Raw genomic sequence first — 251,971 nt, 5'->3', positions numbered from 1 at the left:
TGATGCTTCTTCCAGTGGAAAAAAACGTTTTATTGAATGAGAAGGTTGGGGGATGAAGTATAAATGATATTAGGACTGGGCGATACGGACAAAATCTAATATTACAATATCTTTGACCAAATACCTCAATGTCGATATTGTGATATTATACATTTCCTTTTTACGTTTTTTTTTTGTTTCTTTTTTACTTTCAATATTTTTGCCAATTTTTTTAAGTATAAAGTAAGGCTTAAAACCAGGAAAAGCAGACACTTTTGCCATTACACAACATTATGATCAAATCCCTGACGATGTCCCAGTCTCGTATCACCATTATGAAAATAATATTGATATATATTGTCCCGCCCTAATAAGTGAAAGCTAAGCCGTAGCAGAGAGCTGTCAGTCAAAGCAGGTCATATCATTCTAGGATGGTTGGGGGCGGAGTCCACAGAGAACAGCTTTTTGAGCTGGCAGTGCCAGTCTGCCATGTGTTTCTATGGTAGTTACAGTCTTCCATGTGTTTCTATGGTAAAGACAGTGCCAGTCTTCCATGTGTTTCTATGGTAAAGACAGTGCCAGTCTTCCATGTGTTTCTATGGTAAAGACACTCTGGTGCTGCTCTTCCCTGCAGCGTCCTGAGCGCTTCAAGCAGGAAATAGTTAGTTTTCTTGAGGAGCGCTGCTCTTTTGATCCTCCTGATTTTATGTGTCAGTGGTTTTCAACCCTTTTCATATCAAGGTTCATTATGTATTCGGCATTTGAGCCAGGGAACCACCGTTTGATCATTAGATTTAGACTCTCAGACAAAACTTAAAATATTTTGTTATGGTTGGTTAAGATTTTGTCCACAATTCCATGCTGTATTGATGTTGGTACCATAGGAGAGACAACAGGCAAACTTTGATCAAAATTACAATTCTTTAATTAAGTAATGCAGATGATTAACAATAATGTAACTCTTGAGAGAGTAAAATGAAACCAAATGGACCTGTTTCATTTTACACACTCAAGAGTTAAAGATCTATAAGGGTCCATTTGGTTACCAACTCTCCATCATTTAGCTGGGGACCACCTGGAACCGCCTCAAGGACCACTGGTTGAGAACCACTGGTATATATGACAACCCGGTAATGTACGACCCAACATGGAATCGTAACTACAACCATGAGGAAGTCCATGCTTACGTTAGCTGTTAGTGCTGATATCACAGGTGACGGGACGTTTGAGCAGTGAGCACCTCAATGGTTGCCAGGTTGGAACAGTGCAGGCATCACTGTGTGTGAGCACTATAATGGACATGATGTCCAGAGTGTTCCTCGGCTCAAAAGGCATTCTTTGTGGACACGGACCCTTAGCCTGTGAGTTTACAAAGACACCAGTGAAGCTAGACACTTAGTTATGTAGTTATGTACTGTAGAGTGACGTTTCATAAGGTGTACAATACTATGTACAGTGTTATTCCTTCAGTCTGAAGGTACTTTTCCGAAAAAGGTACATTAGAACATATTAGCTGCTGTTTCACAATCATCACCTTACTGTGTGCGTGCCTGTCTACACAGAATCTCTTTGCCACATATTAGCCGATCTACAAGCTCACACACCACGTCTGCGTTGTGAGCTTGTAGATTTTGGCTAACGTTCGACCCAGAATATGGATGTCTGTGTTTCAAGTGGTTAAATGTATTCCCATTGATCTTTAGTCTTTAGTGTGCGTTACTTTTCCTGCTCTGACATGCAGGGATTCCCTACTTTTTCTCTCCTCAAAAAACTTGTTTTTTCCCCCCCAGCCATGGATAAGTTATGTAAAAAGAAAATTACGTAACTTCAGTTGGAGAACCAGTGGATCCCCTGTCTCTCAGGAATGGGTGATTCACTGCAACACCGTTGGCTTCATTTTGGAAATCTTGTTGTTGTCGGGCAGAAACCTTTTATCTCCACATTCTAACTCTTTTTTTTTTTTTTTTGGTAAATTAACACCCTACTTGATCACACTACAGCGTTACACAAAAGCATCAAAAGTAGCAGATCAACAAGCTCGTTCGAGCTTGTAGATCTGCTACTTTAGCCGTTTTTGAATTTGAATCCTGAAAAGTAACAGTTTTGGACATATGAGGTTTCCACCCGACAGAGACAATCTATTTGTCGTGTAAAAGAGTGGGAACCCTGGACATGTGACAGTGGTTCCTTGATGGTGTTGGAACCAGGTGCTTTGTGTCAGGGGGTCTGGTGAATATCCACAGGAGCTAAAAGGCTTTGCTATCTCTAGTTTATGAAGAACAGGGTACATGGTATAATAGGTACAGTATTTTTGAGGCGGTTGGTCTTTTAATCCGAGCTGGCCCGATTAAAAATGCCAGGCGTGAACTCCCAATGAAAAACAATGAAAAACGTAGACAAAGACCCTTCAATCCATTAAGACCGGGAACGCATCAGTGTCATTCTAAGAATTTGTTTTGGCTATACAAAAATAGCTGATATACAATCTGCAAAAAAAAAAAATAATCGTGAAAATGTGTGCAATTTGTCCGATTCTACTAATGTCTAAATCCTTACAGTTTTTTGAAAAAAACTTGCTTGTATATCTGCTATTTTTGAATAGCCAAATAGCAAGTATAAGATAATGGTTAAAGTCGTGCAAATCTAAAATGCTAAACAATGCTTTCCCGGTCTTAAAGGGGAATACCACTCATTTTCAACATTGAACTATGACTTTAATACACCTTAGAGCTGTTGTGTGGAAATAAGAAAAAAGTCCCGCCCCCCCTTCTATGTTGCCTAGATCTGGATAATTGATAGGCATATAGAAGGGGTGGGGGACTTTTTATTTAATTCCACACAACAGCTCTAAGGTGTATTAAAGACGTAGTTCAATGTTGAAAATGAGTGGTATTCCCCTTTAATGGATACAATGTGTTTTATAGCGTAACAGGAAATACCCTGGATGCAAATTTCTGGCTCAGATTTACTGTATCAGGGGCTGTTGGGAGGTTGAAAAAACATGGTATGCATCTACCGTAGTTCATTTAGGATGTAAGGTTGTTTGCAGTTTATTTATTTTTGTCAAGACTTTTCTGTTACATCGCATCATCAAAATTACCAGGCAGTGTATTAAAGCCATATCAAACAAACTTAGAACTTAAAAGATTAAAACAAGCTATTTGTGGTACAGAAAACTGTGTATACAGTACATATATGTTGGGTCCTATTAGTCAACTAATTCCATGAAGAGGTACGTTCTTTGTGTTCTTGAGTTACTGTATTTACAGAACCACTTAATTTTTTTGCATATTGTATTTAATATTTTACATTGGCCAAACTCATCGGTCAAACTGTTTCCGTATGAATGGACGGAGACAATAACGGACGTATCTCACCGTGTGTAATAATAATAATAATAACATTGTATGACTTTTGAAAATAATAAGACCATTAACATTTATGAGTTTATATGAGAGACGTCTTTAAGCGCTTGAGATCATTTGTACCGGTACGATTATTTCACTGTTAGTTCCCCAGTACCTCACATTCCGATTGGCGGAGAGGCATTCTAATGAGTGCCAATTATTACTATAGAAATGTACCTTGCTTTGTACCTAGGACAGTGGTTCTCAAACTTTTTCATGTCAAGGACCCGCAAAATGACATGTATTTCGCCGCGGACCCCCATCTAAAAATATTTTGTTCCAGGGACCCCACAGAAGCAAAGATTTGAGTTAAAAATGTTTGCTTAAAAATATATATATATTCAAAGATTTGCACAAATTTTCAAGATTTTTAAAAAATTGCAGATCTACAAGCTCATAGCACTCGGTGCCGCGCTATGAGCTTGTATATCTGCTATTTTTCAATAGCCAAAGGTTAAAATTATTGTGATGCTATATTAACAAATTTTGCTGGGGACCCTCTGGACCACACTTTGAGAACCAGTGACCTAGGGAAACTGCAGTGTTCCATTTATCTGTGTACACGGGAGACCTCTGGTGGTCGTTCGTCGTCACAAAGGGTATTTTTACTTGTGTTGCCTTGGCGAGAAACAAAATGCCTGATTCTGAAAAATATCAAAGCAATAGAAAGATTTCCTTCTCTTTTATTTTCACCCAAAGCCCCGGACAGAGCATTGATTTGTAATGGGCTTTTTTCTCCTTTTTTAATATGATGGAATTACATAATCCAAGGGCGAATGACAAGAAAAATGCTCTACCAAACATAGTAGCTTTTTTTTTACGTTGTCTGCTTCCCTCTGCATGTGTACTAGAAACGTGTTAAAGGTCAAGGTCAGTGTAACAAACATCCAAAATGGGTTCTATTTGTTGTTTAGTGTGATGTCCATGTTTTGGCTTTTTGGTGTGGATGGGGGAGGTAAAGACAATAGACCATCACATTGTATATTGCCTAATTTCAGTGGTAGAAAAGGTACTCAAATTCTTTACTTATGTAAAAGTACCAATACTGCAATATAGAAATACTCTGTTACAAGTAAAAGTCCAGAATTCAAAATTTACTTGAGGAAAAGTACAAACGTATTGGCATCAAAATGCACTTAAAGCACCAAAAGTAAAAGTGCAAAAATGTTTGAAAATAGCAGATCTACAAGCTCACAACGCGTCACGCTGCGACGCGTTGTGAGCTTGTAGATCGGCTATTTTCAAATAGCCTAGGTATAAAATAGGGCTTAAGTGGCTAATGTATGTTTCATAATATCATAATTTATATCTGAAAAATAACTAGTAACTAATGTTTTCAAATAATTGTAGTGGAGTAAAAGTACAATATTTGCCTCTGGGATGTAGTGAAGTAGAAGTAAAAGTACAGAAAATGGGAAATACTCCAGTAAAGTAAAGAATTCCTCAAAAGCGTACTTAAGTACGGTACTTGAGTAAATGTACTTAGTTACTTTACACCACTGCCTAATTTATATGCTCCGTCGTACAATGAAAATAGCCGACCTATAAGTTGAGCTTACGTATCGGCTATTTTTGGTCTGCAACATCATCATGACCGAACGTAAGTCGGGCTTCACCCTTCTCAAGCTCCATCCATAGACACCCTCAAACTGGTGCTCCAATAAAAAATAAGCTCTCTGTACAGGTCATGTTAAGCTTAAACGAACAAACATTTAAGCACTATATACTCCGTTGTATGGCGCATAAGCTAAAACAGCCCATCTACGAGCTTGTAGGTCTGCTGTGTTCACCATTGTATTTGTATTATTTTTAAATATTTTCCTAATAATGGACAACACAGTCGTACTACGAAGTATAAAGAAATGAGGCTTTTACAGTTCCTTGGCACTCAAGAGCAGGCCACGGTTGCTATGACAACCATTACCCAGGGTGCCATGTAAATGTAGGGGAAAGTGGGGGGGGGGGGGGCTTCTCTCACTATTCATGTGAATGACATTGCAGAATTCTTGTGATTGCTGAGTGGATGCATGTATTGCAATATTGTTTTTTTTGTTTTGTTGCTTTATGCCCTCGTGGAGTTCTTTGCACTCGTGTGAGATAAGATAACATTCACTGGATAATTGCACTGTTTTAATGTGAATCACTTCAAGGGATTTATTTTTAAAATCCTTTTGTTCTTTATTCCGAGATCTTCCTCCTCGACGGTGCAAAACGCAGAAGCCCCTTCGTCTCTTCTCACAGTGTTGTTTTTCTGCGTTTTGTATTTGTATTTTTTTTTGCCATCACGTCATTCAATCTAATATTAAATGGGTTCCGTGAACCATATGGTAGTATTTTAAATGGTTGAAAGAAATAAACTTAAAAGTTGCTGAAAATTGTTGTGTGGTTTTACTGAATGATACATAATATTTCAGTTTATAGAAGACATTTGCTTTATCTGGTAGGAAAGATTATTTTAGGCAGTTTTTTTTGCTTTAATTTATTAGATAGGATGGTGTGAGACTGGAGTCAGAGGGTAAAGAGGAAATACATAACACGTGGCTTCAGGTGGATTCGAACCGGAGACGTTAGTCACCACACTAACCATTCACCCACCGTTACATCTCATCTTGTAGGCATCTTTAAATTGTAGATCAGCTATTTTGGAAAAATCCTGAAAATGTGTGCAAATCTTTGAATATGTATACATATCTTTTTAAAGCAAACATTTGTAACTCAACTTTGCTTCTGGGGGGTCCCTGGAACAACATTTTGAGATGGGGGTCCGCGACCAAATACATAATTATCTAAAAAAAAAAATCTAAATCCTAACAGTATATTGCTATATCAGTGGAGCTTGCAGCGTGGCACAAAGTGACGTGCTGTGAGCTTGCATAATATCCATACCATTTTTAAAATCTTGAGTAATTTAGATTTTTTCCCCCTTTTCTTTTAACATAAATCTTCTCTTGGGTGTCCCTCCCTGGCAAAAAACATTGAGATGGGGGGTCCACGGCAAAATATATATCAATTTGGGGGTCATTGACTTATTTTTTTTGAGAACCACTGATTTAGAAGGTGTTTTTAAAATGGACCTCAATTTACAATTTAGGCATTTAGCAGACGCTCTTAATCCAGAGTGATTTACAGTAAGCAAGGACAACACGAGGTAATACATCAAATGCATAGAAATAGTAATCTAGGATCATAGGTAAACCAAGAACCTATGATCAGTCTAAACGGTATAAAAAATCTATACTCTGTACATTGAAACTATACACACTATAGCATGGGTTCCCAAACTTTTCAGCCCGCGACCCCAAAATAAGGGGGCCATTGACTCGCGAGCCCACCCAATTTATGCACATAAACTTGCACGTTCGGTGCGCATTTAAAATTTATTAAAATGGTAAAATGTACTATTTGTAATCATTTTAGGTTGTATTTCATCCATTCTGTTGAATTAAATAAAATAAAATAATAATATATATTTTTTTTAATGACCCAAAATAATTTCGCGACCCCACCATCAGTCTCCCGCGACCCCAAGTGGGGTCGCGACCCAAACTTTGGGAACCCCTGCACTATAGGATGCCACGTCTACAATGACCTGGCATCTGTCTACATAACATGCTATCTAATATAAATTACATTTTAGCCTACGGTGCTACGGTTATTTAGACCATTGGTTCTCAACCTTTTCAGGCCGTGACCCCCTAAAATAATCATATTTGAACTGGGGACCCCCACCCTGACAAGCACTTGGAATTGTAGGAGTTGAGGCATTACATTTAGTTTGACTCTGTTCTACAGATAAATATTGTAAAAACAGTGAAAACAAATATTGTGAGCTCAAAGGTACAGTCATGTACAAAAATATGGTTCAAAAGAAGACCACATGGCTGACAACAACTGGAATGTATAGATGTGGTAACTGTGCCTGTTGCAACAACACAACAGACAAGAAATCATTCAATCATCCCCACACTGGAAGGAAGATTCCTATTCGTGAATTTATCAACTGCAAATCGACACAAGTGATTTACATGCTGTTATGTCCCTGTGGTCTAGCATACGTAGGACAAACTAAACGACCCCTCAAACAAAGAATATCAGAGGCAGCACAAAACTGCAATCCGTACAGGAAATATGGATTATGCAATTGCAAAACATTATGCTGAAGCAAATCATGGTTCACCCTCTTCATTAAAATTCTGTGGGATTGAGAAAATTGTGATGCCCATCAGAGGAGGTGATATTCTAAAGAAACTGGCCCAGAGAGAAATGCAGTGGATATACACACTCAACACTATGACACCCAATGGACTTAATGACGATTATAGCTTAAAATGATTTTTGGGTTAAGACTATCTTTGATACCCCTTCACTGTGTATTGGATGTGTTACTTTATGATATATGCCTCAAAATTACCTGTAATTGCCTGTGTTCTTGCATACTAGTGATTGGACCTTGGTGATTGACTTGAGATTTCAGCTGTTGGTGAACTCTGACCTTTTGTATAAAGTGAGTTGAATTGATGTGATATGAATGCTCTGAGGAAGGCTCATAGCCGAAACGCGTAAGCGTTCATTTTATTGGTGTGCCAATAAAAAAAGTGGAAATGTGAGTAATTTGTCCTCCATTAAATTGAAATTTTTGGATGTGCTACCTTTTTGGAATTTTTTTAATTCCTTTTTTTGATATGTGAGCTTGTATATCGGCTATTTTCAAAATGTTTGCCTCTTTCTTATATTATTTGACAATTTGGCCAATGTTTGACCAGTTTTTAAAGTTTGCTGATTACTTTTGATGCAGTAAGTGTCTTTTCTTTCTTCCTCTTAAAGGTCCTTAAATTTCACTTCACTGTCATCTGGGGACCCCCCAAAATCAACCACTGATTTAGACACCCTGCTGACTGGTATAGCTTGCTCACATCAAACCATTCAATAACCACCAATCTCCTGTGGATGATATCATTCTATACAGTGATTCTCAACCTTTTTAATATCAAGGACCCCCAGCTAGATATGAATTACACTACGGACTCCCATTTGAGACCCACATTCTACACTGTAATCTCATGGTTTTGGGTATTTCCTGACCCAAAACCATGATGGAAAAAAGCCTACAGTATTAGAACAAATTTATATTATTTTGGTTAATAGTGTAAACGTGACTTGACAGACATGTGGTTTCTTTAACCCATTAAGACAGGGAACACATGTCATTTTAAGATTTCTTTGGCTTTCAAAAATAGCAGATCTACAAGCTTGTACCGGTAGATATATTTTTTGAAAAATCATGGGAATTTGTGCAAATCTTTGAATATATAATTTTAAAGCAAACATTTTTAACTCAAATCTTTGCTTCTGGGGATTCTACAAATGTCTTCTAAATCCTAACAGTTTTCTGAAAAAGACTTATGTTGCAATAATGTCAGTGGTGCTCAAACTTTTTCATGTCAACGACCCCCAAAATGATGCATTTCAGAACCCCATGTTGTTCCAGGGACCCCCCAGAAGTAAAGATTTTAGTTACAAATGTTCGCTTTAAAAAAAAATATATATATACACATACTTAGATTTGCACACATTTCACGATAATAAAAAAAATAGCAGATCTACAAGCTCATAGCATGAGCTTGTAGAGCTCTTTTTGAATAAAATAATGGTTTAAGTGGTTACACAGATGCGTTCCCGGTCTTAATGGGTTAAAACAAAAAAGAATAAGATAGGCGGCTAGAAATATGACAAAGTACAACCTGCATGTTGTGGGACGTCTGTAAGTTAATTTGTAATACAAAGTTTACCGATTCTAATTCAAGTAGTATGCACTTTAAAGACACAACACACATATTTACAAAAACAACTTTTAATTAAAAACAGTAAGTTTAGCGTCTTTGCCGACACACAAAATCAAGATTCAGTTTAGGCACAATAATAGCATGTACTGGCATAAGATACATTTATGAACACATAGTATACACCAATATCTGCTTTAATCTGCTATTAAACCGTGACCTTAACAGTAACATTTCTATTTTGCAGTCACCTTTATGTGGATATTTACAGACAGGAGGAGAACATGATGCCAAAGTGGAGCGGCTAAACAGAGACACTGTGTTTCTGGACAAACCTGAAGATACTTCTCCTGCACCCAGTAAAACAAAGCCAGACATACTGCTGTGACCGGTGTACTAGCTGATACATGGTCTCATCTCAGAATACAGAGCATTCACACAGGACAGAAGCATAATAGTCTCATTTATGCTCTTGTGTTTCCACAGTATGAATTGAATGGGGCTTTACTGCTGTTTAGCAGCGGGGGGAAAAAAAGCTTCACCTCAAGGTCTGTACTCAAGATGGGGAATTCACACTGGAGAGAAGATCAGAGAATTCACAATGGAGAGAATATTAGAGAATTCACAATGGAGAGAATATTAGAGAATTCACAATGGAGAGAATATTAGAGAATTCACACTGGAGAAAACAGAATTCACACTGGAGAGATTAGAGAATTCACACTGGAGAGAAGATCAGAGAATTCACAATGGAGAGAATATTAGAGAATTCACAATGGAGAGAATATTAGAGAATTCACAATGGAGAGAATATTAGAGAATTCACACTGGAGAAAACAGAATTCACACTGGAGAGATTAGAGAATTCACATTTGAGAGAAGCTTTAAGCACTGCTGTGACCAGTGTAGAAGTTGAAATACATTAAGCTTTTCACCAAAAAATACCCTATTTCCTCACTGCTTTCCTTACTAATGTTCCTGATGACCAACTTTCATGGCCTTATCCTTGGGGACACAGCGGGCACCGTTGGTGCCCACGACCCTTCTTGGCACGACCGCTGTTTCTTCTCTTCTGTGTAGAAGAGGTTGAACTACATTAAAGCCGTACCACTGTGACCAGTATGGGAGAGGTTGAACTACATTAACGCCTTACCACTGTGACCAGTATAGGAGAGGTTGAACTACATTAACGCCTTACCACTGTGACCAGTATGGGAGAGGTTGAACTACATTAACGCCTTACCACTGTGACCAGTATAGGAGAGGTTGGTGTCTTTTTGAGTACAGAGCAATGAGGTGAAGCTTATTTCCCCCCCCAGAGAAACGCCCATCTACTTTAGCCAAGACCATTTGTACTTGACCAACAAAGTGTGACAGTGAGTTATGTGAGCCGAGTGGTTCTACCGATGGTCTCCACAGGTTGTCAACGTCTTGTATCACTGGCAAACTGTTCCCATCAATTTAAGGGTGATTTATACTGGGTTGCGCACCAAAAATAGCCAATTAACAACTTAACTTGTTAATTGGCTATTTTCGGTGCGTGGTGCAAGCAAAGCACCCTCGTATAAATCAGGCATTGGCATCCACGCCCCCTGGGTAAGTTCTTCTTCTCAGTGGAAGATAATGTTCTTGAACTTGGTGTTGGGGATCTGTTCCCGGCTCTTCAGTCTCCTCACCGCCTCCCTCATGTGTTTGGGCTGAAGAGGAGGGGTCTCTCCCCACTTCTCACACACATCCAGCGCTGCAGGACAGAGAGAGAGAGAAACACAAATAACCTACGTCAGAACTTAAATCTAACAGACACTACTGCTGCACAAAGACCCGTTTGTTACAGAACTCACCTTCCTCCACGATTTCCCCGGCAAAGACTTTGGAAATACCCGACATGGCAATCACCACGTTCTGGGACACTGACGATCCTGTTATGGACTGGATCAACTGGAAACCAAAGGGTAATTTTTGTAAGGCATCATGTCATACCCATGGATTACATTTCTCAATAAGACTGATTTCAGTCATTTGGAGAGACAGGGAGACTCCTGTTACTGAACAAACACTCTATAGCAATGATTACTATCACAACAATATAGTGCTTTGCTTTCAGTCATTTATCAAATGAAAGACTTAAACCTCTACTATTGCTAGTAGAGGTCACACTAGCAATATAATACATCTTCCATATAACCCCAATTGTCTCTGATATTTGATCAAAGCAAAAAGGTTTAACTTGTTGCTTGTACGTAGAACAGCAAGAACAGATTATACCTTAACATCATAATGTGTTAATTGTTTAGGAAACAGAGCACTAGTGTGGAGGACTCCTTTCACAAATCTCAGATTGGGTTTGGCCTGACTCAAGTGTTTGCTTTAATCCCTGCATAGCTATTGTAAACTAACCTATTAAAATCAATAAGCTACAGAGAACAGATTAAGTATAACAGTCTTACCCTCTTGATGGCGGCCTTGGGGAAGGCAGAGCGTCTGTACATCTCATAGCGGTTGAGTTGCTCTTCAGAGAAGGACGACACCAGAACTCTGGAGAAGAACAGAACAACACATGGTGTTTAAACAGGGAAGAGTTCAGTCGTGTGTGTGTGTGTGTGTGTGTGTGTGTGTGTGTGTACTCCCAGCTTCACTCAGGCCAGGTGTGACTGCGTCAATCAGCCTCACCCTCACCCTCCCCAATCCCCATTACATATTGGGTGCGTTCAGAAATATAGCACTGAGCGCCCTGGCCTATACAAACTAATAGGTGCGCATTCCCGAACACACCCAAGTTCTCTGTGGGGCAGAAACCTTGTATCTCCACATTTAACCCATTCAAACCGAGAACGCATCTGTGTAACCACTTTATCCACATTTTATACTTTGGCAGATCTACAAGCTCAATGAGCTTGTAGATCTGCCTTTTTTGAAAAATCTTGACCATTTGCACAAACAGTTGGGGGAAAAAAATGAATATATATATAAATATATATATGTATATATATATATATATACACATATACATATACATATACATATATATGGGGGGAGGGGGGGGGGCAAATACATTTTGGGGGTCCTTGACATGAAAAGGTTTGAGGACCACTGATATTATAGCAAAGGTTTTTCAGTTAGGATTTAGAAGATATTTGTAGAATCCCCCAGAAGCAAAGATTTGAGATACAAATGTTCGCTTTAAAAAAATATATATATATTTTCAAAGATTTGCACACATTTTCACGATTACTTTTCAAAAATAGAACTACAAGCTTGTAGATCTGCTATTTTGGAATAGCGAAAGAAATCTAAAAATGACACACAGATGCATTCCCGGTCTTAATGGATGAAGTGTGTGTGTGCGTGTTATAAATATTGAACCAATGCAAAGTATCAACAAGAGCGTGTGACTAAATAATAACTACATTGGATCCATTGGATCACAGGTTCTTTTTTTTCCTTATTTTTTTACGCTTCCTAAAAAGTAACAGTTTTGGACATTACAAGGTTTCCCCCTACAGTGATTATGTATGGATCTGTCCTGAAGCATGAGGATGATGTCAAAACTCACTGCATCTTCTGGATCTCGTCCTCGTCCACCTTGTGGCGTTTCTCCTTCTTCTTCTCCGGTTCTCCTACTTTGAGTTTCTTGGCGGAGTTCGGGCCTGAGGACGAGCCCTCCTCCTCGTCCTCCGCACCCTGGGACGCCTGCACACCATGACAAGCATAGAAACACTCACATTAAGGGAAATCACAATCTAAATGTGGCGTTCAAGTAGGCTCTATATCATTGGAAAGAAATTGGGCCTCTTGGTTACTTCCTTCATTCATAGGTGTTACCAATGATACTAATGAAGGCTCTGTTCAGTTTTGATTTTGACAGCAATTTTCAGTTTTTAGAATCAAATTCCAGTTTTAGTCATATTTTAGTCATCTGAAATGTTTTACTGTTAGTCTAGTTTTAGTCGACTAAATCTACAGTTGATTTAGTCGACTAAAATGTATTTTCGTGGTGCCTTGATGGCGTCGTAATGGCTGATTTTACATTTGGTTGCATGCTGAAAATAGCCGATCTACAAGCTCACACTGACGCGTTGTGAGCTTGTAGATCTGCTATTTTCAGAGCGCAACACCCGAGCGCAACCAAGCATAAAATGACTTGTCTTTTAGTTCTACTGGATCTCTTCTCCACTAGTCCATTAACATTTTAGTCTAGTATTTATTTGTTGACTGAAATTGTCAGTATATTTAGTCTTAGTTTTTGTCATCGTAGCTTAGTTTTTATTTCATTTTTGTCAGTGAAAAAAGGTAATGGACGAACATTTACCAAACTATGAACTAACCCTCTGATCTTAGCCAAACAGACTTTTTTTCTACATCAAATCTCTACACCCAAAAAATAGCCGATCTACAAGCTCACAAGGTCGTGAGCTTGTAGATCTGGTATTTTGTGCACAGAGACACCATCGTATAAATCAGGCTTAAAATGTTGAAAAGTAAACTGACATTCTTATCGTCCTGTTTGGGAGGAGTCGAACAAGAAGAAGATTCTTTAGTGTCATCGGCGGCGCTCGCTGCCCCCTCCTGGGCGTCTTCGGCGGCGGTCTCCTTTTTGACCGCCTCCTCCTCGCTGGTTGAGGCCATCGTCTCGAACGGCGGCGTGTCGTCCGGTTTGATGCGTGCGGGGTCGGCCATTATCGCTATCAATCACCACAACCCTTTGGTGCCCCCTGCCTGCGATTCTGCAAACAGAGATGTCATAGTGCTTATTTTCAGCTCAAATACATTTCGGTCCATTATTTCTCCTCTTCAATAATACCAATCAGCATTTTGGGTTTTATATCGTTGGAAATCCTGATTAGTTACCTTCACAACCAGGTACAACTTGTAAGTACAAATATTGTACTTTTACTCCACTACAATTATTTGAAAGCAGATCGAAAAGCTCACATGAGCCTTGTAAATCTGCTATTTCAAAAGATGTTTTATACATTTTGAAAACTTGAAATGTGACATTCTGCACAATGAGTACTTTAAGAAAAGAGTATAATGTGTGTAGTTGCAGCATTCTTAGCAACACATTTTCTTTGTCGTCATTGAATTATAAATACAAGATATAAACCAAACACAAATGTAAAACTAGGTCTCCGCCAGGTCAGGTAGGTTATTGTGGCCTCCTGGTGGCGCTATAATAGGCCAATGTGAAAAGGGCGCGATTTTTTCTTAGGCCTTTCACGGCAAGCGGACACTGCATTCATGATTTGAGGCATTTTGTTCCAAAAATGTGTTTTGCAAAATTAGACCTGCTGGTGGCGCTATAACAGGCCAATAGTAAAAGGGTGGCATTTCTTCCTCGGCCTAATAGAAATGTGCGTGTGAAATTTCACGGAAATCGCAAGCTGGGTTCATGATTTTTGAAAACGGACCAATCCTGCAAACTTTGGAAGCCAATCTTCGGCAATCAGGATGTAATATGGGAAATCGGATAGATCCGTGTAGATCACATGACTATAGAGATACTGTGTACCGATTTGTGTGATGTTTGGACAAAATCTGTAGGAGTAGTATCAATAAATGTGTTTTGCACAAATCGGCCTCCTGGTGGCGCTATAACAGGCCAATCTGCAACATTTGGGCCAGAGGTTCTGACTTGGCATCCAGGGAGTGTGTGTGCACAGTTTCGCAGCGGCCGGGCCAACGGTGCCGGAGATTAGGTGGTAACGGACGGACAGGACACACGGACGGACGGACAGGGGGTAAAACATACTCTCTCGCCATGCCTTTCGGCCTGGCGGAGACAATTATGGAATAGCTTAGATGAACAAAAACAAATTTGTAGCTCAATAAACACATTTAAAAAGACAACATAATAGATTATAGAACATTAGTATTTTATGTAAGTATATATATTATATGCCATATTTTACTATGACATAGAATATACTTGACTGATATTATATATTAGAAAACCAGAAGGTTAGTTTCTGTTGATTGATTTTATTTTGATTTTTCTCTTCTCTCGTACATATTTTTCACTCTTCATACCAGTAACCTGTAAGCTGATTGTATGACGTTCTGTATAGTAGTGTGTATATCTGTCTGCCTCTTATAATGTCATCATGATTTGTGTGCATGGGGATCTCATCTTAAACAAGCTCAGTGCTTAATGAGTCTTCCAGTTTAGTAGACCTTGTATTGTGAATTTGTACTTCCATGTACTGTTGTTCTCATGTCTTACTAAATAAAGTACATCAATCAATCAATCAATTTAGTAAGACATGAGAAACAGTACCTGGAAGTACAATTCACAATACAAGGTCTACTAAACTGGATAACTCATAAAGCACTAAGCTGTTACTCGTTTTCTTTTTTTGTCGTTTTAGGTCTTTGTTTTTCTCGTTTGTTTGGTTGTTATTTTTTGTTGATGTTTGTTTTGTTGTATTTTCTTACCTATGATAGTTATTCAAAGGTTAAAAGGGTGGCACAATAAGCTAAGGCTTCAGCATACACCTTTTGGTCTATTTTGTCTACGATAACAAATGAAGGCTTTGTATTAATATGCTTTTAATGTCCAAAATAAAACTACTACTACGACTACTAATGTAAACAAAACAACCCACAAGCTAGCGAGCTAACAGCTAGCCACACACACACACACACACACACACACACACACACACACCCAGAGGAATAGATCAACAACTACATGATTTATAAGAGTTATAAATATACATACCAGTGGATCTCTCCTCGGCTCCGCTTTAGGTGTTCATGCACGGACATGTAATTTTAAAGATATTTATTATTTTTTAGCTTAGCTTTAAAACTCTGATGCTACATGAAGCTAAAGGTTAGCTAACCGTTAGCTTCACTGAGCTAGCCTCGAGAGAAGAAGACGGAACTTCCTGTGTTTAAAAAGACATTTCCGTTTCCGGTGTTGAATCAACTTTATTGCTTTATTACTGAACACAGGAGAGACAGCAAAACACTATTATTTATATACAATCATTTATTATTATCCAAGTATTATTAAAACATATTAGTAATACACATATTAGTATTAATAATAATAATAATAATAATTATTATGGTAATAATAATAAAGATAATAATAATAATAATTGTTATTATAAAATAATAACAATAATAATAATAATAATAATTTATTATTATTATTATTATTATTATTATTATTATTATTATTATTATTATTATTATATAAACAATAGATTGACTTTTGGGGATATTCTACTGTTTAGACCAGTGGTTCTCAAGCCATGGGAAAAAAGAAAGAAAGAAAAGAAAAAGACCATTGTTGCATCAAAAGTAATGAACAAACTATACTATAAAAACTGGTGAAAAATTGGCCAAACTGTCAAATAATATAAGAAAAAAACTAAAATTGTGAAAATAGCAGATCCACAACATCCTCAAGCTCACAACAAATAGCAGAGAGCTTGTGGATCTGCTATTTTCACAATCTTTATCTGTGGAACCACGTCAAACAAAATGTAATGCCTCAACTCCTACATTCCAAGTGCTTGTCAGGGTGGGTGGTCCCCAGTTAAGAAAATATGATTATTTTGGGGGTCCCCAGTTCTAATATGATTATTTTGGGGGGTCCCCATGCAGTTCAAATATGATTATTTAGGGGGGTCGCGTCCTGAAAAGGTTGAGAACCACTGATTTAGACTGATTCTTGGTTCTTGGTTTACCTGATCCTAGATATTACCTTGTGTTTACCTTGTTTACTGTAAACAACTCTGGATTAAGAGTGTACTGCTAAATACCTAAATTGTAAATTGTAAATTATTATTATTGCTAAGAATTAATAGTGTTAATGTTATTCAAATAACAATACATTCATTAATAATCAGAAAGGAGACATTTATTTATTTATATATATATATTTTTTACCATTGCAATATTTCAGAGATCCACGCGCGAAACAAATATTACAACAAATACCAATATTTCACAGAAAAACAAGCCCAAAGTAGCTTATAATAAGGCAGACATGGCAACACTGGCTAGGGCGTGTTGGTTGGTTAGTGGGGCTCCACCTACTGGGCTGTGCTGAGGCTTTGGATAGGATCGCAGAGCATAGGGTCCTCCCCCTCAACCCTAAAAAAGCAGATATACAAGCTTGTGAGCTTGCATATCTGCTATTTTCAAGAGAGGGGCAAGGTTGCCATGTCCGCTTATTATAAGCTACTTTGGGTTGTTTCTCCTTAAAGTTGCTGGTAAATATATTTTGTTGCTGGATGCGTTTTTTTGTCTTGTTTCTAAAGTGTAGTTGTTTTTTTGTTCTTGTTTCTAAAGTGTAGTTGTTTATTTGGTCTTGTTTCTAAAGTGTAGTTGTTTTGGTCTTGTTTCTAAAGTGTAGTAGTTTATTTGGTCTTGTTTCTAAAGTGTAGTAGTTTATTTGGTCTTGTTTCTAAAGTGTAGTTGTTTATTTGGTCTTGTAGTTGTTTATTTGGTCTTAATGTTTCTAAAGTGTAGTTGTTTATTTGGGGTTGTTTCTAAAGTGCAGTTGTTTATTTGGGGTTGTTTCTAAAGTGTAGCTGTTTATTTGGTCTTGTCTCTAAAGTGAATCACAACACCACTAAGGCCTTAAAAATAAGGCTCCAGACATCTCAAAACAAACTGGTAAGGCTACTTCTTGGCCTTAAACATACAACTCATCTAACCCCTGCTCATTTTGCTAGGGTTGGATGGCTCAGGGTTGAGGACAGTAGAGTACAGCAACTTAAGATACACCACAACATTGGGATACCCATGTACTTGTCAACATACTTCAAAAACGTAAATTAAGTCCACAATCACTACACAGAGCTAGCTCCACTGATCATGCAACACAGATTTGTCACAAACAAGGGATAGGGAATGAACTCGTTTTCATGTTATACTTATGCATCAACAATGTGGAATGACCATCAGGCTGCAGGTTGAGAAAACTCTCAGCTCTGAACTCAACAAGATCTGCATCTGGCTCTCTGACAACAAACTTTCATTACACCTGGGTAAAACTGAATCCATCCTCTTTGGGTCCAGTCCTAACCTTAGCAAGGCAGAGAGTTTCACGATCAAAGTGGGTGATGATGTCATCAAAAGAAAGGATGAAATTACCTACCTGGGCTCCATCTTGGAGGCAAACCTCTCTGGTAACAAAAACGCCAAAAAAGTGATAAAAAATGTCAACCAAACAACACGCTATTTGTGGAGGATTGATCGTCTAGTCAGTAAGAATACTCTGAAGATTCTTGCAGGGGCCCTCATTCAAGGTCATTTTGATTATGCATGCACTTCATGGTATCACAACACCTCCAAGGCCTTAAAAACAAGGCTCCAAACATCCCAAAACAAACTTGTAAGGCTACTTCTTGGCCTCAATCATAAAACCCATCTAACCCCTGCTCATTTTGCTAGGATTGGATGGCTTAGGGTTGAGGACAGAGTACAGCAACTTGCTATGGGGCTGGTTTTCAAGATACACCACAACATTGGGATCCCCCTGTATTTGTCAAAATACTTCCAAAATGTTAATGAAGTCCATGATCATAACACCAGAGGCAGCTCCACAAATCATGTTCAACCCAGATTTGACTCAACTAAGGGAATGAACTCGTTCTCATGCTATTCATCAAAAATGTGGAATGCCCTACCAAAAGGAGTAAAGGAGTGTAAAACCCTACTCACTTTCAAAACTGCCCTAAAGATACACCTTCAGGAGGCTGCAATTCGAAAATGGCCCCTGTCTAAGTCTTAACCTACCCCCCCCCCCTCTTTCAGCTTCTTCTTTTGTATATTTTTTTGTTCTCTCTTCATACCAGTAACCTGAAAGCTGATTGTATGACATTCTGTATAGTAGTGTGTATATCTGTCTGTCTCTTATATATCATCATGATTTGTGTGCATGGGGTTCTCATCTTAAACAAGCTGCGTGCTTAACTGAGTCTTCCAGTTTAGTAGACCTTGTATTGTGAATTTGTACTTCCATGTACTGTGATTCTCATGTCTTACTAAATAAAAGTACATCAATCAATCAATCAAACCTATAGGGAGTAAAGGAGTGTAAAACTTTCACTTTCAAAAACTGCCTAAAAAAAACACCTTAAGGAAGCTGCAATTCCAAACTGGCCCCTCCCTGTCAAAGTCTTAACCGAACCCTTGTTTCTAGAATGTAGTTGCTTATTTGGGCTTGTTTCTAGAGTGTAGTAGTTGCTTGTTTGGGCTTAATTGTTTCCTAATGTTGCTTAAACCAAAGTGGTTCTCAAACATTTTCATGTTAAGGATCCCCAAATTAATATTTGTTGACCCAACCTTCTGAAAATATTTTGTGCCAGCAGAAACCCCTCCATACAAGATGTTGTGGATTTGAAAACATTCATAAAAAAAACTTTTTTCCAAGATTGTTCTATGCGAATAGCAGATCTACAAGCTTACAACGCGTAGTGTGGCGCGTTGTGAGCTTGTAGATCTGCTAGTAGATCTACCATAAAAAATAAGAATATTAGTTAAACCAACGGTTCTCAAATATTTTCATGAAAATATTTTGTGCCAGGGTCAGGGAACATTTTGTGTTGTTGGTCAAAAAAATTACTAGCCCTAGTTGTGGGCTTGTTTTTCATAGACCTGGTTGCAAAACCTGGCAACACTGGGAAAGGGTGGGGGTTGAAGGAAGTGACGGACGGTCCGGTTGGGGGAGGAGGCTCCAGCGTCTCTCCTCCTCTCCAAAGCCCAGAGGAAGTTAACTGCTTGGCGGATTACAAGCCAAACTTTTCCCCCGGAGCGGATCACTGGAGCTCCACCATCCATCCATTACATCCACATTAATAATAAAGCCAGCGGAGCCTGGAGGGGGAATCGTGCCCGCACACCGCACCTGGTGACCCGGGGTCCAAACCCCCAAGAAGGAGGACCGGTGGAGGAGGAGGAGGACCGGGTCTTTTGTTTTGCTTCCCCACCTTCCTCCGCCTCCAACAGGGGATCGTAAAGGAATCTTTCACCGCCTCCCTCCACCGTCAAACCCTCCTCTCCTCCTCCTCCTCCTCCTCCTCCACCTCCCCTTCTCCTTCCTCCTCCTGTGGATCGGGACTAGATCCCATTATTATTCCGTGATCATCATCATGGGGAAGGAGCAGGAGCTCCTGGAGGCGGCGCGCACGGGGAACCTGGCCGCCGTGGAGAAGCTCTTGTCCGGGAAGCGACAGTCGTCGTCCTCGGGCTCCGGCGGATTTAGTGGGAGCTCCGGTGGGAGCAGCTTCTCCTCCTCCGGAGGAGGAGGATCCGGCGGGGGAGCGAGCGGCCACGGCGGGCACGGAGCCCCGGCGTCTCACGCTCTGTCCAGCCTGCTCAGGTAAACTACTACCGGGGGTTTGGAGGGTGGTTCACTGGGATGAATGGGGTCCATATGGAGCTTCCTCGACCGGGATGCGAACTCGGGACCCTTGGGTCTGAAGGCTGCACACGTTACCAGTCGGCTAAAGAGCTACCTTAACTGGTTATCGCAGTGGTTGTTTTCAACGCCAAGTCTTCATGCCAAGGACCCCTCAATTGATATACATTTGGCCCGCGGACCCCCAAACTGAAAATGTTTTGTTGTGCCAGGGACCCCCCCCCCCCCCCCCCCCAGAAGCAAAGATTTTAGTTGAAAATGTTGGCTTTAAAAATATATATATATATATTCAAAGATATGCACACATTTTCAAGATTCTTCCAAAAATAGCAGATCTACACTACAAGCTTGTAGACCCCCCCCCCCAGGATAGGTCTGGGCACCTCACAGAATGTTAATTTTTTTATTTTTTATAAATGGTCTAAAGTACAGTGTACATGATTAGAACATGCCTAAGGTCTAATATTTCTACAAATAGCTACACAACCTGTATATCCAGTCATTTTGGGGCATAAACAAGAAGTTGAAGGATGAATATAAGTCTGATAAATGACATGCCGTGCATGTTCACATCATGTATACTTAGTGTTACCTAAGACCATAATATTCTTTACATTTTGGACAAAATAACCACTTTCTACTGTACATGGAGGTGCCCAGATGTCCCCAGTAGTGCCCACCTATCCTGTATCCAAGGGGAGCCACTGGACTACTGCACCTTAACACTGACCTAGTATTAATTCAATAGGTTTTTATTGATATTATGTGTGTTTTCAGTAGTGTCACTGGCCCAGTAGCTAAACATGTTCTCTCTTCTCCACTCCAGTAGCAAACAAACAATAACTAGTTTAACCAGTGAACCTAGTTTTAATTCAATAGGTTTTATTGATATTATTTGTGTTTTTAGTGGTGCTACTAGCCAATAAACACATGTTCTCTTCTCCACTCCAGTAGCAGACGAGCAATAACCAGTTTAATCAGCGACCTAGTATTAATTCAATAGGGTTTTATTGATATTATGTGTGTGTGTTTTTAGTGGTGCAACTGGCCAGTAAACATGTTCTCCTCTCCACTCCAGTAGCAAACAAACACTAACCAGTGTAACCAGTAGCAGCAGGCAGGCAGCCACACTGGGAGAAGCCTTCTCTTTGTTAGGAGCTGCTTAAAGCCTTGCTTTATATACTGCGTAGTAGTAGCAGTAGCAGGAGGACACAGTGTGTGGCTTATGGTGAGAGGACCTGTTCTTCAAGCTGTGTATTACTATTAGAGCAGGGGTCTTCAACTCTTTTTTTAGGCCAAGCTGAGAGAGAGATGAAGCCATATTGTATACAATTGTGTTTCAGATTTGTTTTTTACTTGGTCTGCTCTTTTTCCCCTCTGCATCTATATACCTCTTTGCCCAAAATAGCAGATCTACAAGCTCACAACGCCCCGCAGCGCGAGTCGTTGTGAGCTTGTAGATTTGCTATTTTTTGGCTAATGCTCTCCTCAGAATAGGGATGCTAGGGTTCAAGTGGTTAATGTAAAAAACAAAACAAACATCCTATCCGATTTGGGGGACCCCCTATAGCAGTGGTTCTCAAACTTTTTCATGTCAAGGACCCCCAACTTGACACTTATTAGCCCGCGGACCCCCATTTGAAAAGATAAGCAAGGGATCCCAATAAGAGAAGGTTTTTACGGCTCTCTAGCAGTGATTCTCAACCATTTTAATTTCAAGGACCCCCGGTTTGACATGCATTAGGCTACAGACCCCCATTTAATGGCATTTATACCTCTGGGACCCCAATTCATATTGTAAAATCAATGTTAATTTAACTCTGAGAGTGTACAAATGGAACCAAACGGACCCGTTAGGGTCCGGTTTGGTTCCATTTGTACACTCTCAGAATTACAGACCCATAAGGGTCCATTTGGTTCCTGTCCCATCATTTAGCTGGGGACCCCCTGGAACCCCCTCAAGTACCCCTGGGGGTCCCCGGACCCCACTTTGAGAACCAATGCCCTATAGTAGCTCTGAGGACCCCATGTTGAAGACCCCTGTATTAGAGTGTAAAAAAAAAATCTCTCTGTTTATGTTCAGAACAATAACATAAAGCTATGCCATAGAGCAGGGGTCTTCAACGTTTTTCAGGCCGAGGACCCCCTAGCTGAGAGAGAGATGAAGCAGGGACCCCCTCTATATTGTATAACATTTTGTTGCAGATTCAACTTTTTTCATAGATTTCATAGATAGCTGGATTCATGTTAATGTGTGTTTTCAGACAGTTAACCTTTAAGCCCTCAATATTTAGTCAACTTGACCGTTGGCTCTGTACTTGGCCTGCTCTTTTCCCCTCTACACAGACTCTCTGAAAATAGCCGATCTACAAGCTCACAACACCTCGCAACTCCATCCCGAGTCCACCGCAGCTAAAAACCAGAGCGGTCCATGCACTAGATTGTGTTTATTTTATGGTATTTCACCGGCTATGCATCATTATTATCAGCATAATGATAGATGGCATGTTATTTGAACAGATGCTAGGTTCATTGTTTACCTGGTATCCTATAGTTTCCTATAGTATTACGGTATTCTGATAGTATATATTGTGTTTTAGACTGATGCTAGGTTCATGGTCTGTGATCCTAGTTTACCTTTGCTTATCGTAAGTCGCTCTGGATAGGAGCGTCCGCTAAACGCCTAAATTGTGAATCATAATGAGGTAACTTATAAGAAAGATTATTAATAGTTAGTTTCACTCTACTGTTTTCTCCCCACCTACAGTATGCCAGTTGTAGAATTCTATGCTAAATAGGGGTTTGCGAAACTGTTGGGATTTAGAAGACATTTGTAGAATCCCCCAGAAGCAAAGATTTGAGTTAAAAATGTTAGCTTCAAAAATATATACATATTAAAAGATTTGCACGCATTTGTACGATGAAACAACAATAGCAGATGTACAAGCTCATAGCGCCGCACTCGATACCGACAAGCTCGGTATGAGCTTGTAGATCTGCTATTTTTGAATGGCCCAAAGAAATCTTAAAATGACACACGGATGCGTTCCCGGTCTACCCACAAATAAAATGCCAGGCAACGCTTCAAATGTATTATAGATGACTTGAAGGCATTTTAGCATCCACTGATGTCTCCATTCATGTGTGAGGGATGTTCCACTTCTTTTCTAGGACACCACCTGCCCGTTTCATTCTAAAAAGATTCGTGAATTTGGGTTAAAACTGCACACACACAGGGCGGGTTCTGTCTGGTGAAGCTCAAATCCGTCACCTAATCGGTATTGGCAGATATTGAACTTTAAACGCGATCGGTCCCGCTCTGTTTCTCCTATCTGATCTTATAAAGTGGAAAATGTGAGTTTGCTATATTTGAAATCCGCTCCCCTAACTATATTTGTGCACTATGATTTGATTTAGATGACTCGCATGGACTCAACGAAAGTGCCTTGTCATCTTCATTTACAAACAGAAACACATCTTTACCCAGAACATCAGTTAAAATCTGTCTCCTTGATACAAGAAATAGTATTTTGCCCCCAAAAACGTGATATTAGATGATAAAAGGCTTGGTGAATGCCCCTTGAACAATTTGTAGTGATCAGTGTTTCTGACTGCATGGGGCGGCAGTGGCTCAGTGGTAGAGTGGCCGGTAGAGCGGCCAGTTCGATCCCGGGCTCCCCCAGAGTTGGTGTTGAAGTGTCCTTGAGCAAGACGCTGAACCCCTAATTCCGATGAGCAGGTTGGTGCCTTGCATGGTTTCCTCCACCATCGGGGTGTGAATGTGTGTGCGAATGTGTGAATGTAATGCACAATCTATGCAAAGCGCTTTTAGCTATATAAATACACCATTTACCATTTACTGCACATAATTCTTCACCGTTTGTAGACAAGCACCTTCTTTTGAACCACTTTCCATGCATAGTGTCTGCATAGCATTTTAGATGTGAGAATTGCTACGTCTTACGGAAAGCAGTTCATAGTAAGATCTGCAGTGTTAGTGCAACCGTTTGTAACTCTGCAACTACCGAGTTAAATGTTATGACAGAATATCAAGTGACACATCGTAGAGGAAATGCTTGAATGACTTCTTTCAGCCTTTTCCAGAAAAAAAAGCCTACTTGTGTTTGTACTTGACCTTTAACTCACACTGACTACACTGGACCCAAAGTTATGGCTCTGAGCCCGCCTTGTGAAGCATCTCCAACGATCTAACCCCCTCCATAACAAATGTTTAGTTAACCACCACATGAACCCTAGTGTCCATATTCCGGGGCAAAAATCTGCAAACATTCAGTGAAAATAGCCCATCTACAAGCTCACAATGCGTTGCAAATCTCGCAAACTTGTATATAGGGCTGTCACGATTACAAGTTCAGGTTGACAATTAATTGTCTTTCAAATAATTACGATTAACGGTTTAATTATGTGTTTGGCGTTGATCAGTGGAACATTATGAATACAAATTAAAATTATGTTTGCCATTTAGGCTTCGTAATAAAAAATGTGCACAGGGCAGTGTGACAAATAACTTAAATATACAAAGAAATGATTGACATATTTAATAATTTTACCCATAGCAGAAATAGCTGATCTCCTTCAAGCTGTTGTAAGAAAATGTGTGAAAAATCTTCACTGTGGAAACGATTATGACGATTATGCAGGAATAATTGCAATTAGACGATTATGTAATAATTGTGACAGGCCTACCTGTCTGGGCTATTTTCAGCAAAGATATTTTGGTGTAGACTCCTGGGGAACCCCCGTCAACAAAGTATTTGGTGTTTAGTGGTGTGGTTAAGGCTGTCCACAGTCCACACCAAGAATGCTAACTATAATTACAACCATGACTATAACCATAATGATAATGATGCGAATCATGCGATGCATCCACAGCTGATGAACGGTCGATAATGTTGTGTAAACAAACCTGTTGAACATGACTTCCTGTTAGTGTTGATTTTGACAGGAAATTTGATTCAGTTTTAGTCATAGTCTTTTGAATCAAATTCAAAGTCATATTTTAGTCATCTGAAATGTTTTACTGCTAGTCTAGTTTTAGTCGACTAAATCTACAGTTGATATGTATTTTGGGCGGTGCCTTGATGGCGTCGTAATGCCTGATTTTACACTTGGTTGCATGCTGAAAATAGCCGATCTACAAGCTCACAAGTTAACGCGTCTCGCTAAGACACATTGTGAGTTTTAGATCTGCTATTTTCAGAGCGCAACACCCGAGCGCAACCAAGCATAAAATGACTTGTCTTTTAGTTCTACTGGATCTCTTCTCCACTAGTCCCTCACTAACATTTTAGTCTATTTTTTATTTGTTGACGATATTATCAATATATTTAGTCTCAGTTTTAGTCATCGTAGCTTAGTTTTTATTTAGTTTTCGTCTATGAAAACATTTCGTCATAGTTTTAGTCGACGAAATCACTATGTCGTTGTCATTATACTGTAGTTGTGGTGTGTGGACTCTGCCGTCCTCTTGAGTTAGAATGGTTTTTAAAACGATGTGTTTATAGTCATCGTTACAGTTACGGTTCTTGGTTGCCTGGTAAACCATCGTCTGTCAATCACAGGGCCCTGAGCGCAGACGCTGATTGGCCCTTCTACTTTATGGTTTCTGCAAAACGCCCACAGGGCCAGACCACTCTGCAGGAGACGCATGATAATGTGAATTGACATTTACCAGGCTAGGTTCTTGGTGGCGTGGACAGCCCTTTAACATTTAAACCCTCTCTAGACTTGGTAAACTGGACCAGTGTTGGCTCTGTGCTTGGACCGCCTCTTTCCTCTCTTCACCACATCTCTTTGCCAAAAAACAGCCGATGTAGAGCCAGAATATGGATGCTGAGGTTCAAGTGTGTCGATCGTTTTGACAGTAGAGCCTGTATACCAGGACCCTGTGTAACCTGGGGTTAGGGTGTAGGGCTGTAGGGGGTAACCTGGGGTTAGGGTGTAGGGCTGTAGGGGGTAACCTGGGGTTATGGTGTAGGGCTGTAGGGGGTAACCTGGGGTTAGGGTGTAGGGCTGTAGGGGGTAACCTGGGGTTAGGGTGTAGGGCTGTAGGGGGTAACCTGGGGTTACGGTGTAGGGCTGTAGGGGGTAACCTGGGGTTACGTGTAGGGCTGTAGGCTAATTGATCATAATGAAAGGAGAAGTCATGTTGCCTAACAGCCAAGGGCTCCAGGCTTCATACAAGTTATTATTTTTTTCCTGGCTGCTGTTGGAGCACTAACTGTGGACATGGCCATAAAACAAACAAACGGAACATATAAGGTGTGTGTGTGTGTGTGTGTGTGAGACAGACACTTACACACACATTTGATTGATCCTGTTGCATTGTTGATGTTACATCATCTGCACATTTGGGTGAACATTGCTGTTAGAAACTGACGGCACACGGAAACACTGCTCATTATGATAAGTTACTGTGCCTGTCTTAACTATTAGTGTATTAGCCCTATCACTGTATATTTGTATATACTATTTTCTTTATTATTACCCTTCTATTCTATTTTTTATGGTCTTGCTTTAATCTATTTTTTGTTAAATCATTGTATGTATGTAGCACAATCTGGGGGACTGAAGTCCCAACAGCATTTGGCTTCTTGTACCTGTACAAGTCAGTGACAAATATACACTTATTGATTCTTGCTCCATTTTGTCTTTTAGTGACAACATTTCAGTCCTACTTGGGTCTTTGTCAAACCTGACAAACGGAAACCACATCCATCCATATTTATCTATAGCCCACATCATGCACACCAATAGCCTGACCAGCTCTTTTGTTATGGCATCCAACTGAATCGTTAAGGTGAAGTGTAATTTAACCAAATCGCGAGGCCAATGGAGATGCACCCATCTACAAATTAATCCTAATACATTACAACGTTTTGCTCCAACACAGATCAAAAAGGTCGTAGTTTCTGATCAGTAAAGTCAGTCTATCTTAACCCATTTAGACCTGAGGCCGATTCTAAAAATGCCTTCTAAATCCTGACCTAAGTTTTCTGAAAAACTTCAAATATGTATTCAAAAAAGTAATACAAAAAAATGATGTTGCTATATACTGTACTGGGTTAAGTTTCAAATCATCTCACAGTCAAGAAACGCACTGTGCTTTATTATTTCGTTTTGACCATAACAAATCACCCCCAAAAAACAGCACATCTACAAGCGCACGTCACATAAATTCAGTTACAGTGAGATGCCCGGTATAGGCCTGTCAGGTTCAACGTGGTTAAATGGGATCTTTGCTTGGCTAGAGGACAACAAGCAGTCTGTTGTTTCCCAAACCTGTTCGCTCAAGACACAAAAGAGAAAGTAGACGTTTGCCAGGGACCCAAACTATTGAACATAGCAGATCTACAAGCTCACAACGCGGCGCGAGAACGGCTATTTTCACTACTTCTTAAACTGGCCTACTCTGTTCGTCGAGTACCCTTTTTCACTGACGAAAACGAAATAAGAACTAAGCTATGATGACTAAGACTAAATATATTGACAATTTCGTCAACAAATACAAACTAGTGAGGGACGAGTGGAGAAGAGATCCAGTAGAATTAAAAGACGTCATTTTATGTTTGGTTGCGCTCAGGTGTTGCGCTCTGAAAAGTGTGTGTGTGTGTGTGTGTGTGTGTGTGTGTGTGTGTGTGTGTGTGTGTGTGTGTGTGTGTGTGTGTGTGTGTGTGTGTGTGTGTGTGTGTGTGTGTGTGTGTGTGTGTGTGTGTGTGTGTGTGTGTGTGTGTGTGTGTGTGTGTGTGTGTGTGTGTGTGTGTGTGTGTGTGTGTGTGTGTGTGTGTGAGAATCTATTGAACATTGTAAAGCCCTTTGGATAGAGGCATTAATATAAAGGCTCCTCTTACCATTTTGTCAGGTGGAAACCTCATAATTATGTCCAACTGTTACTTTTCATGATTCAAAAGCAACAAAAGTTGATCTACAAGCTCAAAGCGCGCCACGTTTCGAGCTTGTGGATCTGCTACTTTTGATGCTTTTGTGTGACGCTGTAGTATGATCAAGTAGGGGCGTACATTTACGAAAAAATGCAAAACGTTAAAATATGGAGATTCTGCCTGACAGTGACGATTTTAACCCATTCAGACCGGGAACATTTTAGATTTATTTTGTCCATTAAAAAAATTTCAGATCTACAAGCTCATAGCGAGGCACCGAGTGCTGTGCTACGAGCTTGTAGATCTGCAATTGTTTATTATTTTTTTACCTATGTTGCTATACTGTATTGGTTCTCAAACTTTTTCATGTCAAAGACCACCCAAAATTATATGTATTTGACCGCGGACCCCCATCTCAAAACATTTTCTTTCAGGGACCCCCAGAAGCAACGATTTGAGTCAAAAGTGTATGTATATATATTCAAAGATTTGCATACATTTTCATGATTTATAAAAAAAAAAAAAGCTGATATGCAAGCTCATAGGCACCGAGTGCCGCGCTATGAGCTTGTATATCTGCAAAAAAATAAAATTGCCGCGCTATGAGCTTGTTTATCTGCTATTTTTTTAATAGCCCAACGGAATCTAAAAATGACACAGATTCTTTCCTGGTCTAAATGTGTTAAGTTGGGAAAAAAAACGCCTCGCAAATACTAATAAACAGTAAATGATGACGCAGTCATATTAATACCAGGTTGCTCTCTCCAGCGTCCCCGCACGGAACCAAATGGACCCGTGGTCCTGTACCCATTCGCTCGTGGAGTAACACATCGCTGTTGGAGGCGGCGCTGTGTGTGTATGAGGAGTCAAGTCAATAGTTTGTTCGGTGCCACATTTTTTTTTTTATATAGTTTGTTTGGCGGCGACAAGTAAACCACACTTTTTTTTTGTTCTGGGCTATGATCCCATAGCATGGGAGGACGCCCGTCGTTCAGAGTATGGGGAAGTCTCAGGGAAGTCTCCCCATTGGCTTAAAGGAAGGATTGAAGGACAGCCAATGATGAAAAGGTCGCTAGAAAGTGTCGAAAGTGTTGTGTAGTTGATCAGTCTCTTCCTAGACCAGTCTGCAAGCAACCTGGTAAAAAAGGGTTGGTTTTGGACATACAAGGTCTCTAAGCCGACAGAGACAAGTGTTGCTGCAGGTGATGCATCGTGTGTGCTCTACATTACTCACAGCCAGGCTGGACCGGTCAGTCAGTGTGCTCAGGGGTAATTGCATTAAAAGCCTCCTAATCGCAAATCCAATTGTGTGTGGATGCCATGCAGTCATGCCTGGCTCTCATCTACTCTCACTCACAGGCATCTGTGGGGATCTGTTTCGTCATCCTCTCACTGACTGGCCTGATCAATGTCTGGCTAACAGTGGCACTGGGACATTATCGGCTAGCTTTCTGCTAGCATAAATGAGTTAACTGTGTGTGTGTGTGTGTGTGTGTGTGTGTGTGTGAGTGAGAGATGTTTGAACGGCATGATTGTCATACGCTGTCTGACACTGCTATTGTCTTTAGAGCAGCTGAATAGGCCTCCAAATATCGATTATTTTAGTGACTATTGTATTGATCACTTTGTCTATTAAGATTTTGTTATGAAAAAAAAGTTATAATAATCTAAATCAATGAATCTACCTCTATCTTTACGCCAAAATTCAATAATAGCAGATCTACAAACTCTGGGTGTCGTGTAATGTGACATGCTTTGAGTTGGTAGATCTGCTATTTTCAGTATTTTTACTACTGTATAAAAAATGTATTATTTCATTAAAATCTGATTAGTTTTTTTTAAAATAAATCAATGGATTAAATTGGATTCAGTTTGATTGTCCCATCCCTACACCTAGGCTGTCAGAACATGCAGCTCCATGACACATGTTGCAGTCAGTGTTATTGAACCACAGAGGAGCCCACGGCTGTTTGTTGTTATACGATGTGACATTTACTTTAGCATGTATAATTAAATGCCAATATATGTAAAAGGCCTCCATCACTTTGAATTAGCACAGAGGCTAAAGCATGACGCTACTGCTTTGATTGGGGTGTGTGTTTTACACCATAGCTGTGTGGGAGTGCTGTGTTAGCTGCTTGTTCCTTAATCTTTTTATTTTATTTCGGTCATGATGTAATTAATGCTGTCACCATTACAAATTTAAGTTGACTATTAATTGTCACACAAATAATTGCGATTAACGATTTAATTGTGCTTTTGGCGTTGAACATTGGAACATATGATTACCAATTTGATATCTGTTGGCCTTCATGGCTTCGTACTCAAACATTGCATAGGGCAGATATCACAAATAACTTAAAGATACAAGATACAGGTATAATCTTATACTTAAAAAAAAAAAAAAAACGGACATAGCTGATCTACAAGCTTACGTGTTATAAGCTTGTAGATCAGCTATTTCTGTATTTGTTTTACGTATTTGAAAATGTGTGAACAACATGGAAACGATTATGCAAAAATTATTGCGTTTATCTCAAACTAGTCCATACCCCGGCCGACACATCCGTGGGGGGATATGCGCACAGGATCTGGCAACCCGGGAGGCAGTTGTCGCCTAGCTGGGCAGCCCCGTAACCATGGTGACATTCTTTTACACAAAAAACGCTAATAAACAGCTGAGATTTGGTGATATCGGAAAAACGGGCTTCGCAGTTCCGTGGGCATGGTAATGGTCAATGGCTGTGTGCAAATTCAGATCAATTGCTCCAGCTGAGGAGAACCGGGCAGAACAGTGTTTGGCCTCACCACGCACTACAGACAGAGGTTTCTCAAATTATAGGAGGATAATTGCCATTAGACGATTATGTAATAATTGTGACAGGCGTATACGCAACATAACAGCTGCACATACAACAAAGACAACACAATAACTATGGGTGGAAAAGGTGAGGGCTGAATCTTATTAATATATAACGTTATTTGTTCAGTCGTTCTCTAGACCAGCGGTTCCCAAACTGCGGGTCCCCAAATCATTTTGGGGCGTCCCCAGACGATTAGCTTAATGTGCAACTTTGTTTTCTCACTCAACAGTAAACAAACCAACATACAGTATAAGTGTATACAGGGTATCTGCACATTTATGAAGTGACAATTTTTTAATACCACATTGGCAATGTCAAACATTACGTAAGAAAGAGGAAAACATTGTGAAAATAGCCGATCTACAAGCTCACAACGCCTCACAGTGCGAAACGCTGTGAGCTTGTAGATCGGCTATTTCCATGATATTTATCTGTGGAACCGAGTCAAACTAAATGTAATGCCTACAATTCCAAGTGCTTGTCAGGGTGGGGGGTCCCCAGTTCAAATATGATTATTTTGGGGGGTCGCGGCAGTTTGGGAAACCCTGGTTTGGGAACCCCTGGCCTAGACAAACATATAAACACTGACTGACTGACTGACTGAGCCAAATGTCTTGAACACAAACACTGCAAGTAGTAACTTTTAAAATTATAAAGGAAGTCAGTGGGCTCTGACCGGGCTAAAACTTCCCAAATATGGTAATATATATAACATGTTATATATATGGCTGATGACATAGATGATAATTATAGATGAATGATGTCATAGGCTGTTGTCATAGATTACTGATGCTCTGATCCACATGGTTGGATTTGTTATAGTTTTTTACTCTCTCTGTCTCTCTGTCTCTCTCTGTCTTCTCTCTCTTCTTTTTTTCTATTCTCTTCTCTCTCTCCCATATCTTCAACACCCAATAACTATAAACTACAGGGCCTATAATCCTATCAGAGAGGATTTTATTATTTGGGAAGATGGTTTCCACAATAAGCTAAAATGTTACGTTTTCATTGCCCTTTGATGTCTGTGGAATATTATATGTCTGTGAGGACTCCTGCTGTAGGATATTGCCAATTATCTTAACGTTGTTTTAGTCAGTAATTAGCACTAGGCTAGGAGTGAGTAGAGGCTAGACAGTCTATAGCAAAGGCTTGTTTACATTGCAGGCCAAACAACAGACCATACAGCTGTGAGATTAATGATCTAGCCTTAATCACTACCATTATGGTGTATTCTAGGAAGGTGTGTTGTGTTGGATCGCTGCTGTTCCTCCATTATGGTTTATTATAGGAAGGTGTGCTGTTCCTCCAGTGGAATGGAGAGAGAGCGTGTCTGTACTCGCGCTGTTGTTCCAAGCAGGCTGGAGCACATGGGTCGGGTGCTGCTGGTATGTTAGTATGGAATGTCTGCTTTCCCAGGGGGAGAGGTTAGGTTGGTGTCACTGTGGTTACCATGGGACACTGACCCCCACGGGTTGGGGACACTCAGTGACCCCATAAACAAGGGAAATTGGAAGTGATGAAACAAAACAAAGAAATACTAGCCCCCCCCCCCCCATTTAAATAAAATTAAGTGTCCAGAACATTAGCTATGTCTAGTTAGTCAACCTGTGGATATTTATAGCAAAACGACATATTACATTATATTTATAATACTATCATAATAAGTGTCCTGTTCTTCCAGAAATAAGGTTAAAGAATAAATAATACTGCTCCAATGCAACGCTGCCCGGCGTTATCTACCCGGAAATATATTTTTGGTTGTGGTGATTGTTGTGATTTCGGTTGACCAACCATATGGTCCCTAAGGGGCGCATGCTACCATTTTCGGTGGTCACCTTATCACCTTATCACCGCGGTGGTGATAGAAAGCGCTCTCTCTATCACCTAAAAGGTGATAGGGTGACCACCTCATTTGGTAGCATGTGTGGGCCGTGATGAGTGATGGCTTCTGTTGAGTCGCACCCGCGGAGAACATGATGACACCAGGCAGTATCACGCGACAAGCTCTGAAGTTTAATACACATAGAGAATACATACAGTATTTTACAGTGGACACATGACGTGACCAGAAGATATGGAACACGGACAAGAACAGAATGGATAGGAATAGAAAATACATCTTGTATCATTGTGCACAGACGTCAGTCTCTCCGATAAAGTAGTTGATGGTCATCATATCGCAGATATCAATATGCTTACGTATAGTAGATGCACGTGTGTGCTGGGTCAAGCAGATGAAGGTCATAAATCATGACAGTGATGTCATGATGATTTGGTCTATATCAATGATTACTATCAAAATATAGAGCCATAACTTTTTAGCCAAAAACATTTTGATTTAATAAAAAAAGATCACTTAGGATTCGGAAGAATAATCAGTGTTGGTTACAGCCTTTTCTTCTTCATGGCTTTTTACTACATGGGCCCCATGACTTATTTTCTGGAGGTCCACACATAGGAAGTACTCCTCGCTCGCACTTCCTGTCCCAGGTTGTCCAAACACAGCCAACAGCTGTGTGTGTGTGTGTGTGTGTGTGTGTGTGTGCGTGTGCGTGTGTGTGTGTCTGTGTATCCGGGGCCGGGGGTAAGACGAGTCCACATGGCGAGCAACCATCACATCCACTGAGAGGGAATTAAGTCAGGAATGCGTGGCGTTCTGGAAAGACACTCCGGTCTCCGTACGGGCTTAACGCCCCCATTCATTCATACATACAATAAAATAGCAGATCTACAAGCGTGTCGCGCCCGAGCTTGTAGCTCTGCTATTTTACGCGAGAGATACCGGTCGTGCGTCGAAGGCATAAATCTGACTTTTTAGCCAGATGAGAGCAGTGGTGTAAAGTAACTAAGTACATTTACTCAAGTACTGTACTTAAGTACAATTTTGAGGTATTTGTACTTCACTTGACTATCCAATACTTTTACTTCTACTCCACTACATCTCGGATCCAAATATTGTACTTTTACTCCACTACAATTATTTGAAAACTTTAGTTACTTTGTAGATTTTTATTATTATTACAAAACATACATTAGCCCTCTATACATTTCTGCCATTTGAAAATACCCGATCTACAAGCTCACAATGCGTGAGCTTGTAGATCTGCTATTTTCATAAGACTTTTATACATTTCATCAACAGAGTATTTCGACATTGCAGTATTGATACTTTTACTTAAGTAAAGCACTTGAGTATTTTTTTCCGCCACTGGATGAGAGGTGGTCTCGTCTTGTCTCTCCACACAGTCTCCTTTTGTCCCTGTTGACAAAGTGTGGAATAGGATGATGGCTTTTCACATTCACATCAAGTTCCCCCAAGCTGCATTCAGGCTGCTTTTCTAATGCCTTTTTTTCCTGGCTTTTTATATAAAAAGGGAAATTGAGTTGTCAGTTGTTGTATGAAAGAGGAGGACCACCTATTTGGAAGAACCAACCGATTTTAACCCATTCAGACCGGGAGCGCATCTGTGTAATTTTTTAGATTTCTTTGGTTGTTCAAAAATAGCAGATCTACAAGCTCATAGCACGGCACCAAGTGTCGCGCTATGCGCTTGTAGATCTGCTATGTTTTGAAACATCGTGAAAATGTGTGCAAATCTTTGAATGTGTATATATTTTTTCAAACATGTTTAACTCAAATCTTTGTTTTTGGGGATTCTACAAATGTCTTCTAAAACAGTGTTTTGAAAAACGTATGTTTTTATATCAGTGGTTCTCAAACGTTTTCATGGCAAGGACACCCAAAATGATATGTATTTGGCCGCGGACCCCCGTCTGAAAATATTTTGTTCCAGGGACCCCCGAAGCATAGATTTGAGTTAAAAATGTATATATATATAGATATTCAAAGATTTTCACACATTTTCATGACTTTCCTTTTCAAAAATTGCCAAAGACATCTTAAAATGACACAGATGCGTTCCCGGTCTTAATGGGTTAAAGCAGAGCTAATCTGTGGTACTGTAGTGCAGGGAGAATCACAAGTACCACTGTGTTCCCTCGTCCCTCTGCCCAGTCTGGGAGACGGATGGCTTTTAGTTCATGCCCTTCATGGTCAATGTCTTTCAGGCCAAGGAGCTCTCAGCTGAGAGCAGTGTTGATTTTGACAGCAAACTTTGATTTAGTTTTAGTCATAGTCTTTTGAATCAAATTCCATTTAGTTTTACTCATATTTTAGTCATCTGAAATGTTTTAGTTTTTGTCTAGTTTTAGTCGACTAAATATCATAATATTATAGTCGACTAAATCTGCAGTCGATTTAGTCGACTAAAATGTATTTGGGCGGTGCCTTGATGGCGATGATTTTACACTTGGTTGCATGCTGAAAATAGCCGATCTACAAGCTCACAATGCGCCTCGACGCGTTGTAAGCTTGTAGATCTGCTATTTTCAGAGCGCAACACCCGAGCGCAACCAAGCATGAAATGACATTTAGTTCTACTGGATCTCTTCTCCACTAGACCATTAACATTTTAGTCTAGTTTTTTATTTGTTGACTAAATTTACAATATATTTTGTCTTAGTTTTAAAGTTTTTATTTAGTTTTCGTCCAAAAAAGGTAGTCGACAAAGAATTTATCATAGTTTTAGTCGACGAAATAAACACTGGCTGAGAGAGAAGCAGACATATTGTATAAAATTGTGTTTCAGATTGCGCTTTTTTCATAGATTTCATTTCGTAGATAGCTTCGCAGACTTGTGTGACAACACTATCATCATCGGTGTTGTCAATTATAGTTTTTTCTTCTATGTTTACATTATGTAAACATATTATCTTTTCTATTGGATTCATGTTAGTGTGTATTTTCTGTACCCCAATACTTAGTAAACTTGACCTTTGGCTCTGTACTTGGCCTGCTCTTTTCCTCTCGACACCAACCCTCTTAGTCGATAGTCGTAAAAGCAGATCTACGTCAGCTTGTAGATCTGCTTTTTTCTGTGTATGTTCTCCCCCATATAGGGATGCTAGGGTTCAAGTGAGAAATGAGACATACTCCATAGAGCACTGCAGAGGGGAGGTGTGTGTGTCTGTGTCCAGCTGATGCTCTTTGACTCGTCTCGTTAATGTTATATATACATCAAGGCAATTATGTTTTTGGACTCATTTCCGGTTTCCGACAATAATTTTCCCTTTGGTCCTAAAAAACACCACTTATCAATTAATTGATTAATCGATCGATTAGGTTATCAACTATCAATTAATGAATTAATCGATAATTTGCATCCCTAATTGACGGAAATACGTGCTCTATATTCATTTACACTTATTTATCTCAAGTAACACTTGTGATTGCTCAATGAGCTCCATTCCTCTGAAGTGCCCATTTTTAGACATTTAGAATTTTTAGATTTCTTTGAAATAGCAGATCTACAAGCTCATAGCGCGCTATGAGCTTGTAGATCTGCTATTTTTGAAAAACCGTGATAATTTGTGCAAATCTTTGAATATGTATATTTTTCTTTTTTTAAAGCGATTTTTAACTGATATTACAACTTCTGGGTGTCCCTGTAACAAAATATTTTGAGATGAGGGGTCCACGGCCAAATACATATCATTTTGTGTGGTCCTTAACATGAAAACGTTTGAGAACCACTGATATATATATATATATATATATATATATATATAGCAACACATTTTCAAAAAACTGTTAGGATTTAGAAGACATTTGTAGAATCCCCAGAAGCAAAGATTTGAGTTACAAATGTTTGATTTCAAAACACATATATATATATATTCAAAGATTTGCACAACATTTCCACGATTTTTCAAAAAAATAGCAGATCTACAAGCTATGAGCTTGTAGATCTGCTATTTTTGAATAGCCCAAATAATAAATAAAAAAATGACAAAAATGACACAGATGCGTTCCCTGTCTTAAAGGGTTGAGAGGCTACGCAAACATATGTTGTCCTTCCTTCAAGCGTGACCGGTTTGTCCAGCCTGTGAAATGTGGAGTGCCAAGGTGTGACGCGTTCTTTAATCGCCCTGAGTCACTGACAGTAAGTGAACAAGGATGACAGGCCGCCTCTCAGCAGGGACTTTGTCACTCTGCGTTCCTAACATGTGTCACTGTCATTACTGTCATACATTATGCTCTGTCCTTTCGCTTTGATGTTTACTTAACACACACACACAAAATCAAATCATATATATTTATATATATTTTTTTTAATTATTTTTTTAACTCAAATCTTTGCTTTTGGAGGTCCCTGGAACAAAATATTTTACAAATGTTCGCTTATTTTTTTTAAATATATTTTCAAAGATTTTCACACATGTCTAAGATTTTTCAGTTTTTGAATAGCCAAATAAATCTTAAAATGACATGTAGGTTAAGGGTCAAGTATGGTCCCCCACCTCCAGCTCTCAGAGATGTTGGCTGTTGTTCCAGGGAGGGAGGGGGGGGGGGGGTGGTCAGCGTTGGGAAATGTAACACCCCTGCGTTTTGCATTCCTGGAGTGGTTTTCATGGGAGATGAGACGTGCTGAACGTTTATAAAGCCAGGCTAACATTTACAACCATGTTTGTATAGACTGGGAGGAAGAGGACAACATGCCTCTCTTCATTCTCCTCCCCTTTGACCCGCGATGGATTCCACAGATGTGTGTGTGTGTGTGTGTGTGTGTGTGTGTGTGTGTGCGTGTGCGTGCGTGCAGTAGTGTAAAGTAACTAAGTACATCTACTCAAGTACTGTAGTACAATTTTGTGGTATTTTTTACTTCTGCATAATAAGTACTTTTACTTTTGTACTTCAAGTATATTTTGATGCCAATACTTTTGTACTTACTCGAGTACATTTTCATTACCGGACTTTTACTTTTAGCAGAGTATTTCTACATTGCAGTATTGATACTTTTACTTAAGTACAAAATGTGAGCACTTTTTCCACCACTGTGTGGGTGTGGGCGGGCGGGTGGGCCAAGTGTCCCCACACAGATGCGGTAGAATGTGAGAAATGGACGTTACTTGTGATGACTAATTTCCCTGGTGTTCCTCACGAAAGAAATTGTTGTTTTATGGTCAAAATGATTGGTAGAGTTATGGTTTACAATTGGGAACAGATTGAGCTTGGGGGGTGATTAAACACTTAGAGGTTAGGTTTGTGAGGTTGAGTTTTAAGAGTTTTGTTGACAACTCGATGTCACACATCGAAACATGGCACATCTACTATTTTTCAGCAATTTTCTGCTATTTTCAATGCCGTCCTAAATGGGGATTTTTTTGGGGGCTAGTGAAAGTTACAGGTATGATGTGTGTGATATCAAATGTGAGCTTACCATAATCACGGTAATCCTTAATCATATTCCATCACATTCAAGGGCTTTTGGAGGAAATAGAGCACTGCATAGGGGAGGTGTGTGTGTCTGTGTCCAGCTGATGCTCGTTAATTATATATACATCAAGGCAATTATGTTTCTGCACTCGTTTTATGACCTTTTTTAAATTTATTTTGGTCCTAAAAAACGCCGCTTATCAATTCAGCGATTATTCGATCGATAAGGTTATCAACTATCAATTAATTAATTAATGCATCGATAAATAAATGTGTGTGTGTGTGTGTGTGTGTGTGTGTGTGTGTGTGTGGGTGGAGGGGGGTGACAGAAGCTAGGACAAACGGTGTCGTCCTCCTAAACAAACACCCTGGCCGGAGTTGCCTCCATGTCCATCATTATGTAGTAGTGCTGCACGATTAATCGAAAAAAGATCGTGATCTCGATTCAGACACCTATGCGATCTCGATTTGAAATTATGACGATTTTTTTTTTCAATTAAAAAAAAAAAAAAAAGATTTCTTTTAATTTCTCTTTGCTTAATATTTTTATATTTACAAGAGAATTGTGTGAGAATCGTGTGAGAATCGTGATCTCAATGCTTATGGAGGAAAATCGTGATTCACATTTGAGCAAGAATCGTGCAGCACTATTATGTAGCAATACTTTGTGTTGTTGAAATGCTTTGCACATACAGTACTGTATTTCTTACGCTGTGGCTATTCAAGAGACTATTCGTCTATGACAGCGGTTCTCAACCTTTTCAGGCTGCGACACCCTAAAATGATCATATTTGAACTGGGGACCCCCCGAAATTATCCTATTTGAACTGGGGACCCCCCACCCTGACAAGCACTTGGAATTGTAGGCGTTGAGGCATTACATTTTGTTTGACTCGGTTCCACAGTTAAATATTGTGAACATAGCAGATCTACAAGCGTTGTGAGCTTGTAGATCTGCTATATATGTTTAGCCTCTTATGTTATCTGACTATTGTTTTTTTTAGGTAGTAAAGGTCCTTAGATTGTCACTTCACTGTCATCTGGGACCCCCCCCAAAATTGTGTGTGTGTGTGATATAATCAAAGTCAATGAGGCTGTGTGATAGGGGCTGAAGCCTTGCCCCGAATTTAAGCCATAGATGTGTCATAGTCATAGATCAGGGGTCTACAAACGGGGGGTCCTCAGAGTTACTACAGGGGGGGGGCCGCCAAATCTTTGTGTGATAGGAACTTAGTTTTTTACCTTAACCGCTTGAAACCTGGCATCCCTTTATCTGAGGGGAACATTAGATGAAGGATGTTCATTAGCCGAACATAGCAGACCTACAAGCTCACAACCGCTACACCAGGGTACCAGAACGTTCTAGCTCCCATTGGATCCATTTCTGTGTGGATTCTGATATCCATATGATGTCCTAGTTTGTTTAAATAATTAGTCTTATCTAGATGGGTCAGGAGATTGTTGGTAGTTGAACGAAGGGAAGAAAAGCCATGTTGTGCTCATTAGACATGTTGGTATGTAATTGAATGAAACAGTGAGTTAGTTTGTATCTCGTCCAGAAGAAGGATGGAACAGCAAACTGATGTTGACAGCCAGACTAGCACACATTAGTTCCACTTTAACACTGTGGCTGGTTATATTGCTGTGGTGGTTGAACTGGGTTTAAACCAACAGACAGACAGACACTTCCAATGGATCTTGCGGGGAGGTTTGTTTGTTTGACCTCTGGTTCACCCCCATGAGGTCGGAAGTAGGGGGTTCCACCAAGGGGCCAGCTTCTGAGTTGTAAATTGAGTCTATATAGGAAGTGACAGTTCATATGAATGGCCTGTAGTCGCTCTGTTTTACCCCTGCTGGTGTCAGAAAGAATTACTCTCCATTCAAGCGGATGCGTTTTTGACAAACTTTACACTTGATTTTATTACCCTATAAACATTGTCATAAATACTATATCTCTGCTGTCCAGCGCGAACCTGCTAACTCCAAAACACTCATTGTTCAGGAAATGAAAAAACAAAATATAAGTTTTTCAGGAAATGAAGAAAACCTTATATTTTTTAAAACAAAGCAATACTGCCTCATCAAAGTTGGTATAGTGACTTTATATATCGTCAGATACTTGCAAGTGTCATTATATTATCAACACTTTACCCAAATCCAGCGCAATTAAGACTTAAGCGGAGTTAGGAGTTTCCGACGAACAGAAATCCATCTCAAGTGGAGTTAGGAGTCCGAACAGCTGACAATAGCTCTGCTGCTGAGGGAAGGGTAAAAAATCCCAAAAGCTAACAATGGATCTCCAAGCTCACAATGCATCACAATGTGTGAATTAATGCCCTGATGCTTCATGACACATTATATAGGCCTACAATAATAAACAGGACTTTAAATATTACAATAACTTCTGCAAAGAGTCGGAGTTTCAGTAGAAGTAGCGCGACAGAAATGCTATGAACTCCTTTCTTCTTGTCACATTGCTCTCCTCATTAAACAGAAATATAGAAATATAATTACTTGTTTTCATAACATTAGCGTCAGTGCTAAGTTTGATAAACAGGTACACTGCATAGTTTTAACAGACTACGGGGAGCTTGTTTACGTGTTCCTCCTCCTCGCCCATGCTGTGAAAAGGCAGCACTGGAGAGGAGAGGGGGGGAGTTGTTTGTTTTTGACGGACAGTTTGAGAATCCAATTGGGAGTTTTCGTCAGAGGCGCTTTTTAATACTTTTCATAGGAATTTTTTTACACAGACGTAAAGGGTGTTCAAAAGCGTTGATTTGTGAAAAAAAAGCTTTTTCGTTATGGACACCAACGATATGCTTCCAGTCGCTAGTTTAAAGTCTTCTTTCAATCATCATGATATGCGTTTTGGTAAATTATGGTCCCATTTATTTTAAAATTGATGATAAAGTAGGGTATGCTCTAGGAGGGGCGTGGCTACCTTGTGATGATTTGATTGACACGCTACACAACCAATAGCATTCATTCCCCTCCCCCGCTCTGGTCCCAACCAATATACCAGTGGTTCCCAAACTGGGGGTCCTCAAATTATTTTGGGGGTCCCCAGATGATTAGCTTAATGTGCAACATTATTTTCTCACTCAACGGTAAACAAACCAGCATACAGTATACGTTTATACAGGGTATCTGCACATTTATAAAGTGACAATTTCAGGACTTTTAAGACCTTTTTAATGCCACATTGTCAAATATCATGTAAGGAAGAGGCAAACATTGTTAAGTAGCCGCTACTGCGAGGCGTTGTGAGCTTGTAGATCGGCTACTTTCACAACATTTATCTTTTGAACCGAGTCAATAAATGTAATGCATACAATTACAAGTGCTTGTCAGGGTTGGGGGTCCCCATTTCAAATATGATTCTTTTGGGGGGTTGTGGCCTGAAAAGTTTGGGAACCCTTGCAATATAGGATATAGAAAGATGGCGGATTTGAAATTGCTGAAAAATAGGCTCTGTAGACTATGGGCGTCCATACTTTTTTCTGTCTTATTAAATTGTCAACCGCAATTATTTGAGGGACAATCAATCGTTAAGCAAAATGTCATAATCGTGACAACCCTATGTACGTATGATGGAATACGAAACAGGACTTGAGTGGCCAATCAGATCACTCTATTTAGTTGATTATAAACCAAAAATTAAATCTATTCTGATATCATTTGTAGATTTATTGGATGTGTTATATACACACTTCTGAACTATTTGATTAACAGTAATGGATAGATCATCTGTAAGATAATAATCAATAGTTGGAGCATTAATTGGGGAAGGTGTGTGTGTGTGTGTGTGTGTGTGTGTGTGTGTGTGTGTGTGTGTGTGTGTGCGTGTGCGCACACTCTGCAGACGCCATGGTCTCTTTAACAAGCTGGACACAGGCGTTTGTCTGGGGCTGGCGTCTCCTTCTATGTCCCATGCTCTCTCTCTCACACACACAGTTAACAAACCAACATGCAGTATAACTGTATACAGGGTATCTGCACATTTATAAAGTGACACTATAAGGACTTTTAAGACCTTTTTAATACCTCTCGAAAAAACGTCAAAAGTAACATTGGCTAAATTGTCAAAATTACCTAAGAAAGAGGGAGAACATTGTGAAAATTAAATAGCAGATCTACAAGCTCACAATTTGCGAGGCGTTGTGAGCTTGTACAGTACTGTAGATCGGCTATTTTCACAATGTGTATTTGTTGAACTGAGTCAAACTAAATGTAATGCCTCAACTCCTACAATTCCAAGTGCTTGTCAGGGTGGGGGGGGGGGGTCCTCAGTTCAAATATGATTATTTTGGGGGGTCACGGCTTGAAAAGTTTGGGAACCCTTGAGTTATGTTAGTTAGTTGACTACTGGTTTGTAGATCTACTATTTTTGAAAAGAAAGTTGAGCAATACTGGGCAGCAGTGGCTCAGGGGTAGAGCGGCCGGATGGCAACCACAAGAGTCCCAGTTCAATCCCGGGCTCCCCCAGAGTTAGTGCCGAAGTGTCCTTGGGCAAGACACTGACTGAACCCTACATTGCCTCCAATGAGTCTCGGCGCTAGCTTGCCACCATTGGTGTGGGAAAAAGTGAGGACTCTGGGGCTGGTAACTTTCCTCAGAAATGATATTCGAATATGTGTCTTAAAAATTGGCAGATATTCGAATATATTTGAATATTATTATATAAAAAAAAGGACGATACAAAAAACTATGTATCAAGTGCTCGAATCCAATAAAACATTGTGTTTGCTTTTATAACTTGATACATTGTTTTTTGTATTATTTAAGAAATATATATATCTTTTTTATTTGAATATTAATTTTTATATTCGATTATACATATTTTCCCCATATTCGAGGAATACTCGAAATTCGAATATTAATTTACCAGCCCTAGAGGATGCGTTGACTGTTATGGCGATATATGGCGATATGTTCGCCATATCCCAATGTCCCCCCCTCCTGTATGAATGAATTAATGAATGAACCAAAGCGCTTTGAGCACTTGGAAAAGCGCTATAAAAATGCAATTCATTATTATTTTATTTATTTAAAAAAAAAAAGTGCTCAGAGTCAGAACAGGGAAGCCAGTGTTAACAAAGAGTGCTGAATGTAACTGTGGTTTAAGTTTAGTGCCGGTTTCCTTTTGCTGACATCTTGTTGTGGTGTGAATTGACATTTTCTTACATTTTTTTGCTGACAACACTTTGACGGAACATATCTTCGAGTGTCCAAGCTGACCAGAAGTGGACGGTCAGCATGACTGAAAATAAACCTAATGTCCTCCTCATGTTTCCTTGTTGTCACGTGAAGACATGAAACATGAAACATGATGGACACTTTAAATAGGTTGTAGGTATATTACAACATGCATCAAACTGATTATTTCATTCACATAATTAATAATTTAAGATTTTTTTCTCTCAGATTAAACTTTTTTTTTATGGCTTTTCATTGTTTTGACATATTAAGAAATTATTTCACAACACTGGAAGGATTTTGTATCACCATCACTGTTAATTGTGTTGACTAAGACTAAAAGACTAAGATTTGTATATTTAGTCGACTAAGGCTAGCTAGACTAAGACTAAACAATTTCAGATGACTAAAATAGGACTAAAACTAAATGGTGTTATTCATTAGACTAAGACGAAGAATTTGCTGTCAAAATTTACACTAATCTTAACTGAAAATGTGTGTGTACGTGTGTGTTGTATTTTGGGGCAGTAATAGATGTGTTTACATTGGATATTGGTACATTGGATATTGGTACATGCCATGGATATTTCCACCCGACAGACTGTATGTGCTCTGTGGTCAGTGGCACCAGCGTCACCACCTCCGCTAGGCCACGGGGGACATCATGTTGTAGGTGTCTCTCAGTCATGCTCTCTCACACAGTAGGCTGTAGGCACTAAGCATGCGTTTAGCAGTGGTGGAAGAAGTACTCAGATATTTTGCTTAAGTAAAAGTAGCAATACCACAATATAAATATACTCTGTTACAAGTAAAAGGCCTGTGTTCAAAATGTCACTTGAGTAAAAGTACAAAAGTATTGGCATCAAAATATACTTAAAGGGATTGTAGGTGATTCAGAGATAAACAAAGGAAAAAAATCCAGCAGTTCGTTTCCCCGACCACCAGGGGGTGATGCACGGAGGACTTCCATAGAGTAAGCAGACTTCTAAACGGGCCATGCCGAATATAGGTTACTTTATTCGGATACAATTCGCGGAACTGCCCTCCCCTGACGGTTCTCTGAATTTTTATTTTTAAATAGGCTCTTTCATGACAAATTGACCACATATATGAAGTTAAACAACTAAATTCTATCCAAACGCTTTTTGAAAAGTAAATTATGTGCCTAAAAAAACGAAGTTTGAGAGCATTTTAAAACCGAAAGTAAAAAGTTCACACGGACACGGACGCGCACGGATGCGCACATGCGTGCGTGAATTTACGCACCGGATACCCGGATGTGTAACCTAAATAGTAGGGAAAATACGGATTTCAGAAAGAGGAGTGTTTTTCAATGCAGGAAAACACCCCAGCATCATTATATAGTGGCTGATAGAGGGGAAAAAATGCAATATATATATATAGAGGTATTTTTCAAATATAGGCTTAATGTTGCCTACTATACCTTTAAAGTACCAAAAGTAAAAGTACTAAAATGTTTGAAAATAGCAGATCTACAAGCTCTCAACGCGTCGCATCGCAACACGTTGTGAGCTTGTAGATCGTCTAATTTCAAATATCCTATGTATAAAATAGGGCTGAAGTGGTTAATGCATGTTTTATAATATAATCATTTATATCTACAAAGTAGATATAAATGAAAAGTTTTCAAATAAATGTAGTGAAATGCTCCAGTAAAGTAAAAAATCCTCAAAATTGTACTTAAGTGCAGTACTCGAGTAAATGTACTTTACACCACTGGCATTTAGCTGATCCACAGTTAAGCTGTGTTCAGGAAGTCCTGGTGACCACAGGTAGTGGCCCGCAGCACTGCTGTCAGAGGCAGGAGGAGGAATGCTGCTCTCTATATCTGCAGGCCTCGGTGCAAACGGGTTTCTCTGTGCTATTTAGACCTGTGTCGTAACAGTATGTACAGTATGCTGTCACAGTGAAAAACAATGGTTCTCAAACTTTTTCATGTCAAGGACCACCCGAAACGATATGTATTTGGCCGCCGGACCCCCCCATCTCAAAATATTTTGTCCCCCCCCCCCCCCCCCCCAGAAGCAAAGATTTGAGTCGAACGAAAATGTACACAAAGATTTGCACAAATCTTTCATGATTTTTCAAAAATTGCAGATCTACAAGCTCGTAACTCGGCACCGAGTGCCACGCTACGAGCTTGTAGACCTGCAATTTTTGAAAATAAATAAATAACCGTATTAGGAAAAATAACTTAATAAAATAAAAAAGAACATGAACTGCTGGTCCTAGATATTGCAAAGCACTTTGAGTAAGTTTGAGTACTTAGAAAAGCGCCATAAAAATGCAATTCATTATTATTATTATTATTTATGTTACAGCAGTTGTGTAGCTGAGTGTCAGACTCGGAAGTTAATACGTGTTGTACAAGTTAAAATGTGTGCAAGCATGTATAAATGAGACATGTTGTCTTGGATTTACCTTTGTGTGTTTACATTATTATCAGTTGATAAAACCTTTGCAATCATAAAAGCTACGCAAAATGTACTCTGCTTTCATGCCAGCAGACTGGCATAGATCCTGAAATCCTATGTTTTGAATGGAGAATCGTTTTTTTTGAAAAAACTGAATCGTGAGCCCAAGAATCGGAATCAAATCGTGAGATGGCAGACAATTCACAGCCGTGCTATTGACATAAAAACAGACTTGTCTTGCCGCCTATCAGAACGTGTGAGCACACTTCTAGGGATTAGAGGCTATGTGCCCAGTAGTGAGTGGCGCCTGGCACATGGCAGGGCATCATCATCAGCCAAGGCCAATCAAGCTTAATGATGCGTATGGGCCTACAGGCTCACATGCCCCCCCCCCCCCCCCTTTTAATACATGTGAAAACTTGTGAAATGGGATTACATTATGCATAATGAGTACTTTCTACTTACACATACATTTGATGCCACTACTTTTGTACTTTTACTCAAATACATTTTGAATACTGGACTTTTTTTTTTACTTGTAACCGAGTATTTCTGCATTGCAGTATTGCTGCGTTTACTTAAGTAAGAAATGTGAGTACTTTTTGAGGGCTAGATTTGCAACCTTGTTCAATCCTGTGAATCCTGTGTTTGGTGGCGTGTCTGTTCGTTCCTCTGTTGATTTGGGTTGCTTTGTGTATTTTTGCTCTGAGCCCTTTACATAACTGTTTTCCTCCACTATTTAGGACAGGAAGTTGTGGCTTGATCTTTTTTATTTATTTATATATATTAGAGAGTTCCTGTTCTCTTCATTACTACTTTAGACTGCATGCTGGAGCATTTGGATTAGCAGCAGAAGCATTGGAGCTGTTCTAAGCCTCTTGGCCCCATGCGGCACAGATCTATTCAACACACAGCTCTGTTGTTGCTGTCAGGTGGAAACCGTGTTCGTCCAAAACCCTTCCTTTAACCCATTAAGACCGGGAACACTGTGTCATTTTATAGATTTCTTCTTTGGGCTATAAAAAAAAAATAGCAGATCTACAAGCTCATAGTGCGGCACCGAGTGCCGCGCTATGAGCTTGTAGATCTGCTTTTTTCCCCCTCTTTTTAATCTTGACATTTTCTTGCAAGTCTATGAATATATACTTTAAAAAAAAACATTTTTAACTCAAATCTTTGCTTCTGGGGGGTCCCTGGAACAACATATTTTGAGATGGGGGTCACGGCCAAATACATATAATTTTGGGGGTCCTTGACATGAAAAAAAAGTTGAGAACCACTGACTGATTATAACAACATACGGTTTTTTTTTCTCCAAAAACTGTTTAGAAGACATTTGTAGAATCCCCCAGAAGCAAAGATTTGAGTTAAACATGTTCGCTTTAAACCATATATTATATATTCAAATATTTTCACACATTTTCAAGATGGCACTGAGTGCCGAGCTTGTCGATCTGCTATTTTGAATAGCCCAAATAAATCTAAAAATGACACTGATGCGTTCCCGGCGTTAATGGGTTAAAGAGACACTCTTGTATGATCCATTAGGGCATTCATTTATGAAAGAACACGAATAAAGTTGAATTCCGGAGATCCAAGGTTTTTCCTCCTCATACTCCAGCGCTTCCCTCCTAGCATCATGTGATCTCCTGATGTGTTTAGTATGTCTTCATGGCTGTGTGATCCAGCAGATCTCCTGTAGGAACACACATGGCTTAAAGGTCCTATGACTTGCTGTTTTTTGAAAAGGAGACAAAATAAATCATTATTAGTTTTTAGGTTCTTCCAGCGTGTTATCACAGATTTTAAAGGTCAACTGTTCAACTTTTTAGCCCTAAAGTATATCTAAACATTTAGCCGCCATTTTCCTCTATCAGCCACTATATTATAGTGCTGGTGTGTTTCCCTGCAGAAATACAAGCCCCATCTGGCTGGTTAATGTTGTTGTTTTCATCCATCAGCATAAGGGAGGCAGTGTGTTTAACAACACACCGTCCCTGTTTGTACACACCAAGACCAGAAATCTTGCATAGTCGACCTTTAACTTAAACGCCCACTCATTTAATTAATGGTAGGTTTTTCTCTCTGTGCGTTGTGAGGCTTTTTTCAGCTGCTAGCTGAAGCTTTGGAGATCAGTTCTAAGCCTCTGGCTCCTAAAAACACACATGTATTCTACACAACGTTTTTCCTCCTCATGCGCTGCTATCACACTCCACCTCCTTCAGCGTGTGAACTGAACTCCTGATATCCAACCATTTAACTTTTTAAAGGAGTAGTTCACCCAAAAAATTACTTATTTTCTATCAATTGAAAGCCTTGAATTCATGGACATTTATTTCTTTATTTTTTTCGCATTCCTAAGCCAATAATTTGATGACTGGCAGAGTCACCTATTGACCAATCTGGGAACCCAGAGCCAATGAGAAGGAAAAACGCCCTCTGCTGTTTGTACTATCTCACTTGGCTCTGGGACAATGACGACGGAGCACCCGTGCGCAAGGAAACCGGGGTTTTGGTCTGCCTTCAGCGTTTCACTTCCGGTGGTGCGACTATGTTTTCATTCCCACTAACAATATTTCTACACAGAACACTTAAAGGAGAATTCCGGACAAATTAAGTGTTATCTTGATGTCTCGTTACTCACCTACCGATGTGAAAAGTAGCGTTCTTTTTTTTCATATATTCCCCTGTCGTCATTTTTTAAACACCCTCCGTTGTTATAATGGGAGCGTGAGGGTTAGTGAAGTTCGTCTATTATAACCGACGCAATGTTATTTTTTTCTCTACTACGATTCATTGTAGAGTCTCATGATAGTCAAACATGCGCTGAAAATTCCTGCGAGCCTGCCGTTAATGGCGAACGATTTAACACTGGTTGCTTGTTTCCAGAATCTGGCAACACGAGTTGCCAGGTTCTGGAAGAAACAAGCAACCAGTGTTAAATCGTTCGCCATTGACGGCAGCCTCGCAGATAGTTTCAACGCATGTTTGACTATCATGAGACTCTACTATGAATACTAGTAGTGAAAAAAACAACTTTGCGTCGGTTATAATAGACGAATTTCACTAACCCTCACGCTCCCATTATAACAACGGAGGGTGTTTAAAAAATGACGACAGGGGAATATATGAAAAAAAATAACGCTACTTTTCACATCGGTAGGTGAGTAACGAGACATCAAAGATAACACTTAATTTGTCCGGAATTCTCCTTTAACACCACTTCTCCCAGAGAACATGGATCGTTTTGGTTATAAGCCCACTTGTTTCTATGATGAAAGAGCAAGTTAAAATGTGAATATCTTTTCGTGGTTTTGTCTGCTCCGCGGACGCTATTGTTAAATTAGTTTTGGTTGGTTTCGAGTGGGGAAGGATCGGCGGACACGTAAATCCCGCCCACTACAGTTGATTGGGTAAAGCGCGGCCTGCTTCCTGATCTGAAGGCACGCCCACTTGTAGCCCAGTGTGTACACGTTATGACGAACCTTCACGACAGATTCCAACGCAGAGCAGAATCTGTTCTTGAGAGATTACCTATTGACTGATGACCCGGATATCAAATTATTGGTTTAGGAATGCAAAAAAAAAGAAAAATCTCCATGAATTCAAGGCTTCATGGCGTGTGTAATTGATAGAATATACGTTATTTTTTGGGGTGAACTACTCCTTTAAATCCCTCTATTCTTGGTAAAAGTGGACCTGAGTTGGAACTGTACTTGGACTTTTCCCTCCTACACCATTTTTTTTGCCCAAAAATAGCCGATCCACAAGCTCACAATGCACCACGTTGTGAAGCGCTGTGAGCTTGTAGATATGCTTCTAATTATATTTTTATATATTTTTTTATAAAACACATTATGGTCTGTATTGCAGTGATAAAGACATGTAGTAACCAGTGAATATGACTGTCTTGAAGAAATGGGCTAATATTCCAGCTGGCTCTCTGCTAGAAGACACATGGCTTAAAGCTGCTCCCCTTGAGATCGATGTCTTACTGCCAAGACGGACATCCTGTTTGTGCAGAGGGGAGATATTACGCTTTGAGCTTCAGCGCCTCTTATTGTCCTACTGATCACAGGATGGGACATTGTCTGTAGAAGAAGAGTAGTGGAACCACCTCCTACCACTGCAGATGTGTCATGTATTAACCCATTTAGTCCGGGAAAGAATCTGTGTCATTTTCAGATTTCTTTGGCTAATCAAAAATAGCAGTTATACAAGCTCATAGCGCGGCACCGAGTGCCGCGCTATGAGCTTGTAGATCTGCAATTCTTTTTAAATTGTGAACATTTGTGCAAATCTTTGAATATATATATATATATAGTTTTTTTAAAGCAAACATTGTTTACTCAAATCTGTGCTTCTGGGGGTCCCTGGAACAACATATTTTGAGATGGGGGTCCGCGGCCAAATACATATAATTTTGGGGGTCCTTGACACAAAAATGTTTGAGAACCACTGATATTATAGCAACATAAGTTTTTTGTTAGGATTTTTTTTAGGATTTAGAAGACATTTGTAGAAGCATATATTTGAGTTAAAAATGTTTGCTTTAAAAAAATATATATTCAAAGATTAGCAAAAAAATATCCTCATACCGCGGCACTCGGTGCCACGCTACCCTCAGGGTTCCTTGAGGGGGTTCTATGTGGACCCTTACGGGTCTGTAACTCTGAGAGTGTACAAATGGAACCAAATGGACCCTTACGGGTCTCTAACTCTGAGAGTGTACAAATGGAACCAAATGGACCCTTCTAGGCGTTACAGAAATATAGCACCAGCCTATCTTATAGCCTTATCTTTTTTTTTACAGGTGCACCGCCCCCTTTCCACAGCCACGCCCCCTTTCCTCGGTAGGGGTGTACATATAAACACAAGTGCACGCCCCCTTTTTCGAGGGCTGTCTATAGGACTGCGTGTGTACACACACACAGTCAAAAACGTTAAATCATGTAGATCTCAGGATACACACGGGTACGGCGCGGCTCCAATGAGAAAACACCCCTGTAGATCCGCTACTTTTGACAGATTTTGAATAGGGCTCAAGTGGATAAGTTCTGTATCCCTGTGTGTGTGCGTGTGTGTGTGTGCGTCTCTATTGTTCCACAGCCCAGAGCCGCGTTCACAGACACTTATCTAATGAGACGGCTGTGAGAGGCTGTAATTGCAGGTTATAGAGCTATAATGGGAGATCTATTTTCGAAGACAGAGAGAGAGAGAAAAAAAAAAAGAAAAGCCAGCCATTTACTGCAACACAAAGGAACGTTCCACACGGACGGATCCTCAATCAGAGAACATTCACACCCAGTGTGTCTGCTCTGCTGTGAGGAGGACGACATCCTTCTGTTGAAGCCCACCTGCCACATCCTACCATGGCTAACACTAGCCCTATTTTTTGATTTTCTTACCTTTTCAAGTAGTGACATAATAATATTTATCTCCAGTATGATCGATCCCCTGATGGTCGGGTTTCACTGTGCTTCCACAAAGAAAAAAAATGTCATTACGACCTCCCGTTCGCTTGTTATAGGCCGTTGAAAATAGCACGTCTTGCCAAAAATACATAGTAAAACACAGGAGGCGAGATGCAGGCGATCCATAAGGGTCCATTTGGTTCCATGTGTACACTCTCAAAGTTACAGACCTGGCTGTAAGGGTCAATTTGGAACCGTATGCGTTGTGAGCTTCTCAATCTACAATTATTTTACATAACCGAAGTATAACATAGAGATTAAGTGGTTAATTACTCTATTTCCTTTATCCTTCCCCTCTGGAAACACACACACACACACACACACACACACACACACACACACACACACACACACACACACACACACACGCTGTGTGTGTTCTAGCTCTTGGCTAATGAAAACAAACACACTATAAATAATCTTAAGCTGGCAGCACTAGTACATGTACGCATACATCCACCCATCCTTCACAGACTGTTATGGCCGACTTGGAAGGATTAACAATTAAAGGGATAGTTCACCCACAAAATGTATTTTTTCTATTGATTAGTCACCCCATGAAGACTTGAATTCATGGATTTCTTTTCTTTTTGTCGCATTACTAAGCCAATAATTTGATGACCAGCGGACCGGTAGGCAGCGGTTCTGGTAGGAGACACAAAGGAGACTCGTTGTCTCTCCGCTGTCTACCGGAACCGCTGCCGGTCATCAAATTAGTGGCTTAGAAATGCGAAGAAAAAAAAAAAAAACATGAATTAGGGCTTTCACCAACTAGTCGACTAGTATAACCACTAGTCGACCTTGTTGGTACTAGTCGAAAAGTTGATTTAAAAAATCAATATTGTTTTTTTCTTTTCATTGTTTTAATGCCATAGTCATGGCCCATTATTATTATCATCCTGCCTTTATTTTTATCAAAAGGAGGTCAAAAGTATGCCCAATATTAGCCTATTATTGAGCAATAACCCCCTTTGGAGGATCCTTGGAGACGCTGCTGTGCTGCAAGAAGCGCTTCCCTTAAAACGGCATAAGAATAAAGGCAGGGGGATAATAATAATAATAGTAATTGCATTAAAACATTATTATTATAATTTTTTTTATATATTTTTTATTATATATCAACTAGTCGACTACCACTGGGTCAAATTAGTTGACCAGTAAAAATCTCTAGTCGTGAAAGCCCTACCATGAATTCAAGTGTGATTAATCGATAGGAAATAAAAAGTAATTTTGGGGGTGAACTATCCCTTTAACATGTTAGCCCAGAACTGTTTGAACAAAGCTGGTTGATGTGAAATTATTATTAAAATCATTAAGTTGATTATTATGCTGGAAGGAGAACAGCATGTATGTCTATAAGCAGATTGAACACCTAAGCATATTGTAGCTGTCCGGCAGAAACCTCCTATCTCCATATTTCAACCCCTCCCCCCCCCCCCCCCCATGAATGCCTTACCATCATAAGAGTGTCACACAAAAGTAATTAAAATAGCCAATCTACAAATCACAACGTAAGCTTGTAGATCTGCTACTTTTGTCATTTCTTTATGTTGTGAAAGTTTGTCTGTGGATTTTATATTAAAACAATGAAAAGTATTAACAACGAGGCTAGGGGACTAAGGGGACACAGGTGGAAACACTGGGAATCACAGGCCTGGTTAGACAAGACGGGTACGGATAACTAAGCAGACAAGAAACAATTGGAACGATACTACAAAATAAGACACAGAACACCAAGGCAACAAACTACACAGAACAGGAATACAAAATAAAAGACCAAAACTAATAAACACAGACAAAGTCCAAGGCCTGAGGAGCGGACCGTGACAGCTTGTGACTAAATCATAACTGCATTGGATCCACTGGAACACAGATGATTTTCTTTCCCCATTCCCTGTAAAGTAACAGTTTTGGACTAGGGCTGGTAAATTAATATTTGAATTTAGATTATTCCTCGAATATGGGGAAATATGTATATTTGAATATGTAAATTAATATAAAAAAACAAACAAAAACAAAACGGACAATACAAAAAACAATGTATCAAGTTATTAAAAGCAAACAAAATATTTGTTTTATTGGATCCAAGCACTTGATACATTGTTTTTGGTATTGTCCTTGTCAAATAAACATTATTTATTTTATTATTATTTTTGTTTTTTAATATATAATAATAATATTCGAATATATTTGAATATCTGCCAAGTTTTAAGACCAATATTCGAATATCATTTCTGAGGAAAGTTACCAGCCCTATTTTGGACAGAGTAGGTTTCTACCTGATAGAGACGATATGTTGTTTAATAACCTCCATAATAATATCATGTGAGCTACAGCTAATGATTAGCTAGACGTGTTGTTGAATGTTGTTCCTCTAGTGTTGCTGCTGCCCCACACTTCCTCATTCTTGTGTGTGTGCATGTGCGTGTGTGTGTGTGTGTGTGTGTGTGTGTGTGTGTGTGTGTGTCTGCAGTGGTGGAAAAAGTACTCACATGTTTTACTTAAGTAAAAGTATCAATACTGCAATATATAAATACTCTGTTACAAGTAAAAGTTTGGAATTAAAAATGTACTTGAGTAAAAGTACAAAAGTATTGGCATCAAAATATAAGTACAAAGTAAAGTAAAAGTACCAAAATATTTGAAAATAGCAATGCGACGCGTTGTGAGCTTGTAGATCGGCTATTTTCAAATAGCCTACGTATAAAATAGGGCTAAAATGGTTAATGTATGTTTATAGTATAATAATTTATATCTGCAAAGTAACAAGTAGGCCTGTCCCCGACTAAGGATTTGTATAGTCGAATCTGATTGGCGACTAATTGCCAATAGTCGACTGGCAGTCGACTAATGCATTTTTTTTTTCATGATTCGACTGCCAGTCGAATCAGTCTGATTCGACTGCCAATCTCTCAGTCAAATCATGCAAAAAAATATGTTATGCAATAGAGGAACATTCCATTTGGGCTGTAGGGGTGCTTAGTGTCTGATTTAACATACACTATTGGTTTCTCCCAATAAATCATGATGTATATCCTATTTTTGGCAAACTATTAGTTAATTAATTTAACAAACAATTTTATTTATTTATTTTATATATATTTTTGTATTAATTCGACTAAGAGATTGGCAGTCGACTCAGACACCCCTCGACTAATTAGTCGACTATTCGACTACTAGAGGTCAGGCCTAGTAACAAGTAACAACATTTTTCAAATAATTATAGTGGAATAAAAGTACAATATTTGCCTCTGAGATGTAGTGGAGTAGAAGTAAAAGTACTGAACATTGGAAATACTCCAGTAAAGTAAAAAATACCTCACAACTGTGCTCAAGTACAGTACTTCAGTAAAAAAGTTACGTTACACCACTGTGTGTCTGTGTGTGTTTGTGTGCGCGCGCGTGCGCGTGCGTGTACTAGAAGCTTACAGCCCCACCCATGTGTTTGTTAGCCTAATTTTATACGTTGTAGTATGAAGGTGTTGCTTGTCAGAAAGAAAGGACTGATCTACAAGGTTAACAGTGCCGATCTGCAAGCCTTCACAGTGCATTACATCATCAGATTTTTTTGGCAACAGAAAATACATGTGACTTAACCCATTAAGACCGGGAACGCATCTGTGTGTCATTTTTAGATATCTTTGGGCAATTAAAAAATAGCAGATCTACAAGCTCATAGCGCGGCACGCTATGAGCTTGTAGATAAATCTTGCAAATGTGTGCAAATCTTTGAATACATATATATATTATAATATTATATATATATATATATATATATATATATATATATATATATATATATATATATATATATATATATAGTAAAAAAAAAAAAAAAAAAATATATATATATATATATATATATATATATATATATATATATATATATATATATATTTTTTTTTTTTTTACTCAAGTCTTTGCTTCTGGGGGATTCTACAAATGTCTTCTAAATCCTAACAGTTTTTCTTTTTTTTTATATACTTATGTTGTTATAATATCAGTGATTCTCAACCCCCCCATCTCAAAATATTTTGTTCCAGGGACCCCCAGAAGCAAATATTTTAGTTAAAATGCATAAAAATATTCAAAGATTTGCACAAAATGTTCACGAAAAAAAGAAAAAAAAGAAAGAAAAAAAAGATATTCAAGCTCATAGCTTGAATATTATTTTTGAATAGCCAAATAAATAAAAAAATGACACACGGATGCGTTCCTGGTCTGAATGGGTTAATGCAGCAGGGCTGGGTTGTGACTCAGGGTGCGTTCGGAAATACAGCACTGAGCGCACTGGCCAATACAAACTAATAGGCGAGTGCGCTCCGGTGTGCAATATCCGAACGCACCCTCAGTTACTACACTATTACAGTGTTATACAGTGTAGGTTTACAGGCTCAGAGCTAAATGCTTCCACTGATAGAGATCTGATCAGCCTTGGATCTCACCCCGCACAACGTACGTGTGTGTGTGTGTGTGTGTGTGTGTGTGTGTGTGTGTGTGTGTGTGTGTGTGTGTGTGTGTGTGTGTGTGTGTGTGTGTGTGTGTGTGTGTGTGTGTGTGTGTGTGTGTGTGTGTGTGTGTGTGTGTGTGTGTGTGTGTGTGTGTGTGTGTGTGTGTGTGTGTGTGGTTAAAGGTAGGGTAAAAATGCAGATCTACAAGCTCATGAGCTTGTAGATCTGCACTTTTTGAATAGCCAAAGTATAAAATGTTGGTTAAAGTGGCCATATATCGTATCGACATCGTGAGCCCAATATCGTATCGTGAAATTAGTGTCAGCACACCCTAATTCAAGAGTATTGAAACTTGAAGAGATAGTGAAGCTACAGACATTATTAATCATGTTTAGGGCAAAAAGCAAAACGCTGCCAGTTAATTTGCAAAAGCTGTTTGAATGTAGTTCAGAAAGTGGGGACAGTAGGAGGAAAATAGATTTTAAGCATCAGTTTGCACGGACCACTCGGAGGCAGAAGTGTCCTTCAGTCATAGGAGTCAGAATGTGGAATTCTCTCCACAATGCCTTTAAAGGTTTTACAAATATTTATCAATTTTAAAAAATCGTATAAAAATAAATTGATTAGACAATATGAAGAAGACGAATCGGAAAGCATTGGACTTTGGAGTTGTTTACTATATGTGTTTAATTGTTCATTGTGTTGCTCGTATTGTTTAAGATTTTGTATTTTTTAAACTGGATAGGGGGCAGGTATTAATAAGAATGTATTCTTCTTCCTGCTCCTTTTCACTCATGGGTGTATTCTATTTAATGAATTATTATCCTCTGATATGAACTATGTACTGTAATACACTACAATGTGCGAAACAAAATACAATGAATGAATGATTGAGGTGTAAAGAAACTAAGTACATTTACTTAAGTACCTTACTGTACTTAAGTACAATTTTGAGGTATTTTTTACTTTACTGCAGTATTTCCAATTTTCAGTACTTTTACTTCTACTCCACTACATCTCAGAGGCAAATATTGTACTTTTACTCCACTACAATTATTTGAAAACTTTAGTCACTACCGGTAGTTACTTTTTAGACTTTGATTATTATCGCTAAACACACTAGCCACTTGTGAAATTTGAACTTGTGAAATGGGACATTATGCACAATGAGTACTTTTACTTTAAGTATATTTTGACACCGATACTTTTGTACTTTTACTCAGTACATTTTTATTACGGACTTTCACTTGTAACAGAGTATTTCTACATTGCAGTATTGATTCTATTACTTAAGTAAAGAACATGAGTACTTTTTCCACCACTGTGAATGAATATCGGAATATAGGGGACATCGGCAAAAAAAAAAGAAGTCAATGTGGGACAACCCTAATAGTGATGATGGTGATGGTGACAGCTGTGTGTTGTTCTGCTCTTCCACAGTATCTGGAGAGGTCCCAATGTCAACTGTGTGGACAGCACTGGATACACACCTCTGCACCACGCTGCTCTGAATGGACACAGGTACACACACACACACACACACACACCCCCACACACACACACACAGACAGAGACACGACCTATGTTGAAGAGGGTTTGTCCTGTCTGATAGAGCTACCTAACCGTTAGTTCTGGAACTTTACGATAAAGACCAAAACCTCTTATCTCCATATTTTGACCTTTTTGTGTTTTTACCAGCTTTCAAAGCACGCTGGTCTAAGAAGAGACTGACCACTAGTGTCACGTGTTCGACATATTCTCTACATATTCTCGACATGTTTTCGATCATTGGCTGTCCTTTAAGCCAATGGGGATACTTTCCCATACTCTGAACGGGCGGTCTCGTCCTCCCAAGCTATGGGTACCATGGCTACTAGACAAGCCTCTCGCCTCTATGGCTACTATACACGCCTGCCGTTGGTTCAAATCACTGTGACTCAGAGTAATTTATAGGACTCAAGTGAAAAGATCCCTCAAAGTGTAAGTAAAGTACTTGAGTAAATGTACTTAGTTACTTTACACCCCTGCATATGAGCTGCGTAGCGTGCGTTCTGGCCTAGCAGTGTTGCCACATTCTACGAGAGAAATAAGAAACCAGGTCTAAGCCAATGGGGAGCCACTAGCAGTGTTGCCATATTCTGCGACAAATCAGGAACCAGGTCTATGAAAACGAGCCGCGCATACACGGCAGAACACACACGCACACACACACACGCACTCGCGCGCACGCACACACACACACACACACACACACACACACACTAGGGCATTCACAACTAATGATTTGTGTGAGTCGACTGTTTTGACCAATTAGTAGTCGACTAGTCGACTAGTCGAAATTAACATTAAAAAAAAAAAAGAAAAAAGGGGGTTTTTTTTTTTTGGGGGGGGAGGGGGGGGCATTGTTTTAATGCCATCCTACTACTATATTACTATTATTATTATCCTCCTGCCCTTATTTTTATGGCGTTTTAAGGGAAGCGCTTCTGGCACAGCAGCACAGCACCACAGCAGCGTCTCCAAGGATCCCCATTGCCCAATAATAGGCTTTTATTGGGCATACTTTTGACCCCCTTTTGATAAAAAATAAAGTCAGGAGGATAATAATAATAGTAAGACGGGCCATTACTATGGCATTAAAAAAAAAAAAAAAAACCATTCGACTAGTACCAACAGAGTCGACTAGTGGTTATACTAGTCGACTAGTCGACTAGTTGGTGAAAGCCCTAACACACACACACACACACACACACACACACACACACACACACACACACACACACACACACACACACACACACAGACAAAAGATAGCAAGCTGGTATACAAGACCGTGTGTCATGTCTTAGAACTAGCAAAAGTAGCATATCCACAAACTCGAAACATGGCGCGCAGCGACACGTTTCAAGCTTGTATATCTGCTACTTTTGAATCCTGAAAAGTAACAGTTTGGGATGTATGAGGTTTCCCACCCGACAGAGACGATATACAAGATGCCCATATAAGGAGCGGGATGGAAGAGGCTGAGGCTGCATTGGCCAAGCATTGCGTGACATTTTGTGACACTGAAGCAATATAAGCGATAAACACGCACATTATGACTCCAGTCTGTTGTTGTTCAGAGCGAGTCTTTACATATTTATAGTGTGAGAAATGTTCCGCTCGACGGTAATTGTGAATGGAGGACCTGAAGGATCTTACGAAGGATCCTATTTTTCTGCTACCGCAGTGAAGCACGAGGTGTACGCCTTTGAAATTGAGCATCATGTCCCCGATAACGGGACTACGATTTCTACCCACGTTTTCAACGCAGTGTCTTTACGCTGGAGGGAGTTGGCCCTGTTGAGAACTGGTGTCGTCCAAAGATCTTCCAATGCGTTTGGAATTTGGGATGGCAAGTGTATCAAGCATGGGGGCCACACAGCTGTGCCGATAGAATATATTGTCTACATCTGGGGAGGGGGGTATCCTTTTTACGGCAATGTGCTTTATGCATTTGATGTGGACACCCACAGATGGTTCAAACCCAGGGTGTCAGGGACTGTTCCAGGGGAGGGCTACAACTCAGCCTGTGTCTTGGGGAAGGTCATGTTTATCCATGGAGGACACCACTGGCAGACTGGATACACTAATGACACTTACAGGTTGGACACCACCACAATGGTCTGGTCCTTAATTAACACCAGAGGACCTCCACCACCTGCTTCATATTGTCACTCTGCCACCATCATCGGGACAAATATGTTTGTATTTGGGGGCCGGGCGGTCTACGGGGGTCAGTGCTACAACTACATCAGAGTGTTTGACACGGAGACCAACTGCTGGCTGAACACACCTTCTGCAAAGCTTTTTGCAGAAGGACTGTATTCAGCCCTTGCCTACAATGGAGAGCTGTACATAATTGGTCCTGAAAACGGGGAATTTACCTTAAGTTGGCCGCGGCCCTTAAGTTACCTGTGGAAGTTCAGCCCAGAGACCTTTTCCTGGACGAAGGTTACGTCCAAGGGGAGACCATTCTATCCAAAGTGCTGTTGTTGCATGGTGGGAGATCGCATCATCCTCTTTGGGAGAAACGATTACTTCACACACACTGATTCGCACCTGTATATCCTAGAGTTAAGTCCTAGCCTGAAAACGTTATGTAAGCTAGCAGTTATTCAGTACCGTGTGGATCACTCTGAACTCCCTCACGACATCAGGTGGGAACTGGCAGCCATGACTACCAACGGCAATAGAACAGAGTCTTTGATGAGAACCCGTAAGGTGCAACGTGCAACAATGTTGGATGATGAGTCTGATGATGAGTTTGCCGTTCTGAGCTTGTCGATCTGCTATTTTCAGAGCGCAACACCCGAGCGCAACCAAACACAATATGACTTGTCTTTTAGTTCTACTGGATCTCTTCTCCACTAGTCCCTCACTAACATTTTAGTCTAGTTTTTATTTGTTGGCAAAATTGTCAATACATTTAGTCTTAGTTTTAGTCATCTCATCATAGCTTAATTTTTATTTCAAAAACTTATTTCATTTCATTTATATTTAGGTTTCGTCAGTGAAAAAAGGTAGTCGACCAACATTTTTCGTTATAGTTTTATTCGACGAAATCACTGCACTCTGGTTAGTTGGGGAAATGAAAGGTTGACTCCCACCTCCTAGCCAGGAATGTCAACATTCTGGTCCAGGCTCTTAGTTTTGAGCGAAAGAAATTAAAAGCCTGGAGATCGAGGCTAATGCCTACATTGTAAATGATTTTTAAAATTATTTTTTTAAAGTTTTTCTCCTCTCCTGAACAATGGGCACCAGCGAGATGACTGTCCTCCAGTCAAAAATGGTCACATATGTCATTCTGTGTGCTTGTGTGTGTGTGTGTGTGTGCGTGTGTGTTCCCTCTGTAGTGAGGTGGTGGAGGCTCTGCTCCGGAACGAAGCCTTGACCAACATAGCGGACAACAAGGGGTGCTACCCTCTGCACCTGGCCGCCTGGAAGGGGGACCAGCACATCGTCAGGCTGCTGATCCACCAGGGACCCTCGCACCCCCGGCTCAACGAGCAGGTTGGAATTCAGAACACCCCCCTCCACCCCACCCCAAAAAAAAAAGAAATGGAAAAAAAAGAAGAAAAAATAAAAGTGATGTGTCGTGAGCTTGTAGCTTATCTATTTTCCTCTATATTTGAAATGGGGCTCAAGTGGTCAATTCACAATGTGTTTTGTTAGGTTTGGGTCCCAAGAGTCTCCTTCCTAGAAACAGCAGTGTGAAATTCATGAGCGAAATAAAACAATACTCCATGAATGTACTTAAAGGAGAATTTCGCCCCGCGTTATTCTTACCTTTATTGTGACGTTATGATATCCCAGGACGAGTGGTACAGTACAGAAATTCCATAACTCCATAACGGATCCGCCGCAGTTAAAAACCTGCGCCTATGGTACTTGCTTTAAATCACGTATTTTAATCGTTTTTTTTCCTTTTTTTCCCCTGGAGAGATCTGATGTTTACAGTGAGAGAACACTATGCAACCTGTTATTCTTGAATGCGCTCGAGCGTATATCATAACGTCATAATAAAGGTAAGAATAACGTTGGGCAAAATTCTCCTTTAATCCATTACGACCGGGAAAGCATTTGTGTCATTTTAAGATTTCTTTGGCTATTCAAAGATAGCAGATCTACAAGCTCATAGCGCGGCACTGAGTGCCGCACTATGAGCTTGTAGATCTGCAAAACTCAAATATTTGCTTCTGGGGGCCCTATTTCAAAATATTTTTAGATGGGCTGCCGCGGCCAAATACATATAATATTGGGAGTCCTTGACATGAAAAAGTTAGAGAATCACTGATATAGAAACATACGTTTAAAAAAACTAAACTGTTAGGATTTAGAAGACATTTGTAGAATCCCCCAGAAGCAAAGATTTGAGTTAAAAACTTTCAAGATTTTTCCCCCAAAATAGCAGATCTACAAGCTCGTAGCGCGGCCCAAAGAAACCTTAAAATGACTCAATATGCGTTCCCGGTCTTAACAGGTTAAATACGGTACTCGAGTAAACATACTTAGTTCCTGTCCACCACTGCCCTAGTTTGATAATGACCCAGATAAAGTATGATGGCACACCTGTGTTTTTCTGTTCTATATTTAAAGTGAATGAAATAATATCAACAACAAAAAAGTAACATTAATGAGACTCGGTGCATCTTGAGTTTGGCTTCACAGACGGCCGGTTCATCATGAAGTGACTTTATAACAGCTATGCGAATGTGACAGTTTGCTCATTTTGCTGTTTTAATATGTTTGATGTACTGTTCTGATTTGCTTATTGCACTGCCCAGTCACCAGACCGACCGGATGCATCTCTGACCTCTTGACCTCTCTTTGCTTGAGTTTTTGGAGAGAAATGACCCATGATGAGGCTCACATACGCACCTGCTGTTTCCAGATAGAACTGTAGAACTTTTAAGTGAAACCAAATTAAAGGACCACACCGGTGTTTTTCACTTTTAGCCCATGACTACAAGTCGTGTATCGGTGCTGACAGGCAGAAACTTCCTATCTCCATATTTTATAACTTTTTGTGTTTTTTCGTAAATTAACACATGTTTTTTGAAAAGAAAACGAGCCATATTCAACTGCCGATAACAACAGAACGGACGAACGGGTTGAAAAAAAAAAGAACGGTGGATCTTCAAAAAGACACAAAATAACGTAAAACCGCTGGCAGTGGCGGATTGATTAATGAATGAATTAATTAATAGCTAGCAATGACTTTGTTAACGCCTTACTTGATCATACTACAGCGTCACTCAAAAGTAGCAGATCTACAAGCTCGAAATGAGGCGCGAAGCGATGCGTGTTGAGCTTGTCGATCTGCTACTTCTCCCTAGAAGACCAGTGGTATCCATAAGCACGCCCCTCCACCGCACCGACGCCTTCGGCGGTAAGTGGAAAGCGTCTCGGGCCTTAAGTTGTAGGGAAGCGTCGAAAGCCGGCTTTCGACCATCGGGTAGCAGCGGGCTTGTTGTTGAAAAAAGACCATCAAGCCATAAGCTATTTATTGCACCATAGTAGCCGTCTGTCGGTTTTTAGCGCTCAGGTGCATTCAGCTACTTTTCTTCACACCTTCCAACCAGTGTTGATTTCGTCGACTAAAACTATGACGAAAAATTTCTGTTTTTGCCATGCAGCCAAAAATGCAGTGAAAATCATTTTGATGGCATCACGGCCCGCCAAAAATACATTTTAGTCGACTAAATCAACTGTAGATTTAGTCGACTATAATCTTATGATATTTAGTCAACTAAAACCAGACTAACAGTAAAACATTTCAGATGACTAAAATATGACAAAAACGTAACCGAATTTTATTCACAAGACGATGACTAAAACTAAATCTGCTGTTAAAATCAACACTGCTTCCAACCGATTGATCTCCCGACTTCATTCGACTGCCAGTCTGTAGTAGTCTGTAATAGCCTGTAGCAGTGGTTCTCAACCAGTGGTCCGGGGACCACCAGTGGTCCTTGAGGGGGTTCCAGGGGGTCCCCAGCCAAATTAAAGGACGACTTCACCGCTTTTCAACCTATTTTCATATAATTGGTCCTCACTAATACTCATGATAAAATGGTAAAAAAATAATCTACTCGGTCTGTGTCTCAGAGGAGGGCTGTGGACAGTTCAGAGTCCCGTCTACCAGTGACATCATCAATGGGGAATCCAAGCTAATAGAAACTGCAGGCTTTCTATTCCTGGAAAGTTGCAATGCAATAAAAGAAGCCATTGTTCTCGTGTTAATAAAAATCTAAATAAAAAATGTGAAATCTTGTTGGGGAAAAAAAATCATGCCTAACGATGATGTCACTGGTAGACAGGTTTCTGGACTGTCCACAGCCCTCCTATGAGACACAGACCAAGTAGATTTTTTTTTTACCATTTTATCATAAGTATTAGTGAGGACCAATTATATGAAGATGGGTTGAAAAGTGGTGAAGTCGTCCTTTAATAGTTAGGAACCAAATTGATCCTTATGCGTCTCTAACTCTGAGAGTGTACAAATGGAACCAAATGGACCCTAACGGGTCCATTTGGTTCCATTTGTACACTCTCCGAGTTAAATGAACACTAATGCTGATGATACAGTGTAGATTGGGACCCCCAAGAAATCAAAATGGTTGAGTCCCTGGCATATCTTTTCAAATGGGGGTCCGTGGGCTAATATGTGTCAATTTGGGGGTCCTTGACGCGAAAAAATTAAACCACTGGTCTATAGTGATCTGTTTGGTGGAGAGCTTCCTTTTAGACCTGGTGGTACGTGTTATGATGGCCTACTAGCCTGGTTCCTGACCATAGACCCCGCCCACTCTCTGAGTGAGCTCCTCTTGGTCTGGTGTTGAAATGTGAGCCAGTGGCTTTTCACGATCGAAGAAAAATCTGTCAAATCAGAGTCGGAGATGGGGGTGGTCTAACGACAAGCCAATCAGCGAATATCTGCTAAAACAAGCTGTGCGATGACGTCAGATGTGGGCGGATCCGTGGATCTCTTGTGATTGGTTTAGGGAAATTTGAATCCCCTCCCCCTGGTAATCGCGGACATTGCAGACAATTTCAGACTGAAGCTCCACGCAGCTTCAGGCTGATAATCAGGCTAATGGCCTACATCAGTCCTCAGTACATCATAGTAGCTCACGTCCACAGTTGCGTGTTGTGTCTCATCGTGTGTCATTTCTCCAAAGCCTGTTCATGACATCAGTTTGTTTTATTAACGCATCATAACTCATGTTTTTGTTGTTGTTTTCTCTCCTGTTCATTTAGCTAATTTGTGACTTATTATTTAAAGGTGCTGTAAGTGATATTTATTTTTGTAATTGCTGAGTGTTAAATATCTCCATAATGCGATAGTAATCATTGATATATAGAGTGTTTGCTCTCCCTGTTACCGAGCAAACATCCAAAGCATGATTACTATATCATAATGTCAAGGTTTAACTTTTTAACCCATTCAAACCGGGAAAGCATCTGTGTCATTTTAGATTTCTTTGGGATATTCAAAAATAGCAGATCTACAAGCTCATAGCGCGGCACCGAGTGCCACGCTATGAGCTTGTAGATCTGATATTTGTTTGAAAAATCGTGAAAATGTGTGCAAATCTTTGAATATATATATATATATATATATATATATATATATATTTTTTTTTTAAAGCAATTTTTTTTTACTAAAATCTATGCATCTGGGGGGTCCCTGGAACAACATATTTTGAGATGGCGGTCTGCGGCCAAATACATATCATTTTGGGGGCCCTCAATGAAAAAGTTTGAGAACCACTGATATTATAGCAACATGTTAGGATTTAGAAGACATTTGTAGAATCTCCCAGAAGCAAAGATTTGAGTTAAAAATGTTCACTTAAAAAATATATATGTATATTCAAAGATTTGCACACATTAAAAAAAAAGAAAAAAACTAAAAAAATAGCCAAATAAATCTTAAAATGACACAGATGCGTTTCCGGTCTAAAAGGGTTAACAAATACAATTTGTTTTGTTTTAACTCCAACAAATATCACTTACCTTACCTTTTATTCCATTGCTTGTGACTCCATCATGTCCTTCCTCCCTCCCTCCAGAGTTCTGTAGAGCAGTTCAAACGCTGTGGGCCTTTTGACCCCTATATTAATGCCAAGGTGTGTACACACAGAACCCTGTGCCTTCTCCTTTACCTCGCTTCTCCTCCTAAGGAGGCCACACAGTCTCCTCTTCCTCCTCCTCATCCTCTCTAGGGCTGTCACCGTTACAAAATTTAAGTTGCCGATTTAATTGTCACACAAATAACTGAGATTTATAACGATTTAATTGCGTTTCTATCATTAAAAACTGGAGCATATAATGCGTAAAAATTGCATTTGTTTGACTTTTAGACTTAATTAAACGTTGCACAGGGCAGCTATGATAAATAACTTGAATATACAAATAAATCACTGACATATTTAATAATTTTATACTTAAATAAAAAATTAAAAAATAGCGGAAAATAGCTGATCTACAAGCTTACAACTTGGAGATCTGCTATTAAATGTATTTTTCATAATGGAAACGATTTTGGCGATTTATTAAAAATAAATTGTGATTATCTCAAATAATTGTGATTGGACGATTGTGTAATAATTGTGACAGACCTAGTCCTCTCCTGCTCTTGGTGATGGCTTTTTTACCGCCATGTGCTAGTGCTAAATGCTAGTGCTCAATGCTAATGCTCAATGCTAGTGCTCCCGTTGGCTTGTGTTGCTGTTGCTGCTGCTGCTGCTTGCATTTTGAATCACTGCCTCTGTGACTGACTGCACAGATATATGGTGTTATTTATTTTGACTCCAGCCAAATATTTGTCTTGTGTTCCTCCATCCGCGATATGCTAATCTAATATGTATTTCCTGGTGAAAGGCTTTTGGTGTTTAACCACTTTTCAACCTGGGCGTTCCTAATGTATCTTGGGCGTGTCGTTATTTACAGGTGAAAATAATTGGGTGAAAAATAGCCCTAGCAACTTGAACCCTAGCGTCTGTGTTTCCGGTTCAATCTGCTGCCGCTGAGCGAGTCAAATGAAGCTATGAGGAAATGACGGCATGTCGAAAGGTTGTCGTTCAGCTGTTTTCGCCATTTGGCGTACAACAAAGTATATACTGTAGGGCATAAAGTGATAGTTCACCCCTAAAATGACTTTTTTTCCTATCTATTAGTCACCCCATGGAGACTTGAATTCATGGATATTTTTTTTTGTTTTTGTCGCATTCCTAAGCCAATAATGTGTTGACCGGCAGCGGTTCCGCTGGTCAGCAAATTATTATTGATTAGAGAAAACAGTATCCATGAATTCAAATCTCCATGGGGTGACTAATCGATAGAAAAAAAATATATATATATTTTTTAGTGAACTATCCCTTTAAATGGATAATATACTGTGTTCTTTTGTTTCTGGCCTGGTGTTGCTGCCATCGCCCCCTCCTCCCAGAAATGATTCTTCCCTGTTCTCCTTTATCACATGTTCCAATGCGTTCATAATGATCATCTCTATCTCTATGTACAGTAGACCCTCATTAGAACAGCTGACATATGATGGGAAGAACGATGAACCCCACATGGGAATACACACGCAAGACAATCGCTTTGGTTCTACACGCATTTTTGTTTGTGTACGTGTGTGTGTGTGTGCGCGTGTGTCTAATGTCAGCCGCACGTTTCCATCAGGCTACATTTCAAGCGCTGTTTAACCCATTACGACCGGGAACGCATCTTATGTGTCATTTTAAGATGTATTGGCTATTCAAAAAATAGCAGATCTACAAGCTCCGAGTTTTTTTTTTTTTTTACGTGTGTGTGTGTGTGTGTGTGTGTGTGTGTGTGTGTGTGTGTGTGTGTGTGTGTGTGTGTGTGTGTGTGTGTGTGTGTGTGTGTGTGTGTGTGTGTGTGTGTGTGTGTGTGTGTGTGTGTGTGTGTGTGTGTTTACAGTGAAATTTTTTTACTCAAATCTTTGCTTCTGGGGGGTCCATGGCATAACATATTTTGAGATGGGGGTCCACGGCCAAATACATACAATTGTGGGGGTCCTTGACATGAATTTTTTTTTGAGAACCACTGATTATAGCAACATAAGTTTTCTTTAAAAAAAAACGGATTTAAAAGACATTTGTAGAATCCCCCTGAAGCAAAGATTTTAGTAAAAAATGTTCGCTTAAATATATATATTCAAAGATTTGCACACATTTTCACGATAAAAAAAAAAAAAGCAGATCTACAAGCAAGATCTACAAGCAAGATCTACATAGCGCGGCACTCGCTATGTAGATCTTGCTTGTAGATCTGCTATTTTTGAATGGTCAAAGAAATAAAAAAAACATGACACGGATGCGTTCCCGGTCTTAACGGGTTAACACCCTTTAGGCTAATCCTGCCAAGCGGCCTCGCTCCCATCACTACCTGCCTGCCTCTCTCGCCCCAGGGAGGATGTCACACAGACAGCGCGGTGTCAGCAGGCTGTTATCACCTCCTTCCAGCCTCCTGCTAACAGGAGGAGGTGTCACCACCTCCTCCCCCCCCTCTCCGCTGTCACACAGCGTCCGAGCTAATACGTTCCTATGGGGCTGTCCGCGATTATGACATTTTACACGATTTATATGTCACCCAAATTATTGCGATTTACGATTTGATTGTGTTTTTTGTCGTTGAACACTGGAACATAATTATGATTAAAAGTAGCATTTCTCTTTGGCTTTTAGGCTTTGAAGTTGCAGAGGTGCAGATATGACAAATAATAGTAAATATACAAAGAAATGACTGACATATTTAATAATGTTGTACTTAAAAAAACATTAATAGTGGAAATTGCCGATCTACAAGCTCACAACGCGTCACATTGCGACGCGTTGTAAGCTTGTAGATCTGCTATTTTCACTATTTTTTTAAATGTTTGAAAATACATTACAAATACATTAATATTATGACAATTATGCAAAATAATTGTGATTATCTGAAATAAATGTGATTGGGTGATTTGACAGGCCTAGTCACGATTACAACATTTAAGTTGACAATTAATATGTTGCACAAATAATTGTGATTAACGATTTAATTGTGTTAAGAGCTTCAATTTATTAGTGCTCATTTTACCAGTTTTATTTCATTACAATTTCACTTATTTGTCCTGCTGTATCCTGTATGAGTTCTCTCTCCTGATTGGATAAAATTGGTATCCCGACCAGCCATTTTGTTTACGATGGCTGTCGGAATATAGAGCTATTTGACACAATCTATCACTTGTACCCCATTTAATTCTATTTGACAACGGTATTTGTGAGCTCCCTCCTATCTGTATGAATCCATTTAGACCGCGAACACATCTGTGTCATTTTAAGATTTCTTTGGCTATTCAAAAAAAAAAAAAATAGCAGACATACAAGCTCGAGCTTGTATGTCTGCTATTTTTTTTTTTATCTTCTCAATTTGTGCAAATATTTGAGTATATATATATATATATATATATATATATATATATATATATATATATATATATATATATATATATATATATATATTTATTAATTATTATTTTTTTTTTTTTATCAAATCTTTGCTTCTGGGGGATTCTAAGAATGTCGTCTGAATCATAACAGTTTTTTAAAAAGAAGTTATGTTGCTATAATTTCAGTAGTCCTCAAACGTTTTTCATGTCAAGGACCCCCAAAATGATATGTATTTGTCCCTCAAAATATGTTGTTCCAGGGATCCCCCAGAAGCAAAGATTTGAGTAAAAAATGTTGGCTTAAAATGAAAATAAATATATATATACATGGGGCGGCAGTGGCTCAGGGGTAGAGAGGCCGGGTAGAGTGAACTGGAAACCGCAAGGTTCCCAGTTCGATCCCGGGCTGGGGGGCTCCCCCAGAGTTAGTGTCGAAGTGGATAAAAGTGCTATATAAAAAAAATGCACCACCATATATATATTCAAAGACACACATTTTCACGATTTTTCAAAAATAGCAGACATACAAGCTATGAGCTTGAGGGTTAAATCTTAAAATGCCACACAGATGCGTTCCCGGTCATAATGGGTTAAAATCAACCTCTTCAACCCTATATACTTGACCGGGGTCCCCCAGGGCTCCGTAGTAGGCCTTCTATAGTGCATCCTTCTACATGAAATCTCTTTGGCCGAAAATAGCTGATCTGCAAGCTCACACCGCAGTACTTTGGAATGATCTAGGGGGCTCGTACCCAGGGCTCAATAATGGATGAGTTGTCATGAATAAATCACAAACCGTGTGTGTGTGTGTGTGTGACTATACTTGTGAGGACATTATAACAAAATAGACATTGTGAGGAACATTTTCCTGTTTCTCACAAGAAAAACATTTGTTTTATGGTTGAAAAAAAAAGGTGGGGGGGGCGGGGTGCATTGCCGTCCCTCTGCATCCCGTCGTTCGCCCGTCTCCGGAGGCGAGCGAGCGTGTGTGTGTGTGTGTGTAGCAGCGGTCCCCTTACATCAGCGTCAGGAAGAGCACTTCATGCCATGTTAGTGTGTGTGTGTGTGTGTGAGTAAGTGTGTCTGTGTGTGTGAGTAAGTGTGTCTGAGTCTCTATCGCTGAGGAAGAGGAGGGCAGGTTGTCATAGTAACAGTGTCTCAGCTGATTGGTCGAGGCGGCAGTGGTGAATGACCCAGAGGAGGGTGGGGGCGGGGGGGGGGGGATTGGCGGGCAGTGTCAGGGAGTTTGGCCTTGTCAAATATGAAAGGTGGGGTGGAGGGAGAGAGCTGGGAGCGGATGGGATTCCCTCCCCTATACAGTGGGACTGCATCTTAAGTGGAAGGGATTCCCCTGTATAAATATATATACTGTATATATATATATCAGGGGTCTGCAACATCTTTTATGTTTTCTTTTTTCCCTTTTTTTTTTTTGCTGAGAGATTTCTGCTGAATTCTGACTTAAAACGTGACAGTATACACTAGATTAGGGGTAGGCAACCTTAGGCAGGGGCGCCAACATTGGCACATCATGGGAGGGTGATCACTGGCACACCGGCTGGCACACGTGTCCGAGAGGATTTTTACTTTTAAAATCAAATTAAGTCCCCTTAAAACTGTACGCAAATGACATCCTGCACATAATTCTACGTTCATTCAAACTCTGAACTGACTGAGGAGGGAGTCTGAGAGATGGTTGTGATCATAACATTAACCCTGATGTGAAAGAAATGTTAGAAAGGTTATGTGTGTGTGTGTGTGTGTGTGTGTGTCAGAGCTGTGCTGCTGCACAGATGTAGGTCAGCTGTCTAATAGAATGTAGCTCTGGATCAGTAGTTTAGAGGCAGACGGACGCAGGTGTGTGAGTACTGTGGACGCACGCACACGCATGCACATGCACTGTGGACACACTTCCATCACTGTGTGAATAAGACACACACATTGTTACACTGCAATGGAACCAGGGCTGCAACTATCCAGTATTTTCTTAAAGGAGCACTTCACGCATTTGCAACCGGATCTTCATATAACTGGTCCTCACTAATGCTAATTATAAGATGACACCATTTCTGTTCTACTACTAGCTCTGTGTCTCAGAGGAGGGCTGTGGACAGTTCAGGCACCTGCCTACCAGTGACATCATCGGTAGGCAGGTTTGGTCATTTCAAACTAGATTTAAAAAATCGATTTTGTATTAATGCAAGAACAATGGCTTCTACTCTACTACTAGCATGCTAACTTTCCAGGAATAGAAAGCCTGTCGTTTCTATTGTCTTGCGTTCCCCAGCGATGGAACAAGGCCTGTCTGTCAGCCAGAGGCCTGATGACATCACACTCGTCAGCCTGCATGTGGTACCAGGCAGGCAGCATGGCTGGTTGCTTCATCCCTGCCTCCTCCTCCTCCTCCTCCTCATTATCTGTGGAGCTCCTACCGTACACCCCCTCAGGCACAACACCCTCAGGCTGCTAGCCGGGCAGCAAGCATCCTGTTCTTTTTTGGATGCTGACCCTCCTTACCACAGTGTCAGGGAGTCACTGTTTATTGTTTATTAAGGATCCCCATTAGTCTACACCGGTGGAGACTATTCTTCCTGGGGTTCAGGAAGTGAGTGCTGAACCCCCTTTCCACAGTGTCAGGGAGGCGCACCCGCTTTAACTACCGCGTTGTCGTGGCCTACGGGACCCTACTGGGCCGGGCTTCTTTCGCTCTACATTAGAAGAGTTGGGAACGGCTGGCGTTGTCACATTCTAAAACAGCTCGGATAGCCTGTTTCAGCACCGGCCTCAGTGGCTTGCCTCGTTAATCACTAGACTCCCAATCCACACCTCCAAGGTTCGACTCCCGCTGCCGACACTACTTTTTTCCAACAACCGCCGACTACTTTTTTTCGCCAATAAAGTATAGTTTTGGACCGCACACCACGGCAACTCGCACGAGCGTGCGAGTTGCCGTGGTGAACGTTGCGAAGTTCGCTTGAGCCTACTCAGCCCCGTCCAAGTTATGTACTGATGGGTACAGAATCGTAAATTATCCCCCCCCCCCCCAGGCAATGCCAGCACCGAACATTATTTTCCACCACAGAGTACTGTCACAGAAGGGGGCATGTTACTACCACGCGGTGCGTTAACATGGCTCGCGTCAGGGAGTCACCGTGGATGCTGACTCCTCCCCTTTCCACAGTGTCAGGGAGTCACAGGTTCAGATTCCAGACCCTGTTTTCTGGGTGGACTGGCTCCCCAGCTGTTGCTGTGAAGGTCAGTGGAGAGGAAAGAATTGGAAGATGGGGTCTTAAAATGCATTTTAAGTTCATGGAGCGTGTGTGTGTGTGTGTGTGTGTGTGTGTGTGTGTGTGTGTGCGCGTGTCTACTGTACACATAGGGCTGTCACGATTACACATTTAAGTTGACGATTAATTGTCACTCAAATAATTGCGATTAACAATTTAATTTTGTGTTTGGCCGTAATAAAAAATTGCACAGGGCAGAAATGACACATAACTGAAATATACAAAGAAACTATTGACATATTTAATAATTTAGATTCATGTAAAAATAGCAGAAATAGCTGATCTTGACGCGTTGTAAGCTATAAGTGACGCTATTTCTGCTTTTAAATAAAGCAGAAATAGCCGATCTTCAAGCTTACGCGTCATTATGACACGTAAGCTTGTAGATTATTATTACTATTTCTGCTTTATTTAATATTTTAATGTGTGTGAAACATGTTCAACATGGAAAACGATTATGCAAAAATAATTGTGATTAGACGATGGTGTAATAATTGTGACAGCCCTACGTACACAATGTACAGTCGGTGTCCAGCAGCCAACTGAATGTCTACTCCACTGATGGATGCCAGTTTCCTTTGGCATAGTTTCCTATACAAATACAGTGCAGCACAAATTAGTACAGTACTGTGTTACTGTCCACCACTGTGTGTGTGTGTGTGTGTGTGTGTGCGCACACTGGCATGCTGTGGGCAGCCCCCCCCCCCCCCCCCCCCCCCGGCACACACCCGCAGTAACAGCTGCCCGGACGGCCCTCCCCCCCTACTGCCAGGGGTACCGCTGACGTAACCGTGGCAACCCTCCTTTGTCACGTGACAGAGGTCAGGCGTTGGGCTGCGTTAGCATCATCTCTCCTGTTTCTCTCCTCTCCTCTCTTTCTGTCCTACTCACTCCTTTCTTCTCCTTCTCTTCTCCATGGTGTGTGTGTGTGTGTGTGTGTGTGTGTGTGTGTGTGTGCACGTGTCAGCCAAGAGGCTGCTCATGCGTGGTTAATGTCATCAGATGCTGGCTAGAACGGCCACACTCTTACCGCACTGAGCAACTAACTGTCCAGTGGTCCAGGCGGGCCAGGGGGTCCATGAGATAAGGGGTCCTGACCTGTGTCACTTAATGTGTTCACAATGTAGGACACCTCCTCTGGTCTCAGGGGTGAACCTCAACACCACATGCATAGGACTGGCACCATTACACATTTAAGTTGACAACCACTTGTCACTCAAATAATTGTGATTAACAATTAAATTGTGTGTTTGGCCATTGAATATTTGAACATATGAATACAAAAAAATCTGTTTTGCTTTCAGTCTTCGTAGTCAAAAATTGCACAGGGCAGATATTATGACAAATAACTTCAACATACAAAGAAATGATTGACATATTGAATAATGTATATAGAAATAGCAGATCTACAAGCTTGTAGATCTGCTATTTCTGCAATTTTTTTATATTTGTAAACGTGTGAACATTTTCAACATGGAAACGATTATGACGATTATGGAAAAATAATTGCGATTATCTTGAATAATTGCAATTAGACAATTATGTAAAGATTGTGACAGGCCTAGATATGCAAGGAATAATCAATGGGGAGCAGGTCATTATTGAGAAATAAACCCAGACAGGGTGATTATTAGACCCCAACATAAACGTAAATCCCACTTATTACCCGGCTACTCAATAAAGACTATGAATACATTGACCCAAAAGTTACAACAATTTTTTTTAATTGATTTTAAAAGGATATCATTGCTTATGGTAATAATCCATTAATTTATGCCAGCTGCAGGCAGACTGTTCCTTTAATGCTGCGTGTGTGTGTGTGTGTGTGTGTGTGTGTGTGTGTGTGTGTGTGTGTGTGTGTGTGTGTGTGTGTGTGTGTGTGTGTGTGTGTGTGTGTGTGTGTGTGTGTGTGTGTGTGTGTGTGTGTGTGTGTGTGTGTGTGTGTGTGTGTGTGTGTGTGTGTGTGTGTGTGTGTGTGTGCCTTTTTTTTACGGCACTGAATAAAGTGTTTGCTCCAGTAAAGAATGATTGTGTAACTCTTTGTGTGTGTGTGAGTTATATTTAGCTTTTCAAAGTAAGCAGGTATTTGTGAAGGGAAAAAAAAACAAGCCATCAACTTAATCCAAACTTGGCCAAAACCCACGCTGGAAATGAGAAGCCGTTTGGCTTACGGTTCATTTACTCCAAGAACACGGTGCTTACTTTGAAGTGGTGCAGTATTTCATCAGTCATTAACCAGTTCCACCCCGGCATGCCTAGTCTGGGGGGAATGTTCTGCAAAAAAAAAATAGCAGATCTACAAGTTCACAAGAGTATGCTGAGCACCATGTGTGGAAGTAATGTTAAGCATACATGATGTGAACATGGCACGGTACATCATTATCATGGCATCAAATGACTGGCTATACCTTATATAGCAGTTAGGAGCATTTGTAGAAACATTACGTATGTACATAAATGTAAATATCAAATATTAATTAAATATTTAAAAAAGTTGGGGCCCACTGTTCCAGTTACCCATGTATGGTGTACACAGGAGAAAGGTGGTTTGAGAATGGAGTTGTTATTTTGTCTCTTTCTTTCTCAAGCTGTGACCTGCTCCACTAGTCTAGTGACACTACATACCTACCTACTGCCCATTTCTCCCCCTAGGGTAGGTACCCTCACAAAAAAACATGCAGTAATCCTGGTCTCTATACTGCCTCCCCCTGGTCAGCCGGGGTGGCTGATGGAGGGGAAAGGAACTGGTTGGAATAACGTGTTCCTTCCACACGCTACGTCCTACCGGGGAAACTCCCCCCTGTCAGGTGATAAGAAGCGGCCTGCTCACTCCTCATGCATTGAAGGAAGCATGAGCTCAGTTCGGGGCTCTCCCCAGGCTGGCAGAGGGAGAGTAGCGCCCAGGATTACAAGCTTAGGCATTGGCACTGGGTCAAAAATTGTGGGATTAAACTTTAGAGAAAAAAATAATAGGCAAACATTCAGTGGAAAAAAAGCATATCTACAAGCTCTCATTGTGTCGCGTTGCAGACAGTGCCACATGCTAAATGCTAAAAGTGGTTAATTTGTTAGATTGGAGAGACGGGTCAGACATGGAGGAGACAAGGAAGACCCGGAGTCGGATTCAAACTCTGGTCCTTGCAGCTCATAAAGAATCATGCTGATCTGTGAGTCTGCTGCCAGGAACTTTGTAAACCCCGGGACCCCCAAGATGTGTCCCAGCTGGCATCTCGTGTATATTGGGGAGTCAGACAGTCACCCAACCTGGCATTCAGTGGGCATTCTCCTGCCAGCTGTCAGTCCTTTTGTACTGTAGGGGTGTGTGTGTGTGTGTGTGTGTGTGTTTGTTTGTGTGTATTACTATACTTGGGAGTAGCAACTGTCCCCACAAGTATAGTAGAATATGAGAAATGGACGCTGTGTTAGGATCAAGGGGCCAGCTTCTGAGTTGTAAACTGAGGCTGTATATAGGAAGTGACAGTTCATATGAATGGCCTGTAGTCTCTCTGTTTCACCCTGCTGGTGACAAAAAGATTTAGGCTCCATTCAAGCGGATGGTTTTTTTTTTTTTTTACACTTGATTTTATTACCTTAATAAACATTGTCATAAATACTATATGCTTCCAGTCGCTAGTTTAAAGTCTTCTTTCAATCACCATGATATGTGTTTTGGTCATTTATGTTCCCATTTATTTTCAAATTGATGATAAAGTAGGGTATGTTATAGGAGGGGTGTGGCTACCTTGTGCTGATTGGATTGACAAGCTCCACAACCAATAGCATTAATTCCCCACCCCCGCTCTGGTCCCAACCAATAGCATTCATTAATTTCCGCTTTCTTATTTGCATATTCGGACCGGATATAGAAAGATGGCGGATTTGAAATAGTTGAAAAATAGTCTTCATTTACGCTCTGTAGAGTAGGCGTAACTTTGTCCATTTCTTTTTTTACAGTCTATGTTTATAACATAGCTGTCCTAAAATGTTGATATCCTCAGATATCCTCATATAAATGTGTATTTGAGAAAGAGGCTCCCACACCCTCACATACTGTGTGTGTGTGTGTGTGTGTGTGTGTGTGTGTGTGTGTGTGTGTGTGTGTGTGTGTGTGTGTGTGTGTGTGTGTGTGTGTGTGTGTGTGTGTGTGTGTGGTAGCACTCAGTGCTGCCCAGCCTGTATTTGCAGATTAAATGTGCTCAGTGATTCCACAGTGTTTGCTCTGCTCTCATATCCAATAAAATAACAATCATTCCACAAGCTGCCTATGAGCTCTGATTGACTCCACAACTGGTGGTGTAAAAAGTAACTAAGTACATTTACTCAAAAGATATTAGAGGGAGATATTAGGGCTTATTGTTCATCAGGCAGAGGCTCTATAGAGCCAGTATACTGCTACACTCATACATTCTGGTAATCAGGTGCAAATATGAGAACATCTGCAACCAAAATAATAAGTCTGCAAACTAGTGTTAATTTTGACAGCACATTTGGATTCAGTTTTAATCAGTATTTTGAATAAAATCCATTTAATTTTAGTCATCTGAAATGTTTTACTCTTAGTCTAGTTTTAGACTAAATGTAAGATTATAGTTGACTAAATCTACAGTTGATTTAGCCGACTAAAATGTATTTTGGCGGTGCCTTGATGGTGTCGTAATGGCTGATTTTACTCTTGGCTGCATGCTGAAAATAGCCGATCTACAAGCTCACAACGCGTCGCAGTGCTTGTAGATCTGCTATTTTCAGAGTGCAACACCCAAGTGCAACCAAACATAAAATAACTTGTCTTTTAGTTCTACTGGATCTCTTCTCCACTCGTCCCTCTCTAACATTTTAGTCTAGTTTTTATTTGTTGACGAAATTGTCAATATATTTAGTCTTAGTTTTAGTCATCATAGCTTAGTTTTGATTTAGTTTTCTTCAGTGAAAAAAAGGTAGTCGACAAACATTTTTCGTCATAGTTTTAGTCGACAAAATCAACACTGCTACAAACACTGTAGGATTGATCCACAGCGTTGTCTGTGTTCAGCACCGTCCCACCATGAAGCTTCCCTCTCTCTCTAGTGGTGATTTGTAAATCAGTGATTCTCAACCTCATATCATTTCAATTACCCCCATTTTGATACGCATTAGAACATCGGTTCTCAAAGTGGGGTCCGGGGACCCCCAGGGGTCCTTGGGGTGGGTTCCAGGGGGTCCCCGGCAAAATGTGGTAATGTGGCGTCACAATCAGTTTAACCACTTTAAACTTTTATATTTTATACTTATGCTATTAAAAAATAGCAGGTCTACAAGCTCATAGCGCGGCACCGAGTTTTGCGCTATGAGCTTGTAGATCTGCTATTTTTGAAAAATCTTGACATTTTTGAAAAAAACTTTGAATATATATATTTTTTAAATTGAACATTTTTAACTCAAATCTTTGCTTCTGGGGGTCCTTGGAACTAAATATTTTGAGATGGGGGTCTGCGGCCAAATACATATAATTTTGGGGGTCCTTGACATGAAAACTGCATTAGAACACAAGCCCACATTTCATACAAATCTGTATTCTCTCGGACCCCCAATCTACACTGTAAAATTGTATGTGTTTATGTAACTCTCAGAGTAGTCACAGACCTGTAAGGTCCATTTGGTTCCATTTGTACACTCAGAGTTACAGACCTGTAAGTGTCCATTTGGTTCCATTCGTACACTCTCAGAGTTACAGACCTGTAAGTGTCCATTTGGTTCCATTCGTACACTCTCAGAGTTACAGACCTGTAAGGTTCCATTCGTACACTCTCAGAGTTACAGACCTGTAAGTGTCCATTTGGTTCCATTCGTACACTCTCAGAGTTACAGACCTGTAAGTGTCCATTTGGTTCCATTCGTACACTCAGAGTTACAGACCTGTAAGGGTCCATTTGGCTCCATTCGTACACACTCAGAGTTACAGACCCATACGTGTCATTTTTGACCCCATGGCGGTCCTGAGACCAGATGTTGAGAAACGGTGATATAACGCATCATTTATGCTTTGTCACATGACGGTTTTTCGTGCATAAATTGTCCTTTAATAATGACTGTGCATTTATTATGCTGTCATTGTAGTGAGTGAACTATCAGCTCAATGGAGGCTGTTCTCATGTTGCACAGTCTGCCCTCTGCTGGCTGTTTATGGTAGTGATCAAGTAACTGGAGATTGTCAGGTGTATCATTTTAAGTTATATCATTATAATGACTGTAATATTAAGTATAAAATCACATTAGTATTATTATTGTCATGTAGCTTTTACCTATAATGGTAGAATAATGGTCACTGTAATTACATGGCAGTCACAAACATGTGTCTATACTGTATTTGTAAACAAAGCACTGATCTGTCATCCTATGGCTCTGGAGACACGAACCGTGTTGGAAACACTTTGACTCATAACTTTAACCGTTGGGGTCCTGGAATGAAGCTTTATGGCCTTATTTTTACCTCACCGCAAATAGCTACATTACAAGCGTTTAGCTTTTCTCCAGAACCCAAGCGGTAAGTTAATTGTGAAACCGTTCCAAACTGTGCTTTGGGGTGATGCAGGGCTACTCTTCATCCCTGATCATCTTCCTCACTGGGGAGAGGGGGGTGTCAGCCCAGCAGTACAGTAGCATTGCAGGTGTTGATCTGTGCTGAGGTCAGCTGTATACTGGTAGCTCCTTTCACAGACCACCACACACTTCTTCACACTGCTGAATACCCTCACTGTACTATTTTCAGCGCGCGAAACCGCCATGATTGATTTGGCTGTCCTTCTCACCAAGCAGCACTATAAGGATAACACTAACTAAAATGTTCACCATTGTCTCTGTTATAGTTGTGGGTGTATAGTTGAACTAGGCTTTAGTGGAGATGACCTATAGGGCCAAGATGTCTCTCTGCCAGTGTCCCCATCTGGTCTGTCTGTCTGTCTGCCAGTGTCCCCATCTGTGTGTCTCACACCCAGTTCCTGTGGTGTCATCATGCCAGCAGTACCATGATGCCAGTCTGCCCCCCCCCCCCCTTTTCTCTGCCCACCCCTTTGTCCTCTCACCTCCCCTGGGACTCGTTACGCGCCTCACACTGAATCAGGGGCTTTATCACGACTCTCTCTCTCTGCTAGTGTGGCGGTGCTCTCCTCTTGACAAAGGCTTTACCTCGCCGAGGCCTGATTTACGCTCTGTGTGTGCAGGTGATTGCGTACCGAAAATAGCAGATCTGTGTCATTTTAGATTTTAGCTACGACGTTAGTTTATACTTTGGCTTTTCAAAAATAGCAGATGTACGAGCTCATAGCACGGCGCCGTATGAGCTTGTAGATCTGCTATTTTTGAAAAATCTTGAACATTTGTGCAAAGCTTTGAATATATATATATATATTTTTGAACTCAACTCTTTGCTTCAGGGGGTCCTTGGAACTAATAGTTTTGAGATGGGGGTCCGCGGCCAAATACATCATGTTGGGGGTCCTTGACATGAAAAGGTTTGAGAACCACTGATATTGTAGCAACATATGTTTTTTCAAAAAACTGTTTAGAAGACATTTGTAGAATCCCCAGAAGCAAAGATTTGAGCTACAAGTATTTGCTTTAAAAATATATATATATTCAAAGATTTGCGCAAATGTTCATGATTTAATTTTAAAAAATGCAGATCTACAAGCTCATTCCACGGCACTCTGGCTGTGCTATGAGCTTGTATATCTGCTATTTTTGAATAGCCAAAGTATAAGATGATGGTTAAAGTGGTTAAAATCTAAAATGACATCACTAGATTGCCTTTTTTTGGTGAGCGACAGTGTGCAACCAAGTGTAAATCAAGCCTCAGACTCCCATGATGCATCTGTTCTATAGGGCTGGGCAATACGGACACAATGGAATATCATGAATACCTTGGTATCGATATTGTGGGGATATTTTATATATTGTTGCTTTCATAGAATATGTAAACAAAGACATGTTTTATTAACCCATTAAGACCTGAAGCTGATTCTACAAATGTCTTCTAAATCCCAACAGTTTTCTGAAAAACGTATGTTTCTATATCAGTGGTTCTCAAACTTTTTCATGTCAAGGACCCCCAACATTATTTATTTGGCCGCCGACCCCCATCTCAAAATATGTTGTTCCAGGGACCCCCCCAGAAGCAAAGATGTGTTAAAAATGTTTGCTTTAAAAGAATATATGTATTAAAAATTGCACACATTTTCAAGATTAGCCAAAGTGTAAAATAATGCTTTTCAGCTCAAATCAAAAAATGACACAGATGCGTTCCAGGTCTCAATGGGTTAATAATCATCAGTAATGCCTGTATTACTAAATGGTTAAAAGCAAATCACTAATCTAACAGTCAGGTAAGTTCATAAGATTACATAACTTCACTGTAATGCAGCATTTAAAACACAGTAAAACACAACTTATTTCATATCAGGAAATATCATGATTTCTAAAATCCCAGAAGCTATCTAGCCTCATATCACAATATTGATATAATATCCAGTGTATTGCCCACAGCCCAGACCTGTTCCCCCCTACACCAAAACTCTTTGGCTGGAAGCAGGCGATCCACAAGCTCACGGTGCGTTGCTTTGGCGACGCATCGTGGCTATTTTTTTGTCGCCGAATGTGCACCCCTTAGAATCAGGGCGCAAGGGTTCAAGTGGTTGATGCCTAAAGGGATAGTTCACCTCAAAATTACTTTTTTTTTTCACTCCATGGAGACTTGAATTCATGGATTTTTTTTTGTTTTTGTCTCATTCCTAAGCCAATAATTTGATGACCGGCAGCGGTTCCGGTAGGAGACAAAAAGAGTCTCCTTTGTGTCTCCTACCGGAACCGCTGTCTACTGCTCGTCAACAAATTATTGGCTTAGGACAAAACAAGTCTCCATGGGGTGACTAATCGATAGAAAAAAAGTATTTTTTTGTGTGAACTATCCCTTTAATGCCTTATGTCTTATACCTTGTGTAATACCTTATGATTATGCTTTATGTCTGTTTTCCATCCATCCATTCATCCTCCAGAACAATGACAACGAGACCCCACTCCACTGCGCCGCTCAGTACGGCCACACGTCGGTCGTGAAGCTGCTCCTGGAGGAGCTGACCGACCCCACCATGAGGAACAACAAGTTCGAGACCCCCCTGGACCTAGCGGCGCTCTACGGACGCCTGGAGGTAAAGTTTATACAGCCGTTTGTGTGGACCTATGTGGTTCAACAAACAAGGGGGCAAACCCCCCCCCTTCACTGGAATTAAAGCTCACTTCCGGGTTCTCCGTTCAGCCTGCTGTTCCTATTAATTTCACAGACCCCCATTACGCTGAGAGTGTACAAATGGAACCAAATGGACCCTACGGTCCATTTGGTTCCATTTGTACACTCTCAGAGTTACAGACCTTGTAAGGGGCCGTAAGGGTCCATTTGGTTCCATTTGTAAACTCTCAGAGTTAATAGACAATAACAAAAATGGAGTTTGCACAAAAAACTAAATGTTGCCTGTGAACCTGGTAATGTGACAATACAATAGATTGTGGTTGTGTGATTTGTGAAGGTGGTCAAACTGCTGCTGACGGCCCACCCCAACCTGCTGAGCTGCAACACCAAGAAACACACCCCCCTACACCTGGCCTCTCGCAACGGACACCTCAACGTGGTGGAGGTGCTCCTGGACGCTGGAATGGACATCAACTATGAGGTGCGTGTGTGTGTGTGTGTTTGTGTCCGAGGACGCTATCGTTAAATGAGTTTAGGTTTGTTTTCAGTGGGAAGCGAGCTCACAGCTACAAATTCCGCCCACTACATTTGATTGGGTGAAGTGCGGCCTGCTTCCTGATCTGAAGGCACGCCCACTTGTAGGCCAACGCTCACACGTTCTGAACGGGGCTCCCGACAGATTTAGTAGCGCAGCTCTGAATCTGTTCTTGAGAGATTAGTGTGTGTGTGTGTGACTATACTTGTGAGGACCAAATGCCTCCAACAAGTATAGGAGAATTTGAGAAATAGACGTTGTGAGGAAAATCTTTCGTAGGAGTCACTTAACTCTTTGACTGCCAGAGTATTTTCATAATATACTCACCCAGTGCCAGCGATTTTCGTGTTTTATAACCTTTTTAACCGGTCACAGAAGTTTTATATCCATTATAATCCATCTTCTGGCTGTGTTTATAAACAAACACGACCCATCTACCAGCCCCCAAAGGGTTAAGTTTTCAGAGCCGATCTGTGTGAAACTGTTTTCACCAGCTCAACCAGGCTGCAGGCACCATATCCGGCGAAAATGCTCGTAATTCGCCAAAAAGCAAAATTTTCAAGATAAAACCGGAAACAAGAAACGGATGACGTTATTTCCACATCCGGGTGAGTGGAAAGGGAACCTGATGACAGATGTTACAGAGAACAGCGCGATCGTGTATTAAACAATTAAAAAGCGTTGACGGCGTGGATGGATTAAGTAGCAATTGACTCGAAAACGTGTCGATGGCATTCAAAGAGTTAAAATGGGAAACAAAATTCACGATTAGTCATTTAGTCATAGAGGTTAGGGTTGGACTTGATTTATACTTAGGGTTACAAATTGCAAAAAATTGTAAAAACGGCATTCATAAAATGTATGCCTTAACATGTTTATGTCCTCACAAGTATAGTAACACCAACGCATGTGTGTTTGTGTGCGTGTGTGCATGGTTCCATTTGTCGGTATGTGTAGCCTACAGTATGTGCAATTTTTTAACTGTAGATTGTAGACACATAGGAAATGAGATGCGATTATGTGGTCACGCTCCCGGCGCACAGCCATGTTGTTTGTCTACACTACAGCATGTAGTGTGTGCACGTATGCGTGTGTGCATGTGTGTGCGTGTGTGTGCAACAGTTTGACAGCACAACATTCGGTCGTCTGGCTGATCGTGAGGCCTGATTTATACTTGGCTCCGCGGCCGTGTCGCACCAACCGACACAAGACACAAGCTCACAACGTGTCACGTCGTGAGCTTGTAGATCTGCTATTGTCGGTTGCAGCGACCCCGGCACTCACAGCCCAAGTATAAATCACCCTTGGAGTGTCTCTTAGTGTCTGTGAGCTCGCCACTTCTGTGTGTCAAGCCAAATATATCCTCCGCTTTTTAATCATGTCACGGTGACTACTAGCTTATTAATCTCCTCTTGCAGCAACTTCCTTCCTCTTGGTAAAGCCAAAGTACGCAAGCCTAAATGTCACAAACCCCTAAGCCCTCACTTCTGTGGAGGAACTTATAAAGTATGGGTGGCTGCACTCCAAAAACGATTCAATGCTATTGCAATAATTTGATGCTTAATTGCACATGAGGAATGGCTAAGATTTCTTCATGAACGGCGCCAGAAAGCTGCGTGTCTGGCACTGCATCATGGTTGCTGGCAGGTCATAACAGCAGAAGGGTGGCTCTACTAAGTACTAAAGCTTGTCTGCCTGTCTGGAAGGGCCTGAATAATGTTCAGACTGTAGTAGTCACTACAGTACAAGTGGCATTGTGTTGTTGGATTTGATTTTTAAAAGTATCAATACTGCAATGTAGAAATGCTCTGTTAAAATAAAAGTCCTTAATTCAAAATGTACTTGAGTAAAAAGTACAAAAGTATTGGCCTCAAAATATACTTAAAGTACCAAAAGTAAAAGTACTCATTATACAGAATCAGGGTTGCCAGATCTGCTTATTATAATCTGCTATGATCTGCTATTTTCAAATAGCTGATGACGTATATGTTAAAGTGCTCATGTGGCCCATAGTCGCTTCTTTTGGGCTGGTTTTCCTAGACCTGGTTGCTTGTTTCTCTCACAGAATCTGGCAACACTGTACAGAATGTCCTATTTCAATGAATGAATCATTCTGTTGAGCGTGCCTTTACTCCCCCTAGTGGTGAACGGACAGCAGTGGCTGATGCTAGTTTGTACCAAGCTGTGCTGTCCATCTGTCAAAGCTAAACGTCCTCCTGTCCTCCTACCCTGCTGTCCTCCTGTCCCTGATGGGGCGTGTCCCGTGTCCTCCGGGCCGCTCCCTACGTCCTGCAGCGTTCCATTAGCACGGTCCTGTGAGCTGGAAACCCATCTGATCCACGGTGGTTTCTGAACCAAATGAATGTCCTGTTAGGAAAAGTGGAGCGAGGTTGTCAGGAGGGGGTTAAAATGAAACTGACCTGGAGTCTGTTTCACTACTGCTGACTGAGAGAGGATTCCTGCAGCTCGAACGTCATTTCAAAACTATGTATTTTATTTGCAATCATATCATTTACCATAATAAATAATAGTTTTAACCCATTAAGACCTGATGTTGAAGATTTGCACAAATTCTCAATTTTTTTTTAAAATAGCAGATCCACAAGCTCATATCTGCTATTTTTGAATAGGCAAAGAAATCAAAAGAATGACACAGTTGCGTTCCCGGTCTTAATGGACTAAGCAATTAATGATGCTGAGGAGGAGATGTCATCTACAACTGTAGAGTTATGTCCTCCTGCTGAGTCACTCCTTCCCATTGTGTGTGTGTGTGTGTGTGTGTGTGTGTGTGTGTGTGTGTGTGTGTGTGTGTGTGTGTGTGTGTGTGTGTGTGTGTGTGTGTGTGTGTGTGTGTGTGTGTGTGTGTGTGTGTGTGTGTGTGTGTGTGTGTGTGTGTGTGTGTGTGTGTGTGTGTAGACGGAGAAGGGCAGTGCCCTCCATGAAGCGGCTCTCTTTGGGAAGACGGATGTGGTGCAGAAACTTCTGAGTGCAGGTCAGACACCAATGATGTCATTTACACTTACATCAGTAATGCTCAACCTTTTTTTTTCATTTCAAGGACCCCTAGTTCCATAATGCATCAGGCCATGGACCCCCGTTTGATACTATTTGTTATCTCTGGAACCCAGTCTACACTGTAAAAAAATCTCAATCTATCCTCAATCTACACCTTTGTTTGTAAGGTGACCAGTGGCTGGTCACAGGAGGTCTGGAGCAGCCATACCCAAATGTGAAGTCATATGTCATAGATTATGTCATAGACGACTGACAGCATAGATGACATCGGTCGTCTATCTATGACAGCATAGATGACGTATGATGGGAATCGAAACCCAGCTCTATTAAGGACCTGGTTCTGAATTCATTGAGACCCAAACAGTGTCGATTGCGTCGACTAGAACTATGATGAGAAATGTTTGTCGACTACCTTTTTTCACTGACGAAAACTAAATTATACTTGACAAGACTAAATATATTGACAATTTTGTCAACAAATAAAGACTAGACTAAAAAGGACTAGTGGAGAAGAGATCCAATAGAACTAAAAGACAAGTCATTTTATGTTTGCTTGCGCTCGGGTGTTGCCCTCTGAAAATAGCAGATCTACAAGCTCACAACGCGTCGCAGCGTGACGCGTTGTGAGCTTGTAGATCTGCTATTTTCAGTATTTAACCAAGTGTAGAATCTGGCATTTCAACGCCATCAAGGCACCCCCAAAATACATTTTAGTCCACTAAATAAACTGTATATTTAGTCGACTAAAATCTTATGATATTTAGTCGACTAAAACTAGACAAAAACTAAAACTTTTCATATGACTGAAATATGACTAAAACTAAATGGAATTTTATTCAAAAGACTATGACTGAAACTAAACCAAAATTTGCCCTCAAAATCAACACTGGACCCAAAACTAAATAAGGTTTAAGCTTATTGATACAACTATAGAGCAAGGGTTGGTAACCTTTTTGACATGAAGTGCCATCTTTTTATTTCAACATTAAGTTTAAGTATGACACCACTTAAACATTATTCTTCTTTAGAAATATTCAGAGCAATAACCCCACCTAGCCAGAGTTCGGAGTTTGAATGTAGAATTATGTGCAGGATGTGATTTGTATATATATTATAACTGACTAAACTTTTTTGGAATATAACATTTTAAAAGAATAAACCTCTCTCTCACACTTATGCCAGTGTGCCAGTGATCACCCTCCCCTGTGCCAAGGTTGGCACCTGTGCCTAAGGTTGCCTACCCCTGCTATAGAGTCTAGCGGTTCTGTGAATGGTCGAGACACAATTTAATTAAATCACTGGTGCACAAACGCTCTATCGTCTGATAGCGTGTTTTAATTCAGCTGAACACATCGCCAACGCATCAACGTTTACTCCAAAAAGAACAGATCTACAAGCTAACACGACACGTCATGATGATGTGACACGTTGTTAATTTGGAGATCAGATTCGCCAATGACAATGTCATCATCAATGACATCATCAATGACGCCATCGAAGCTGTGGTGTCTTGTGTGATTCTTAAAGCCAGACATCAACCGACACCAGTGTGAGAACCAGATACTTATTGAAAAATCAATAATTTAGTCAGTAATACATCTGTCTGAAACGGTGGGCCTGTTAAGGAGTTGTGTTTAACGATAGGTGATCATATATTTAACATTCGCCCACTTCATTCACGTTACGAAATAAAAAGCAATAAAGTTCCCTTAAGAATCTAGTCCTTCCACCAAACATTGAAGAAAGTGCGATAGTGATATCGATAAGGAACCTCATCGATATGTCATATAAGTAATGGTATCAGTATCAATAAAGATTAGCGTTCCTCTTCCCTACCTATGACTCCAAATTTGGTTAAGTTTTCAGCCTGATCAAAGCTCCATTGACTTCTATTATAAAAAGATAACGTTTTAAACATTAATTGAACATTATATGAAGATTAGTGGAGGTTCCTCTGTGGTCCACTGAGCGTCCATACAAAGACGTTTGTGAGTTTACATCCCGTACAAAGCCTCTTGCAGAGCACAGCGTAAAACAAAGCAGTTGACCCAGTGACAGATAGCAGACCGCAGCAGAAGAATGGAACCAACAGCAGAGTTCCCCAAGCTGATCTTTGAGAAGGAGGGGGTTTACCTCCACACCAACCCCAAGAGGAACAACACCCAGGACGCCAACATCCCTGGATTCATCCGCATCGTGGAGCGAGCTGGGGAGCCGGCTCTAGAGTGGAGCCCCCTAGAGGAGGACGCAGGTCGAGGCGACCCCGCTGTGTTCTACGCAACGACAAAGTACAGAGAAGGAGGAGGGGAGGAGGATGCCAGCTTTGACCCTGGGTTTGAACCGGACTGGGCGGTCATCAGCAGCACGGCGAGGATAGGACGAGAGTGCTTGCCGGTCAAAGACACAGGGAAGTGGTCGTTCTCGCTGCCCGTCTCCCAGCTGTACTCCCTGCGGAGGTCGCGGTTCACCTTGGGGAGGAACTTCCTGGTGTTGACCAGCAGAGGGGGCGGTCAGCCGCTCCCCCCTCTGCACTTTCACAGAGGTGGCACCGGGGAGCTGCTCAGAGCCCTGCAGCGGTACGTCGTCCTGTCTCCCTCGCCGCTCGACGGGAGGGTCTTCCTCGCGTATCCACACGACGACTCGGACGCCCTCTCGCGGTCGTTCGACGAGCTGCGGCTCTTCGACGACGAAGGAGGAGGAAGCCCCGATCTCGTCTCGAGATTCATCCAAGACCCCTACGCCACCACCTTTGGCGGGTTTTCCAAAGTCACCAATTTCTTCCGGGGGGCCCTTCGTCCTCCGGAGTCCTCCAACCGTTCTCGCGAGCGGCACCCCGACGCGCACCCCTCGGCCGACGACAACGAGCCCGGATTTGAACTCGTCGCGTGCGGGGCGCCGGAGCTCGGTCCCAGGCCGGAGGTGTCGCGGGGGCGACCGCTGGGTCAGTGGGAGGAGCTTCTGGACGCGGACGGTCGTCCGCGGAACCCAGAGAGGATCAGGGAGCGGGTGTTCCAGGGGGGAGTCGCCCCGAACCTGAGGAAGGACGTGTGGCCGTTCCTCCTGGGCTTCTATCCGTGGGACAGCACGGCCGAGCGGAGGCAGGACATCCTGAGGGTCAAGACGGAGGAATACTTCCGGATGAAGGCACAGTGGACGACGGTCAGCGAAGAGCAGGAGGCGAGGAACTCGGTCCTCAGAGGCTACCGGAGCCTCGTGGAGAGAGACGTGAACAGGACGGACAGACACACAGCCTTCTTCTCCGGGAACGACAACCCGGGGCTGACTCTCCTCCACGACGTCCTCATGACTTACTGCATGTACGACTTTGACCTGGGCTACGTCCAAGGGATGAGCGACCTCCTGGCCCCCGTCCTGTTCGTCACTCAGAACGAGGTGGAGTCCTTCTGGTGCCTGGTGGGCTTCGTGGAGCTCTTCGTGCGCGACAACTTCTCGGAGTCCCAGGAGGCCATGAAGCGGCAGCTCCTGCAGCTCGGCGCCCTGCTGAGGGCCCTGGACCCGGAGCTGTGCGACTACCTGGACTCCCGGGACAGCGGGCACCTGTGCTTCTGCTTCCGCTGGCTGCTGATCTGGTTCAAGCGGGAGTTCCCCTTCGAGGACGTGCTCACCCTGTGGGAGGTCCTGTGGACGCGGCTGCCCTGCGAGAACTTCCACCTGCTGGTGGCCTGCTCCATCCTGGAGTCCCAGCGGGGGGAGCTGATGGGGTCGGAGGAGCACGACGTCGACACCATCCTGAAGCACGTCAACGAGCTGACCATGAGGCTGGACCTGCGGGCCGTGCTGTGCGGCGCCGAGGCCATCTACATGCAGCTGCTCACCTGCAAGGAGCTGCCTGCCGCCGTGCTGGAGGTCCTGGGACTCTCCTCCGGTCCCTCCGGCTCCGAAGAGGAGGAGAGCCCAGTGGAGGAGGAGACGACGCTCTGATGAGGAGCAGCCCCACAGGACCAGACATCATCAGCGTTGCCAAATCAGTTCATTATAAGTGACTTTTGGGCTTGTTTTTCTTTAACCCATTAAGACCTGAAGCCGATTCTACAAATGTCTTCTAAATCCCAACAGTTTTCTGAAAAACGTATGTTGCTATATCGGTGGTGCTCAAACTTTTTTCATGTCAAGGACCCCCCCAAAATGATATGTATTTGGCCGCCGACGCCCATCTCAAAATATGTTGTTCCAGAGACCCCGCCCCAGAAACAAAGATTTGAGTTAAAAATGTTCGCTTTAAAAGAATATATATATATTCAAAGATTTGCACACATTTTCACGATTTTTCAAAAATAACAGATCTACAAGCTCATAGCACGGCACTCTGTGCCGCGCTATGAGCTTGTAGATCTGCTATTTTTGAATAGCCCAAAGTGTAAAATAATGCTTTTTAGCTCAAATCTAAAAATGACACGGATGCGTTCCAGTTCTCAATGCGTTAAAGTAGCTTGTAAATATTGGGGTCCTTGGCATGAAAATGTTATAGAATCACTGCTCTAAAACAGCATTAGACAATACAGTTTGACTGAACTGCCCTCGTTGCTTATTTGGGGCTTCTTTGTATAGACATGGAACTTGCCTGTTTCTTTCGCAAAATCTGGCAACACCGCCAGACATGAGGAGCTGCAGTGGTTCTCAACCTTATCCGGATCAGGGGCCCACTTGCAAATGTCAAAAGCGTTCCATGGCCCAGATGGGTGGCTGGCTACCAATGTGTGGGCCTATTCAACATACATGTAGGTGCTTCATTGATAGACAATTTGTTTTCTTTTTTCCTTTCTTTGTTTTTTTTTTATTATTGCAAGAACAATGGTTTGTGAAATGAACATCAAAGATGCTTCGCTACAAGCAGAATCTGCAAGAGCTACATAACCCATCTATTTAAAGGAGGAGTTCACCCAAAAATGACTTATTTTCTATCAATTGCACACCCCATGAAGTATTGAATTCATGGATTTATTTTTGTTTTTGTGGCATTCTTGAGCCAATAATTTGATGACCGGGTGTGTATCCGGTAGGAGACACAAATAATCTACTTTGTGTCTCCTACCGGATACATTAGCCAGTAGGAGACGGGAATCAAATTATTGGCTTAGGAATGCCACAAAAACAATAATAAATCCATGGATTCAAGGCTTCATGGGGTGTGCAATTGATAGAAAATAAGTCATTTTTTGGGTGAACTACTCCTTTAAGTCTTCTAAATCCTAACAGTTTTCTGAAAAATGTGTGTTTCTTTACCAGTGGTTCTCAAACTTTTTCATGTCAAGGACCCCCAAAATTATATGTATTTGGCCACAGACCCCCATTTCAAAATATTTAGTTCCAGGGACCTCCTCCAGAAGCAAAGATTTGAGTTACAAATGTTCGCTTTAAACACTGCTTCGAATGCTATCAATGCATTGAATGGGACATTATCACATTTTATCAGACCATTGAATGGGCGAGTAGGTGACATACTGGCCTACCTGCGATTTATCAGACCATTCAATGGGCGTAATCAGGAGATAGAGATACTGACCTACTCGGAGGCGGGGCAGTCCCCACAACATGATTTACGATTCTCTGCCTATCGGTACATAACTCGAACGGCGCTGAGTAGGCTCAAGCGAACGTCACACCGTTCGGCACGGCAACTCACTCGCTTTAGCTCGCTCGGTGGTCCCTCACGTGGCTCCCGTTTGCTTGAGACTGCGCGGTTTCAATGGATTAAAGATATTCCTCCTCTTGCTGGTAGTCCTTGGTGGTCCAGGATGGTCCGAGCATTACGAGAACCAGCTTGCAGGGTCTTCAGCTGGGAGTCATCCTTCACTGATGTGTGGCCCAGAACATCTCAGGGTGGTGGGCTCAGCGTTCAGGGACGTCTCCCCCTACAGCTGCACTCGGGGGACTAAGAATGCCAACTGTCTAGGAGGAGAAAACGTTTTCTCCAAAATGTTGCACGCCCCAAAACGTAAATCCTGGCTTCGCCACTGGTCCGGGGACAGCCAAAAAAAGAGCGCCATCCAGTGGAAACACCAAAAAACACAAAAAGTCGTCCTTGGCAGTGAATGAGTTAAGGGTCTGTTACACTCAGAGTTAATCCGATTCGATAATACTTTATTGTCAGTTCACACAATGCAACACATAAACAGTACACACATTTGACATGACACAAAAACAAAAATACATACATAAAGACAAGAGCAATGTCCACCACTCAGCCTACCCCTGGCCTAAACTCCTGATTAAGCCTCAATGTCGTCTGATGGACAAAGGACCTCTTCAGTTTGACCTTATTGTGTGTTGGAACACCGTATCTCCTTCCTGAAGGCAGCAACCTATATTCTCCATACAAAACATGGCTAGTGTTTGAAGTGATAGTCCTTGCCAACCTTTGCATACTGTTATTATACGTAGATGTACAGTATAGAGCCTCTGAAGTGGTTTTCCAACAATCTTTGAACAAATGTTCAGTTGCTGCAGCAGTTGTGACTTTAAGGCTACAGACAGACATGTAATGAACACAGAGGAATTGGGGTTTCCCAGAGATTTAAAAGTATCGAATGGGGGTCCGTGGCCCTAATGCATATCAAACTGGGCGGTCCTTGAAATGAATAAACAAAAGGTTGAGATGAGGTTGAGTTGTTGTTGCCATCATCATCATCACCATCATCATCACATGCATGCTGTTCTCTCTTTCTCCACTAGGTGTGGACGTGAACATGTCGGATTACAAAGGGCTGACAGCGCTGGACACTGTCAAAGACATGCCCTCCCAAAAGAGCAGGCAGATAGCTGATCTGATCCAAGGTACACCCCCCCCCCCACCCCCCTTCTCCCCACACACACACACACACACACACACACACACACACACACACACACACACACACACACACACACACACACACACACACACACACACACACACACACACACACAATAGTGTTGATTTTGACAAAAAAAATTGATTCAGTTTTAGTCATAGTCTATTGAATCAAATTCCATTTAGTTTCAGTCATATTTTAGTCATCTGAAATGTTTTAGTTTTAGTCTAGTTTTAGTCGACTAAATATAAGATTATAGTCGACTAAATCTACAGTTCATTTAGTTGACTAAAATGTATTTTGGCGGTGCCTTGATGGCGTCGCAATGGCTGATTTTACACTTGGTTGCATGCTGAAAATAGCAGATCTATAAGCTCACAACACGTCACAGCCCGACGCGTTGTGAGCTTGTGAGAAAATTGCTTGTGAGAAAATGTTACTCTCAATGTCTATTTGTCAAATTGCACTATACTTGTGGAGGCATTTGGCCCGCACAAGTACGGCCACACACACACCCACACACACACACCCACACCCACACACACACACACACACACAACACTTGAGAGTAGCGATAACTGTTATCTGCATTTCAAGAGTTGAGATATGATCTGGTGTTTGGCTTATCTTGGGTGTGTGTGTGTGTGTGTGCGTGTGTGTGCCTGCGTGCGTGTCACATGACAGGAAAGCCTCCTGACATGGACCTCCCCCCTCCACCCCTCCCCCCACCCCAGGAGAGTCCCAGCCCACGGAAAAAAGGTAAAAACATTTACCACCCGACAACAGGCTGTAATACCATAAAATGTACAACAAATATATACCACATGACCGCAAGCGGTGAGAGTTAGACTGTAGCTAATAGCCCAGTAGTCTGTTGGTTCTCAAAGTGGGCTTCGGGGACCCCCAGGGGTCCTTGCGGGTGTTCCAGGGGGTCCCCAGCTAAATGTGTTAATATATTAATATAGCGTCACAGTAATTTTAACCACTTTAGCCTTTTATACTTTGGCTATTCAAAAATAGCAGATATACAAGCTCATAGCGCGGCACCGAGTGCCGCGCTATGAGCTTGTAGATCTGCTATTTTAAAAAAATCGTGATTTTTTTTTTGCAAGTGTTTGTAACTCAAATCTTTGCTTCTGGGGTGGTCCCTGGAACAAAATATTTCGACATGGGGGGGGGGTCCTTGACAAGAAAAAAGTTTGAGAGCCACTGCAGTAGTCATTCAGGACAGAGCATGTTGTACATACAATGCAGTGTGTACAGTACATTGATACTGTTGTTTGATTTCAGTTGCGTGTCGTTATATATCTGTGTAGTTGTGAAAATCCATGGTTCCCACATAAACAAGACAGTTACCAGTGTCTTATTATTAAATGTATCAATAGAAGAGCAAGGGAGACCACCTCCAAACGAGGGTCTAACGTTAAAGGGATAGTTCACCCGCAAAATTACTTTTTTTCTATAGATTACTTGAGACTTGAATTCATGGATATGTTTTTTGATTTTGTCTCATTCCTAAGCCAATGATTTAATGACCGGCAGCGGTTCCGGTAGGAGACACAAAGAGTCTCCTTTATCTATCCTACTGGAACCGCTGCCTACCAGTCCGCTGGTCATCAAATTATTGACTTAGGAATGCGACAAAAACAAAAAACAAATGACTAATCAACAGAAAGAAAAGTCATGTTTTGGGTGAACTATCCCTTTAAATAGAGCTTCTGTTCTCTGTGTGTGTGTGTGTGTAGGTGACATGGAGAGGGTCAGTGAGCTGATCTCCGGACTGGCCCCGGGCCCCGAGGAGGAGAGCCCCTACGAGGCCCTGTTTGAGGCCACGTCCTGCCAGTCTCTGGACAGTCTGGCCAGCGGGAAGTCCTCTGACCGGGACAGCGGCCGACCAGACAGCGAAGCCGGGAGGGTCAGTGCTTTATTTTAAAGACGTATAATGAATGAGACCTACTTGGCTCCCGCGGGGGAAATTCAGTTTTCATGGTTTTCATTCTGTCAGAACCCACTAGAGGGCGATGGTGGCCTTTGTTTCTCCTCTCCTCCACTGAGCAGGATTTAACCATGTTCACCCTGGTTTCCCTGTTTTGGGCATGTCATCAGTGGCGTAAAGTAACACAGTACATTTTCTCAAGTACTGTACTTAAGTAAAATGTTTAGGTATTTCTGTACTTTTACTTCTACTCCACTACATCTCAGAGGCAACTATTGTACTTTTTACTCCACTACAATTATTTGAAAACTTTAGTTACTAGTTACTTTTCGGATATACATTATTACATGATAAAACATACATTAACCACTTTAGCCCTATTTTATACCTAGGCTATTTGAAAATAGCCGATCTACAAGCTTGTAGATCGGCTATTTTCAAACATTTTAGTACTTTAACGTTTGGTACTTTAAATACATTTTGATACAAATACTTTTGTCCTTTTACTCAAGTACATTTTGAATTTCAGACTTTTACTTGTAACAGAGTGCTTCTACAGTATATTGCAGTATTGATACTTTTTCTTAAGTAAAACATTTGAGTACTTTTCCCACCACTGGTAGTCGTTGGCAAAATCTTTTCCAAAACGAATGCAAAAAAATGGTAAAATTTTTTCAAAAAAAGGTGTGGGTGCTTGGCTGGCACAGGGGTAAAGGACCTGCCCAGCAGTGCCAACAGCCGCAGAGTCGAGGGGTTCGAACTCACCGCTGCACATCTGTCCTTCAGGGATTTGGATTTTGAACAATTTTTAACCACTTAAGCACTGTATATTTCCTCATAACAGCCAATAGCGGAAAGGTTCCAGTGACCGTGAAAATTTCTTGTGGTAGACACAGAGTTAATTGTGTAACTTTTATGAATTAACCCATTATTAAGACCGGGAACGCATCTGTGTTATTTTAAGATTTATTTGGCTATTCAAAAATAGCAGATCTACAAGCTCATAGCGCGGCACCGAGTGCCGCGCTATGAGCTTGTAGATCTGCTATTTTAGAAAAATCTTGAAAATGTGTGCAAATCTTTGAATAAATATATATATTTTAGAGCTAATATTTGTAACAAATCCGTGCTTCTGGGGGGGTCCCTGGAACTAAATATTTTGAGTTGGGGGTCCGCGCCCAAATACATATCATTTTTGGGGGTCCTTGACATGAAAAATCACTGATGAAGAACCACTGATATTAGCAACATATATATATATATTTATTTTTTTTCAAAAAACTGCTAGGATTCAGAAGACTTTTTGTAGAATGGGCCTCAGGTCTTAATGGGTTAAATAAACATGATAATAATCCTCTATTTCCTGTATTCACAGAGAGAGCGCCTGGGGGGCCACGCCCCCTCCCATCCTGGTACCGGTCCCGATGAAGAGCTCAGCTCAGAGGTGAGAGGTCACGATGGTTCATGATGTCATTTATGGGTGCGGTGTGGAGTAGAGAGAGAGAGAGAGAGAGAGAGAGTTGCAAATGATACTATAATGAAGGCTCTGTTCCATTCATGGTCAAACAGTCAGGGTGCTCATATGTGATTGCATCATCATACCACAGTGTCTGATCAAAGTCGACTAAGTATACACCTGATGCACTACCAGATCCTACCATTAGAGGGTGCAGTGGTGTTGTGACATTCAGCCAAGATGACTCATTCAACCTCTTTCCTTTTTCTACTCCCTTCTTTCTCTCCTCTCCTCTCCTCTCCAGGCTGTGTATACTAACTGCAGCATTGACGAGCGAGGGGAGCCCGGTGAGGAAGAGGAGGAGGAAGATCACACGTATGAGTTGCTGCTCTCGGCCCACACCCAGACCAAAGTACCTTCATCATCGTCATCATCCGGCCACGAGTCCAAGAACCACAAAGGTATCATGTGACGTACAACACTTTACCTCAACTCACTGCTAGGGAATGGACTGCATCCTTAATATTAAAATTTGCTTAACCCGTTATAGGCCGTTGAAAACAGCATGTCTCACCAAAAATACATAGTAAAACACAGGAGACGAGATACAGGCGATTTCTCAAAGACGTTAACCAGGAAGTGAATGGAGCAGTACATCTTTGGATCACATGATCTCTTGGTTCTGATTTTTTTTGATCCATTTCCGTTTCCGGTTTCCGGTCGGAAACGGAATTATTCGGGTTCCGGTTCCTTTAAAACTCGATTTTCTCGGTTGTTGTTTTTCTCCTCGCTGATCACTGTTTAGCGTTGATCGGCTGTATCTTCAAGATGGCGGCTCGCATTTGAAAATTGTTTTCGCTGGCCGTTTCTCACAGATCCGCTGTGTGTTTAGAACCAAATGAATGCGCACTTTTAACTTATTTAGCGAGGTCTGTGGCGACATGAAAAAAACAAAAAAAAAACAATAAAACGCTGGCACTGGTGAGTACATTATGAGATTAAACTCTGGCATGGAATGTGTTAAAGGGATAGTTTACCCACAAAACGATCGTTTTTGTTGTTGTTTTTGTCGCATTCCTAAGCCAATAATTTGATGACCACCGGGCCGGTAGGCAGCGGTTCCGCTAGGAGACACAAAGGAGACTCTTTGTGTCTCCTACCGGAACCGCTGCCGGTCATATAATTATTGGCTTAAGAATGAGACAAACACATAAAAATATCCATGAATTCAAGTCTCCATGGGGTGACTAATAGATAGGAAAAAAGTCATTTTGGGGGTGAACTATCCCAACCCTCGTAGGGTCTTCGTGTTTTAGTCACACCCAGGGCCTTCGGGTCACTTTGACCCGAAGGCCCTGGGTGAAAAGTTTCATTTTCATGAAAATGAAAATTTTCATTTTCATATCACATGTTTAGTACAGTAAATAAGGCAAATAGAAGAAGTTTCATAGAGAAATATTTTTTTTACATACTTTTAATTCATGTTGAAAATGTTAAACCGGGTTAAAAGGACCCGAGGACCCTACGAGGGTTAACCAGATGACACTGTATGCTATTGGGTCCTTAACCATGGTGGGTGAATGACACCGCGTGCTATTGGATTAGAGCGGATTAAATTATCCGACCATTAGATCCCTGACTGTTGATGTTAAGCTGTAGAAATGATGCCTGGCTGAAGGGTTGGGGGTTAATCACTGATGTAAGCATTCCTCCCGCTTTTATAGACGCTATGGAGGATGAGCGTTAAAAATAGAGACGTCCAAGGCCTTAAAGCGGCTCAATCCAGAACGTTGACCCATTCAATCCACATCTGTGTCATTTTAAGATTTATTCGGCTATTCAAAAATACCAGTTCTACAAGCTCAGATTGAGCTTGTAGATTTGCAATGTTTTGGCAGCCAAATACATACTGTATCTGAAAATGGTTTCTAAATCCTAACACTATGGTGCTATATCAGTGGTGCTCCCATTTGTCCATGTCAAGGACCACCCAAAATGATATGTAAAACATTTAGGCAGTGAATGCCTTCACATTTCTATGGGAGAGGTGAGTTTATCTCCCCCTAGTGGCCTCCTGAAAGATGGATTTTCCCAGGCCTGTTTTAAAGGATTCCAGTGATCCACATGTGTTTAAGGGATGGGGTCTGGTGGCAGTGCAGTAGAAAGATAATTTACACATGTTTGTTCTATAGGAGTTACCAGATCATTGTTGTCGCTCCCTGTAGTATTGTGGCTGTGAGTGTGTTTTTTTTTTACCACCCGGTTCGAATCCCGGGTGGTATACATACAGTTGCAAGCTCTCTGTCGGGAGAGGACGTAAAAGATAACAGAGGGTAGCTTTAACTGGCTTTGTTCTTCGTTGGCAGGTCCGATCATTAATGTTTAATGAACATGAAAAAAGGACATGAGTATTAATCTAAAGTCTGACATATCATCATGTATAATGTATAACGTTCCCATTAGCTTAGCATAATGTCTGTCCTGACCATCATAACACTGTCTGATTAATTGACCGAGGATGTGGTCATTAACCACTTAAAGGGATAGTTCACCCTCATTTTTTTCCTATCAATTAGTCACCTCATGGAGACTTGAATTCATGGATATTTTTTTGTTTTTGTGGCATTCCTAAGCCAATAATTTGATGACCGGCAGCGGTTCCGGTAGAAGACACAAAGAGTCTCCTTTGTGTCTCCTTTGTGAGCTTGTCGATCGGCTGTTTGCGCGGAATGTTTTGCCCCCTGAATAGGGACGGTACGGTTCATGTGGGTAACACATTCATTGGCAGGTATTCATTAATTCATTATATCCGTCACTGCCAGCGGTTTTACCTTATTTTGAGTCTTTTTGACGATCCACAGATCTTTTTTCTCAACCCGGATGTCTCCGTTGGGAGACGAGTCTCTCTTCTTTCCACCGAAACAAAAACATTGTAAACGCGATCGTCCGTTCTGTTATCTAGTTGAATATAATCTCTCAAGAACAGATCCATTGCTGCGCTTGAATCTGTCGGTAGCCGTGTTGACAACCCGTGCGCATTGGTTACAAGTGGGCGTGCTATCAGATCAGGAAGCAGGCGATTGGGAGCTTTACCCAATCAAATGTAGTGGGCGGGATTTACGTGTGTGCTGTTCCTTCCCTACTAGAAACAAACCGAAACTCATTTAACAATAGCGTCCTCGAAGCCGACAAGACCACGGAAAGTTAGTAACATTTTAAATTGCTCTTTCATCATAGAAACAAGTGGGCCAAAACGATCCATGTTCTTTGGGAGAAGTGGTGTTAGTGTTCCGTGCAGAAATATTGTTAGTGGGAATGAAAACATAGTCGCACCACCGGAAGTGAAAGGCTGAAGGCAGACCAAAACCCCAGTTTCCCTGCGCACGGGTCCACCGTATAGCCTCTCCCAGAGCCAAATGAATGAGTGAAAAACAGCAGAGGGCGCTGTTTTTCCTTTTTATTTGACGATGGGTTCCCAGATTGAGTTGAATATGGCTTGTTTTCACCAAAAAACGCAGTCTGGGAGAAGAAATCCGAGCTAAATGTGTTTTTCTAAATGGATGACATCATTTCCGGGTTCTATCTTTCTCTGGATGTCAAGGTATCATTCATAGGCTGGTGAAGAGCGCCCTCTAGCGTAATCGCTAAAAAATATGTTTTATTTTGTTTTATGGACGCAATATTTGCGTCCTTGACAGTCAATGTGTTAAATCTGTCCCTGTGTGTTTTGTCTCTCCCTAGATGAGAACTCCACAGTCCAGTCTTCCAACAGCGTCCTACCTCAGGTATGCAAGTGAACTAAAACTAGCATAAACCCAGTAGCATAAACTACTTTATGCTACATAAAGTAGTTTATGTAGCATCACAATCATTATATCATGTATAATCATGTATAAGTTGGCTGTTCAAAAATTGCAGATCTACAAGCTCACAGCGCGTCACTTCGTGCCGCGGTGCGAGCTTGAACATCTGCTATTTTTGAACATTTGGCATTTTTTTAAACCCAAATGTTTTCTTCGAGGGATCCCTGAGAAAACATTTTCAGATGGGGGTTCGCGGACAAATGTGTATCAATTTGGAGGTCCTTGGCACAAAAACGTTTGGGAACCACTGCCATAGAAGTCAGCATGACTTTTATGTGTCACTCACAGAAAAAAGGTTATTAGTTATTTTAACTCATTGAGTGCCAGAATTATTTCTGGCTATTTCTGGCCAGTGCGATTTCCCCCCCCTTTTTTTTCAAAGTAAAAAAAATTTGCTTAGGAAGCGAGATACAGCCTTTTTCAGTTATAAGTTAAACAAGGCGTGGATGGAGCTGCAAATGTTCAAAAACATGTGAAACACGTGATTGGCACGTTGCACCATAGCGGTAAAACACGTGAATGGCACTCAATTAGTTAAGATGAAAGCATATTTTAGCCTATTTTAGGTTATTAGTTATTTTAAGATGAAAGAGTATTTGAAGTGGTCAAACTAGAGATAGAATATGTTTCTTCCAGAAAACCCCAATGATCTCGGATATTTCATGAATACATGTTAAAGGGATAGTATGGTTTTAAAGAAAAAATGCCATGGCATTTTTTGTCATTATTGTTATTATTATTATTATTATAAATGCCTTATTATCATTAACAAATCTGACAGTGTTTTGCCAATTATTTGGGGGGCCCACTTGCAATACCCCTGGCGGCCCACTAGTGGTCCCCGGCCCCACAGGTTCAGAACCCACCGTATATTAGATAATCACATTGACTAATAGGGCGGACTGGGCAGAGACTCTCTAATGTGATTGGCTGTCAGTCAGTCAGGAGGGTTGGCTCTGTGATTGACAGCTGTGAATGTTGCGCTCTAACGTTTGCATAGCAGCGTTGCAAACCCAACGACCTCAGACCAGCGGGCAAGACGAAGGACACCCTGCAGCCGCCCGGAGGACCCCCGGCTGCCGCACGCCTAGGAGGACCCCCCCGACCCCCTGGAGGTCAGTGCAGCTTTATTTATACTGCTTCATGTCAGCACTTTAAACCACTTAAAGGCAGGGTGGTGTTTGATTGATTGATTGAATACTTCATTAACAGTTTGCAAAAGGTACAGAGGTACATTTATACAATGATGCTAAAAGGATAACACAAAAAGCCCTGCAAAAAAATGTGGGTGGTAATTTAATTTGACAAGCTAGAAGACGTGTTGCAAATTGCAGACAGGTGCTCTTGTATGGCGGTTTTGAAGGAGGAGTCACACTTTTTGATGGCTGGCTGGTGGTAGGGCACTCCATATTTTGGTGGCATAATAGCAGAATTATGATATTTAGTGAACTAAAACTAGACCAGGGACGCAGAGGGGGGGTGGGGGCGGGGATAGACATACTCAGTTCCATTGGGGGGAGGGATATCCCCCCCACTTTTGGGATGAAGAAAAAAGAAAAAGAAGAAACCTCCGACATCTACACTTCATGGAGTAATTTTTTTGTACCGAATTAACCGAATTAATGTAATAAAAACACCCAAAAATGTAACAAACCCGGTAAAAAACGCAAATTCTTGCACACATGCACAGAACGTCCCCATCGGCTCTAAAATGCCCTCTGCGTCCTTGAAGTAGACTTAATCTAAAACATTTCAGATGACTAAAATGTGACTTTTATTCATGTCTCTATTGGTAAAACTACATAGACATTTTCAGACTGAGGTTGGCTGCAGGCTGAGGTCTGCGTTTGGGTTTTTCAGAGTGAGGTTGGCTGGCACGGATCAGCTCTCTGCCATGGGACCAGAGTGACTGGCATTCCTGGCACCGGGATTAGCATGCTTCAGTGAAGGCTGACTGACTGACGTTCCTTGGCAAGGAGACGTAGAGAAAGTCATTTGGTTAGAAACAATTTTGGACGGGGTTGTTTTCATGCTGCTGGAAGTGCCAGCAGTGTGTGATCCTTTTGACTTTTGCTTGTATTTTAACTTAAGCTTTAGTTTTTTTTACCCATTAACCCATTAACTGCCAGAGGTATTTTCATATTTTTTTTGCCAGTGCCAGAGTTTTTCATTGAAAAAAAAAAAGTACTCAGGAGCCGAAATACAGAATTTTTAAGTTTTAAGTTAACAAGGAAGTGGATAGGAGTCTAGATCTTTGACTAATCATATCTCCTTGGTCTTTGGGTCAAATTGGAAAAAAGCTTTTTTTCCACTTCACGTAGATCTACGCGATTGGCACGTGGCGGCTTTAAATAGGTTCGCGTAGATCTACGTGATTGGCAGTGAATCAGTTAAGACCTGAGGCCGATTCTACAAATGTCTTCTAAATCCCAACAGTTTTCTGAAACAACTTATGTTGCTATATCAGTAGGTGCTCAAACTTTTACATGTCAAGGACCCCCCAAATGTATATATTCAAAGATGTGAAATGAAATGTTCTTCAAAAATCGTGACACAAACTCTAAAATCTAAAATGACACGGTTGATTTCCCTGTTTTAATGGGTTAAAGATATTGTTTGGGCTACTTGAAAAAAATAAACAAATGTTTTTTAAATGTAAATTACAACACACATCTTGTATGGGGGTCACTGGCATAAAATATTTGCAGATGGGGAGTCTGTGGCCAAATACACAATACCATTTTAGGGTTCTTGACATGTGTTTGAGAACCACTGCTCTAAAAACCTTAAACAATAAAGTTTGACTGACCTGCACTAGTCACTTATTGTGGGCTTGTTTTCCAGTTTGCTTGTTTCTCTCGCACAGTCTGGCAACACTGGTACAGGTGCGTTGATATTTTGACTTGCCCGTTGTATTTAACACATTGACTGCCAATCACGTAGATCTACGCGAACCGCTTTAAAGCCGCCACGTGCCAATCGCGTAGATCTACGTGAAGTGAAAAAAAAAAAAAAATGTTTTTTTTTTTTCCAATTTCACCCAAAGACCAAGGAGATATGATTAGTTGAAGATCTAGACTCCTATCCACCTCCTTGTTAACTTAAAACTTAAAAATGCTGTATTTCGGCTCCTGAGTACTTTTTTTTTTCCAATGAAAAACTCTGGCACTGGCTAAAAAAATATGCAATAATTCTGGCAGTCAATGTGTTGTTGGCACCAAAAGTGTGAAAACCAGTGTTGCCAGATTTTGTGACCGAAATAAGCAACCAGGTCTATGAAAACACAAATCTGGTACAAGGATCCCTGGCACAAAATGTTTTCAGTCCACAGACAAATACATGCAATTTGCGGGGGTCCTTGACAGGAAAATGTTTGCAAACCGCAAACTACAAATATTTACAAGCAGCTTTACAGAAATAAAAGCCCAACATTGCTTATAATAAGCAGACATGGCAACACTGGTGCACCTGATGGAGGGGAAAGGAACTGGTTGGAATAACGTGTTCCTTCCACGTGCTACGTCCTACCGGGGAAACTCTCCCCTGTCAGGTGATAAGAAGCGGCCTGCTTGCTCCTCATGCATTGAAGGAAGCATGAGCTGAGTTCAGGGCTCTCCCCAGGCTGGCAGAGGGAGAGTAGCGCCCAGGATTACAGTTTAGGCAATTGGCACTGGGTGAAAAAATGGGTTACAAAAATCGTGGGATAAAAAAGAATGGGGAAAAAAGGAGGTGAACATAAACCTAGCTGCACTGAGATAAGCACCCTTGGGTGCTGAGTGCACATGCATGGTCAGCACCACGTTGGTCATCTGTCACAAATAATGCATTTGCTGTTCTCTGCAGAAATGCTTGCTTTATGTGAACAGATTTGTTGTTTCCTTGTCAAGATTTACGACATTTCCCAGCAGTTTTCCTTTTTTTTTTTCTTCATACACTGTTAGAAGTCGGGGAGGCAGGTTGGAGTTGATGTAGGGAAGCTGACAGTCGTTGGTTCGATTCCCCGCCCGGCACCGGCTGTAAAACCGCTCGGTTGCTGCTAGGTCTCGACATGGACAGAATCTAATATGTTTTTGATCAAACACAGCTACCTAATATTGTGACGCTAATATCGTATTGTGTGGCGCTTTGATGCTACAGTCACTTCTTGTTTAACTTATTATTATTATTTTGTTTTACTTCAAAAAAAATTGCTGGCACAGTATGAACATATTTTTTTATTTCATTGGCACTGAGAGAGTTAATGGGTTAAATTGTTGCGTTGAAGAGAAGCGTTTGCTGCAGACGGCATACAGTGCAGTGCAGAGTGCATGTGTTCTGCTGTGTTGTGTCATAGAACACACTGTGTGTGAAATGAACATGACATCAGTGGTAAAACCTTCAGCTCACGGGGCCAGATTAAACACACATGTCTCCCCAGCGCCTCGCTAGTGACGTCACCCCCAGCTAGCAAAGCTGCTGTCTAAAACATTAGCAGGTTCCTTCACTGTTGCTGCACAGTCAAATGTTTTGTACTGTAGGCTGTATGGAAGTACATTTACTCAAGTACTGTACAATTTTGAGGAACTTTTACTCAAGTAAACTTTGAATTCCGGACTTTTAATATTTAAGTTATTTCTCACATTGCCCATTGCAATTTTTTATTACGAACCCTAAAAGGCAAACATGTTCTATCCTAAAAAATATGTGTATGACAATTAATCGTCAACTTAAATGTAATACTCTCTTCGGTGTGAAGCAACACAAGACATTATCACGCACGCACGCACGCACGCACGCACTCACTGCAGGCTAAATTTAGGTACAGTAGGGTCCGCTCGCCATGATATCTACCACTACCACACAAAAATACTGTCCTGTCCGCAGCTTCTCCACGTCGACCCTGATTCCACACATTTTATTAGTTTATTTTATATTGTTTGTGTTTTCTTTAAACACAAACAATTAATTAATTATTATTATTATTATTGTTATTATTATTATTATTACCCTTATTATTATTATTACTATTACTATTTTTAATACTATTATTATTAGGGGGCCAAGCATGCAGTGGGTCCCGGGAGACATCACATTTCTCTCTTGGATCTCAAGCTAAAAAGTTTGGAAACCACTGATCTTGAGTAGCAGGGGCTTGGTTCATGAAAGACTAAATGCTCATCAACAGACATAAACAGGGTGGCTATAGCTTAATGCAGTGGTTTTCAACCTTTTTCATGCCAAGGACCCCTAAATTGATATACATTTGGCCGTGGACCTCCATCTGAAAATGTTTTGTATCAGGGACCCCCAGAAGCAAAGATTTGAGTTAAATATTTTCGCTTTAAAAAATATATATATATTCAAAGATGTGCACATTTTCAAGATTCAAAAAAATAAATAGCAGATCTACAAGCTCGAGCTTGTAGATCTGGTACGCCACCAAGGACCACTGGTGGTCCCCGGACCACTGGTTGAGAGCCACTGGCTTAATGGGTAGAGTGGCGGTCTATGGTCCGAAGGTTAATGAATGAATGAAGCCGACTAACCACAGTGTGTCGCTATGGTGAATGTGATACAATGCATGAACCTAATTAGAATTAGAATTGGCAAACTTTTCTCATGATAACATTTTTGGAGTTTGAAATCTGCATTATAAGCAACATAATAGAGAGATGCATTATGATATCCACAATCCTTCTGCACTCTGCTCAGCTGTTCACAATGGTCATTTGTTAATTGCTTGGGCTTCTTTCTCTCAAGTCCAGTCTATTCTTAGCCTGGTAAACCCTCCCTCCGGAAATCTCATTTCTATTTGATTCCTGGAGTGAGTCTGGCCTGATCCGCCTTTCTGCAATATTGGCTGTGCTGGAGTTGGGCGGGAGTAATACCGTTGACTGACAACCCCTTCAGCCAATGATAATTTTTCCCCTTCAGCCAATCAGCAGTTCACCAGTCTTAATGTGACGCAAGGGGACTTTTGAGACGATCCATGCCCAAAATGGGTTGCCTTATTCGGTTACATGGGTGTCACTGCCCGCCCCTACCGGTTCTCTACATTTTTATTTTTAAATAGGCTTTGTCATGATTAATTGACCACATATATGAAGTTAAACAACTAAATTCTATCCAAACGATATCTTATAAGTAAATTCCGTGCCTCAAAATAGAAGTTAGAGAGCTTTTTGAAGTAAAAAAATTGCGGAGAAAATAGCGCACAAGAAAAAGATGGCTGCCGTTCGTGTTTTGGGCTCACTCGAACTCGCCACCTGATTGGCCAACGTAAGCTGTCAATCACAGAACAATGAGCGACGACGCTGATAGGCGCGGCCGTTTGGCATACACAGCCAATATTGCAGAGAGGCGGTTCATGCCAGACTCACTCCAGGAATCAAATAGAAATGAGATTTCCGGAGGGAGGGTTTACCAGGCTAGTCTATTCTGTTTCTATGGCTTATTATGCATGTTGCATATTGTATATTGCAAGTAGCGAGGCTAGTAGCTAAGCATTGTTAGTTTGTCGTCACAGGCGTCCTGGTTTAACTCCAACCTGGTGTTTGCACTCTCCATTTACAACCCTGTGCATCTACATAAACGTTCAGATTTCAAATATAAAGTGCTTGCCTCATGGCTACGGATGTTACAATTCACTTCGGGTGGGTCTAAGCACCCGTATCTTCCGTATTGTTCAATTAAAGGCATTTTACCAGGTTGCAGTTACGAGCTAACGAGGCTATCAAGCCTAGCTAGTAGCTACACGTTGTTTTGTCCACATCTTCAGTCGAATACTTCCAAACGAACGCTGAGCGGCTCACAACAAATAAAAAGCAGCTACCAATATTTTCAAGCAACTTTACAGAAAACGAGGTCGCTTATAATAAGCATACATAGCAACACTAGTTGGTGACGTGTGGGTGGTGCTGTGGAAACACACGGTTGCAGCGGCGAAACAAGCCTTTCTTTGCATTTTTTCAGACAAACAAACACGTCTACACTAGTTTGTGTGTCATCTACATAGTCAATCTACAGTATATACCATTTTAAAGGTACGGGCCTTGTGATTAAAATGATGCAAACCATTCCGAGATAGCATCAAAACTGACGCTAAAATTAACGCCAAAGTCCGACATACACAAAACAGGTTTCATGAAAATAGCAGATCTACAAGCTCACAACGCGACGCCTTGTGAGCTTGTAGGTTGGCTATTTTGGATTTCTGCACAGTGTAACATTACTGTAAAAATGAATGAATAAACAAGGATACTGTAGCAACATTAATGAAACGCTGCTACTTATGGGCGGTACTCTGGTGCGTGAAACTGGAGAACAATGCCTAGTCAGGCCAATCGAAACCTCTATGCAAATGCTGGACATGAATGTTCAACCCCCAAAATACACACAGAAACTCTCTTACAAACAGAGGCATGTTCACAATCTAATTGTAACCATTTAATGACTATAAAACGACTTTCTGATAGAATACAAACCTTCAACATTCGAACTGTGTTAATATGAAAAAAACTAAAAACGCAAAAAAAAAACCGAATTTAATTTGCTATTTTCTAGTCTTTCTCAACTGGCGACATGAGGAAGGTTTCACCAGTAGCGGACACATATTTCATATTGCTTTGCTTGGCCCCCGTATTGCTACTTGTAGCTATATTTATTATTATTGTTATTATCATTATTATTATTATTGTTACTTTAAGTGTTTGGATGTGTTGGCTCTGAGAGGGTTAACGAGGAACGCAGTGTGAGATCGTCGGAAAACGATCTGATTGGCTCACTGGGGCGTTGACGCTTACCAGCTGCCAAGGACAGGGTGGAACACACACACAGGCGCACACACACACACACACACACACACACACACACACACACACACACACACACACACACACACACACACACACACACACACACACACACACACACACACACACACATTAAAGGCCAACACACAACAGAAACACATCCACACACACATTTTTCCTAATTGTAATGTTTAGCTGGTGGAGGGAACAGGAAACAGGGCGTTGGTTTGATTCACTACGTTGCTGCAAATTACCCCTTAAAACACACTATAAGGAACCGCATGGGGACTACAGTACCTCTGCTTATCACATGACTGGCAGGGTGTGGGGGCATAACAATCCCCCTGCCCTAACCACACACTCTCACACACACACACACACACACACACACGCACACAATTAATTTACAATTACAATTTACTATGTAGGCCAGTGGTAGGCAACGGGCGGCCCGTGGGCCAGAACTGGCCCGCCAGCGATAATATCTGGCCAGACAAATTATTTCGCAAATCATTTACAATAGCTGACTGACAGTCCAGGGAGGATATGGACAGCAATAGCTTTGACTTGATGAAATCAGGTGTGATGAACACATAGTTCTATTTCAATTCTTTGAATGTTATGTTTTCACTGTCAACTTTTAGATGAAAAACTCATCATTCACATGCCTTAAATGATACATTGTTTCTCTCCGTTCTAAGATACCTTCAACCATGAAAGAGCTCTTGTTTGAAAATGAGTATGACTTTGTCTCCACATAAAATGTTCTTTTGAAACTTGCTGATGAACAAATATCCTACTATGTGAAACATTATAGGATGACACCTACACAAAAAGGATTACGTAAGCATTTCTGTGCACCTGTAACATTTGAGTCCACATGCTTTTCTATCAATTGTTATACCACATCTTTATGTAGTAACTTGTATAACGATATAGTTATTATTATTGTATATCTCTGCTGTCCGGCAGGAACCAGCTAACTCCTTTAGGAGTTAGGAGGTTTTGTTCATCATTGATAAGAACAGCTGAATGGACCTCCAAGCTCACAATGCGGTTGGAGGTCAAAAGGGGGTGGAGCCTGGAGTCAGCAAAACCAGCTAACTCCGGTGGAGTTAGCTGGTTTAGCTGAAAGTTTGAGGATCCAAAGGAGTTAGCTGGTTTTGTCAGAAGCGCCTTTTAATGCTTTTCATTGGTTCAATATTTTTTTTACCAACACACAGACGTAAAGGGTGTTCAATGGCCCTGATTTATGGAAAAAAAACGCAAAAGTGTCAAAATGGAGTTAGCTGTTTTCTGCCGGACAGCAGCGAACTGTAAGGCCAAACTTACTTTCCGACCCCTGATGTAGGCATATAGCAGACGCTCTTATCCAGAGTGACTTACAATAAGCAAGGTACACAGTGTAGTGCCTTCAGTAAACTAGGATCACAGTTAGACCAAGAACCTATAGCATCAGTCTAAACTAAACAATATACTAAATAATAATCTTTACATTGAAACCATAGGATACCAGGTAAACAATGAACCTAGCATCTGTTTGAATAGCATGCTATCTGAATGGCATTTGTAACATTGTGGTCAAGAATAAACACAAGCCCAAGTAATAAAAACATGAGAATAAATGTGCCACGCTACTGTCTGTTTGCATGGTCGTCATATCTAGGTTAAGTGCTAAGGGCCCGCGCGCACACACACACACGCACACACACGCACACACACCGCAGGCTGCTATTTTCATACATCCTCTCGTTTTTGAATACTGGCTGGTCGAAGCTTCTGTTCCTTGAAGGACAAAAAGTACGTTCTTGGTGACAACAGGTCACCAGGTTGTCTGCTGTGATGTCACCGTGATGTCATCACTGTCCCAGATTCTCTGTCACCGAACACCCTGACCCGGTCACCCTGGCAGGGGGACAACAGCGAGCGCACACACACACACACACACACACACACACACACACACACACACACACACACACACACACACACACACACACACACACACACACACACACACACACACACCCCATGTGTCCGTTCTAGACTAATTATCAGGATTGTGGTGGAGTGTCCTGTTACAGAATGGATCAAGTGATGTGAATTTCCGTCTCTGGGAGCTACCATTAGCAGCTAGAATTAGCAGGCAGACAGACAGACAGACTGTTAGAACGTTGGTAGAATTAACAGACAGACAGACATACTGTTGGAACGTTGGAAGAAGTAGCGTGTCGCATACATCCCTCTCCTTCAGACGAGAACCCACGACAGAACCAAGCACACATCGGTGAGTCTGCGTTTTGGTGTTAAAGGGGCAATTCACCCCCAAAATTATCCTATCATTTACTCATTTAGTCACTTCCATGAAACCATGTAGATCTGCTGTTTTCAGTGACGAGATTTGGTTTAGAGGGAATTACTAGCGTTACCCTAGTATACCATATACCCCCTGGTCAGCGGAGTTTCTAGGGTTTAAGCGAGAGGAAAACAAAGGCCGGTGGTGCAAAGTAACTAAGTACATTTACTCAAGTACTGTACTTAAGTACAATTGCTGAGGTATTTTTACTCTACTCTACATCTCAGAGGCAAATATTGTACTTCTACTCCACTACATCTCAGAGGCTCAGAGGCAATTATTTGAAAGCTTTAGTTACTAGTTACTTTGTAGATTATTATTGCAAAACATACATTACCCACTTCAGCCCTATATACATATTAGCCATTTGAAAATAGCGGATCTACAAGCTCACAATGCGTCGCATCGTGACGCATTGTGAGCTTGTAGATCGGCTATTTTCAAAAGATTTGTATATTTGAAAACTTGTGAAATGGGACATTCTGCACAATGAGTACTTTCTACTTTTGGTACATTTGAACTACATTTTGAAGCCAATACTTTTGATACTTTTACACAAGTAAATTCAAAATTCCCGACTTTTACCTGTAACTGAGTATTTCAACATTGCGGTATCGATACTTTTACTTAAGTAAAAACAAATGGAGTACTTTTTCCACCACTGGGTTTTTAAGCGAGAGGAAAACAAAGGCTGGGACATGTTCTCCCCGCTCTGCTCTGAGCCCTGTGGGAGATGTGACACAGTGACAGGGGGACAGAGGGCTTGGGGACGGGGGTGGCACTGCACTCGCCACTCATTCCTTTAGGGGACGGGGGGGACGGGGGGGCGGACAGAGCAGGGCCTGCTGGGACCACCAGATTCAGATTGGTTTCAGCAGCAGCACCAGCAGCTCTCAGTAAAGGATTGTTTTCATTGCAGAAGAACTGAAGGAATGTGAGTTTAACTTCCTCCTGTCGAAATGATAATTTTCTTCCCTTTGTAGTCCCTTCTTGTATTGTTTGTCGGTTGTGTGTGTGTGTGTGTGTGTGTGTGTGTGTGTGTGTGTGTGTGTGGTGTGTCCAGTAAATATCTTAGTCTCCTCATATCCTGTTTCATTTCTCTCCCTCTCCTTTTCCTTGGGGAGACGTGGGGGGGGGTCCGGTGTCCTTGGCAGGAATCTGGCCCTCACACAAAATAACGTTCCGACGATTAACCGATATGAGATACAGAGAGCACAGAGCAACCCGTTAGCGGAGCGGCACATGTGCAGCGGCAGCTCTGTCTGCGTTACAGAGCTCATACGCAACAACTCAGTCAGATGGTTGCAAGCTGTTGGAATTCTGGAATTCTACCGGGGTCCGTTTTGGAAACGGCCAAGGGTCCGCCTTTCTCCTCTGTACGCACGCTCTCTCTCTCTCTCTCTCTCGCTCTCTCTCTGCCTGCTCTTTCCGCCTGTCTCTCTGCCCTCCAGTCTCTCTCTCTCTCTCTCTCTCTCTCTCTCTCTCTCTCTCTCTCTCTCTCTCTCTCTCTCTCTCTCTCTCTCTCTCTCTCTCTCTCTCTGTGAAACAATCACAGTCCTGTTCCCCGTGTCTTTTGCGTGGGTGTGTTCTTATTAGCCACTGCGCTGCACAGTCCTGCCCTTCAGTCCCAGTTCATCTCACAGCCCTCCTCGCAAAACACCCCTCTCTCTCGCTCTCTCTCTCTCTCACTCCCTCCCCCTCTCTCTCTGTGTCACTCTCCCTCCTCATTTCTCTCTCTCTCTCCTCTCTCCATTCAGACAACTCCTCGTCGAACCAGAACCAGGAGGACCAGGCAGGTGTCCCGGAGGCGTTTACGGGCCTGCTGCACGGATCCTCGCCGGTCTTTGACTGTCGAGGCGAGGAGCCCTTCAGAGTGCCAGGAGCGGGAGGAGGAGGAGGAGGAGGAGGAGGAGGAGGGAGCGTCAGCGCCACGACGGTGCCAGCGCCAGCGTCCAGCCAGGGCCCCCTGCCTCCCCTGCCAACGGTGCCATCGTCATCGGCACCTGAGCCAAAGGGAGCCACCAAAGTCAAACAGGCCAGTGGTGTAAAGTAACTAAGTGCATCTACTGAAGTGCGGTACTTAAGTACAATGTTGAGGTATTTGTACTTTACTGGAGTATTTCCAAATTCTATTGCTTTTACTTCTACTCCACTACGTCTCAGAGGCAAATGTTGTACTTTTACCACTTTAGCCCTATTCTATACCTAGGCTATTTGAAAATAGCCGATCTACAAGCTCACAACACATTGCATCGCGACACGTTGTGAGCCTGTAGATCTGCTATTTTTGTATTTTTACTTTTGTTACTTTAAGTACATTTTGTTACCAATACTTTTGTGCTTTTACTCAAGTAAATGTTGAATTCCGGACTTTTACTTTTACCTCTACATTGCAGTATTGATACTTTTACTTAAGTACAACTTTTCCACCACTTTTTTCCACCACTGAAACAGGCCGCAGTACCGCCAGCGGCCAGCAGCAGGCCCAGCATGGCCGCCATCCTCACGGACTGCGACCCCAAGGCCATCTATGCCACCGTCAACAAGGGCGGGGGCGGGGAGAGGACGACGAGGCCCCCCTACCCGGGGGACCTGAAGCTGGCCCGCAGCCTGTCCAAGTCGGACTCGGACCTGCTGGTGTCGCCCCCCGGTGGCGAGGAGGAGCTGCACCACTACGGCGGGCTGGGCAGCCGCAGCGAGTCGGTCTCGAACTGCAGCGCCGGCGGCAAGAAGAGGCTGGAGAAGAGCCCGTCGTTCACTTCCGAGTGGGACGAGGTAAGGAGGGGGCGCACAACCCGCACGCACGCACACACACACACACACAAACATACCGTAAAATCCTCAGGCCACGTTTACACGGCAACAATCAGAACAGAAAACGACAAAGTGCCGTTGTTTTGTCACTTCTTATTATGCATTTACACGAAGACGCTCCAGTGATTTAAAACGCTGCAGTGTGCATGCGTGACGTGTCTTCTTCCTATCACAACTGTTTGTTTGGTTGCCATGTCCGCTTATTATAAGCGACTCTGGGCTTGTTTCTAAAGTGTAGTTGCTTATTTGGACTTGTTTCCTAATGTTGTTTAAACCAGTGGTTCTTAAACATCTTCATGTCAATTTATGTATTTGTCCACAACCCCCCGAGAGGAAACCCAAGATTGCGGAATCGATAGACCGAAATGTGAGCTAGTAAAACGCCTCTGCCTGTGTTGTTTACAATAATACTCACAACGAGATACACAAGCACTTATGATATTTGATCTTTATATCCAGTGTTTTATAAGTCTGGTGGTTTGCATTAGAATGTTCAAAACGCTAAAATTAGAAATGGACGAGGCTAGCGAGCCATTGTAGCCAGTGGTGTAAAGTAACTAAGTACATGTACTCAAGTACTGTACTTAAGTACAATTTTCAGGATTTTTTACTTAACTGGAGTATTTCCAATTTTCAGTACTTCTACTTCTACTCCACTACATCTCCGAGGCAAATATTATACCTTTACTCCACTACAATTTTTTGAAAACCTTAGTTACTAGTTACTTTGTAGATATACATTATAAAACATACATTAACCCTGTTTTATGCATAGGCTATTTGAAAATAGCCGATCTACAAGCTCACAACGTGCGTAAATACTGGGCGCCCGCTGGCCTAGCGGTCCAGGCACATACCGCATAGGCTCTGATGTCTGACGGCGCGTCGCGGGGTTCGCGTCCCGTTCCCGACGACCTTCTGCTGCGTGTCACTCCCTGTCTCTCTCTCCCCGTTTCCTGTCATTCTCTACTATACTATCAAAGGCAGAAAAGCCCCAGAAAATTTTAATAAATTAGAACTGTAAAAACTTGACCTTTCACTCCGCACTTAGTCTGCTCTTTTTTTTCCCCTTCGCCACTAAACCTCTTGGCCGGAAATAGCCGATCTACAAGCTCACAACGCCTCGCGATCTGCTATTGTTTTGGCTAAAGTTCTGGTCGGAATAGGAATGCTAGGGTTCAAGTGGTTAATGTAAAAAAAATAATATATATATATATATTCTATCACACAAAGATTTGGTGGCCCCCCTGTCGTAACTCTTGAGGACCCCCTCGGGGTCCAGGACCCCATGTTGAAGACCTCTGAAATATGGTATTAATTTATGAAAATACATAACAAAGTGAAACATGGAGGAGATACAAGGTCTGTGCCTGACCGCAATGATATGCAATGAAAAAGCAGCCATGTTGTCCCCATTACAACATAATATTACCTAATACACAGTGGAGCAGGAAAATAAATCTATGAGTCACAAATGAATCAGAGGTTATGAGTTTATCTGTAACTTTGTAGGTCGTATGGACAGCCTTTTAAATTAAGTTAATAGGATGTTTGGAGTAGCTTATTGTTGGTATCAGCTGAACAACGACACCGGCCATCAGCTGCAAGTACTTGCACAACATCACGTGTTTTTCCGACATCGGAAAGAACATGTATATCGGCCTTAACATCTGGTGAATATAGCCGACCGACAAGCTCAAAAACGCGTCTGTAAATCGGCTATTTTTCAGCGAAGACATTTGGTGTAGAGGGGGATTGGTGTGGATAAGAATTTAGAATAACACTAAACAATTGGAATTAGGCTTTTGATCACACAGCACTGGCCTGGTGGCGAGACACATGCACTTGTGTTTGTACACTACATAACCTCCTATCTCCATATTCTAACTTTGTTTTGTTTCGTAAATTAACGCCCCTACTTGATCATACAACAGCGTCACACAAAAGCGTCAAAAGTAGCAGATCTACAAGCTCGAAACGCGTTTCGAGCTTGTAGATCTGCTACTTTTGGCGCTTTTGAATTTGAATCCTGAAAAGTAACAGTTTTGGACATATCAGGTTTCCACCCGACAGAGACGATAAATAATAGTGTTTTGGCTCAGTGCTGTTCACAGAATGTTCATGTTGCGTTTCTGCCGCTCCAAACTCTTACGCAACCCTGTCTTAACAAATCTGGAGCTCCACATTTCTATATTTTTATTGTCCCCATAAAGCATGTAGTCCATTGTTGCGTAGCGTTGCTATCAGGCAGAAACCTTGTATCTCCATGTTCTTATTTTTTTATTTTTTGTTTAAATGAATGCCCTACTTCATCATACAAGAGTGTCGCACAAAAAAAGAAGTGTCAATGTCAGATCTACAAGGTCACAACGCATGGAGACACATTGTGAGCTTTTAAATAATAATAATTTAAAAAAGGAACTGTTTTGGACATACAAGGTTTCAACCCGACAGAGACGATATATGTTTTTAATTAATATAAGCCTATCCCCAACAATTCAGCACTTTGAAAGCTTTGCAGAGGAAGAGAGACAGGCTGAGGTTGTAGAAGTGAGGATGAGGAAGGTAGGAGCAGAGAGGAAGGACAAATGGAGAGGAGGAGGAAGAAGAGGCAGCCTTATCCTCCCTTCAGGCCCACGGTCCATTTGGCAAGGCTTTGGTTTAGACCCCAACCTGAGCCCCCCCCAGAGATGATGCTAGATGGGAGCGCGCGCGCACACACACACACAGACGCAGACACAGACACGCACAGACACGCACAGACACGCACACACACGCACACACACGCACACACACACACAGTATTGGTATCAAAATGTACTCAAAGTACCAAAAGTAAAAGTACTCATTTTGCAGAATGTCCCATTTCACAAGTTTTCAAATATAAAAAACGTTTGAAAATAGCAGATCTACAAGCTCACAATGCGTCGCATCGCGACACATTGTGAGCTTGTAGATCTGCTATTTTCTAATGGCCGAAATGTACATAGGGCTGAAGCGGGTAAGGTATGTTTTGTAATAATAATCCAAATCTACAAAGTAACTAAAATGTCCAAATAATTGTAGTGGAGTAAAAGTACACTATTTGCCTCTGAGATGTAGTGGAGTAGAAGTAAAAGTACTGAAATTGAGTACATGTACTTAGTTTTACACCACTGGCCAGAACTGAAGGTCTGACCTTCACCGTCCCACCAGACACCAGGCCACCCCTGTAGATCTGCTATTTTCGGCAAAGAGGTTTGGTGTTAGAGGGGAAAAAGGAAGGTGTCAAGTTACAGACTCCTGGTAGAACCCATTCAATGAAGAAACCTCTTATGTCCATATTGTAACTTTGTGTGTTTTTTCATCAAATGAATGACTCTTAGTTCTACAGTCCCTCCCTAACATTGTCATCTAGTTTGTTGACGGAATTGTCAATACATTTAGTCCAGTGGTTCTCCAACATGTTCATGTCAAGGACCCCCGAATTGACACTTATTAACCCGCGGACCCCCATTCGAAAATATATGCCAGGGACCCCCATAAGAGAAGATTTTTACGGCTCTAGCCGTGATTTTCAACCATTTTAATTTCAAGGACCCCCAGTTTGACATGCATTAGGCTACGGACCCCCATTTAATGGCATTTCTATCTCTGGGACCCCAATATTTATTGTAAAATCAATTTTGATTTAACTCTGAGAGTGTACAAATGGAACCAAATGGACCCGTCAGGGTCCATTTGGTTCCATTTGTACACTCTCTGAGTTACAGACCCATAAGGGTCAATTTGGTTCCTAAATATCTATCATTTATCTGGGGACCCCTTGGAACTCCCTCAAGGACCGCTGGGGGATCCCAGGGGTCGTTTGTTAAGCTTTCGGCAGTGAAAAAAGGCAGTCGACAAAAGATTTTTCGTCATAGTTGTCAACAGGAGGCTGACTCTTACACCAAAGTTGCCTATTTTGAACAGAGAAGTTACATCTCTTTAGGCACTAAACACTTTTCAGTGGCATTTCCCTTCAGCGGTGCCAGTGGTTTGTGAATGAATGTCGACGACAGCATTTTAGTTCAGAGACGCTGTCATATATAGTCTGCCAAGGAGGCAGCGTCTAGTCTACACAATACATGGATTGTTTTGTTTTGACATTCAGCTATTGGGGGGGGCGGCCATTTGCCCACTGCCAGCGATTTTTCGATTTTCTTGTAATAAGTTAACCAAGAAGTGAATGGAGCAGCACATCTTCAGATCATGATATCTTGGGTTCTGAACTTTTTTTTTTCAAAACTCGTCCAAAGTCGTTCTTGGCAGTAAGAGAGTTAAGACCTGGAACGCATTTGTCTCATTTTTTTATTTGAGCTAAAAAGCATTATTTTACACTTTGGCTATTCAAAAATAGCAGAAATACAAGCTCATAGCGCGGTGCCGCGCTATGAGCTTGTAGATCTGCTATTTTTGAAAAATCTTGAAAATGTGTGCAAATCTTTGAATATATATATTTAAAAGCGAACATTTATAACTCACATTCTTGCTTCTGGGGGGTCCCTGGAACAAAATATTTTGAGATGGGGGTCCGCGGCCAATTACATATCATTTTGGGGGTCCTTGACATGAAAAAGTTTGAGAACCACTGACATAGTAACATACGTTTTTTCAAAAAAAGGATTTAGAAGACATTTTGTAGAATCGGCCTCAGGTCTTAATGAGTTAATAAGAAGGGACCCTCAAACCTTCCACATAAGCAGTCAACATGTTTTTTTGTGACAAAGTGACAAAAGAACTAGATATTGATTATATATATTATATAGTATTCTATACCAGGAGTTCTCTTAACTTTTTTTGGCTCAGGGCACTCCTGTAAAGTAACAGTGTCACCCCTGACTGACATTGTTACTTTATAACACATTTATTTACATTTATGTCATATTACGGTACGGAAATATGTAAATATTTCTCCCTGAGATACAGGATATCACGAGGAAAACTTAAGAGAATATCTGTTTCCATTATAGGACAGGTTGCAAATAACTTTATGCGTCCCTATTCTGGGTGGAGCGTTCGCCAAAAAAATAGCAGATCTAAAAGCTCACAACGCATCTCAACGTGATGCGTTGTGAGCTTGTAGATCTGCTATTTTTGCAACAGATTTTATGTTGATAGAAAAAGAACGCACCAAGAACAGTGCAACTGAGGTCCGTTTTATAACCTATATAATGGTTAAACTGAAGAGATATTGATCAATTCCAAATATTTTCAAAGTATTCTGCGGCACCCCTGGACTTGTTTCACGGCACCCTAGGGTGCCACATCACCCACTTTGAGAACCCCTGTCCTATACATTGCTCTGTGTGTGTGTGTGTGTGTGTGTGTGCGTGTGTGTGTGGGTGCGGGTGCGTGCATGTGTGCGTCCCTTGGCAGAGTAGTGTAATGGGGTCACCCCTCCACACAGGGAGCAGCACACTGCTCTCTCCAGGTTGCCTGGTGGTCTGCATCGGACTGTTACAGTTCTAATTATGCGCCCTGATGAACGCCTCCTCAATCTGTTTCACCTGAGAGATGCAACCTTTCCTCAGGCTGTCCGCTGTTCCTCGCTCCTCAGAGAGGCTTAGATAGTCAAGTGTTGAAAGAACCGAAGTATTTGTCGAGGCGACGTGACCCCAATCCCACTAAAACAGGGCTTAAGTGGTTAACGATAAATAAATATAGTCCAATACCACGACATGATTCTGAAATTGCCATTCTGCATAATGAGTACTTTTACTTTTGTTACTTTAAGTATATTTGATACTAACACTTTTATACTTTGACTAATCCATAGAAAAAAAAGTCATTTTGGGGGTGAACTATTTCTTTGAGTAAGCTTCTGCTTGTTGCAGCACAAAATCCTCTGTGTTAATTTAACTAACAGTGTAAGAATGAACCCTTTTAGGGATCTGAATGAAATGAACACTGAGGATGTGGATGCCGTGCAGTGTTGCCATGGTTACACAGCAGTAAACACAGAGTACATTCATTAGTATAAGACGTTGTGTCATAAACTCGACCACATCAACCCTGGTGTCGCTATTTTGGGCTTTTATGTCACTGCAGACAAACATGTTCAACAATGCTTTTATGTGGCATTGTTTTAAGCTGTGCTCTGAGTACATGGCAGTTTAAAAATGTGTTTGCGTGACGACACACTACATGACTATCTTATAAGACCATCTTAATCCATTTAGACTGGGAACACATCTGTGTAACCACTTAAACCATTAATTTATACTTTGGCTATTCAAAAATAGCAGATATACAAGCTCATAGACCGGCACCGAGTGCCGCGCTATGAGCTTATAGATCTGCCATTTTTGAAAAATCATGAACATTTGTCCAAATCTTTAAATATATATATATATATTTTTTTGATTGATTTAGTTTGTTGCTCAAATCTTTGCTTCTGGGGGGGGTCCCTGGAACAATTTTGATGGGGGTCGGCAGCCAAAACATAATTTTGGGGGGTCCTTGACAAGAAAAAGTTTGAGCACCACTGATATAGCAACATACGTTTTTGAGAAAAATGAAGAAATTTCTTGAGACAGTTTTCAAATGTTCGCATTTCCAAAAAAATCACAACTTTTCAAAAATAGCAGATCTACAAGCTCGTAGCCTAGCTTGTATATCTGAATAGCCAAAGAAATCTAAAATGACGCAGATGCGTTTCCGGATTGAACGAGTTAAACAGCACACACTAAAAAATAATAGTGCATCACACACCACAGGACTCGGCATTAAGACTGTTGGTCTTGCCGGAGCAATGCAAACACAGACGTGCTGTGAACATGTGTGGAAGCACGAAGCAGTGTAAACAAGGGAGCCTGTTAAACTTGCGGTGTGCACAGTTGTGATATTATGTCTGGGAAGACGAGACACGTTACATACTGTAGACAGTGGTGTTCTTGCCACATATCAACAAGCCTCAGCTGTCCCAACGCACCGCAGATTGTTTTAACAGGTCGTTCGTGTCAAACGTCCTCTATTTCATTGAAATGTCTGTACGTTTTTATTCCCATTGATCCTAGAAGCACCAATCTCCATTTTTAACCCTTTAAGACCGGGAATGCGTCTGTGTCACTTTAGATTTCTTTGGCTATATTCAAAAATAGCAGATATACAAGCTCATAGCTTGTAGATCTGCTATTTTAGGGGGAAAAAGTCGTGAAAATGTCTGCAAATCTTTGAATATATTTATATACATTTTTAACTTAAATCTTTGCTTCTGGGGGTCCCTAGAAAAAATACATTTTCAAATGGGGGTCCGCGGCCAAATACAAATACATACACTTTTGGGGCTCCTTGACATGAAAAAGCTTGAGCACCACTGATATATAGCAACATAAGTTTAAAAAAACAAAAAACTGTTAGGATTTAAAAGACATTTGTAGAATCCCCCAGAAGCAAAGATTTGAGTTAAAAACGTTGGCTTTAAAAAATATATATATATTCAAAGATTTGCACAAATGTTCACGATTTTTCAAAAATAGCAGATCTACAAGCTCATAGCGCGGCACCAAGTGCCGCGCTATGAGCTTGTAGATCTGCTATTTTTGAATAGCCAAATAAATCAAAAAATCACAAAAATACTATTTCCCGGTCTAATTGGGTTAACTCCACTTTTATCTCCATTGAACACCTGTTTGTTCTCTCTCTCGCCTTGCATGTCTGATAATTATTGGGACAGCCCCACGATCGGCTGTGAACAAATCGGGAGGTTTAAGATGGGATCTTTGAATCGACCCCACTAGAGCACTGGTTCCCAAACTGAGGGTCGGGACCCAGATGATTTGCTTAATGTGCAACGAACATTGTTTTCTCACTCAGTAAACAGACCAACATACAGTATAAGTGTATACAGGGTATCTGTACACGTTACAATTGAAGGACTTTTAAGACCTTTTTAATACCAAATTGGCCACATTGTAGATATGACGTAAGAAAGAGGAAAACACTGTGAAAATAGGCTATATATACAAGCTCAGTTGTGAGCTATGTTTGGCTATTTTCACAATATTTATCAGTGGAACTGAGTCAAGCTAAATGTAACGCCTACAATTCCAAGTATGTGTCAGGGTGGGGTTTCCCTAGTTCAAATATGATCGTTTTTAGGGGTCGCGGCCTGAAAAATTTGGGAACCCTTGCACTAGAATAATCGTTCCCGAACTAAGTCGATGCGACACGTTGTGAGCTTGTAGATCTGCTATTTTCAAACATTTTAGTACTTTTACTTTTGGTACTTTAAGTACATTTTGATACCAATACTTGAATTCCGGACTTTTACTTGTAACAGAGTACTTCAACATTGCAGTATTGATACTTTTACTCAGGTAAAACATGTGAGTACTTTTTCCACCACTGACTGCACCAGTGTGTTGTCGGTGAAGTGGCCACTGGCCAGCTTACAGTACGTTTCAACGACTAAGCTTTTTCTTTTTTAAATTGCAAGAAGACTTCGATCAAAGAGCTTCAATTATTCATTCTATATGATTTATCATCACTGTATGGAGCTCTGTGGAGTTTCTGCAGCAAATCAATCTTCCATAATAAAAGTTCAAATGGAAATGTCGGGGCCCGTGCTTTTCATAATGCTTTTTAATATTACACATGTATATCTCTGCCTCGGCTCTGGCTGTCAGGATTATCCCAGTGCAAATGCACATAGAGACACACACACACACACACACACACACACACACACACACACACACACACACACACACACACACACACACACACACACACACACACACACACACACACACACACACAATATTCTGCTCCCAGCCAAGCTCATGTATGCGAAGACTTGCTGTCATGATATTTTGTGTGTGTGTTTGGGTATGCACACACGCACACACACACATGCACGTGTGTGTGTGTGTGTGTGTGTGAGAGTGAGATAGATAGTGTGGGGGGGGACAGCCCAGGGATCTGGTGGTCTCATCATGTTGACAGATTGCTCGACAAGGCGGGACACTGCACTTTTTTTTTCATGAATACACTGTAAAAAAAATCATAAATAAACGTAACCTCAAGCTGTAGTGTAGAAGATAAAACCAAAACGGAGCATGGATTAGCTGGTACAGCAAGGAGAGGATTGTATCTTTTTTTCTGTAGAATGTTCATGAAATGCCTTTTAATTTGAATTAATTTGTTTAGTTTTTTCATCAATATGTGAATTAAATCAGATATAGATTATTTGTATGTCAAGGACCCCCAGTGTTATATGCGTTAGGCCAAGGGACCCCCCTTTTGATGGAATTTCCCCAATCTACATTATAAAACTAACTCTGAGAGTGTACACGGGTCCATTTGGTTCCATTTGTACACTCTCAGAGTTACATACCCGTTACAGACTCCTCGAGGACCCCACTTTTGAGAACAGCTGCAGTAGGGAGACACTTTGGGAGTCTTGGCTAAAATTAAGCTCACGTTCCATAAGCCTGCAGATTGGCTGTTTCAGACGAATGTCGGCCAATTTTTCACAGAACGTTCGCCTATTATTATGACATGCACCAGAACAGGCAACGCACGCTAGGATTCAATGTGGTTATGATTTAAAGGGAAAGTTCACCCAAAAAAAGTCACCCCATGGAGACTTAAATTCAACCGGTAGGCAGAGGTTCCGGTAGGAGACACAAAGAAGACTCTTTGTGTCTCCTACCGGCACCGCTGCCGATCATCAAATTATTGGATTAGTAATGCGACAAAAACAAAACAAAAATCCATGAATTCAAGTCTCTATGGGCTGACTAATCGATAAGGAAAAAAGACATTTTGGGGGTGAACTATCCCTTTAAACTTTGAAGTTACAAAATTAGATAATCATAAGAAAAAGATAAGATAATAAAATAAGAATATCAAATATAGCCTACACAAGTTGTGTACTCAAAATAACAATACAATTAAAATGAAGCAAATAGGGTTTGGAGTGTACTCGTGGTGGAGAGAGCCTGAAGGCTGATTGAGAGTGCATGACAACCCATTTGGACAACTCCACACAGCACTCTGCTTTATTAGTTTGCTGGAGTGGAGTAAGTGTCCTCTGCTTAGTGAAGACTCTCTTCAACAAGGAGCCAGATTATTATTATTTTTGTTCAAGGTTTCTTCATTGGTGTTTTCCAATTCACATACAGGTCAATAAGACAAAAGCATGCAAAAACAGTGCATGTTATGCCCCCCAACCCCCCAACGTTTCTTCTTCAAAAGAGCCACAACCCTGATATCTTGCTGTACCATTAACACACAAAAAAACATTACAAACAAATAAGACTCATTTGCAATGAGAGTTGAAAGAAAATGTAAAATAAGGATAAAAACAAGTCGAAGAAGTTAAGTATACACAGTAGAATATGTGTCATAAAATGAAATTAAGAAATGTACATGGGCTATTTAAAAAAAGATTTAGAATATTTTTGAAACGGCACAACACAAATCTGGTCCAGGGCTCCATGGCATAAAACATTGTCAGATGGGGGTTAGGGACACATACATTAAGTTGGGCGTTCATGACATAGATATTTGAGAACCACTGGTTAAAATTATGAAAGCAAGCCCAAATGAGCAACTACACTTTAGAAACAAGCCCCAAAAAGGGTCTATCCCAGTACCACCTTCCTTTTCTCCCCTCTACACCACACCTCTTCACTGAATGTTGCCCGAGAACAGGGACTCCATAGGGGTTTCAAGGGTTTTTTAAGTGTGTATAGTATGATCATGCACGTCGCTTTGCCAAAAAAAAAGAACAGATCCACAAGCTTGTCGATCTGGTCTTTTTGGCAGATCTGCAAGTTTGTAAGATCTGTTCCTCTTTTGGCAAAATGACACTCTGAGCAGAATATCAATGAAGCTTTTCTCTGTTCCCATTCTGTGTCTTCTTCTCTTCACACACCGTGGAGAGACACACACACACACACACACACACACACACACACACACACACACACACACACACACACACACACACACACACACACACACACACACACACACACACACACACACACACACACGTCACACACACAGCCTGCGTTTCAACACCCCGAGAGATTTGACTTGCATGAGGTCTTAGCCTACTCATCTCTCCATTTAAAGGAGCCCTCTCTCTCTCTCTCTCTCTCTCTCTCTCTCTCTCTCTCTCTGTGCGTGTTACTTTACTTGTGAGGAACACAATGTCCCCACAAGTATAGTAGAATATGAGAAATAGACATTGTGAGGACCATTCTCCTGGTTCCTCACGAGAAAAATGCTTGTTTTATGGTTGAAATTCGATTTGTAGAGATACGTTTACAAATTTTTTTAAAAGATTCCGGTTGGGGTTAACCCATTAAGACCGGGAACGCATCTGTGTACATTTTTTTTAAATTAATTTGGCTATTCAAAAATAGCAGACCTACAAGCTCATAGCTATGAGCTTGTAGATCTGCACATTTTTTGTTGTACCGGGAACGCATCTGTGTACATTTTTTTTAAATTAATTTGGCTATTCAAAAATAGCAGACCTACAAGCTCATAGCTATGAGCTTGTAGATCTGCACATTTTTAGTTTGAATATATATATTTGAGTTACAAATGTTCGCTTAAAATATGTACATATTCAAAGATGTGCACACATTTTCATGATTTATCACAAAAATAGCAGATCTACAAGCTCATAGCGCCACACCGATTGCCGCGCTCTGAGCTTGTATATCTGCTATTTTTGAATAGTTATGCCTGATGATTTATACTCAATTGCACGCTTATGTCGTGCACCAAAAAATTGGCCGATTTTCAAGCTATGATGCGTTGTGAGCTTGTAGATCTGCTATGTTTAGGCTTACGGTTAAAACTGACCCATTTTTCTTATTTGCAATGGCATTCATGAAAACACTGTCATAAAATGTTTATGTCCTCACAAGTATAGTGGTGCAAACGTGTGTGTGTGTGTGTGTGTGTGTGTGTGTTTTTAAAGCTCATGCTAATGCGGGGTGGTCTCGGTCCTGGGATCAGACTAACTATGACAATGACGGGCGGGGGGGCGGGCGGGGGGGGGTATGGCATGGTGTGGCCCCCCATAGCAAACAGCTCAGCACAGAGGGGTCCGCAGAAAGAAAGACCCACACACACACAGAGGTGTCATCTCATCTGCTGCTCCACTTAACTCTCAAAACATTTACGTATGTTCGTGTTCGGTTCGATTCCCACGCCGCCGCACCCGCCGCCGATCCAATGGCCTCCTCTTCGCTGAAACCAGCTTTTGTGAGTATTAACCGCCGATGTCGCGCGCCCCCCAAAAGCAGCAGATCTACAAGCTCGAGTATTTTGTTTTGTTTGTGAGTCACCGACGCTCAACTAAGTGAAAATCTGCCGTTGCTGTCCTGTCCACTACGCCCCCCAAGTGGAATCTTATTTTCTTTTGTGTCAGAAATAAGCGGAACAGGAAAGAGTTTGTAGTTTTTTTTAGCACTTAGTTATATATATGTTATATATGTTGCTGTTTTTTTTATGTGTGATTTAACCCATTCAATCCAGGCACGCATCTCTGTCATTTTTCTTTGGTTATTCAAGCAGATCTACAAGGTCATCATAGCATGGCACCGAGTGCTGCGCTATGAGCTTGTAGATCTGCTATTTTAAAAAAATCGTGAACATTTGTGCAAATCTTTGAATATATATATTTTTAAAGCGAACATTTGTAACTCAAATCTTTGTCTCTGGGGGGGGGGGCCTGTAACAACCTATTTTACAAATGTTCGCTTTAAAAAAACACATTTTCATGGTTAAAAAAATAGCAGATCTACAAGCTCATAGTGTGGCACTCTGTGCCGCGCTATGAGCTTGTAGATCTGCTATTTTATGAATAGCCAAAGAAATCTTAAAAATGACAAACCGATGCGTTCCCGGTCTTAATGGATTAAGAGACATTTCTTCTTTACTTTGACGGAACGTAAGCCTAATAGAACGGTAAAAGTGCAAATCTCTTCCTTTTGAGTGAGTTCCTTGAATGGTCTTAATCCTCTAAGGCATTTTTCTTTAAACTCCGCCAGCGGTTTTCCTTCTTCCTGCTGCATTTCTCTAGCTCTCTTTCTCTTTTTTTTTGTGGCTTCGTTGATAAGCTGGTCGTTGTTGAATCGGGTTAAACTCCTCTTTTTATCCTGACTATGGGGGGTCAGGCTTTTGATGAAGTGCTCATAGTGTGAGAAAACCTCACGGAGAGAGAGAGGTGTAGGTGTGTTTGTGTGTGTCACGGCCCGGGCTGGCCATCGGGGGAGCTGTGTCCTCTTATTCCTTCTGACAGGGAGAGTAGGCTACCAATAGAACCACGGGAGGCTAAAGACATGGCATCCTCCTGCATGGTGACATTCACATGCATCTAAGTTGTTTTAAGTCACAAGAGACGAAAGTTGTGTGTCTCAGTAGTAGGCATTTAACGATTTATCGTAAATTGATTTAAATCGATTCAAACTGGTGACGATTTAAATCCATTTAACACATTGACTGACAGAGTTTTTTCAAAAAGTCTGTAGCCTCTGCCAGGGTTTTGACCGATTTTGGTACCTTTTCGCATATCCACAGAATATTTTTCTCCAGTATGATTGATCCCAGATAATTTCTAATCACAGATGAGATTCAGGTGTGGTTTCACAAATGTCAACGAGGTCAATTTGACCTTGTTGTCATGTGTTGTTTGATGTTTGAAAATAGCTCAAAACCAGTAGTTTCAAACCAAAAAACATTGTGAATTGTTTGTCCGTTTCAATTTTAACATTGAAGTGGATGGAGCAGCAAATCTTTGGGAATTGTTATCTCCTTATTCGTTTGGAATATCGAAAAGGTGTCAATCTTAAATAATTAGAGAATCTTTTTAGATTTTTTTTTTTTTTTTTTTTAAGTTTTTTTTTTTTTTTTTTTTCAAATACGTTTTTAAACGTCTTTGGCAGGCAATAGCTGAAGGCCCAAAGACGTTTATAAACGTCTTTGGCAGTTAAGCAGTTAATAAAAAATGAATTGCGATGCAAAAAATTGCCAGATTTTTTTTTTGGACAGGTGGAAAACTTTAGTTAAACTTGCAGAGTGTCGCATTACTTTACCTGAGTTACATCTTCTGATAGTTGTACTTGAATGTTGACATGAAATAATAATCCCGTTTAGTGTTAGTGTTGTTACAGTGTGAAAAAAAATCTAAATACAGCATGTAGCGACGGCGCTGATCAACACACTTTGAAAGGTTAGGATAAAAGATGCCAAGAAATCGACAGTGATGTCACTGTTATGCAACACGGAAGTAGCACGGACGCAGTTAAGCTGGTTATAAAGATACCAAGGATTCGTCAGTGAAAATACAGGATCTTTGCAAGAGAATTGATAGAGTTTTCAGTCATTTGGTAGAATTGCTACTGTATTGAAAAGAGGATAAGAGAAATCACAATATTGTAAAAAATATATATAAAAGACAAGAAAATACTGGATTTGTGTAAGAGAAATAATACAAAAAAAGATTTTGAATTTATCTGGAAAATAATTGTTTTAAAACAATCTTGAAAAATCGTATTATGAACCTTATATTGTGAGTTAATTGTTACATGCCTTCTCAATAGCAGAGCGGGGAGACCAAATGCAACTGCCACAGTTGTGTTAGTTATATTGTATGAACATACTCTACCATACAGATTGGTCAAATAAGTTTTATTCGCACACTCCCAAAAAAGAAAAGGTTATGGATTGCAGTATTAAGTGGGAATTGGTGTCATAGGGGATTTCTATACAAGGCTACATTCTAAAAAAACATTCTCAATAATTCACAACTATTCCCTAATGCTGCTGATAAAAGTTGAGCAGAGGTATGGTGGAGGGGAAAAAAATGGGATTCTGGACATTGAGTGTCTGCAAGGTTTTCAGTACAGTTTATATCTTATATTACTATTAGCAGCATGCATTTGAAGATTTATGACCAATTCCTAAACACAGTTGGCTATTTTAATGTGTCGGTATGTTTAATATGTATTACAATCAATGGCATTGAAGACAGACTTGTCTGAATGTAGTATAGTGAGAGACATTGGCAGTGTGTGTGTGTGTGTGTGTGTGTGGACCCCACTTTGAAAACCACTGTGCGCAATGCCTAGATTGTATATTGTATGATAATGTGTTATCAGTTACAATACATGGTCTTGTTATTTGCCGCAGGCTGGAAGGCTTCAAAATAAAGCGTCCTTTTGTACCGAGCCTGTCTTGAGTGGCCAGCCTGAATGATTTAATGAAGAGACAACATGAAACTCTACAGCCTATTCTGTTCTTCCATGAGCCTCACAGATAGATGCCAGCAGCATGTTGTTGTCGGGGCAGAAACCTCTTATCTCCATATTCTGACCTTTTTTATGTTTTTTCGTGAATTAACGCCCTTCTACATCGTACAAGAGTGTCGCACAAAAGTATTGAAAATAGCAGATAGCATAGTAGATCGACTATTTTTACAAATTTAAATAGTTTTGAAAATAATTATAAAAATTGGTTTCCACCCAACAACGACGATATAGCAACTTGATTCAAAAATTATAATTTGAATATATATATGTTTGTTTTAGAAAACTTGAGTTAGGATTTAGAAGGTGTTTTTAAAATGGGCCTCGGGTCTACATGTGTTATGTATTATGTCAATGGCATTGAAGACAGACTTGTCTGAATGTAGTGTAGAGAGAGAGAGAGACATTGGCATAATGCATCGGTACTGGCACCTTCCACCAGGGCATAGTGTTCTCTGGTTGGCCTCCATGTTGGTGCCAGCTTGCTCCTGTGTGCCCACCTCCTTGTTGGTGCCAGCTTGCCTCCTGTGTGCCCACTCAGTCTGGGTGTTGTCTCTCTGTGTGCCAGCAGCACTTCATTTCACCCTGTGAGCACTGAGCAGTGTGTCTGCTCTGCCAAAGCTGCACCAGTTGGCCGTGTTGGTGGTGGGAGGGAAGCCGGGCGGGGAGCGTGATCTTTGTCGCTAGTGTGCTAGGCTAGCGGTTTGGGTGGAACCTGTCAGTGGGGGGTGTTGGAACGATGAGGAATACGGTGGAGGCGCTACATCCTCCCGGTGGGGGCTCCTCACTAGCTGCATCCTCCCGGTGGGGGCTCCTCACTGGCTACGTTCTTCCTGTGGGGGCTCCTCACTGGCTGCGTTCTTCCTGTGGGGGCTCCTCACTGGCTACGTTCTTCCTGTGGGGGCTCCTCACTGGCTACGTTCTTCCTGTGGGGGCTCCTCACTGGCTACGTTCTTCCTGTGGGGGCTCCTCACTGGCTTTGTCCTCCCGATTGGGGCTCCTCACTGGCAAGTGAGCCAGTAGCGTACAACAGTGACCAGACTACACACAGAAACATGTGGGGAATTGGCATAACGGCTAAATCGGGAGGAAGAATGGGAAAATAATTGGCAAAAAAATCTCCATGCTAATGTTGGATCAGCCCTCCTGCTGGACTTGATGAATGGACTCTGGTATCTTTTCATCTCTCCAGGAGCTTCTCCTCAGTCTCTCTAACTCCTCAGCTGTTGACCTACCACCTCCTCGTGAACTTTGACCTGGGTGCATTGTGTGTGGATGGGAACAGAGCGAGCGGCTCTCACAATGGAGTCTCTCTACTCCAGAGCTCTCTTTACTAGATGAACTCTCTCTTCAGCTCCTCCTGTATGAAGCCCAGCAGAAGTCTGAGTGCATCCATGTCCTCCCAGTAGCGTTGATGTTGACAGCAAAGCTTTCTTTTGAATAAAATTCCATTTCGTTTTAGTCATATTTTAGTCATCTGAAATGTTTTACTGTTAGTCTAGTTTTAGTTGACTAAATATCATAAGATTATAGTCGACAAAATATACAGTTGATTTAGTCGACTAAAGTGCGGTGCCTTGATGGCGTCGTAATGGCTTCTACAAACGAGTCGTGAGCTTGTAGATCTGCTATTTTCAGAGTGCAACACCCGAGCGCAAACAAACATAAAATGACTTGTCTTTTAGTTCTACTGGATCTCTTCTCCACTAGTCCCTCCCTCACATTTCAGTCTAGTTTTTATTTGTTGACGAAATTGTCAATATATTTAGTCTTAGTTTTAGTCATCGTAGCTCAGTTTTTATTTCATTTTTATTTAGTTTTCGTCAGTGAATAAAGGTAGTCGACGAACATTTTCGTCATAATTTTAGTTGACAAAATCAACTCTGCCTCCCAGAAGGACTTATTTAGCCAGTCCGACTACTAGATCATACCTGCCTGTCAACCTCGTGTGGCTGATTGTAAACCTAAAGGCCAAATTTGAATGATTAAAAGAAAATTGCCAAGTTTTCTTTTTTTCTAATTTTTTTTATCCCACTATTTTGTAACCCCATTTTTTACACCCAGTGCCAATTGTCTATGTAATCCTGGGCACTACCTTCCCTCTGGCAACCTAGGGAGGCCAGGGCCGAGCTCATGCCTCCTTCAATGCATGAATTACCAAGTTTAAAAAATTAAACTTCAAATATAGTTAGTACAGTATGATGCTATATTATCTAAATTACCTGGGGACCCCCTGGGACCCCCTCAATGACCACTTTGAGAACCACTGTGCTTAATGCCCAGATTGTAAATTGTGTAATAATGTGTTATCAGTTACAATACAAGGTCTTGTTATTTGCTGATTTGCTGAAAGATTTTTCAAAAATGTTTTTAAAAGATAGAAGATGCACAGTCTCTACAGTCTGCTGTGTTCTTCCATCAGCCTCACAGATAGATGCCAGCAGAATTTATAATCATTACTGAACAACACTATAATGTCACCACTTCTGTTCAGCTGGGTCACTGTGTCCAAATGACACTACTGGGCCTTGTGTCCTCGGTTCAATAGAGAACTGGGCCCCTTTTATGAAAGTAGAGCAAACTAGCACTGCCTTTTTCCATCATTATCACACTAGTCATAACCACAGATGTGTGTGTGTGTGTGTGTGTGTGTGTGTGTGTGTGTGTGCATTGAAATGGTCACAATCTGATGCACATGATGGAGTAGAAATACTGTAAACTTTTCTATTGTCCAGAACCCATCCCCCCTCCTCTCTCCCTCTTTCTCATCTCCTTCTGCATTGAAATGTAAATGTAATATGGTGTGAATCCCCATAGGTAATCTGGATCTAGCTTTTGAAGCTATTTCAGGAGACTGATATCAAATACAGAAGCTTTTTAACACAATAACTGCCAAAGACGTTTATAAACGTCTTTGGGAATTAAGCTATTGCCTGCCAAAGACGTTTAAAAACGTCCTGAAAAAAAAAAAAAAAAAAAAAGAATAAGGAGATAACAATTTCCAAAGATTTGCTGCTCCATCCACTTCAATGTTAAAATTCAAACGGACAAACAATTCACATTGTTTTTTGGTTTGAAACTACTGGTTTTGAGCTATTTTCAAACATCAAACAACACATGACAACACATGACAACAAGGTCATAATGACCTCGTTGACATTTGTGAAACCACACCTGAATCTCATCTGTGATTAGAAATTATCTGGGATCAATCATACTGGAGAAAAATATTCTGTGGCTATGCGAAAAGGTACCAAAATCGTTCAAAACCCTGGCAGGCTACAGACTGTTCTGAAAAAACTCTGGCAGTCAATGTGTTAAATCATTCACTAGGATGTACAATACGCCAGCCATTTGTGCCCCAACTGTCTGTCTGTCTGTCAATAAAATGTTTTTTTGTAGGATGTTGCGACTATGGTCGCATTTTTTGTTATATTTGTGTTAAATAAATACTTTATTTTATTGTGCAACTTTTTGTCCTTGTGACTATTTGGGACTTGGAGAAAGCAGGAACCATGTACTAGAATGTACTACATTCACCCCTAGAATAGTCTATACTGCATTCCATAATGCTCTCACTGCAGCAAACTGAATGCGCCTCTGTATGAGTTTCATCAATGAGTTTCATCAATGAGTTTTATCAATGAGTTTCATCAATGAGTTTTATCAATGCCACACACTGTGTTAGATGGTAAATAATGGGTCAGATGTTTCAGATGAAAGGACAGTACAGTAGGTACAGTGCAATGAATTCCAGATCAAAGTGCAGATGTAATGTAAATGGAACCTCTCTCTCAGCAGCAGAGCCTGACGTCTCCCTCCACCACACCACAGAGACAGAGAAGTAGTTCCTTTGACAGCGTAAGATCAACCTTCTTCATTTGGTCCTTCTCCTGGTTCTGGTGTCTTTCTCTGGGGCCGATCTTTATAGATGTAGATCTGGGATTCTTTCAGGCCTTCCGTCAACCTTTTTGGAATGATTATCTACATTATGACATTGGTCATCGTTTCTATTTTTCCTCCTTTAGTAAGACCTAGCTACCTTCGTATTCCTAAGGCCTGATTTATAGAGTCATGCGGCAGGGTCGCACACCGAAAATAGCCGATGTTCAAGCTAGCTTGAACATCGGCTATTTTCGTTGTTATAAATCAGCTACGACTTTTCTTTGCAAGCCCCCTTTACGTCGATGCATGAATCTCAAAGTGAAGTTTTCTCTCTGGTAAATGGTGCGTTTATATATAGTACCTTTATCCAAGGTGCTTTACAATGTTCATTACATTCACACATGCACACACCGATGGCAGAGGAAACCATGCAAGGCACCAACCTGCTCATCGGGCGCTAGCCTTAAGGGAGCAGCCCGGGATCGAACCGGCCGCTCTAACCACCTGAGCTCCTGCCGCCTATGGTGTTGGAATCCAACTACCGACCATTAACAACCATTGAACACTTAACAAAACGATGATGTTGCTACTGAAGACATCCATATCTGTTGGTTGGCTTTTGTAACGAGCAACATAACGTGTGTAAAAAAACAAACAATAAAGCTCTGGCAAGTGGGAAGAACATTATTGTAAATATTCCTATCAAACTGTGTATATGGTGCATTTTTATAGCGCCACACACACACACACACACACACGGCGGAAACCATGCAAGGCACCAACCTGCTCCTCAGGAGTGAGCAAGTTCAGTGTCTTGCTCAAGGACATTTCAACACTAACTCTGGGGGAGCAGCCCGGGATCGAACTGGGAACCTTCCGGATCCCAAGCGGCCGCTCTACCTCCTGAGCCACTGGTTTCACAGTCGCCCACAGCAGCCTTGTGTTGTTATAGATTGTGAGGCACGTTAGTTTGAAAACGTCCCCCAAGTCTAGCAGCAGCAGCTGCTGTCAGTTGTGCCTCTGTTAGAGCTCTGTAACTGCTAAGAATCGAACCCTTATGATTCACTCTATAGACATTACTTTATTATTGACTTAATATATTTATTATAAAATGTCCATGAATTCAAGTCTCCATGGGGTGACTAATCGATAGGAAAAAAAGTCATTTTGGGGGTGAACTATCCCTTTAATATTTTGTATCGATGTTTACTTACACATCTATTGTATGTACACCTCTCTCCCCCTCCAGTCTCTCTCTCTCACACACACACACACACACACACACACACACACACACACACACACACACACACACACACACACACACACACACACACACACGGCTTGATAGGATGGGAGGAAGGGTCTTTGTCTATAGCTGTGAGACAGGTGTAATATTGTACACTTTGACCCACTGCAGCTTCACTGCCCCGGTGAATGATTGGGAGGGGAATTGCATGTGTGTGTGCGTGCGCGCGTGTACGAGTGCATGTGTGCATCCCTGTGGTGATAGTGATTCTTCTTAGAGGTGGTAGAGTCAGTGTTCACATACATAATTCACACATGTATGCTGCATGGATGTGTGTTATATTATAGTGTGGATGGGGAATGTACAGGCATACAGTATGTTTTGTAGAGTTGTAGATCTCTTTTTTGTATCTCTGTGGTGTACTGCGTCGTGCTGCTCTTTGTTTGCTGGGTAATAGATGTCGGCTCGAAATCTCTTATTGTGTCCAAAACTGTTACTTTTCAGGATTCAAATTCAAAAAGTATTCAAATAGCAGATCTACAAGCTCGAAACACGTCGCTTCGCGCCGCGTTTCGAGCTGTAGCATGATCAAGTAGGGTGTTAAAGGACAACTTAGTTTCTTTACAACAAGGGTTGTAAAGGCACGGATTTTTTCACATTGGTCTGTTATAGCACCACCAGGAGGCAGAGTTTTGCAAAACACATTTTTTGATATTACTCCTACAAATTTTGTCCAAACATCACATAAATCGGTACACAGTATCTCTATAGTCATGTGATCAAGACGGATTTGGCCCCAAAACTCGGCCTCCAGGTGGCGCTATAACAGACCGATATGAGAAATTTGGGCCAGAGGTTCTTTCCTGACCTCGGTGCCCTTCGGCCTTGCGGATATAAAAATAGCCTGCTTATTGTGTAAAAAAAAAAGTTTTACCAATTATCTGAATGCCCCCGCCCCCCAGTTAAAAATCACTATAACGATAGAAAGCAATAAATTAAAAAAAAGTATATATATAACACTCATCTTTTAATTATTATCATTACAAACTAATAACAGAACCCTTGTTGTAAAATAAGTTGTTCTTTAATTTACAAAAAAAACAAAAGCCAGCTACATTTGGAATTTGGAAAACATTCTGCTCCTCCTGTGAACTCAGGTTGAAGATTACATTGTTTCTTCATCATTTTCTCTTCACCTCATACGGCTCGGTCGTTTTTCCTCCGTTGATATTATTATCCTGATTAATTTTACACTTTGTGACCACGCTAAATTAGAGATTGGGTTACTTGTGAAAATATGAGCAGCAGTGTTTTGGCTGCAGGCACCGGCGCTTTATTTATATATTTTTATAAAGCTTTAGGAAATATGTTGAAACATAATATATTAAGCTCTTCCAAAACATAACCCAGCTGAAAGATATGGAATACCTCGGGCACGAAGACTCCTGTATAGAGTTACTTGACATGCATTTGCACGTTTTAGTTAGTTTTCTGTCTTCTAGGGTAACTTTTCACAATACCAGAGCTTTAAGCTTTGACAATACTAGTATAAAAAAAGTGATACGCTGTTCCGCAACTTATGAGTCACCATTTCAGGCTCAGTAACGGAGAGATCTAGGAGATCACGTGATCACAAGATCTACTGCTCCATCCGCTTCCTGGTTAGCGTCTGTGGGGAAACGGCTGTATTCGTGTTTAGCAGCTTTTGGGGGATAGATCATACTGGATATAATTATTCTGTGACTACTTGAAAAGGTAAGAAAAAATAAGAATCGCTGGCACTATTGCCAATTATTTATTTATTTACTTGGCACTGAATGAGTTAAGGTTGAGTCCATCAATGGGGTCGGGTTGGTGGTTTAGGGGTAGAGCCCATGGATGGGGTCAGGTTGGTGCATGGTGTGGTGGTACAACAGGTTCTCATCCATGTGTTCCTCTGCTCTCCTCCTCAGATCGAGAAGATCATGACTCTGATTGGAGCCGGCATCGACTTCTCCAGAGACCAGCAGTACGCTACGCCAGGTACAGTTATAACTTTATTATTATTATATTATTGTATTATTATTATTATTATTATACCCCTACCGTACATTACTGCACTCACACATACAGGGCCCTATTTTACGTGACCAGCGCTATTCACAAGAACTAATTGGGTGTAGAGTTTGCATGTTCTCCCCGTGTCTCTTAGGGTAGTTAATACCCTCACAAAAAACATGTAGTAATCCTGGTCTCCATACTGCCTCCCCCTGGTCAGCATGGGCGCCTGATGGAGGGGAAAGGAACTGGTTGGAATAACGTGTTCCTTCCACACGCTACGTCCAACCGGGGAAACTCCCCCCTGTCAGGTGACAAGAAGCGGCCTGCTCACTCCTCATGCATTGAAGGAAGCATGAGCTCTCCCTAGGCTGGCAGAGGGAGAGTAGCGCCCAGGATTACATAGGCAATTGGCACTGGGTGAAAAAATGGGTTACAAAATTGTGGGCTAAAAATAATAATAATTTCAGCGTCTTGTGCTGGCAGTAACATTATCTTCCCCACATGCAACTGCTTTGCATTCTACACTGTTTAGATACCACAGCGTGGGTTGATATATATTGATATATATATATTGATATAGTGATATACTATTGCATAGCCCTGTACAGTATGTTTAATAATTCCATGTTGTGAAATTATCTAAAATGGCTGACCAGCTAAAGATCATCTCTCCATCTCTACTGAGATGATGCAACAGGAAGAATTTACTTTTTTCTTTTATATATTGTATTTTTAAATGAACCCAGGCACTCTTGCACAGCTTTCTTCCATTCTGGGGAAATTAACTTAATGAATGACTGTCAATGTTACCTTTCTTTTTTTCTCCAATGCCAGCCGGCCAGCTGCTGTTATCTTAGTAATTATTGGTGCATGGCAGTTGAAAGGGGAGAGGAATAAATCGCAGAGCGTTCTATTTTCTGTGGGGCTTTGATTTTTATCTCCTTATGCTTCAATTGTGTGTAATAAATCCCATCGCTGTTGGTTTGTAGCGTCAGCCCCTCAGGCTGGAGAACAAAAGGCCTTAGCGTAGCGCAGTGGTGTAAAGTAACTAAGTACATTTACTCAAGTACTGTACTTAAGTAAAATTTTGAGCAATTTTTTACTTTACTGGAGTATTTACAAATGTTTATGCTTTTACTTGTTTATGCTTTTACTTTTACCTCACTACATCTCAGAGGCAAATATTATACTTTTTACTCCACTACCATTATTAGAACACTTTAGTTACTAATTACTTTGTAGATTTTGATTATTATTACAAAACACGCTAACCATTTCAGCCATATGAAAATAGCAGATCTACAAGCTCACATTGTGAGCTTCTCAGATCTGCTATTTTCAGATTTTGAACTTGTAAAATGCGACATTCTGCACAATGAGTACTTTTGCTTTTGGTACTTTAAGTATATTTTGATGCCAATACTTTTGTACTTTTATTCAAGTACATTTTGAATACGGGACTTCTACTTGCAACAGAGTATATCTGCAATGCAAAGTTGATACTTTTACCTTTAAAACATTTGAGTACTTTTTCCACCATGGAGCGTAGCATAGCTTCCCTCTTGGCCTCTGGCAGAGACAGTAATGGTCTAGTGTGCGTTTTATTTTCCAACCTTTCCTCAGCGCTGCCATCACACTTTACAACTATGTTACAGATGACATGATTTACAGGATTTTGGCATTGTCGGGTGGAAACCTTGTATGTCCAAAACTGTAACTATTCAGAATATAGGAAAACATTAACCTGATCGATTGTTTGATTGATATCTTTATTGATCATGAAATAAAAACATATGTCACATGTAACATACATCTGACCCACCATAATCCAAAGGAGAGCGCACAAAAAGCTTACAGCTTGTTTCCATTGTGTTCCAATCGATCCGAGGTAGTTATTATTTCATCACAAGCTCTTGTTAAATACCGAAAAAAAGAAGGGGAAAAAAAGAAAGTTGAAATAGGGAGATATGAGATTTCTGCCTGACCATGACGGTTTTTCTTTGGCAATTGAGGCTGGTTTATTTGTCTCTGGACGTCTTATTAGCCGAGGGTTTGCAGTATGTACAGAGTCGGGTCGTTGCTAACCATCCCTGCTGATCAATAGAGCCATCTGAATGGCTTCAAGGGAAATCAAGCTAGCTCTCCAAAGACACAGTCAAACAGAGGAGCTGTGGTGTAAAGTAACTAAGTACATTTACTCAAGTGCTGTACTTGAGTACAATTTTGAGGTATTCTTACTTTACCGGAGTATTTCCAATTTTCTGTACTTTTACTTCTACTCCACTACATCTCAGAGGCAAATATTGTACTTTTATTCCTCTATAATTATTTGAAAACGTAAGTTACTAGTTACTTTGCAGATTTTGATTATAATTACAAAACATACATTAACCACTTCAGCCCGATATACATTCCAGCCATTTGAAAATAGCCGATCTACAAGCTCACAATGCGTTGTGAAATGGAACATACTTTCTACTTTTGGTACTTTATTAAAGGTAGGGTAAGTGATATTTTTTGGTTAAAACAAAAAGTATTTTGTTAAAAGGTTAAAGCACTATATTCTGATAGTAATCATTGCTATAGAGTGTTTGTTCAGTAACAGGAGTCTCCCCGTCTCTCCAGCTCTTTGATAAACAGAAAATACATTTTTCGGTAGGTGTCAAAATCTCAGCCAATCAGGAGAAAGTACCCATTTTTAAGCTTCATTTTTATAGTGTTCCAGTTCCAATTTTGCATGCTCATTTCTTAGTGTCATCACTTCCAATTTCACTTGTTTAATCTGTATCCTGATTGAGTTCTCTATCCTGATTGGATAGAATTGGAAATGAAACTGAAACTGAAACGAAAATGCATTTTCTGTTTAATAAAGAGCTGGAGAGACAAGGAGACTCCTTGTACTGAACAAACACTCTATAGCAATGAGTACTATCAGAATATAGAGCTATTTAACACTTATTTTAACCAAAGAAAATCACTTACCCTATTAAGTACATTTTGATACCAATAACGTTTGAATTCCGGACTTTTACTTGTAACAGAGCTACAGCATTGATACTTTTACTTAAAGTAAAACATTTGAGTACTCTTTCCACCACACTAGGCACTATGGCAGCCAGGAATAGATAAATAACACGCACTAGAGGTAACGACAGTGAGACAAAGGTGTGGGAGACAGCTGGTGGTTTTTAGATGAGCTGACATCAGCAGAGTCTCAGAAGGACAGGGCACGGTTTTTGGACAAAGTCCCGTGGCGTTAGCCTATATTTTAACGTCCTTAAACCATTAAGACCGGGAACGCATCTGTGTCATTTTAACTCATTGAGTGCCATTAACGTGTTTCACGTATTTTAGCGCTATGGTTTTTTTTAGAACCCAAGATATCATTATCTGAAGATTTGCAGCTCCATCCACTCCTTGTTTAACTTATAACTGAAAAAGGCTGTATCTCGCTTCCTAAGTACTTTTTTTTTACTTTGAAAAAAAAGAAAAATCAAAATCGTACTGGCCAGAAATAGCCAGAAATAATTTGGGCACTCAATGAGTTAAGATTTCTTTGGCTATTCAAAAATAGCAGATCTACAAGCTCATAGCGCGGCATAGAGTGCAGCGCGATGAGCTTGTACTGTAGATCTGCTATTTTTTGAAAAATCGTGGAAAATGTGTGGAAATCTTTGATTAGGTATGTTTTAAACCAAACATTCTTTAAAAAATATATATATATTCAAAGATAAGCAAAACATTTTTTACGATTTTCCAAAAAATAGCAGATCTACAAGCTCATAGCACGGCACTCGGTGTCGCGCCATGAGCTTGTAGATCTGCTATTTTTGAATAGCCAAAGAAATCTAAAAGTGACACAGATGCTTTCCCGGTCTTAATGGGTTAAACCCCGGGGGTTGGCTTGACATTCTTTCTTCTGAGAGAATTTACGAGCACCATATATTTAAAACCGTAACTTTTCAGGAAATGGACCCAAAAAAAAGCGGTTACAATGAATCGAATGTAGTTATTATTTAGTCACACGCTCTTTGTTGATACTGGTTATTGTTTCAATATTGATAAAAACCAACAACTCATGAAGAAGAAAAAAAAGGAAAATGATGAAATATGGAGCGACAGCAGCGAATGATGAATTACATCATTCCAGGGATGTCCCCATTTTTTCAGGACGGTGCTTCCAGGCTCCGTTCTCTCTAACCCAGATACAGCCGGGGTCTTTCTGCCAAAGTCACTCCGTAGGGGGTCCGCGTAGTGTGTGTGTGTGCGTGTGTGTGTGTGTGTGTGCGTTTGTGTGTGCGTGTGTATTCCGTAATCTGGAGCTGTACCCTATTTTCTTCCTGCCCAGAGCGATTGGTCCCAGACGGTCAGGCGGCTATTCTTGGCACCAACCAAGTGCATTTCGTCACATTTTTTCGGTCAGGTTGAAAGCTTGTATGTCCAAGACGGTTACTTCTAAGAACCTTGTTTAACCCATTAAGACCTGAGGCCGACCCTACAAAATAATGTCTTCTAAATCCTAACAGTTTTCTGAAAAAAAACTATCGTTGTTGGTTCACAAACTTTTTTCATGTCAAGGACCCTCAAAATTATATGTATTTGGTCGCGGACCCCCGTCTCAAAATATGTTGTTCCAGGGACCCCCGCAGAAGCAAAGATTTGAGTTAAAAATGTTTGTTTAAAAAAATATATATATTCAAAGATTTGCACACATGTTAAAAAATAGCAGATCTACAAGCTCGTAGCGCGGCATGAGCTTGTAGATCTGCTATGTTTGAATAGCCAAAGAAATAAAAAAATGACACGATGATGCGTTCCCAGTCTGAATGGATTAATACTTGTCATTGGTTCATTATTTTATTTTTATTAACTACTTGTGACTAAAATTCAATTATAGCAAAAAAAATGTTGATCTGCAAGCTCACAATGCGTCGCATCGCTTCTCGATCGGCTATCTTTGCTACGCTTGTGTGACACTGTAGTATAACCAAGTAGGACATTCATTTGGGGGGGGGGGGGGATCAAAAAAGGTTTAATTATGGAGATGAGGTTTCAGCCCGACAGCCACGGTTTTTACAACTGTCTATAAGGGATCCTAGTACATTAATCTCACCTATTTAAAAAAAAAATGTAATCCCTATGCTTTATGGATGGGTTGAGGACATGAGGCTTGTAAAACGCACGTGGCCAGTTTGTCCTTAAGGATATTATGATGGATGGGACGGTGCTTTGGGGACCCTGGGCCCGTAGTAGAAAAACCACGTGTCATTGACTCCTCTGTCCCTCTTGTCCCCCCGAGATCACACAGTACATCCACCACCCTGCGGTTTACACTGAAGCACAGCCCCAGAGTTGATTTTGTCCACTAAAACTATGACGGAAAATGTTCTAAATAAAAACTAAGCTATGATGACTAAAACTAAGACTAAATAATTTTGTCAACAAATAAAAACTAGACTAAAATGTTAGTGAGGGACGAGTAGAGAAGTAGCCTCGATCTCCAGGCTTTTATTTTCCTTCGTGTTTTGCTCAAAAATAAGAGCCTGGACCAGCCTGTTGACGTTCCTGAAATAGGAAGTGGGGGATTTCCCACAACCAACCAGAATGCAGTGGGCGTCGCTCCAAATGTTGTGACGTCAGGGCTCTCAATGCTGTACATTGGGGAGGAGGAGGGGCACAGATCGGTGAACAAATGGGATCCGGCGGATTCTCTCTCCGGAGATTTTGAACCCGCCTCTCTAGACAAGATATCAGACACGCTAGGGCAGCCTAGTAGAAAAGAGATCCATCTACAAGCTCACAACATGTCGCGCTGCGCCGCGTTGTGAGCTTGTAGATCGTCTATTTTCAGCATGCAGCCAAGTGTAAAATCAGCCATTACGACGCCATCAAGGCACCACCAAGATACATTTTAGTCGACTAAATCAACTGTAGTTTTAGTCGACTATAATCTTATGATATTTAGTCGACTAAAACTAGACAAAAACTAAAACATTTCAGATGACTAAAATATGACTAAATTGAAATATATTCTAAAGACTATGACTAAAATCTAAATTTGCTGTCAAAATCAACACGGCAAAGCCCTAATCAACACGCAATACAGAAGCACTATGCTATAGATTTATTGCAGCTGTTGCTCTTTTATCTCTATATTTATGTATTTATTGTGGACTGCACTGTATTGAGCTGTTTAAATATTAAAGCACAGTTGCATGTCAGGGGATTAGCTGCTGTTTTTTTTTTTAGTGTTTGTTTTGCTCTGCAGACATGATGCAAGACGGATCAATGCCTTGTACGATGGTGAAATTGGACGATTTTTACAAGCCCCACGGTGCGTTGCGTCTGCGACGCGCCGTGAGCTTGTAGATCTTACTATTTTCATAGCATACTGTACCGTTATACCGTTACAACGGAGCATACATTTAGGCAGAAGAAGGCCAAGAATGAACCAAGACTGCAGTGAAGCTGTTAGTGCCCCGTCCGTCCGTCTGTCGGACTGTCCATCTGTCTGTCCGTCTGTCCATCTGTCTGTCCGTCCCACTGTCCAGCGGGGGTTGCTTGAACCTTGAATCCTGTCCAATCGGCTGCCAGCGCCCGTGGCTCCGTCCCAACAAGCGTGCGGTCAGCGAGGGGGCCGTGTCTTTTTTCCCTTTTTCTGTTTGCTGATTGATTGGCCAATACGGATATGGAGGGGGTACGGGGTTAGGTCGGGGGGGGGGGGGGGGGGGTGAGAGAAGAAGAGTTGGAAGCGGTCGATTAGACGCAGACAGAACCAGTACAAGTGTTAATGGACATGATGGGGGGGGGGGGGGGGCTGTGAGCTGCAAATGGACAAACAAACATCCATGATGCAGAGAGAGGAGGGGATGGGGAGGGCGGGATGGATGGAGGAGGGGAGAGACGCATGCAAGCAAGTAAGGGGAGAGAGAGAGAGAGAGAGAGAGAGAGAGAGAGAGAATAGGAACTACAGTGAGGAGCAGCAGCAGCGTTTCAGCAGGACGATGGAAGGACGTTTACTGTTATAACTCCAGCATCTGCTGCACTGACTGGTCTGTTTCTTCAGCCTGCTGAGCACCGCTGGACTTCAGCTGGACGGGACGGGACAGCACGGGACGGGACAGCACGGGACGGGCTGGTCCGTGCTGAACAGACAGACTGGGGAGGACGGAAAGACAGACAGACAGACAGAGAGTTGAGCCGGAGGGAGCCAGTGTTCATATCTAATTAAGGAGGCTTTGTTTTGTGGAGCTGATGGGACCCTTCTGTCTGTAACTACTGAGGAGTTGGTCTGCTTTACCGAGTGGCCTGGAATATACCCTCTGTGGGACTTTGTGTGTGTGTGTGTTGGCAGTGACATGGAAGGAACGTACACACAGTTAAAGGAACACACAGAAAGTTAAACAAACAGTTGGTTCTTCCGTCGCTAATTTGAAAGTTATGGCATCTCGTTGTTCCTGGAGTTTCTGCTTTTGATGTATTATTCGTCTTGTTTGTTTGTTTGTTTCGTCTCCACGAAACCGATCCGATAAATATGTCTCTTAGAGATATAGTGTCGATTGGCAATATCTAGTTTATATGGCAACGTGCGTGTTGAACATTTTGCATGAATGCGGTTGTGAGTCTGAGTTTGGACAAGGTTACAACAAGGTGTGTGTGGTGTTAGTTTTCTTTAATGGAGTGAAAACGTGTGACGTGTGAAGCCTCGTCTTACCTCTGTGTCTCATGGCAGAAGGTATGTGATGCGTTATCTCTCCAAAAATAACTTTTATATTAAATGAACCACGTTTAGTCCACGTCTGCAGTTAAAAGAAGTCAGGCTGCAGTGATTAACTGTCAGCTCAGTGTCTTGGGTTGTGAGATCTGGATGAATGTGTCGTTACTCCTGACACATGGTTTTCTATTAGTCTCTGTGTAGTTCCTCTTTGTTCTGCTGCCTACCGTGTGTGTGTGTGTGTGTGTGTGTGTGTGTGTGTGCAGTGGTGGAAAGTAAATAAGTACATGTACTCAAGTACTGTACTTAAGGTCCAATTTTGAGGTTGTACTTTACTTGAGTAGCTCGAATTTCCAATACGTTTACTTCTGCTCCACTACATCTCGGAGGCAAATATTATACTTTTACTCCACTACAATTATTTGAAAACTTGAGTCACTAGTTACTTTGTAGATTTAGATTATTATTACAAAACAGACATTAACCACTTCAGCCCTATTTAAGTTTGTCTATTTGAAAATAGCAGACCATCTCCTCACACGTTTCCAGAGGATTACAAAGCGTCAGGGAGAAGTCAACCCCTCTACCCCTCTCTGATATGCAAGGTTGCAGATCTGCTACTTTTGATACTTTTGAACACCAGGTTCCTGATAAAACGATGGGATTGAATAGGATGTGGCACAGTTAGACCTGTGAGTTTTTTATCTTTAAACAGCAACGTCTATTTCCTGACACACTGACGTTTTTTGCTGTTGTTGTACTTAAAGACGATTGCCGTTGGCGTTTCGGAGCAAGTTTATTTCCAGGCTGACAGACCAAAGATTTATTATGGATTTTAACTTGTGAAGCAACCTCCTTACCCCCCCCCCCCCCTGCTTACAGAGATAGACATGTTTTTGTAGGTTTGGGACTTCCAATTTCAGACTTCAATATTATTTAAAAAATATATATATATTTCAAGATTTCCGGCAGACCTTACTGGGTATATGGTGGATTCTTTTTGCCGGTAAAGCAACCATCTTAAGCCACGGCGCCCCCTGGTGGAGACCAGGGGTATAGTTGTGTTGGTCAGGTTGGACCGCGGCCCTCGGCCTCCGCTGCCCGGCGGGAGCCGCTGCCACCCCGCCCGCGGGTGACACTGTCTCACCAGCCGCTCGCCGCCGCCGATGACGACACAGACGGCGGCGCCCCCTGTGGCTGCTGCTGGTGCTGCAGGGGCCCGGCGGCGGCACCGCGGCGGCTCTGCTGGCCCAGGATGATGTGGCAGTGCACCCTGTCGGCCTCCGGGTGCCGCTGTTACCGCCTCAAGGGCTTCTCCCTGCTCAAGCGCTTCCCTCTGTCGTCACCAGGTGGCGCCGCGGCCGCCGTGGCGGCGGGCTCCAGGCTGCTGGAGCAGCCGGTCGGCGATTGGCTGGAGCACGTGGGGCTGCCGCAGTACGAGAGCAAGCTGCTGCTCAACGGCTTCGACGACCTGCACTACATGGTGAGTATTAATTAACACTGCAATTTAAATAGTTAGGTATTTAGCAGATGCTCTTATCCAAGAGTGACTTACAATAAGCAAAAGGTAAAGTAAGTTTTAATCAAAACGCTGCAGTTCTCATTAACTCTTTGACTGTCATATTTTGCTAAGGTCCAGTCTGCCAATGATGAGATTTTGTGTTTGAAGTGGTTTTCCACTAGATGGCGCTGTTCGCTCGTCTATGGGTCACGTGATCGCAAAAAAAACAGCCGGTTCATTTCCTTGTTATTCGATTTTGGAGAATGGCCTTTTCTCTGTTTTTGTTGCTTTTTGGCGAAAAACATTCAACTACCCATAACTATGAAACAGATGATCGCGGCGGCTCGCGATCATCTGACATATCAAGACATATCACACATTGTTTTCTGCTGTGTTGCTTTTCGATGTGTACACTGTATAATTTTAAAGAGGTATCTAAAGAGCACAAAGTATGTTTCTGAACGGCCAAAGTATCGCGAGACTGTCCACCTTTTACTGTCTGGCAGCCAAATCTCGCGATACCTCCGAGCCAGAAACGATACCTGCCGCTGTTTAGATGCCTCAATAAAATGATGCACTGTGCACATCGAAAAGCGAGTGATTATAAAACAACCTGTGATAATTATGTCTTATTTTATATTCCTGAACCGATAATATGACAAAGGTCGCAATCGTTCAGAAATAGTGTTTATTCATAAGCTGGACCAGCCGGCTCCCATTCACTGCCATGTATTTCATCGAACTTCCGGTGCGAGGTTTTCCACCCATGAGCATCATGGCTCATCCCCGGCGTCCAGCACAACTTTTCCTTTCAAAAGGTTCCTTGGTTTGTTCAAATGGGTTGTTTGTTTTTTGTGAAGTCTTGAGTCAGGAGTTTTCCTCTCTCCGCTTCACTGTGCGTTCAGTGTCGTCTGATTCAATTGGTCGTTCTCTCTCTCTCTCCGTCTCTCTCCTCTTCTCTGGTCATTTCTCTGTCTCTGCCAGTCTTTTCCATTTCCTCCCAGCGTGTTGTTCTGTGAACTCATCATCACATATAGATGTGTTGTCACCTCTCCATTAGCTCTCAGCCCGGTCCCATTAGCTTCCCTTTAGAAGTCCAATTTCCTGAAACCCCCCTGAGTGCTCCGCTCGCCGTTTTCCAATCACAGCTTTTTGATTTGTGTGTTAAGCCCTAATGACGATGAGCTCTTGTTTAAATGGTAAATTGTGCTTCGTAAAGCCCTTTTTCTCCAAAGCGCTTTACAATGTGCTTTACATTCACCTCATTCATTCACACATTCATTCACACTGACGGCAGACGAAACCCATGCAAGACACCAACCTGCTCATCATCATCATCATCATCATCATCATCATCAGTGACAGTTAGGTCTTCAGTGTTTTCTTTATTTAGAAAGCAGTGGAGCAATATGGACGCTGCAAGAGCACCAAGAGACAGAGTGGTTTTCATACCTGTTGATGTACCGAGCACAGACAGACAGACAGACAGACTGACAGGCAGCCTTACAGATGCGTTCAGCTGCTTTCTCATGAACACCTAATAAGTGGAGAGAAGCGTGCGGTTGTCATGGCCGCCAGGGTTACAGAACCACCCCCCCCCCCCCGCCGTTATTTTGTCATTTGTCCACCAGCTGTAATAAGAAGGATTGATGGAGGATTGAGCAGGAGGTCCCAGCTGGTCAGCATGGCCTGTGGACACGTTGTTGGAAGTGAGCCGTGTTATTGTATCGCGAGGAAAACACTCTTCTCACCTCATTCCTCTTGCGTCGTTACCAGAACAAACCAATGTCTGTGATGTCTGCAGTAGGTTCTGAACATCACATTTGCCAATGTATTTACATGTAAGTTGTAAATCTTAGTGGTTTAGTGTGTGACTCCAGTAAGGATGCTGCTGTGAGGTCAGTCGGTCTTTCTCCCTCCATCCACCGCGTTTAGATGTGGATTTGATATTGTCTCTTCAAAATCGATATGTCATCCATGCCTCCTTAGTTTCAGTGTTATCATGGCTAACAATAGCATTCCAATTATAGAAACGTAATACAAAGTCTAATCAATAACACAATATACGTGTACACATTCTCTCTCTCTCTCTCAGCACTGTGAGCTTGAAGATCGGCTATTTTCGGCGAGCGAAACCGTCTTACAATAGTCTACAAATGAGGAATTTCTCACACCATGTCGTTAACGTTGTTATGACAGTAGTCAGTCTGAACATAGTCCTTTGACAACAAGGTTCATTCCAGCAGTCAAGAGCGCCCGCTGTGATCTCTTGTCCACCCTACAGAGTCCTTCCATGTCTTATTTTGGAGCCGGGTCGATATCACCAGATGATGGATCAATAGATCCAGTGATTGCACTCAGTGTTCAGGGCTTCAAGACGCAGATACACACAAAAAAAAATGTTTCTATCGACTCCTAGAGCAGAGAAAGCTTTGACGAGATGAGCTGTTGTTCAAACCCCGCTGTATCTCAAATGTGTACTTACTGTAAGTACAATACTCGAGTAAATGAACTTATAGTTACTTTCCACCACTGATCCTTTGACAGCACAGAGCTGCTGGTGATCAAACAACAGAGATTTAACCCATTCAATCCGGGAACGCATACTGTGTCATTTTAGATTTTTAGCTATAATAACCATTATTTTATACTTTGGCTATTAAAAAATAGCAGATCTACAAGCTCATAGCCGCGCTACGAGCTTGTAGATCTGCTATTTTTGAACAATCTCAAACATTTTGTGGGGGGGGGAGTTAATTCACAAAAACACCAAAAGTTAAAAAAATTAGATAATATGTTGATGGTATTGTTACTTTTACTTAACCCATTAACACATTGGGTGCCAAAACCGTATATATACGGTTTTGCGCATACTAACGTTGAGTGCCAAAACCGTATATATACGGTTTTTGAAAAAAAAAAAAAAAAAATTACTTTTTTTTTTTTTTTTTTAATTTTTTTTTTTTTTTCCTTCACAGCAACAGGAAATATCACTCCTACAAGATTTAGACTCCAATCCACCTCCTGGTTAACTTATGACTTCAAAAACCTGTATCTCGGCTCCTGTGCACTTTTTTTTTTTACAATGTTAATTTAACTTTTTTGAACTGGCTGCAACTATGGAATGGATTTCCGAATGTTTTAAATTTTTTCCCCCCGATTGTACGAGACCTGTATGTGTGTAATGAGGGGATCACCGTGAGGACGGTGATCACTGAAATTTTTTTGTGACTACTTGAAAAAGGTTCAAAATGTTTAAAAAGTCCTGGCACTCAAAGTATAATATTTTAATAAACCTCTGGCACCCAATGTGTTAAGACCTGCAACGCATCTGTGTCACTTTAGATTTCTTTGGCTATTCAAAAATAGCAGATCTACAAGCTCATAGCGCGGCACCGAGTGCCGCACTATGAGCTTGTAGATCTGCTATTTTTGAAAAATCTTGATCTTTTTAGATTTAGAAAACATTTTTAAGAATCGCCTCAGGTCTTAATGGGTTAAGTTACGAAAAGAAAAGTTCTTCTACCACTGCTGTGAAGGCGAGAACAATCACGTCGGGATATGCTTTGGAGGGGAATGAATGCGATTTAAGTCTAGTCTGTGTGCAGCGCTGCTCACTGAGCATAAAGGATTCTCTCAGAAAGCACCGGGCTTTAGAACCAAAACAGTGTGAAGGACAGAGCAAACATCACAACAATGTGTTTGTTCTGTTTGTCTGAAATACTTCTAAACCGTTATCATTATGGCTTTGTCTGTTTCAAACACAATAAACCAACACTCAAGCACGGCATGTGCTGCTTATTACATACTGGGGAATAAGATAATTGCTGCAAATGATAGTCGATACAGGCAAAAACATCATTGGGGAAGGATTAATAGATTTTTGTTGTGGTGACGGTGGTGTTTTCTTGTTGTGTGTCCAAATCCATTTCAGAAGCATTAGTGGAAGAAGAGCCTGGGATAAGTAAAGTCTGTGAACTTCCACTAAAGTGCCTTCATGCACATTCAGAGGTTTTGCTGTGTGGTTACGACACGATCAATATCGGTGCCGTGCTTATGAGCTTGAGTATATCTGCTATTTTTTGAATAGCCAAAGTATAAAATAATGGCTATAGCTAAAACCTAAAATGACACAGATGCGTTCCCCGATTGAATGGGTTAAATAGATTTCCCCACAGAGTTCCACCATGTTGCCAGTAGGCCTGTCCCCGACTAAGGATTTATATAGTCGACTCTGATCGACTAAATGTTGCCTAATAGTCGACAAATGCAAAAAAAAAATAACTTGCATGATTTGACTGAGATTGGCAGTCGAATCAGTCTGATTCGACTGCCAATCTCTCAGTCAAATCATGCAAAAAAGATGTTATGCAATAGAGGAACATTCCATTTGGGCTGTAGGGGTGATTAATGTCTGATTTAACATATACATATAATAACAAGACCAGGAGACCTGGTTCTGCCAGACCCAGAATGAAGTCCTAGTATGTAACACACCTACAAACCACTTTATACACTTAATTACATACTTGTGACATAATAATGATGTCATGAATAGTTCGTGACGAAAGGGGGACCAGACTTTTTTGGCTGGGGCCGGGGGACAAAGTGACCATGCCCTAGTGGTTGAAATCTGAATGGCCGGGCTTCGCACGACGTCTGTCCCTTCTATGCCCATGTATGGACAGACTTTTTTGGGGGACAGATTTTTTTTGGGCTGGGGCCGGAGGACAAAGTGACCATGCCCATGTATGGACGAAACAGTTACAAAGCCTCATGTAAGCCCGACCCCTTGGGTCTGGCAATAAATCATGATGCATATCCTATGTTTTCAAACTGTTAGTTAATTAATATAACAAATTAGGCCAATCTCTCGGTTCAATAACGCAAAAAAAGTATTCGACCAAGAGATTGGCAGTCGACTCAGAATACCTCGATCGATTAGTCGACTATTTGACTAATCGAGGTCAGGCCTAGTTGCCACCATGTGTTCTCACAGCTGGAGGGCCTGTACTTACCTCTGGAGGAACCGGTTGAGCGCGGGGTTGAAAATGTCGATTGTTGTACACAGTATGATGTTTTTATGGTGAATTTCATCCACTCGGCTGTACCTTTCACTTCACTGAATAATCCCATTCATCTGTGGAACAGACAGGGTTCCCATTCAATCATGCTTCCATAGACCAAGGTCACCGCTATAGGAGGTTATAGTGTTGATGTGGAGGTTTTTAAAGATGATTGTTTCATCTTTATAGCAGAGTATATAGAGACATTGTGTAATAGAGAATTGGTTCTCAAAGTGGGGTCCGGGGACCCCCAGAGGTCCTGGGGGTGGGAGGGGTTCCAGGGGGTCCGCAGCTAAAGTAGTTAACCCATTAAGACCTGGAATGCATCTGTCATTTTAGATTTCTTTGGCTATTCAAAAATAGCAGATATACAAGCTCATAGCGCGGTGCCGCGCTACGAGCTTGTAGATCTGCTTGAACATTTTTTTAACCACTTCTACCTTGGCTATTAAAAAATAGCAGATATACAGATAGCAGATATGTAGTCCAATCCTACTGGCTCTCACCTGCCAGTGAGGAGCCCCCATCGGGAGGACTTAGGGCAGCCAGGGCCCTCCATCCTAATCCTTCCCGTTCTACATCCTCCGCTAACAGGCTAGCTAGCATAGTGGCAGAGATTGCTTCCCTCTCCCGAACACGGGCCAATTGTGTTCGTATCAGACGCTCGACCAAGCCGGACGCACTGCGGTGGATTGGAACCCCTAGACCCCTATAACCTATATGTGGTATGCGCCTTAACCACTCGGCCATCGGCGCCCCCTAATGGGTTGTAAGGGAATCGTTTTGGAACGTGAGGGGAAACGACATGGATGGGGGCCGCGGCCCGCGATGTGTCAACAATGACAATGTGCTCCTGACACAAGAGCTTACATGTCGTCTCTGTCGGGTGGAAACCTCTTATGTCCAAAACGGTTATTAAAAATAAAAATTAAAACAAATTAGAAAAAGTAGCAGATCCACAAGCTCGAAACGCTTTAGCTCGAAGTTGCTTAGCGCCGCGTTTTGAGCTTGTAGATCTGATACTTGTGATGCTTTTGTGTGACGCTTGTAGTATGATCAAGTAGGACGTTAATTTACGAACAAAAAACAAAAAGTTAAAACATTGGAGATAAGAGGTTTCTGTACAACGTGTGCATGAACAACAGTGAGTGAGTGGTGTCTGATCAGTTAGTTTTCCTGCTGACCCTCAGCTCTACACTCAGCTATATGGATGCTTGTTTTTATTTTTATTTCCCCCTGGCCCCGCTATGCAGCCCTGACATTGATTTATCGATCGGTTCTCCATTGCTCCTGCCTGCCACACGGCCTCAGAGGGTGCGGCTGATGAAGGACTTTTGACCCTCGTTATCGTCACCTAAAACTGCCCGTTGGGTCCCGACCCAGTGTTTTGGGAAACGGTGCTTCAGCGTTGAAGGTTCACCGTCTTCTGGCTCAGGACTGAACAGGCGTTGGGTTTTTTTTTGTGCAGCGGCAGCGTTTCGAGGCTGATCGATAGGGAGCGAGAGGGGAGCAGGGCTGGGATTTAATCCATTTAGACCGGGAACACATCTGCGTCATAGTTAGATTTCTTTGGGCTATTCAAAAATAGGAGATCTACAAGCTCGTAGCGCGGCACCGAGTGCCGCGCTACGAGCTTGTAGATCTGCTATTTTTGTTTTAAATCGTGAAAATGTGTGCTCAACTCAAATCTTTGCTTCTGGGGGATTCTACAAATGTCTTCTAAATCCTAGCAGTTTTTCTTTTCTATTTTTTACATATGTTGCTATGTATATCAGTGGTTCTCAAACGTTTTCATGTCAAGCACCACCCAAAATGTATATGTATTGGGTCGCGGACCCCCATCTCAAAATATGTTTTTCAAGAAGCAGAGATTTGAGTTGAAAGTGTAATTATTATATTCAAATATTTGCACACATTTTCACGATTAAAATAAAATAAAAACATGAGCTTGTAGATCTGCTATTTTTGAATAGCCAAATAAATCAAAAAATGACACAGATTCTTTCCCGGTCTAAATGCGTTAATCCAAACTGGATTAGACTTCCAGTAGGAGAACGACCTGCTGCGTCTGAGCTTTCTACTGATGGACAAACAGACAAACTGCCTCGTGTGCCGATGATTCATCCTCATCTCATTTAAAATACTGCTGCCTGTGTATTATGTCGTACTCTGTACTTCACCTTGTGGTTGAAATGCATTGTGGGATTTCTGAACCCTATTCTGGGGGCAAAGGGCCATTGGTTCTTCTACAGACCGTAAATTAAGCCTATTTTTCAGCGATTTCAAATCCACCATCTTTCTTTATCCGGTTCAGAAATGCAGCCGAAAATTAATGCTATTGGCTGCAACCGCAGCTCGGTAGAACCAGTAGAAAGCCTAGAAACATGATATCCTACTTTATCATAAATCTTTAAATTAATGGTACCATAATTTTCGCAGCGCAGCGCGTTTTGAGCTTGTAGATCTGCTATTTTGTGCTAATCTTTTTTTTTTCAGATTGTGTTTTGTGCTATTTTTTTATTGGAATTTCAAATGCATTTAGTTATACTTATGTTAACTTTATGAATTTAAATACAAATACATTGGACATAAAAAATACAATAGAATTTTAATACTAGTCATTAAGCTACTATACTGAAGTAATTCAAGTGGGTCATGTTTGCATGTTTGGAATTGTAACAGCTGAAATCAATAATATATCGGTATTCCGATATGAACCTGTGGGCCGCATTAAGTGAAGGTGGGGGCCGTCAGTTGCCCATGTATGACGTAGGTAGAGAGATATTTTTTAGTTATAATTGTATTTATTTTATTATTATTCTCTCTTTAAAAGTATACTTCCTTTGTGTGATGTTGTGTTCCAGGGTTGTAATGTGATGGAGGACCAGGACCTGAGGGAGATCGGGATCACAGATCCGGGTCATCGTAGGAAGATCTTGCATGCAGCGCGTTCCCTCCCCAAGGTGAGGAAACCTCCACGTCTTTTTAACCCATTAAGACCAGGAACGCATGCGTCATTTTAAGATTTCTTTGGCTATTCAAAAATAGCAGATATACAAGCTCATAGCGCGGCACCGAGTGCCGCGCCCGTTTGAAACCGGATTAAAATTTTATTTCTAAATACATGGTAAATGGTGCATTTATATAGCGCTTTTATCCAAAGCGCTTGACATAGATTACATTCACACATTCACACACCAATGGAGAGGAAACCATGCAAGGCACCAACCTGCTCATCGGGAGCATTTAGGGGTTCAGCGTCTTGCTCAAGGACACTCTGGGGGAGCCCGGGATCCAACTGGGAACCTCACGGCAGTGTTGATTTTGACAGCACATTTTGATTTAGTTTTAGTCATAGTCTTTTGAATAAAATTCTATTTAGTTTTAGTCATATGTTAGTCATCTGACTAAAGTTTAAAGTCTAGTTTATTATAGTCGACTAAATCTACAGTTGATTTAGTCGACTGAAATGTATTTTGTCGGTGCCTTGATGACGTCGTAATGGCTGATTTTACACTTGGTTGCATGATGAAAATAGCAGATCTACAAGCTCACAGCGCGTCGCAGTATGACGCGTTGTGAGCTTGTAGATCTTCTATTTTTCTTCTATAACACCCGAGCTCAACCAAACATAAAATTACCTGTCTTTTAGTTCTACTGGATCTCTTCTCCACTAGTCCCTCACTAACATGTTAGTCTTTTAGTTTTTATTTGTTGACGAAATTGTCAATATATTTAGTCATAGTTTTAGTCATCATAGCTTAGTTTTTGTTTAGTTTTTATTTAGTTTTCGTCACTGAAAAAAGGTAATCAACAAACATTTTTCGCCATAGTTTAGTCGACTAAATCAACACTGCCTCACGGTTCCCATCCGGCCGCTCTACCGCCCACCAGGGGCGCAGCCATGGGTGGGCCTGGGTGGGCATAGAAAGCTGGCCCACCCAATCGATTTAGCATTGAAAAAGAAAATTGGGGAATTTTTTTATAATTATTTTTTTGATAAAAAATCTGTAAAATCAGGCAAAAATAAGAATTAAATAACTTAACCTAAACCTAACCCTAAAACGCCATTTTTTTGCGCGCGCGTGCATGCGTGCCCACCCGCTCCTGTCTAGGCCCAGCCTATACTGTACTAGCGTTCTGGCTGCGCCACTGCCGCACACTCTACCCCTGAGCCACTGCCGCCCCTAAACATGTGTCTCAGCGTGAACACTCGGGACAGGAAAACGGTGTCGCTCGGCACAACTAGCCGCGTTGGTAGTGTGTAGATCGTCTATTTTCCGGCGAGCCACGCCATCGCACCACAGTAGTAGTAAGCGTGCCAACGTTGAGAAACCGTGTGTTACATCACTGGTTCTCAAAGTGTTGTCCGGGGACCTCCAGGGGTCCTTGGGGGGGTTCCAGGGTGTCCCCAGCAAAATGTGTTAAAGGACGACTTCACCGCTTTTCAACCTATCTTCATATAATTGGTCCTCACTAATACTCATGATAAAATGGTAAATGTTTTGTCTACTTGGTCTGTGTCTCATAGGATGGCTGTGGACAGTCCAGAAACCTGTCTACCAGTGACATCATCGTTAGCATGATTTTTTTTTTCCAACAAGATTTCACATTTTTTATTTAATTTTTATTAACACGAGAACAATGGCTTCTTTTATTGCATTGCAACTTTCCAGGAATAGAAAGCCTGCAGTTTCTATTAGCTTGGATTCCCCATTGATGATGTCACTGGTAGACGGGACTCTGAACTGTCCACAGTCCTCCTCTGAGACACAGACCGAGTAGATTTTTTTTTTACCATTTTATCATGAGTATTAGAGAGGACCAATTATATGAAGATAGGTTGAAAAGCGGTGAAGTCGTCCTTTAATATAGCATCACGATCATTTTGGCTATTCAAAAATAGCAGATCTACAAGCTCATGGCGCGGCACCGAGTGCCGAGCCATGAGCTTGTAGATCTGCTATTTTTTAGTTTTTAAAGCAATTTTTTTTAACTCAAATCTTTGCATCTGGGGGGTCTCTGGAACAAAATATTTTGAGATGGGGGTCTGCAGCCAAATACCTATCATTTTGGGGGTCCTTGACATGGTTAAAGGTTTGAGAAACAGTGTGTTACAGTAACACTGTGTCCCCCCCCCCCCCCCATGCAGGTGAAAGGTGTGGGCTGCGACGGCAGCGGCTCCCTGTCCTCCTGGTTGGACACGCTGGGTCTGCAGGAGTATCTACACAACTTCCTGTCCAGCGGCTACCGCTCTCTGGACTGTGTGAAGAACCTGTGGGAGCTGGAGATCGTCAACGTGAGTCACCGGCAACTTTTATTGGATGGAATTCCGTGTGAGCGCTCAATATTTTAGTTACAGTCAGAGTTAGAGCAGGGCAGAGAGAACAGAGAGGAAAAGAACACGTAATACAGAACGGGTCAAATAACAGGAAGGCACAGTCAAATCAAATATACAAAGTCATGTATACATAAAACCAAACACGATACTTCCGCCCGCCATTGGTCCCGACCGGCGGGCGGAAGTATCGCGAGACAAGATTTCAAACGTGATTTTAGTAAAAATGTAATTTGTAAACCGTAATGGCGGCGCCCATGTAGCTATGGCACTGTACCGACATCAGACGAACCACACAGTCTTATGATGAGTTAACGTCCTCAAATAAAGGAAAACGCCTAGGGTGAAATTCTCCTTTAAGTAAGAGCAGGTATAAGATTGTCTAACATCTGAGGTGGAACTGCATGCAATCTCAAAACTAAATGTTCCATCCTTGTGTCTTGAGTGAGGAGGCATGTGGGCAGATATGTGAGTGTTGTTCCAGGGTGTTTGTTTATCTCTCTCTCTCTCTCTCCTCTCCACCAGGTCTTAAAGATCACCCTGCTGGGACACAGGAAACGCATCATCGCCTCGTTAGCGGAGCGCTCGTACGAGGAGCCTCCCGTCAAGCCTCCACGTCTGTCTCAGATCAGGGTGAGGAACCTTAACCACTTATAACCATCATCATCCAATAATTAAACAAAGCTCTGTGCCTGCATCTGTGCCCAAAATCTCTTCTGCCCGGTTCTCCTCAGTGGCTTGGAGCAATTGAATCTGAATTTTCACACAGCCATTGACCATTACCATGTGTGTACGGAACAGTAAAGCCTGTTTTTCACTTTCCCCAAATGTCAGCTGTTTATTAGCGTTTTTATCTCAAATAATGTCGCCATGCCCCCCCCCCCAGCTATGGGATGGCCCCCCGAGCTATGGGATGGTCGAGGGTGAGGAACCTTCACACTTCAAACACAGCTGGTTTCCATTCATCCAGGTTGCTGAAGCGAGTTACGGTGCAGTGTGGGTGCAACAGTGTAACAGATGTAATCAAACTAATGGATGAACTCTTGGACCTACATTGCAAGACAGACAGAAATTCACTAAAGAATGATTCATGTGATAAACATCACTAGGGCTGCAACTGTCGTTTATCTTCTTAGCGATTGTTCTATCATTTGCTTTTCTGATTAATCGAGAAGCATGTTTTCTTTTTTATATATCAACAAATAGACTATAGTCTATATTATTAGAACACCGATATATCGGACACATATCGGTATCGGCCGATATTTGCCGTTATCGGCATATTTTTGCTGGTTAAAGTGACATGAGATTTCACTCTATGGTGTTTGTGATATGAAATGTATGCTTACCATAATCACAGTAAACATTATCATGTCATATTCAAGGGCTTTTTTTTAAACTAACTTTCAGTTCAGCACAGCTGAGGTGTGTCTCTGTCCAGCTGACACGCGTTGACACTCGTTAATGTTACTTGCATCAAGACAATTATGTTGTGTTTCTGCAGATTCTGAACAGTTACTGTCTTATAATCTTCAATGATGTTGTGTTTCTGCAGATTCTGCACAGTTACAGTCTTATAATGAAGATTTATTTGTTTCCCTGGAACAAAAGGGGGAATTAATAACACCAAAAACGAAATAAACAAATATCGGTATCGGCTATCGACTAAATTGTTATTTTAAACATCGGTATCGGTCAAGAATGTACATATCGGTGCATCCTTAATTTTTGTATAATCGCGTGGCAAGGCATTGCAAGATACTGTAGCCAGAAATTCACTCAAGCATGACTCATGTAATAAACATGTGAGTATGATTGTGTAATGAACCTGCTCTCCTCCAGTGTCAGGACCTGCCGGGCTCTCAGAGCTCCTCCCCTCTCAGTCAGATGGACTCCTACACGGGACGCTCCATGGACCCTCTGCTGCCCCCTATAGAGCCCACCAGGAAGAACACTGACTACGACATCGCCCAAAGAGTCCGCAGCGACCGACACAGATCTCACGTACGTCTCATTCATTATGATCACATTGATCATGTGTGTGTCATTAATGATGCGCTATATCACCTGACAGAGGCCGTACATTTTCCAATAGGGCTGGGCTTGTTTTTTGTTGTTTTTTAATTAAGCCATTAAGACCGGGAACGCATCTGTCATTTTAGATTTCTTTGGCTATTAAAAAAATAGCAGATCTACAAGCTCATAGTGCAGCACCGAGTGCCACGCTATGAGCTTGTAGATCTGCAATATTTTTTTTTTAAATCGTGAACATTTTCGCTAATCTTTGAATATATATATTTTTTTAAAGCGAACATTTATAACTCAAATCTTTGCTTCTGGAGGGGTCCCTCCCTGAAACAAAATATTTGACAAATGTTCGCTTAAAAAAGTACAAGCTCATAGCTTGTAAATCTGCTATTTTTGAATAGCCAAAGACATCTGAAATGACACAAAATGCGTTCCCAGATTTGATGGTTTAAAAAGGAAACGAAAATACAGACTCGGTGTGCAAGAACCTGTTAGTGTGTGTCAAATGTTGTGACCCAGTGTGTCTGATGTTATGTCAAATGTTGTGACCCAGCACCGTTTAGTGTGTCTGATGTTATGTCAAATGTTGTGACCCAGCACCTGTTAGTGTGTCTGATGTTATGTCAAATGTTGTGACCCAGCACTGTTTAGTGTGTCTGATGTTATGTCAAATGTTGTGACCCTGCACCGTTTAGTGTGTCTGATGTTATGTCGAATGGTGTGACCCCCCCCAACAGGAGCGCTATGAGGAGAGGTATCGGGAACCCCGCCTGACACTACGGCCTCCGAGCCTGGCAGCACCGTGCGCTCCGGTCCAGAACTGGCACCATCAACCCGAGAAACTCATCTTTGAATCCTGCGGTTATGAAGCCAATGTAATTATCATTTATCTGATAATACTAAATTGTACGATGATTAGCGAAAATATCAGATCTACAAGCTCACAATGTGACGCGCTGTGAGCGTGTAGATCGTCTATTTTCAAAACATCTTGTATGGGGGGTCTCTAACATGTTTTCAGATGGAGGTCCGCAACCAAATATGTATTAATTTGGGGGTCCCTGACATGAAAAAGTTTGAGGACCACTGGCCTAAAAATGCAATCAAACCCCGGGGGTCATTGAAATGAAAAGGTTTTGAGAGTCACTGCATTAAACTACACAGCTTAACTTCCTTGACTCCAAATATTTTATGAGCTAAGAGCCGTCAGGGGTCCCCAAAACTTTGAACACTCATTATTTATGAACTAGAGCCGTCAGGGGTCCCCCAAAACTTTGAACACTAATTTACCCCCTGAGATGCACGCCGCACCGGCACCACGGGGGGGACGAACAGAAAATAATTGCATTTATGTTTTTAATAGTCTTAAATTTAGCATTAATTTGCATACATTGTTACCTCAGCTGATGCAAGGTTACACTGTGTGTGTGTGTGTGTGTGTGTGTGTGTGTGTGTGTGTGTGTGTGTGTGTGTGTGTGTGTGTGTGTGTGTGTGTGTGTGTGTGTGTGTGTGTGTGTGTGTGTGTGTGTGTGTGTGTGTGTGTGTGTGTGTGTGTGTGTGTGTGTCAAAATTACCAAAATAATTGCCGTTAAATGAAACCAGTCCACAGTGTGAGCCATTGTGGTCTGGCTTCCAGAACACAGAAGTATGAAATTGTTGCTTTCGGGCAGAGACCTCTTATCTCCATATTTTAACTTTTAGTGTTTTACTTTTTTCATAAATTGATGCCCCGCTTGGTCATACTTCAGCGTCACTCAAAAGTAGCAGATCTACAAGGACATTATGTGCTCATCTGTGCTGCACTTGCTGCCTCTGTCTCCTACAGCAGTGGTTCTCAACCAGTGGTCCGGGGACCACCAGTGGTCCTTTAGGGGGTTCCAGGTGGTCCCCAGCTAAATGATGGAGAGTTGGTCAACAAATGGACCCTTATAGATCTTTAACTCTTGAGAGTGTAAAATGAAACCAAATGGACCCTTATGGGTCCATTTGACGCTCTCAAGAGTTACATTATTGTTAAACATAATCATTACTTAATTTACAAGAAGTCAACACAATTAGAGAATGTAGAAGAAATATTCTAAGTTTTGGGTCTGAGAGGCTAAATCTCATCAAATTATGGTCTGTGGCTCAAATACCGAATAAATAATGGACCTTGATATGATAACGGTTGAAAACTACTGTCCTACAGTCTCCTACAGTATGTCTAAATGTCTCTGTGTCCTCTGTCCTTCCAGTATCTGGGTTCTATGCTGATCAAAGACCTCCGAGGTACTGAGTCCACCCAGGATGCCTGTTCCAAGATGAGGGTAAGGTCACACTTCTGTTCTGACTCTTTAGCCTTCTTAACCATTATCTTATCGATTACTTTTTTTTGATTCATCGAATAATTGAGAAGCGCGTTTGCAACGCATTTCTACACGTTGTGACGCATTGTCACCCGTAAAACAACATGCTACGGCAGAGGTTTTCAACAGGGGGTCCGAGACCCCTTGGGGTTTCTCAGAGTTACTACAGGGGGTCCGCCAAATTTGTGTGTGATTTTTACATTAACCACTTCAACCAAGCATCCCTATTCTGAGGAGAACTTTAGCCAAAAATAGCAGATCTACAAGCTCACGCGAGGCGTTGTGTGCTTGTAGATCTGCTATTTTTGGCAAAGGGGTTTGGTAGGCATGTAACGATTTATCGTATATCGATTTAAATCGATTCAAAGTGGTGATGATTTAAATCGATGCAATAAAATATGACATCGCGATGCAACCAGCAGAGGGCGCAATCGAGTCAGACTCCCTTCGTTGTTATCCGCCTACTATTTTGTCCCCTCAGGGCCACCATAGCTCCCTGCGTCGGTCTCTGCTTCACTCACTCAAAGGCAGGCTATGAACGGCAGAGAGGGGTTCACGTCCTCTCAGGCTATGAAATCTAAACAACTAGGATCGTGCGTTGCATGCAAACATGTTTATTTCATTGATGAATAGCCCAAACTAACGACGTTGCTAGCTGTCTGATTTAAACTCTGTAGGAAACATACAACTGATAGGCTTCTAATGAAAACGTCTAATTCTGGAGCGCCTAAACGTCTAATTCTGGAGTGCGGCTGTAGAGTGCAATGAATAATTATTTAATTTAATAATTTAACAATTGTATCAGACTGCTGACAACGTCAAACTCCTTTCAACACTGTCTTTCAGATATATACCGAATTTCATTGATACTACTAATCAATTAATTATTATCTAATCTCATTTGGAGCAGTTTAAAACAGTTTCCCTTATTACATAAATGTGTTGTTTTATACAGAATGCTGAGAATGTAGCATAGATAAAAAATAACTTGTAAATCCCAAGGCAAAGCCTTAGTTTGTTTATTTGAAGAGGTTTTCTTTATCATTTATTTCATCTGGGATATATGTTTCAAAATTCATTTATTTATTTAGGAGGTTTATTATTTATAGACTTATATATTTAAAGTTATTATTTAACAAATAACATGTCTTAACGTGTCAGTTAATACATGTACCTCATGAATAAAAAGGCTTTATTTAATTTCATATATTAAAAAGAGGATAAGAGAAAATATAGTTTTTAAAACATACATGATTTTTGTAAAATAAATAATCAAGGTTTTTCAGCAATTTTTCTGGAAAAATAAATGTGCTAAAAAAATCGTGAGAAAATCGTGAGAAATCGTATCGTGAACCTCGAATCGTGATTCGAATCGTATCGTGAGTTGAGTGAATCGTTACATGCCTAGGGTTTGGTGTAGAGGGAAATAAGAGCAGACCAAGTACAGAGTGAAAGGTCAAATCTACTAAGACGGTTTACTATTGACGGTTTAAGTGGTTAAATGTCTGAAAATAAACATGAATCCAACAACGATAATAGTGCTGTCAAACAAGTCTATGAAGCTGCCTATGAAATCTATGAAAAAATAATATATTGTATACAATACATAATGGGGGTCAGTGGCACCGGCGCCTGTTTAATTTAAAGACACTGTGTCCCCCCCATGATTCAGTCCAGTCCAGTCAAAAAAAAAAAAAACAGTCCAGTCCCCCGCACCTCGCGACCACAAGGTGGAGGGACCCAGGCTCTGTCTCCCTACCGTGGTGGGACCCAGGCTGGGTGGGTCCCCGGCCTCCATTTGGTTACAGCTGACTTTTGGGATGAAGAAAAAATAAATCTACGCTTCATGGAGTACATTTTTTGTACCGAATTAACCGAAATAAAGTAACAAATAAAAACGGAAATCTTTTTTTTTCATGGACCGCGATGTGTCCCCCCATGTCATTTTCCATTCCAGCGCCCCTGATGGGGGTCCCTGCTTCATCTCTCTCTCAGCCAAGGGGTCCTTGGCCTGAAAAACGTTGAAGACCCCTGTGCTGCAGTATCTAAATAAAGTTCTCAACATTTGTGGTGGAGAGTTAAAAAAAAACAGATCTAAAGTGAACCTGAACCAACATGTGACATGTTGTCTTTAGACACAGATGTCTCTGTTGTCCTCTGTCCTCCTCCAGAGATCCACGGAGCAGATGAGGAAGGTTCCCACCATTGTGCTGTCCATCACCTACAAGGGCGTGAAGTTCATCGATGCTGCCAACAAGGTCAGTCCAGTGACCAGTGGTGATAAGCTGCTATGTTCACTATAGTCAGATGGACTTCCCAGGGAGCGTTCTGTCTCAAGTCCACCTGGTCCAAAGAACATTGTACTGTATATATATTGTATGCTCTATGCACAGCAGCCATATTGGAAAGAAATTGGGCCTCTGCCTTACTTCCATCAAAGGTGATGCCAATGAAGGCTCTGTTCCATTCTGGTCAAACAGAGTCAGGGTGCTGATATTGTGCATGTTGGCTCACTGGAAACCTGCTACACCAGTGGGTCTCAAAGTGTGGTCCAGGGCTGAAGTGATGTCAATTGCTGCGTTTTCCGCTAACTTGGTGTGTACGAAACATTTTGATTAGATTTTGGTGAAAGAAATGCAAGTTCCAACTCAATATACCACATGAAGTGTCATGAAACACTTATTTCCAATGTGGTCCTGTCAAATAATGTGACAATAAAAAAAATGCTAACAATAACAAGCAAAACATACTCAAACTAGAAAAAGTGCTCCTCGGAGCACAGGTCTCCGCCAGGTCAGGTACGTTATTGTGGCCTCCTGGTGGCGCTATAATAGGCCAATGTGAAAAGGGTGCCATTTGTTCAAGGGCTTTTCACTGCAATCGTACACTGCATTCATGATTTGAGGCATTTTGTTCCAAAAATATGTTTGCAAAATTAGACCTGCTGGTGGCGCTATAACAGGCCAATGTGAAAAGGGTGGCATTTCTTCGTCGGCCGAATACAAATGTGCGTGTGAAATTTCACGGAAATCGCAAGCTGCGTTCATGATTTGAGGCATTTTGTTCAAAACGGAACAATCCTGCAAACTTTGGAAGCCAATCTTAGGCAATCAGGATGGAATATGGGAAATCGGATAAATCCTTGTTGATCACATGACTATAGAGATACTGTGTACCGATTTGTGTGATGTTTGGACAAAATCTGTAGGAGTAGTATCAATAAATGTGTTTTGCACATATCGGCCTCCTGGTGGCGCTATAACAGGCCAATCTGAAAAATTCTGAGGTTCTGAGTTGGCATCCAGGGAGTGTGCGTGCACAGTTTCGCAGCGGCCGTGCCAACGGTGCCAGAGATTAGCTGCTAACGGACGGACAGGACGGACACACGGACGGACGGACGGACGTACGGACGGACAGGGGATAAAACATACTCTCTCGCCATGCCTTTCGGCCTGGCGGAGACAATTAAAGTGCGTCACTAGCCTGCAGCTTTTTCCATAAAAATATTCCGAAATGCCTACAGGTGTTTATGAAAGAACTCTCACCGTAACCTTTGACTCTAGGTATGTCATACAGTATATCGTTTGGTTCGCCTTCGCCGTGAATGGCTTGTCGTTTCTGTGGCGGTGCGTTTGGTGTGCATTCTCTAGATTCCCCAAATTCTTGAAGATCAAATGTATCTATAACTCGGTATGGAATACTAAATTAGAGCAAAGAGAGAGAGGGAGATCAAAGGAAAAGATTTAAAGCCATTTAGGGACGTTTTGGGGAGAGAAATAATGTACATTTATTGAACAGAGAGAACATTTCTTGTACACAATGTGGAGTTCAAACAACTCAAACGCCTCTCTGCTCTCACATCTCCTATTTTCCCCGACTTCAGTCTCTTGTCTTTCACACATCATTATTTTTCATTGCAGTCTCTAGTTTTATGTGGGTGAGCTTTATATCCTGTTTAGTGTGCTGATGATGATGCCATCAAATAAACCAATAAAGCACCTCGGGGAGAGAGTCCCATCAACATCGTTATTCACAGCTTATATATCGTTGGAAACTTCATTATGTCCATAACTGTTACTTTTCAGGATTCAAATTCAAAATCATCAAAAGTAGCAGATCTACAAGCTCGAAACGTGTCGCGTTTTGAGCTTGTAGATCTGCTACTTTTGATGCTTCTGTGTGACGCTGTAGTATGATCAAGTAGGGCGTTAAAGGAATAGTTCACCCAAAACAAAAGTCACCCCATGGAGACTTGAATTCATGGATATTTCTTTAGTTGTTGTCTCATTCCTAAGCCAATAATTTTGATGACCATTTGATGGTAGGCAGTGGTTCCGGTAGGAGATACAAAGGAGACTCTTTGTGTCTCCTACCGGAACCGCTGCCGGTCATCAAGTTATTGGCTTAGGAATGAGACACAAACTAAAACAATATCCATGAATTCAAGTCTCCATGGGGTGACTGATAGATTTTTTTGGGGGGGGTGAACTATCCAGCCATTTTGGGGGTGAACTATCCCTTTAAGGGATGTTTTGCCTGGCCTATTTCTGCTTAGCATTTGACTCCAAGAAGTAGACCTACTGTATGGCAGTGGTTCTCAACCTTTTCGGGCCGCGACCCCCCAAAATAATCTGTGCATATTATACTCACAAACGCTGTGAGCTTGTAGGTCAGCCTGACGATGTGCTGGTCCCCCTTCCAGGCGGCCAAGTGCAGCACTACAGAGGGAACACACTAGCCTGGGACCAGACGAATCTGCCGGTGCAAAAATAAAATTTGCCCTCTGCGATTTGGGTCTGGTTTGAATCCATTTCCTGCTCCCGTAGTCTGGGGTGACCAATCAGGGCCCAGTATTCAAATATGGGAGACTGTAATTGGTAGTTGGTTGTAGGTCTAACCAATTACGTCCGGAGCCATTCTTTTGATCCCGCCCCTTGGGGAAAAAGAAACGTCCTCATAGAAGCACAAGACTCATATCCACGCAGTGATATAGTCTGGCCACACGAGGCTAGGAACACACACACACACACACACACACACACACACACACACACACACACACACACACACACACACACACACACACACACACACACACACACACACACACACACAGAATGACACATCATTTACAATGTGGGCATTTTTTTAAATTGATTAACCAATTAAGTGGCGATTTTTAGGACAAAAAAGGTTCTTGTCCGAAACAAAAAATTAGTGCAGAAACATAATTCCCTTTATGTATGTAACATTAACTCATTCGGTGCCATTGACGTGTAACACGTCCAAACCGTGTTTTCAGTCAGAAAAACAGCTGTATCTTGAGTTGACTTTTTTGCCATGCATTTCACGAGACATGCTATTTTCAACATGCTGTTTGTTACAAGGTAAGGGGCTGTCGCGGTTGGAATGTTTTTTTCTCTGGGCGACGCACACTGATACCGTGTGTGTTTACAAACGGTCGGACAAGCGATCATAATGGATATAAATGTTCTGTGGCCAGTTTTTTTTGTTGTGATCACGTGATTTCTGGATGTACTCTTCTTCGGTGGTGCTTGGATCATTCACAGGCTCCCCACAGTGTCTTCACATATCGAGTGCCAGTGTCTTAAGGGTCCAGTGCTCATCATCAAACTCATCATCAACCATCCTCGTTACACGTTGCAAGTTACAGGTCCTCATCAAGGACTCCGTTCTATTGCTGTTGGTATTCATGGCTCTCAGTTCACACCTGATGTCGTGAGGGAGTTCAGACTGCTCCACACCGTACTGAATAACTGCTAGCTTACATAACGTCTTCAGGCTAGGACTTAAGTCTAGGATATACAGGTCGTCATTGCGTGTGATGTAATCGTTGTATCCCCCAAAGAGGATGATACGATCTCCCACCATGCAACAACAGCGCTTTGAATAGACTGGTTTCCCTTTGGGCTCAACCCTCGTCCAGGATGCTTGGCCAATCCACAAAGCATGATGATAGCCTCAGACTCTTCCACCTTATATGGGCATCTCGGCATCTCGGATTCAAATTGAAAAGTAGCATATCTACAAGCTGGAAACGTGTCGCTTCGCCGCGTTATCGAGTTTGTGGATATAGTACTTTCGGCCGTTAATTTACAACAAAAAAAACACAAAAGTTCAAAATATGGAGATAAGAGGTTTCTGCCCGACAGCAATCATATAGTGGTCCTTATCGTAGAGTTCCAGAACTAACGGTTAGGTAGCTCTATCAGACAGAACAAACCCTCTTCAACATTGTGTGTGTGTGTGTGTGTGTGTGTGTGTGTGTGTGTGTGTGTGTGTGTGTGTGTGTGTGTGTGTGTGTGTGTGTGTGTGTGTGTGTGTGTGTGTGTGTGTGTGTGTGTGTGTGTGTGTGTGTGTGTGTTATATAAAAAAATATCTCTGGTATATTAAAAAAGTCTCCATGGGGTGACTAATCCATAGACATTTTTGGGGCTGAACTATCTCTTTAATGTACGAAAAAAAACAGTTAGAATGCGGAGATATGAAGTTTCAGCCCGACAGCCAACGATATTGGTTTACACAATTAGTCAGTGCTAGTGCTTCCATCCATGATTCCATTCCTCTGTTTTACAGAACATCATAGCGGAGCACGAGATCCGGAACATCTCGTGCGCGGCCCAGGACCCGGAGGACCTGTGCACGTTTGCGTACATCACCAAGGACCTGCAGACCAGCCACCACTACTGTCACGTGTTCAGCACCGTAGACGTGGTAAGAACCACATATGTGCCCATGCCATCGTTTTCCTTCCCCGATAACCGATTACGATACCCATAACTTGCGTATCGGTCGATACAGAGTGTCTAACAAAAAATGATAATAATCTAGTGGGGTCCAGGGACCCTCAGGGTTCCTTGAAGGGGTTCCAAATGGAGCTTTACAGGTCTGTAACTCTGAGAGGGTACAAATGGAACCAAATGGACCCTTACAGATCCATTTGGTTCCATTTGTACACTCTCAGAGTTATGGGGGTCCTTGAAAATAAAAAGCATTAACAATAGTTAAAGTGCAGCTACAGTACAAGTTATTAAAATAATAACGTAAAAAGTACAGTAAGAGTTTAAAACAGTTGTGCAACATCGACTGAAGCATTCAAAATATTAATGTAAATAACATCCATCCATCCATCTTCAACCGCTTATCCGGAGTCGGGTCGCGGGGGCAACAGTTCCAGCAGAGAGCTCCAGACTTTCCTTTCCTGGGCAACATTAGCCACTTCCTCCTGGGGGATCCCGAGGCGTTCCCAGGCCAGTGTGGAGATGTAAGCCCCCCCATCTGGTCCTTGGTCTGCCCCGGGGTCTCCTCCCAGTGAGACGTGCGTACATGTAAATAACATAAATAACATCATGTGATAAATGACTTGGTATCGGCATAGACTGGCATACTCCCCCGATACCGATACCAGCATTTTGGGTAGTATCGGCAGCTTTTCCGATACTGGTATTGGTATCGGAACGACTAGCCGGCCGGCCGGCGCTTTTCTCTGTCGTTTTAGAGTCAATTCAAGTCTGTACAGTTTGTGAACAGCATAGGCCCGGACGGCTGGCGTAGCACCTAATGCTAGTCGCGGGTTCGAATCCCGATCCGGACGGCCTTTGCTGCGTGTCACTCTCCGTCTCTCTCTCTCTCTCTCCCCATTTCCTGTCAGTCTACTGTTTGCTATCAAATAAAGGCAGAAAGTCTACTGTATGCTATCAAATAAAGACAGAAAAAAATAAAGGAGGAAAAAAAGGGAACAGCGGCCAGTGTCAGGATGGGTCAACAATGTCTGAATACGCAAATCTGATCTAATCACTTAATACGATCGTGTTTGAGAAATCAATGGATATTATATTTGCCTGCAGTCCACACGGACGCTCATAATCACTGCTATCTGTACAGCCTCTTATCTCTGGGATGTTTCATGCTTCACTTGGGACTTGCTTAGCCTCTCTACTCAAAGTGCCTCTTTGTGGTTTAACCTATTAAGACCGGGAACGCATCTGTGTCATTTTTTGATTTCTTTGGCTATTGAAAAATAGCAGATCTACAAGCTCATAGCGCGGCTGAGCTTGTATATCTGCTATTTTTTGATAAAAATGTGCAATTTGGCCGATTCTACAAATGTCTACACATTGCCTGCCAAAAAAAAAAAAAAAAAGAATTCACAAAAAAACAAATCTAAATTTATTTTTTATTTTTTTGGTTTTTCTGTTTTTCCGTTCGTCACAAAGAACCAGGAGAGAAAATTTTCCAAAAAGTTGCTGCTCCATTCACTTCAATGTTAAAAAATAAACATACAAAAAAATAACTTTTTCTAAGTACTAGCTTAGATTTAAGTTTAAAAAATTGCTTTAAAAAATGTGCACTATGTTCACGATTTTTCAAAAATAGCAGATCTACAAGCTCGTAGCGCAGCACTCGGTGCCGCGCTACGAGCTTGTAGATCTGCTATTTTTGAATAGCCAAAGTATAAAATAATGGTTATAGCTCAAATCAAAAAATGACACAGATGCGTTCCCGGATTGAATGGGTTAAGATAAAATCCCCCAAATACCTTTCACCATCCGGCCCTGAAGTTCTGATCATTAGCCTTCTAATCTTCCACATAACATTACAGCCAGCCAGCCAGGGTCAGCCCAGGACACCGGGCTAACAAAAAGGCTCGAGTTCCACTTGGCGACAGACAGCCATGCAGAGGTTAATGAAGGCTAACGGGCCCCGAGATGGAGTCGGTTATTTGAAACGGTATTGATCAGCCTGTCACCGTCGACGTCCTCCCCAGACGCAGCGGTGTCAACATTCCTCACCGCACCTCTCTGTGTATGTGGAGACATGCATCCCAGAGCCTCCACTAAACAGAGGACAGAGTTATGATGTCTTTACCTAAACAGAGGATGGGGTTATGAGGTATTAAGCCATTAAGGCCGGGAACGCATACTGTGTCATTTTAGATTTTAGCTTTACTGTATATAGCTTTATTACTTTATACTTTGGCTATTTTTTTTTTTAATCGTGAAACTTTGTGCAAATCTTTGAATATGTATATTTTTTAAAGCCAACATTTGTAACTCAAATCTTTGCTTCTGGGGGGTCCCTGGAACAACATATTTTGAGATGTGGGGTCCATGGCATATCATTTTACATATCATTTTGAGTGGTCCTTGACATGAAAGAAGTTTGAGAACCACTGACATTGTAGCAGCATACGTTTTTTTCAAAAAACTGTTAGGATTTAGAAGACATGTAGAATTCCCCAGAAGCAAAGATTTGAGTTAAAAATGTTTGCTTTCAAAATATGTATTCAAAGATTTGCACAAATGTTCACAATTTAGCTATTTTAGCTACATTTTAGCTATACTTTAGCTATTCAAAAATAGCAGATCTACAAGCTCATAGCGCGGCACTCTGTGCCGCGCTGTAAGCTTGTATATATCTGCTATTTTTGAATAGCTAAAGTATAAAATAATGGTTAAAGTGGTTACACAGATGTGTTCCCGGTCTAAATGGGTTAACAAATGAGTGCAAAATGCACAGGTCCCCCTCAACGGCAGGGTTTTATTTATAGCTCAGGTCTACTGGGATTGTTCACCTTTACCTGTTCTGTTCTGTCTGCGGTGGTGGTAATACTGCAATATAGAAATACTCTGTTCAATTAATTGATTCATGTAGGCAAGGTAGTTTTATTCGTAAAGCACATTTCAACAACGAGGCAATTCAATGTGCTTTGTACACGGAACATCGAGCAAAGGAAACACAATTATACAAAATAACAGATACAGTTACAGTGCAGAAGAGACAATCGACTAAATTCTTAATGATCGATGAATCAATAGTTGATTAATTGTTTACGTCCGTACTGGCTACCACTCAATACCCCCCTGGATACTGACACTACAGCCAGTAAAGGCTTTTTAAAAGTGGAGTGCAGCCAAAGAACACTTTGCACTGATGTCTTTTCTTGTCACACTGCTGACTGGCTTAACCCATTAACACATTCCATGCCAGAGTTTAATCTCATAATGTACTCACCAGTGCCAGCGTTTTATTGTTGTTTTTTTGTTTCTTTCATGTCGCCACAGACCTCGCTAAATAAGTTAAAAGTGCGCGTTCATTTGGTTCTAAACACACGGCGGATCCGTGAGAAACGGCCAGCGAAAATAGTTTCCAAATCCGTGCCGCCATCTTGAAGATACAGGCGATCAACGCTAAACAGTGATCAGCGAGGAGAAAAACAACAACCGAGAAAATCGAGTTTTAAACAGGATCCCAGACAGGAAGCGGATACGATCGAAAAAACCGGAACCCGAATAATTCTGTTTCCGACCGGAAACCGGAAACGGAAATGGATCAAAAAAATTCGGAAAGTGCACCTGGGGCAAAATCAATGGGAATCGGCGGTTCGCGTAGATCTACGCGACTGGCACGCTGCGGCTTTAAATAGGTTCGCGTAGATCTACGCGATTGGCATTCAATGTGTTAAGACCGGGAACGCATCTGTGTGTCATTTTTGGGCGGTGAAACCGCCCCTATATGTGAGGTTTGGACATCGACATTCGCTGCACCTATTGCACCCCCCCAACCTTGCGCTGTGATTGGCCACCATTGTACCCCCCTAACCCTGCACCGTGATTGGCCACCATTGTACACTATGGTGGCCAATTCAGGACTATTCAGGACTGTGATTGGCTAGTGAACACATGACACATGTGCATAGCCCTGTAAGTAGCCCTATAAATGACCACTGTGACCACACCGCCCACTTCACACTGGGTGGTTTGGATATTTGCACACCAAATCCTGCCCTGTGATTGGCCACCAGTGTACCCCCCTAACCCTGCACCGTGATTGGCCAATCACAGTCTATTCAGGACTGTGATTGGCTAGGGAAACATGACAATTGTGCATAGCCCTATAAATAGGACTATGCACTTAAAAAAAACACATTTATGGTTTTTTTTAAGTTAGGGGTGTTGGTCCACAATATTACTTTTCTTTAAGTGAACTTCCATCACTGTGATGACCACTGTGACCACACCGCCCACTTCACACTGGGTGTGATTTTTAGATTCCTTTGGCTATTCAAAAATAGTAGATATACAAGCTCATAGCGCGGCGCCACGTGAGTGATGGCTGACTGAAGCACTCACACGTGGCCTGAGTCAAATTAATTGGACTCGGAGATAGATGTGAAAACACACCTATTTGTACATCGAGGCCAATCGATGAACACAGGATGAATCAGCCAGTCCCAATTTAGGACTTCAATGGAAACAAGACCGCAAGGACTTTTTTGGTGTTATCCTTTTAGACCAAGTGTTTGACTGTACTCGTGCTGTTTTGCATTTTTGTCCAATAAAATATTCAATCAATCAATCAATCCCCACACACTCAGCAGAGACAGCATGTTTGATCTGCTCTGTTTTGACTCGTTATTTACATGTAGCCATGGCATGGTGGAGCCATTCGAGTTATGTACCGATAGGGACAGAATCGTGAATCATGTTTTGGCGTGAGCGTTTGCCCCAACTGCCACTCAAAGTGACTACTGGCCAATCACAGCGTGTCTTTTCTGGGTCTTGCCAGAAGTGGGTTGAGTTTCCTTATCACGCCGCCACACTACTGGATAAGAACCTATACTGTCTCCTCTTCCTCCTTGTTGCCAGAACCTGACCTATGAGATCATCCTGACCCTGGGACAGGCGTTTGAGGTAGCCTATCAGCTGGCCCTGCAGGCCCAGAGGACCAAACAGCAGCAGAGCCTCCCGGCGGTGCCAGGCTCCTCGGAACTCATGGAGAACAGGTCCGGTCGGCCCACACCCCGACCCAGAGGCAGCGGCGGCAGCGGGCGCAAGTCAGGGGTGAGTTGGGTGTTTTGTTTGTTTTTTTTGGGCGGTGAAACCGCCCCTATATGTGAGGTTTGGACATTGCACCCCCCCAACCCTGCGCTGTGATTGGCCACCAGTGTACCCCCCTAACCCTGCACCGTGATTGGCCAATCACAGTCTATTCAGGACATCGATTGGCTAGTGAAACATGACACATGTGCATAGCCCTATAAATAGGACTATGCACTTAAAAAAAACACGTTTATGTATTTTTTTAAGTTAGGGGTGTACAATGGTTGGTCCACAATATTACTTTTCTTTAAGTGAACTTCCATCACTGTGATGACCACTGTGACCACACCGCCCACTTCACACTGGGTGTGATTTTTCTCATTGAAACTGCCTTTAAATTAACAATAGCCTATGGGTAAGCTAAAATAATAAAGTAAGTTACATTTATAATTATATAAATGAAATAACTTCTCTGGCGTACAGCATTTGAACTTAATTTTGTTTAATTACATACATGCATGGAATTCCCAGCAGGCACTAAACTACTCTCCAAGGCAGTGGTTCTCAACCTGTGGGTCGGGACCCCCAAGGGGGTCCCCCTCATTTTTGGTGGGTCGTCCCCAAATGACAATGAAGTTACAATTTAAGGACTTTTAGACCGTTTTAATACCTAAAAAAAAAAGACCATTCCTGCATCAAAAGTAATGACCAAAATTTACTATAGAAACTGGTCAAACATTGGCCAAATTGTCAAATTTAGCCAGATCTGTGGAACAGAGTCAAACTAAATGTAACGCCTCAACTCCTACAATTCCAAGTGCTTGTCAGGGTGGAGGGGTCCCCAGTTCAAATTATGATTATTGTGGGTGATCCCCAGTTCAAATAAGATTATTTTGGCGGGTGCCCACTTCAAATATGATTATTTTGGGGAGTCGCGGCCTGAAAAGGTTGAGAACCACTGCTCTAAGGCTAAGCAAAGCTAAGGAAAGGCCATAAATAGCACACAAATAAGTTATAACCTGTTGTAGTGTGTGTGACATTGGAGGTGAGGTTATGTGTTGATGTGTAGAACTCCAGCGCCCTCTTGTGGCGTGAATCATGAACATTTTGAAGAAAGTTTTGTCTGTTTTATTATTTTCTTAGCGATTATTCCAATGATTACTACTAATCAAACAATCTTGATGACCATTAACTGATAATTATATTTAAACACATGCATATCAATGAATCACAATGACATTCGAATAATTGTGTTTTGAATCAACTAAATTGATCAGTCTGACACCACAAGCGTGTTGCATGAAAATAGCCTATCTGCAAGCTTGACGCATTGTGAGCTGGTAGATCAGCTATTTTTGCCAATTACATTTTGGGGGGAAAAGACCATTTAAATTATTTCCCCCAAAATGTATTTTTAAATTAAAAAATAAGTTTAAAAAAATCTCTAATCGATTAAATCGATTAGTTCAATTGACTGTTGCTCCTCTAGATGTGGGGCTTATACTATTATGCGCTATATCAGTGGTTCCCAAACTGGGGGTCCCCAAATCATTTTGGGGGGGTCCCCAAATGATTATCTTAATTTGCAACATTGTTTTCTCACTCAACAGTACACAAACTAACGTACAGTATAAGTGTATACAGGGTATCTGCACATTTATGAAGTTACAGTTTAATTACTTTTAAGTCCTTTTTAATACCAAATTGCCCAAATTGTCAAATAGTACATAAGAAAGAGGCAAACTTTGTGAAAATAGCCGATCTACAGCTGTGATAGGAAGTAGAACTGAAGTTGTTCTACGCATAGGTGACTGGTCTATCTGGCAGTGTGTCACCGCCACCTAGCCACCTGGCATGCACACTACAGCGTTTTCAATCACTGTTGCGCCTCCGTGTTAACTCAGAATAAAAAGTGAGAACGCCACGGCACTTTGTGGTTTTCTCTAGAGACCGTTGTCGTCTAAACGTGGCCTAAATGTAATGCCTACAATTCCAAGAGCTTGTCCCCAGTTCAAATATAATTATTTTCGGGGGTTGTGTGGCCTGAACCGTTTGGGAACCCTTGTACTACGTAAATGTGAATGTATCTCCTCTGTGTGTCCATGCAGGGAGACGGGGTGGAGCAGGACGCAGACGGCCAGTCTCAGGGCAGCGCCACGTGGCTGGTCGACCCCAAGGACTCCAAACGCACTATCAGCACTAAGTATGAAACCACCATATTCTGATGATGACTGGAACCTCTCTGCTTACCTTCTCACCTTCCTGACGGGCCTTCCTGAGCTGTCCTGTCCTCTCCTCTCCTCTCCTTCTCTTCCTGCTGTGTGCCTTTCACTGTGTGGACGCTCTGGGTCCGACGAAGCCACGTCCTCCTTCCCTCTCCCGTCCCCTCATTTCTGGGACCACCTTTTTCTTTTTGTAGCTTTTTCCGTGATGCCAATTAAGTTCCTCCCTCCGCACACGTTTCTGTGTGTTGTCACTGCTGTTTTTAATCCTACTGACTCACCTGCCAGTGAGGAGCCCCCACCGGGAGGACACAGTATAGCCTGGCATGGCCAGACTAATATCACTGCGGAGATATTAGTCTGGAATCTCTGTGTGGAACCTGCATTTCCATGGGGCGAATAAAAAAAAAAGCCTCTGCTGATAACCCCGCCCCCGTATTTGCATACTGGGCCCTGATTGGTCCCTCACTACTTAGGGAGGGAGTGAAATCCAATCACAACTGAGTGGTGCCAGACCAAATAAAAAAATAATTGCACTGGCAGATTCGTCTGGTTTCCAGGCTAAGGACGTAGAGCCTTCGTCCTACTCCCGCCCAACACTCCCTGCCGACAGGCTCCGCCCCCGCGCAAGCCCGTTAAGAGTACGTGCTTCCCTCCCCCGAACACGGACCAATTGTGTTCGTATAGACGCTCGATTAAAGCACCGCGGTGGATTTAACTACTACTTTACCACCTGAGCGCCTGATTTGGCGCCTTTTTGTGGCTTGAAAAATACAACATTGTGGACGTTCTGTCTTCATCGTTCACGTCGCGTTACGTAACCATAGTTTTGGGTTAAGGACAGAAACATCTATCGCTGTATACAACCCGTCTCACAAACTCAATGCTGATAGTTTGCACTTATAAGACCATTGCTGGGCCACGCCCCCAAATCTCCATATATGTGCGTCTCAAAGTATTAGGTGGTAGTCTGTACAATAACACACTATAAACCAGAGATGGTTTCACACTGACAATAATGATAATAACAACCGACATGAACATGAACTGTTTCCTGTATACCATATACATGAATAAAAAAAGAGGGTTTTGTCTCCTAGCAACATGAGAAAGTTTGGATGAAACCCTCTATAGCATTGGTTCTCAAAGTGGAGTCCGGGGGGGGGGTTGTTCCAGGGGGTCCCCAGCAAAATGTGTTATTATAGCATCACAATAATTTTAACCACTTTAACCTTTTATACTTTGGCTATTCAAAAATAGCTAGATCTACAAGCTATGAGCTTGTAGATCTGCTATTTTGGAAAAATCGTGAACATTAATGCAAACCTTTGAATATATATATTTTTAAAGCGAACACTTATAACTCAAATCTTTGCTTCTGGGGGGGGGTCCCTGGAACAAAATATTTTGAGATGGTGGTCCGCGGCCAAATACATATTATTTTGTATGAACCATGTCATCTGGCTGGAATGTCCCCAGACAGACAGACAGACAGACAGACAGACAGACAGACAGACAGACAGAACAGGAATCCATTGCATTGAGACTTTACTGGATTGGAGATATCGTCCCTCTCCTTCCACTGGTTTGATTGAACTACCAACACATCACTCTTCCTTCCAAAGTTAACCGTATTCCCTGCCGACCGCCTCGCCGCCTCAATCCCAGGATTGGTCCCGCCCCTTCCTGTCCCCTCCCCCCGCCCTCCACTGTGTTCATACGACTCACATTCTAGTGACACGTTCTTCTTCTTCTGGTGCTTTTTTTCTCCTGTTCCCCTGTTCTATTCCGTTAGGCGACGACTCTGAGAGTTTTTTTTTCTCTGTTCCGATCTCTCGACTTCCTAAAAAAAAGACTAAACCGTAGCAGAGAATCCACCGCACGACATGTAGCCCGGACGGACGGACGGACGCAAAAAACCCGATGCCCTCGCTCTATGCATCAGCGGGACGTCAATCAAAACGCCAAAACGTGAACCAGGCCAAACTGTAAAAAAAAAAAAACTCCCCCTGGTGGTTGGCTGCATGTATAACAGTTGACAGAGGATTCATAACGTGTGGAAAGGCTTGACGTTCGTCGTCCGACCGGCCTCTCCGTACCAAGTCGAGCTACCAAAGACGACGCTAAAGTAACGTCTGGGATTCAAACCCAGATTTCCCACAAAGGAACGGACACTAAGCCAAACATCTTAACCCATTTAGACCGGGAACACATCTGTGTGTCATTTTTAGATGTCTTTGGCTATTTTATTTTTTTGAATCATGAAAATGTGTGGAAATCTTTGAATATATATATTTACACTTTTAACTCAAATCTTTGCTTCTGGGAGTCCCTGGAACAAAATATTTTGCGATGGGGGTCTGCGGCCAAATACATATAATTGTGGGGGTCCTTGACATGAAAAAGTGTGAGAACCACTGATTATAGCAACTTTTTTTTTCCTTTTTGTTTTTTTACTGTTAGAAGACATTTTTAGAATCCCCAGAAGCAAAGATTTGAGTTAAAAATGTTCACTTTAAAAAACATCAAAGATTTGCAAAAAATGTCACGCTTTTTAAAAAAGATTGCAGATCTACAAGCTCGTAATAGCCAAAGTATAAAATAATGGTTAAAGTGGTTACACGGATGCGTTCCCGGTCTTGATGGGTTAAAGACTAGCCTAAGATACACAGGCCTAAGCTATCTCCCTCTTTAGCCGGAGGAGAGATTAGGCTTTTTGCTCATCAGGCAGAGACTCTGAGCCGCTACTGCTACAGTAAGATTCTAGCACTGTGATACCAGTGTTTGGAGCTAATGACGTTAGCATCACCTGTCTGTCTGGAGCTAACGACATCACCTGTCTGTTTGGAGCTAATGACGCTAGCATCATCCGTCTGTTTGGAGCTAATGACGTTAGCATCACCTGTCTGTCTGGAGCTAACGACGTTAGCATCACCTGTCTGTTTGGAGCTAACGACGTTAGCATCACCTCTCTGTTTGGAGCTAATAACGTTAGCATCACCTCTCTGTTTGGAGCTAATGACGTTAGCATCACTGAGGGCCTTGCTGCCAGAGAGGTAAAGAGTGGAGGGGATAGAATTGACCATATTCCCATGGTGACCATTTTGCTTTATTTGTTTTACCAGTTCCTGTCCCTGTTTTAGGCATGTTGTTAATGAAGGCAAACATTTTACGGTTTTCAAAACATTTAAAAAATAATAGCTCACGGTTGTGAGCTTGTAGAGCTTGAATTCTCTATTTCTGAAAAACTTGAATCAATCTACAATGTTTTTTGACCCAAAATGTGGGTCAAAACATCTGTGATCGGTAGTCTAGGACAGTTGTTCTCAAACTTTTGGACCCCCATCTGAAAATGTTTTATGCCAGAGACCCCCAGAAGATTTTTCCATGCCCAAAAATTGCAAAAATAGCATTATGTACAAGCTCACAGCACGGCACAAAGTTGCGCGAATGAGCTTTCAAGTATATCTGCTATTTTTGAATAGCTATATTAACTAATTTTGCTGGGGACCCCCTAGAACCAACCCACGGACCCCTGGGGGTCCCCCGGACCCCACTTTGAGAACCAATGTTATAGGACAAAGTAAGGGTCTGCATCAGACCCAAATATCTGGCATTGGTCGGGGCTCTATAGAAGAGCAAAATGGCCGCCATGTGAACATGGTCAACGGGGCGTGATTATGAATCCAACCAACGTTATAGGATACCTGTGTCTGATTGGCTCCCTGGCAGGCATAGTCTTACTGAGGTTAGGGTTAGGCATAGTTGCAAAAACCAGAACTGTCAATCACAGCGGGTTTTGCCTAGAACTGCGGTGGGATCCATAATAACGTGTCAATGGGGCGCAAATAAAAAATGGTGCTCCAGAAAGCAGATCAGGACGGAGCTGTCAGTCAGAGAACCCAACACCTTGTCCTGGAGTGTACTGTACTGTCAGCGAAGCACTTTTGTAAAACAAAGTGTGTTCTATAATCTTTGCATCTTCTCTTTCATTTCTCTTCTTGTTTTCTTCACAACAAATGCCTTTGTGTGTGTGTGTTCATTGTCCGTTCTTATCAATGCCATTTTTTTTTCATAGTACCACGGTAATATTTAACTTATGTCACTGGGACGTAAGTTAAATATTACCTGTCGAAAAAAAAAAGAGGGTCACTCTGATGTTAATGGCCGTTTTGTTCAGCCAGCTTGTACGAAGCATTTTCTTTCACTTTATATTTTAACTCTACGGGTGTGTGTGCATGTTGTGTCTGTTTGCCTCCTCTTCCCCCTGTAGCTGAACAACACTGTGGCCAAAAAAAAGCTCCCGGCGCTGTGAGACGACAGGGCAGCGGCCATGTTGTGATGGTCACCTCCTACTGTACGCATCATCAGATCACATGACCACGAGGAAGCATGCAGAGCTGGAGAGTGAAGACCTCTGCTGGTCTCTGTCCTGTACTGCATCATATCTAGTCCATCCATCTGAATTTAACACTCACACACACACTCACACTCACACACACACACACACACACACACACACACACACACACACACACACACACACACACACACACACACACACACACACACACACACACACTTCTATTGCTATACTTGTGAGGGCATCAAATTCTCATTTTATAAATGCCTTCTTTTTTATGTTGTCGTTTTTAACCTTGAGTTATATTCAGTTTCACGCCAGAGTCATGCAACGAAAATAACAGATGGTCTGTTGTATCGTTGCAAGACACCAGCGCACAACTACAGGTACGTATAAATCGGGCATAACTCTAAAAGGTCGTTTCAGACGGGGAGCGGTTGGCTCGGATCAGCGGGGATCGCGCCGCGATCGTCGTTTTTTTGTCCTACTGCGCGTAGAGGGGATAAAAAAAGATGACCACAATCCAGCTGGATCTTGCCGCCCGTGGGGCGTGTGCACAAACGAGCACGAGCGCGAGAATTTCGCCCCTCAACTTCTCGAATGAATTACTATGGCGCGTTTCAGACCGCTCCCCGTCTGAAACGATCTAAAAGGGACATTTCACTTTTCACTTTCAATGTAAGCATCTACTCATGCTTTTGTGAACACCCAGACAGTTTTTAAGTTGCTTGATTCAGTATTTAGATATTTGATATTCATTTTATCAGACACGCCCCCTTCCTATACAAACCCATTGTAACTTCAAACTCTATTTTAACCATGATAGATTCATCAAGAACACCCGTTCTTGGTTCTGGTGATCCATACTGCCCTCCTAATACTTGAGGGGGCCGTGTTTTTTCAATTACTTTTTTTTTTTCATTAAAAAAAAATAAAAAAAGATTTGGAAAATGAAAAAGTTTAATACAATAAAAAAAATAAAAAAAGGAATCGAAAAAACACGGCCCCCTCACATATTAGGGGGGCAGGATGAGTTACCAGAACCAAGGACGGGTGTTCTTGATGAATCTAACATGGTTAAAATGGAGTTTGAAGTTACAATGGGTTTGTATAGGAAGGGGGTGTCTGATAAAATGAATGTCAAATATCTAAATACTGAATCGAGCAACTTAAAAACTGTCTGGGGAGCTTCCAAAAGCCTGAGTAGATGATAAAATGACCCACTTTTTTTTTAAAGTGAAATATCCCTTTAACCCCTAACCCCTTAAACTCTAAATACAAGTGCACACACACACACACACACACACACACACACACACACACACACACACACACACACACACACACACACACTTTTTTCAGCTTCCATGCCACTGCAACAATGTGATGATCAATGTTCCATGCAGACATCTAGTGTCTTTTTAATGGATTTATTAAAGTGTCAAATATGTGTTTTTTTTGTTGTGTGTCTGTCATGCAACTATCTGTATCCATTCCATGAGAAAGTGATTATTGCCTCTTTAACAGTTTCCACAGTTTATGTGTCAGAAAGGAGGTTTTACTGTTCTTCTCGTATACCTGTCACTAAAACTCACCTTTATATTCCTGTACGATGGAAGACATCGTCTCCGTCGGGTGGAAACCTCATATATCCAAAACTAGTTACTTTTCAGGAGTGAGCTTGTGGATCTGCAACTTGTGTGTAAACGCTGTAGTATGTGATCAAGTATAGGGCGTTAATCTACGGTAAAAAAAAACACAAACAGTTAGAATATGAAGATAAGAGGTTTCTGCCCCCGACAGTGACGATAAAACAGCCTCGGCTGGCTTCATAATAATCTGGTACCACAAACATCGTAGCATCTCTTTAATCCGATATCTTACAACTGTGATGGTCAGTGTGGGTACTTAACGAGGGGTGAAAGGGAGGGGCGGGGGGCGGGGGGTGGGGGGGGACACAGAAATGGACACTACACACAGACCACTTTTGGTGGCTTTATTTTTATTTGATTTTTGAAAGTTGTTTTAATCTGTTTTTAAAGGACATGGGTTTGTCCTCATGCTGGAATTGAATCAGGTGTAGGATTAACTAATTCTCTTCCTTCCCCAAACTACTTTTTTCTGTTTTTCTGTGTGCAGTTTAATCTCTAGACCCATGATGTACTTGATGCCAAACCTGCTATGCAGGCAGATCAGATTATAGTAGATTATTGTTTTTAAGCTGCTGAGCTAATAGAACACAGCATGATTCTATATATCTACCAGTATGTTGACATTTATCGCCTGAGTTTTATACTTCGTCGTACTACGGACTTTGTGCGTGCCCGAAACTAGCCGATCTACAAGCTCACAACGCGTTGTGGATGCAACGCGTTGAGAACTTGCAGTTCGGGCATTATTGTCTTGGACTACTAGTTAGCTTGTTAGCTAGTTGTTGGAGGGGGAGGGAGTATTTCCTGGTCCCGGGGGGAGGGGGAGATTGTATTTTTTACGGCTCCACCAAGCAGAAGGCTGCTCAGATGGCTCTGGTAGGCGCACAGGGTGGGCGCTGAGGGGTCAAGTGTCCATTTTGACTCAATATTTTTTTCTCCAGAGACTCATCAACTTTATTAGGGACCTGTCTCTGTCCCAGCAACACACTTGTGGGATCTAGCACCAGTAAACAGGACGTTGGTATGCCATTGTATGCCATCTAGTGGCTATAATTGGGATGGACTATCTTCCTATATCTACCATCTTTGATATACTCTATGGTTATATCACCGCCCTTTAAAAAGAAAAAAACTCCGACCTTGGTAGGAGCCTGTATTGGCCTTTATGCATAGAGCCTACTAACGTCTAGTTCTGGGACTACTAGTTAGCTTGTAGATCTGCTATCTTCGGGGTGTACGACCTAGTATAAAGCAGGCTTTAGTGGTACTCTTTTAGTCAGCTGATGATGTGTATATGGGTACATAGTCCGGTCATTATGATGATAAACTCTTGTATAATTATGGTACATGTTGGGGTCAGTATGGTAAAACTCTAAGGGCAGTGGTTCTCAAGGCTTGGGTCCATTTTCAGAGCCACGTTCTGGGCTTGGATCAACAGAACTTAAGTTCATATTTATCGGTTTCCACGATCAAAAGAAAAAAAAAAATCACGTTTATTTTAAAAGAAAAGCAAACCATGACTTTTTTTTTTTTTTTACATTATTATTGTTTTTACATTAATCTTTTGGGGGGGGGGGGTTTTGGCCAATTATTTGGGGGCCGAACAGGACGGTTGAGAACCGCTGCTCTACGGTACACTGTCAGCTCATTGGTGTCGGTTTTGCACCTTCAGCCATCCTGGTCCCATCCGGCGTTTGCACATTGCTAAGCATGGGGGGGTAGAGGTACTTAACTGGGACGAATCTGATGATTATGATGATGATGAGAATATTGAAACTGTATATGAATCTAGCAGTCTGTATTTTGATACTTGAATGAGTTTTGCTTTTATAGATATCTATATATATGTATATGTATGTATGTACGTATGTATTTTTTTTGGGTCACATTTGTGGAGAGAGAAAAGGACGTATATGTCTTATAAAGTTTGACATATCATTCTTAAAATACCCTGTGATAAAATAAAAAAAAAGGACTGAGGATATATGACTCAGAATAGGGACCTCACAACAGATTAAAAAAAAGAAAAAGAAGAAAAAAAGATTGTAAATAATCTTGGGCTTCCAGTCTTTTTTTATGATTATTTTTCATAATTGTACAACTAATAAATGCCACAATTAGAAGGATTGCTTATTGTGACTCTTTATTTATCAGTGTTGTGTCAACTGTTGCCATGGAATTAATCACTTTCAACCTGTTGTCCCTATTTTGGACATGCCTTTATATAGGTGAGAATATTCACTATTTTCTGTTTAAGAAAGTAGGTAACTGATATATTGCACTTTTACCTTAGCGCTAGGTATATTCTTAGTTGCTTCTTTTAGAAGAGAATGCACTTATGACTTCTGGTGAGTAGTTTCCTTGCCTACCTATGTTGAATGCATTTATTGTAAGTCTATGCATTTATTGTAGGTGAGAATATTCACTATTTTGGACATGCCTTTATATAGGTGAGAATATTCACTATTTTGGACATGCCTTTTATATAGGTGAGAATATTCACTATTTTGGACATGCCTTTATATAGGTGAGAATATTCACTATTTTGGACATGTCTTTATATAGGTGAGAATATTCAGTATTTTTCAAAGAACTGACACAAAAAAAAGAAATCACAGATTTACAAGCTCACAATGTGTCGCAAAGTCACATACTTATGAGCTTGTAGCTCGTCTGTTAAAAGAGCTGACAATAACTGGTCTAAGCCAGTGGTTCTCAACCCCCAAAATAATCATATTTGAACTGGGAACCCCCACCATGATAAGCATTTGGAATTGTATGAGTTGAGGCATTACATTTAGTTTGACTCGGTCCCACAGAAAAGATAATGTGAAAGTAGCAGATCTACAAGCTCTCAACGCCTCGCAACGCAAGGCGTTGAGAGCTTGTAGATTAGGCTATTTTCACAATGTTTGCCTCTTTCTTACATTATTTCACAATTTGGCCAATGTTGTTTGAATGTTTTTTAAGTATAATTTGTTGATTACCTTTGATGCAATAATGGTCTTTTTTGGGGGGGTATTGAAATGGTCTTAAAAGTCCTTAAATTGTCACTTCACTGTAAAAAAAATCACACCCTGTGTGAAGTGGGCGGTGTCTTGCTAGCTAATCACAATACTGAATGGAGTCAACCAATCATGTACAAAAGATAAATACATTTATTGAAACACTCTTTATGATGGACGAAACCATAACTTAACAAATTTATGTTTTTTTTAAAGTTATGGTTTCTTATATGGTTTCTTATATAGGACTATGCACATGTGTCATGTGACACTGGCCAATCACAGTCCTGAATAGACTGTGATTGGCCAATCACGGTGCAGGGTTAGGCGGGGTACTTTTTGGCCAATCACAGTGCAGGATAATTGTACAAATTTCCAAACCTCACTTATAGGGGCGGTTTCACCGCCCAAAAATCACACCCTGTGTGAAGTGGGCGGTGTCTTGCTAGCTAATCACAATACTGAATGGAGTCAACCAATCTTGTACAAAAAATAAATACATTTATTGAAACACTCTTTATGATGGAAGAAACCATAACTTAAAAAAAACAAATGTATGTTTTTTTTTAAGTTATGGTTTCTTATATAGGGCTATGCACATGTGTCATGTGACACTGGCCAATCACAGTCCTGAATAGACTGTGATTGGCCAATCACGGTGCAGGATTTGTTGTACAAATATCGGTACATTTTTGGCCAATCACAGCGCAGGATTTGTTGTACAAATATCCAAACCTCACTTATAGGGGCGGTTTCACCGCCCAAAAAAATCATGTGGGGACCCCCAGGCTGAGAACCACTGGTCTAAGCAATGCCATGTAAAAACATTGTAACTGTGTTTAACCACCAGAGGGCGCTATAGCTCCAGACTTTCAGTTTAACAGCTTGTGATGTGATTCACCATTCATGTATTTACTGGGCTTCTTAATAGCTTCTATATTTATTATATTTATCTATATTTATGGCATCAAGCTTTCACCACAAATGAGAACATTGTATTAAAAATGAATGAATAATAATGATAATAATGATGTAATTGTCAATGCCTTTGCCATATTTAGTTTCAGAAGCCAAATAGAATTTCAATTCTACAATATGTTCTATGTTTTGACGTGGTTGTTAAAACATCATTCATTCCAGGAAAACTGATATATTGAAATAATATATTGGCCGGTCATACACTATAGTGTAACTGCATTATTGCAGATTTTAGATCGTAAACATAATTATGCACTGGGTGATTATTAGACTACTGTATAATAGCAATGGTGTAAATTAACTAAGTGCATGTACTCAAGTACTGTACTTAAGTACAATTTTGAGGTATTTTTTACTTTCTTCAGTATTTAAAATTTTCAATACTTCTACTTCTACTCCACTACATCTGATCTTGTACTTTTACTCCACTACAATGATATGAACGCTTTAGTTAAGTTACTAGTTACTTTGACAATCTGCTGCAGTTCATGGTTGTTGGTCTTCTAGAAACTGCCGCTCTATTTTCATGCACAACCATGTCTATGGTTTACTTTACAGAGAACGGTGCGAAAAAGTTTTATGTGGATAAAAATACCTTTTTGATGCCAGAGGAGAATGGCCAGACTGGTTGGTAAAACAATTAAAAAGTATATTTTCACAGTCTACATGTAACAGTTGTCTTATAATCATATCCTGTTATTAATGTTATAGATGGTCTGGTAAATGAATACATCAACAACAGCTTGAGCTTTAGCTTCCTGTCAACAAGAAACCACATGATGAAGAGATGAGCTGGTGTGTCACCAGTGGTGTAGCCACCATTTGAGTATCCCCCGCTCCAAGTAAGTCTGTCACTTTAGGAAAAAAAAATATTTTAACGTATACATCTTAACAATAAGGATAGACGCATTATCACAGACTCAGTATCACAAGTGATAATAACATTTAAATCATATTTAAAAAATGCCTTTTATAATTTATTTAATAATATTATGTTGGGCATGCCCCGCTTTATGCCCATATATGGATCTGACTGATTTGTTTGCGGCTGATGCCATGACGACACATTGATAGAGATTATATATACTAGATGTCCGGCCCTCACAGAGTCCGGCACCTCTGGCCTCTCCTCTCGGCTCCTCTCCTCTCCTCTCCTCTCCTCCCCTCCCTCCCCGCTTTGCTTTGCGGCCCTAACCTCTAGTCCCAACCTCCCAACCTCGGTCATTAGGCCGCCTGTACTGTGGGTAACCATGGCCATCATGAGGCAGTCGAGTGTTGTCACAGAAGTCTTTAGGGAAGCTGTTATTGACCATGCAGGGGCTGTTAGGGTTGGCTGTCCCACAGGGTCCATGTAGCATGGATTGACGCAGAGTGACGCAGCAACCCGATCTCCAGAGATTACCGTAACATTGCACGGAATGAGTGCACTTCATTCCGTGGATAGCCGCCTCGGAACTCCCGAATTGCGTGCATATGGTACGGCGCTCCCTTTGTGACAAAACCATTTCGGAGGCGCGCAGTCACAGGCGAACTGTCACCCCGTGAAGGACCACCGAGGGAGCTAAGGCGACCGAGTTGCCGTCGTGAACGGTGGGACATTTTTGAGTAATGGAATCATTTTGAACTTTTTTAGACAAGGTCAAGGTTCACTTTTTTTCTCTCCCACTACAGCCAAAAGGGCTAGTGAAGCTACACACACACACACACACACACACACACACACACACACACACACACACACACACACACACACACACACACACACACACACACACACACAGTGGGTTAGGTGTGCACTACAACATGCAGTGGATAGAAGCCCTCCAGATAGTCCCCCCCCCCCCCCCCACGACCACTGTCGCTTCCAACATGATCTGGGAAAGGACCAGTAACTGATTATGCTGATCATGCATGCTCCTCATGGTATCACAACACCACCAAGGCCTTAAAAACAAGGCTCCAAACATCCCAAAACAAACTAGTATAGTAAGGCTACTTCTTGGCCTCAATCACAAAACCCATCTAACCCCTGCTCATTTTGCTAGGATTGGATGGCTTAGGGTTGAGGACAGAGTACAGCAACTTGCTATGGGCCTGGTCTTCAAGATACACCACAACATTGGTATCCCCCTGTATTTGTCAAAATACTTCCAAAACGTTAATGAAGTCCATGATCATAACACCAGAGGCAGCTCCACAAATCATGTTCAACCCAGATTTGGCTCAACAAAGGGAATTAACTCGTTCTCATGCTATTCAACAAAAATGTGGAATGCCCTACCAAAAGGAGTAAAGGAGTGTAAAACCCTACTCACTTTCAAAACTGCCCTAAAGATACACCTTCAGGAGGCTGCAATTCGAAAATGGCCCCTGTCTAAGTCTTAACCTACCCCCCCCCCCCTCCCCATTTTTCTTCTTCTCTTGTACATATTTTTCACTCTTCATACCAGTAACCTGTAAGCTGATTGTATGACGTTCTGTATAGTAGTGTGTATATCTGTCTGTCTCTTATGTCATCATGATTTGTGTGCATGGGGATCTCATCTTAAACAAGCTCAGTGCTTAATGAGTCTTCCAGTTTAGTAGACCTTGTATTGTGATTTTGTACTTCCATGTACTGTTGTTCTCATGTCTTACTAAATAAAGTACATCAATCAATCAATCAATCAATCAATCAACTCACTCAATCTAAACAACATGCAGCCCATAATAAATATAAACCCTGTTGTGCTTTTCATCCATATTGTAAGTCTCACCTGTGTTTCTATGGGTTCAGTCTAAGTGTCTCAGCTCAGGTCTCGTACTGTAACTGACAAGCATGAACTGGTCTTCATAGATCTCACAGCAGTTGGTTCATACCTGTCTATACAAGATAACACATAAGGTGAGATTTTGATTGGCTTAAAACAGTCAGGTGAGTCAGGTGCATTCAGGTAAACATGACTCATGGAGAAGTGTGTGTGTGTGTGCGTGTGCGTGTGTTTGTGTTTGTGTGCATCAAGCAGACAGCCCTTTGTCTCTCCCCTCCTCTTCATCCTGGCATATTGCCAGGGCACCAAGGCAGAACTGCCAGTCAAAGTGAAGACTGGCCAATCACAGCGCGTCCTCGACGGACATGCTTGCAGAGATTCTTGGGTAATGAAGTCAAAGACGTTGGCTGCCATGTTATTTGTGTTCAAAGTGGCCACTGATGATACCCCAAACTGCATAGTGCTGCTTTAAGTTGTGTAATCATATAGATGTGTGTTTTCTCTTCTCACATACATTAACTTCATCATAAATGTACAATATATAAATGTACAATATAAAATACAGTTGAACCACCAGTGCCAGAGAAAGCATTCTCCCAAGATGTCCTCTAGGAACCTCTACTTTTACCCCACCATCCTCTGTGCGGAGCTTAGGACTAACTCCTATAGATGTAATGTCAGTACCATGGTCAAACACACTGTAGAGACTAACTCCTATAGATGTAATGTCAGTACTATGGTCAAACACTGTAGAGACTAACTCCTATAGATGTAATGTCAGTACTATGGTCAAACACTGTAGAGACTAACTCCTATAGATGTAATGTCAGTACTATGGTCAAACACTGTAGAGACTAACTCCTATAGATGTAATGTCAGTACTATGGTCAAACACACTGTAGAGACTGACTCCTATAGATGTAATGTCAGTACTATGGTCAAACACACTGTAGAGACTAACTCCTATAGATGTAATGTCAGTACTATGGGCAGTACAAGCTAAATCGTTTATTTTAATAGCTTATTTTTTTTGGTGAGATCTGGTGTACAACGTTATTGTCTTGAATGCGCCCCACTGGAAGTCTCGCTAGACGAGATTGCGGGAAATGGAGTTATGATGTTTTTCTATTATACCACTCGTCCTGGGATATCATAACATCATAGAAAAGGTAAGAACATCGTGGGGCAAAATTCCACTTTAAGTTGACAAGAAGGATATCGTTTTTTGTCGGGCAGAAACCTCTTATCTCCATATTTTAACTTTTTGTGTTTTTTTTCATAAATTAACGCCCTATATTTGATCATACTACAGTGTCACACAAAATCATCAAAAGTAGCAGATCTACAAGCTCGAAACACGGCCCGAAGGCCGAAGCAATGCTTTTTGAGCTTGTACTACTGCTACCTTTTCTATTTTTTTTTTATTTGAATCCTGAAAAGTAACAGTTTTGGACATATGAGGTTTCCATCCGACAGAGACGCATTTTTGTTATAAATGATATGAGTGTGAGGCTGCAGCCACATTTGAAGAAAACATGCACATACTGTACTGTACACAAAACTGACAAGATCATTATCACACCATACATAATTATCATAATACCTCCTCCTGTAAAGTCCAGCACCCAGCAGCTGTCACAATAACTTTCCACCATGGAGGAAAAGTCACAACAGTCAGTAGAGACCAGTGTTGGAAAGTAACTACCGTAAGTACATTTACTCAAGTACTGTACTTACGTACAATTGTGAGGTACTTTTACTTTACTGGAGTATTTCCAATTCCAACTTTTACTTCTACTCCACTACATCTCAGAGGCAAATATTATACTTTTACTCCACCACAATTATTTGAAAACTTTAGAATACTAGTTACTTTGCAGATATAAATTGTTATATTATAAAACATGCATTAACCACTTTAGCCATTTTATACCTAGGCTATTTGAAAATAGCCGATCTACAAGCTCACAACGCGTCACATTGCGACGCGTTGTGAGCTTGTAGATCGATTTTTCAAACATTTTAGTGCTTTTACTTTTGGTACTTTAAGTACATTTTGATACCAATACTTTGGTACTTTTACTCAAGTAAATGTTTTATTCCGGACTTTCACTTGTAACAGAGTACTTCTACATTTAGTCCGTGAGCCAGGGCCCCAAATATGGGGTCATTTGTATCAACTGGGGGGATTAATTCTCATCGTGATTTTTGGGTAGGTATACACCCCTAGTGCTAGGAAAAATGTGATAGCATTGCATCTGTGGTAGTTTTCTGTGTGTTATCACTCCTTTTATAACCACATGCCAAAACACAGTTTTCAAAATCCGAATGAAGCATTCTACTTCAAAATGATGGTTCTCTCTTATTATTGACCCTCTCTCTTTAAAAAATGGTTGGGATAAAGCCCAGATTATATATTGTTCAAAAAGGTTGTTAAAATTAGCATCTCTAGATTTTGTTTTCTATTACAGGCAGTGACAACATAGTGACTATATATGACATAAAAGATGTACTTCGGTTTTCATGAAAGATGGAACAAAAAGGTTTCTTTGTAAATTACCTAAAGATTTAAAACCATGTTTACATACATAGATTCTAAGGAAATGTATAATGAAATTCAATAAACAGAATATAGTGCAAGTGTGTAAGAAAATATCCAAAATGGCCACTAAACGCCTGGCAAAAGATTTACTTTTGATCCGCTTGTCCTAGAATACCTCTGTGTAATACCTCTCTTTTTTAGGATTTTCATTTGTAGAATCCATTCCTGATGTTATTTTTTAATATCGGGTCAATCTCATCTGTTAAAGGTCAGGTCAAGGTTAAATTGAACCTCTGTGAGAACAACAAATGGAAACATGAATGATGAACATTCATGGTTCACTTTATTCATGATTTATTTTTGTGAACATGTCACAAGAACTGGTATTCATAGTAACATGATAAAATTATATAATATGATGGCAATATGTATCTTTTGCAACTAGGCCCTCGACCTCCTGATTGGCACGCATACAATTCTCTTACCTACATCCTGTTCTACCTCATCCTTATAAGTATCCTCCTTATTGACATCACTCCTCATCTGTAGCTTGAACATATCATCAGTAACCATCTTCACCAGAGCAGTTACAGTACATCAGTGATGCACTTCTTACTCTGTGCCTTAAATTGATATTGCACCATGTCTCATAGCTCTGATGGTGCCGGGTCACCCTTAGCAATTACAGGAACAGGGATACTATCCTGGATCTACCATCCAAATGTTGTGACATCAAACGACTTGTCAGGTGGAGCTTGGTGGTCTGCCACTTTCCACAACATCACTTGTAAATGAGCCCACACATGGTGCAGCAGGTTGGTCGGTGTTGGAGGAAGGGCCATTAACTTGTGGCCCTCACCTCACCCAGCACATCAGGGTAGCCTCGGAAGTTCCCAGCCAGCAAAGTGTTGTGTGCTCTGATCTTGCCTTTGCCATACATACAAGACTGTCCTATCCAAATGCTCCATCTGTACTTTACACTGTATACACCAACAGGACAAGAACATCAGTTTAATCACTGAGCATGTGTGTCACACCCTTTCCAGAGATGGCTGCATCAGGGACATAGGAACTCATGGTGATGTGTGCTTCATCATGACTAAATGCAGTATCTATCGTCAGCACTGCCACTGAAGGTGTACAACATGCTCAATGGCTTCTGCATAATGTTCTTGCTCTTCAGGTTGACATCTCATGTGGGTAAAGGACATTACTATTCACAACATTCACAACAGCATGGGGGCAATTTAGCCAAGGATGGGATTGAAGAGATGAGGGCGGTGATCTTTCTGTGTGTGAGGATACACTCCAACATTTTATGACCAAGACACACCAGTGCTTCAACTCCCCCTCTACTGTTTCTGCACATTTTGGGAAGGCGTCCGTCCACTCCACTCACATGCATCATGACAGCATCTTTCCTGATCTGTATGGCAGTCTGCTCCCCAGACTGGTGAGCAGAGACAGTGGCCCTCATTTATCAACGGAGCGTATAAACCGGCTTATATTTTTCCATATATTCGGCCGTACACCAACGTCGAAGTCACATTTATCAAAGGATCCTATACAGCCGATCCTAGCGTATATCAGGTCGGAGCTTTGATAAATCTCACGTCTGAAAACGAGCGTCATTTAAATAACACGCCCTTAAATATTCTCAAAACGAGCAGTGCACAAGCAGTCATGTAGGATATTCCCCGTGAGACTCGGACGGGCGGCAGTGATTCCGTTCGCGCCACGTTAATAAGAGATTGGAGCGTCGGGTTTATATCCTTAACCCAGCCAGGGGCCTGTTCCTCGAAAGGTGAATTAAATAAGCCTGGATTTAAGTCAAATCCAGGCTTGACAAAGTCGGGTCCGTATAGCCTGGTTTATTCGGTTCCTGGAACGCCAAGCCAGGCTGAAAAGGAGCGACTTTGTCGAGCTAGGCCTTGTCAAGCCAGGCTGTGTCGAGCCAGGATAATGAAGCCAGGCTTCACTTATTTCTATAAAAGACCATGAAAGTCGATAGCAGAATCCTTGAACTTGACCAATCATGGAGCCCAAAACCAGAGCGGCGTTCTTCTCTGTGGCTGAACAGCAGCACTGCAGCAGCTCATGGAATCTTACAAGGAAGTAAAATTTATAATAAGCAAGAAAGGAAACACGGCCGCAATAAATATAGATCCAGGGAGAAAGCGTGGCAAAGTATTGCCGACAAATTAAATGCACAAGTTGTCCAAAAATATGCAATTAATTTATATACAAATCCATAAATATATAATTCAGTTAGGTTTAAACATAAGGAGTTTAAGTGAATGTTGGAATTATAATTATAAACACTTAGAATAATTTTCTAATTTCAAATTTCTAAAATCGAAGATCTACAAGGGAAAAGCTTGCCTTTTGGCGGCCGGGGGTCCACGGTCCACGGGGGTCAACGGGGGTCCGGGAGTACACGGGGGTCCGGGCCCCCCGTGTACTCCCGGACCCCCGTTGACCCCCAACAGAGGTCTGGGGTATACGGGGGTATACGGGGGTCCACGGGGGCGGGGGTCCACGGGGGTCCGGAGGTCCATGGGGGTCCGGGGGTCCACGGGGGTCCGGAGGTCCATGGGGGTCCGGGGGTCCACGGGGGTCCGGAGGTCCATGGGGGTCCACGGGGGTCCGCAGGTACACAGGGGGCCGGTGGTCCACGGGGGTCCGGAGGTACACAGGGGGCCGGGGGTACACGGGGGTCCGGGGGTCCACGGGGGCGGGGGTCCATGGGGGGCCGGGGACCCCCGGCCGCCATAAGACAAAAACATTTCGGGCTTGTAGATCTTTGATTTTCGCATAAGAATTGAATAAGTGTAGAAAAACTCATTGGTTTATGATTGGAGTCATTGGACTAACAGCTATTTCACAAAACTTGAAGAACAAGGCACTGGATTAATAAAGCTTGGCTGTTAGCCTGCTCCTGACCAGGCTAACTTCACAGCTAAATTGCCATGGTAACTAAGCTAGGCTTGCTTCAATTCTCTTTTGAGGAATCGGATAAGGCTAAACTTAGCCAGGGTGAACTGGCTAAACTAATCTTCAAGATAATTCACCTTTTGAGGAACCGACTCAGCTCTAATCCTGGCTAAATTAAGCCAGGATAGGTGGTAAAGCCAGGCTTTAGCTCTAATTCACCTTTTGAGGAACAGGCCCCTGGTTGTAGTCTTCAAAACTCTCTATGACATAACTCCATAACATAGGACAAGCTACTGTAAGTTTGTACACCTCACTGTCCATGAAAAGATCGTCGGGAGTCCCGAAAATGCGCTCGCAGAAGCGCTGTATATTTTGAAAATAGCAGATCTACAAGCTCACAACGCGTTGCGATGCGACCCGTTTTTGAGCTTGCAGATCTGCTATTTTAAAATAGCCAATGCAACTGAATGACTGTTAAAGCAGTTTGTTTAAATTACTTTATAAAATGTTATATTTTCCCAGGGATTATTTATTAGTGTAGTAGATATACATTTAGGAGTGGATTATGTGTCCAGATGCCTGTCAGACAGTCAGACAATGCTGCTCCGCAGGTCTAGAATGGAATAAACGGGTGCAGCCAACGTCAACAACTGGTCTCGACCAGACGTGAGATCTCAGCGTATGGTAGGATGAAGCCCACGTCAGGATATATTGATAAATGCCGAAAGGTGCGGTGATCTCGCCGTACGGCCATTATTTGGGCTGCACCGCGTTGATAAATGAGGGCCAGTGATCCAGAATCCATCATGGTGCTGACAGACAAGGTCTAGCTTAGTCTCTATGGCATGGAGCACATGCATCTTCAGCAGGCACCGGGTTAGATATCAAGCATACTGCACATGGTCAGCACGGAATAAGTACTTCATCATGTACGTCATGAGAGAAAAGGTGACAAGTTGATGTCAATGTGTCTTCCTGCACATTCAAACTGGTGGATGTGAAGTGTAGGAAGAGGATGTCTACACACTGTCAGCCAGTAGGATGGAGATGTGCAGTGTCCAGTTAGGCTACTGCTGTATCTGTATGAATGCCTTTGGCCCAGTTGATATAAACCACTTCAAGACTGCTGCTGATACACTAAGGACTTACCACTAAACTTGCCTGTCAGCCCTCCATATGCTGCAACCACATGCATTTCCAGTGCTGAACCTTGCATAAGTTTTGCAATGCAGCTGAGGAATGACTGTATAACATGCATCCTAACATGCAACTGGGGCACTGGATGCACAATTACATTATAGAGCTGTTCTGGCTGATTCCATGCATACCTGCAAGGTGTCAACAAACGGTTCCATGTCAATTGTGAGGTGAATACTGTACATGTCACATGTACTGTATATGATCATAGTGACCATATCTGCTGCCTGCTTGGACACCTGGTTGGATGATAAGGTGCGAGAGAGACCTTGACCTGACCTTCAGCACATAGGCCAAAGACTGACCGTCAAGTGAAAATATAACATTAGAAATAGATTCTACACCTATGACCCCCCCCCCCCCCCCCAGGTTCCCATATGAATCACTATTCATATGAGTTCACATATTCCCTCACACAACTGCAATTCAATTTGCTGTTTTTAACATAACTTTGTACAATGGAGCATCACCTTGGGATGGACACCATCTTTAATTTGGCGATACATCATTTAATGATTTTAATTTCACTGATTGAGCCACATTTCTTAAACCCTAAAACATAGGGTTAGACATCAAAACCACCTTTCTAGGTTGAACAGTATCATAAATCCATTTAAGCTCCTGGCAGCCTTATTGGACGCCATCTTGAAAATGATGGCTTTATGATACATATAATTTCCTAGATTTTTTTGTATGTTTTTAAGCATGCCTAGAGGTACCGGAACCAATTGAAAAACTTTTTTGGGGGGGTTAAGAAGTAGTATGTTTTCCTATATTGACCCATGTAATTTTCGCCTAGTGTTATAAAATAAAATGCATGATAGCACCCATAAAGCTACCATTGGTGCAATGCTATCACATATTTTCTAACTCTAGACATGCATACCTTTACAAAAATCACTATGAGCATTAATCCCCTCAGATGATAATGACCAACCCCCCTGGCTCACGGACTAATTGCTGCCTGTATTGATACTTTTACTTAAGTAAAACATTTGAGTAGGCCTACTTTTTCCACCAATGGTAGAGACTGGGATCTCTTTTAAACCACCCAGTCGCGGAATTCAGTTTCATTTTCATTCATGCAATTTAATTTCCGGGGGGGGGGTTTAGTTTTACTATTGTTTCAATTTACCAGGCTATGGGATCTCATCTCCGACGTAGATCTCTGCTTCCTTTCTTACCACAAATAACTTGATACCAGAACAAAACATGTTGGACGTGCGATGGATCATAGTTTTTCTCTCGTTTACGATGCATTCTTTGGGTAAGTGGAAACGATCCAACATTTGCGCAAATGTCACTTAGGCTACTATAGCTATATTTTCCCGTTTTATCTGATAGACATGCATAGCCATGGATCATACGACGGTCGTCTGTCATGACAGTCATGGATGAACTTCAACCTAGTGTTTGCGCGTTCTCTATTTACGGTCCGTACATCTACATAAACGTTTGGATTTAAAATATAAAGTGTTTACCTCATGGCCAGGGATGTTATAATCATGTACGGGCAGCGTGCTTCCCTCTGGACTCTATTTGTCATGATGGCCAATAGACATGTAGCCTAGTAGGCCTATAATCAATCCCTGCATCTTTCCATCCACAGCTCAGATGCCTTCAAGGTCCTGTGGACCTCCACAGATCTTCTACAAGAACACCAAGATAATGAGCCCCGGCTCCATAAGAAACAAATACGCTACTGCAGAGAAAGTATTTTATGAATGCAAGGAGGGATTCACTAGCACTGGAGGACACTTTGTTTCTGCTTGTACAAAGGCTGGAAAATGGATACCTAACTCACTAACATGTGAAAGTAAGTGAGATTTTGTCAATACTATTATAGCCTAGAGACCACTGGTTCCCAAACCTTTTAGATCGGGACCCAAAAGAGAAAATTGACGTCTCCCGACCCCAGGACCCAAGCTAGTGAAAATAGCCGATCTACAAGCTCACAACGTGTAGCAATGCGATACGTTGTGAGCTAAACTAAAATGTTTAGTTCAACAAAAAAAGCAAAGTTTTTCATGAATTTATTTATTTTTATTTATTAATCCCCCCCCCCTACATTGTTTTTAGTTTAAAAACAATGTAGGGGGGGGGGGGGAATAAAGGGGTTTACTCGTGAGTCGTGGCCCATAAAAATGTGTCCGCGACCCATGGGTCCCGACCAAGTGTTTGGGAAACAGTGTCCTCTATAATACTACTAGTCTAAAGTTATGTGGTGCAAGTGAAATAAAAAAAAAAACGTTAAGTTGACAAACAGAGTAGTCTGTTGAACCTAAATAGGCTGCTCCGCACGCAGTAGACTGTAGAGCCACCTACAACGGTGCCGCTTGCCGAACATACCGCACTACCGCAGCCTACCCAGGTCTAGATCTACAAGCCTACAGACCGTTCTTTTCGGCTAGCGACAGACGCGTACCGCACTAGTGTGTGTTTGGTATATAGACAGTGTTGCCAGATTCTGCGAGAGAAATAAGCAACCAGGACTATGAAAACAAGCCCAAAAGAAGAGACTACCCAGCACAGCGACATAGCGCCGATGTAGTGCCTATGCCCACATCCCTCTGTAGCATTGTAGGGGCTATGTCGCGTGGGGACCGTTTGCTCACTGGGAAGACGTCTCCGCGACGTCGCTGGCCGCTTTTGCGGCGACATCGCTGCTATCTCTGTGCGATCTTAATCCCGACGGTTCAACGCTTAACCTCCCTTCACCCTCTCCTCTTCATCCCCTCATTCTCTCCTTGTCCTCTCTTTATCCTCTCTTCTCACGCTGTCCATTCTACACTTATTCTACACTACTCTACATGTGCAAACATTTTTTTATGATGGTTAATATTTTCCAAAAATCTAAAATGAATACTATCATTTATTAAAACAGTCCTTACCTTCTGTACCGGGTAATGGAAGCCTTTCATATAATGATAAATATACATTAAAATGTCTTTGGTCTCTTACTGGATATTTAAATATAAGTTAGTGAAACAGTAATAGTTTTCCATTGTTTAGCCTACCACTGCATAGAAATGACACATTTTCTTACTATACCTTTTAAAATTGTTCTGCAAAATTCTACTTCATTCACAATACCCTTTTCCCTGTCATTTCAACAAAGAAACATTTAGCAAAGCTTTGTACGAAACCTTTTTCTTTATGTAGTCTGTTATTTTCAGTGCAAATATCATAATATGCAGAGCAGTATATAAAAATAAAAAAGTCCAAAAAGTGCAGTGTCAACACCAGTGGTGGAAAGAGTACTCACATTTTTTATTTAAGGAAAAGTATCAATACTGCAATATAGTACTCTGTTACAAGTAAAAGTCCGGAATTGAAAATGTACTTGAGTACAAGTACAAAAGTATTGGCATCAAAATGTACTTAAAGTACCAAAAGTAAAAGTACTCATTATGCAGAATGTCACAAATGTCAAAAATCACAGGCAATTTTAAAATAGTCTGCATTGTGGCTTGCAGGGATCCCAGTCAAAAGCTTTATTGTATGATATACACCAGGGGTCTTCAACAGGGGCTCCGGGACCCCTAGGACCCCTCAGAGATACTGAAGGGGGGCCGCCAAATCTTTGTGTGATAGGGATTTTCTTTTCTAATTTTTTACATTAACCACTTGAACCCTTGCAACCCTATTTGGGGGGGAACATTAGCCGAAAACAGCATACAAGCTTGTAGATCTGCTATTTTCGGCAAAGAGGTTGTGTGTACAGGGAAAAAAAGAGCAGGTCAAAGCTCAAGTTTACAAAGTATTGAGGGTTTTAAGTGGTTAAATGTCTGAAAACACACATTTAACATGAATCCAGTATGTAGCGGGGGGTCCCTGCTCCATCTCTCTCTCAGCTAAGGGGTCCTTGCCCTGAAACATTTTGAAGACCTCTGATATACCCAATAAAGTTTTTAACTGGGTGCCCTGCAAGCCATAGTGTGCAGACTATTATTTTAGAATATTTAGTAAATTAATGCCCTACTTTGACATACAAGAGGAAGGAAGCTGGCTAAGTATCATAAGTGTCCTTGAGCAAGACACTGAACCCCTACTGCTTCCGATTGTAGGTTGGTGCCTTGCATGGTTTCCTGCGCCATCGGTGTGTGAATGGGTGAATGTGAAGTACATCGTACAGTGATTTGAAGGGCCGGAAAGACTATAAAGGCGTTAAATGAATAAATGCAGTCCATTTACCTGTGCACAAGATGTAACAATATGAAACAACCTTGAAACTTGAACCATGAGTTTAAGTAGCAAAAACAGTGAATCCACAAGCTCACAACGCATAGCGACAGAATGATCTGCCATTTTAAAATATTTTTTAAAGCGAAAGTGGTCAAGTGTGTCTGTGGGTTTAAAAAATATTTAACCAATGAAAAGAGCTTGTGACTAAATACTACATTGGATACATTGGAACACAGGTTCTTTTTCCCCATTTCCTGAAAATGAAACAGTTTTAGACATGCAAGGTTTCTGTTTCACGCTGACGATATGATAAAGCTGAGGAGCCCACAAAGACAAGAAGACCACTTCATTCTGTTGTTGATTGACAGTCCGTTTCTTTAGCCCCCACCACCACTTTCGACCTGAAGCCTGTTTGAAGTGATCGGTCATGGCGCTGTTGACTTGCTGCTTTGTAGCATGTACATGTAGTCCCAATGGCTTCTGCAATGAAAAAACAAACAAACAAAAGAACATCAACAGCAAATATAGATGTTGCGTAGTACAGACAAGACAAATTTTCCTTCATGACTATACATCTTATCAATCACATGTGTACACCGTGAAGAAGTAATCACATAACTCTTCCACTGACAGAATGGATGGCTGTCTTTCTTTTTAAGATATTTTTGGGGGCTTTTTCTGCCTTTATTGATAGGAAAGTAGACTGACAGGAAACGGGGAGAGAGATAGGGGGTGACACACAGCAAAGGACCACTAGGCCAGCGGGCGCCCCAGTGGCTGTCTTCCTTAAGGCGCTCTTCCCATGTTGTAAAACAAAAAAGGCTCGCACACTGTGGGCTCCTGTTCAGGCTCACAATGCCTCGCGTTGCGAGGCGTTGTGAGCTTGTACATCGGCTATTTTCAAATTTTTTTTTATATTAGGCTATTTGACAATTTGGCCAATGTTTTACCTGTTTATGGTATAGTTTGATGCAGTAATGGTCTTATTTATTTTCTCTCTTTTTTATAAAGGTATTATTTAAAACGGTCTTAAAAGTCCTTAAATTGTCACTTCACTGTCATCTGACGACCCCCCCAAAATCATGTGGGGACCCCCCTGGGGATCCCGACCCACAGGTTGAGAACCACTGATATACGCCAATATGGTGTTAGTTAAAGCCTTGCATCTCTTCGATGCCATCACTGCAACACCAAATCCATTGTGCTGAAAATAGCTGATCTACAAGCTCACAACGCGTTGCAACATGACATGTTGTGAGCTATAGATCGGCTACTTTCACAGATGGTTTGTCTATTATGACGTGTCCAGAATAGGGACTATAGGGTTGATGTGGCTAAAATGTACCTTGTGCAGTCTTCACTCTTTGCTGTAAAGGAATATGGCCCCAATGTTGAATACAAAATACAGTTTAACACTTTCCAGCTCTACAGATTGTTAGCCCTGTGCCGTTTTCTTCAAGAGGGCCTAGAGCATATTTAGTTTTTGGCCTGATAATGCATGTGAGAAAACGAATGAACAAAAACAGTCAACATAAACAATATTTGAATCTATACATATAGATAGATACCTTGTGCTTGTTCTGGCTCTTGATGTGCAGTAGAGAGTACTTTCAAGATCTACAGCGGAAAACACAATGAAATAAATTCAATGTTATGTGGTTTGACATTTATACTTATAGATGCTGTAAAGATTGACATTACCGTATCAAGCTATTTTGATTAATTGAATACATTTCTGGTGTCAAGCTTAGAAGACTTGTCTAGGACCAGTTGCAAATTGCAGACAGGTGCTCTTTATGGCGGTTTTGAAGGAGGGTACGGCGTCTCACTTTTTGATGGGTGTTGGTAGGGCATTCCACATTTTGGTGGTATAACAGAACAAATCTAACCCCAAGTTGGTGCCGAATCTGGGTTGAACGAGTTCAGTGGAGCTCCTTCTGGTGTTGTGCCTGCATGTGTCTCTCACGTTGTTGAAGCAGTTAGACAGGTACATGGGCTCAATGATCCCTTGAGTATCTTGAAGACCAGGCCCATTGCAAGTTGCTGTACTCTGTCCTCTACCCTGAGCCATCCCACCCTATAGTATAATGAGCAGGGGTTAGGCGAGTCCTAGGTTTGAGGTTTAGTAGTAACCTGATCAGTTTGTTTTGGGAGGTCTGAAGTTTTGCTTTTAATGCCTTTGAGGTACTAGTGTACCATGAGGTGCATGCATGGTCATAAAATGGGCTTGCTTCAGGGGATTAGGGACTATGAGTTAATCAACATAGCCTTTGTTTAAGTATACCTGGGGCCTGTTCCTCAAAAGGTGAATTAGAGCTAAAGCCTGGCTTTACCACCTATCCTGGCTTAATTTAGCCAGGATTAGAGCTGAGTCGGTTCCTCAAAAGGTGAATTATCTTGAAGATTAGTTTAGCCAGTTCACCCTGGCTAAGTTTAGCCTTATCCGATTCCTCAAAAGAGAATTGAAGCAAGCCTAGCTTAGTTACCATGGCAATTTAGCTGTGAAGTTAGCCTGGTCAGGAGCAGGCTAACAGCCAAGCTTTATTAATCCAGTGCCTTGTTCTTCAAGTTTTGTGAAATAGCTGTTAGTCCAATGACTCCAATCATAAACCAATGAGTTTTTCTACACTTATTCAATTCTTATGCGAAAATCAAAGATCTACAAGCCCGAAATGTTTTTGTCTTATGGCGGCCGGGGGTCCCCGGCCCCCCATGGACCCCCGCCCCCATGGACCCCCGCCCCCGTGGACCCCCGGACCCCCGTGTACCCCCGGCCCCCCGTGTACTCCCGGACCCCCGTTGACCCCCGTGGACCGTGGACCCCCGGCCGCCAAAAGGCAAGCTTTTCCCTTGTAGATCTTCGATTTTAGAAATTTGAAATTAGAAAATTATTCTAAGTGTTTATAATTATAATTCCAACATTCACTTAAACTCCTTATGTTTAAACCTAACTGAATTATATATTTATGGATTTGTATATAAATTAATTGCATATTTTTGGACAACTTGTGCATTTAATTTGTCGGCAATACTTTGCCACGCTTTCTCCCTGGATCTATATTTATTGCGGCCGTGTTTCCTTTCTTGCTTATTATAAATTTTACTTCCTTGTAAGATTCCATGAGCTGCTGCAGTGCTGCTGTTCAGCCACAGAGAAGAACGCCGCTCTGGTTTTGGGCTCCATGATTGGTCAAGTTTGACTTTCATGGTCTTTTATAGAAATAAGTGAAGCCTGGCTTCATTATCCTGGCTCGACACAGCCTGGCTTGACAAGGCCTAGCTCGACAAAGTCGCTCCTTTTCAGCCTGGCTTGGCGTTCCAGGAACCGAATAAACCAGGCTATACGGACCCGACTTTGTCAAGCCTGGATTTGACTTAAATCCAGGCTTATTTAATTCACCTTTCGAGGAACAGGCCCCTGGTGTTGAGGTGTGGGGAGGGGCTGTCACCAGCATATTTGACATGGCCGGCATGTACCAGGGAGGATTCTTATTCCATATGTACAGTGGAATACATAGTCTTCATAATTAGCTACAATGAGGACACGTTGAATAAAAAAAAGATACAAATTGAAAACTTACATTTAGGTGTTGGGTGATCACTGATAAGTCTCAGAAGTGTCTGGTGTTGGCTGAGCTGCTTAAATCCCCTCATGCCGTGGTCGCCTGCCGCTAGATGCATATCCTGCATATCCTGCATAGAGGATAATTATTACAAATGTACAGTGGAATAGATAGTCTTCAGTCTTAAGCTACAAAGAGGACACCATTGAATAAAAAAGCATAAAAATTAAAAACTCACATTCAGGTTGTTGGGATACAAGTCTCAGAAATGTCTGGTGTTGGCTGAGCTGCTTAAAAAGAAGATGGGAGGCCTCGAGTCCCGTTCCCGACGATCTTTACTGTACGTCTCTCCCCATCTCTCACATCTTTTTTCCTGTCCTTCTCCACTATACCTATAAATAAAGTCAGAAAAGACCCAAAAAACATATTTTAAAAAAGATGGGGAAAGAAAAATGGAACACTTGGCAATACAACAAAAGTTTACAATTGAACAAAGTTTACATTTTGATGTGTAAATATAAGTAGTCAGTGTAGTATAGACCAATTATTTGTTAACAAACATTGACACTGGACGCACAGATGACTGCTTCATGTAATCTATTCCCAACAGATCGCCAAACCTGCTGTTTTGGGGTGTGCTGGTTTTAGTTCATCCAACCCCCTCTTGTGTGTTGGCTAGTGAGGTGTGTCCTAGTGAGACATATGTACTTCACCCCGCAACGGTATTGCGCGCCGAACAGCTGAAATACAAGCTCACAACCACGTCGCGGATGAGACCGTTGTGAGCTTGGAGGTCTGCTGTTCTCAGACGTTCTCTGCGCGCGACACCTTCACAGGACGGACGGGCTGCAGCTGCGCGAGCAAGAGCAGGTTCTGGTGCCATGATCACAGAGCGCTTAGACCGGGAGCCAGGCCCAGCCCTCAGGATGTTCTCTGCTAACTTTTTTTCACTATTATTTCCTGTTAGCATATACCTTGGGCCATCACAAGTTCATACTGAACACCCCCAACTCGGGGCCGTTTGGTCTCAGGAGCCCCAAAACCCCTTTTTGGGGCGAAATTAATGTTAATGGCAATATTAATTTACTAAATTTACATAAATTGTCTTACACATATGAAATTCGGCATGGACTATCCTGACACATAGGGGTAAGTAGCAAAATAGGATTCTGGTGCTTGCTACCATTGTATTTTTAAAGTGACCTACAACATCCCCAGAAACACAAAGAAAATACTGTCCGCTTGACAGATAACAACAAAGATGATTATTTTCCAGCACTTTATGGTGAATATCACTGCCTCACTTGTATATCTCTGCTGTTCGGCCGGAACCAGCTAAATCCAAAATGGTAATTGTTCAGGAAATGAAAAACAAAATATCAATTTTTCAGAAAATGAAGAAAACCTTATATTTTTAAAACAAAGCAATACTGCCTCATCAAACTTGGTATTGTGACTTTATATATTATCAGATACTTGCATGTGTCATTATATTATCACCACTTTACCCAAATCCAGTGCAAATGGAGTTAGGAGGTTTTGTCCATCATTGATAAGAACAGCTGGCAATGGATCTCAAAGCTCACAACACATCACAACGCATTGTGAGCTTGGAGATCAGCTATTTATGGTGAGCGCCATCCTCATATACTATAGATCAAGCTGAATTCTGTACTTAAACAACTTTTATTTTAACATGCATTGTAAACAACCATGGATCTAACTGTTACCACTGTTGTTCTTCTACAGTTGAGTGCAACAAACAATTCTGCCTCAATACTCAATCATGTATTTAACAAAAGCGATCATGGCACACCAACAATAAAAAAAATGGCATATAAATACAAAATACATTCATGAAAAATAGAATCTTTAGCCTATCAAATCTGTAGCCTACTGCACTAACAATAACAACCACAGTTGAATTTACTTATCATATACCTATCAACATTTTATTATCACACTGTTGTGTGTTGTGTGTTGCGTGTGTGTGGTGGGTGTTTCTTAGTGCTTTAGATTGTCATAAAAGCTGTGAAAGTCTTTTGGCATGATCTCCTTGAGCTCTTGGAGATGTTTGAAACAAACTCCTGCACACACTCATTCTCTGTCCATTAACATTTAAAAAGAAAACACGAGCAGATGACCTTTGTGAAGACACCCTTCTCCTCTTTACTGGGGTGACATCTATCAAACCTTGCACATACATTCTCTTCTCTTCCCAGTTTATGTTCTCCCAAAAGCATTGAAAAATCTTCTCCCTGTCTGCCTCATACAGAGCAGAGCTTCTCGAGAGCCTGAGAGGAGGGGGGAGTTGTTTGTTTTTGACGGACAGTTTGAGGGTCCAATGGAGTTAGGAGTTTTCGTCAGAGGCGCTTTTTAATACTTTTCATATGTTATTATTAAAAAAAAAATTACACAGATGTAGAGGGGGTTCAATAGCGTTGATTTATGAAAAAAAAAAAAAATAATGAAAAAGGAGTTAGCTGGTCCCGGCTGGACACTGACGATATACAAAACTTCCCATGTCCATAAGCTTCAATTTGAGCCCAAGATGACCTTTGTATCTTGAAAATAACTTTTTCTGTAGCCAAAATTCTGCACTATACCTCAAAATTGAATATTCAGTCATAGTAGAGGCCCTACCCTCCTAGGGTCTCATAGGGGTAATAAAACATTTAAAAAAAAACACTTCGGACCACTTTTTTTCTTGGGGTGATCAAAATCCCTATATTAGAGGTCCTATGGATGCCAAAAATCCAAACTAGAAAAATGAATAACTAGAAAATGTGCTCCTCGGAGCACAAGTCTCCGCCAGCAGACCCGTGCTATTTTAATAGCACGGGTCGTCTTGGTAGAACGGGTCGTCTTGGTGGAATGCGCGTGGTTTTTGGTGTTCTGCAAGGGCGACTGAATATGTAGTGTCTGCATCTAAAAGATGTTCTTCTTGAAGCAATGTGTCATATGGGAGTCGTCGTAATTGACTGGTTTGTTCAAATGCTTGTCTGTCTTCTTCATCTTCATTGTCTTGAACAGTTTCAGCAGTTGATTGGTGTGTTTGATCTATGTCAGTTTTCTCTAGTGCTACATAATGTATTTGATCAAGGCGGCCAATTGTTACAGTATTAAGACTTCGGCCTTGTTGTGGGATCAATTCAACTCTATAGTCCTCTTCTGTGTTACTGTTGTAGATGAGTATGCTTTCTTAGCTTTGGCCTTCTGCGCCTTTGCTTGACCAATGTTAGGTGTTCTCAAGAGGGACACACACACGCACGGACGGGTGATTTGTACTGGAAGGTACTGTTCCAATCAAGACTGATTGATCCTGTCTTACCTCACTTCAAAAGTCATATATGGTCTTTTGAAGTGACACACCTATTTATAGGATTTTATTTCGTCATGCGTCCCTCTAGCCAATCAAAGGCATTGGTGTCAACATATTGACACGTGTCACGTGGAGCTTGACCAATGTTAGCTTGGCTAGGGGCCATGCTAACACACGGCGGGACGAAGCGAAAACATACTCTTAATTTCATTCCTTCTCTCTGTTTCTTAGCTTTGGCCTTCTGCGCCTTTGCGTCTTCATCAGGTTTCAGATGCTCATTTGCTGCTTCTTTAGTTTGCATAATGGGAGTTAGTTACATTGTGTGATCTCAGCCTCCTATTTATATATTTATATTACATATTGTGATGTCACGTAAAACTGACCAATGTTAGGTGTTCTCAGAGGAACACACACACGCACGGACGGACAGGTGATTTGTACCGGTACTGCAAGGTACTGTTGGTAGAATGTGCGTGGTTTTTGGTGTTCTGCAGGGGTGACTGAATATGTAGTGTTTGCATCTAAAGAATGTTCTTCTTGAAGCAATGTGTCATATGGGAGTGGTCGTAATTGACTGGTTTGTTCAAATACTTGTCTGTCTTCTTCATCTTCATTGTTGTCTTGAACAGTTTCAGCAGTTGATTGGTGTGTTTGATCTATATGTCAGTTGTCTCTAGTGCTACATAATGTATTTGATCAAGGTGGCCAATTGTTACAGTATTAAGACTTCGGCCTTGTTGTTGTGGGATCAATTCAACTCTATAGTCCTCTTCTGTGTTACTGTTGTAGATGCTTTCTTAGCTTTGGCCTTCTGCGCCTTTGCTTGACCAATGTTAGGTGTTCTCAGAGGGACACACACACGCACGGACGGGTGATTTGGACATTGATCCTGTCTTACCTCACTTCAAAAAGTAAAGGCTTTTTGAAGTGACACACCTATTTAAAGGATTTTATGTCGTCATGCGTCCCTCTAGCCAATCAAAGGCATTGGTGTCAACATATTGACACGTGTCACGTGGAGCTTGACCAATGTTAGCTTGGCTAACAATGTTTGCTCACACACGGCGGGACGAAGCGAAAACATATTCTCCACCTACGGCGGAGACAATAAGCAATCGCACGTGGACCCCTCCTAGGGCCTCTAATATGACTGAATATTACATTTTCTCCGATTTGATGTATAGTGCAGAATCTTGGCTACAGAAAGAGTAATTTTCAAGATACAAAGGTCATCTTGGGCTCAAATTGAAGCTTAGGGACATGGGAGGTTTTCTATATACAAGTGAGGCAGTGATATTCACCATAAAGTGCTGGAAATTAATAATCTTTGTTGTTATTTGTCAAGCGGACAGTTTTTTTGTGTGTGTTTCTGGGGATGTTGTAGGTCATATTTAAAAATACAATGGTAGCAAGCACCAGAATCCTATTTTGCTACTTACCCCTATGTGTCAGGATAGTCCATGCCGAATTTCATATGTGTAAGACAATTTATGTAATTTTAGTAAATTAATATTGCCATTAACATTAATTTCGCCCCAAAAAGGGGTTTGGGGGCCCCTGAGACCAAACGGCCCCGAGTTGGGGGTGTTCAGTATGAACTTGTGATGGCCCAAGGTATATGCTAACAGGAAATAATAGTGAAAAAAAGTTAGCAGAGAACATCCTGAGGGCTGGGCCTGGCTCCCGGTCTATCCGTTCTTATGACAGCCACTGGAGGTGGGGTTTGGGGGACAACTGTTTTGAATTGCTATTATTGTTTACACTTACAGACAACAGAAACCAAGGATTATATATTTCAAGAGCGAGAGATCACAGTAAAAATCCTAAGCATTCTTCCTCTATACTGGGAGAAAAACAGCATCTGAAAGTTTGATGGGATGCATTTTTACACGTGAGGCTGTGACCACTTTTACATCACATTTTATGAGTGGTGGGGTTCAGTTGGTGCTGGCCTGCGTGCACATACTGGTTCTTATTAGTGTGACGTAGTCTGTTAAGGCGTCTATATAGTCGCTGGTGAAGTCTAGGGTGGTGAAGTCTGGTGTAATGAAAGACACAAGAATGTACAAGAGATACAGAGTCACTTTGAACGTACTTTCTCAGCCTGGATCCCTCGTGCCCTGTGGTCACCGGTCACTGGCTGTATGTCCGTGGTCTTGTCTGGTCATGTGTCTCATTTGTAGTTCATAGGTCACAGAATCAGTCCCAGCAGCCATCAGCCAAAAATCTAAAGGCACCAAGCATGACACACAATAACAGTTAACAGATAATACTAGTTCTGTACCAGTACCAATCTATCTTCCTTTTTCCCCCCTTCTTTTTTCAATTTTTCAATTATATAAAACATGACAACAGAATGGCTCTTGTGTTAAAAAAAATGCCTATAAACAATCAAACAAAAACAGAGCAGATAGACATCACATAAAAATACATACACAACATTATAACAAATAAATAAATAACCATTTATTTATCATTCAATTTGTTCAAGAATCATCTCCAACATGTCAGGTTAGTACACACACACCTCTCTCTCAAGGCCAAATATATACACACAGTGACCCTCACTCTCCACGATAGCTTTCGTACAGAGTGAGGTTCCAAACAGGGCTAGGAGCATACTATAAGCTAAGCCTGGCACTCTTTTCCTCATGTGTACAGTACATTACATTACATTACATTACAGTCATTTAGCAGACGCTTTTATCCAAAGCGACTTACAATAAGTGTATTCAACATAGGTAGGGAACGAAAACTACTATATCACCAGAAGTCTTTAGTGCATTTTCTGCAAAAACAAGCAACCAAGAGTATACCTAGCGCTAAGGTAAAAGTGCAATATATCAGCTACCTATTTCCTTAAACAGATGAGACAAAATAGCTAAATCAAATGAGCATGAGCTAAAACAAATAAGTGTATCGACTAAACAAGATCCAATAAACAATCCAATAATCCAATTAACAATACAGCAATAGAAAACAAGCGTTCGTACAACTAGTTAACAACAAGTAGGTCAGGCAGAGAGGAAGGGTAGTGTTTCCTGAAGAGGTGAGTTTTAAGCCTGCGGCGAAATATGGGCAGTGACTCTGCTGTCCTAACATCAGTGGGAAGTTCATTCCACCACTGTGGGGCCAGAACAGAAAAGAGTCGTGACCGTGTGGATCGGCCAGAAGGACCCTTGAGTGACGAGGCAATCAGTCGCCCCGAGGTGGCAGACCGAAGTGGTCGGGCAGGGGTGTAGGCATCGACCATAGCCCGGAGGTAGGAAGGAGCTGTTCCTTTCACTGCCCTATAGGCTAGCACCAGGGTTTTGAACTGGATGCGAGCCGCTACGGGGAGCCAGTGTAGAGAGCGGAGGAGGATGGTTGTGTGGGAGAACTTGGGGCGGTTGAACACCAGGCGAGCCGCAGCTTTCTGAACAAGCTCCAGAGGTTTGATGGCAGATGCCGGAGCACCAGCAAGGAGGGAGTTGCAGTAGTCCAGGCGGGAGATGACGAGAGCCTGGATGAGCACCTGGGCTGCCTTCTCCGTGAGGAAGGGGCGAATCCTCCTGATGTTGTAGAGCAGGAATCTGCAGGACCTCGTCACTGATGCGATGTTTGCCGAGAACGTCAGTTGATCGTCCAGGGTCACACCCAGATTCTTCGCAGTCCGAGTTGAGGTCACCACAGCATTATCAATGGTGATGGCCATGTCTCGGTGTGGACAGCCCTTCCCCGGGAGGAACATCAGCTCGGTCTTGTCCAGGTTGAGCTTCAGGTGGTTTGTCGACATCCACTCCGAGATGTCAGCCAGACAAGCAGCAATGCGTGTCTCCACCTGGGTATCAGAGGGGGGGAATGAGAGGATTAGCTGGGTGTCATCGGCATAGCAGTGGTAGGAAAAGCCATGGGAGTGGATGACAGCACCCAGAGATGTAGTGTAGAGAGAGAAAAGAAGAGGACCCAGAACCGAGCCTTGGGGAACCCCAGTTGTGAGCCTGTGTGGTTCTGACACAGACCCTCTCAGCATCACCTGGTAGGAGCGACCCGTCAGGTAGGATGCAAACAGGGAGAGTGCAGAGCCTGAGACACCCATCCCCTCGAGGGTGGAGAGGAGGATCTGATGGTTCACCGTGTCGAACGCTGCAGACAGGTCCAGGAGTATCAGAACGGAGGAGAGAGAGTTCGCTCTAGCGGCATGGAGCGACTCCGTCACTGCCAGGAGGGCAGTCTCTGTCGAGTGACCCACTTTGAACCCAGACTGGTTGGAGTCCAGGAGGTTGTTCTGGTGGAGATAGGAGGACAGTTGTTTAAAGACAGCACGTTCGAGAGTTTTAGATAGGAAGGATAGAAGGGAAACCGGTCTGTAGTTCTTGATCTCAGAGGGGTCAAGTGTCGGTTTCTTCAGGAGGGGGGTGACTCTGGCAGTCTTGAAAGTAGAGGGAAAGTAGCCAGATGTAAGAGAGGTGTTAATAAGGTGGGTTAAGAAGGGAAGAAGTTCAGGTGCAATAGACTGCAACAGAGTGGATGGGACCGGGTCCAGAGAGCATGAGGTGGGGCGACTAGAGGTAATAAGGAGAAGGACCTCGTTAGGGGAGAGGGGAGAGAAGTGGGATAGAGAGGGGATGGGGGGGGGGAGGAGTAGATGAAGGTAGAGAGGGGGGGGTGGCAGGCAGACGGGTGTGGGTAGTGCGCAGGGCACCAGCCGGGGGAGGAGGGAAGGAGGATCGGATATCGTTCACCTTCTTGTCAAAGAAGTTGGCGAAATCGTCGGGGAGGAGGGACGAGGAGGGAGGAGGGGGTGGTGGTTGCAGGAGAGAGGAGAAAGTTTCAAAGAGTTTTTTAGGGTTGGAAGCAGAAGCCTGAATTTTAGTGCTGAAAAAAGCAGCTTTAGCAGCTGATAGAGAGGAGGAAAAAGTAGAAATGAGAGATTGGAAGGTGAGAAGGTCCTCCAGGAGGTTGCCATTTCTCCATTTGCGCTCAGCCGCTCTCAGGCTCCGTCTCTCAGTCCGCACTGAGTCCGACAACCAGGGGGCAGGTGGAGTTTGGCGTGCAGGCCTGGTGGTGAGGGGACAGAGATGGTCGAGAGAAGAGGATAGAGTAGAGAAAAGAAGATCTGTGGCGGTATCAGGGGATAGAAGAGCAAAGGATTCAGGGGCAGGGAGAGCAGAGAGAACAGAGGAGGAAAGAACAGTGGAGGAAAGTGAGCGAAGATTGTGACGTGAGGCAATCATGTGGGTAGGGAGGGGCTGTGAGGGGGGAGAGGAGAGAGAGAGAGAGTAGGACATGAAGTAGTGATCAGAGAGTTTCTTACCCTTTTCACTGGAAAGAGGAGTGACAGACAGGTTAGCAATAGAGCAGCCTCTGGTGAAAATCAGGTCCAGTTGGTTGCCCGCCTCATGGGTAGGAGGAGATGGGGAAATAACTAGGTCAAAGGCGGCGAGAAACGAAAGTAGTGGGTCTAGCTGCTTCTCAGTCGGGAGGTTGAAGTCACCCAGAAGGATGAATCCAGAGCCATCGACAGGGAAGTGGGAGACTAGATGGTCCAGCTCCTCCAGGAAGCCACCAGCAGGGCCCGGTGGGCGATAAACAACTGCAATGGTGAGCTTGACTGGATGAGAGACAGTGACCACATGAAATTCAAATGAGGTAGGAGAGAATTGTGACAGTGAAACAGGAGAGTATTTCCATTTTCTGGAAATTAGCAGACCAGCCCCACCACCTGTCCGCACAGTTCTGGGAGTGTGAGAGAAAGAGTACACATCTGACAGAGCCGCGGGCGTAGCAGTGTTTTCTGGTCTGATCCAGGTCTCAGTCAGAGCAAGGAAGTTAAGTGAGAGCAAGGATGCGTAGGCTGAGATGAAAGCAGATTTGCCTTCCACCACAGCCGAGTGGCAATTCCAAAGCCCTCCCGTTACCACTTGCTCGACGTGAGTGGAAAGAGTAGGATATATTAGATTAGTTGTATCGCGACATCTGGGTGTAACCCAGTGTTTTTGCGACCACCAGGAAGAGGAGAGGACAGGAATAGGAAGAAAACACATCGTAGATCACTAAAAATACTACTACTATCACACTACTATATATCACTAAACACTGATGCTGCTTATGAAGAGAAGAAGCACTCAATGTGGAAGGTCGTAAATTGACTAAGTCGGGTTTTGACAAAGTCGCCTCTTGCCTTTGTCTGCCTAGCCTTCGTTTGCTAGCCGCTTACCGCTTTCAGAGCAGGTGGTTTAAAACAACTTCAACTGATTGCTAATTGTCTTGAGACAAATCAGGAGACTCCTCCCCTAGTATGAACAAGGCAATAGGCCTGGTTCAGGTCAAACTCCCTCTGATAGGGCAATCAGGTCACACCTCACAATATACCTCTAATGCTTTAAAACAAATTACTTTTAAACACAAACTAACTATATACAGCACTGATACTCTGAAGCAAGCAAAGTACAACTAAGCAACCTGAGAATACAAGAAAAGATATACTCAGACTACAGGTGAGTCAGGCAGTTACAGAGTTCCTCCAGGAGATTGAATAACACACTGGAGAGACTTTGGCTGAACAGACTTTAAATACACCTTGAGAATCTGTAGACTCCTCCCCTAGTATCAACAAGGCAATAGGCCTGGTTCAGGTCAAACTCCCTCTGATAGGGCAATCAGGTCACACCTCACAATATACCTCTAATGCTTTAAAACAAATTACTTTTAAACACAAACTAACTATATACAGCACTGATACTCTGAAGCAAGCAAAGTACAACTAAGCAACCTGAGAATACAAGAAAAGATATACTCAGACTACAGGTGAGTCAGGCAGTTACAGAGTTCCTCCAGGAGATTGAATAACAGGAGATTGAATAACACACTGGAGAGAGTACAATGTGTCATTTTGAACCATTATCTTAAAAAATAAGCTGTCAATGAGTCGAATATTAAATAGAAAAACATGTGTAGCCATAAACCAGTTACCGCCCTGTGTAGTGTCTAGTCTAGCGTGGCGTAGGCTACTTTGAAGTTTTCAGCTCAATATTAACGTAAAAAATATAAACATATTTGACATATCATTGATGAAATTATTAAGTTTAGAACATATCCTAACCATTTCTAGTGCATAACTGTGATGTTTTACATTACAAACCTGTTTTAAACAGCTGAAATGAGGAGAAACGACGGTCGGCCGGAGAACGTGCTGTTGTTGTTAATATCACCAGCTGGGCTCTGAGTTGTAAAGTGGGAGTGGTTCACAGCTCCTCCCTAGACTGGTGACGCGAGGTTAGCTCCTCCCTGTGGCGTGGCAGGCAAGTGAGCAACTGTTTAACTTTGATTAAAATCCATCGTGTTGAACGCGACATAGCACCGATGTAGCAGCAACATAGCCCCTACATAGCCAACGCTGGGAAAATAAGTCGCTCTGCCGATCCCCTAGCAACACCCACGCTATGCACAGAAATGGAACGCGATGTGTCGGCGATATGACGCCCTTATTCTGACGTCGCAGCGACGCTGGGTGCTGTCTGGGTAGGACGAGGCTACGGCTATTTGAAAATAGCAGACCTACAAGCTCACAACGCGTCGCAGCGTTGTGACGCGTTGTGAGCTTGTAGATCTGATATTAAAAGGTAATTTTGGAACATTTTCGAAACATTCTAACAACACAAATCTTGTATGGGGGTCCTTGGCACAACATCTTTTCACATGGCGGTCCGTGGACAAATGCATATTAATTTTGGAGGTCCTTGACATGCAAATGTTCGGGAACCACTGGTTTAAACAACATTGGGAAACAAGCCAAAATAAGCAACAAGAAACCAGCCCAAAAACCGCAACCCGCATAGGCCTACCAACATTTACAAGCGACTTTACAGAAAAACAAGCCCAAAGTCTCTTATAATAAGCGGACATGGCAACCCTGATGATGACAGTGAGACAGTGGTAGTAGATTGGGTTAAATTCAGACTGGATGTGTGTTTGGATGATGACGTGCATGGTGCACAATAAGGGTCCTTTTTAAAAGGAAATGTATTTTGGAAAAAGACCAGTGGGATTTCAGAAAAAGGGCCTTCTATAAGGAGGCTAGAGGCATTTGTGGCAGCTGTGATTTGACGAAGATCTGAAAGATAAATCCACTTGTCGCCTTATACTGGATCACTTTCACCTCGGCATCCAAAGGCAAAGGAAAGGTGCACTTCTGAATCAGCATTCAAAGTTCATGCCGATCTTTGCTGCAGGGGGAACTCTTGGAGCTTTTACCTGTCGCCTCTATGGCTGTGGTCCACGGGTGAAGCATGTGGATGAAGCAAGAGAGATTAAGGTGAAGAAAATGTGTGGCTCAAGCCTCGAGCTTCGACCAGGGGCCTATTACACAAAAGGAGAATTAAATAAGCCTGGATTTAAGTCAAATCCAGGTTTGACAAAGTCTGGGCCCTATTCCACGAAAGGTGAATTAAATAAGCCTGGCCTTAAGTCAAATCCAGGCTTGACAAAGTCGGTCCGTATAGCCTGGTTTATTCCGTTCCATGAACGCCAAGCCAGGCTGAAAAGGAGCAACTTTGTCAAGCTAGGCCTTGTCAAGCCAGGCTGTGTCGAGCCAGGATAATGAAGCCAGGCTTCACGTATTCCTGTAAAAGACCATGAAAGTCGATAGCAGAATCCTTGAACTTGACCAATCATGGAGTCCAAAACCAGAGCGGCGTTCTTCTCTGTGGCTGAATAGTAGCACTGCAGCAGCTCATGAAATCATACAAGGAAGTAAAATGTATTTAAGCAAGAAAGGAAACGCGACCGGGACACACACACGCAATAACCCCACATTTGCAAGACCACTTTGGTTGAGGTTTGGGTTGTGTAGTTACCTTGCCATCATGATGTAACTCCAAAGGTGGACAAGAAATGAAAAATAATTTCTCCATTGACTAGAAATTGATAATTTAAAATATGCTCCTCATTGACTTACAAAGAGGCTCCTTTAAACCCGTAACTAATAATTTATATATATATATATATTATGTATGTGTCAGACATTTTTTATAACATTTAAAAAAAAAGTTTATATATTATCAAACATCTAACAACAATATGAACTATAGTGTTAACAGAGTGACAGTGACATATCACATGAGTCATTGTGAAACAATTATGATTCATGGTCACACACTATTTCAGTAATATAATTAATTTGATTATATCTTATTGTATTTATTAAATTTTATTTGAATGCAGGGTCATTAAAATTAGTCCATATACAAACACACGTGTTGAATTAACTGTGGAAAAACTTGTAGAACAAGGCACTGGATTAAGTAAGCTTGGCTGTTGCCTTTCGTGGAATCGGGTCATGGCTAAACTTAGCCAGGGCCCTATTCCACGAAAGGTGAATTAGAGCTAAAGCCTGGATTTAACACCTATCCTGGCTTAATTTAGCCAGGATTAGGGATGAATCGGTTTCATGGAAGCTGAATTATCTTGAAGATTAGTTTAGCCAGTTCACCCTGGGGTCTATTCCACGAAAGCGGAATTACATTATCCTGGTTTGAAAGGCAAATCCAGGTTTGACAAGCCTGCGCTGTTCAGCCGGGTTTATTCAGTTCCACGAACGCCAAGCCGGGCTGAGAAGGAGAGGTTTGTCGAGCCAGGATCGTTAAACCAGGCTGAATGTGAGTTCACATATTCCTATAAAAGACCATGAAAGTCGATAGCAGAATCCTTGAACTTGACCAATCATGGAGCCCAAAACCAGAGCGGCGTTCTTCTCTGTGGCTGAACAGCAGCACTGCAGCAGCTCATGAAATCATACAAGGAAGTAAAATGTATAATAAGCAAGAGAGGAAACACAGCCGCAATAAATATAGATCCAGGGAGAAAGCGTGGCAAAGTATTGCAGACAAATTAAATGCACAAGTTGTCCAAAAATATGCAATTTTAATTTATGTACAAATCCATAAATATATAATTCAGTTAGGCTTAAACATAAGGAGTTTAAGTGAATGTTGGAATTATAATTACACACAGAATAATTTTCTAATTTCTAATTTCTAAAATCGAAGATCTACAAGTGAAAAGCTTGCCTTTTGGCGGCCGGGGGTCCCCGGTCCACGGGGGTCAACGGGGAGCCGGAGTACCCGGCCCCCCGTGTACTCCCGGACCCCCGTTGACCCCCAACAGAGGTCCGGGGTATACGGGGGTCCGGGGGTCCACGGGGGCGGGGGTCCACGGGGGTCCGGAGGTACACAGGGGGCCGGGGGTACACGGGGGCGGGGGTCCACGGGGGTCCGGAGGTACACAGGGGGCCGGGGGTACACGGGGGCGGGGGTCCACGGGGGTCCGGAGGTCCATGGGGATCCGGGGGTCCACGGGGGTCCGGAGGTACACAGGGGGCCGGGGGTCCGGGGGTCCACGGGGGCGGGGGTCCACGGGGGCAGGGGTCCATGGGGGGCCGGGGACCCCCGGCCGCCATAAGACAAAAACATTTCGGGCTTGTAGATCTTCGATTTTCGCATAAGAATTGAATAAGTGTGGAAAAACTCTATGATTGGAGTCATTTAGCCTGCTGCAACCCTCCTGATTTCGTGTATAAAGGGGCGTGTGTATAGAGCCGGCGAGAGACGGCGCCTGATCCCATTGGTTCACCGATCTGTCCGTCAACCCCCGCCCCGTTAACACAACATTACGAGCGACGCCCACTGCACTCTGGTTGGTTGGGAAATGAAACACTTCCTCATACCCAGTACAGGCTATAGTTGGGCCAGGCTTTTATTTTTTAGCAAAACTAAGCAATAAAAGCCTGGAGATCGAGGCTAGGAGTCATTGGACTAACAGCTATTTCACAAAACTTGAAGAACAAGGCACTGGATTAATAAAGCTTGGCTGTTAGCCTGGTCCGGACCAGGCTAACTTCACAGCTAAATTGCCATGGTAACTAAGGCAGGATTGCTTCAATTTTCTTTTGTGAAACAGGATCATGGATAAACATATCCAGGTTTACTGGCTAAGTTAATCTGCCGAGCTAACTCAGCTTTCGTGAAACCGATTCCTGGATAATTTAAGGATAGCCGATTAAACCCGGTTTAAACCCGGTTTATCCCTAATCCAGGTTTCGTGGAATAGACCCCTGGCTAACTTCACAGCTAAATTGCCATGGTAACTAAGGCAGGATTGCTTCAATTTTCTTTTGTGAAACAGGATCATGGATAAACATATCCAGGTTTACTGGCTAAGTTAATCTGCCGAGCTAACTCAGCTTTCGTGAAACCGATTCCTGGATAATTTAAACCAGGATAGCCGATTAAACCCGGTTTAAACCCGGTTTATCCCTAATCCAGGTTTCGTGGAATAGACCCCAGGGCAACTACAGCTGTGCAGCTGTGTCTATGAAGTCACCGTCTCCACACGGAACTTCACTTCTATCAGCTCAGAGCTGCTCAGCATTTCAGTCAGCAGTAAGAGATTAATTTATGTAAAATACTCAGGAAATACACACATCTTAAAACTAGATCTCTGTTCACATACTTCTTTCTTTCTTTCTTTTTTGTTTCTTTCTTTTTTTGTTTATTTGTTTATTTGTTTATTTGTTCCCGTCACCCCGTCACCCCCCCGCACATCCCGTTGCGGCCTCCCACGCCCGATTCCTGGATAATTTAAGCCAGGATAGCCGATTAAACCCGGTTTAAACCCGGTTTATCCCTAATCCAGGTTTCGTGGAATAGACCCCTGGCTAACTTCACAGCTAAATTGCCATGGTAACTAAGGCAGGATTGCTTAAATTTTCTTTTGTGAAACAGGATCATGGATAAACATATCCAGGTTTACTGGCTAAGTTAATCTGCCGAGCTAACTCAGCTTTCGTGAAACCGATTCCTGGATAATTTAAGCCAGGATAGCCGATTAAACCCGGTTTAAACCCGGTTTATCCCTAATCCAGGTTTCGTGGAATAGACCCCTGGCTACGTTTAGCCATGACCCGATTCCACGAAAGAGAATTGAAGCAAGCCTACCTTAGTTACCATGGCAATTTAGCTGTGAAGTTAGCCTGGTCAGGAGCAGGCTAATCTTGAAAGTGATGTCATCCCCAAACCAAAGCCCTCATTGATGTATTGATATAAGTCATATTTTTAGGGGACTTCCGCCTCCTATAACCCGGCCCAGGAACCACTCACCGTCTTGTTTCTCACATCCCCGTGTTCAAGGGGACCAGACCCAGATGTCAGTACCAGTTCTGTGGCTTTAACTCATTCTGGGGATGAGTTGTACAAGGCAGAAATCCCCATGATAGTCTATGTATGGAATGTCACTCATTGATATTTTTGGTCATCAGGGACCAAATGTATACTTTTCCCAGGATGTTTACATGCAATCATCTAAAGCAGTATTTTAGATGTCCTAAGGATGGCAAAAATACAGATAAGTAGAAAATACAATAAAATAAGGGGGATGCGTATGGACCCGTTTGAGTACTAAACCGTTTTCTGTAATGGTGGCCTCTAATTTGCATATTTAGGAGTAAGCTTTCCACTAATTACATAAAAAATACCTTACACACATTGTCCGACCCTCAGAACATAGAAATAGACACTGCATTTGTCAGTTTTGCTTGCTTTGTTAGAGTTATTGAAGAAATAGTGCAGAATTGGAAGCCATTTTGTTATGCAAATTAGAAGGTTAAAAACTTAAAATTTGGCTTGGGTACCATGTTTTTCAGATTCAGCACCCCACTTTTACCCCACAATGCCTCTAACAATCACATTTTTCAGATATCCCACTGGTCTAGAACTGGGTGTGAATGTTTTCTTTGAGTGGAAATGTTTATGATGTAATGCAGCTGAACGATGCACCGCGTAAAGCTGCATTCTGATTTAAGCAATCTGTATTGTTTAAAAGGAGGTCGCACAGCTCGTATAGCCACGATGCAATACTGTTTTATTTTAAAAGATAACCGCTAACGTTTTGACAGTAAGCAATCTGTATCGTACAGAGTATGTTACACTTTGACAGTATTCCATATACATGTGCAGTGGTTGGAGGTGGTCTCCCTACTCTTCCACAGTGGTGGAAAAACTACTCACATTTGTTACTTAAAGTTGTACAATGCAAATTCACAACTGTAGCCCATCTGATCCCCATGAAATATAGAGAAGGGTTCCAAGTTCTATTTAATTCTATTAGTTTGAGTTTTAAAGTAATTAATCCCAAATAGCACTTTAACTGAAAACCTTAATTACACCTCTTAAAGTGAAAACCTTAGTAATAACTTTTTAAGTAACTTAGACAGACACCTGGACATGAATTTTAAGGGTTTTAGTAATGAAATATAGTTTTAGGGAAAAGGGGAATGGATAAAGTAAAATAACAAATGGTCTTTCATCAAAAAAGGCAATAAAGTGCAAAAAGAAAATACAGTAGTCTATTTAGTGTAAACAGAATAAGCCAACACTCAGTTACTCTTCAAATAACTATTTAGAATCACATTCAATGTTTCACCAAATACCTCAGTGCACTGTAGTTACTTAATAACCTAAGCCGGCATCTAAATGAAAACAAACAAAACCCAACCCACGTTGCAGGCCTGTTCACCGTCGTGTCCAGAAGATGGCGTCCTCGCGCACTGAATGATTACTCACAGTAAGACGTTCTTTTCTAACAGTTCCACACACAGTTCCAAAGGCAGACGTGATGCTCCGACGACGAGTCTAAAGTTTCCAAACTTAGCTCCACAGTCTTTTAGTAGGATAGAATAAGTCCTTATAATCCTTCTCTTGGATGTACAGGGTCCTCGCTCTCTCCTCTGAAAACAGCTGCTTGCTGGTTTAGCAACGCTACCAGGCCGGCTAGCTGTGGCTAACTAGCCGGCTATGCTAACACTGTGGGCCAATCTAGAACGCAGCTAGCTTTAGCTAGCTAGCTGCTAAACAAACACTTGCTGAGAACGACAGTCACAATCTTGCTGAATGATCCTGGCACTCCACAGTTCAGTCTTAGTCTTCTTAGTGATATGTCATCACACTCGTGACTATAAGACTGTCCAACACAAAACCGCTTGTCACGTTTCTATATATGTTTTCATTCATTCACTCGCTTCTTATCACCGGCATCTCGTCTCTTTGATCTCTCCGTTCCGTACTGTTTCCTGTCTCTACTTCCCATCACATGACTACTCCTTCACTCCCTGATTGGCTCTGCTTCTTCTTCTACGACAAGTGAAACAGTCGAGTACCAAAAACATCACAGTTGCGTATCAAAATAAAAGTATAAAATAAACCTACAGCTAAACACAATACTATAGGTAAATATAACACTTTCTTTTAACAATAAACCTTAAGGTCACAATATAGCAAAATCACATGAAACAATAACTCTTTCACAGTATATTTAAGTGTAACAAACCTTTTCAAATAATGACTCTTTTATTTAACCCAAAATAATAACAGGGTTACATCCTCCCCCTTTTAAATGTCTGATGTCCTCATCAGACTCAATCAATTGGGCATAACTGAAAGGTTGGCATGTAAGCAAGCTTACTTTAACTCTTCCCAATCTTAATCACAACCCCCCCATGAACAATAGTAAGGGGTTCTTCACTGGCCCTACCAGGCTTGTCATAGGTTAATCTCATAACTGGTTTAAGTGATCTTTTGGGCCTAGTTCGTTTAGGAGGGACTCCTATTTTAGTGCTACTAGACTGCCTTCTATCATCCTGATCACTTGAAACTGGTTCAGGCTCTGATTCGGTGTCTGGGATATTATGAGGGGTATTGTCTCTCATTGTAGGGGACTCTGGCTCTGATTCGGTGTCTGAGATAGTATGAGGGGTATTGTCCCTCATTGTAGGGGGCTCTGAAGAACTGTCACTTGCTGACTCTGAAGGACTGTCACTTGCTTCCATCTGGACTTCACTTGCTTCCATCTGGACTTCACTCTGGCTGCGACATGTAGAATCAGTTTTTTCCTGTCGGGGCCAGATCTCTTCCAGGTAAGTACGGTAGGGCCTCCGCAGAGGATACTCCAGGTCAGACTCCGACTCTGAGGTTGATTCACATTCTTGTTGCACTATGTGATCAGAGGCTTTGCTCTTACTCCGAACTTGAGCTCGAGTTCTAGGTCTGGAGGGCAAATCTTCATCTTTGTCCAACACTGGCATCCGCACCAGCTCTCCTACGGGCAAGAGATGATCTCGGTGCAGGGTTTTCAACTTGCCCTTCCCGTTCTCAGGTTTCAACTTGTAGACAGGTAGGTTTGGCATTTTCTCTGTGACCACATAGGGAATTTCACACCAGCGATTCTGGAGCTTGTGTTTCCCAGTAAAGGCTAGGTTCTTGAGCAACACACGGTCACCAGGCTCTAGGTTTTGACACCTCACTCTCTTGTCATATGCCTTTTTGTTGCGGAGGTGGGACTTGTTCGAGGCTTCTTCGGCCAACTGATAAGCCTTCTGCAAATCTTGCTTTAGCTTGGTGACATAGGATGAGTGTTGACGTTCTCCTTTATCATCAGGCTGGGTGCCGAAGCACACATCAACGGGGAGTCTGGCTTCTCTCCCGAACATAAGGAAGTAAGGGGCGTATCCTGTGGCATCATTTGTGGTGCTGTTGTACGCATGCACTAGATGTACAACATGTTGACTCCACTGTCTTTTCTTTTCCTGGTTCAATGTGCCCAGCATGGACAATAAGGTCCGATTGAACCGTTCCGGCTGGGGATCACCCTGGGGGTGATAGGGGGTCGTTCGGGACTTTCTTATGCCCATTATCTTCAGGAGTTCTTTGATCAATCGGGACTCAAAGTCACGTCCTTGGTCAGAATGGATTCTAGTGGGTAGCCCATAATGAACAAAGTACTTTTCAACAAGGATCTTGGCGACTGTGAGAGCCTTTTGGTTCTTGGTAGGGAAGGCTTGGGCGTACCTCGTGAAATGGTCAGTTATGACCAACACATTGCTGATTCCTTTTGAATCTGGCTCCATTGAAAGGAAGTCGATACACACGAGGTGCATGGGTCCATTACTGACTATTTGATGTAGGGGAGCAGCTTTGTGTGCAGGGGCTTTCCTCAGAATGCACTCTCCGCAGTTTTTGACATACTGCTCGACACTGGCAGCCATCTTTGGCCAGTAGAACCGGCTTCTTATCATGTCGGTAGTTCTTTCAGCTCCCAAGTGACCAAGGTCATCATGAAGGGACTTCAACACTACTGATCTGAACTCAGCTGGCAGCACGAGCTGATGACTCTGTTCTCCAGACTGTCTTTGGCTCAAACGGTGCAGTAATCCATCCTCCATGACCAACTTCCCCATTTGTCTTTTCATGGCTGAGACATCAGGATTAGACTCTACATCATCTGTCCACTTCCCTTGCTTCACTGCATGGATGGTCAGTCCTATTACTGGATCTTGGCCTTGAGCCAGGATCAACTCCTGTCTGGACAACTGGCCTAATGTGTTCAGCTGCACCCGCATAGGGAAGGCATACACATCTGGCACACACTCAGGGGATGCTCCAAGTTGTTCTACATATCTGGGAGAGGCTTGAGGGGATCCAAGGACACCAACCTGCTGGCATATGGACTTGACGCCGGACTCGGATATACTTTTCCAGTCTGCATCTTCTCTTGGCGCCAGTCTTGACAACAGATCAGCATCAATGTTGTTTCTGCCAGGTCGGTAGATGACGTCAAAGCTGTAGACTGACAAATCCGACAGCCAACGATGTCCATGGGCATTGCGCTTGGCCGAGGTAAGGACGTAGGTCAGCAGATTGTTGTCAGTGCGTACTGTGAAACGGGCTCCATATAGATAGTCGTGGAACTTCTCCACAATGGCCCACTTGAGAGACAAGAACTCTAACTGATGTATGGGGTAATTTCTTTCTGAAGGGCTCAGTTTTCGGCTGGCGAAAGCCACTGGCCTTAGACCTTCTGGGTAGTCTTGATATAGAACTGCACCAAGTCCTGCGAGACTGGCATCCACATGCAACACGTAGGGCTTGCTGGGGTCAGCGAAAGCCAGAACTGGAGCATTGGTGAGACAGTCTTTGATCTTTTCAAATGCTTCTGTGCACGCTTGATCCCACCTCTCTCCGAATGGTTCACGCTCATCCAGGTAGACTTCACTTTTCCCCTTCTTTGGCTTCCTTCCCTTCTGCGTGGGAGCGTATCCCTTGGTTAGCTCAGTTAGGGGACGGACAATGGCTGAGTAGTTGTGAATAAATCTGCGATAATATCCACAGAAACCCAAATATGATCTTAGAGTCTTTAGGTTTATGGGTCTGGGCCAGGTGGTAACAGCCTCGACCTTGCTGGGATCGGTAGCGACACCATCAGCTGACACGATATGACCCACATACTTGACCCTGGTCTGACAGAAGATGCATTTGTCAAGGGAAATCTTGAGCCCGACCTCTCTGAGCCGGTCCAGGACTTTTATGAGCCTTGACTCATGTTCTTCCAATGTCTTTCCAAAGATAATCAGGTCATCCAGATAAACAAGCACTTGGAGGAGGTTCATATCTCCGACTGCCTTTTCCATTAATCTTTGGAAAGTCGCAGGTGCTCCAGTGATCCCTTGAGGCATTCTCTCGAACTCATAAAAGCCCAGAGGACATATGAAGGCCGTTTTTTCTTGGTCCTCCTCCTTCATGGCGATTTGGTAGTAGCCACTCCTTAAGTCTAAGACAGAGAACCACTTGCTGCCGGTTAGGCAGTCCAGCGCCTCGTCGATCCGGGGAGTGGTGTACTGATCAGGGATCGTGCGGCTATTGAGTGTGCGGTAGTCTATGCACATCCGTACTGCTCCAGTTTTCTTCCTGACCACCACTATCGGGGAAGCGTATGGACTTCTGGATTCCTTGATGATGCCTGCAGCCAATAGCTCGCGGAAAGGTCGCGCATCTGCCAGGCGAATAGTGTGCTCCACATCTTTTGCTAGCCCCACATCTAGTTCATGTAGGGAGAATACTTCTGCTCTCTCAGACAGTTTCTGTCTCAGTCTTGCTTTCCACTCTTCGGGAGCAGGTGAGTCCCCAAAGTTGAGCAGACTGATGTCAAACTCTTCAGAGTCTGGCTGTTGCTTTGACATTGCTGTGACTACATCAGTGGTACACAGGCAGCCGACAATGGACCCCACGGGTATGGTTGTGTCTTTGAGGGATTCATTCTGGAGGATTACAGTGAACTTGTTAACATCAACTGCATGGCTTGGAATGACTATGGGCTGCAACAGCACACCTGCAGGAAGGGGGCTTGCGGAGAAGGCTTCGACCATCAGGATTTCATCCGGTAGTGGCTCATTTGTTTCAACTATACAAATGACTTGACAGCTGCGTCCAGCAGGTATTCTCAAAGGACCAGGGCCCTGCCACTTTACACATCCCACTTCATCATTGTTTTCTTCTGGGAGCAATTTTGAGGGCTCTGTGCAGGTGCTTTGGACGGCCATTGTTTGAGCCATATATGTCCCCGACATGTCTTCACACAGCTGTGCGAGTCGTTTGGGAAGACTGGCTTTAGCATTGGTCCCCAGGATCACAGGTGTCTTGTCGGGACCTGCGGGGTCAGGGCAAATCAAAGCCAGGACTGACATGGTGGTCGGAGCTCCTGTCACTTTCTTCGGAAACTCTATATCGACCACTGCATAGCCAAGGTACGGGTAGCTAGAGTCACTTAGGCCCCAAATATCCAGTCTGCTCACTGGGTGGATCTGGACATCGGACAGGTGCTGCTTATACCAGGACTCGAAGATGATGCTGACACGTGAACCACTGTCTAACAGTGCGTCACACAGGTGGCCATTGACTTTTAGTGGCTCCAATGACGGGGGCCCTATTAAGCCTTCTGGTAGGTCTGTTGTCTTGTGAAAATCCAATGCACTCTTCCTGGCTAGGCAGTCCATATTAGGTTCAGCCTCAGCACTGGCGGACTGTGAGTCATTAGCTTTAGCCTTTTTGAGAGCTCCAACAAGCTTTTGGATCACTTTGCTTGGATTCTCAGCATTCCTGCACTTTCCGGCAATGTGTCCATTCTCCCCACACCGGTAACAGATGTAGTCAGCTGAGTCAGTTGCTCGTCTGGTTGGGGTGTTGGGTGCAGGATGGTTACTGGGTGCAGGACTGGTGCTGCCCACGGTCATCACGGTTGATGAGGCCGCAGCTGCAGTGAACGTTTTGGAGTTCATTTTCTGTGTTAAATGCCTCACTTGTTTCCTGAGGGCAATTACTTCAGGGTCTTGACTAATCTCTGTGTCTTGCACTGGGACATCGGGTGTCTCAACCCTTTCTTCTGAGACTGGGTGGTTTTGTGTCGCCAGTGTAGCAAACATGGACTTTATTTCTTTAATCTCAGCTCTTAGGGTTTGTATTTCTGACTTGCTTTCAGCCTGTGGTTTGGCATAGACTGTGCGCACTGAATGGTTTAGCTTAGCTTTAGAAGCTTCATACTCCTCTTCTGTGCGGATGTCCCGCAGCAGTTGAAGGAATGTTGGAGGGTTGTCCTTCTTTTCCCTCAGTCGCAACTGGATTAACATCAAGTCAGCATCTACTGCCCCTTTAAGTAGTTGCTCAACTCTGGCTCTATCCATACCGCTGGCTGGAAGACCACCTCGTTGTACGACTTTGGACAGACAGCACTCTAATCTCCTTAAGAACTCTGACAGTTTCTCTCCCGGCTGTTGGCGCTGCAGACGGAAAGAGAAATATAAATCATCTCCTGATTCAGCCAGTCCAAATGCACTCTCTAGTGCTTCCAAGCATTTGTCTGGGGTGATATCTGGGTCAGGTAATCGCACAGCCTTCACTACTTCAAGTGCCTGCCCCTTTAAGCTTTCCATTATCCTCCTGCGTTTCTCTTTTGGTGGACAATCACTCTCCTCCACCATCAAGTAGGCCTGCTCCATCCAGTGGTCGAACTGCTCTTCCCCGGCTGGAGTAGGTACAGTACCTGAGAACACACGCAGGCGCCGGTATCCTCCACTCTCAGGAGGTGGCTTTCCTGTTTTATCTATCAGGTCGCCAACAGCACGGAGTATGGACTCAACAGAGGAGGGGACTGGCTCTGGCCCTGGGCACAAAGCCTGCACGTCTCCCATAGACTTTCCTTCAGCTGTAAGCAGAGCACTCAATTTACTGCTAAAATCATCTCCAGCAGCTGCTGGGCTCTCTGTCACTGTATAGATTGGCCAGGCTTTTGCTCCTTCCACCGGAACCACTTCAGGGGGAACAGGTGCCTCTTTCACCTTTTCTCTGCACTCACAGAGCACCATGAGCTCATCTCCTGCATCACTAAACATCCTGCCCCTCACACGGACAACTCCAAGGCACTTTATAGTCTGTAGGACGTCTTCTATGGCTGCTATTTCTGTCTTCTCTGGGACAACAGTCAGAAGTGCATAGGCCTCATCTACTCCCTCTCCCCGACACCAGTTCTTTAACTTGTTAGCGAACATCTTGTGTTTGGTTTTGACTGCTGGTTAGCACTACTTTTGCTTTTTTCCTTCTTTAAACTATTTATTGGGAATTAAAATTGACTTCTGTCTCAAAACATAATAGATCTCAGCAGTGCCTCCATTTATGTAGCCCATCTGATCCCCATGAAATATAGAGAAGGGTTCCAAGTTCTTTTTAATTCTATTAGTTTGAGTTTTAAAGTAATTAATCCCAAATAGCACTTTAACTGAAAACCTTAATTACACCTCTTAAAGTGAAAACCTTAGTAATAACTTTTTAAGTAACTTAGACAGACACCTGGACATGAATTTTAAGGGTTTTAGTAATGAAATATAGTTTTAGGGAAAAGGGGAATGGATAAAGTAAAATAACAAATGGTCTTTCATCAAAAAAGGCAATAAAGTGCAAAAAGAAAATACAGTAGTCTATTTAGTGTAAACAGAATAAGCCAACACTCAGTTACTCTTCAAATAACTATTTAGAATCACATTCAATGTTTCACCAAATACCTCAGTGCACTGTAGTTACTTAATAACCTAAGCCGGCACTGAATGATTACTCACAGTAAGACGTTCTTTTCTAACAGTTCCACACACAGTTCCAAAGGCAGACGTGATGCTCCGACGACGAGTCTAAAGTTTCCAAACTTAGCTCCACAGTCTTTTAGTAGGATAGAATAAGTCCTTATAATCCTTCTCTTGGATGTACAGGGTCCTCGCTCTCTCCTCTGAAAACAGCTGCTTGCTGGTTTAGCAACGCTACCAGGCCGGCTAGCTGTGGCTAACTAGCCGGCTATGCTAACACTGTGGGCCAATCTAGAACGCAGCTAGCTTTAGCTAGCTAGCTGCTAAACAAACACTTGCTGAGAACGACAGTCACAATCTTGCTGAATGATCCTGGCACTCCACAGTTCAGTCTTAGTCTTCTTAGTGATATGTCATCACACTCGTGACTATAAGACTGTCCAACACAAAACCGCTTGTCACGTTTCTATATATGTTTTCATTCATTCACTCGCTTCTTATCACCGGCATCTCGTCTCTTTGATCTCTCCGTTCCGTACTGTTTCCTGTCTCTACTTCCCATCACATGACTACTCCTTCACTCCCTGATTGGCTCTGCTTCTTCTTCTACGACAAGTGAAACAGTCGAGTACCAAAAACATCACAGTTGCGTATCAAAATAAAAGTATAAAATAAACCTACAGCTAAACACAATACTATAGGTAAATATAACACTTTCTTTTAACAATAAACCTTAAGGTCACAATATAGCAAAATCACATGAAACAATAACTCTTTCACAGTATATTTAAGTGTAACAAACCTTTTCAAATAATGACTCTTTTATTTAACCCAAAATAATAACAGGGTTACACAACTAACGATTTTTAGCAACCTCTGCTGGTCACTACCGTCACTGCATACAATTTCCGAAGTCCTCGATTACCCAGAATTCCATTCGTTTTCACCGGAAGCCGGAAGCGTTTCAAAAAGCGATATTTTAATTGTTTTATACTATCTACGGATCGTTTCTCTTAGCCAGTGGAGCATTAGTTACCATGAGCTGTGCTTTCTTTTTCTGTTCTTTTTCGATCTTCTAATCCTACATTCTCTTAAAATCAGCGTGAGGTTCATTTTTGTTATTAGCGCGATAGTTCCTGGCCAAACAGGAAACCGTTGCGGTAGTTCCTGGCCAAACAGGAAACCAGTGCATTTCCACCTCCGTTTTCCGGCCAGATGACGTCATTTCCCCGGGAAAGTCCCCCCAGTCCACGTTCAATATAAAATATATAAATAAAAGGCTTCCGGGGGTGAAATTCATGGAGTGGGTGTTGTGAAACTTTTGCCACTCACAAAAGATATACAATTTAACTTTAGTTTTGTTGAAAACGTTACCTAGTATGCCTTTAAGTAAAAGTATCGATGCTTGCAATGTAGAAATACAAAAAATAGTGCGGATTTCAAAATTTACTTGAGTAAAAGAACAAAAGTATTGGTTTCAAAATGTACTTAGAAAGTTATTATGCAGACTGTCCCATTGCACACGTTTTCAAATGTGTAAAAGGTAGACTAATCTTTTGAAAATAGCAGATCTACAAGCGTCGCAACGCATTGTGAGCTTGTAGATCTGCTATTTTCAAATGGCCGAAATGTATATAGGGCTGAAGTGGGTAATGTATCTTATGAAATCTACAAAGTAACTAAAGTTTTCAAGTAATTGTGGAGTAAAAGTACAACATATGAGATGTAAGTGGAGTAAAAGTTCTGAAAATTGGAAATACTCCAGTAAAGTAAAAATACCTCAAGATTGTACTTAAGTACAGTACTTGAGTAAATGTACTTAGTTACGTTACACCACTGCTCTTCCATTGAGTAATGCACTCAACCCATTAAGACCCATTAAAAATGGCAGAACTGTGAGCTTGTACATCTACTATTTTTAATAGCAGATGTACTAATTGCTAACGCAAAAACCTAAAATGACAGGGAGGCTTTCTCGGTTGTAATGGGTTAAGTAAATGCAGATGTGTTGTGAGCTTGTAGATCTGCTACAGTCTTTTCGGTGCAAGACACGGGGGTTGTCAACTAAGTAAGACTTTAGGAGTGTGTGTGTGTGTGTGTGTGGGGGGGGGGGGTTGAACACAGATCTTATAGATCTACACGCTCAAAACACATCTGCGTTTACTTAATAAGACACTGCACCTCAATGAACATTCTATACATACTGTAGAAACGTGACGTTAAAATGCCAGATTTAGCTAGAAGCTCGTTTCCATCCATAAGCCCCAAACATAACAAATCCGTTTTTATTTGAATAATATCAGTATAACATTCAACTACAAACATTGTGCTCCTTGTGTTTCCATAACAGAGGTTGGTGCAGTGAAGCTCTGCTCTGAGCCTGTGGTGTCCAACGGTGTTCCGAGCAGAGCAGGGTCTTCAGGGTCTTCAGGGTACAGAGAGGGGGACTCTGTCACCTTCACCTGCAGCCCAGGATTCATTCAGACCGTAGCCCACAGCGCCACCTGTGGTGCTGATGGCACATGGACGCCTCCGCTGCCACAGTGTCTGCCAGTGCCCCCTAGTGGCGACGAGGCCAAGGTTCCAGGTCAGTGTTTATAGGTTCTGGGTTAGGCCAGTAGTGTGGCCCGTGAGGATGTGTATGCAAGTGGGCCCCCAAATAATTGCCAAAACAAGATGAATGTAGAAACAATTTCATCGATTTGTCTTCCCCTGTAAAACTTGGAAAAAAATGTGTTTCATTCTAATACTTTTCTTTCTTTTTCTTTTTCCTTTAATTTATTTTTCCTTTAATACCGGAGATTAAAGTATATATTAATTCATTTGATCTAACAATCTAATCGATTGTTTGATTATTAAAATAAACATTCTCTGAAAATGCAAAAAAAATCACTGCTCCCCCCCCCCCCTTTTTGTTCTTAGTCGCAGACGTTGCATGTAAAGGACCAAACCAGTTCACAAAGATCACAAAGATCTATGGATCAGATGTTGTTTACAGGCCTGGAGACTCGCTGTCCTTCTCTGGCTGTACGGACGGTCGTACGCTGAACGGATCCAACACGGTTACCTGTGGACCGGATGAAAAATGGTCTCCATCTCTTAAGTGCATTTGCACATATTGTCCACATATTCCTATAAAAGACCATGAAAGTCCATAGCAGAATCCTTGAACTTGACCAATCATGGAGCCCAAAACCAGAGCGGCGTTCTTCTCTGTGGCTGAAAAGCAGCACTGCAGCAGCTCATGAAATCATACAAGGAAGTAAAATGTATAATAAGCAACAGAGGAAACACAGCCGCAATAAATATAGATCCAGGGAGAAAGCGTGGCAAAGTATTGCAGACAAATTAAATGCACAAGTTGTCCAAAAATATACAATTAATTTATGTACAAATCCATTCAGTTAGGCTTAAACATAAGGAGTTTAAGTGAATGTTGGAATTATAATTACACACAGAATAATTTTCTAATTTCTAATTTCTAAAATCGAAGATCTACAAGTGAAAAGCTTGCCTTTTGGCGGCCGGGGGTCCCCACGGGGGTCAACGGGGAGCCGGAGTACCCGGCCCCCCGTGTACTCCCGGACCCCCGTTGACCCCCAACAGAGGTCCGGGGTATACGGGGGTCCACGGGGGCGGGGGTCCACGGGGGTCCGGAGGTACACAGGGGGCCGGGGGTACACGGGGGCGGGGGTCCACGGGGGTCCGGAGGTACACAGGGGGCCGGGGGTACACAGGGGCGGGGGTCCACGGGGGTCCGGAGGTCCATGGGGGTCCGGGGGTCCGGAGGTACACAGGGGGCCGGGGGTATACGGGGGTCCGGGGGTCCACGGGGGCGGGGGTCCACGGGGGCAGGGGTCCATGGGGGGCCGGGGACCCCCGGCCGCCATAAGACAAAAACATTTCGGGCTTGTAGATCTTCGATTTTCGCATAAGAATTGAATAAGTGTGGAAAAACTCTATGATTGGAGTCATTGGACTAACAGCTATTTCACAAAACTTGAAGAACAAGGCACTGGATTAATAAAGCTTGGCTGTTAGCCTGGTACGGACCAGGCTAACTTCACAGCTAAATTGCCATGGTAACTAAGGCAGGATTGCTTCAATTTTCTTTTGTGAAACAGGATCATGGATAAACATATCCAGGTTTACTGGCTAAGTTAATCTGCCGAGCTAACTCAGCTTTCGTGAAACCGATTCCTGGATAATTTAAGGATAGCCGATTAAACCCGGTTTAAACCCGGTTTATCCCTAATCCAGGTTTCGTGGAATAGACCCCTGGCTAACTTCACAGCTAAATTGCCATGGTAACTAAGGCAGGATTGCTTCAATTTTCTTTTGTGAAACAGGATCATGGATAAACATATCCAGGTTTACTGGCTAAGTTAATCTGCCGAGCTAACTCAGCTTTCGTGAAACCGATTCCTGGATAATTTAAACCAGGATAGCCGATTAAACCCGGTTTAAACCCGGTTTATCCCTAATCCAGGTTTCGTGGAATAGACCCCAGGGCAACTACAGCTGTGCAGCTGTGTCTATGAAGTCACCGTCTCCACACGGAACTTCACTTCTATCAGCTCAGAGCTGCTCAGCATTTCAGTCAGCAGTAAGAGATTAATTTATGTAAAATACTCAGGAAATACACACATCTTAAAACTAGATCTCTGTTCACATACTTCTTTCTTTCTTTCTTTTTTTGTTTCTTTCTTTTTTTGTTTATTTGTTTATTTGTTTATTTGTTTATTTGTTTATTTGTTTGTTCCTTCCAGCCTCTCCAATCCCTCTGCTAGTGGGCGGAACTATAGGAGGTGTGCTCCTGCTCTTACTGCTGCTGATTGGTCTCTGTCTGATGTGGAGGCGGAGTCACAGAAGGCCCGCGGTCAAGACTGATCACACAGCCTGTGAGTCATCTTCATCAGTCATAAGTGGATTATATTGATGTATCAAGATGAAGAATCATCTTCATCTTGAATCCATTGATTTACAACTCCAGTCCTCTAGCCACGGATTACTGCTCGTTTTCATTATAGTCATCTAATGGGGACTGTGCCTGTGTCCGCAGGATTCGGATGCTGGGGTTTAAGTGGTTAACCAAACACGATGCTCATGGTTTCAATCTATCTAGTTGATGATTTTTTTATCTTCCAATTCGAACAAAGTCAAACACAGCAATGGCAGTAATTTACTGTATGTTCTGCCACTTCATTAAGTATAGATTGTACTAATTAGTGCTCATGACATGAAGTATTTGAGGCACAGATAAAATGAGTGCTGTTTGTCTCAATAAAATGTTTTGAAGGAAGGAATAGAACCAGAATATGATTGATTGATTGAATACTTTACTAGCAGTTTGCAAAAAAAAAAGCACAGGGAAGTACAGTTCAATACAAGGTGGATATAATATATACATACACATATATATAATATGTTCTCCTTTGCTATTATAATACAGTACATGATGATGATGATGATGATTATTATTATTATTAATACCCCATCTTGTCTTAGTTCAAGGTGCTTCTCTAGCTCAGACCATGACAAAGACCCAGGAAGACAAATCTGCAGGGGAGAAGCTGAGGTCTGGAAGGAACGTGTTCATTCAAGGAGTCTCCGACGCCAGCATGAACCTTCTCCTGGACGACCTTCTGTTAAAGAACGTGATCAATGAAGCAGAGATGGAGTCGGTTAAAGGTGAAAAGCTCAGGTCAGAGAAAGCGCGGGAACTTGTCGACATGGTGCGGAGAAAGGGAAACAAGGCGTGTTCGGAAATGATCGACATACTTCGTCCACTGGAACCTAACCTCAGTGAACGGCTGTGTTTGTAGGGAGTCCTCCTCCCACGTAGAAATGGGAACTACAACAAAACAAGCAAACAAAGAAATGATGATGACCCTTTGATCGATAGATAGAAATCCAAAATGTATTTTCTTCCTTTTTTTCTTTTTACTATAGAATTTGCAAATGGACATCATATACAAATGCAAAACTACATTCCATTATCTCTTCAGTGTCGTCTTGGTTACTGGCCAGTAATTTGTTGTTTTAAACTAAACATGTAATAAAACTTTGATATGTTTTTGGTTGTTTTGTGATTTTTATTGTTAGTCACCTTACTCACCTAAAACAAAATCACTAGTTATGGGATGGGCGAATGAATGAAACTTTTAGACACAGTTTACCAAATATACTAAGATTTGTCCTTCCATTCCCATTTGGGAAAAGGTTGTGTGTAAAGTGCTCAAACTGTCACTATAAGTGTCCAGCACTATATTTGTTAGGTATTCAATGTCAACAATGATGTCACTTAACCATGGCTCATGGTAGAGAATCATATGAAGTCCACCTCATCTTCTTCGATTGAGAACTGGCTTGAGTATAGAGCGTGCCAAAAATCCTGAAGGGGGCGTCAACAAGTGTCTTTTGGTAGCTGCGGACATCTTTGAGGGGTAAAAACCAGGTTGACTTAACATTGCCCAATGCCACGCCCAATGAAATCAGAATCAGAATCAGAATCAATGCCTCGCCCCCGCAGGCTGATTTGCCCCTTCTGCTGGTGACGACACGTTGGCACGCTTAATACAGTAGTACTAGTCACCAATAGTGAGATATATGAGAAGGTTTCATGAAAACATTGCTGTCAGACAAACCATTTCAGGTAGACAATCAGTCCATAAAAACCTCAACAATAAATGAAGAAGATCATGTCCTATCATGGTTCTCAACCTTTTCAGGCCGCGACCCAGGGACGCTGGAAGTCATTTATGCCAAGGGGTGCTGGGCTTGGCGGGGGACTCCGCCTCTTTCTTATATCATTTGACCATTTGGCCAATGTTTGATCCGTTTTTGTATAGTTTGTTGATTACTTTTGATGCAGTAATGGTCTTTTTTCTTTTTCTTTTTTCAGGTTTTAAAAAGGTCTTAAAATTCCTTAAATTGTCACTTCAATGTCATCTGGGGACCCCCAAAAATCATGTGGGGATCCCCCTGGGGGTCCTGACCCACAGGTTGAGAACCACTGCCCATAGAGCATCACAGTATAAATCATTGTTTAGTCCATAAGGGCATATGGACTAAACCCCCCCCCCACGCGTCCCGTCACCCCCCCGCACATCCCGTTGCGGCCTCCCACGCCCGATTCCTGGATAATTTAAGCCAGGATAGCCGATTAAACCCGGTTTAAACCCGGTTTATCCCTAATCCAGGTTTTGTGGAATAGACCCCTGGCTAACTTCACAGCTAAATTGCCATGGTAACTAAGGCAGGATTGCTTCAATTTTCTTTTGTGAAACAGGATCATGGATAAACATATCCAGGTTTACTGGCTAAGTTAATCTGCCGAGCTAACTCAGCTTTCGTGAAACCGATTCCTGGATAATTTAAGCCAGGATAGCCGATTAAACCCGGTTTAAACCTGGTTTATCCCTAATCCAGGTTTCGTGGAATAGACCCCTGGCTACGTTTAGCCATGACCCGATTCCACGAAAGAGAATTGAAGCAAGCCTACCTTAGTTACCATGGCAATTTAGCTGTGAAGTTAGCCTGGTCAGGAGCAGGCTAATCTTGAAAGTGATGTCATCCCCAAACCAAAGCCCTCATTGATGTATTGATATAAGTCTATGGAGTGTCATATTTTTAGGGGACTTCCGCCTCCTATAACCCGGCCCAGGAACCACTCACCGTCTTGTTTCTCACATCCCCGTGTTCAAGGGGACCAGACCCAGATGTCAGTACCAGTTCTGTGGCTTTAACTCATTCTGGGGATGAGTTGTACAAGGCAGAAATCCCCATGATAGTCTATGTATGGAATGTCACTCATTGATATTTTTGGTCATCAGGGACCAAATGTATACTTTTCCCAGGATGTTTACATGCAATCATCTAAAGCAGTATTTTAGATGTCCTAAGGATGGCAAAAATACAGATAAGTAGAAAATACAATAAAATAAGGGGGATGCGTATGGACCCGTTTGAGTACTAAACCGTTTTCTGTAATGGTGGCCTCTAATTTGCATATTTAGGAGTAAGCTTTCCACTAATTACATAAAAAATACCTTACACACATTGTCCGACCCTCAGAACATAGAAATAGACACTGCATTTGTCAGTTTTGCTTGCTTTGTTAGAGTTATTGAAGAAATAGTGCAGAATTGGCAGCCATTTTGTTTCAAATTAGAAGGTTAAAAACTTAAAATTTGGCTTGGGTACCATGTTTTTCAGATTCAGCACCCCACTTTTACCCCACAATGCCTCTAACAATCACATTTTTCAGATATCCCACTGGTCTAGAACTGGGTGTGAATGTTTTCTTTGAGTGGAAATGTTTATGATGTAATGCAGCTGAACGATGCACCACATAAAGCTGCATTCTGATTTAAGCAATCTGTATTGTTTAAAAGGAGGTCGCACAGCTCGTATAGCCACGATGCAATACTGTTTTATTTTAAAAGATAACCGCTAACGTTTTGACAGTAAGCAATCTGTATCGTACAGAGTATGTTACACTTTGACAGTATTCCATATACATGTGCAGTGGTTGGAGGTGGTCTCCCTACTCTTCCACAGTGGTGGAAAAACTACTCACATTTGTTACTTAAGTAAAAGTATCGATGCTTGCAATGTAGAAATACAAAAAATAGTGCGGACTTCAAAATTGACTTGAGTAAAAGAACAAAAGTATTGGTTTCAAAATGTACTTAGAAAGTTATTATGCAGACTGTCCCATTGCACACGTTTTCAAATGTGTAAAAGGTAGACTAATCTTTTGAAAATAGCAGATCTACAAGCGTCGCAACGCATTGTGAGCTTGTAGATCTGCTATTTTCAAATGGCCGAAATGTATATAGGGCTGAAGTGGGTAATGTATGTTATGAAATCTACAAAGTAACTAAAGTTTTCAAGTAATTGTGGAGTAAAAGTACAACATATGAGATGTAAGTGGAGTAAAAGTACTGAAAATTGGAAATACTCCAGTAAAGTAAAAATACCTCAAAATTGTACTTAAGTACAGTACTTAGTTACGTTACACCACTGCTGTTACACCACTGCTCTTCCATTGAGTAATGCACTCAACCCATTAAGACCCATTAAAAATGGCAGAACTGTGAGCTTGTACATCTACTATTTTTAATAGCAGATGTACTAATTGCCAACGCAAAAACCTAAAATGACAGGGAGGCTTTCTCGGTTGTAATGGGTTAAGTAAATGCAGATGTGTTGTGAGCTTGTAGATCTGCTACAGTCTTTTCGGTGCAAGACACGGGGGTTGTCAACTAAGTATAAGACTTTAGGAGTAATAGAGTTGATAAAGGGTCGTAAATCCTGCTCTATGTTAATTAAAACTATTTGTAGTTAAACAGCTGAAAACCCAGTGTAAAAAGGATGAGACGAAATCAAAGACAGACACAGGCCGGTTCTCAAATTAAAAGGTTGACATTGTATTAAGAGAAAGAATCAATCCACGAGGCACCGTACAGCAAAAATATCTCTCTGCCTAAACAGTCAATGATCACAACAGTTATACACAAATGAAGTGGTTATCAGCTCTGACGATGACATCGGGCCATGAGGAGCCTTGCTCGTAGGTTGAGAGAGAAGATGGCAAGCGGATGGTGTGACAGTTTATCTTGGACAAACAGCGTCCAAATGTCTCAAACAACACGTTGACCTCAACTCTGACCGGCGTCGCTGGAGGTGTTGTTGCTTTGTCATAGATGGTCAAGTTAACTCCAATGAGCTGTTATTGTATTCCTCCAGAGATAATCAGTGACCTTGGAGGGCCTGCGCTCTGTACAGCTCAAAACACATGCAGTCTCTAGAGGAAAGGAGAGACCTGATACTAGGATTAGTTTTGTCCAACCTCGAACTTAAATAAAATCATAAGATTGGTAGGCAAACTTGAGTTAGGCCAAGATGGCCCACTAAAATAGGATATGATGGCATATATATCAATATTGTCGACAAAATAACTCTAACAAGTCCCCAGTTCTTGTGGACAAGATTGGTAGATGACGTCAAAATAATATGTAATTAATTAATTAATTAATATAAGAAAACAGATACATGTAGACTTAAATACCTTTTTAAATTGTATTAAAGGACTATAAGGGCAAAAACAAATGTTTCTTTGTTCAGATAACATACACATTTTTACTTCTTCAAAAGGACTGTATTGTTTATTAATTTGGAAGCAAAATGGTTATATTTCATGAGTAAATAATCAGCGTTAGTAGGATGAAATCTTACATAGACTATAGAATAATTAAAATGGTAAGTGGGTTCTATATGCTGTTAAATGAGAAAAATGACATCACCTCATAAGTTCCCAGAATAAGGTATTATAATTATGAACAGATCTGTCAAACCTTTATTTTATTTTGAAGGCCATCCCTTGGCAGGATCTGATTTTTTTTTTAACTTTTAACTTTTCCTGAAAATCCCACAATGTATGTACCACCAGGAACTTTAGCCAACATAGTCTTGTTTCCAAGAAGCTGTTGTTTCAGGTCCCGCCCCCAAGTGTGTATCGGCTCAGTCGAATTTTAGCCCTACTTCTCCTTGAAGCAATACTGTGGGTAGATATGTTAACCCTAAGCAAAATAATTTATGGCGGGAAAAACTCACGTGATGCCTCTTTACTCACACAGACGTATAGGACCTACTTTTCCTCTTTGAGCAGTCGAGAGGAGAGGCTTCTGTCACTCAATTTAACCAGGAAGATTATTTAATCTGTAAATGAATTAAACACAGAATTACTGTGAGTAGAAAGTGGACATGAAATGTATTTGACAAAACATAAACAGTTTAAAACAGTTAAGAACTCTTGAAAAATAAAATACAAAGGTTTTCCATCGGAGTTTGAGACCCTCAGTCTCCCCTGGGGAGGTTTTGTAAACTTCGATTACTCCTGGGGCAAGATCTGAAATGGATGAATGTGACTAAGACTGTAGATTAGTATTTATCGTTAAATGACTATGATAAATGACAAAAAAACTAAATCAAAAAGATATTAATCAAATCACATTTAAATCAAGTTAATCAACTATTCACATTTAAATCAAATATTCACCAACTCCCTCCTCTTGACACAATACCATATATATTCCATATATATATATATAAAGTGTGTCAGAGAATGAATTTGCTGATGTGAATGAAAAAAAATAAAAAATGAAATAGGAAACAAAAAAACTTTTTTTTTAAATAAAATTTAAATATTTAAAATAAAAATGTAACAATGAAAAATAAGGAATAAACATCTTTGTTCTGAGGTACATTAGAATTAGATACGGTACACAAAAATACCTAGAAATAAAAACTTTCCCAAAAAAAATAGCAGATCGACAAGTTCAAAAAAATGTTTTAAGTTAAAAATGATCAAATATTAAAAAAACGTTTTTTTTTATAAATCAAATTTATGTTATAATCTTTGTAATATTATGTGTTAATGTTTTCTAAATAATATTATAACATATTGAATCTTATAAGGGTTAATTTAACTGAGATGGGTTAAATTGAATTCAATGGAGGAATTCAATGTAGTTAGGATGATGTTGCCATAGTTATGTGTTAGTTAACAGGGAAGCTAACACTGCCTGTAAGGAATTATGGGTAATGGAGTAGATAAGAGGTCATTTTGGAATGAGTTGCCATAGCAACGTGGCTCTTACAGACCCTAACGGAAACGGAAATCTCCACAAGGGATTGTGGATATTGGAGTTTGCTTAACAGTTAAAGTTACTACATTAGATGAACAAACTCATTCACATATGCTGATGGTGCTGACATTATGGCAAAAATAAAGGAAATAATATTAATAATGGGCTGACAGTAATAAACTGATATTATATATATATAGATAGATAGATATTGCTATAAGGGAGTTACTGTAATTGGAAGGAATGGGTTAAAGTTATATTGAGCCCAATGGCCCTCACAAGGTCAGAATGTTCTCATAACAATTCGGTCACAGACTTTTCTGAGACAGTAAAACTGGTCTAAAATGAAATCCTTGGCATTTCTACAAATACCATAGGGTGAAAATTTAACATGAAGTCAAAAATGATGAGTTGGTCAAAGAAGCAAAAGTAGGATTCTGTTATGCCAGAAAATATTTCCCCGTCGCCATAAGCAGAACCCCTTCTACCAAAACAAAATAAAAACTAAACCACTAACGAGAAAAGAAAAAAACATTAGATATATAACTTAAAACCAACCCATCAGAAACTGGACTAATTAATGCAAAATACTCAAATGGAATTAATACTAAACACAAACAAAGCAACATTAGTGAACAAAATCAACAGTGGTATGGGGTGTGCGAGCACATACTGTAACATCAAGGACTAATTCTGTATATATTTGAGTACATTTTCTGTTAACAATTGAAAGTGGGACCCATATAAATGGGAACAAGACAACAATGTGAGAGATTAATACTAAATGGGTTAACAATCTGAATTGTCTTTGGTAAATATAAATGTAACAGGTATCAGATTATTTCAAGATGGGTATTCATAAATACTATATTGACACATATCATATTAGAATTAGAAGAAATCATATACAGATATAATTGTTTTCATAGTAATGGGAGATAATCACCTTTTGTCTGTAAATGGTGAAACTTTTTGAAAATATCAGATCTACATGGTCAATATATATATATATATGGTAATATTTTCATCAATTTAAAAAAACATATATATATATATTTTTCAAAACAAGCCTTCATAGTATAATATTATAGTGTTAATGTAGTGTTCTCTGTGAGCAATTATTAACCATAGCCTACTTTGTTATGAGAGCAGTTCCGAACAAGAGAATGTAAACAGATAAGAAACTGGAGAAATGAGAGGCAGAGAACCTAGGATGAATCTAATATACTTAGTAATGGGTAAAGTAACCATGAGGAATAAGTGTAAGACTTTAAAACCAACTTGATATAAAATAAAATAAAGTTATTTAAGTGAATGGATATGAATTAATTAAACTAATCAAATTGTACCAGGATTCATGAAATGCAAAATAGCAGATCTACAAGGACTAATTCCTTTTAAGTGTTTTAAAAGTTAGGACACATCAAGTTCATCTATCTCTGAATCAATTTCATCTGTTTGAGGCCAGTGTGGCTTTGTCCGTTTAAAGGGAAGTTCATCATTTAGGTTGTAACACCTTGCCTGGGTATGTCCATATTTTCCACAACTATAACACTGCATGGTCTTATAATCTCGACGCGGGGCCTGACTTGTATTTTGTGAGCCCTGTGGCCCAAAGGTTAACTGGGTGTGTGATGCATTACCTTGATTCCATGGTTGGCTGTGCTGTCGGTTTGCCCCGGAACCCCATATGTGTTGCTTGTGTAGTGGTGAATTGAATGTGACCTGTCCCTCCGGAGTAAAAATAGCTTGAATTTTAGCTATGGGTTTCGGTTCAGCAACGCAATTGTTGTAATACTGAGCTAGAGTAGTGAGTTCCTCTGTGGTCTTCATTTTCCATAAGGGATCATTCATAGTGATGGCCTGTTTTAAGTGAGGGCGTAGAGCCTCCATTAAGAGGTGGTTAAACAATTTCTGATAGCCCACCTGGCCACTGGTTAGGCCTGAGTGGCGGTTAAACTGGGTTATAAATTTCTGAATGAATTCCGAGACATCCTCTCCGTCTTTCTGCTTGATGTCGGTGAGGACAGATAAATTAGTGTTAGCACGCAGGAGACCTAGTGCGTTCCCTATCATTTTGTTTACAGCTTCCTCGTGGTCTACCTGTCTTATCATTTGGGGTCTCTGTTCGTCCAGAGCTGGTGGCTCGGTACGGAAACATTGGATCGCACAGCCATGTAGGTCGAGGAGGTGGGCCCCCTCTGAAATCTGATGTGACATGGCTTTCGGGCTACTTTTTGCAATAAGGTCCCTGACTTCCGTAGTGTTAAGCTGGTGTTCTATTATCTCTGCTTTGAGCGCGGTCTCCCACCCCTCTGGATTGTCCTGAATATTAGGTAAAGTTTCTGCAATGTTCTTAATATCTTCAGGAGACCATTTCCTGTACCTATAAGCCAAATTGCCACCCCCCTGTGTATAGGCAATTAAGGGAGCAATCAGTGTTTCTATCTGATCTACTGTATGCTGTGCAGTAAGTGATTGTGTAGGGTGCGTTTTAGTGTTAACCCGACGTTCATGTAAAGATTTTGATCTCTTACTAGTGTTTGTGTCAGATGGAGGAATGTGGGGTCGGGGTGAAAGTCCTGGTGGCGCACCGACAGCAGGTCCAAGCACCGGTCCAAGCAGGTCCACATCCTGAGAACGTGGAGAAAGAGTAATTTTTGTTATGTCAAACAAAACCTCGTCATCATCCTTACTTTCAAACATTGACTTATCAAATGAAGGTTGTATGTCAGTGTGAGTGGTGCACTGTGCTTTGTTACCACTGGTGGGTCCCTGTGACGGGGAAAGGGTATTTCCCATAATGTAAAAATGTAATTATTCAGACGTGACTAAAACGTAAAAGACGGTGTTCAAAATCTATGTAGTATCTATCAAGAAGTGGGTGGGCAGGTAGACAATTTACTGATATAAAATTTTAATGAAACAATTCTGAGCTTGTGGGAGAGAGAGAGAGAAACAGTGACAGTGACTACAGATTGTTGACACGTTCAAGGGACCGAGAGAGTGAGTGAGTGAGATAAAGAGGCCGTCAGCCCTACCCAAGGTTAAATACTTCTGTCTGTGGCCAAGTGGAAGGTTTAAATGACTAGTTTCTAGTTTATTTAAAATACTCAAATCAGCAGGCTGTGTCTTATCCTAGAAAATAAGTAAATATCATACAAACGGTTCAGTGCTGATGTAATGCTGTTTAGGGTCTGATTGGATGAGATGCCTGTAGCTGGTTTTAGTGATACAGAGGTTGCCTGGAGCAAAGGTGGCTGGTTTCTAGATAAATGGGAATGAAATCAAATATTAAAGTTTAACAATGAAAAATAATTGAATGGTGTATCTGGACTATATTATATTATAATAATTCCCCTGTGATTGGCACACACTGAATGTATCTGTGTGTGTCAGTCAAGGTTTAAATGATTTACAAAATCAAAGTAACATAGGATACAGAATGTCGGTTCTGCCTGAGTCATAAAATACCGAATATCGGTTCTGCCTGAGTCATAAATCTGGGTTCTGCCTGAGTCATAAAATACCGAATATCGGTTCTGCCTGAGTCATAAATCTGGGTTCTGCCTGAGTCATAAAGTACAAAATCTGTGTTCTGCCTGAGTCATAAGTACAAAATCTGTGTTCTGCCTGAGTCATAAGTTGTGGTACCAAAAATTAAAACCAAAAAAAATGAAATAATCATAACATGTAGACAAATCTAATTTTGCCTGACAACCGGTTTACAAAAGATTACATATATATATATATATATATACATCGCACATATACAAGTCAAGTAAACAACACCTAATTGTTGTCAATTGAACAGGCAAATGCATATATATATATATATCTGTAACCCCCTATCCAAACAGATCTGAATACATGTATCTATGTACAACTGCAGTTAAAAACAAAGGAACAAATGTACCAGGCAATAAATATCTATGCACACACTGGTAGACACATATTGTGTGTCTGATATGCATATATATGTATTGACAGTATCTGTCCAAAAGATATAACAACAATACTAATAACAATTTAACAAAATATATATATATATGTACAAGTACGGCCAAATAAGCCTTGTGTTAAAGTTAATGCAATGTCAAAATTATAAGTCAAGGAACTGAACCAAAAGGGAACCTGTGTCTTGTAGTCAGCTGGACGGAGAATCCCCACGCGTTTGAGGAATGTCTGTGAGCCGCTTGTCTCCAAAAACAATATTTGAAAAAGAGGATGATTCTAAGATAGCTGACCGGAAAGAGTCCTCGCGCGAAGAGGAGTCGTCCGGAGCCCCTCAGAGTCGACCGTGAAAAAGAAAGATGGGAGAAAAAAATCTGAAATTTTTAAGGCTGATTCTAAACGCACCGTCCGTGAAAAATATTTATAATAATTATGATAATAATGTCGGACAGACCTTTAACCGTTCGAAGGACCAATTAATAGAGTTGATAAAGGGTCGTAAATCCTGCTCTATGTTAATTAAAACTATTTGTAGTTAAACAGCTGAAAACCCAGTGTAAAAAGGATGAGACGAAATCAAAGACAGACACAGGCCGGTTCTCAAATTAAAAGGTTGACATTGTATTAAGAGAAAGAATCAATCCACGAGGCACCGTACAGCAAAAATATCTCTCTGCCTAAACAGTCAATGATCACAACAGTTATACACAAATGAAGTGGTTATCAGCTCTGACGATGACATCGGGCCATGAGGAGCCTTGCTCGTAGGTTGAGAGAGAAGATGGCAAGCGGATGGTGTGACAGTTTATCTTGGACAAACAGCGTCCAAATGTCTCAAACAACACGTTGACCTCAACTCTGACCGGCGTCGCTGGAGGTGTTGTTGCTTTGTCATAGATGGTCAAGTTAACTCCAATGAGCTGTTATTGTATTCCTCCAGAGATAATCAGTGACCTTGGAGGGCCTGCGCTCTGTACAGCTCAAAACACATGCAGTCTCTAGAGGAAAGGAGAGACCTGATACTAGGATTAGTTTTGTCCAACCTCGAACTTAAATAAAATCATAAGATTGGTAGGCAAACTTGAGTTAGGCCAAGATGGCCCACTAAAATAGGATATGATGGCATATATATCAATATTGTCGACAAAATAACTCTAACAAGGAGTGTGTGTGTGTGTGTGGGGGGGGGGGGGGGGTTGAACACAGATCTTATAGATCTACACGCTCAAAACACATCTGCGTTTACTTAATAAGACACTGCACCTCAATGAACATTCAATACATACTGTAGAAACGTGACGTTAAAATGCCAGATTTAGCTAGAAGCTCGTTTCCATCCATAAGCCCCAAACATAACAAATCCGTTTTTATTTGAATAATATCAGTATAACATTCAACTACTAACATTGTGCTCCTTGTGTTTCCATAACAGAGGTTGGTGCAGTGAAGCTCTGCTCTGAGCCTGTGGTGTCCAACGGTGTTCCGAGCAGAGCAGGGTCTTCAGGGTCTTCAGGGTACAGAGAGGGGGACTCTGTCACCTTCACCTGCAGCCCAGGATTCATTCAGACCGTAGCCCACAGCGCCACCTGTGGTGCTGATGGCACATGGACGCCTCCGCTGCCACAGTGTCTGCCAGTGCCCCCTAGTGGCGACGAGGCCAAGGTTCCAGGTCAGTGTTTATAGGTTCTGGGTTAGGCCAGTAGTGTGGCCCCTGGCCCGTGAGGATGTGTATGCAAGTGGGCCCCCAAATAATTGCCAAAACAAGATGAATGTAGAAACAATTTCATCGATTTTTCTTCCCCTGTAAAACTTGGAAAAAAATGTGTTTAATTCTAATACTTTTCTTTCTTTTTCTTTTTCCTTTAATTTATTTTTCCTTTAATACCGGAGATTAAAGTATATATTAATTCATTTGATCTAACAATCTAATCGATTGTTTGATTATTAAAATAAACATTCTCTGAAAATGCAAAAAAAAATCACTGCTCCCCCCCCCCCCCCTTTTTTGTTCTTAGTCGCAGACGTTGCATGTAAAGGACCAAACCAGTTCACAAAGATCACAAAGATCTATGGATCAGATGTTGTTTACAGGCCTGGAGACTCGCTGTCCTTCTCTGGCTGTACGGACGGTCGTACGCTGAACGGATCCAACACGGTTACCTGTGGACCGGATGGAAAATGGTCTCCATCTCTTAAGTGCATTTGTAAGTGTACAGACCAGATTATTGCCGGGTGATATGACTTCAAAAATCTATATCACCATTATGTCTCCACTACCATTATTTCACAACTTTTGCCTCCAATGATTATTTATAATTGATCTAAAAGAAAATGTATTTAAATAAAATCATTGATTTTCATTAATGGTGAAAATGGCTGATCTACAATTTCACAACGCATCACGATGTAGATCAGCTATTTTTGCATCATTCATTGTGCAACAAATTGTTAATTGCCCAGCCCTAGACGATGTTACATTATGTTTTACTTACAGTATGTGGAATTCTGCAGTACACATACACAACATACAGTACACATTCATGCTTTAATGAGTTGAATCTGTCAAAATCTAGCCTTTACCGTACATCTTGTAAATGACTATTCTGGGAGTTATTTGAAGTAGCTATATGCACACAGTATATCTTTCTCTTGTATTGGGTGTGAAAATATAATGTGTATTTCTAAAGTAGCTAATGTGTGATGGCAGCATTTTACTTCACTTTCTCAAATGAAAAGAAGAAATTCCTGCACGCTACGTTTTAGAATGAAAAGGGACATCGTGTTGTTTCATGTCTGAGGCAGTTGTAATCTTTTATGTTCACCATCTGGTATCAGTCAGGTGACCAATGTAGTTACTTTGATTTCTTCAGACAGTAAAGCAGTAGGCCTACAGCATGAAGGATTGTACAACGTTAAAAAAAGTACGCTTCAAATTCGTCTTGCAATAAGTCTTTTATAACTTTTATTTTGTAGGGCTCAAGTGTCCCGAATTAAATGTACCAAATGGAAAGCTTTCCAAGGGATACAAGAGGGTGAATTCTGAAGTCACCGTGACATGCCATGCTGGTCATCACCTCCAGGGGCCCGGCACAGTGACATGTTTAGAGTCTCTGAAGTGGAGCAACATTCCTCAATGCCAGCCAGGTAGGGAGAGATTGGTCTATACTGCGCAGTGGTGGAAAAAGTACTCAAATGTTTTACTGAAGTAAAAGTATCAATACTGCAATGCAGAAGTACTCTGTTACAAGTAAAAGTCCGGAATTAAAAAATTACTTGAGTAAAATTACAAAAGTATTGGTATCAAAATGTACATAAAAGTACCAAAAGCAAAATTACTAAAATGTTTGAAAATAGTAGATCTACAAGCTCACAACGCGTCGCAATGTGACGCGTTGTGAGCTTGTAGATCGGCTATTTTCTTGCATGCTGATGAATATATCCAACCTACATGTTATGAGCTTGTGGGTCGGCTATTTTCTATGAATCAAGCCTTTAAGATAAACGTGATTTTATTTTTTCAGACACAATAGGTCCATATAAAAGCGGATATACAAAACGGACAATAGCAACACAGAGTTTTTGTTTTGGCAGAGCGCCCTGAGCGTTTCAAGCAGAAAGTTGTTCAACTTTCAGAGAGGAGTGCTGCTCAATGTCACTTTTATTTTATTTTAGACAGACTAAATCAAAATGGTGGAAAACTGTCCTCCAAACCCCCTCCCTTTTTACCCCCCCCCCCATGTGGAAGATCAACAAACATTAGTTTGATCCTTCTGGGCCGTATCATTTACCACTTAACACTTCTTGAGTGTGTACTGGAGTCACGTTCATGTGCATAGGCCTATGTATGCCAGCGGTGTATACTGTACCAACATGCGTTTACTGGCCATATTTACATGAATAAAAGCATGTAGTTTTTCTTAACACGTCATCTACTTTGTCCTCCATAGTGTGTATAATGGTTGTTCTGTTGATGTTTCCATTGTCAGATGCTAAACCGGTGGAGAAGACATGCTCCAGCCCTGCTGTGGACAACGGTGTGTCCACTGGCAGGGCAGAGGCTTCATACAGGGTGGGAGAGACCCTGACCTTCACCTGCAAACAGGGCTTCCAGCTGGACGGACCCCCGCAGGTCACATGTGGTACTGCAGGCCAGTGGCAGCCTCGGCTTCCGAAGTGTCTGCTGTCTGTTAAACCGACTGTTCAACCCACAACGTCTGTTAAACCGACTGTTCAACCCACAACGTCTGTTAAACCCACAACGTCTGTTAAACCCACAACGTCTGTTAAACCCACAATGTCTGTTAAACCGACTGTTCAACCCACAATGTCTGTTAAACCGACTGTTCAACCCACAATGTCTGTTAAACCGACTGTTCAACCCACAACGTCTGTTAAACCGACTGTTCAACCCACAACGTCTGTTAAACCGACTGTTCAACCCACAATGTCTGTTAAACCGTCTGTAAAACCGACTGTTAAACCCACGCCGTCTGTTACACCCAAACCACCAGGTGTGTCTTTGATGCTGCATCTTTAACACTTGAACCCCAGTGTCCCTATTCTGGGGCAAGCGGTAGGCAAAAATCGCCCGATTTACAAGCTCACAACTTGAGCTTTTGCGACACGTTGTGAGTTTGTAGATCTGCGATTTTCGCAGAAGAGATTTGGCTGGATATCCAAAATGAAACGGCACTTTTAAATGCCTTTCTTCTTTCATAAGAAAGAAGAAACTGATATTGCTGTGATGCTTTGATTGATAGTATTTAAATACCAGAAGTCCATCCCTTATTATCTGTTACTCTACCATTACCATACTCTTACCATGAGTTTACAACAGACAGTAAGTGCTGGTGATGTCCTTAATCATTTTTAGCTATAGGTGAGTGTGATGCACCGCGGCTCGACAACCAACCCAACATCCTCCTTCACGATGACTACATTACCCAGAAGTCCACTGCATTTCCTGCTGGCTCCAGAGTGCGCTACGTGTGTGAGTTGGGATACGTACCATCAGGGGGCAGCAGCTACCGCCACTGTGTCCAGGGAAAATGGACCAGAATCACACTGACATGTGAACGTAAGTATAACTATTTACTGTACTTACTACTGTGTTTGGGTATAAGGTTTTACCATGCAGCATCTTTTCATAGTGTGCCATTTTGGTTTTGTCATGTCATACAGTGTATCAAAGGATATTTCATACCAGTGTAATGTCTGGAGGATATTTCATACCAGTGTAATGTCTGAAGGATATTTCATACCAGTTTATTGAAGGATATTTCATACCAGTGTATTGAAGGCTATTTCATACCAGTGTATTGAAGGATATTTCATACCAGTGTATTGAAGGCTATTTCATACCAGTGTATTGAAGGCTATTTCATACCAGTGTATTGAAGGATATTTCATACCAGTGTATTGAAGGCTATTTCATAATGGTGTATTGAAGGCTATTTCATACCAGTGTATTGAAGGATATTTCATGCCAGTGTATTAAAGGCTATTTCATACCAGTGTATTGAAGGCTATTTCATACCAGTGTAATGAAGGATATTCTTTCCCTTCCACAGTGAAGTCATGTGGCTCTGCTGGGGAAATCTCCAACGGTCAGTTTATGTACACCGGATCAGAGTTTGGAGTCTCTGCTACAGGTGTCTGTGATGAAGGGTAAAAACATTATATACTATGATAAGAACATGATACTGTACATTGATACTGTACATTATACTGTACAATGAAGGGTAAGGACATTACACACTATACTATACTATCGTTCCACGGACCCGCCATCTCAAAATGTTTTGTTCCAGGGACAACCCCCAGAAGCACAGATTTGAGTTACAAATGTTTGCTTTTAAAAAATATAATAATATATATTCAAAGATTTGCAAAAATGTTCATGATTTTCCAAAAATAGCAGATCTACAAGCTCATGGCCCTCGGTGCCGGCCGCGCTACGAGCTTGTAGATCTGCTATTTTTGAATAGCCAAAGAAATGTTAAAATGACACAAATGCGTTCCCGGTCTTAATGGGTTAATCAGTAACTAGTGTTAACACTCATTTGTACTTTGTTGTTGCCAGGTATGACATGGTCGGCCAGAAAACGAGGCGCTGCATGAGTTCAGGAGTCTGGGACGGCCGGGTTCCGGTCTGTGAAGGTCAGTGATCTAAAAGCATGATGTCATCAGCTAGCTGTCTTATCAGTGATGCTACCTTCTGCTCATGCACAAACTACTGTCAATGTGTGTATACTATAGTAGTTAGTATAAATACTAACAAAATAATCAAGTAGAATTTTAAGAAGAAAAGTTAGACATAAAAATGATATAATCTAAAAAGAAAATAACTGTATTGTTGTTGCAAAACTAACAAACTAAAATCATGGAACATGTCCTTCGTCCTAGGATCTCAGGAGGATATTAAATGTATCTTCCATATTTAGCTGTGCCAGTTTTAACTGTACAGTAAATACTGTACATGTTTTGTAAATGTTTTTTGAGTCATTACAATAAACAAAAAACTGACACTGTTTTGACTTTGTTTGCTAGTTTAGTTCATCATTAGTTTCAAACTACAAATGGCCTTGACCGCTGGCCTTGTGGTCCGGGCACCTACAGTAGGCTGTAGTGTAGCCTGACAGTGAATAGCTGGTTCGAGTCCCATTCCCGACGATCTTTACAGCATGTCTTGCTCTCTCTCTCTCTCTCCCTGTTTCCTGTCCATCTTCACTAATACCCTATAGATAAAGGCACTATCTTAAAGGGATAGTTCACCATTTCCCCCCCTTTTTTTCCTATCTATTAGTCACCCCATGGAGACTTGAATTCATGGATATATATATATATTTTTTGCATTTCTAAGCCAATAATTTGATGACCAGTGGACGGGTAGGCAGCGGTTCCGGTAGGAAACACAAAGAGTCTTCTACCGCTTGTCATCAAATTATTGGCTTAGGAATGCGACAAATACAAAACAATATCCATATATTCAAGTATCCATGGGGTGACTAATCGATATTAAAAAAAAACATTTTCGGGGTGAACTATCCCTTTTAACACTCCCATGACTGAGTTTTGACCATCCCCTGCGCAGCCTGAGTTAAGGCCAATGTGAAAAGGGTGCCATTTATTCTTAGGTCTTTCACGGCAATCGGACACTGCATTCATGATTTGAGGTATTTTGTTTCAAAAATGTGTTTTGCTAAATTAGACCTGCTGGTGGCGCTACAACAGGCCAATGTGAAAAAGGGTGGCATTTCTTCCTTGGCCTAGTGGGAATGTGTTTGAAATTTCACGGAAATCGCAAGATACGTTCATGATTTGAGGCATTTTGTTCAAAACGGACCAATCCTGCAAATTTTGGAAGCGAACCTTAGCCAATGAGGATGGAATATGGGAAATCGGACAGATCCGTGTTGATCACATGACTATAGAGATACTGTATGCCGATTTGCATGACGTTTGGATAAAATCTGTAGGAGTAATGTAAAAAAATGGGTTTTGCACAAATCGGCCTCCAGGTGGCGCTATAACGGGCCCATGTGAAACATTTGAGGCAGAGGTTCTGAATTGGCATCCAGGGAGTGTGTGTGCACAGTTTCGCAGCGACCGGGCCAACGGTGCCAGAGATTAGCTGCTAACACACGGACACACACACAGACACACACACGGACGGACGGACGGAGGGTAAAACATACTCTCTCGCCATGCCTTTCGGTCTGGCGGAGACAATGATTTATAATGGTTTATAGCCGAGGCTAATTTGCGACCCCAGTCCCTGGTTAGACCTTTCTATATAAATATTTACCTAATAAAAAAATTATTTAAAAAAAGACATGCATGAAGCTCTAATCTAAACAAGTACGAAAAAAATAACATTCCCAAAGCAGTGACATTAACGTTTTAAAACGTGCCTAACATTAGTGTTCGCAGCTTTTGTTTGATTTCAACCAGTATTTAACCTTTTCATTAAATATTTTGAGATCAGTTTGTTTTTTTATTTCAGTTGGTAGGGCATTCCACTGAGTATCGTACTTTTACTGAGTACGATGACTGACCAAAGTCACTTAATATATATAAATGTGGAGGCGTCCTCATTGCATCCTGTTGGGTTCTCACTGCTGCTCACTGCATGTAAGCTGCATTAAAGGCTATTTTATGGTAATATGCAATCTAAGGGGTGTTGATGTTGTAATACTTTAATGTTACCAATGGATGGTGCTGTTGCTCTATGCTACCTCAGTCTATACTACCACTGACCTGTGAACAGTAGTACTTCCGGTTCACCACTTCCGGTGTTATGTTGTTACGTTGTTGAAACATGCTGTATGACGCTACCTGCTAATAAAACTCCGTTGAATTAACAACAGGTTATGGGCCCAGATCGACGCTAAGAGGCTGTGATACACGGAGTGTGTGATAAACAGTATTGTGGGATTTCACAATGGATGATAAGCTGTTTATAGACAGGCTGAGCGGACCAGAGAACTGGGCAACATGGAAGTTTCAAATGGAACATTTGCTAAAAGCTAAAGGACTATGGGGTATGCTAATGGAGACGGATATGCTAGCTGCAGATGCTAACGCAGCAGCACAGGCTGAGCACACTAAACGGAGAGAGAAGGCATTCTCTATGTTAGTGCTGAATGTAAGTACACCCCAGTTGTACCTGATAACAAGCTGCCAGACTCCCAAAGAGGCGTGGACCACGCTGAAAGGCCATTTTGAGAGAGACACTTTGGCAAATAAACTGTTCCTGAAGAAAAGATATTTCAGATGTGAAATGAAGGAAGGAGATCGTTTAACTGATCATTTAAAACGAATGAAGGAGCTAACTGATCAGCTATCAGCAATAGGAGCTGTAATTGAAGAGGAAGACCAAATTGTAACACTGCTAGGCAGTTTGCCACCAAGTTATGCTACAATTGTCACTGCACTAGAAACAAAAATTGAAAACCTGACACTGAAGTTTGTTCAACAAGCATTAATAAATGAAGAGCAAAAGCGAGTGAATGCTAATGATAACTCCAGTGGTGCTACGTCAGGTGGTGCATCAGCCATGTCATCACAATTTCGGGGAAATGTGCAGGATAACTCCAGGACAGTGGGACAGTGGGAGTAGAAAGACCAAGCACGTGGAGATGTTACAAATGTGGGAAAGAAGGCCATATTAAACTAGCCTGGTAAACCCTCCCTCCGGAAATCTCAATTCCATTTCATTTCAGGAGTGAGTCTGGCCTGATCCGCAATATTGGCTGTGCTGGAGTTGGGCGGGAGTAATACCGTTGACTGACAACCCCTTCAGCCAATGATAATTTTTCCCCTTCAGCCAATCAGCAGTTCACCAGTCTTAATGTGACGCGACGGGACTTTTGAGACAGCCATACCCAAAATGGGTTGCCTTTTTCGGGTACAATGGTGTCACTGCCCGCCCCTACCGGTTCTCTAATTTTTTTTTAAAAATAGGCTTTGTCATGATTAATTGACCACATATATGAAGTTAAACAACTAAATTCTATCCAAACGATATCTTATAAGTAAATTCCGTGCCTCAAAATAGAAGTTAGAGAGCTTTTTGAAGTAAAAAAATAGCGGAGAATTGGCCGCACAAGAAAAAGATGGCTGCCGTTCGTGTTTTGGGCTCACTCGAACTCGCCACCTGATTGGCCAACGTAAGCTGTCAATCACAGAACAATGAGCGACGACGCTGATAGGCCCGGCCGTTTGGCATACAGAGCCAATATTGCAGAAAGGCGGATCATGCCAGACTCACTCCTGAAATGAAATGGAATTGAGATTTCCGGAGGGAGGGTTTACCAGGCTAATATTAAACGTGACTGTCCAAGCTTGAAAAATAAACCTAAGAAGAAAACCCACAAGGCTAAAAACATGATATGTGAGGATGAGGACGATTCATCTGAAAGTGCCTTTGTGGCCAGAGAGGCAAACTCTGAAAGACCACAACAGGTCGAATGGTTAATTGATTCTGGAGCATCAAAGCACATGACATGTGATAAAGAAGTTCTACAAGAATACCAGCAATTCTCAAAATCACAGTCTGTGAAACTCGGTGATGGCAGGGTGGTTGACGCCCTAGGAATTGGAAATGTCAACATGAAAATGACTTTCAAATTAAGTGATGTAAAAAATGTCACAATGTATGACGTGCTGTATGTTCCAAAGCTGTCTGGGAATCTATTCTCAGTGGGAGCTGCTACCAAAAAAGGGAATACAGTACAGTTCAGGAAGTCTCGCTGCTATATACGTGGAAAAGATGGAACTCTTCAAGGAATGGGAACACAAAGAGCTGATGGACTATATCAGCTGGATGTTGAAGGAAGTGAATCTGTCTGTCATAGTGCATCAGTAGCAGCCAGCCTGTGGCACCAGCGCCTTGGTCACACCAACAAGCTGAAGGAACTAAAAGATCTGGTGAATGGAGTGGACTTCTCTGCAGAGAAAGAGGTTCCCTTCTGTGAAGGATGTGTGGAAGGCAAGCTGGCTAAAAAGCCATTCAAGTCGATTGGAGGAATACGTTCCAAGCGCAAGATGCAGCTGATTCATAGTGATGTCTGTGGACCCATGCAGACTGAATCCATAAGTGGAGCAAAATATTTTGTGACTTTCATTGATGATTACACAAGATGCTGCAAGGTATACTTCATGAAACAGAAGAATGAAGTGCTAAGCAAATTCAAGGAATTTGAGAAAACATTCTCAAATGAATGTGGGCTGAGCGTCGTGAGGCTGAGAACAGACAATGGTGGTGAGTACACATCAAAGGAGTTTCAAGAATATTTGAAGGCTCAAGGCATCCACCATGAAATGACTGTACCTCACTCACCACAGCAAAATGGTGTGGCAGAAAGAAAAAATAGGACATTAGTTGAAGCAGCAAGGAGCATGCTGTCACATGCTAAGTTGCCGAAGATGTTCTGGGCAGAGGCTGTAGCCACCGCAGCTTACATACAGAACAGGCTGCCCACATCTGTCCTGAAGGAAGAGACACCCTACGAGAGATGGTGTGGTAAAAAACCTGACATGAGTCACATGAAGGTGTTTGGCTGTGTTGCTTATGCACATATCCCAGATGAAGAGAGAAGGAAACTGGACAAAAAGGCAGTGAAGCTTCGTTTCGTGGGATATGCAAACAATACCAAGGGCTATCGCCTGTATGATGAAGGGAAAAGGAGGATTCTAATCCGTCGTGATGTCATCTTCGATGAATCAAACTTCAACTTGAAACAGGAAGCGAAAATACCCTGCTCAGAGAACGAGATACTCATTAAAACAGATGAGAGTGTAACACAAGATGATGAGGACACTGTCGAGAGCACTGTCAGAACAAGTGGCAGAATCAGAAATGCTCCAAGGAGATATGGATATGATGAGTTTGCTGATACAGTGACTGTTGATCATCATGCAAATATGTGTCGTGTGACAGAACCAATCACACTGAAAGAGGCAATGCTGAGTCCTAATGCAAAGGACTGGCAGGAGGCAGCTGATTTGGAATATGAGTCGCTGCTGGAAAATGAGACTTGGGATTTAATGGATTTACCCAGAGACAGAAAGGCAGTAGGATCAAGATGGGTGTTCAAAGTCAAGCATCATAGTGATGGACGAGTGGAGAGATACAAGTGCAGGCTCGTTGCCAAAGGCTACTCGCAGTTGTATGGTGCTGACTATGATGAAACGTTTTCACCAGTGGTACGATTCAGCTCTGTTCGTACATTACTGTCCTTTGCTATTCAAAACAATCTACATGTGCACCAAATGGATGTTGTAACTGCATTCCTTAATGGACACCTGGAAGAAGAAATCTACATGGAGCAGCCAGAGGGCTACATCAAACCAGGGCAGGAACACCTGGTGTGCAAACTGAACAAATCTATCTATGGACTGAAACAGTCACCTCGCTGCTGGAGCAAGGCTTTCACAGAGTTCATGATGGAGATTGGATTCAAACAGAGCACATCAGACCCCTGTGTGTTTGTGAGATCAAGACAAGAGCTTGAGTTACTCGCAGTTTACGTGGATGATCTCATTCTGATAACAGAGTCAACTGAGAGCATGAACGAGCTCAAAATGGCTCTCAAGGAGCGCTACAAGATGAAAGACATGGGTGAGCTCTCCTATATTCTGGGCATCTCTGTGATCCAAGATAAAGAAAAGAAATGTGTCTTG

At 41.7% G+C, this 251,971-nt stretch overlaps 5 protein-coding genes and 1 long non-coding RNA gene across 16 annotated transcripts; 4 read left to right on the top strand and 2 right to left on the bottom strand.

Moving 5' to 3' along the window:
* Nucleotides 1-9,221: 9,221 nt before the first annotated feature.
* LOC308097165 (transcription initiation factor TFIID subunit 11-like) lies at nucleotides 9,222-16,045 on the bottom strand. Its single transcript, XM_080444798.1, has 6 exons — nucleotides 15,885-16,045; nucleotides 13,655-13,890; nucleotides 12,720-12,856; nucleotides 11,614-11,701; nucleotides 11,008-11,104; nucleotides 9,222-10,907 (listed from the first exon to the last, which is right to left on the bottom strand). Exons 2-6 carry the CDS (start codon nucleotides 13,841-13,843, stop codon nucleotides 10,777-10,779), a joined length of 642 nt encoding a protein of 213 aa, XP_080300924.1. The 5' UTR covers nucleotides 13,844-13,890; nucleotides 15,885-16,045; the 3' UTR covers nucleotides 9,222-10,776.
* Nucleotides 16,046-19,898: 3,853 nt separating this feature from the next.
* Nucleotides 19,899-180,893, top strand: LOC308097163 (ankyrin repeat and SAM domain-containing protein 1A; the record flags this gene model as incomplete). 9 transcript variants are annotated; one of them, XM_080444791.1, is made up of 30 exons in its annotated part: nucleotides 19,899-20,507; nucleotides 57,584-57,664; nucleotides 61,039-61,195; nucleotides 65,761-65,817; nucleotides 81,460-81,612; nucleotides 81,988-82,131; nucleotides 85,102-85,177; nucleotides 91,894-91,995; nucleotides 92,697-92,771; nucleotides 93,758-93,927; nucleotides 95,324-95,392; nucleotides 95,709-95,865; nucleotides 99,146-99,189; nucleotides 100,268-100,382; nucleotides 111,171-111,448; nucleotides 111,868-112,188; nucleotides 131,322-131,384; nucleotides 134,610-134,679; nucleotides 143,761-143,894; nucleotides 151,843-151,941; nucleotides 154,131-154,277; nucleotides 154,842-154,949; nucleotides 156,159-156,320; nucleotides 157,082-157,219; nucleotides 158,579-158,650; nucleotides 160,825-160,947; nucleotides 165,287-165,424; nucleotides 170,359-170,553; nucleotides 172,641-172,735; nucleotides 177,028-180,893. In XM_080444791.1, the coding sequence occupies exons 1-30, from the start codon at nucleotides 20,278-20,280 to the stop codon at nucleotides 177,029-177,031; spliced, it is 3,777 nt and encodes a 1,258-aa protein (XP_080300917.1). In that variant the 5' UTR covers nucleotides 19,899-20,277. The 9 variants fall into 9 exon arrangements, with proteins under 9 accessions (XP_080300917.1, XP_080300916.1, XP_080300914.1 ...); XM_080444790.1 differs by lacking the exon at nucleotides 177,028-180,893 and having other exon boundaries at nucleotides 100,271-100,382; nucleotides 172,641-174,120; XM_080444788.1 differs by lacking the exon at nucleotides 177,028-180,893 and having other exon boundaries at nucleotides 172,641-174,120.
* Nucleotides 87,280-89,142, top strand: LOC308097359 (TBC1 domain family member 17-like; the record flags this gene model as incomplete). Its single annotated transcript, XM_080445116.1, has 1 exon — nucleotides 87,280-89,142. The coding sequence occupies one exon, from the start codon at nucleotides 87,280-87,282 to the stop codon at nucleotides 89,140-89,142; it is 1,863 nt and encodes a 620-aa protein (XP_080301242.1).
* Nucleotides 180,894-193,318: 12,425 nt separating the features above from the next.
* Nucleotides 193,319-230,253, top strand: LOC308097240 (beta-2-glycoprotein 1-like). Of its 2 annotated transcripts, none has more exons than XR_013934202.1 (6): nucleotides 193,319-193,442; nucleotides 193,785-193,991; nucleotides 226,528-226,764; nucleotides 227,100-227,265; nucleotides 228,667-228,783; nucleotides 228,947-229,011. XR_013934202.1 is itself a non-coding variant. In XM_080444912.1 (6 exons), exons 1-5 carry the CDS (start codon nucleotides 193,388-193,390, stop codon nucleotides 229,065-229,067), a joined length of 786 nt encoding a protein of 261 aa, XP_080301038.1. In that variant the 5' UTR covers nucleotides 193,319-193,387; the 3' UTR covers nucleotides 229,068-229,078; nucleotides 229,686-230,253. The 2 variants fall into 2 exon arrangements, 1 of the variants encoding a protein (XP_080301038.1); XM_080444912.1 differs by lacking the exon at nucleotides 228,667-228,783 and adding an exon at nucleotides 229,686-230,253 and having other exon boundaries at nucleotides 228,947-229,078.
* On the bottom strand, nucleotides 196,501-200,287 carry LOC308096824. 2 transcript variants are annotated; one of them, XR_013934156.1, is made up of 3 exons: nucleotides 200,162-200,287; nucleotides 197,929-197,977; nucleotides 196,501-196,840 (listed from the first exon to the last, which is right to left on the bottom strand). It is a non-coding gene; the product is annotated as an uncharacterized lncRNA (long non-coding RNA). The 2 variants fall into 2 exon arrangements; XR_013934157.1 differs by lacking the exon at nucleotides 200,162-200,287 and adding an exon at nucleotides 199,942-200,029.
* A 13,833-nt stretch (nucleotides 230,254-244,086) lies between the features above and the next one.
* On the top strand, nucleotides 244,087-245,952 carry LOC308097424 (complement component receptor 1-like protein; the record flags this gene model as incomplete). The annotated part of the gene is made up of 4 exons (XM_080445184.1): nucleotides 244,087-244,296; nucleotides 244,659-244,862; nucleotides 245,356-245,452; nucleotides 245,868-245,952. The coding sequence occupies exons 1-4, from the start codon at nucleotides 244,110-244,112 to the stop codon at nucleotides 245,950-245,952; spliced, it is 573 nt and encodes a 190-aa protein (XP_080301310.1). The 5' UTR covers nucleotides 244,087-244,109.
* Between the last annotated feature and the right edge of the window lie 6,019 nt (nucleotides 245,953-251,971).

The sequence above is a fragment of the Gymnoscopelus braueri genome (genome assembly GCF_963280865.1).
Source record: "Gymnoscopelus braueri genome assembly, chromosome: 12".
NCBI lineage: Eukaryota > Metazoa > Chordata > Actinopteri > Myctophiformes > Myctophidae > Gymnoscopelus > Gymnoscopelus braueri.
The sequence above is the reverse complement of the archived record's forward strand: the minus strand, read 5'-3'. Positions and strand labels throughout refer to the sequence as shown.

Excerpts from the sequence above, each read along its gene's own strand:
- LOC308097165 (XM_080444798.1), bottom strand. The coding sequence starts at position 13,843 with ATGGCCGACCCCGCACGCATCAAACCGGACGACACGCCGCCGTTCGAG. Across the intron at positions 12,857-13,654 it reads CCAAACAGGACGATAAGAAT|GCGTCCCAGGGTGCGGAGGA; the intron begins GTCAGTTTACTT and ends CATGGTGTGCAG. Across the intron at positions 10,908-11,007 it reads CGGGGAAATCGTGGAGGAAG|CGCTGGATGTGTGTGAGAAG; the intron begins GTGAGTTCTGTA and ends TCTGTCCTGCAG.
- LOC308097240 (XM_080444912.1), top strand. The coding sequence starts at position 193,388 with ATGTTGGACGTGCGATGGATCATAGTTTTTCTCTCGTTTACGATGCAT. Across the intron at positions 193,443-193,784 it reads GTTTACGATGCATTCTTTGG|CTCAGATGCCTTCAAGGTCC; the intron begins GTAAGTGGAAAC and ends TTCCATCCACAG. Across the intron at positions 226,765-227,099 it reads CGACGAGGCCAAGGTTCCAG|TCGCAGACGTTGCATGTAAA; the intron begins GTCAGTGTTTAT and ends TTTTGTTCTTAG.